The 238385-nt window shown below is 55.2% G+C and overlaps 3 protein-coding genes and 1 long non-coding RNA gene across 6 annotated transcripts; 1 reads left to right on the top strand and 3 right to left on the bottom strand.

Annotated features, from left to right (window-relative positions):
* Positions 1-97298: 97298 nt before the first annotated feature.
* On the bottom strand, positions 97299-104277 carry LOC137452874 (uncharacterized). 3 transcript variants are annotated; one of them, XR_010990187.1, is made up of 5 exons: positions 104204-104277; positions 101218-102080; positions 97993-98301; positions 97547-97737; positions 97299-97439 (listed from the first exon to the last, which is right to left on the bottom strand). It is a non-coding gene; the product is annotated as an uncharacterized lncRNA (long non-coding RNA). The 3 variants fall into 3 exon arrangements; XR_010990185.1 differs by having other exon boundaries at positions 97299-97737; positions 97993-98085; positions 98218-98301; XR_010990184.1 differs by having other exon boundaries at positions 97299-97737.
* A 22068-nt stretch (positions 104278-126345) lies between these two features.
* Positions 126346-129069, bottom strand: CEBPA (CCAAT enhancer binding protein alpha). The gene has a single exon (XM_068161684.1). It carries the CDS (start codon positions 128841-128843, stop codon positions 127866-127868), a length of 978 nt encoding a protein of 325 aa, XP_068017785.1. The 5' UTR covers positions 128844-129069; the 3' UTR covers positions 126346-127865.
* A 188-nt stretch (positions 129070-129257) lies between these two features.
* Positions 129258-151239, top strand: CEBPG (CCAAT enhancer binding protein gamma). Its single transcript, XM_068161685.1, has 5 exons — positions 129258-130170; positions 130265-130383; positions 131754-131858; positions 132529-132691; positions 149292-151239. Exons 1-5 carry the CDS (start codon positions 129944-129946, stop codon positions 149839-149841), a joined length of 1164 nt encoding a protein of 387 aa, XP_068017786.1. The 5' UTR covers positions 129258-129943; the 3' UTR covers positions 149842-151239.
* Positions 151240-153965: 2726 nt separating this feature from the next.
* Positions 153966-235532, bottom strand: PEPD (peptidase D). Its single transcript, XM_068161681.1, has 15 exons — positions 235452-235532; positions 232234-232417; positions 230972-231099; positions 219648-219711; positions 219481-219528; positions 219086-219147; positions 216079-216123; positions 214660-214735; positions 213305-213351; positions 195733-195801; positions 193938-194015; positions 185353-185501; positions 171320-171504; positions 161711-161902; positions 153966-154588 (listed from the first exon to the last, which is right to left on the bottom strand). The coding sequence occupies exons 1-15, from the start codon at positions 235466-235468 to the stop codon at positions 154439-154441; spliced, it is 1494 nt and encodes a 497-aa protein (XP_068017782.1). The 5' UTR covers positions 235469-235532; the 3' UTR covers positions 153966-154438.
* Positions 235533-238385: the final 2853 nt, after the last annotated feature.

Genomic DNA, 238385 nt, shown 5'->3' with positions numbered 1-238385 from the left:
CATTTCTAATCTCACACAGGCTGTTAATGTGGAGATAGTAGCAGTTATGAAACCTGGGCTAGGTTCCAGATATGTTGTATCAAAGTGTGGAATGAAAAGGAAATCAATAGTCACTCCTCGGGGAGAGTTATGCCAGAATGGTCCAGTATGGTCGAGATTAATCAAAGCTGTAACAGCTTTCTTTCATTAGTAGAGCATTAACAAGTAAACAACATTCCTGTTGTGTTATTTGGTTACACTAACCTTTCTTGACAGCTAGGCCCAGTGATAAGTCTGGATTGTCTCTGTTTACAGAAAACTGGTACATCAGCAGATAATGCTGCAGCTCAGTATTTATGGAGTGCTGGCTCACTGGAGATGGAGGAAACTGGAAGTTATTGCTAGAACAGTTCACTAAAATGTAAACAGGAGTGAGGAGATAGCACTGACAACCTTTATTTATATGTTTATAGATATTCATTCATTTTGGCTATTGTCTGCTTACAACAATGTCATAACTATGGTGTGCAAGTGGGAGTTCTGTTGGGTAGAAGCTTTTCTGCTACCCCCCTGGAAGGAGGCAAATGCTGGTGGTGTGCAACAGCTGTGATCAGAGACACAACAGTGTGTGTATGTGAGCTGACACATGCAGGGGTGCTGGAGCAGGACCTCTTTGCTGTGTGAGATCTGTCTGCTAACATCAGAACTTTTCAGTTCTAGCAGCACTTTAAAGCAATGGTTCTGGACATGTCTGGGAGAGCTGCTATTGAGCTGACCTCCAAGGTTGCTTTGGTTTAATTGACTCACAGCTGGTGTTTTCAGAACCCCAAAGATAAGGTTTGGAGCTGTTATGTAAGCCTGACAAGGCAAGTTTTAGAAGATGGTGAACTGCTGGGCCTGTAAGAGTGCATTGAGTTTGACATGGGTGAGTGAGAGAGATCTTCAGCTAGCCACAGCTATTTCAGCTGTGGCTTGCAAAAGGTGACCTCCCCCTGCAGCAGTGTTGCTCAAGCATTTCTGAAGAGGGGTTTGAATGAGCAGAAGATGACAGAGGAGCACAGATAAGCCATAGCAGAAGGGGGCAGCGTGGAAGTGACAGGAGTGGGAGAGGTGTGCAGCTAATTTAGCTGATTCCAAGGGTTTTGTATTCTCAAACAGAAGTGAAGTACAAAATGTGATGCCTGGGTGCTGCCAGACACTGTGAGGCATCCCAAGGCTGCGTTCTTCCAAGTAAGACAAAGGCAGAAGTTTGGGCTTGCTGGATGTTCAACTGGGGCTCCTCTCTGTTCTGTAAGGATTTCAAAGCCCTGGTGGCACTTGCCCTCTGTGGCAGGGCTTGTCTTGGTGAGAGCAGCCAAGAGCTTTTATCCCCATCTGCTGATTGCTTCCTGGAACAGCCAGATCCTGCCCCAGGATTCCAGAGCTTTCAGCACTTCTTTGCTGTTCTTTGTGTACACTTCCAAAGTGCTGTTGGATGGAAAGCACCATGCAAATGCATGAGATTAATAATTAAGATTGTGTTAATGTGTAGTAATTGTGCATAATGCTGTGCACCACAGAAATTCTCTTCTGGGCTGCCTGACTGCTCCATCTCTTAAAGGTGCAGGCTGACAAGGAGATTCACACCCAGATCTGCAGCTACCCCAAGAGAGGGAATCCTACTGACAGAGAAAAGCTCTGGTGGACCACAGGCACTTTGGGCTTGTTTAATCTAGCATGAAAGCTCGACACATCTCTTGTGCTTCATCAGTTTGTGCTTTCCATGGGTCACCACTGAAGTTACCTGAGCCCTTTGCAGTACCCCAACCAGTCCTCATCTCATGCTGGTGATGTGCTTTTAGACCTCTCTGCCATGTGTTTCAAGAGAGGACACTGACACTGCAAGGATAAATATTTGGTGTAAATAAGTAAGAGCTGGTTTGTAGCAGCTTTGTGTGCTTTGTATTTGCTGTGTTCTGTAGCACAGCTGGCTGAAGCCTCAGAGACACCATGATGTTTGCTCCACTGTGTCAGATCCATGCTGTCACACAGCTCGTCATTTGGAACCACCTGGGCTGCCCATGTGCTTATGGCTGAGTGGGGCTGGGTCCTCAGCATCTGCCTCTCTCCCTTAGTTGAAGTGTTCTTGGTGTGGCCTAAGTGAAGCCATTTTAGTAGGTGCCTAGGCTATGGTAGTGTGTTTAAGGTGGAGCTGAGTAGACTGCAGTGGTCCTCTAAGGAGGACCATTCAGCAGGGCTCTTTGGTGCGGAGCTAGTTGCTCTGTGTAAGCAACGAATGCCTTGCTAGGGACACAGCCTTGGAGAAGATCCCAAAGAGTGATGATGCCTGGCTTGTGCTGCAGCTTCCCATCAAAGGAAACCAAAGAGCGCTAAGAAGACACCAAGACCTAAAGAAACAAGAACTTGGCAATGGAAGAAACTTCTATCAGCAAACTGTGAAGCTGTAAAACTGTTGCAGCTTATGTTCCTAATGAGTGAGCTTTACACATTAGAATATCATGAGAACACCGAAACACCCCTCCTTGAGCTGAGAAGCCCTTAATCTACAAGACTACCCCTCTCAGAACATGTGCTGTCAGTCTTGTAGAGGTTAATGCTTTAATTGGAGGTGAGGAAGCCATAAACCGCTCATGAAGTAGAATAATGAGAGCTACGCATGGGCAGGAGTGTGGTAACCACAGCTGTCCACATCTGTGAGGCTCTGTGAGCAGGGGAGCTGTCTCTGTGCAGCAGCTCCCAGCTCCTGCCTTTGAGCAAAGCTGAGATTGATAAAGGACCTCCCGGGTGTGTGTTGGCTGTGGCGCACCGGTGAGCAGCCTGGCTTTGGGGATAACATCACTGATAGAATAGTCATTGATAACATCATTGATGGTCATTGATAACATCACTGACAGTGAGAACATTTCCTACAGAGGGTCATGGCTGCCTCAATCTCACCTCTGAGTCCCCCTGCCAGCCAGAGTGGCTCAGGGCTGAGCTACATTAGAAATGTTATTTGCATTGGTTTTATCCACATTAGGAACTTAAAAGCGGGCTGGAAATGTGAAGAAGATCCTGAAGCTAACCGAGGAAAGCTTCTGCTGAGAGACATTTCCCTGCAGAGTCTCTGGATGGTTTTATTCTCAAGATTGTTTAAGAGCCAATTATTTTGAAGCTCTCTAGGGCTGAAGAGTGAGGTGAATGAATGGACTCCTGCTTGCATCTGCCCAGCTGGTTTTGTGTGGGTTTGGGAAAGAGAACTCTCAGGTGTTGTGCAGGGCTGTGAAGGAATGGCTGAGCAATGCTGAGGAACCTGCTGCACCTCCGGGCGTGCTCGCAGCTGGAACAGGTATCTTCAGATCTGATGTACAATCAAAGCAAGGCCTGGTAACCCCAGCACGTTCAGGCTGAAAGGAGGGAGGAATAAGAAAATGTTGCCAAAAGAGAAAACCTGAATTCTGGCTGTCCTGGCTCTTGCTTGTGGGTGGAAGATGGCAGATAAGGAGAGGGCGTGGTAGGAATCAGGCGAGGCCTCCTACTGCCGGCATGCAGTGGAGGGAGTCATGTGTCATGTACTCTGGGTGCCTCTGGTGCCAGAAAGAATAGGGTGGGGTTGGCTCTTCCTCCTTGGGTCTTCTTTTTCCCTTTTCAGCTTTCTTGGCTTTGGCTTGGCTGCTCTTTGCAACTTCCCCACTGCTGCTGCCCCGGTTCTCCCGAAGCTTCCCGTGTCTCACGGCCGGAAGCCTCTGCTCCTGCCTCTTGTGGAGCTGTGTGGGAAGCTGAGCCTTGGTTTGGCCACCAATCCAAGTAATAACTATTACAAACGAGTCCTGCAAGCCATCACATTATGATTTTTCTTCACCCAGCTGAAACTCACAGGAATTCTTGCTGCTAGTCAGGGGAAGTTCTCCTATTGTCCCAAACATTTAAAAAATGGTTTGTAAGGGTTTCTTTACAGGGTTGCCCAGCAGTTAAAGGAGTTCCTCTGGATTCCAGATGGTCTCTTCCCACTTTGCCTGAGAGAACTGGAAGCAACACCCTCTAAGAGGGCACAGAGTTGCCCTCAGTGGGATGTAGTCAGAGTTTCCCTGGTTATTCTGAACCTCTCCTTTAGCTGCTGTTCCACTTTGCAGAAACTCCCACACACCCACTCTTCAGCAGCTTCCACCTTCCTGTCCATCTTGTCAACAACCAGGTAATGCAGCAATCTTCTCCTTGTCCCTCATCCTTCACACACAATGAATAAAACTATTTCACAGAGAGTGAAACAGCATTAATGTGAGAATCTGCTGCATCACTCCCTCCCTCCCCGCTCAGCACGCCCCTCCGGATGCCCTGGGGCAAGGCACTTCCAGAAATGTTGGTTCAGAAGCCATCATCCAGAAGAGGCAACTGATCCCACACAACCAGAGTGAGTGTGCTGACAGCTTTTGGCAGCAGGGGGTTGGCACTACCACCTCCTCAGCCAGTTTTGTGAATCTCCTCCCCCTCAGCCCCTGCTAATTCTGTCCTGATGAAACCAGTTGACCACTGGACAGTTTTGGGATGACTCAAGCAGCATTTCCCAGTAAATTTACCCTCCTCCACTCTGCTGCTGACCATGCTCCTCTGTGGCATTCTTGCTTCTCCAACATGGCTCTCCAATCTTTCTTTCTTTCTCCTATCCATATTCCCTTTTCCTGGTTACATTCTTCCCCATTTCTGTGCCATTTTGAGTTGCCTCTCCACCCCTTCTTTCCATTGTGACTCTGCTCTTTGCTTTGGGGTTCCCACTTTTGTGGCCCAAGTCACCAGAACACAGCTCTCCTCACCCATGGTATCTGAGAGGTCTCCACCTTTAGTAACAGGGAACATTCTGTGCAGGCTACTTAACAGTTAAATTCACTGAGAGGAGCACTGTCCTGTCCTGACTGTGCTAGTTTGTGTTTAGCTAGCATCACATCTGCTGGCTCTGTGCTGGTGCTCAGTGATGGTAGCCTCAGTGTGGCTGTGGGGCTGTGCTTGGGTGTGGCTTGCAGCCTGGCATCCAGTTCCTTCTGTTGTCTTCTCTGGAGTGGTTCATGTGATAGTGAGAGCAAACCACAGCCCCACGAGGTCACCTTCCCTTTCAACACTGTGTGTTGAGGTTGCCCAGGCCTATTTCAGCTGCAGGTATGCCAGAGTGCAAAGTCATCCCTGTGCTGGCAGAGCAGCAGACACGGCTGCACTCCCCAGCATCACTCATCCCTGCGTTCAGCTGGAGCAGGGGAATAGCTGAGTCGGAGCTCATGCTGGTGCCAAGCCATGACAGCCCCTGGCTCATCTTGGGACATGCTGCTGTACACAGAGCATCTTGTGACGTGGCAGTGACTGAGGGCTGCACAGAGTGGGCTTGAGGTCCCTCTTCTCTCTGCTCATTCCCTGCACACGCTGGAAATGTGCTGCTCAGCAGGCACGTCTCAAGGGTGTTCAGGTGCTGTACTCATCAACAATGGGATCCTTCACACCATCTGACAGCACAAAGTTGGCATAGAAATGGTCCAAGACTTTGCAGTTATTGCTGAATTGTCTCTGAAAGGGTTTTAAATCGCTTCTAGATTTGGGCTTTGGACATTGAGGGTAAAACATCTCTATTTCAAGCTCACAGTGACTGTGTGGTTTTGGAAAACAAAACAAAAGCAAGGGATATGCTTGGAAATGTTTTCCTTTAATCTGTGCCAGCAGTAAGAGATCAATACTAAGCTGTACCAAGTAAGAACAAATATCTTGCTGTTGATGCATGAGGTGAACTTGCAGCAGGGCTCTCCCACCTGCAGTGCCCACAGCAGGTGTTGAAGGTGAACGAGCACAGCTCAGGTCTTTCCTTTTTCATTAATTAACTCCTCTAGGCTGGGATTGTTTTGCTTTGTATTTGAACAGAGCCCCAAATAATGGTGCTGCTTTCACAATATGTCCTAGCAGAATGCAAACACCAGCTTAGAGAGCTGAGGGTTTGTTTGGCTCTCTTAGCTTTCTAGGCACCTGAGGCAGCAATTTGTTTTAGAGGAGGTTACTGAGCTTGAGATGAGACTTTTGCTTCCTTTTTTCCCCTCGGTGTTGTGCCCAGGATTTCTTGGTCTTACAGATTGAGAGTTGAAGTTTTACTGGCTAGCAGAGCACCACCAGATTTGGCACATTTTACACAGAATAATTTCTACAGGGCCTTGAGGCCAATATATGAAGTAGCACAACTTCTAGGGAAAGCAGATTTTGCATGCATCAGGCATGAGCTGCAGATTGGTCTTAAACAGGTAAAAATGAAATAAAACAGAAAGGACAGATTTTAACTACAAGAACAAACCACACAGAAGGAGCTTCAAACTTCATTTGGTATTTCTCTTCTTATTTGTTGCACAACTGAAATAATGACATGAAATTATGTAGCAGCCTGTGATTTCCACAAACAATGGAGGGAGATTGTTTATCTGCTTGTTTCTGCAAGGACATGTGAATGCTCTGCAGCTGACTGCTCTGATGCTGACAGCTGTGGAATCCCTTCTCCCTCAGTCTGGTCAAGTCATTCACCCAGTGAAATTTTTCTGGGTTCCAGTGTCAATCTCTTTTCTTGGTTTCAAAATCTCAGACCTCTCTCATCAAATTCGTGGCCAGTTAATAGTTTTCAATTCAACAGGCTCTGGTGACCACTTGTGTCTCTGAAGATTCTTCCTCAGCCCCTCTTCCCTGTGCCGTGTGTCTCTGTTGCCCACCAGCAGCAGCAGATGCAAGGGGAGAGAGAAGATGCAAGCAGATACAAGTGCTGCCCTGCAGATGCCCTCCTGCCTCCAGCTGTCTGCAGCTTCCACCATTGTCCCCTTGGAAGCTCCTGCAGAATCTGTGCCACATACATTGCATCTGTATCCTTCTCCTGCAAAACTCAGTCACTTATGAGTGCTGATAGAGATAAACCGAAAGCCCTAACTGGGCAATTTCCCATATGATTGACCCCAGATGAGACAAGTGTGGGTTGAAGGAGCTTGATCTGCTTAGCTCTAATGGCAGTGCTCCTGGCATATCCTGTCATAAACTGATGAGCATCGAGAAGGGAGTTTGATGTATGGACAGACTTACCAGGCAGGGCAAAGACACAGGTACTAGCTAGGTGCTCATCTGTCTTTGTTTAAACTTTTTCACCATCTCAGTTCTACCACTGAAAGAAAATGCAAAGGTAGCTATCCTCTGCAAGCGAAGGAAGGGGAATGCAAGTGATTGTGATGGAGGCAAGCAGATTTCAGGGAGGGTTCTGTGAGCCAGCACTGGCAGCAGGCCATCTGAGAGTCTTCTTCCTCTCTTTTTTCCCTCCTTCTCTATGCTGGTTCCACTTCTCAGTGGAAGTGAATGGGGATGGGGTGGGGGTGCACGGTGGGCTTTGCTGCAGCAGGAAGGCAATCAGCAGGTGTGTGATACTGCACGGGGGAGCTGCAGCCCAGGCAGGAGGTGCCTCAGGGTGAGGGAAGCTCTTGGTAAGACCCTTTGTTACACCCAGGTTTGAGCTCCTGCAGCTGTCAGTGTGCATGGGTCTGAGGCATGCTGAGGCCCACAGGCTGCACAGACTTGCAGCTCACAGACAGCATCTGTTCACTGCCCTGGGATGGGCAAGGGAGGTAGCAGAGGGGGGCTTAGTCTCATCTTGTATCAAGTGTGTGCTGCCAAGGGAAGAGTGGAGGACAAGCATCTCTCTTTTTAGCCAAAAGATTGTGTCCTGGATATCTGCATTTAATCAAAGTTCAGCGTTGCTTGAAGTGGAGAACTCCTCTTTGTGCCAAAAAGATGGTGTCATATCTCCTGGTACCTATTGAATCCTCCTGCTAGGTCCCTTGGGAGTTGTTGCAAGTTGTTAATGAAGTCAAAGCACATCCTGGGCCTATCCAGGGAGTGGCTGAGTTTGTGTAGCTGAAGAACAATCACAAGACAATTTTCTAAAAACAATAGGAGATGAAAGAGGAAGTTGAAACCACTTCCCAGTTGAGAAAGCCCAATTCTGCTGATTCACATCTGTGCAGAAGGAGAGGGCTTTCTTCTGCCCAGTGGTTTCGCATTGCCAAGACCATACTGATGTGAGAGTGCAGCAGGAGGCTCCCAGGTGTAAGGCCCAGCAATCAAACACATCTCTTTAGCTATGATGACCTCTTTGAAGTTCATCTGAGCTTTCAGATTTTACCTTCCCTTCCTGCCATATTCTGTATACAAGTCCCCTGGTGTTACTGAAGGATGGTTAGGCAGAACCCCCACATTTAGCAATGCACCCCAGATTCTCACGGGGTGTATCCACAGCTCATAAATTCACCCTGTGCAGGGTAGGAAGGTCTGACTGAAATAACCTGTCAGCTAGTTGAGCTGAACACTGCCAGTGGCAAAAGCAGAGGGGTGCTGTGGCCTTTGCAGTTAGCTCGAGTCCTTCACAAAAGCAGTTGCTGGCCAGCCCTTGGCCTTGTAACCTAAAGAGACAGGCCACAAAAGGAGTTCAGGCTGCAAGGAGAGCATCACTTGCTGCACAGACAGACCCTCTGTGAAAGAGGAACTGGAGACATCTTCTCTGTTCAGTTCCATAACAAAGAAGAATAAAAATTCAAATGCCTCTAACCTGTGTTAAAGTACTGAGATGATTTATAAGCTTTTAAGTGACAATAATTGGCCACTTAGGATTCAGTGTGTGTGGTCTGGAAGGAGATGCAGTCACATGTGTTGTGATTGGCCTTTGCTGAAATCAGGAGTGAAAGCCCTGCCCTCTCTCAGGTGCACTGTCAATTGGTTCTAACAAGCGCTTGTTAAGCTCCTGCTGTGGCTGCTGCAGCCCTTAGAAACAGTGCAGACCAGAAGGACCCCCTGCAAGCAGTGACCAGAGTCCGACAAGGGGTCCTGAGCAGCAGCAACAGCGGTTGTCTCTCAGCAGCACCAAGTACCTCCTGGATTCCCTCTGAGTAAGTAAAAGGTTCTTTTCTTGTGTGGACACTCCGTTGACCGTCTCCCATGTGCTGCACACCCGTTTGAGAAGGTGTTAGGTGACTTCTCCTTAGCTGACCCCGCCTCGGTTCGCAACAATGGCAGTGCTGTATCAACGGGGCCAGGGCTTAATGACAGGGTGCAGCTTCCTGAGTCACCAGGTAGGTCTTAGGCTTTTCCATGAGTGTTTGGTGAGGGTGACAGTGGGTACAGACCTTAATCCTGTCCCTAGACATGTTTCCTCTGTCTCCTGTGTGCTTCTACAGCAGGACAGGTGCCTTGGGCATGGGAACAGGGGAAGAAGTGTGGTACTCAAGATGGCAGTGGGGGAATCTGTTCAGTGGCAAAGACCAGCAGAGCTAGACTTGGATTGAAGCAGGCCAAGTGCAGAACCTTCCAAGTGATTCCTGGCTGTCGTTATGAGTCCAGCTTTAGCTTAATGGCTCAGTATTTTTCACTGAACCCCAAGGTTGTTCTCACAAGTGGATTGTGGCAGTAATAACTCGTTCAAACCCAGTGTTTTGGCATTCCCCTCCCTCACTGGGACTCAAGTTCATAGAAGGCACCATTTTGGAGATTTTTTTTCCTGGGTTTATTCAACTATCAAGTAAATTAGTAAAAGTCTTTAGTATTAATTAATCTATCACTACAGCACTCTTCTTTGTTCAGGTTTTCTGTCTTACTGCTCTGCTACTTCTGGAGCTGCTGGCTCTTAACTAGCCCCGGGTGCTGTGTGCTTGCCTTGCTCCCGGTGCCCCTGCCAGGATCTGCATGGATGCTTGTTAGAAGCAATGCAGGCTGTGGCCTCTCCATTGACATTTTTGTTTGCATCTCTCTATATGTTCCTGCTGGGCTTCAAGGACAGCAGTTGTGAGTTATTTAAAATAGTGTAAAAATGGAAACTTTGTCACATGAAAACCAGTCTGCTAAAAAACAAACTTTGCCATCTCTTACTTTCTGTGTTCCTTTCCTGTTATACCATGACTGCAGAGAAGTGGAATCAAGGGGCAGTGGGACAGCTTGGGAATGAAGCAAGGGAAAGATGAGAATGCCAAAGCAATTGGTTGGCTTTAAACACTGAAACTGTAAATAATCAGCTGTATCTTTAGGTAACATACTGCATGTAAATGGACTGCATTAACTCCTTGTGCTGGGCCATCTCCCTGCACCAGCTCTCCCTCCCGTGTGTGCATTTGCAAAGGGTTATCACGTTTGCCTCCTCTCTGCATAGTGTCAGGAGAAGTCACAACGGCTCAGCAGGCACTGCAGAGCCGCGGAGACTGGAATAGTCCTTTCTAAGAAAGAGGTTTGAAAGCCATTGTGTCTGTTTCCATGAGGACTGGCAACAAAAGTGTTGGCAAAGAACCTATCGGGAAGTTAATGGGAAACACTTGAGAGAACAGGCAACGACTTCCTTTTTTTTTTAATGGTTGCAAAAGCCAAGCATAAAAATACACATTTCATGGGTGAAGAACAAAAGAAACAGTTTGCATTTATTTTAAGTGATGCTGTTTGACTAAAAAGAGTTCAGCAGTCACTGCAGGAACTTGAGAGCTTGTGAAGCTGCTACTTTTTGTAGACGTTTCTTAATATAGCTGTCACAGCTAATCTTGACGTGGAGGGTAGACAGGGATCAGATTAGGCACTGGAGAATGAAAGGCTTCACTAACTTGCAACATTTCATTCAGAAAGACTTCTCTTTTTTGGTTTTGCTCATATCAATAGGAGTTAGAGTGAATCTCCAAGATGTGTAATATTGCAATCCTGGAACAGTCTGCAAGCTTGTAAAGTCTCATACTTGCTGCTCAGGCTGGAGGACTGGTTGTATTGTTAGTTACTGCTGTGTGCTCAGCAGAAACCAGCCCTGCTGCAGTGCTGCCAGGCTCCCCACCACTGTGACAGAGACAAAGCTAAGGTACAGCTTTTACACAACTAAGACTTGGGATTATTTCATTCTCTAGGAGTTCTGTGGAAGCTGAAAGAGCCAGAACAATTCCTGGCAACTTGGATTCATCCTGACATAGAAATGACATCATTAGCTTGAGTCCCAGGAGAGTCTGTACTCCATGCTCTGCTGTTCCTGAGATTCCTCTGTAGATACCAGCAGTGCAGAGAGCCAGGTGAACACAGCTTGAGTCCTCCTTCTGCCTCAGAACGTGTGACTGGGGATATACAAACACGTCACAGATGTTGATCAGGACTTTTACTGCAGAAGGCTATTTGTCAGCACCCTTTGAAGGTTTCCAGGCTGTCTTTTCTCTATCTCTGTACTGTACTTCCTTATCCAGGTATTATTCTTCCTTTCCTGACTGAATACCTGCACAGTGATCAGGGCTGCTGCTAGCCCTTACTGTCCCTTTTCCTCCCCAGTGCTTGTCAGAGCTAGTGAGTCCTGTGCAGTTTGAGTTGAAAGGTGGAAAGTGCTCTAGTGACTCAGCATCCTGCTGTGGCTAAACTTCATCCAGATCCCACAGGGAAACCCAGCAGTTGTTGATCTTCTCAGGAGGCAGAAAATCCTGCAGTGTTCCTGGGCGAGATGGCTGCTCTGTCTGTGATGTTTTGCTGTTTCAAAGAGAGGATATTTTTATAACCTATCTCTTCTAGTGCCTGTGTTAGCCCCCTGGCCCTAACCTAACTACTCATTTGTGTGGCATTAGGGTAAAATATTTTGGTTTATGGAAATCTTTCAGTATGGTATCCTGATAATAGCAGCTGGAGCCTGCTGCACGCTTTATCATTAGTGCTATGTTCTGTTGTTGTGTACCCAGTTTAAAACAGGGATTTTACTTTTATTAGAACTGCTTGGCTGTGTCTTGGCTCTTATGAAGGCCTTCCAGACTGATAGGTCTGGGGAGCAAGGCAATGCAGGCATGGTCCATGACACCTCAGCCCTGCTGTGAAAAGCTGCTAGTCAGGAAGGGGCTCTCCTGCCCTCTGGAACCTCAGAATAATGGAGTTTACTCAAACTGGCCCCAAAGCCTGTGGCTGACAGTGGCCTTGTGAGAGAGATGCTCAGGAGGATTCAGGCTCAGCAACAGAGGGCTTTGTGATTTTTGTAAGCAGTTCATGAGCAGCTGAACTGCAGTAACCTTAGCTCACTTGGTGCTTACACAGCACCAACACTCCTGGGAATATCTACTGCTCATACTGATAGAAAGTCCAGAGCCTCTGAGTGTGGATAACAAGTGAGTGTGGTTTCTCCTACCTAGCTGGTGAGATACAGCCTGGATTCCCCTGCTTGCTCTGGAAGCCTTTGGCAACACAGCCCTTAAAATGCTCTGCCCACCAAACTGGTGTCTGAGCTGGAAGGCAGCTAACTACTCACCAGAAAGAGCCTCTTGTATGAGAGGACTCCAACTTCCAGGGGGCTGGATTGTCTGTGGAGATGTCTGTTTCTGGTCACTGAGGGTTTTTTTTGATGGCTCTATTTTAGAATGGCTCTTATTGTAGGGAAAGCAGGGACAGTGGAGTCGAAGAGTCTTGGTGTTAATCCTAATAGTTTCTTGTTTGTCAATCCTCTTCTCCTGTGTGCATGTCATTGTGGGTTTTTTTCTTGTTGTTTTCTCATTTATGAGTAGTGTGTGTTTGTCTCCAAAGGGTACTGTGCAAAATGACAAAACTTCAGTTTCCCAGGTGAAAGATCCTATATAGTCTTAAAGGATGGTGTTTGGCAGGTAATAAAGTCTACAACTGGACAGGAAAACAATGCTTGAAATTTTTGTATGTGCAGTTTCGGCTGTTGCAAGCCCAAAGAGAACTAAGGTAGTTTGCTGTTGATTTGATCTGAATCTGATCAAATCCCAAATGCAAGGGAGCTACAAACACTCAGGGTTCCATTCTTTTCCTGGTTGCATCTTAGCTTTCCAAGATCCTACAATCTGTAAACCCAAGCTGTAATTCTCTAAGTGGAAGAGCTTTGTGTTCTCATGTGGTCAGGGAACTGCAAAAACTGTGCCATGTTTCAGTCTTTTTTTTGCAAAGGTACATAGTGAAAACACTCAGAACCCTGTTAAACTTTCTTCTAAGCCTTAGTTCTGGAATTCTCAGCTCAGGCAGTAAGTCCTGCTGTCCTTAGGTGCACTCTGTCCCGGCCAGATTTCTGCTCACGGGAATGGTTGTTTTGCCTAAAGAAGGGCTGAGGGACAAAGCATCAAAGCCTCGAGAGAGGTCTGGCTCTCAGCGACATTTGTACAGCTCCTGGCACTTTGTGACAGCAGCTCACACTGCTTGGGCTCTGCAGAGGTGGATTCTGCCTCCTGCAGTTGTGTGGCAGTTTAACAACGGCCACAGCAAGTTTGGCGGTGAGATCGTTGTTGGTGCTTAGGTGCACAGCCCGGTTTTCCAGGAAGCAGAGGTTCCCCTTGCTTAAGGTCCTAGGACTAGGGAGGAGAAACCTAAGGCAGCCGGCAACCCACGCCTGAGCCCTGCTGTAGCTGGTGCGCTGTGCGTGAGCTCTCAGGGCGCTCCAGGAGAGGGAGCTCCCTTTCCAGCCATCCCAGCTGGCACTCCGCGGGAGGAGGCTTCTCCAGCTGATAGCCCATGCCTGGCTGATTGCTCACATATGCTGTCCCCGGAGGAGAGTCATCTCGGGAGTGCAAAACCACCCTCTGAAAGCATTGGTTACCTCTGCACAGCGCAGTAAATATCGTTGCATGACATATTCTTGACAGGAGAGCATTTATTGTTAATGTATAATTTGAAGGCCATTACGCTCCCCATTGTTTGCTGTCTTCCCTCATCTCCTGCCTTTTGCCTACTAAGGAAGATGAGCAGCCTCCGAGTGTGCTGCTTCCTCCCCGCAGCGACTGCCGCTGTGCCCTGCGGGGAGGGGGGCGGGAGCGCCCCGCAGCACGGCTCGGGTCTGCTTCGAGCTGCAGTGCCAGCCGTGGTGCTGTCCGAGGCTGAGGTGTGCTTGAAGCAAAGCCCGCTCGCTTCGGCCCCCGTCCACCCAAGGCAGCTGGAAAGCGGCTGGCGGCGCCCGGCTCCTAGCGCTCAGGCTGCTCGCCCCCTGCCCTGCGGGCAGAGTCCTCCCTTCGGAGCGGCTGCCGGGGTCGCAGTCACTGCAGCGCCCGGCCTGGGCTGGCAGAGGACAAAACCAGTCCTTGTTTGTTGAAGTTTGAGTTAGAGAGGAGCACAAAAGAAAGCAGGCTGATGGGCTGGGATATTTTATGGGCCCACAGAGGAGAAATGTGCAGGCAGTTGTGCAAAACATCTGCCCCTGGGCTGTCCTGGGGGGGTTGGTGACCCCAGGCGTGGGCCTCTCACTTATCCACCTCCCACAGCCACATGCTCCCAAAATTGGGAGAGAACAGGGCTGACCTTGTTGCCTGGGTCTGTGGGGCATGCTGCCAGCCGCTGGCCCAGGCACCCATCTCTGGCCATGGCATCCCACTTCCCTGCTGGGCAAGGAGTACCTGCCGAGTCAGTTAGCCCAGGGCTGCCTTTCTCTCTCTCTCTTTCTCTCTCATACTTTGAAAACCCACCACATACAAACAGAAAAGTCCAGACCCTAGACAGAACATGAAAAGAAAGCACTGGGCTCTTTTTGTGTCTGGATTACTTAAGGAGTTTGATTAAGAATAATTAGTTTTAATCTAACCTTCTGATTTGGGGTGCTTGAGGGTGGAGAGAATTTGGACTGAGAAGAGCAGCTCTGAAAACACTCTATTTTCTCTCTGCCCAGAGCCCAGCGTCTTTGAAGGCATAAACAACTGAGTGTAAAACAGATGGAATCATTTTTCTGTGATAGTTATTTTAACACAAAGAAATGTGGGGAAATTAATATGGAAAAATAAAAAATTAAATCGTTTCCCCACATACTTAAAATTAACAGCACATGAAAGTTCAAGAGAAAGGGAAGGAACTTTTCAAGCTTTTGAGTGTTTTTCGTGTTTGTGTCACAATAGGCTGGTGTTAGTAAACAAGTAAAACCAAAGGCAAGACAAGTTTTCCATGTCGTGTTATCTAGCAAGGAGGTTTGACCCAGTTTGTGGAGCAGTAAGCAGGCAGCGGGCAGGGTGGTGCAGAAGCACAGAGGTGTAACGTAAGGAGCTGCTTGCAGTGAGTAGTGTGAGGAGCCAACAGTGCTCTGCGTGCCTTGAAACGGTCTGGCTTGTGGCAGAGGTCTTCCCAGAAACACATCCCTGGAAAATAGCCAGTAATGCTGTAATAGTCCTCTTGGAAACTGCATCCCTGGTGAATGGACTTTCAAAGCTTAGTAGAGTTAATTGCGGCAGTTTATTGAGCTAATTAGGCCACTTTTTCCTGTTAATTATCCATGAAGATCGAGCATTTTACCGAATGATTTGTCTGGGATGGTTTGATGAAGAGGGCACGGCAGCACACTGCAGGCTGGAGAACTCTCTGCCGTGGCTGTTGCTCCCGAGATCCCTGTTGACCCTCTGCAATCAGCCAGATAAGCCATGTGGGTTTGTTCGGATGCCAGTGGCTGCCTCCCAGCCGTACAGCTTTCAGGAAAGCTGGGCATAAGTGAAGGGAAGGCACCGTGCCCAAACCATGGCCGCAGCTCCAGCGGGCAGCACTCTCTGGGACCAGGAGGGCGAAGCAGAGAGGCAAGCTGGCCCCTGTGCTGTGGTGTCTTGTCGGTGCTGGAGGGAGGGGATGTGTGCAGGCCGCCGGGGCAGGCATGCTTTGCTGCACAGAGCAGAGCGGTTCGGGCTCCCACTGGCATGGTGTACTTTGCAGTGATTCTATCACACATCTGTCTGGTGAAGCCAGCCTTGTTACTCTGCTAATTGTTCATCCTGTAGTGTTGGAGCTGCCGACAGCCCCTGCTTTTCTCCCAGCAAGAGGTAGGGATGAAGCCTGTCTGAGAGCGTGGCTGTAGGAGCTGCCTGGCACCACCAGTGCCATTGCACGGCTGTCCCTCGCACGTCACACTGATTCCAGTGGGGTAGCAGAATCTGTCCTGGGTTTGTCGGCCTGTGGGGCCATTCCTGCTTTCATCCCCGTTGGGAAATCCGTGCCTCCGCCGCAGCTACTGACCAGAACTGAACAGGCTTGACTGGCAGTGCCACTGCCGTGGTGCTGTGCCCACGGCAGCGCAGCTAAGGAGGCTAGGCGGGTGTTTTCCCAATCCATCACCGTCACGGCGCTGGCCCTTTAAATGAGGCAACAGGACTCCAGACACCGGTGACGGCACAAACGCCGGTGCTCAGCTCCATTATCTCTGCTATTTAAGGCTTTCAGAAAACCACTAACCCTGACTCCTACACTCGAACAAGCACACACTAGCACGCAGAGTTAAGCCAACTTTTAAACTCCCAGTCATTAGGGATGTCAAAACATTCTGATATATGATATAAACTCATTATGACTGGATTTTGGTTTTATTAATGTAAGGGTTAGGTAGTGAAGAAGAGAAGATTTGGTAAAGCCTCTTACTGCTCACAGACAATGTGAGCTGGTGGTTTAACCTTGTAATGCTTGAAAGGGCTCGTTAAGCCCCAATCAGGGCACATTAAGCGCTAACGTTTTTAAAGTGCATAATAAGACCTAAACATTTTAATAGCATATTAACTTGTAACATAAACCAAACACAGTCACGGTGTTGTCTTTTTCCTATAGTAAGTTCAAACAAGAAACTGATACTTTTAGCAACTGTTAGAAAGTTGAGGGGGCTTGGTTGTCCCTCCTACTTAGAAACAAACAAACGACGGCAGGAAATACAAAAGCCAGGAAATTTCTCTGTGAGAAGTTTGCTTGGAGTGGAATTTTTAATGCTGTAGAAGTGGCTGTGGGGATTCCTGTCTCTGTCTAGAAGCAGAGTGTGCTGCGAGAGGCAAGGCTGGGGTTGGGTGAAATGATGGTGGGGGAGAAAAGGGTTTCTCTCGTCACCTGTGGACAAGAACTGTGGGCTGGGTTCTTGCCAGAGCAAAAGGTCGATGGACAATGTGTGGGGCCTTTTGGTTGTTGATGCAATCTGGGGCCAGTGGAGCAGCAGTGGGGGGGCCCTGGCGCTGTAGGTTGGCAATTTCCTTTGGGAAAGGAATAGCAGCAAAGCACAGCATCGCCCGTGAGCGTCCTGTCTTAATTGCTTTGGAACCTCCTGATGAGTGATTCCAGGCACACCTTCCCTCCAGGGAGCTGAGCACACCACCTCTGCAACTATCTCAGCCCCTCCCAGGTTATGGCAAGGCATCCAAGCCACCTTTTGGGACCTTCATTTTCCCCGTGGTACTGAGGGGAAGTTGTGGCTCAGTCATTTCAGCACAGGTTTGATTGCAGATGCTCCTACTTTCATGTGGTGTCTGTGACCCCAGTGCCCTCCGTGGTGGTGGCAGGAGCAGGAGAGCAGTGCCTCTGCAGTTTGTAGAATGAGTCTGGAGGCAGCTGGGTGATGCTGGCTCGGCACTGTCCGCATGGCACTCGGCTGAGTGGGCTGCAGCCTCCCTTGGTGTGGACAGTCGCAAGGATATGGATTTGGTCCATAAGCTGTTGCATCCATGCAGCTGCCTCTGTGTGACTGTCCTGTTACCAGGGGAGGACAAGACATCCTAACTCAGTGGCCTGGAGGTGAAACCTCCTTGGAATTGTGCACTGCTGCTGCTGCCATTCCTGTGCAGGAGCTCTCTGGGGCTCCCTGTCTGGCAGGCAGTGGGCAGGCTGCTGGAGGGTCTCCCATGAGGACGTTCTGAAACCTCAGCATTGCTTTGGCAGGTGCAGGTCAGCTCTTGTCTAGGTCTGAACAGGTGAAGAGTCCCAGGGGGGCTCCCTCTTGAGAGCTGGTGTCAGTTTGCTATAGCAAATGCTGCCTGGATTGCACTGGCAGGGCAGCTTCTGCATCAAGGGACCTGGGGACATGATGAGGCTGTGGAGGGGATGAAATGGGCCCCAAGCAGGGCCTCCACTCCTGGGGGGCCTTTTCTTCAGCAGCTGGGAAGAGCTGTGGCATGCAGCACACCAAGGGGCTGGTCTGCAGGGAGCTGTGTTGGGGTGGAATGCAGTGTGCAAAGGAGCCAAGGGAGCAGCGTGGCTCTCTCAGCCTGTCTGGGTGCTGTTGCTCTGAGACAATGCTGTTCCCTTGCTTTGTGCTTGTTTGTTTATCCCATGCAGCAGTTGGAGGTAGTTAAAACATAAAATCCCTTCCTTATTCTGGAATAAGAGTGACCAGAGGGAGGAAGAAGTAATTCTACTCTAGCTCCAGAGGTTTAACCGCACCAGCGTGATTCATAGGTTCATAGAATGGGTTGGGTTGGAAGGGACCTTAAAGATCATCCAGTTCCAACCCCCTGGCATCCACAGCCTGCCTAGGCAACCTGTTCCAGTGTAAATGTACCTGTGCCATGTAAGTGGGAAAAGGCTGCTGTGGAGACAAGCTCCAGCCACAGGGAGAAGATCCTAAAATGCTGCTAGGAATAACTCTCTGGGACCTCAGCTGCTTTCTGTATGGTGTATGCCACACTGAGATCATCACACTTCTAAGCTGCCAAGCTGAGTGAAGTACCTGGACCACTTTCAAAGTCCATAAAAGCCATTGAAGAAAGTTCTGTAAGTGAAGTCTGTAGGGCCTGGGAAGTAGCATTGCACATGGTGCCTGTCCTGGATTAACTGTACCTGAGGGTGAGCCAACCTTATCTGCTTCTAGCCCTTCTTATTTCACCAGGGGTGTTTGTGGGTGCTAAGTGTTCAGGGTGTGTTTTGACAGGCACTGCTCTAACTCAGTACCTGGATGCCTGCAGGCTCAGGCACTGTGTGAGCAGAGGGCAGGGGGTCTGTGTGCCAGGGAAGAGGGGCACACGCAGCACAGTGCCAGCCCAAGCTGCTCCACCTGCCTCATGTGCAGGGTTTGAGCAATCCAGAGTCAGCTCTGTGCTCAGCTCTGAGTGCCTGCTAAAGCTCAGGTAGGGTTTGGCCATCAAGGAGGACCAGCAGCAAATTCTGGTGCCTGCTAACATGTGAAGATGTCTCCTGTGGATGAAACGTGTCAGGAGACTGGAGCAGTGTTAGTGAGGCAATATTTGGGCAGCTTTTTTGTTTAAACTCCAGTGATGATAATGCAGGAATGTGGCTGAGGGTGTTCCATCAGCTCCACTGCAAGAGCTGACAGAAAGGAAGCATGTGCAGAGAGGGACACATGATGGCCAAAGGTTTGCCAGATGCTTGTGGGTCCCAGACTTTGGGAAGATCTACAGCATGGCCTTGTATAAATATCTTGAGGACCCCAGGTGTCTCACCCAGCTTGGCACTGGCCTGCAAGCTTGCAGTGGTGGAAAGGCAGCTGAGCTGATTCCTTGTTAACAAGCATGTGTTTGCACTTGGTTAGTGACAACAAGGACCCCCCCAGGCAGCTCTGAAGCCTGGCAAATGAATCCAACTTTTGCAGGCATCATTTAGAGAGGTGAGGGTGTGCAGGGTACAAACCAAGAGGGGTGGCTGTGGGCTAGTGTGACAGGCTGCAGCTTACACAGCAGCTTAGCTGCACATCCTGCACCAGCTTCAAGGGCAGGTCTGAGTCTCTCCCAGCACAAAGCCTTGTGACAGAGAGACCTGATGAGTAGAGATGGAAGAGATTGTAGCTCCTCATTTGTGTGCACAGGCTGCTGCTTCCATGACATGTGAGGGGGGTCAGGTGAAGTGAGCTCCTCCTCGGGCAGCCTGTGGGATTGGAAGAGCTTTTAAAGAGAGTGCAAGTTCCCTTTTTTTTCCTTGGAACAAAAATGTTGATGTGAAATTGAAAACTCCTTTCAGATGCCTGCTGGGCTGGCAGGGTGCCAAGCTGTTTGGCAGGACTGTCTCTCTTTCACTCCCTTCATGTTGTTTACAGACAACATACTCAACTCCAACTGACTGTATTTAAATATCAATAGTTACATGCAAGAGGACTGGGAAAATGGCACCACACTGAGGAGTCCCCGTGCCTTAGACTGGTCAGGAATAGACCTTGCTGCAGGCAAATCACCAAGTGCTGTCCTACGCAAGGCGTGTTCGACACAGGCAGAGAGAAGGGAGGTAGGAAGGGGTGCAGAATGCTTCCAGGAGAGCTTTCTGGCATCTGATTAGAACTGAGAACAGGGATGGCTCCCAGCTTTTGCCTCAGGTTGTATGTGCTGATGGGAAGGGTCTTCCAGATGCAGCACATTGGCCAAACTCAGGGAGGAAGGAGCACTTGCCACGAGGTGCATTTTCATCAGAGTATATCAATGCTGCACTGCCAAGCTGCATTTTAGCTTCATTTAAGACCTAGTCCCTTTGATTGTCCTCTAAGAGCATCTTCAGCCTTGAGCTGGTTAAAGCACAGAGGTTGCTGCACTGAGTGCCTGTCCTAGCACAGGTTTGCCTGCAGTGGAGACTGGAACTCGTGCGCCTTCAGTGAGAATAAGTCCTTCAGGGACTGTTAGCCTTGCAATACCTTAGCCATGGTCTTCGTGGAAGGCAAGAGAGCTCTCCTGCATCTGGGCCAGCTGCCTGGAAAGGAGTCCTGCAGCATCTCTGTGCAAAGTGCTGTGAGATCTCATCTCAGACTCAGGTAGCTCTGAAATTAAAGGGGTAAAGTGTGTGTGATTTCAGAGAGAGGGGCTCCCACCTGGCCTAAGTGGTGGTGTTCACATGACTCCCTGTTGCTGCACTTTGGTGTAACCACCACAGAGGAGGCTAACCCAGGCAGAGGCTTGGCTTTGCTGTCAGCCAAAGAGCTCTTGGCATTCCTGAACTTTTAAAATATATAGAATCGCCTTTCTCCTACTCACAGCACTTTCTTTTGGAGAAATGCCCTTCCTTGTTCAGCTGGGTGGAAACAAGCAAGGTGAGTAACTGGGAGTCTGTCAGGCTTCTGTCTTACCTTCTCTCTGTGCTGTGGGGTTTGTGTACACACAGACGATTAGTGACCTGGTGTGGCCTGGATCTGAGTGCTTGATCCAGAAAAGAAACTCGTCTCTGCACAGTTTTAGATCAGATTCTGTAAGGGTTTTGGGGGGGAAAAAGGTTTTAAAAAAAAATAAAAATCTGTGTGCAATAGTTTATCTGCTTTAAAAAATTATGTGACAGGGGAGGGAAAATAGAAGAGTTGGATCCTGTTCTGCCTGAGGACACTTCCTCCGGGAGCCTCATCTACCAGCTCTGCTTACCTGTGCTCAGGAACCACTGTGGTTAGTTTGCAGCCTGTTATGCAAAGCTGCATGCAATGTGTTAATGATATTGGTAATTTGGTAGCTATGTTCTGCATTAATTAGCACAGCTGTGTATGGCATTGCTTGTGCTGGATGCTTCCAGTGCTGCTGCATGCTGCCAGTGTGTGTGGAAGCAGGTGAGTACAGGCCAGCACACCTGGGCAGCCCTGCAGAGTTGCTCAGAGCCCCTGGTGCTCCCTGCTGCTTGTCACACTGAGCATGAAGGCAGCCTGGGGAGCTGATAGGTTACTGTGGAAGGAGAGCTCCTCTGGCACAGGGAATGGAGCTGACTAGAACCCTTCTCCATTGCCTGGGTTAAATGTAAGGAAAAGACACCTGAAGCCTGTTGGAGAGCTTCAGCACTGACCCAGTCTCCCACTTTTAGGGACAGTCTAGTGGCAGGGCTGAACAGAGTTCTGGGAGGGACCCAGGAGCTGAGAGAAAGCTTGAGTTGGTGCTTCAGATTAACAAACCAAAGTGGTGCACCCAGAGCCTTTGAAACAGTGGCAGTATCTGCTGCCAGATCTTGCTGTGGTGCATGCTGTACTGCAGTGTGCTAGCAGAGCCCTCTGGACCTCAGCGTGTGGTGATGTGTGGAGGAAAGCCACAGGAACTTCTTTGCTTCTGAACCAGTTACTAGCACCTGGGCAGAGATTTAGAGGCTTTGTGAACTAATTCTTTATCAGTGCTGACATCAGGGTTCAGGAGCAGTTAATGAAACATTTAAACTGAGTGGAGAGGAAGAGAGAACACATCAGAACATGCTGCTGTGTCACTGCACACCCTGGAAGGATCCATGCTTTGGGAAGGACAGAACAGCTGCAGGCAACCAAAGGCAGAGAACTGTTTCCAGAGGGGTTAGCAGCCTGGTTGAGTAAGAGGCAAATGAGGTCCCAAGTGGCCTGTGGAGGTGGTGAGGGGATACCGGTCAGTGGCAGAATGTGATATCAAATTAATTACCAAGGACCTGTTCAAAGCAAACAGAAAGGAGTTTAGCACCACGTGAAGCCCAACTGTGATGGGTGCCAAATCTAAAAGGTTCAAAAAGTATGAGAGAAATATATGGAGGGGAAAATCCACCACAGACTGTTAGGCAGAAGGGTGCTGCTGATGGTTAGGAAGCTGGAGCAGTCATTGCAGCCTGGGAGGCTGTGCTAGGGAAATGGCACTGTGCCACCCACCCCCGCTGGAGCCTGGGCACAGGACCTGGGCCTGACCCAGTCAGGTTTTTCTTGTGTCTTTAGCAAAGTGACCACTTCAGATCTGCCTCCAGTTTGCTGATCCTGAGCCAGGGAGTGGTGCTGTCCAAATAAAGAGCACTGATAGGCCTGCATGACAGCTAAGCAGGGTACAAGCAGTTACTGCTTAAAAATACCTCCTAGAAAGTAAGCACCACTGCTGGCACCACTCAGACCAGAGTAGGTCTTGCACTGTGATAGGTAAATTACACTTGTCTGCTGACAGGGGAGGTGAGCTGAATACAGGTGAGTTTTCAGGAGCTTGTGAAGGTGCCTGGGTCAGCACCAGCTGACAGCTGCTGCCCGCAGGGCTGCTCTGTGCCCTGCAGTACTTGGGAGAGCACACAGCTGAGTACCTCCCATTTCTCCAAACATATCTGTGATAGGAGAGAACTCTTTCTTCCTGCAGTACTTTGCTGATGTTGTTTGGCCTCTTTGAGGCTGTTCATGATGTCAGAAGAAATCGGGTGTCTGGAAAACCAAAGATTTGAGTTCTTTTACCTCCCATTAAATCAATTACTGTCAGTGGGTAAAACCCAAGAACAGTTTCCCTCTGCACAACTATTAAAGCACACCTGCTGTGTTTCTTGACATTCACAGAACTGCTACAGTGCTTGAGAGCTTCAGGACTAGCAAGCTCAAATTCAAGCTCTAGCAGAGCCAGAGAAATGTTTGGCATTTTGCTGTGTTTTTTTCCTGAGCACAAATACAATAACAGTGTAAAAAATCAAGAGTTTAAAGCCCAAAGATCTCCCCTGGTACAAAGGAATTCAGTGTGGAACGGTGTCACACACAATGACTCCCGCTGCTGTGTGGCCCAAGGTTAAACAGTCATTTCATTTTATCTTGTATAATGAGTTACCAGAGAGCAGTTAATAATTGAAGGGAATCCCCTCTCTGGTAGCAAGAGGCTTCTATAATAAATAAACAAACAGTAGAAATAACTTCTGGGAAAATGAGGGCATCCTTTTCCTTGGCCTGTGAGCACACAGAGCCAGGACTTTCTGATTCCATGTGGATGAAGTCCATGGAGTAGTTCAAGACCCATCAAGAGAAAGAAACAATGATCAGTGTGTGGTGTGTGGCTGAGCCCTCAGCAAGGCAGGTCAGTGGGGGCTTCACCCAGGGCAGGCTGGGCTGGCCCCTGGTGCCATCCACAGCACTTTGCCAGGCAGCTCCCTCCCCATGGAGCTGGTGGAACTCAGGTGTGTTTCACACCTGCTGGAGCAGAAAAGCTGGAGCAGAAAAGCAGCAGCTCTGTTGGGTGCCGCTTTCCACAGTGGGCTTCTCAGTGGCACAAATGCAGGAGTGGGACCACAGTGGGCGCTGGCTGCTGTCTGGGGCACAAGGACTTTGGCTTAGTTCACCAGCTGAAGTGCTTGGCATGCTCATCTGCAAAGCCTGCTCCCAGTGCCCAGCTGGTCCTGCCCTTCAAGGGGCTGGCACAAAAGGGAGCAAACACAGTGTAGCCTTTACCCTGCTCCATGCCTCAGGGATGCTCAGGGGAGCCTCCATTTGTACCCTTGCTCTGCGGTGTCTTTGCCGTGACTGAGGAGTGCTGGGACAGTCTATATTCTGTTGAAACCTTTGGCACCATCCCTTCCTTTGTCCTTCTGCTCTGGCTGCTGCTCAGCAAGTCCTGCAGAGCACTCTCAGCTCTGCAGTGGGCATCTTTCCCCCTGCTTCACTTGACGAATCCCCTTCCCCTCCTGTGGCACAGGCCTGGCTCGTGTTTGCTGATGGGGTGCTTCAGAGAGGGGAAGCGCCGCGCGCGTCTGCAGCTTCCAAGTGCAGAAAGAAATCCTGACTCTGGCAGATTCTAAATATCCATAGCAATGTTCCCTATCAGAGTTGTTCCTGAATCTGGGGCTTTTGTTTGGCCTTTTTTTCTCACAAATATATCTGTTCCAGTAAAAATGTCATCAGATCCAGGGTGGGGTAAGGCAAGAGGAAGAGCTCCACCCAAGCTTAGTGGTTAGGAGACTCATCCGAGATGTGGGAGATTTAGATTCAAGTCAGGGTTTTCCTGGTTCAGAGTGGGAATTTGAACCTGAATCTCCACAGATCAATGAGTGCTCTTACTTCTAACAGGAGCTGGAGAAGCAGGGCTTGGCCTTCCAGGACCTCTGAGAGCTTTGGGTTTGTTTTGCATTGTGCTGCAGAGAAATTTCCAACGCTGACATTATTTTGTGTGGAATGGTATAGCTCTTTCCCAGCCAGCCCTAATTCCCTACATGGCAAACTCAGGCAGAGGTCTGAGAAGCAGACTTTTGCCATGGCTTTGGCATGTGAACTTCTGGAGGCAGAGCCATGGCTCAACCATTGTCGTTAGCAGGATGTGCTGTGGAAGGGTGTGCAAGCCCTGGCAGCCGGCCGCTCGCCAGCAGTTGCAGAGTGGCTACTGCTGTAGCTGTCTGGTGAAATGCCAAGAGGTGAATAGAGAAGGAGGACTCCGGGGCTGTGGAAAGCTGTGCCTTCACCTCAGGTGGTCAGCAGAGCAACTGACCTCAAATAACCCCTGCTGCTGCCTATGGCTTTAGCAGGATGGTGTTCCAGCACACATTGCTCTGCAGACTTTGCTGCTGGTTTTAACTGTTTGCCACGTCAGTCTTCTGCACCGACTCTTACTGGTTAGTTCCTAATTCAGAGCAGAGAGGTGTGTTGTAGCATTTTCTCTGGCTGTCAATGAGTGTGGAAAAGGGCAGTGAAAGGGCTTTGCCTCCTAAACTCAAACCCTGCTACAGCCCCAGATTGAGCCTGAGCATTGTAACAGCAGCAGCTGAGGCAGAGGCTCTTGGAGGCTGCTTGCCTCGGAGCTGAGCTCCCCGGTGGGGCTGTTGCACGTCTGAGGGTTTCCTGTGACAAAACCTTCATCCCTGTCTTCCCAGCAGATATGTGGTGGGAGAGGCAGCCTGTCCCAGACACTTGCCTACATCTGAGCACTTTCCAGACCAAGGGTCTCATTTTCACTTGAATGTATCTCACTTTTCAACCATGCTTATTTTTGTCTCAGCTACTGCACCTTTCTCTGGAAAGACCAAGCAGAGAGACCACCTTTGGTCTTAATGTCCCCTCTGGGGACAAAAAGATTCCATTTCCTGAGGGCTACTCCTTGTTGCTTCTGGCAGAGGTGTCACTGGAAGCATCCCTGCCTTTGCTTGCAGCGTGGACAGCTGAGCTGACAGTGGCTGCGGCAGAGAGCTGTGTTCTTGGGGGTTTAACTATCTGTGCTTCAGACAGCCCTGGCTGAGTGGTTTGCATCTGAGAAAGCAGCTGGCTAACAGTTTTTGCAGAGTGATGTGGGAACAAGACACAACAATTGTTAGCCTGTGGTTTTAGAGGGAAGAATTCCTTTTGTGTACTCTTCTTCTATAAGCCAGAGCAGTAGAGAGCTTCCCACTTCAGCCCCTCTCAGGCACATTGTCTGGAAGGAGATGTTGGGTTTGTAGGCTGGCTAATGATTTTCGTTTTGGAAATGCATAAACAGTTTAGCTGGGCTATTTAAAATCCATTTGCTTTCATCACAGCAGATATTTAGCTCCTTGCCATTTCCAATGTACTTCTCAAAATGTCTTTCTCCTTTCCATCTCCTGCCAGCTGGATCTTCCTTCCACCATTGCTGGTTGCCTTTCTCTCTGCCAAAACCTGAAACACTTTTAAACTGCAGGAAAATGTTTTAAAATTGGACTACCTGAGTATAAGCTGGAGAGTGTGTTGGACTGGCACAGCCTGAAGAGCCAGGCTCGGGCTGAGATCCCTTTGGAGTACTGCAGCATTTCCTCTGTCAATGAGTCAGGAAAAGGGCAAGGAAGCACCAAATGGTGCAGGGAAGTGGAGAAACAATCAGAACAGCGTAAATGTGGAAACTATTAGCAGCTGATCCTGCATTATTTTCTGCTTCTAAAGGCTCCTTTAGTTTGCCAAGATTTTCACAGATGTTTTACCTAGGTAAGGCTCTCCTTTCAAGGTAGAGACACACAAGTTTATTCATCAAGGCTGCCACTCCAGTGGAGCTTTCCATCCCTGAACACTCCCCAGGGTGCTGTGCTCAGCATTCAGAGCTGTTTACAAAGATGGACTAATAGAAGCAAACAGCTTTATCATTGTGGTTATCCTTGTGGTCAGCATCTGCACCAGAGGAGGAAGGGTAGTCACATTTCAACAAGAGGAGCACAGAGAGAAGCCTGCTCTGTTAGGTGGGTGCAAGGCCACTAAAGCAGTAGCTGCTGCCTGCAGAGAAGAGGCTTTGGCACTGCATCAGTAAAGGGCAATAAAGCAGCAGACTGTTTGTGCTTGCAGGTCTAATCTGCTCTTGCAAGACATGTCCTTCAAGAGACAGTTGTGGCTATAAATCTTTCTATGCTTAAGGTCTCTTTAAGCCCACTGAAGCAAGATTTACACCTCTGTAGCTGATCCAAGGCTGTGTTCCAACCACCAAGCCCTGAGTAGCCTCCTCCAGCACAGGTTTATGCCTAAGTTTGCCACTGCTGGAGGTTATCTTGTTAGATGCCTTTTGCTCTGGATAACCTGAATCATGAACTCTGGGGGTAGCATTGACCTAGGATTATTCAACTGCTACTCTGGCCCCTTCTCAAAAGCAACTTGGGTCAGGGAATGAAGAACTAAATGTAAGAGTCAGGAGTGAGACAGGTCTGTGGCCCTTGCAGTGTGAGCTGGGGGGGTCCTACCCATATCCAGTATAGGGCACCAGAGTGACTGTGTCTAGAGTGCAGTCCTGCACTGAGCTGGAGCCAGCTCTGCTAACCCAGGAGTCTGGTGGTTCCAGTGACATTTGCATGGCAGCTGTTGGTGAGAAGGGAGGCCCTTTGCAGGCTCCTGTTGGGCTGAGTTTGGGGATGAGTGAAGCTCTGGGGGACAGCGAGCAGGGACTGCTGCTCACATCACCCACAGCATGGTGTGGGCATGCCATGGGGCCAGTGCCCAGGCAGGGCAGCTCCTTGCTGGCTGTAGGGCAGCAGGTTGCACAGCCTGAGCTCTTTCTGGCTGTGTGCTGGGATGGGCTTCATGAACAGGAGACAGGTATTGATACACATGAAAACCCTGCCCTTGCAAAACATGGTATTGCATGACACCAGCTCCTGCAGATAAATGACCTGCAGCATTCTCTCACCCAAAGGGAACTGTCTTGAGCTCTTCTGCCTCCCTTAGATTCCCACTGACACCAAGACAGGGGTTGAGGCAACTGTGTTTGGAAGCTTTACAAAGACAACAAATATCCAGTTTGCTCAACATGGGTGTCTGAAGAAATGCTAAAAGGTGTCCAAGATGCAAATGTTTGCGTATGAAACGCTCGGGAGAGTTTCACAATGGCACATAACAGCAACCTGATTTTCCATTTGAACCCCTGGATGTCAGACATAGGCTGTGTGGATATCCACTCAGCACCTGTGCTGTCACCTCCCTCCCTGGGACTGCTGCTCCATAAGCTGAGCATGACAGCAGAGCCTCTTGGCCTGCAGCACTGCGCTAATCCAGGTGTGGGCTCCTCCTGAGAAAGGTGTCTCACTGGCTGCTGTGCCACAGAGCAGTGTGGGGAACACAGCTGAGCTGATCTGTGGCCTGGGTCTGTTACCTGTGCAGTCACAGGAGGATTTGTGCTTGCAAAAGGCAAGAGAAAGTGAGGTCAGACCTACCCTTGGCAGCAGCAGCCCTCAGTGCAACCTGAAGCTGCCCTGATGTTGTCTCAGTGTCAGTGCAGGTAGAGCTTCAGTACAACACAAGGAAGTAGCACTTAGCACCATGAGTTTGTGGAGGCTTCTCAAGGTACCAAGAGGTAGTTTCCACTCCAGTAACTTCCTCAGTGTAACTTACACACAGAGACAAGGTGGCTATCTTGCTCCACTCCAACTTCTCCCTATTGCTAAGCCCAGGGCAGTAACCGAGAGGCTGGGAAGCAGCTGTCTGCAGACTTCATGGAAATCCTCCTGGTTGTTTGCCATGGTGTAGAAGTGTTTCTTAACTTCTCTGAGTGCTCTCTCAGGGGGTGACTGTCGTTGCAGCAGGGTGCTGGTGCCGTGTGGATTGCAGCGTTTCCGGGAGCACAGCCGGCTGCAGACTTTCACTTCATGCCCCTGTGCTGCACTCTGATGGGTGAGCTTTCTAAACTCATGGTCTGAAAGCACAGTGGGGGTTTGAAATAAAACCCCGGCTGACAAAAATAATCCTCTGGTATTTTACTCCCAATTAACCTCTTGATGAGAGAGGCCATAGAGCTGGGCAGTAAAGCTGGAAGTCCAGTGAGGCTCATGGCACTGGTCATGAAACAGCTCCTGTGGTAAATCAATCAGAACTTGACCCTGAGTAAATAATCTCCAGGTTCAACATTTGTGAAGAGGGAATATGCAGAGAAAAGGCACAAATACTACACAGGCAGAGGTGAGAGCAAGTGGAGATGTGGTGGTGCACTTCATAATGACTGAACTGGGGCTCAAGACCTGAGCTTGTGGGTGCAGCCGAGGCAGGACTTCATATGTTCTGTAGGACACCTCATTTTTTCAGCTTTAAGGCTGAGAAATAACCTTTGCCCTGTCCCATCCCCTCTTTCTGGCTTAGTCACTGGGGATAGAGACCAAAGGCAGCCAGGACTTTGGTGCCTATGGCCTTTTGTGTCTCCAAGCACTGAGTCCCATCAAACGCATCATTAAAATCTGCCAGGTCGAGCAGAGAATTCCCTAGCCCTAATGAAGTGAAAGGAACAAAACCATATTAAATCCAGCTGCTAATTGAATAGATTTACCACCAGTTTACTGGGCAAGTGTCTATGTGAGATGGTGGCAGAACTGTGTGGGCACCTGAGAAACTGGTACAAGTGGTGGAGGTTGAGAGCTAGGTCTCCTTGTAGGCGGAAGGCTGAACTCTGTGACCTGATCCATGTCTGCTAAGGAGTTTACAGGCTTGAAGGTCTTTTCATTTTTGTTTGTAGAACTCCTGTATGAGAGATCAAAGACACTCTTCCAGGCACATTCTGCCTTGTTACTGGTTGAGTAGGGGGTTTTACATCATTACATTTCTGAAGGCCCAGATCCTGAGCTGTATTTGCAGGTGGGTGCTGAACCCTGTTGGTTCCTCGTGTTTGTCAATGCTTATCCAGCGTGACCTCCATTGAACTGAGATCTAGGGTGGGTATCTCCAGGAATGGGTTTTCCTGGGTGCACTTCTAGCTCTCTGGATTCCAGTGGAGTCTGAAGATGTCAGGGGCAGAACTGATTCCCCTGTCAGGGGACAGTGCAGGGGTTGGTTTGGTAAGCTGGCGTAGGAGATGAAGATGAAATGGGAGTAAGAAGGGGCATGGTGAGAACCGAGTTCTGTGGAGGTGAGTGAGCCTTGCTTCCTCTGTCAGTTTGCAGCCCCTGCTATTTGTGTAATTGAATGTGAAATCTGCCTGACAAGTCTCCTGTGTGCCAGGGAGGATGGGGCCATGGCAGTGCTTTGCTGTGTCCTAATTCCCTGATCTGTTCTGTGGCACCTGACGTACCAGAGCAGCGTGCCAGGGCTGATCAGCCCTCACCAGTAGCCAGCACCAGTAAAGGCTTTATTTGCTGTTCTAATCAAACATGGAATCACTGATAGCTGATGACAATTGCTGTCTCTTTGACCATCCCCACTGTGGAAAGCCCTCAGTGCTCAGCTGTAGCTGCATCCCTGCCATCATCATTCTCTGCATGGGGATGCAGGAAGATGTTTGCTCCAGTTAAGCCCTAACTGAGTAGTGCCCCAGGCAGCCAACCAGCCAGCCACTGAGTCTTTATCAAAGTGACACAGTGGCCCTTGTCCCTGGCAGGGGGATCAAGCACCCCTGGCAGGAATGACATTCTGCAGCCTTGCTGCATCCCAGTGCACGCTGGAGCTTGCCGGCTGGGCACAAAGGGAGTGCAGCCTGCAGCCCATTACCTCTGCCCCCACCAGCTGTGGCAGTGAGGCTGTGCTGCAGGTTCCAGGGAGCGTGGGGATCTCTTTGGACAGCTGCAGAACATGAGCAAGGGGAAGAAAAAGGGCTGTCTCCAGGCAAACATGTCCTGGTTTATAATGGAACTATATTTATGGTAGTCATAACCACACTATTCAGTGTAATTGGGGTCAAGAATTGAATGCAAAAAATAGTTTCAAAATTCCTATTAAAATAAATAAAAACCTGGTTTAGAGGTTTTGTGAGAACTCCAGAAGTTGAAAGGGGAGCTCAGCCCCAGTGTTTTCCAAAAGACAATACCAGATAAACCACAGGGAAATTCCTCTCAGTGGAGACTGAGTGCTTTCAATTCATTATTTTTCTGGGGCTTGTCAGTGTCTCTCTGTGCTCTCCCTGTCGCTTCACCCCACACTATTTCTGTGCAAGCTGACCAGTTCATGCATTGTTATACCAGCCGAGGGCAGGGACTCGCTGTTCGAGGGCCAGGAATGAATTTTCCTCTGCTCGCCATGCCCCGAGGCCTTAGCAGTTGTCAGTCAGACCCAGTGACGGCAGAGCCCCTCCAGTCCCGTGCTGCTCCTCGGATTTTCAGCTGGGAGCTGCCTGCGATTCCCCTGGCTGCGTTCTGGGAGGCTGCTCCTGGGCTGAGGCACTTTGCTGCTCTCCTTTACCTTCCTGTGCTGCCCAGGGCAGCCTTGTCTGCAGAGTTCCTGCTGTTTGCCTGGGGTTTTTTGTGCATTTTGCTGCTTGTTTTGTGCTCTGCTAGGAGAGTGCTGAGCCTGCAGGGAGAGCTGTGCTCAGGCACGACATCTGAGATGCGGATTTCACTGTGCTTAGCTCTGTCCAAGGGGATGCTTCTCCCACCAGCGAGGCCTTTCCTGACTGTTGCTTCTTCTAAAAGCTTTCAGGGCAGTATAGAGCCTCTCCTCTTCCCCACCTCATTTCCCACTTAGTCCTGTCTTTTTTCCCCCTCCATGACCCCTGAAGAAACATTGACAAATAGTTCTCTGCAATCAACTTTTTTTTTATGGCTGTGCTGCCATAATTAAAGAAATTGTCTTAATTTTGACCGAAACCCCAGGCAGGCTGTAGCTTGTGAGCCATAGCAGTGCTGACATTTTCCATTACAGTTAACCTTTACTCTTCAGTTAAAGCTGTATCTCAGACCTAAGCCAAGGGTCAGAGATAAAGCATCCCTAGGTTTTTTTCCACCTCTTAAGCCGAGCTGCATTGGTGAACCATTAACTGAGCAGATTAGTTACTGTTACTTTTATGGAAGAAATGCAGACTGTACTTCTGCTCAGCTTTGAGTTATCTGTGGTCTCAGGGTCTCTATATGCTCCTCACTGAGGCAGAGCCTTCATACCCTAGCCAAGGAAACAGGCAGCTGAAACTTGCCTGGCAGTAGCCCAAGCTTACAGCCATTCACACACTCCTGTCCTCACCTGTTTGCCAGGCAGTACTGACAGCCCTGGTTTGCCCTGGTGAAGAGCTCATTACATTAGGCTCAGATAAGTGTTTGCCTCAAGTTAAACTGCAAAGGCTGAGCTCTGAGCTGTGTCCAGATGCTGTGAGGAGCCAAAGCCAACAAATTAGAGCTCCTTGATCTGAGGACAGGGTACAAATGGGACCCAAGATTAAAGCAGTATTAGAGAAGAGATTACAGCGCTCTGGGGGCTGCTGGAATATGGATGTGTCGGTCTGCACCCTGCTGTGGCCTTGCAGGGGGCTGCACGACCCTGCTGCACTGAGTGGGTCAGGATCAAATGTCCAGGCTGGAAGGAGTGAGCTCTGTCAGGGAAGGCAGCGTATGGATGTGGGGAGGCCTTGGGTGGCTGAGCCTCCATCCTCTGCTGGGCTGCTCAGCAGGAGGAGATAACGGAAGGGGGGCAGCTTGTCTGACAAGCAAATGGAGCCTTGCTGGTGTGATGATTCCACTTCCTCCCAGTCTCACCAACCTATCTTGGAGAGTCAGATTTTACAGTAACTTTTGGGAGCTGGACTTCCCTGTTTCTTCTCCTGCATGATCCTCTCTGCAATTGCCAAATGTTATCTCCCCTCCCAGCATGTTGGAGCTCCCCAAAGCACAGGGAGTGGAGTGTGAGGAATCCAAGGGATTTGTCTGACTCAGCTTCATTTGGTCTTTCAATCAATTGAGAAATAAATGTGGTATCCCTCTCCACTCCCCATCAGCTGGGCCCATGCCTGTAGGTCAGGCACCTGGAGCTGGATTTTCCAATGGTTGGGAAAGAGCTTAATCTTTAGGAGGAGATTTGTAGGGAGGTGTGGAATAAAAGGGATGGGTTCTTGATGACCTTACAGTGAGAGCCAGGAGCAAGGTGATTCACTCAGCTTTGCTAGTAACTTCCAACAGCTGCCTTCCAGAGCAGGCCAGAGCTGCTAGAGAAGGGCAGCACAAGCCTGCTGCAGATGCTGTTTGCATTGACTCCAGCTGATTCCTGCTGGAGCAGGGCTTGCTGCTGCTTTCACTCTGTGTGGTGGGAATGTAGGCTTCATCTTCTCTGACAACCCAGTTTAGTTCTGCACAGCACTGCTGCTTGGCTAGGGGGCAGCTGAGTGTGGCAGTGGTGTTGGGGGAGCAGGGCAGTAGCTTAGCTCTGCCACTCCGTAGCTTGTGGTCTGACGATGCTGCAGAGGCTCTGCATGTTCTGAGCACCCCTGCAGGCCTCCAGTCCTGATGGCTTTCAGAAGCTGGTTCCCTGTGGCACTTGACAAGGCTGTGGACAGCACTGCCAGCTGTAGCAAGATGTAACCAAACATGGCACAGTTTCTGGGGGCAGTGGATAAGGAGGACAGGGGAGATGTTGGGATCTGTTTTTCTCCACACAGCTGCCTTAAGCCCATGGCTACTGTGCCTTGTGCAGCACTACTCAGCTTGAGCCTCGAGTGCCCAAACACATCAGGGCTGCCACTGCTCTGTCTTTAAGCACCAGATACACCCCACAGCCAGAGGCTGGCAGCAAGCCTTGCACTGCTTTCCTTCCAGTAACCAAGAGTACACCACCCTCTTGGTTAGGGGGTGTGATGGTTTAACCCCCACACATCAACTAAAGCTCAGCTGAGCCCAGTCAGGGAAGCGAATGGAGCTGTATTTCACAAGCAATGATGGGATGCAGTGAATGTGTACAAAATACACAGGATTTGCCATGTTATACAGGGCTTTACAAAGAGAAAACAGCACAGAAATCCTCCTTGGGCACGAGGATTCTGCCCTGCTCCCCCCAGCTTCCTCCCTCCCTTTTTCCCCTGGTTAATCAGAAGAGAAAAAGAGAATGTTAGAGTGATCTTTAGTTAGTTCAAAAGTGCTGTTAGAAAAGCTAGCAATGCTGATCTCCAGCCTGCTGAGAGTCCTGCAGCGAAGCAGCCAGCATGCCACAGAAAGACAGAAGACAGAGTGAGAGAAAAGAATGTGAGATGTTGCCATGGTACATCTCACATCTGACCAATGGCATTCATTTAGAGTAATCTTTGCTTTCCCTTTTACACCCAAGTATAGATTTGCTCAGGACTTTTTTTAAAGGCACAGCCTAAACTGTCACAGGGGACCAAGACTTCTCATCTCTTAGCTGGGATGTTTTCTTTCCCTCTACCCTTAGACTAGGTGATGCTGCCCAGGACACTCAGCAGCTTATGCCCTTAGGCCATCCAAACATCCTGGTGCCCTGTGAGTGCTAGGACTCACAGTACCTCCCATGCAGAGTCAATCTCACTCATCCCACACTGTTAGGACATAGGTGTGCACAGGTAGGGTGCCACTTCCCATGCCCTGCAGCCTCTGTCAGCATTCCCTGGCATCCCTGCCAGAAGCCCCCATCAGTCCCCATGCACTCTGCCATTCCCTACGTGCTGCTTCTGGCACTGGTCAAGTGCGGTGCAGCTCCAGATGCTCCTCCCAGAGGAGGGCTGAATGGAAGTTAATTGGAGGCTGAGAGTACTGCATTTTCCTTTCCCTTTCCTCCCCCTCCAAAGGTGGCACCTGCACTTGGCTACATGGTAAAAGACCTTGTGTACTCCAGTCCCAGTCAGGCTGTGTCCACCCTGAGTTGTGCTCAGAGATGTTGCAGAGGCTGAGGCAGAGGAAGCTGAGTGGGAAGGGAAACAAAAGCTCTTCTGCTATTTGAGACTCACAGTCAGTATCTCTTGTTCTGAATTAAACTCAGTTTGCTGAATGGATGCAGCACCCTTTGATTTTTCTCTTTCCCAGTCTAGATCTTCTTCACCCAATTTAAACCAGCCTGTATCAGTGAATCTTTAGCTGGGTGCCACAGTAAATTGTTAGGTGAGTTTTAAGTAGCTTTAAGAGCACTCAGTGGATCAGCTTTATGCTCATTTTAATTAGCCCAGAGTGTCTTTGTGAGCAGTTGGTGTGCTTTGGTCCCAGCTGTGCCATGGTTCTGTGCTTCAGTCCTGAACTTGCCCTAGCTGTGCTTGCTTGTCCTCTTCTACAGGCTGCCCCAGGTGTAACACTGTGAGGCACAGCACAGCTTATGGGGAGGTGGTGGAGCAAGTGGTTCAGCCCTATTGTCTGTGCTTGGCGCTGCTCTCAGCCAGGGCAAGAAACATCTGCTGGTGTATTTCCAGAGGAGTGAAGCTGTCATTGTCCTCTGCATGACTCTAGCTCTGCAGAGCAGTTTGCTTTGCCCCTCGTTACAATAGATGGTTGCAGGGCTGAGCAAGGTGATGAAAACTTAGAGGCTAAGTAAGGTCAGGAGGAGGAGGCAGCTCATGTGGCCTTAAGGGTGCTTAACAGGTGACTTGTAAATACCTTTTCCCTTCTCTGGAAGGCACAGAGAGTTCTACTCTGCTTTCCCCATGATTTGCATCGTTCTATGTTTTCTTCTGCTTTGTGCATCACTTTTAGCTGCTGGTTGCTCTCTTGTAAGCTCACAATGGTATGAAAAAGTCTTCAGCTGTAGGACAGGACTGGGAAATGCAGTAAAAGCAACATCTGCATCGCCAGCTCCGTTCATGGTGGTCCTGTCCTGACAGCTCGGTTCCCTGGGGTGAATGTGTAAGCAGTCCTTGAGGCTGCAGAGCATCTCTTGGGAGAAAGGCAAAGTAGTCTCTGGGCCATTCTTCTTCTGCAGGATCCATGGCATGGCCCAGATTTTGTTGTTTTTTTCCAGAATTTTTCTTCCAGAATTTTATGAAGGGAGAACATTGTCTGCAGGGAATGAGGTGCTTGGTGTTGACCCTCACCTCCCACAGAGGGCTGGGCTGCTCGTAGTCGCTGCTCAGGCTCTGCAGGAAGCAAGCTTCATCTGTGTACAGGAACAAGCCCACTCAGGCTCTGCAAAGCTCCTCCTCACTGCATGCATTGGCGTCCAAACGAGGACCTACATCTGTACTGGCAGTGCAGGCTGAAGTTCTGAGCTGAGCTTTTTTCTCCTGTGGGTTTCATTCTGCTGCCATTCACATGCTGGCAGCCCCAGTGAAGGCAGTGTGCTGGAATTTGCTTCTATTCACTCCTCTGCAGGCTTTGCTTAGGGCCCACGATCATCTCTGCCCATGTCCAGGCCAGGAGCAGTGCACATCATCCTTCAGGTACCTGCTCTCCTAATCCAAATGTCATTTTCCCTCTTGGAGCCCAGTGTGCAGCAGTCCTAAGCTTTGCTGCAGTTTCTGTAGGGTTTCAAAGCTCACCATTGCTCTGCCACTTGCTGTCTGGCTTTAAAAATAGCTTCACTTACACATTGCTCAATCGATTCTATTCTTACATTCTTCTATTTTTGGAGCTGGAATTGTAGACTTGCAAGATGGGTCTGAGTAGTGGCCAGTGCTAAGAGCCAGCAAGCCCCTGGAAAGAGTGGAGAGTGACCAAGGTGACTCCTGTTTGCCTAGCAGCCCCTGCATGAGCCCCCAGAGCAGGCTTAGCTCCGGCATTAAGGGCTGAGCAGCAGTGCTGCACCCACACCAAGTCACCTGAGGCTGCTGGCCTGGGTTGTCCAATGCATGGCTGTGCTCTTCTGTCGGTTTCCACTCTTGCTACCCTGGGAGCTGGGGACAGGAGCTGAGTGTGAAGGAGAGCAGGCAGCCCCAGCCTGGCTGTGTGCAGGGCCCTAGCCCAGCCGTGCCTGCCGTGGGCAGTGCAGGCTGAAGGCCTGAGTGCCACGGTGCCTTCGCCCATGTCTGCAACGCCTGCTGCAGGGTGGGCACAAGGCAAGTGCAGGCACAGGTGCCAGCGGTGCTCCCGGTGCCAGCCTGGGTGAGGTCTGCCCTGGTCAGTGATGTGCTCTGCTGCGTTTGGGTGTGAGCGAGGAAGGGCAGCGCGCAGCCATCCCGGTCAGCCCGTTTCAGTTCCCTTTTCTCTGATACCCCCTCGGACAGGAGAACTCCTCTGGGTGCATGCAGCTCAGAAGCAGGGCATGGCCACTTCAGAAGTCACATGAGTCATTCACTTGACTGGATTTACTGGAAGGCTCTGCTCTGGTTTCAGTAACAGAAGTCTAAAAATAATGGCAATGGCAGGGATCTGAGATGGTCACATTTTAGTTTCATCAGCGGCAGGGTCATGTTTTGCTGTTACGTTCACACTATGCTTTCAAGTAATTCTTTGTAGCTCTTTAAGTTTCACCTTTCTGGGCAGATTCGTCACTAGGCTGTGATACAATTGCACTGGTGGGAGGAGGTCAGTTACAGCAGGGGCAATCATGGCTCTAGACGCAGCGGTGAAGGGCAGAGTAGGAAAGAGTGAGGAAGGATAAGTGCACCATAGCCCTTGCAGCACAGCACTGCTTGGCGGTGGCACAGCTGAGAGTTGTGACTGGGGAAGATGTGCTTAGTCCCTGGATCCTGCTCACTGCCCCCACGCTTTGCAGCTGCAGCACAAGCCCCTCACACGTGCAGTGCTTTTGCAGAGAGTGGCTTGAGCCCTGTGCCAGTGAGATCCACACAGCAGGTGCTTTACCCTACCCTGCAGATGCTGACAAGCAACCTGCCTTTAGGAGGCAGGCCAATGACCCTGCTTTTAGAGTCAAAGGTCCCATGCAGGAGAAGGGGAAGTGAGGTCATGAGAGCTGACTGCTGCTGGCATCGGTTCCAGTGCATTCAGCTGCATTAGCACTGGGCTGGCCTTGCAACGTCTCTGTGCCACGTTGGACTTCCCAGAGGCTGCCAGCTGCTCAGGATGAGATCTGCTGTGTGCCCCCTGGCAGCTTTGCTGTGTTGCAGCACTCCTTCAGGTTATTTACCAGAGGGCCAGATTTTTAAAGCTAAAAATCAGGGACTCAGACCCATCAAATAAAGCAGCTGGTGGTTCCTCAGGAGACTCTGTGTGGTCAGTGATGTTAACCATGGGAACAGGTGCTGGAGGATTAGAGGGTTTTGCTCAGAGAGTATGGAGATTACTTACTAGCATGGTGCAGTGGTTTGATAAGGCCTTTATCTGCCTCCAGACTGCTCAGGATGGTTCTCCCCATGCCTGGTGGGCAGTCCTGCTGATGGGGGCTGTCTCGGTGCTGTGCCTGCTGAAACCCCTTTGGCTTTGGCTGGTTAAAGCCTGTGCCATGGCAGCTGTGTGTTTCTCAGCTTCTGGTAATCCTGAGCTGACTGGAGTTGAGCTGCCCTGGATCCTGCTGTGTTGTAACTGTCTCTTCCTCCTCCCTTTGCCTGCCGCAGCTCTGGTGCCAGTTTCTTGGCTGCTGGGCTCAGTGCAGCAGCAGGCTGAGGAAATGCAGCAACAGTTGGAGCAACCAGGCTGATTTGATGAGTTCTTGCCTTGATGTACTTAAGAAGTACTCGATGTAGTTAAGAAGAGCCCAGCTATTGGCAGGACAATCCTTGCAGAAGGCAGTCTGCTCACCAAAGTAGTTTGTTGGTTGTTTTTGGTAAGGAACTCGAATTGTTCAGCTTCTGAGTGAACCATGAAACTCAGAGGGGCTGAGTGTGGCTGCAGTCACAAGGGCAGGCAGGACAGGACAGGTGCTTTGTAGCATGGTTCTGTTCAGTGTTTGACATTTTACATGCATTCTCTTCATCAGTCTGGGTCCAGAATTCTCTCTCAGGGGTCCAAACCAGTGCACCTGGAAAAGGCACAGGCAAACTCCCCCAGTGTCCCTGACAGCCTCAGAGGAGCAGGCACCCACACGCAGGACCTGCACAAGTGAGGCCGAGTGGCTCTTGCAGCTGCTCTGCTTGCCTCTGGTTGTGCAGCCTGTTCCAATCCATAGAAGCTCTGCATCCAGTAGCAGTTGCTGTGTGAAGCTGAACAGCCACAGCAACCCAAACTTCAGATGCCAGATGTCAAACCACAGCCAGGCTTGAGAACAGAAAGTACAGCAGATAGAGAGGGGTTTGGAAATGCTGTGCTGGTGAACTTTCATGGCAGTGAAAATGATGTAACCATGTAAGGAGCTGGAGGTACAGTATGGCAGTTGCTGAAATGCTTCAAAATAAACCACAGCACGCTTGTTTCCACAGCCTGGGAAATGGAAGTGCAGAAAAGTGAAGTGACTTGGCTGGGAGGCACAGCAGCCTCCAGCATGTCAGGGCCATCTCCCAGCTGTCCAAGGCCCGCTGCTGGTGTTAATCAGCCAGGCCTGCAGCTTTGTGCAGCACTGTGTCTGGTATCATGGCTGCAGTCTGCAGCATGCCTCTGCTTCTCTGCTGCAGGGCCGCTTTGCTCGCTAGGTGACAGTTTCCCTCGCTCCTCCCTGGGAGAGCTGAGTTACCAGAAGTGCCCTACAGAGAGAGCAGGGCTCGCTGCTGGGAAGTTAGCAGCTGGAGTGTCCAAGCCCCAAACCGCAACGTGCTCTGCTGCAGACAGTGGTGTGATAATGTGCTGCTTTCTGCTGGGGGCTGTTAGAAATAAAACAAGGGTGCAGAAAATAGATGTCAGAACAGAAGCAGTGCCCTGCGTCCCACATAGCTAAAGCAGCAGGGTGGCAACCCTTGGAGATGAACAAAAGTAACACTTGGGGAGTGGTTTCTTGCCCAGATTTGAAGCAATCATCACAAAAGTTTCCTACCTTCTTGCAAACAAATGTTTCGGTCAGCCTGTGTGGGGCTGTGTGCTGTATGCTGCTGTGTGACCGGGAAGCAGCTGTGCAAGACTGCCTCTGCTTAGCTCGTGTCTCCTGCTTACCTCCTGGCTTTTGGTGGAGTGGAAGGCTGAGCTCGGTCACTTCCTTGTGACCAAGAGGGTGGACGCTGCGGCCTGGCAGGTGCAGAGGGTTCCACTATGTATTATCCCTAGCCAGGGACTGTCCTGTTTCCAGGAACACTCTTCAGATGGAGTAGATAAGACCCTGCCAGAAAGTTCTTGTGTGAAGGAGTCAGCAAAAGTGTCTTCATGCAAACACTTTGTGATTGCACTGGTTCCTGAGCAGCACAGGAGGCAAGACAGGCACAGCTGTGTGGCCTCTCCTATTCTGCGTGTTCCTGATGGGGAATTGGATTGGAATTGCCATGTAGCTGACAAATCAGGCCTGCAGGTGACCCAGCCTGCTGGGTTAGGTGAGGTTTGCATCTGTGAAGGTAGCAACTTTCTCTCAGAAAAGAATAAGCTGCCAGCACCTCTGTCTGTGCATGATCTGAGTCTTCCAGAACGTGCTGGAGGGCAGGGACCTTGCAGTGTGCAGCCATTAGCATGCATTGGGAATTCCCCCACAATCTCCCCCCAGATCAGCATAAGTGTGCAGAAGGATCCATTTTATGCTGTCCTTTCAAATAATGGCTGGAAACTTCTGACCTTCAAGCCCCTCTCTTTTGTGGTCAGCTCCAGCCTCTCTGGTATCTCTCTGGTCTGGAGCTGAATGAGCACAGTGGGGTTTTGCAAGCAGGCAAGTGTGGAAACTAAGATAAGGGCCTGATCCAAAGGCCTTTTTTTCCAGTTGGCTTGGAATGTTTCCATTAGGCCAAAGTAATTAAGGCCATTTTAGCACCCTGAGATGTCCAGGCCACATTGAGGTCTTGCAGCTCCTCATAACAGCAGGTTATGCCTGGTGTTATTCTCCTGGGAATCACTTCCACTGCTTCTGTCCTTATCTGCAGCATCCTTATGGAGGCTGCTGCAGGCAGGCATAAAGAGAGAAAAGGCAGGAAGCCTGAGTTAGGATCCATGCAAGGGAGCAGAAGGCACCGTTTCCAGACCTCATTCCTGAGCTCCTTCTCGGCAGGCTGCGTTTGGGCTTCCTGGGATTCTGAGGGGGATGGGGCAGGTGATATGCTGGTGTCTGAGCACAGGCAGCTGTGGCATTCCAGAGGAATTCAGAGAGGGCATTAGTGTTGCAGGCTAGAGCTTAGGCTGCCACGACTCTGTTGTTGGCTATCACTGCCTATCCCCCCACCTCTTCTCTCAGATGTAACTTCTGCCATTCCTTCTGGGCTGCATCTCCTGGAGACTGTCTGTTCATGGCCCCTGCTGGGGTGGGAACTGGCTGTCCCCACCTATGCTCAGCTCTAACACTGTGAGCTGGGCTATGCAGAGCTTCTGCTGCTCTTGAGAGCAGAGATTCATCTTGGTTCTGGGAATCTTGCACTCCTGGGCCAGCTCTCACAGAGGATTCTTGCTGTCATGCAGAGTAATGGGCAGGGCTGGAGAAGTAGCCAGGGGTCTGAACTACACATCTATGAGACTTGCCCAAGTGCTTGGCTGCTGAGGAGGGGCAGTCTAGTCCAGGCTTTCAGTGGCTGATGGAGCTCAAGTGCCCAGACACTAATCCAGTCCCAGAACTCGATGATCAGCTGGCTCTATGGAGGAGAGCTTCAGCAACCCCCGGATCCTGCCCCAGGCTATGTACAAAAGCACTGTGTGTTGCAAGAGGACTACAGCCCACCCTTGGGGACCCTTGATGGACAGTTTTCTGGCCTCTTGGCCCCCCAGCATCATCCTGAACTCAGCATTTCTGCTGGGCTAGAGGCTCTCCGTGAGTTAGCCTGAAACACAAATGCTTGTTTTGCTCTTGCCCTGAACAAGGGCCTGACAATATCTAATTGTCAATCCCCCTCCCCTGAGAGGCAGGCAGCAGCATTGCTCCTCAGGGCATGTTCCCCACTGCTGTATTTAGAATGCTTTGAAAAGTCCAGATTTTAAAAATAAGAATCTTTCCAAAACCTCTCCACCCACCAGTGCTGCTCTGCCAAGTGTGGATCTGAAGGGAAGGAGGCAGGGCGAGTTCCTACACCCTGCTGAACAGGGCTCAGGGTGGAACCTGGGCATCAGGGCTGCTGCAAATGGAGGGCAGGGATGAGGGTGGCACAGTGCCCAGAGGGGCCCTTTGCTGTCAGTGCTCGTGGGGGTGCTTGCTCCTGCAGTTGATGTTAAAGGTGAAGGAGGCTGTTTCCCCTGCATGCCAGACTGGTTCCTTCTCAGCTGATCCATGGAGACTTTAAACAAAGCTGCACAGGAGGGAGGCTGCAGCACTGGTACCTGCAAATCACTGCCCCAGCGAGTTTGGCTCTTCTGGTGCTCATGGGGCTCCTGCTTTCTGCAGGTGTGAGCTCTGAGGGTCACTGGTGAACATTTGCTGCAAGAGACCGAGGGGAGAGTTGTCAGACTGGTGCTGTGTCTGCAAGGGCTTGTAAAGGAAGGGTCACCTGAACAGATGGCATCATCTCTGCTCCTGGGTCTCCTAGGCAGCACTTGCCCTGTCCATGCAGATTAACTCTGAAGTGAATGATGATATAATTGTTGTTGGCTTACAAATGCTTGCTCCAGAAACCCAGAGAGGATGAAGTGCTGGGGTGGGCTCTTGCTTTCAGCCCTGCATGAGCAGAACTCTTGCCTGCACATGGTCTCAAATGCCATGCAGGGCACTTGAAACTGGATGGACTAAGAATAGCCTCGAATTTGTAAAGCTAGAGGGTGCTGGGTTCTGGGTGCTGCACTGATCAGATCTGTGGGTGTGAGTGCTGCAGCATGGAGCTGGTTGGCTTCGTGGAAGCTGTGCTGCGGTTCTGTGAGGCGCAGCTCAGGTCCAGGCAGTCCTCTCTAAGAGCTGTAGAGCATGTTTGTGCCACTGTGATTTGCCTTCCAGCAGTGGGTGGTTTTCCTAATCTCGTGGCTAAAGCATCACTGCAGGTGAGCTCTGGTGTCCCTGAACCCTCTGCAGCAGCGCTGAAGTCTGTGCAGTTCAAGGCAGAATTCAGTCTTGAGGTTCTATAAGGCTACAACAATTACCTTTTACCCAGGCACATGCAATACTGCAGCAGGCAGCTATAGCATTGACTGGGCTGAAACACAGTGCATTTCTATTATTAACAACATTGCATAAAGGTCTCAGTGCCATAGCTGGAAAATCAAAGCCAGGGAAGACTTCAGAGACAGTTGCTGCTATAGAACTTTTGACCTTAGTTACCGAATGCAGATACAAACAAACAAACTGACCAGACAGTGCGAGCCCCTGAGGAGCAATCAGCATGTGCAATATTCTGGGGGCTTTTGGCCAGCCTGCACAGCTGATGGAATGAGAAGTTTGCCTGTGCATGCCAGCTCATTAATCAGTGCCCTTTCCCACTAGCTGAAGGCTGCTTTGTAGATTTGTTTCTGCTCAAGGCATCCTTTTTTGTTTTGCATCCTTTCCAGTAAATGTTGCTGACTGGAGGGCTCCAGGAGTCAGGAAGTGTTTTGCTGAACCCTCCTGGGCAGCACTGCATGCCTTGCACTAAGAGCTCTGTGGAAGGCCACAGCCCAGCCCTGCCAGTTGTGCTCTTTAGCCACAGCTGTCCTCTTGGATACCTATTGCTTCATGCTGGCCTCAAATGCTGCTGGGCTAGGCTGTCAGATCTGGGACCCCCTAGAGAACTGCCTCCAAATCATTGTCTTCACAGATGTTAGAGGCCTTTGCTCCAAACACTGGTTGTTCAGTGGCTCTCTGGTATGCCAAGTTAGCTCTCGACATTGCTGTGCTGGCTCCTCTCCTTGGTGTTAGCCTCTGGTCTTGGCACATCCTGCTCAGAGTCCTGAGGATTTTCTTGGTGAGGGTTTGGGTTGGCCTCCATCATTCAAGTGGCCTTGCAGCAGTGATAGCAGAAGTGAGCATGATTATCTTCAGCATAAGCTTTGCTTTAACAGCTCACTCCCAAAGCCTCTGAAACTTATTGACTTCCCTTTGCAACCTGGGGAGGGTACTGGGACAATCTGGGGACAGTTCAGTGTAGGGCTTTAGAAAGTGACAAGTCCTTAGTGTCTGGCACACAGGACACGTTCAGCTTCATTGCCAGTTCTGAAAGCAGGACTTTGCATCTCAGCCTGAGCTCACTAAGCTGGGGGAGATCACAACCCTGAGCCTCAGGTACCTGCTGTGCAGCACCTCCCTGCTGCCTCTGACACCCCTCTTCAGGACATCTGTTGGAGTATGTGTGAATGGCTACCTTCTGGAGTGCTGCTCTGATCCCATTGCAGCGCACACCTAGGCAAGGAATTCTGTAGTTGGCTTCCATAAGACCTAGACAGGACTTTGCCTTTTGAAGCTCACTCACTTGTTAAAGCATGAAGAGAACAATCCCCTTACACTCATGGTGAGGCACAGGCAATAAAACAGCCCAGGGGATGTTAGGGTGCTACTGAGTCCTGAGAGCAAAGCTGGAGAGGCACAGGCTGTGTGCTGGAGCAAGAGCAAAGGGCTAGACCCCACAGCCTTTACCCAAGGATGTTTATTTTGTGGGTGCTGATCTGAATGAAACCCTTTCAGACCTTGTGCTGGAAGCAAACCACTCTGGCAGGCTTGGCTATGGGAGTCCTGTGAGCCAGGCTTTGGAACAGCACAGTGCTGTGAAAAAAGGCCAAAGAGGCACCCATGGAAATGGCTCTCTGCCCTCAGAAGAGGGCCACACAAAGCAGCCTCCGTTTGTCCATCCAGCGAGATCCACAAGGAGCTGCAGCAGTGAGCCTCTATGTGTGGGTGTCTTCACCAGCTCCTTGGGCTGTCTGAGCTCCTCAGAGCCCTGTCCTCCTGGATCTGTGTGCAATGTCTTGCACACCTACAGAGCTGTGCATAAAACCCAAATCCTAATCCTCATCAATAATCAAAGGGAGCAGCTGCAGGCTGTACTTTGGCTGACCCCCACCCAAACGAGCGAAAGAGAAGCAAATAAACTGCCTGTCCATGGCACTGTGAGGATGTGTCCCAGCTCCTGTCTGTGATGCTCTGCATCCCTGCAGACCTGGAGGATTCTTCTGCCCGTGGGCATGGGGGCATGCCCCCAGTGCTTCTCTGGCTCTGCAGATCCTGGTGGCCTGCGAGAACTGCAGCAAAGCATCTGCCTGGGAGGTGTGAGGCTGGGGGGACAGGCACTGGGACTGCCTCTGGCCCAGGAAGGGAAGAGGCAGGATGAGTCCAGGGTGTACCTGCAGCCTGGCACAGCTCTGGGGATGCCAGGGTGGCTTCTGTCCCACAGCCCTCACTCTGCTGGAGCCACGCTTGCCGCGTTTGTGTGATGCTGGAGTTCTGGGGATGACAGAAGGTGTCAGTTTGCTCTGCTTTGTCTCACTGCCTGCCAATCTGTGGCTGTTCCCAGTCCTGCTGGGGATGGTGGATATGCACAATTTGAAGTCTTCCACCACAGCTGAGTTTTCCATCCAGATCCCCACTTTATAGCTCTCCTGTGCTCTCAGAGATGAGCAGTGGTGTTCTCACCAGTTTAACCCATGTAAACTCCATCAGCAGCTCAGTTTGGGAGAGAATTAATAAATCCCAGTGCGTGTTTCCTGGGAAGGAATTCTGGTCTGTGTTCAAGGTGATGATGCAATTCCAGTGATGGAGTGAGAGGAGCTTTCTCTTCAGCCCACACCTTGGGCTGCACATTAGTTACGTAGAACAAGCGAAGTATTCCCAAGAACAGCAGCAGAAGGGCAATAATTTTCTCTCTCTCCTTTTCCCACCATTCTTGAATCTTCCTTTTGCTCCCTTTCAGCTTTTAAAACAGCATGTGCTGCTCTATTTTAGACTGGAGTCCTGCTGTCAGAGCTCAGCTGCTGGCTCCCTGCCTGCCTCCTGCCCGCTGCTGGAAGCAGCACTGTGCTCAGGCAGCAGCTGATGGGCACCGGTGCAGAGCGGGCTGGGCTGGCAGCACGGGGGGCAGCAGGGCAGCACGGGGGGCAGCAGGGCAGCACGGGGGGCAGCAGGGCAGCACTGCCTCACTGCTGCCTGAGAAGTGATGAAAACTTCCAGTGCTTCTGTTTCAAAAGGTTTGCTTTGTCTCTAAGCAGGTGAGCAGTGAGCACCTGTGCTGCACAGCAGCCTTTCCAGCACTTGCAGAGAGCTTCAACCTTTACCAGGCTTTTCCCCCCCTTCTTTGACATATCTTTCCCAGTGCCTTTATTTTCCTTTTTCCCTAGACAGGGCATCACTCAACCTTGGTCTCTTAAGGCTGCATCCCAAGTGCCACAGAGCTGTCAGGATCCAAGGACAACCTATTTTCAGACAAACTGCTTTTCTGAAGTGATTTTATTTTTGAATGGAAATGTTTCTTTTCCTGGAGCTGCCTCTCAGAGACTTAAGAGAGTGGTTATGGTGTAAAGTAGGGATTTTTGGTCCCTTTGCTTAGAGAAGCAGCTCACCAGTGGCTAGGCAGTTTCCAAAGCGCATAGGCACTCCATGAGCTCTCCTCTGATGTGCTGCTGGCTGGGATGAGTGCCTTTGCTGGGTGGCTTTTGTTCTCTTCACCATTTCTCAGTCTGATCTGTGGACTGGCTCTCACCTTGGCATAAAGCTTTAGAATGTGGAATGAACGTGGACGTGGCACTTGGTGCCATGGTCTAGTCCAACCTAAGTGATACTGTGAAATTCTGTGTCTTGTTTGTCTGCCTTGTTTCTTTGTGGTGAAGCAGTTGGCACTCCACTCACGCTGTAGACACTGTGGGTTATTCACATCTGTATCAAGCATCAGACAATTGAACTCAGGACTCTGTCCCTGCTGCCTAGCAGCCTTCAGCTGCTCTTCACTGAGTCTGATTTGTGTGATGTCCTGGGGATGCAGATGGCCAGTGAAGGACAGCAGAGAGCTCAGTCCAGCGAGGGACTTGTGTGGCCCCAAGGCAATCCTCACATCTTCACTGTCATTGTGCTGGGGTGGTGAGGGCTGTCTGGCCAGTTCTCAGAGTCCTGCTGTGTGGAGCTCACTTCACCTAGGAAATGCTGCACACTGGTGCAAAGAGGTGGGAAGATAAAGAGCTCACAGTTGAAGCTGGTTTGGAAACTTTATTGTTAGTGGAGCATCTTTGGAAGCAGAGCCCTCTGGGGCAAGCCTAGATCAGCTGCTGGGCTCCATCAGCACAGGCCTTAGCTAAGGCACCAATTCCACTTTTGAATCAAAGCTTTCAGTGGTTTAACTGAGCTGGTATGGGCTGGGGTGCAAAGGAGTGTGAGGGGCAAGGACAGGCTGTGCACCACTGCTATTTGCACACCGTCACTGGTGGTTCACATTGCATGGGGAAAGGCTATGAAAGGCATCTCTGAGTTGTCCTTTTAACCCTCACATGCATTGCTTTTGCCCTTGGCATGCCCACCCAAGCTGATAACCTTAAGAGAAAGCAGATAGGGCCTTGGCATGCTGAAACTAAGCTGGACAGCCAGTGTGCCTTTGAGAGGCCACTGGGTTGCGCCCCATGGCTCGCTGGAGTTCAGACAAGAATTACTGCATGAAATGGAAAATGCATTCCACCGTGCTGAGAAGGAAGGAGCTGTGCAGACTGAGCTGTGGGGACAGCTTCACCTGGTGAGTGAGTGCCACCACTGGGGGGAAACTCAGTGCTGCTTGTATCACAGTATCACTTAGGTTGGAAAGGACCTCGAGGATCATCGAGTCCAACCTATCAACACAGACCCCATGACTAGACCATGGCACCAAGTGCCACGTCCAATCTCCCCTTGAACGCCTCCAGGGACGGTGACTCCACCACCTCCCTGGGCAGCACATTCCAATGATGAATGACTCGCTTGGTGAAGAATTTCCTCCTCACCTCGAGTCTTGTGCCTTTACTGCCCCTGCACTGTGTGGCTGGGCTGGTGGATAACTCTATTTCCTTGGCAGTAGAGCTTGTGCAGACCATACCTAGATGATTGCTGATTTGCTGGAAGTAGGTTTCAAAGTGAGTGGAGTTAAGATTAGGGTGACAATGGGGCCTTGGCTCTCACATTGTGTGTCTTGCTTTGGGTAGGTCCCTGGGAGGGTATCGAAATGCAAACGTGCAAAATGCATCAGTGACAGAGCAGCATTAAAGGATCACATTAATTCACCCTCCAAAAGCTGAAATCTGCAAATCTAATTTCCTGTGGGCTTGCACTATTGCTTACAGCTGCACTGCAAAGTGTACATGGATGTACAGCACGAGAGTCATCTGGCCTGGAATGCAGCTGATTGCTTGGCTCAGGAGGGGAATAAAACTGTCAGCCAAGCCCTGTCATTGAGAACAAGACCCCTAAGTCTCCAGGACTGGTAGCAAAATGCTGCTTAGACACAGGGCAAAGGTGCTAGGAGCTGACCCTTTCACTGCCAAGTGCAGAGGGAAGGTGCTGGCTGGAGGTGGGCAATTGATGTGTGTGAGGAGGGCTGTTGGAAGCTGCTCCAGAGCAGCAGAAGGGAAGGTTTAGGAGCTGGTGACCAACCTCTGAGTTCTCAAAGCTTTTGCTGGGAAGTGTACTTGTAGGTGACTGCTCTGAGTTCACTCCTGGTAGGTGGCTTGGGAGAAGTTGGCGTCTGTCCCACCCCCCTGCAAGAGCACAGCTCTGCAGCAGCAGGCTGCAGGCCTGTGGTTAAGTGCTGCAATCTGGTCCTGTATGAAATACTCTGCTCTTTAGGTTTGTGGTGCAGCAACTTGAGCAATCCCAGCTATGTGTGCCTGGTCATATGGCACTCTGGAGTAGGAACACGCTTTCCTACGGTTAGCAATCTTCTCCTGTAACAGAAGGAATCTGCCAGACCTGCCAGTGGAGTTCAGTGTCTGCAGGGCCCCCAAAGCAGAGGGGCAGCTCTAGAGGGGCAGATGCATCAGAGGAGGAGAAGCTGCTTGTCCCCAGAAATATTCCACTTCAATTTTCTGTGTGTTCCACATGTAGCCAGGCTACATAAAAACCTCTAACAGGTAGCAAATGGAGGAGGCTCCTCTAGAAATAAGAGGGTTTTTTCCTACCACCTTCTTTAGTTTGTGTCTAAACAAAAGGATTCTTTCTGTACCTAAATGTCTGCTGTTGAGAGGCTGGTGACAGTGCCCTGGAGAGGAAATCTGAGCGAGAGGAGATCCGTCGATCTGCTCCTGCCCTCTGACGTTACCAGGACATGGAGCCAGATGGGATTGGAAGAGAGGAGTGAATGCTTCTGCCTAACCTTTGTCAGTTGGATGTGAAGCGTTGATGTTTGTTGGCTTGCTTCTCTCTGATCTGCAAAGAAGGTGGTTAGGAAATATCTTTGGTCTCATCTTTCCTGTTATGATAAATAACTGATCTGTGGTCAGGGCTGCAGAGTTCATAACCTACCCAGAAAAAACTCAGGAACAAACCACTGCTGCTGCAACATTATGTAAAGTGGAAAACCTATTTTCCTGGGGAGGGGTGCTGCTGAAAGATGATTTCACAAAAGAGGAAGCCCTTGCTGTTTATCCTGCTTGATCCAAATGTGCAACATTTCCTGTGGCCAGATCTGCAGCAAAATCAAAGGGGGGAGCTATTCTCTGCGGTCGATTGCTTCCTATGGCAGACCCATAGGGGAGGGAGCAAATGACTCTGTGTTCTAGAACTACCCCATACCTTCCTTCTCCCATTAATCAATTCAGGACAGGGATGCCCTGGTAACAACCCCCCCATGGGCAACTCAGAATCTGTCTGGCAGAGTCACTGTCTGTTCAAAGGTGACAGAAAGCAGTTTTACACATCCTGCAAGGTGGGATTTATCCTTCAGACTCTGCAAACAGAAGGCAGACAGGTGATAAAATCCTTGCTTGCAGGTCAAGTTTTTGTGCAAAATAGCTAAATCTTGGAGTTCAGAAAATCAGCAGAACTGATTAAAGGAAGTGAGAAATAAAGACCCTTGTTAATAATCAACATCTGACCAGGTCCTGACACAGACAGCCGTTACTGAGCTTGGGCACTCTGCATGTTCAGCTACTGTGTTGTCTTCACTTCTGCTTATTTCAGTTATCCTGAGAAGTGCTCAGAAGCTCAGTGGCAGGCAGCTGTATGGCAGCAGAGCAGCCAGGACAGCCAGGCAGACCTCAGGCCTTCCCTCAGGTGCAGCCAGACAAGTGCCAGCAAGGCACAGCAGAAGCTGTGTCACTTGAGGCCAGAGCCGGTGCCCTGGCTGAGAGCGAGAGCAGCTGCAGGGTGCACGCCTTCCTCAGCTAGGCTCCCGGAGGGACCTCACTGAGCTCTGCACAGATATTTGCCAGGGACTTGTAGGTCTGCAGTAGATGAGGAAGACTTCACAGTCCTTCAGGGGTGCAGGTAGTGCACCCAATCATAGTAAGATAAAATGATCTAGGTTAGAAGGTCAAGCACAGGGCAGATGGCAAGTGCCGTGTAGGATGCCCTGTGCAGCTCTGTTCTGAGTCCCCAGGGCATTGATAAAGTTGCAGTCTTTAATTGCAGCCTGTGCATTGGCTCTGTGGTAGCTCCTGCCTGGGCTGAGCAGCGTTTGGTGAGCCTGGGAAGCGCAGAGTGCTCTGTAAATGGATTTCCTGGGACACCTCTGCAGCTTTCCCAAGGCACAAGCCTTGCCCAGTGCAGCAGGGAGCTGCCTTCTCTTCTGTTTGGAACTGAAGTGGTTGTCTGCTGAGGAGGAGTTTCTTGAGAATGTCTAGGGGTGTGCAGCGTTCCCCCCAGCCACGAGCAGGGAATGCAGCTCTTCCCCTTTTCCTTGGCACTGAGCTAACTGTGGCTGCTGCAGCCTGCTGACCAGGCACCCCCCAAACACTGACATGGAGGCTGAAATCAGCTGCCAGCCAGGAGTCCTGGGTGGGTACTGCAGGAGACAGAGGCAGGATTCCTGGAATCCACTGATGTCTGACTCAGTGTGTGATCTTCAGCAGCAGCTGTAAGTCAAACCAGGGCATGCTCTGATCTGTCAGAGAAGGCAGTTAAGGGTTTAAAGAGTCTTTGTCAAAGCTGGTTCAGCCAACACTGCAGAGCATGGGCATGAGGATCTCTGGGGTGCTGAGTCCTCTTCCACCAGGGACAGGGTGACAGAATTTGCAAGGGTGCTGCAGTGCAGGGCAATGTTGCTGTCAGCCTGCTGAGAAAGTCTGCTCCTTGCTGTAGTGCTTTCTACCCCCCTCCACTTAACTGCTCACTGCCTTCCCTAGGTGCCAGAGTTCATTCCTGGAGCCTCCCCCAGTACCATCTCAGCTGCAGCCTCCACAGCTCACCTCTCCTTGCATTGGTTCTGCATCCCTGCTCCACATCTCACACAGTAAAGGGAAAGCCCAAATAATCTAGGGACAGAAAGAGGTGCAGGTGCTCCAGCTGCTGCGCACCAAGCCCAGCTCTGTGGATGCAGGTCAGATTAACTTCCCCTGCTCTGAAGAGCTTTTGGGACTCCCCAAACTTGTGACAGCTCCCTGAGGCAGCAGACCGGCTGCTGCTGAGCAGAGTAATGGGGAATCAATGCAGGCACAGTGGGGCTGCCTGTGAGAGCATCCACAAAATGCAGGCACTCTGAGCCTCTGGGACAGCAGCAGGCTTGCAGAGCAGCCCAGCCCAGCTCTGCCTCAGAGCTCCTCCATCAGTGGTACTGCAGCATCCAGGGGGAGGTGGCAGGGCTGAAAAAATGGAAGCAAATGCTCTTTGTGGGATGGTGCCTGCTCAGTGGAACTGGGGAGAGTCTGAAACTAGGACATTATGAATGAAATGAGTGTAGAGCATCCCAGAGCCGGCGTGTGTGCTGCTGGCCCCCAAGATCCAGCTGCCAGTTTCCTGTCCCCAGGCCAATATTCTAATCATGAAAATACCTAAGTGCTGAAAGTGAGTGTCCCAAATCTGAGACAGTCTGCATGTGGATGTGTTCTGAAGCTTATCAAAGAAAAAGGCTTTTGGTTGTGTTTTGATACTGACCCTTTGTATCTTGAAATATTTCCTGTGTAACTTTGGTGAGATGCCTCCAAAAGAAAGTGACACCTGGAGTTCAACAGGTGTTAGCATTCCTGACACCCAAATTGGTCCAGAACTCAGTCCAGTGCCTGTATGGCTCAGAGTAACTGGAGCTGGTTGGGTTTGCTGCTTTCCTTCTTTCTCACTCACTGCTTTGGCCGAGAAGAAGCCAATCAGGATGATTTTGTGCTGCTATCCTACTGTAGTTAACTGGGTTGGAAGCTGGTCAGAGATTAGGAAACGTTGTGAAGGTATCAAAAGCCCAGCATGTTGGAATGAAATCAGTTAATCTGTAGCCTCACAGGACAGAAAGAGGAAATGGCATTGCAACACTGCTGTGTTTTACAGCCAGGGTCACCGGGAGCCCTTTGCGTCGCTCTATAATTAGCATGGGACATGTAACGGGGGGGCCACACCTGGCACGAGGGGGCTCAGGGGGCTCTCGTTCACAGGTGGGATTTAGCTGCCATGTGGGTGCAATCCTCTGAAAGAGAGCTGCTCTGGGTGAGCAGCCCTGCTTTGTGCTGTCTTAGGGCAGCAGATGGCTGGAGCTTGGCTGAGTGGTGTGGCCCAAAGGGGCGCCTGTGCCATGGCTGAGCAGCAAGCGTGGGGGGTCAGCAGCAAGCTGCACTCACCCAATGCCAAGTGAGACTTCTTCCACCCGGGCAGCTGACTGCATCTGCCTGCCTCTCAAATACCTTTCAGCACAATCGCTGCCTCAGATGACTGAGCTCAACCCAGCTCGGGTTATCACCCATGTTGATGTTTATATAGTGCCTGTCATCACTCACTTCAATGGATAAGAGTATGGGTAGAGCTTAATTCCTGCTCTGTATTTTGTCTGGAAACATAAACAGTGTTTTTCACTACTAATTCCTGAAGTGTGACACCTGGTAAAAGATCTCCCTGAACCCTACCACTAGTTGCTGGTGCGTGGCTCAGGGCTGGCTTGCTCCAGCATTGCTGACCCACTGAGCTGTGCTCAGTGATGTCATTTCTGCAGTGGAAACTCTGTTTTCAAGGGTTCAAAATCCAGGGCCTAGTGCTGGATTGTGTGAATAGAAGATGGGGTTCTGATTCCTTTAGCAAGGTAAGAAAACCACCTCGGATTTCTTGTGTCATTTAGGAGCAGTTCTTCAGAAATGGCCTGCCTGTGTTTTTGGGTGGAAAGCAGCTGCTCTGAAGCTGCTGGGGGAATGTGTCTGTCTGTCTGTCTGACTGACTGTTGTTGGGGGGGAAAAAAGGAGTCTACAAATGGCAAGAAATGGTTTTGGCTGAGCTTGGGCTGAAGGACGTGCTGCTAGTGGATACGGATTGAAGAGCAGCTCTGAGGAAGGGACAGTTGAGCAGCACCACCACAAGCAGTGGATGAGACATGGAGCTGGATCATACCAACGCAGGGGCCCACACTGCCAGGGTCAGACACCCTAACGGAAGCTTCTGATGCTTAGGCTGTGACGAAGGTGGCGAAATGCCTTGTTCAGACTCCAGACTGTCATCCTAAAGGCCCAGATCTAGGACTGAGAGCTGCAGCTGTAACCAGGTAGCCAAAGAGCTGGAACCATCCTTCTGAGCCATGTCTGGACAATGCCTCTGGTTTCTGTCTCCTGTATTGGTGTCTGCTTCCCAGCTTCTGCAGGCAACTCCATCTTCTAATCCCACTCACGGCTGAGATGAGCTTTTTCTTTCCTCTTTTCTTGCTAGAGTCTTGTTCTGGGTCTCATCCTCTTGTGACCAGAAGCTTTCCTTCCATTTCTAGCCCAAATATGGGTATTTTATACCTGTTCTAATTTTGTTGGGTTTTAGTTTCAACAGTTTTGTGGAGTATCTCCTGCCAGAGTACCTACAGGGAGGAGCAGTTTCAATTTAGATAGAGGTTAAAAAAAAAAAGGTCCAAACTCTGCTCAGGAGAGGGAGACTGTCATTCAAACCCAGGCACTTTCCTTCTCCTCACCCAGCCTCAGTCTTCCTGCAGCAGGCTGTCAGCTCTGCTAGCTGCACCATCTCCTGCTTTCCAGCACACTGGGGCTCAAGGCTGGCTAAGGAGATGGTATTTCCTGCTTGTGAAACACCCCAGCGCAAGGAGGGGGCACTCTCACGGTCTCTTCAGTGAGGTGTACCAATCAATTCCCAGCAGAAGATGCCAGCTGCATGCCGCTGTGCTGCAGCCACTCCAGCTAGAGTGCTGCAGATGCTGTCGGTGGCAGGGCTGAGCTCTGGGGCTGCAGCAGCCCTCCTCCAGGGCTGCTCACCAGTGAGCTCTCAGTCAAGTCCTGAGGAGACATTTCAGACATGACAGAAGCCAGATGTTGTGTGCTCCCTGTGCAGCTGCACAGCTGAGAGGAGCTTGCAGAGTGGCCAGGGAGCAGTGACTGTGTGGAAGTGTTTTGTGAGATCTCTGTTCAGCAGTCTGGATGTGGCCATCCTGTGCCATGGGCTTAGACATTTGGGAGAGGTCAACCCTCATTCTGACTCATCTGTAAACCTTCTCAGTCATCTGTAGAGTTTGCCCCCATGAGGCTTGGCTCTCCCAGTGGACTGCAGGGGCCCCACGCCTATTGACTTGGCTGGCATGGCACCCATGCAGCACATGAGCACCATGCATGGCACGTACAGGTGTGAGCTTTGGGCATGGCTACTTCTGCAGAACAAAGCCCTCCAAGTTCTCTGGTCACATGTAAGCCTCACCTGTGTGATTTCAGCTCCTGCATCCCTGTGTGCGCTCAGTGGGCCAAGTGCTACAGGCAAAGGAAGGGCTGCAGCACTCCTGTCCCATCTCCTGCACGTCTGGGGCTGTGCTGCCAAAGGGATCGTCACCAGCAGCAGCTGCTGGCAGTACCACTAGGGGTCTGACATTACTGGGTATGCAGGACTCTTGCTTGCAAGGCTTTCACTCTCCCAAAGATGGGAATGTCAAGAACAGAAATAGTTCCCCAGCAGCAGATGCCCAGCCAGACCAGCTGGATGTTCACTCAAAGAAGCCAATCCAGCCAGCACTAAGCAGGGGCACTTTGTGAACTTAGCCAGTGGGCTTGAAACCCTCACAGCCCCAAAGACAGTTTATGATTTGAAACCTTCTGCTATCACCAGGGCACCTAGGGAGGAGCACACTTCTCGTTAGCAGCAGTGTGGATGACTCTCTCCACTCCTGAGGTGTTGATGTTTGTTACCCATCCAGATAATTCCATGAAATCTTTGCTTGAACTTGTTGACAAGGTTGCCTCAGTATCTGTGATGCTAACTGAGCAGAGTCAGAGCTTATGCTAGTGAATGGTCTTTGTTCACTGCTAGTAATTAACTCGTTCTGAACTGGAAGCCTGAGGCTTTCGTAGCCTCAAGGTGCAGGCTCAGTGCAACTGCTCAGTGTAGGGGTTGGGATCACCAGAATGGAAGGGAATTGTCAGCAGATGATTTCCTCTCCATTTATCTTGCTGGGGGAGACTGGCAGCTAATAAGATTGGAATTGTTTTCTTGGAACAATCATATACTTAAGACCCTGCCAGGTGCTGTGAATCCTGGAACTCTTCAAGAGATGGCTCCGTTATTGGCAGTGTTTTTGTGGAAAAATGAGAGCCACAACATTGGCACCAGGCAAATCCTGGAAATTGATAAAAGCTAGGGTTTGTTTGCAGACAGAGTATCACTTGGTACTCACCTCTTGAAACTGAAAGAGGCCCTGTGTGGTTTTACCCAGAGGAAGCTCAAGCCCAGCCTTGTTTATTAAAATTGGAGCTACAATGTTATCTCCCCTGAAGGATCAGCTTCCACGCTGGCATGATTCACCCCAGCTGGAGCCAAAGGGCTTGCTGCTGGCCTGACTGGGTGCAGCCCTGTTTCTGATGACACAGGCAGGGAGTGAATCTGCCCCAGCCTTCCTGGGCTCCCTGTCCAGGAGGACATGGCTGTATGAGGTCTCCTGATCGCAGCACAGTCCTGGCTGCCAGCAGCAGCTCTGGAAGTCAGCCTGAAGCTGTGAGGTGTCCCACAGGGCCGAGAAAAGGGCAGAAACCACTCTGAATCCAGCATCACCTTTCCCCTCCTCTTCTGCTGTCAGGAAGCCCCTGCTCATGCCTGTGGTAGCTCAGAAATGCTTTCTAGAAAGACATTCACTAAGAGTAGTTAGAGAGAGATGGATAGCTCTGGGAGAGCACAGGGGCTGCATCCCCAGCCCCTGGAAGTGCAGAGTTGTCGGAGCTGGTTAGCAGTCTCTGCAGCGTGCTGCACCTCCCTGTTGCATCACATGCACAGTGCTGGTTGTGAGCATGGCCTCCCACAAGTGGAAATTGTCTTTTGCTTCCATGGATTTGACAATGCTCTGAACACAGGAGAATGAGAAGCACTGCAGGCACCACCAAGCTGCTCAGAACCGTGGCAGGAATAAATGTCTGCCGTGGTGGTAGTTACAGGACAAAACTCCTGGCGTCTCTGGCAGGACCTCATGCTTCTGTTGTGCTGGGCTGACCTGCCTCACCTGCTTCTGGAGGTGTCTCTTGGGCTGACCTGCTGTTTCCATAGCCAGCTCTGGATCAGAGGATATCCTGGCTGCACTGAAGTGAGTGGGAATTCTGCTGCACACACAATCTACTCCCCAGATTTTCAAACATGGGGAGATGAAAATTTGGCTCACAGCCCTCCCCTGGGGTACTTGAGTTAGTGGTTCAACCTCCAAAAGCTCTGGCACCCACTGGTTTCAATAGGAGCTGCTGGAGCTCTGTGAAAAAAAGGTTGTGTGTTTCCAACACTAAATATGGATGGAGGAATCTTGAAATTAGGCTCCTATTTTTGCAATCTTGGCCCAAACCTCGATGAATCCCACACGACCATGTGTCCTGCATCCATTAGCAAACACAACAGCATTCAGATCCACATCTGCTGCAGTCTCTAAACGTGGGAAACAAAACTGGTCTTTTAATCAGCTGGAGATGAGAGGCTCTCTGCAGCTACGGATGGGCCAGCATTTGCTGTCAGCCACAGCGTTCCCAGCCGGCACAGAGGACAAGTGCTGTGGGTAGGGACTGCTCCTGGCGAGCTGGGTGGGGTAACTGCACTACTGCCAGCGATTGCCCTCGTTGGAGGAAGGGACTGCTCCCGAGCTGCTACCTGGAGTAACTCTTACTGACGGTGTTACAGGCTTGAGACATCTCTTGCTATGGCGGTGCCACAGGCTGGCTCTGCAGCTACAAACCTGTGTCTCGCTTCCTGGGTTGTGTTCTCAGCGCTGCTAGGTCAGGCACACGCAGTGCTACGGCAGCTCCTGCCCCTGCCCAAGAGGAAAAAAGACAAAAAGAGGCTTTGCTCTGCTATTAAATCATCATTAGGCCAGAGCTGCTCGGACACAACCTTGCCTTACTGGGCTGGCTCTGCACTCCCGGTGCAAAGGCTGGGGAAGTGCTGCTGCTGTAGGTGGCTGAGTCAACAGCCCCCTGCTGCCATTCTCTTGCACTGGGCACTCAGGGCACTCACTGTGTGTTCCATAAAACTTCTGTGGGACATTTTGCAGAAGAACTGGCCCAGATGGTTTAGCTGAATTTCAGTGTGGCTGTCCTCTGCTTATCTCTCTAGAAGCAGCAAGAGCTGGGGGTTGCAAAATATTTTCCACTATAATCCTTGCTTTTAGCAGATCCTTCATTTCCTAAACTGTGTGCTTCTGTTGTTTGAACCTTCTGGAGTTCAGCTGCTGTTGTGCAGTGAGGCACAGCACTCTGTGCTGTGGTGCAGCAACATCCCTTCAGCCACTTCTGTGTGGGGGAGAGGAACTTTTACACATGCCCCATCACAGCTGCAGCCCCTTGGCTGTGAACAAAGCTCTGGTGGAAATGTCTCTGCCACTGGAGTGGCTGAAGTGTGATGTTTAAAACCTGACACAACCAAGCCAGGTGTGGCTGCATGATGGTTAGAGCCAGGCCTTTGTAGCTGTCACTTTGTGTGCGCCTGAGCAGCAGCCCCATGTGCATCACAGGACCTGTTAGCAGTGTGGGGTGGTGCTGCTGAACGTGGCAGGGCTGTGAGGACCTCACTCAGGCCGGAGGAGGCAGGAGCTCTGAGTTCCTGCTGCTTTGAAAATAGGTCCCCTTGACAGTAATAGGGCAAAGGAGTACCAGGGCTCTGCCTCCTTCATCCCCTAGGAAGCAAGAGACAGGGGCAGTGAGAAGGAAACCACACAAAAGCCTTGCTGCATTGCTTCATCAGCTTTTTGCATTTTATTTCTGCAGGCAGGGTCTGGCTCCTCATCTGCTTTTCATCAAGGCTGGGCCCAGTGGTACCCTGGGCTGCTAGGGCTGTTTGAGGCTGCTGTAATAAAAACAACAATAAACAACAAATAAGCCACTGGAGTCCAAAGGCATGGGGTAGACTCCTTGCAGGTCCTGATGGAGCCAGAGCTAAAATCCCAGTGGAGAGGAGGACCCCAGCTGCTTGTCCAAAAGGCCAGAAGTGCCTGCAGGACTGTCACAGGATGCACCAAGTGTATCGTGCTGGTGTGTGGCTGGTGCTCAGCAGCAGGGCTCAAAGCAGGATCAGGCCATTGCTCAGGCAGCTGCCACGCCATACCGTGAGCCCCCACATTCTACTCATAGCTTTGGTCCTCATGTTCCAGGAGGTCTTATCTTCTTCAGCTTGCTTTCATGAGACTCCAGCCTCTTTTGTCCTCTACCTTATCCCTGGCTTGCAGGGAGCTCTCAGTGTTGCTGAGGGCCTCTTTTTGTATGAATAATGTGGATGCCTTGGTGGCTCCTGGGTATTTCTGGCATAAGACTGTTGTGGAGCGATGCAGAAAGGAAGCATTTGCAGCTGAAGCCATGTTTCATTTAGGACTCTGGAGTTCCCTGCTCTCCTGCAGTGGAAGACATGTCAGAGCACCATGTGGCACGGGGTCTGAAGCTGGCTGTGCCAGCCTTGCCTTGTGTGTGGAAGTGCTGGCTTTGTCTTTCCTTCGGGGCTGAAGTTGGTTCAGTCCAGAGGAGCACTGCAGCAGAGAGCAGCCAAGTAGTGTCCAGCACTGCCGTGGTGCGGTTAGCCTCTCAAGCAGTGCTCAGCAGTGTGTAGGCTCCAAAATGTAGAAGATATTTGGCAGATTGAAACCCTGAAAGCCACACCTTTAATGCCAGTTTAGAAACAGGCAGAAAGCATCTGGTTACCCCCACTGGGGAAGCTGATCCACAGGGAGCTGAAAGCATCTGGCGCAGAAACACGTTTTGCCTTGGGCCTGAGCTGGGGAGGGAAAGAGAAGGTAACATTTCCAGTTTCTGAATGGGCCTTTGGCAGCAGAGGAGCTCTGCCTGGCAGGAGAGCTGTGCTGATGGGCTGCAGCCTGCACTGCAGGTGAGGGCTGCTGGATCCCTGCTCAGTGCCTGCTGCTGTGGGGCTGCTGAGGACAAGCACTGTGCTGAGCCTGGGCTATGTTTTTCAGCGTGTTCCTATGACAGCAAGGTGCTGTCCACGGTGTGAGACTGCAGATCCTGGTACCAAAGGTCTCGTTTTTAACAGCAGGAGTGAATGAGGAGGGGGAGGGGGTTTGATACGTGCAGATGGTCAGTGAGAGAGATGGCTTTGCAGGCCTTCCTCCTGCTTGGCAAGGCTGTGTCCTGTTCTCTGCTCTCTCCATGCTGGGAGTCTCTCACCACTGGATTCTTGCTGATAGAGTATCAGTGTATTTGAAGGCAGTCACATTAGGATTTGATTGCTATGGGCACTTTCACACACACTTCTCAAAGGAATGATTTAACACTGTGCACAGATTCACTTACTTTGGGGTTCCTGAGGAGCCCATAGGAGGACCTTAGCACTCGCTTGCTGGCTTTCAAAAGGAGCCTGGTGGCAGCACAACCCAGGCTGGTTTGTATGTTGTGGCTGTACAATCCCTGTGAAGAAATCTGAGGGGCTGGGCAGGAATTCTCACAGGGCTCTCTGACAGGAAAGTGGGCAGCCAGGTCCCACTGGTGTGCTGAGCTTGTGTGAGCAGATGGGCTTGATCAGCAGGAGTCATTAACGAAGGGCCCATTCTTCTGCTGCCCACACCAGCACCTCCAAGGACTCCCAGGGGGAAGTTGTGCAGGGGAAGGTGCAAGTGAGCAGGGAGAGTCTAACATGTCAGACTGGAAAGAGTTATGAAACACAGGTTAGGGCCTCTGAAAGGTTTCTTGCTGGGGAAGGCAGTGTGATGGTAACAGTTGATTGGCCCCAAGCCACGGCTCCCTGCTGTTGCAATGTACATTCTCTGCTGTTGAGACATGCCATGGTAGGAAGCTCTGACAGAGCCACCAAGCAACAGCAGCAGACCCGTGGCAGGGTTCTTCCTATTTCTGAAGGCAGAGTGAAAATGGCTGGGAACAGAAGTGGGTGTCAGGGCTGCTGTGAAATCCAGAGGAGGAGAGGCCTGGGGTGGGAGTGACCCTGCCTTAGAGAAGAGGTCTGCTTGCTGAAAAGAATAATGGTGGGCTAGGGGTGAGACAGCCAGAGTGCCCAAAAGGCACTGGCTGGTGAAGCACACACCCGTGTGCCACATGCCCAATCCATCATTATTTCAAAGGCATTTCAGCATTGTTTCTGTTGCAGCCCATTGTGACAGGCTGGGGTGAGAGCTGTGCATGGCAGATTCACCCCTGAAGGGAGCTGGGGAAGGCAGGGCAGTGGCATCTCCCAGCTGGCTGCATGGGCAGTGCTGCCAGCTCCAGGTGAGGTGGGGGGCAGCAGGGTTGCCAAGCCCAGCGCAGGTAGAGGCGGTGTCAGATCTCACTTGTAGTTTTCCCTGGGAGTATGACTGCTGAAGTTAGCCTTCCACTGAGGCAGGCAGCATTTTGGCTTCTGAGCAGCCTGTCAGAGCACTCAAATTCTGACTGCCCACAGTTTGTAGTCACAGTGCCACATGGTAACGGTTGCACTAAGCCTTTGACGGAGATGTCAGAGTGTTGTACAAAAAGATGATCAACTTGAGGCTCACTCAAACTCTCATCCAGCTTCATGACAAATCCCAGCTGAACCCCATTAGCTCGTGGCAGGAAGGGCAGGAGACCTCAGGTTTGGAGCCCAGATGTAGCCAGGCTCCCACCTTGTGATATCCCAATCCTGGGTCCCAAAGCTCTGCAGCTGAAGTGGAGATCAGTGGCAGGACAGTCGCTGTGGAGACGCAGAAGTGAATAGTCTGGTCTGGAAAAGAGCACTGAGCAGCTCAGGAGCAATCTCTGTGTGCTTCCAGGCATTTGGCGAGCGCTGGGCTGCAGCCTCTCAGTCAGGGCTGGTTCTGGAGCTCTTGATCTCCTCCAGCACTGTGACACTCAGCGCTGCGATGCAGAGCGCTCTGAGGCGTGGCAGGGCTGCCAGAGCTGAGGAGCTGCTCTCATCTCTTGGTGCAATCAGAGAGGTGCAGGGACCCAGCATCAATTTCCAGCACCATGGAGCTGTGTCTGAAGCCAGGCTTTAATTAGTGTCCCAATCAATCAGAAACCCTTTGTTTTCCCCTTAGCCCCTGTGTCTCACACTCTGATATGCCCAGGGAAGTACCCCTTGTTTCTCAGCAATCCTGTGTTCAGTTTTTATTGCCTGTGATAAATCAGCTCAGCCTCGTCATTATTCCAGGATTTGGGTTACGGCAGGGAATGCATCACAGCAAAGCCAAAGCCTAGCTGAGAGCTATTTTGCTATTACAGGCACAATTACTGTCCATTACAGTCCCAGGAATGAGCACAACCAGAACTTTAATAGGTGACTATGTTGCAGCAGCATGAAAAGAAAAATGGCATCCCTCCTTCAGCTCAGAAGAACAAAGACAGAAATAAAAGACTTTTGGTTGCATGCTCTGTATTAAACCCAGGCAGTCCTGGAGGCATTTGGCTCTTCACTGGAAAGCAGCACTGGCTCCTCTGGCTGTTGCAGTTTCACTTTTGAGGAGCCTGTTTCAGGCCCTTGTCCTGCACAGCTAGGAAGAGGCACCTGTGAGAATGCTGCTCGCTTCAGTCAGCCTGCCTGGGACCTCTGGGGCCTGTCCCCGCGCAGTGCCCGGGTGCCAGAGCTGTCTCTGACCTTGTGCAGGCACCCTGCTCGTTGCAGAGGAGGGACAGACGTTTGTGTGAAGACTTGGATGGCTCTAGGCAGGGAGCACGACTGAAGTCGCAAAGGATTTTCTTTGTTGCTTGGAAAGCAGCAGCTGAGGCTCAACGGCAGTCGTTTGCGTTTGCTCCCCCCGCAGCGTAATGCTCCAGGAAAGCATTTCCCCCATAGAACTCTGACTTCTCGGGGAAGCACTTCCCCGTCCCGGTAGAACCAAAGTAAATTCCTGATGTTAGGCAGGTGCCCAAATGCTGCTGACTTTGACCTCATAAGAGCACAGTTTAGGCAAGTAGGTGGAACAGGTCAGAAAAAAGCCGGCACCGAATGGGCCGGTCAGTTTCCATAGGCTGTAAGCAGAGAAGGGCACCAGTGCTAGCTGAGGGAGAGGGCAAGTGCTGAAAGCAAGCACTTGAAATAACCTCAAAGCTGCAGCTTGTATCAGACAGACAGGCAGGATGGTGCTCCCGTGGGAATATCTCGTATCACGCTCATGTGCGGGAGGAGCACCGAGAGCGAGTTACTGGCTGCGGACTCCAATCCCTCCCCTAGCGAGGGCTGTGCTTCCCTCGCAACCTCAGGGTCTCCCCCAGCTATTGTGTGACAAGAGAACTGTCTCTACAGGTTCTAGGCAGCAGGACTTCCATGCCTGCATTTTGTCACTGTTTAATTAATGTGTGTCCTTGGAGTAACGATATTAGCATCGCTGGTTGCAGAGATCTAATCACAGAGGACACTTGAGCTGCTCAGACACTTGTATTTGAATAACTGTAGAGGGTTACTCATAGAGCAGGACCTCCAAATGCAACAAGCTGGTTCCTTCCCCAGACATCTGTCCTGCTGTCCTCGAGTAGCCTTGTGTGGCTGTTTGGCAGCCTGCTGGACCTGTGGAATAAAGGCCATGTGAAACACAGCGGCATTTCCACAGCAAGAATGGAGAGCTGCCCTCTGTGCCTGCTGTTGCAGCAGGGGATGGGCAGCTTAAACAGGCCTCATTTTCCCCAAGGTGTGGTGGTTGTAGGTGAGCCTGGCAGCCCGGATGGGCTCAGACAAGCAGTTGTGCCAGGGCATGGCATGGGCACCAGCACTCTGTGCTTTGCACCGAGCTGTGTCCCACCTAGATGGTACTGCAGACCTCTGGCCATGGAATTCATGCCCATAGCCACTGAGTGTTCATGAGCAGCACAGGGGCAGAGGGCTGGTGCCTGAGGTTCCTCACCACTGCCACTGAGGCATGGTTCTGGCCAAAGTAGCTGCACTGAGACAGCTCCACTTCCGAAGCAGGGGTAGCTGCAGAGCAGAGTGTTGGTGGGCTGAAGTGTGGTGAGGCCCTCACGCTGGAGAAGGTGGTGTGTGAGGTGCTGGAGGACACAGGCAGGTGCCTGGGGTCATCAGCAGGGGCTGTGGTTGGATGACTGCTGCAGAGACCAAGCGGTGAAGCAGGGCTGGGGTTTCCTTCGGAGCACCCCTAGGGAATGAGTGCTGTTCAGCGAGTGTCTGCAGGCACTCTGGCTGCTGGCAGCAGTTACCTGAGGTGTGAGTATCTGAGGCACGACGCAGCAGGGCTGATTCTTGTTTCACTTCATGGGAAAAAGAAACAGAATGAGGCCTGAAGTGCCTCCCCCCCTCCCCCCCGTGTCAAAAATCTAACCAGTGCAAATGTATATTTATTCTATGTTTGAAATAATGCAAACTATTCAGAATGCTATGAGAGCTATGAAAAACACAGGGCCTGGAAAACTGGCAGTTTTTGTGGTTTTGGGGTTTTGAGTGGAGTTTCACAACCCATCAGTCTGGTAAAGGCATTTGTGCTTCTTGCTCTGTTTGTTTATTTACTTTGGCCTTCTGTGCCAAGGCCGGGCACATCTGGAGGCAGGTCAGGGGAAATGCTCCAGATGTGGCAAAGGGTCTGATCCTGCAGAGTGCTGCTGCTGCTGAGGAGGTGCTGAGGAGCAGGCTGGAGTGCAACCTGCCCGCTCAGGCGGCACAGGAGCTCGCAGCCTGCCCAAGGAGCTTGGACACAAACTGAAGGCACTGCTGCATCTGCTTGGTGCTTTGGCAGGGGGTTGGATTGGATGATCTCTGGAGGTCCTTTCCAACCCCTACCATTCTGTGATTCTTTACTTTGGCAGCCACTGGTTTATGTGGGTCTCCTTCTCTGCTGGTGGCCCTGATCTCATCTGCCTCACTGGGCATCTACCCTTTGCTTGATATTGTGTCTCTTCCAGCAGCCTTCCCACCCCAGTGCCCATCCTGCCCCACTGGTGACACCTGAGCTATTAACTGAGCACTGGCAGCCATGGGAAGGAGCAGATGCAGGCTGTGGTGCCTTGTCCCCACTCCTAAACAGTGCTACATGTCATACAGTGCTTTGCTTTTGGGTCTAGGCCCCTGGGATGTTGGCATGACTAGAGTTCAGGAGGGGAGACCTCCCTGAGGAAATGTTTGCTCAGTGGTTTGGGGATTTCCGACAGGAGAGACTCCCCCTGCTCAGCTGTCACCAGGGAGCTGCCCAGGGAGGGCTGGAGGATGGCATCAAATGGACTTAGGTGTTCCCTGGGGAGCACAGTCAGTCCTAGGGCTTGGGGTTAGTCATCCCACTGTGCTTCACCCCCTCTTTTCCACAGTGCCATTGAGCGCCCAGCTGAAGGCTGTCCCAGTAGCAGAGCCTGAGAGAGCCTCCCCGTGCAGGCTGTGCCTGGGCAGGTGCCCTTGTGTGCAGGGTCCAGACCAGGGGGGCTTTGCTCTGCAGCTTTGGTTGTCCCATGACAGATGTGTTGCAAATATATATCATCAGGAGGAGTCTGGAAAGGGACAATCAGTTTTGCAAAGTGAAGGCTGCTGTCTCACCCTGCAGTCCCCAGCCCTTCCCCTGTGCTCGGGTGCCACATGCCAGGGAGGTGAAGATTTGCCACGTCTTTTGCCAGCCACCACCCTTGCCAGGGGCCTTGCGGCACACACCCATGCGGCCATAGGGCCCTGGCCGTGCCATGGCTGTGCCATGCTAGGGTGGCAGGCAGCCAGGCTCCGGCCGCTGCCGGAGCAGAGGCGGAGGCAGCTCCCCGGGCGCAGCGCCCCCTGGTGTCGGAGCGTCCCGCCCGGAACCCGCCCCAGCACGGGCCCGCAGCGGGGCAGGCCAGATGTGGCTGTGCGGCACCGCTGCCTGCCCGCTGCAGCGGGGCTGCTGTCGCAGGCGAAGAGCGGAGCCTGCCTGAGCACCGCGCACGATGTTCCCACGCGTGAGCCGTGGGGTGAGGCAGCCGCTTCCCTCGCATGCTGAATGTCCGTAGCGCAGGCTGGATGTCCCGACAGCAAAGGAGGCTGGAGCGCCGTCCGGGAGCTGATCGTGCGTGTAGTATGGGAAGAGGGGTGCTGGGCTGGTTGACGCTTGTGTTCTAACCTGGAAGGGCAGCTCCAGTCCTCCCCATCGCTCGCTGGCTGCCCGAGCAGATTGCTGGCAGCCGCAGGGCTCCGTCGCAGGCACTCTGCACTACATTAGTTTAATGGCACTGTCACTGCGAACTGCTAACTTTCTCAGCTCCCCCCTGTGCTGGTGAAACATGGCCGCATAAGGAACATCTGTGCCTTACCCTGCGCTGGAAATGGGAAACATCAGACTGCATTTTTGCTATTAGCCTTATTTGGATGCCAGCGGTTTTGTTTCTAAACACATCAAGGCAGCTGAATAACCTTAATTGAGCACTCCAGAAGAAGCATGGCTTCATGCAAATGCAGCTGCCAGCAGCAGTACTGGGACAATACTCAACTGCTAGTCCTGAGAGCGTTCCAGTTCCTTGGTTTTTCTATTGCTCCCCTGCTGCCGACTTTCATTATGAACATCTCTGCAGAGCCCCATCTACAGCTAGGCAGCAAACAAGCTAAGTCCTTAATTTCTGACATTAAAAAGCTAAACAAACCCTAATTACTGCAGCATGCGTTTTAGCCTGTCTGCCTGCACAAGCCCAGCCCCCAGCACAGGTAAATCTCCCTCTTACAGGACGTCAAACACTCCCCAGGTTTTTCAGTGTAATTTCATTACAAATTCTTGCAGCTCCTGTGGAAGATGATAGTTTGTGTCCATGGAACCAATTAATAACTCCCAGATTTAATTATGATGCATTCATTGTTATTGCATGATCAACCACAGCACACAAGGGGCAATTAAGCCAAGCACGTATGTGCAGTGCTCTGCCTCACTCTTGTACAGAATCCCTCCAGTGCAGCTCTAGGGCAGGTCAGACACCAGGAACACAGCAAGGGTGCAAAAAGTGGCAGAATCTGTCCCAGCACTTTTGTTGGTGTGCCTCTGCACTGCAGGATTCCTGCATCCTTCAGGACAGGCACACTTTGAATGAGCCTCCATCAAAACATTTCACTTCTATCCTCTCTCTACCAGCTTACTGGAGCACCCCAGAGACCTGCCAGCCAGGTACAGGTTTGTTTGGTGGTTGGTAGTTTTGCCTGATTTGGAGAGGTCTATGGTGAAAATCAGGTGGGAAAGACCAGGGGTGGGGTGGGTGTGTGTCTGTGTATGCTTTTTACCCTGCAGGCTTTCTTTTTGCTTTTCTTTTCTTTCAGACCCAGGGCAGAGTTCTAGGCGGCGTGGTCCAGTTCCTAGGAGAGATGTGCTCATTGTCACAGAACGATTGGGTCTGGTGCCACATTAGTGTCAGTTTCTCTTTAAGGAAGGCAGACTGCAAGCCCAGCAGAGGTTTTGCAGGTCAGGATTGTGCTGTATCAGCAAAACTGCTGTGGGGAAGCTCGCACAGCACGTGCCTGCCCTGTCTGGCTCCCTCCCTCATCCTCACAACTAATAACATTTACTCCAAATTCGAGGAGGTGCAAAGGTCAGCAAGCCAAATTTAGTCTGGGGGTGTCTCACTGAAGTCACTGGAGCTGAGGTTTGCTGTTGGAAGAGCAAATATGAGAACAATCCTTCAAGTGTTTCTTTTCATGGTTTTAGTGGCAGGAGGAGGCAGTTTGCAGCAGAAGGCAGCACACAGGGCTGCTCTCGGAGCACAGGGGCAGGCTCTGCTCTGCCTTTCGTTCATGCTAGAAGGTTTTACTGGGTTTGTGCTCATCTCTGTCTCCCCCAGTACCTCCTCTCTGGATGCCATCATCTGCTGGTCATTTGCAGTGGGGCATCTGCACTGCTATGCACTGTAGCCGTGGTGGTAAATAGTGACAGTAGAGGTGTTGGGATTGTAAATTCCTGTCCCCCTGGAGCTTCATCGTGTCCCCAGCTCTCAGCTAATCAATCAGTACACGTGTCTGGACTCAAATCCAGCCCTGCCCACGCCCCTAGCAATAAAAGCAAGGGTAAAACCACCCGTGGGTGCTTTGATGAGCTGGTATTGACCAGGATAAAAGTTGTGCCTGCAGCTGAGAAGGGCCAAAGCGTGACAGCGAGGAGCCAGCGCTGTCCCGTCAGGGGCAGAGGGGGATGGCAGAGCTCCTTCAGTGCCTCGCTTGACCTCTTTTGTTCTCCCAAATCAGCTCAGCAGTTCTGCAGTGGTTTGTAGCCTGAGCTCAGTGTGTGCTCTGCTGGGTGGGTGAGGTGATGGCAGGAAACACTCCTGGCTGCTGCTCATGGAGCCTGAGCACAACGCTGGTTTTCCATGCAGTTCAGCGTGGGGTGTTCCCCACTGTCACACTGGGAGCTCTGTTCAAGAGACCACAGACCCAAGTCCTCTTGGAGTTAAAGTCTGCAGGCATCTGTTTTGTGAACCAAAGAGGGCCGTGTCAGTGCAAGCAGAGCACCCCAGTGTCCTGAGAAATTGCTGAGAAATCCCTGGTTTAAAAACCCTTCCAGGCAGATTCATGTCCTGGGAATGGATCCGAGACCCTTCCCATCCACTGGCTGAGCCAGCTCCTGGGAGCTTGCCTGGGCTGTGACTCATGTTCTTCCAGGCCAGTATCAGCAGAGGCTGTGACACCCAGGGCACCACCAACTTCCCCAAGTCAAGCAGGGGTGAGGGGAGCCTGGCAGAGCAGCTCCCCGCTCTGTGGCAGGGCGGTGCCCACTCGCCGTGTGGCTCCCATCCCCTTTGGAGCAGGGATGCCAGGCTGAGGCACTGAGTGCCTGGCAAGGGCAGCTGGCACAGCCAGCACCGGTTGCTCCATCACCACGGGGGCAGAGAACAGGAAGCCAGCTGTGACTCACAGTCCACATCTCCCCACTTTGCTTTTGAGGCAGCAGAGCCACGCACAGCCCCTCGCCCGGGGCAGGCTGCTCAGGCACAGGCCAGCCCCTGGTGAAATTCACTGCATCTGGTGCTGCTCACTTCCTTTCAGTTTTTATCTAGTCTGTCTGGGCTTCCTGTTAGCACCCAGTGCCCCTCAGGACGGCACAGTGCCTGCTGTGCAGAAGCCAGCAGAGCTGGTGGCTGCAGCAGGGGGCTGTGATTCAGGCAGCAGGAGTCTGGGGGCATTTGCCCCCTGCTTTCTCTTGCTCTCCTAGGAGGGGCAGTGTCAGGGGTGAAGAGCTGGGGCACGGAGGGCACTCGGTGAAACCTGTGGAATGGATCCTGGCTTTCTGCTGGGAAGGGTCATGAGCAGCAAGTGACAAAGACAAGGAAGTCCTCTGTAAAACGTGGACTCTAGCTGTGATTCTCTCCTGTCTCCCCTCTGCCACCTGTGCTGCCATAGCTGTGCACTTGAACCTTTCAGCTGTTCTTAGGCCTGTGAACTTCTGTGTTTGCAGGGAGAGCTTGTTTGCCAGGCAGGTTTTCCTCAAACTCTCCCAGTGCCAGTAATTAAGAGCTTATGGTAATTACCTCAGTGGTGCAGATATTGAGTATTAGCACTCAGGCTGAATGTGCCCACTTTGATTTCTCTGCAGTGACGCTGGGGAGGCTGTGGCTGAACTCTGCTCTAAATGAGTGCAGTGTCATTAATGACAGCACTCTCACAATGGGCACTTTTGTGCTTAAGAAGCTTTCTATACCTTAATCCAATCTGATGCAAGCTCCACATGCAAATGTGCTACAGGTGCAATTTACTCCCTGGCATTAACGAAACATAAAGAGAGATTCAGACTGCACCGTGGGGTGTTTAATGAGCTGTGGGTCAGATCCTTGGAGCTGGCCAAACTCCACTGGCTGCAAGGCAGGGCATAATGCTCTCCTTTCCCTGGCCTGTACCTGGCAGTAGCCTGACTGCTCTGCCTCTCCCAGGCTTGGTTCTTCAGGGGTGACAAGAAGTTCAGAAACATTGTTGGTGCTCTGTGGGTCCCATTTCTCCAGGCAGCTGTGCAGGGCTGGTGTGGTGTGCTGCTAAGTGCCACTGCACCGTGGTACAGGGTCCTGGGGAGAGCACAGCCATTAGCCACCTCAGGTGGACACAGCACATGAGCAAACGTGCTTCTGTGAGTCCTGAGAGGGGCCTCACCTAGGGCTGAGGGCTGGAAGGGAGCAAGGCAGCCCTGCTGATAGGGCTGCAGCTGTAGGTCAGTGTCCCCAGCACGCTGGCCTCTCCAGGCTGCTGCTCAGGGACTGCTCTCCCCTCACAGCTGGCTTTTCCCTGTCTGGCCTGGCATGGCAGCCCCCTGAGCTGGTGTAATGTTGTGCTTCCATGCCAGCTGTGGTTGAGGAGCCATGGCTTGTCTTGCATTGCATCTGCTAGAACCAGACTGGGGATGGAACCACCCAGGACCTGAAGACCCTTCCACTGTGGCCAAGCCAAAGCTCTGACATTCCTGGAAGGAGGGCTGATCCTCAAGCCCCTCTGCAGGTCATTCTTCTTCATTCTGTGTTTACCTGGCCCCTCTAAAGCAGCTCTAAAGCAGTTGTGGTGTAAGACAAAGTGTGCCTGGGCTGCCCTGGGAGCAAGCCCACACTCTGAGCACCTGCTCCTCGTTCCCAGATACCCAGCCTGGAGCAGCCACCATGCTCATGGAGAAATAATCTCTGCCAGTCCTCCAGCCTTTAGCTTTGTCTCTGCCGTGGTGGCTGTGTGCTGTGTGCCATCTCCACTTGCTTCCTGTTCCTGGCCAGCTGTGGACTGATGATAGCATCTTCAAGTTGTTGGACTTCCTCTTCTTGTCTTTAACCTCTTTTGGTTTCAAAATGGCCTCTACAGTTACCAACCACAGCAGGCAGGCAGCAGCCACTGGTGGCCAGGCAGAGAGTTCTGGGCACGGCTAGAAAACACCCCCAGGTCTGCTGTGTGGGTCACTGAAGGGCAGTTAGTGCAGGGCCTGGTGGAAGGCAGAGCCCTTCCTGAGGCACTGGCAGTGAGTGTCCTGAGCCTGCTGTGCAGCTCAGGCTGGGTACAGTCTGCCTGGGCTGTACTGCAGCAGCAGCGAGAGCCAGCGGCGCGCCGGCGCTGCACAGTGTGCCAGAGCAGAGAGGATTTCAGGCTGCATGGACTTCCTTCATTGCTTGCAGTAGATTCCTTCCTATGAAGCCATGCAGCCCTGGCTCTGAATCTACAGGCTGCAGGTCAGACAAGCCACCCATCCTCTGGGGCTGAGCCCTGTGCTCCAAGCCAGGCTAAAGCAAGCCCAGTGCAAGCAGCCAGTTCTTCAGAGGCAAAGCCACAGGTGATTTTGCTTCCCCTTCCTTGCCTTCCTCACTAAACTCTGGTTGCACAGAGCCTGACTGAGCTGCAGAGCAGATGTTTGGAAGAAAGTCCTGTCCAGAAGCCACTTTTTGCCTGTTCCTGGTTGTGTTTTGTGTTAAGATTGGAGGGAAATGCACTTTACTATTACAGAGGTTTCTTCCAAGCCGTATGAAAAGCAAGGCTGGGCCAGGAGAGGCAGAAGCTGCCCAGTGAGGTGCTGGAGCCCTCCCCAGCTGGGAGTGCAGCCAGTGCACAGCTCACAGTGCTGGAGCACTGCCCATGCCAAGAGCAGGAGGACAGGAGGGGGGATCAGTGTGCTGGGCTGCACTGCTCCTGACAGCCTGGGCTTGGAGCTGGTGCATGGCCTGCTAATGCAGTTAGAATTCTGCAGTGTTAGCATCAGGGTGGTGGCAGGCAGCAGCTCTGGTTCTCTGATGTCACTCTCCTCGCTGCAGTCACAGTCCCAAGCCTGCAAGCCACTTTACTTCCGTGCTTGAGGCTGCTGGTATCTGCCCAGTGCTCCACTGGCAGGAAGGTTGGGTCTGTCACTGCAGACACATGGCCACGACCTGCAGATCTCTACTCAGATCATGTTGTGTCCCCAGATGCTTTCCCTTAGGTCTCAAGCCCCTGCAGGGTCTGAGTGCCTTGAGCTAAAGCCAGTCGAAGGTTGGCATGATCAGTGTCATGGACTGGGGTAGGACAGTGGAGTTTATCTTCACTAATCTGTTACCTCCTCTTACCTCTTGCTGCATATACACACGTGCCATACAGGTTCCTTTATCAGCTTGGTTAGGTTGTTTGAGCAGCTTTGGTCCCAGCCATCTATTGCAAATCTCACACCTTCTGGGTTTGGTCCCCAAATCCTATCAGGACAAATCAGACCAAGGACTCCCAGGCTTTGGGGAGAAGCTGGGAGGGATTATGCTGTGTAAGTCTGATGGCCAAAACATCCTCGGACTGCCCCAGACTTAACCAGCAGTGGGTGGACCTTCTGCCCCAGTGTGCTTGCAGGATAGCCAGGCTGAGGATGAGAGTCTCATCCTGTGCAGCTCTCGCCTATCTCTTCCCTTGGCTCCAAGAGCCAGGATGCAGAGTTTCTCATACAGCACACTTTGCATCAGTAGGTGCCTCTTGTCTGGTGCTTGCTTCTGCAAGGCAGCTCCTACACCCATTTCAGCTGGTTTGCTGAGCAGCCCAGCCAGCAGGGAGGACTCCCGGGTGTGTGGTGAGCCCACAGCACTCACCTGGAGCGAGGCCAGCGCCTCCAGCACAGCAGGATGGCACCCACCTTCCTGGCAGGCTGCAAATAGCCTTTGCTGCTCTCATCTTTGTCCTTAAACCTTCTATAGAGCCTGCACACCAGGATGCCGATGCAGGAGGCCAGAGGCCACTGCCTGGGCTGCTGCTCCTTGCGGCAGCAGCGAGGGGATCGATGTGGGGTTGTCGGCACAGGTATCACTGCCACTATCTCATCTGTCTGGACTTTGGTAAACACCCTGCCTGCTGCAGTCCTTTCATCTCCTGGCTTTATGGAGTCCCCTGACCCTCCAGGAAGCCCCACAAGGGCCAGCCAGGAGCAGCCAGCAGCTGCCTGTGAGTACATCTGAGTTTTATTTCACAGAGGGTTACTCTGCCTTTGCTGCCCCAAACTCGAGGCAGGGAGATGCTAACCAGAGGGGAAGGAGGCAGTGGGCAGAGAGCTCAGCCTCCTCTCGTTGGGCCAATGAATGCCCTCCCTCTGCCCCAGCCTGATCTGTGACCTGAGGATGCAGAGATCCAGTTGTCATTGGCAACAGCTGGTGCTGGGCTGAGAGCCACAGATTAGTTTCTGAGAAAGCCTGGCATCATCTTTCTCCTCATTACCAGGTCTGGTAAGAGAGTGAGACATGGGCCAAGGAGTAGCTGCTGTCCTCTGCAGGAGGCCTCAGCCTTGCTTCCCAGTAGAGAGACTCTGCCTGTGCACAGCACTGACCTCCCAGGGCTGCTGAGCCAGTGGGAGCTGCACAGCCTCAGCTGCAGTCTCAGCCCCTCTGCACTTTGGTTGCCACTCAATGCAGCATCAGGAAAGTGTTTGGCCACAGGGAAGGAAGGATCCTCCTCTGGTGAGAGCAATGTGTGTCAAGAGCTCAGACCCAAGAGCCTGGGAAAGAGCTACCTCTGCTTAAGCTAAGCAACACCTCATGGGTTAGGTCATGGGCTGTGTTGTGTTGTAGGTTAGGTTGATGGCTGGGTTGTGGGTTAGGTTGTGTGTTGCATTGTGTTATGGGTTGTGTTGTATTATGTTATGGGTTATGCTATCAAAAGCTGAAGACTGCTTTTGGCCAAACTGGTTCAAGTCCAGCCTTTCTCTGCTGGGGTCTGCACTTACCCAATTATCAAGAGTCTCTCAGCAATCCTGGCTTCACACTTCCACAGCCCTTACATTTAATCTCATCAGTATGAACTGAGCATGCAAGGCACTAACAAATGGGGAGAGTGTGCCCTGGAAGCCCAGCAAAACCTGCCCTTATCAGCCCAGGCCATATAAATCACTTTCCTTTCCAGCTCATTTAACCTTGGCCTGTGGCTTTATGCCTCAGTTTGCTCTGCTTCCAAAAATGCATCCAGTTCCTCTCTTGATGCATGGCTGAGGCTCTCTTCTATCACCAGCCCTGTCAGCTGGGTAGTATCCCAGCCCCTCCTGATTGTGTAATTCTGCCTCAGTTTAAATATATGACTCCCCCTGTGCTGTGAAATGAGTGATCTCAGCACTGGCACTGGCACCAGGAGGTCCCTGTGGCGCTCTGCTTTCTGTGTGCCTTTCTGAGAGGAGCTCTGACCTTTTGCTAACTTCTGCCTCCCTCACACTCCCTCCAGCCCCTGTACAGCTGCTGCTGAGACCACGAAACACACGTGCAAGGGTGAAGGAGACACCCCGTTGCTCACAAGGTGCAAACACAGAGCTTGGTCCAGGGAGTGCTGCTAGAAGAAGCTGCAGAGGTGCCTGCAGCTCAGCCTCACAGGTTGGTGTCTGCTCTGTGTGCAGGGTCCCTGTGGGCTCCTGCAGCTCATACCCCTGCTGAGGTTTGGAATTGAAATGTGGCAGAGGCTCTGCCACTGCTGTACTTCTTGTTCTTTGGTGGCAGCTGAGAGCTCCTTGCTGGAGCTCAGAAGTGTCCAAAGTGCGTTTGATGGAAACAGCAGGAGGGCAGCAGCCCGAGGAAAGGGTCTGTGACTGGAGGGGCTGCTGAGGGGGGCTGCTGGTGGTGATGCTCAACAACAGCTCCTCTGAGCCACGCTGCCCTGGGAGCCTGGCTGGTCCAGGGTCATACTCTGAAAGGGACTCATTTCCATGACAGCAGCCAGATTGTTGGAGACTGAACTCAGCCTCTGTGTGTGGCTGAGTCCTCTCCAGGAGGAGACAGCCTGTGTGGTGCTGAGCCTCCACTCTGCTGTAAGTGCCTCTGCTCAGGGAGAGGGCAGCGCAGTGCCTTCCTCTTGGTGTTTGTCCTCACACAGGAGGTGTGGGAAGATGCTCTGCTCGGTGCTGATGTGCTTGGGGTGCAGCCCAGCGTAGCTGAGGTGCTGAGTGCCCAGGGCTGCATGGGGAGATGGCCGCAGGCAGAGAGCAGTATGCAGACAGGTTGTGCTCCCTTGGCATGCTGCTGCTCTGGAGGATGCTGGGTGAATCTCTGGGTTTGTGCAGAAAGGTCCATTTGGGCTGGCACTGCCAGCTGGCCAGACTGCTTTGTCATCTGCTGGCAGCTCGTTAGGGCCTGGGAGAGCTGTGCAAGAAGATGTCTTGGTGAGATGTGTGCTGTGAGGTACAGCCCTGGCAGCCCTCTGAGCGGGCACGCCGAGGTGTGGCACTCCTGTTCACTGGGGAGCAGATGTCCTGGCGGTCAGCCAGGGCCCAGCCTTGCTCTGTTAGAAGCTGAGGGGGGGGTAAGTGGTCCCTGCCCTTAGGAACTCACAGCCTGCATGCAGCAACCATGACAGTTGTTCAATGTAACTGGAAGTGTGAATGATTTGCAGGCACAGGCAGGAGGAAAATGTGTGTGGGGGGTACTGCTGTAAGGCTATTTTCTCCCTGGACTGAGTGAACCATTTCAACCAGTGGCTGATTTGCATATTTAGATTAGCTGGGGGTTAAGTGTCTCTTTTATCATCCCAGCTTTTTGCACAGATAAACCTTAGCTGTAGAACACTCTGGCTGTGCCTGTGCCCTGCTGAGGATGGTAAGTAAGAGTTCTTCAGCTGTTTTCTCGCTCTGTGGAGGCCTGGGGGTGTACCACACCATATTTCAAAGTATTCTTTCCTCTTCCTGGCAAGATTTCTACCTCCAGTGGAGCATGACAGCATCTCCTCCTGCTCTGGTAGTGTCGTGCATGTGTGCACCTGCTGTGAGCTCAGGACAATGACTTCACCCCAATGGGCCACGACTGAGACTCTGCTGATGCTGGTAACAGCTCTCCTTGGGGCTGGCTCTGCTCCTTCTAGTGGAGAGGTGAGCTCCAGCTTTGGACCAGTTTGCAGCTGGTCATCTGCTGAGCATGGCTTTTGAAGTCCCCTGTGCCATGACTTACAAAATGGAGAGGCTCTCCCAGTGCCATTTGCTGCAGCCACAGCTGCCCTGGCAGAGGTTTGACACTCCATAAGTGCTGGGATGGCTCCTGTGCCAACACCTGGTGATGAGCATGCAAGGATTAAGCTACACACTTCTCTACCACCTCTCTGCTCCTTGTGTGTGCAAGATGAAGCTTGCCTCACTCTTTGCCTTCCTAAGTGAAGGTCTCCTCTGGCAGACAGCACTCAGGAGCTCCCAAGAGCAGCAGGTGAAACGATGCACACTGGCTGCAAGGAGCCAGAGGCTGCCAGGCATTGAACCTGCTCCCTGCAGATATGCAGACATGGTCCCTGCCCCTCAGTATCAGCACAGGGCAGTGTGGAGGTGCTTACAGGAGCCCTGCCCACAGTCTGCTATTCCTATGAACAAGCCTTTAACCTTTGGGATTGGAGGCCAGACAAGAAACTCTTCCTAATGAGTATCTGTGGATGGCAAATAATTTGCTCAGAGCCTATGAGACTCAATTCTTCACTCTGAGTACTGGTGAGGAGAGTGAGAACAATCATATGACCCTCCCTGACCTCTTCCCTTTCCACCAGGAATGAGGGGTGGAAGGGATAGCAGCCTTGCTTTGGATCCCCAGATGATTTCTTCTTCCCTAGGAGGAGGAAGGGTGCTGTTCTGCAGCTTGGTAAGGAAGCTCTGGCTCTTTTCTCCATGGGCAGAGCAGCAGCAGGTTCTGCACGGCAGCGAGGATGGCAATCCAACAGCAAGCACAGGGAGCAGAGGCTGGGCTCACCACCAGGGCTGCAGAAGCTGTTCTCTGGACCCACTGCACTCATGGGAGCAGCTTTCCTGGAGAGCTGAATCACCACTGGGGCAGTCCAAGATGAAGTGTGGGCATGGCCTTCCCAAAAGGGGCAGCTGTGATCTCTTGCACAGACTCCTGCCCTGGCTGTTGCTGCCACATGCTGCAGACCCTGGACTTGTCTCCTCACTGTCAACTCTGAATGTCCAGGGCTGTACCTGCTGACACTTGCAGTGTCCCCCCAGAGCTGGGTCTTTGCCAGTGAGGACTTTCAGACAGTGTAATGGATCTTTCTCAGGAGACAAAGGCTGTGTGGGGATTCCCAGAGAGGCCAGAGGCTGGTCACACTTGGCAGAAGTCTGAGCCTAGCTGAGCAGTGTCACACTCTCCATGGCCTAGCCTGGGTACATCAGGTGACAGCACCAGAAAAGTCACTCATCACTTCTCAGCTACCAGTGACCCAAACCTCTTGGGGAAAGTTCTGACAATCCAGGGATTTTGTGGGGAGCAAAGGTAGACCTCAGAGAGGGTCACAAGCCCTGGGCAGAGGTCTGCAAAAATGAAGGGCTGGAGAGGAGCAGGGAGGGCGAGGAAACATGGGGCTAGAAGTGCACCCTAGGAGCAAAAAGTGTTGAGAGTTTGTAGCACAGGAGAGCCAGCTCCCAAGTGACAGCTCCAGGAGGTGGCTTTGGGTTCTGGACATCTTCACTGGTGTGGCAAAGTCTGAAGGAGCGTGGAAGGTGGACAGTTGAGGTGGGAGGTGTGGAGGGGCATACATCCAACATGGAGAGGGTGGGAAGTATCTGGAGAGCAGATAAATGAGAGACCAGAGGGAGCAGGGGAAGCACCAGGACTGAGGCAGGATGCAGCTCAGGGCAGCTCCCAGGGCTCTAAGCACAGACAAGCTGCTTGGCTCCAGAAACTTCTAATCTGGAGGTAGCTGGCAGCTAGAGAGCACCCAGGGGAAGTGTTGTGTGTGCTTACCCTGTGCTCAGACTTTTCCCCAGGCTCTTTGCTTTTGCCCACTGTTGGAGACAGGCTGCTGGACCTTTGGCCTGGGCAGTGTCTGCTCTTAGGCTCCTGTGCTGTTGTGCAAGCACCGAGTCCCCGTGGCAAGGCTCTTGGGCAGGAGCAGCAGGGCTCAGGGCAGCTGGCTGCTGAGGCAGGCACAGGGCATGCTGCTGGCGTTCTCCCTGCCCTGCACACCCTGTGCTGAGCACACTCTGAGCTTCCCAAAGCCAGCTGGGCCCTTCCCCAGATGACCCTTACACAGGCACAGCAGATTGCTGCCCATGTCCCTGTCTTCTGCGGGGGGGGAAGGTGGGGTGCTGCAACTGCTGCAGGCCAGGGAAGGGTGGCAGCAGCTTTCTGCCCAGCAGCTCCTGATGCTCTTTTGGTTCAGTGGCCAGGCTGTTGGGGTGCTGGGGCTGCCTGGGGAGCCTCTCCAGGGCACTCCTCTCACCTCCAGCCCCTGCAGCCCATAATCTCCATGCTTCAGTTGTCATCCACAATGTGCTTGTGATGCTGCTGTGGCTCCTGGAGGAGGTGGAGGGGCTGATGGATTCCTTCATTCCCATCTCTTTTCTAGCATCTCAGCAGCTGGTAGCAGGAGAGCTTTCTGAGCCTCCTCTCTGGTCCTTTTGGCTGCCTCATGCCTCCCACATCTGTGGCTTGGTCCTCCTGCCTCTCTTGAGGCTGTGCTTGTCTCCATGAGTGGTGCTGCCCCGGTGTCTCTCAGGCTGGCATTGCCAGGAGTCTCCATCTCTGCAGGAATGCTTTTTAAGGTATCTGCCAAGAAGGTGAAGGTGCTGCTAGGATCTCACACTAGCTGCACTCACCTTCCTTTTCCTCTCTGCTTTTCCTTTTCTATCCACTCCATGGTGAGAATGAAAACGTTGCCAGCTGTTAGCAGGTAGGGAGAGGGGGAATCAGCTTCCAGAGCAGATGTGGGGATAGCGAGGGTCAGAGGGTTAGAGCAGGGCTTGTACAGGTACCCAGTGCATGTGAGCCACATGGCTTCTAGGGTCATTGTTTGTCACTGCAAACCCAGACCCCACTGAGGGCAGAAAGGAGCCTTGCCAATAACTGGGTTCAATTTATAAGAAACTAGGTGGAAATAATGATGAGGAAACGAGAAAAATAAGCTTTTGATGAAATAATTAATGACCAGTTGTGACACAATCTCCCAGCAGCTGTCCGAGGCTGAGGGAGCTCAGAGGGGCCCCTCGCTGCCAGAGGCTCCCTGCCATGCCAGGCTGAGCAGCCTCCTGCTTGCAGTTTAGAGCCATGCCCACGGACACGAGCTGCAGGCACTGGCAGCTCCCTCCTTTGAAGGCCTCTGCTAACAAACAGCAGCACTGCCCTTGCCCTGAGGGACAGCGGGGTCCAGGCAGCTGTGCAGCATGGGGGACAGGGCCAGCTCTCGTGCAGCTGTGGCCAGCACAGGAGCCGTTTCAACCTGTGTGAGCTGTTGCGGTGCCAGCAGAGCGAGCAGGCTGCCACCAAACGGGCTCTGGCTGCTGCTGGGGCCGGGCAGTCCACACACCGAGCCACAGCTACTCAGAATCACTGCCGCACAGACACAGCTACGGCCGCACCTTGTTCGGTTCAAGGAGCTGCCCACGGCTGCCCGGAGCCCCTGCCGGAGGCAGGCTGGCTGCGGAGGCCAGAGCCGCGCTGGCCCTGCCCGCCCTGGGCTGCGCTCCCTCCGCCAGGCTGCTCTGCACAGCCACCCTCGCAGGCAGATGGGAGGGGGAGGGCGTGATGGGAGCCAGTCCACTCCTAATCGCTTCCAGAGGCCCTGCTTCCAGCTCGGTCCAGGCACTGCTGAGTCATTTTCATGCAGGATGAGTTATGGATGTGTTTAAAGGCTCTTTATGATCCTGCACTAATCCAGGGCTCAATCTTGTGTGTTTAATGTTGCCCTTCTAAAGGGCAGATTTATATGTAAAACACTTTACACTTTGGTTTCCTCCTAAATAACAGCTCTCCTTGCTCCTCTGAGTACTTTATGACACTAGCTAACGAGTTCTGACAACACCCTGCCTCTCCATATGCACAGCAGGAAGCTTGGACCCGCTTCTGAAGCCTGGGGTTTTCGATTCTCATGACTTTATTGTGAGGCTGGGGTGGGCTGCTTCTCCAAGCCTCAGCTCCTGGAAGCTCACATGACTCCCTCACTTTTCTGGTTTTTCTTTAACAACGCATTTCCAATCCTTCCAGTTGCAGGGGGAAGCCTGGAACTGCGCTCCAAAGGCACTGCAAGGCTCAGAAGCCAGATGCCAAACAACAGCTGTGCTGCCATGTTTAGATCTCTGAGGTTTTGGGGCGATCCAGCGTGCTCTGCGCTTTCACCCACGGTCTCTGAGCATGGAGGGGCTCAGCAGTAAGTGAAGCTTCACCTGGCAAAGAGGTAAAGGCAAAGACAACTCTTAGGGATGCTAGGAGCCTCCTTCTCCCCTCTCTTGCTTGCTCGCCTCTGATCCTCGTCCTGCACGTGCTTTGCTTTCCAGGCTGAGAGCAGTCACACTCCTCACAGTGGTAAAGAGAAGCACACAAAGAAATCTCCGCTGGAACAGAGCAGGTTTTAAACCAAACCCAAATTTTACAAGCAAATAAGAGGAAGGTTTGAAACTCTTGCAGCTGGTGCTGTGTGTTTGTAAAGTGCAGCAGGCCAGGGCACACAGTTGGTGACTCTCAAGGCTGCTGTAGCACACCAAGCACCACTGCTGCTGGGGCTGCTACTGCTGCTCATAAACCAGAACTGTTCCTTGGGAGGTGCAATTTGTAGTTGTGAGCATTTGCTTGCTCAAGAAAGGGGCAGGAAACCCTGCAGTAGGCTGTTCTTGTACACTGCCTCTGCCAGCCAGCTCTTGCCACACCGTGAAAGGAGCTGGACAAAGCAGATCAATGTATTGACTTTGTGTCACAGGCTTTGTGTTTCTTCTCCTTCCTTACTGCTTTTGTAGTGCCCCATTTAATTTCCCCCTGTATTTCCTGCTGGCAGGGCTGCAGATGAGAGCCCACAGCTCTAATCTGAGTTTAGATTTGTCTCACCAGGCAGCTGGCTCTGTAGGATACCTCCTGCTCCTAAGGGTTGTTGCTATTCCATCTGTACCTTCTGCAGGGGAGTAGGATCCTGTTCCAGTTACCCAAGGTTTGGGTTTATTCTTCAGCTGTGAGAAAATCTCTGTTGGAGTTTAATGTCCAGAGCTTCCCTGAAGGAGCTCTTTCCCAGCCTGCTAGGTCTCAGTGATCCAGGATCGTGTTGGTATTTATGATGCAGCATACTTCTCTTCATTTGCTCCCATGGCTTCCAGACAAACATTTCTGTGGCTCCCTGAACAAATCCCTTGTCCCTCCAAGCTGGATAGTTGCCTCCCTCTCACTTCTGCTCAGCTGAGCAGAGTCTTCTTCGCTTTCCAGCGCTTTAACCACACTTGCTGCTTTATAAAGCGTTCTCCCTCTTTACTCACACCTTTACACTCTGGGGAGAAAAAGAAGCATTACAGGTAGAACCCCAAGGAGCAGTGGTTTCCATGCACAGCAGATGTTGTGCTACTGCACCTTTGGGTGTCAGAGTGCCAGCAGGAGCCCCAGAGGAGCTCTCTGTGCCAGCCACGTGGAGCTCTGCCAGTCAGGCTCTGTACAGCTGCTGGGAGAGCCAGGTGCTTGCTTCAAGAGCTGACCATGGGCTCAGTGAGACAGGTTTTGGCTAGGAATCCAGGGATCCCTGTACTGGGACCAATTCTCGGCCCACTTACCTTAGAATAAGTCTCCAGGTAGCTTTGATTCTGCAAAGCTTTGGTTTTGCTTCAGTTTGGAGTGGCCAAAGGCAGAGGAGTGGTCAGAGGCAGGCCACGCTGCGGGCAGGGCAGAGGGAGACCAGCACAGCTCCCTTTGGAAATACCAACAGAGAGCAGCCAGAGCTTTTCCAAGCACGGGGCAGAGGCACAGTGCAGAGAGGAAAAGCTGATGAGGGACTCTGGACTGCCTGCACTCAGGTCTGCATGGAGGGAGGTGGCCAAGGCTCCAGCTGCTGGATTTGCTGGTATCACACAGATAATTCCTACCAAGCACAGGAGAGCTACCAACAAGTCCTTCCCAGCAGGGAGCTGACCTGCTAGACTGCTTCCTCTCCACTTCCAGCAGCAGCAGCTCCCCTTGCAAGAGGGCAGGAGCTGGAGCTGAGGGGAGCTGTGGCAGGGCACAGCTGCCTGGGGCAGTGGGAGGGGTGAGCCTGGGCAGCAATCAGCAGAAGGTGTTTCTGGGACAAGGAGGGAGCAGGCTGGTGTCAGGATTGTTTAACACTGCAGTTAGGTATCTAATCAGATGGGCATTGTGTGCCATGCCTTCTAGCACAGAAGGAAAGCTGGGCATGAGGTCCAAGGGCTGCAGGTACCTCACACGGGCTGCTGAGGCGGTCCTGCAGCAGCAGACACTGCTGCCCTGCATCAGGGGGCTGAGCGCTGCCTCCTGCGCTCGGCTGCTCACCGAGGGGCACACAGCTTGGCAGAGCAGAGCATGGGAATGCTCCTCTGCAGACCCAGCTGAGTGTCCAGCCTTTCAGAAAGGGCAGGGGATGGCTCAGCTGGAGCCAGAGCTGGTGTTCAGCTGCCTGCACTCATGCAGCTTCCTAACCTTCGGCCTCAGCTCCCTCTACGGAATGGGGGAGAGCAGCACTCCTGTGCTGCAGAGGCCTCCTGAAGAGAGCTACCTCCAGGTGTGTGAGATGCAGGCTAGAGAAGGAGGTGGCTCCTGGGGAAGGAGGTGGCTCCTGTATGCAGAGCCCCAGCTGCCTGGGTGGGGTAATGAGGCCAGGAAAGACCTTGCATGAGAAAGGGACAGAGAGGCACTGCTTCAGCTGGCTGCGCTCTTCCACCTCATCCCTTGAGGGATTCACCATGCAGCTTGGTCTGTGCTGCCTGCCCCAGTCCCTCAGAGGGTGATGTCTGTTGTGATGATCTAACACACACCTCACAACACAGCAGCTCATGGTGGTGGATTGACAGATTTATGTTGCTGATTCAGTGCAGCCAGTGCCAAGTGTGCTCTCAATAACTTCCTGTGTTCTGCTGAGATAATTGGTCAAAGGCATCTTGGTGAAAGACAAGAGCAGCTCAGAGCCATACCTGGGCTTGGGTTTGATCCTCATGCACTTTTATTGACTGCAGAGGCAGTTTGCTTTGCTTACAGCTTTGCTCCACCAGCTGCTGAAGCACTTTCAGAGAGCTGCACTCTGGGGTCTGGACACTGAACTGCTCTTTCCTTCTTTGTTTAGCAGAACTGAGCCTGCAGCTGCAAACTAACTCTGGCTGCAGCTCAGCTTCACCTGGACACATAGCCTGTGCTTTCTGGGGGAGCAGAGCCTCCCCACAGCACATCAGTACAGTGCACACCAACCCCACCCAGCACACCACCGCCAGAGAAAGGCAGCCAGGAGCCCCAGAGCATGCAGGAGTTTGTGTGCCCTATGAGGAGAGGCTGAGGGAGCTGGGGTTGCTCAGCCTGGAGAAGAGGAGGCTCAGGGGAGACCTCATTGCTCTCTACAACTACCTGAAGGGAGATTGTGGCCAGGTGGGGGTTGGTCTCTTCTCCCAGGCAAGCAGCACCAGAACAAGAAGACACAGTCTCAAGCTGTGCCAGGGGAGGTTTAGGCTGGAGGTGAAGAGAAAGTTCTTCCCAGCAAGAGGAATTGGCCATTGGGATGTGCTGCCCAGGGAGGTGGTGGAGTCCCCATCCCTGGAGGTGTTCAAGAAAGGCTTGGATGTGGCACTTGGAGCCATGGTTTGGCTGTCAGGAGGTGCTGGGTGATAGGTTGGACTGGATGATCTCTGAGGTCTTTTCCAACCTTACTGATTCTCTGATGGACTGTGGGGTTAGCTTGCAGTCTGTTGCTGCCAATCCCTTCCAGCATCAGGGCTTCTTCATGCCTTTGTGATGCACCATGCTGCAGGGATCAGGCCAGGCTGTGCTCCTGTTTGTGTCACTGAGGATGCAAAGCAGCTCCTGGAAAACAGCACTGGCAGCAAGTCTCCCAGGGCAGGGTTTTGTTCCTTGCAGGCCAGTGCAGTCATCTTGTTTGGAATCTGTCACTTGGGCTTTTGAGGCAGAGTTATTTGCTGTAAGTATTTAGATCTGTCCAGGTGTTCTACAGCACAGATTCTGTTCTGTGGGATGTTCCCATCTGAGCAGGCAGCACCTGCCTTCAAAAACCAATGCAGAGCTGCCCAGCTCTCACTTAGAGCTGCTCACAGCAGTGCAGCTAAAGCTGGGCAAGAGAGCAGGTCTGGGACCAGTTCTGTGTCCTGTGGCAGGCAGGTGACTGCTGTGGCTGATGCCAGTGCCTGGGAATGGCCACCAGCAGCTGCACAGACCCAGCAGAGCCCTGCCAAACTCAGCCTCCCCTGAGTTCACAGCATCACCAAGGTTGGAAGAGACCTCAAAGATCATCCAGTCCAACCTGTCACCACAGACCTCATGACTAGACCATGGCACCAAGAGCCACATCCAATCCCCTCTTGAACCCCTCCAGGGATGGGGACTCCACCACCTCCCTGGGCAGCACATCCCAATGGCTAACAACTCTCTCAGTGAAGAACTTTCTCCTCACCTCCAGCCTAAACTTCCCCTGGCACAGCTTGAGACTGTGTCCCCCTGTTCTGGTGCTGGTTGCTAGAGAGAAGAGACTGTTCCTGACAGCCTTCCTGAGACCTGGAGAAGCTTTCAGCAGTGAGATGTCAGCTTGGACAGACAGACAGACAGGCAAGCCCTGAACACTGTGTTGGCAGCAGGAGAGGCATTCAGAGAGGGCTTTCCTAAACGGCTTCCCTGCAGGGGAGCTGTCATGCATCTTCTGGCCTGAAACTTGAGCTGGCCAGGGCATGGAAATTGTGCTCCACAGACAACTTTGAGATTTGGAGATTTGTTTTCATTCCAATTCAGAACAAAACCTCAAAATGTTGAAATTCTCCACAAAGGAAAAATTCCACAGAAATAAATTCTTTTGGCCTGTTTGGGCAATTTTGTCTCAAGAACCCACACAGGAGAGAGCAAATGAAACCCCTAGGTGGTGTGCTCCAGAAGTGCTGAGCATTTCCATCCTCAAACATCAAGCAAGTCTGGAGCTTACAAAGCATTTTGAGCCTGGCAGAGTGGCACTTGGGAAGCAAAGCCACACCACTGAATAGTTCTCCATCTGAAGCTCGTTGGAGGTCCTGGTGCCTCGTGGTCCAGACCCTTTGCTGCAAGGGAAGAACTCTGCACACAGCTTGGCAGCAGGACCAGGGGCTGCAATGCTGCTGCACATTTGTGCTGTGGCAAGGCCTAGAGGGTCTGCACAGATGTCTCTGTCCTTGGCAAGATGTGAGGAGGGGAGGTGGGGGTGGGTGCTGCTCCTGAACAGAGTGCTCCAGATGTGAGAGAATTGGCTTGAAGGTTCTCCTGCTGCCACCAAGCCCCCCCACCCCGAGACAGGAAATCCTCTCCCTGGCAGGGGAGCAAAGAGCCCAGCAGCTGGTTCCCCCCTGGAAGGAAATGTCCCACAGGAGGAGATGTGCTCCTTCCCTGGCACCAGCCTGGCAAGGTCCATGGTGAACAGACTCCAGGAGGTTTTGACAAACAGCAGTGCCAACAGCTTGCACCTCAGGGCTGGAAAGCAGTTGGAGATGTGCTCCCAGTGCCTCTGCTGCACTTGTGGCAGACCTGTGCTGCTCCAGGGTCATCTGAGCAGGAGGGAGCTTTGGTTTTCATCCCTGTCCAAGCAGGAATCACCTGGCACCTTGAGCAGGTGGAGGATGCATCTCCAACTGCACACTACCCAAAGAGAAGCTTCAGATACCATGGTAAGCACCAGCACAACAGCAAGGGAGAGAGAAGCAGTGAGGGTGCAAAGAGGTTCAGGGGCGGTGGAGCAGACACCCGGCTGCACTGGCTGCCCTCCCACCCTTCCTTGGGGGTCTGGGCAGGATGGATGGAGCTAGAAGGCCTCACTGGCACTGCTGCCTCTCTGCTTCTGATGGGCAGACATGTTCAGTGTGTCACACAGTGACAGTGGCACCTGGTGGGGGTGTTGGATGCCAAACCTGGTCACACAGGTCTGGGGAGATTCCTGCCCTGCTGGCCGTGCCCAGGGAGGAGGAGCAGTGCTGGGTTCCTGCTGTATGTACACAAACCCTGCCTGCTGTCTGCAGGGGGGTTGGGGCTTGGGCTGTCATCCTGGGATGTGTTTTGCTCCCTGGGACACTGCTGCAGTGCAGCCAGCATGCTCCCTGCTAGAAAGTGACATGTAGGAGCCACCCCTCGTGCTGAAAGCTTGGTAGGATGTCTGTACAATATTATGGTCAACGAGCTATGTCTGGACCTAATTGGCTGCATGTGGGATTGATTGCTCTAATATAAAGATGTGGATGCACTGAAGACCTGCCAGAGGTGGTGGCAGAGGCCAGGGGAGGTCAGATAAAAGGCCAAGTGTCACTTTAGAGAGCAGTTCCAGTTGCAGCACTTCAGTGGAAGGCTCCAGCCTGGGCTGTGAGCTCTGGACCTCAGCAAGGGCACACTCTTGCCAGCTGTGTCCATCCTCCCCTGGGAACGTGGTGGCCTGGGCAGCTGCAGGCTTCAGCTAGAGCCAGCAGCTCGCTGTGCAGGGCTCAGCTTGCTTCAGTGCTCCAGGAAGGAAAGATCTCTTTCCAAGTGTAGAAACTGAACATCTTAAACAATGGTCAGCAGCTCCATAAAGGCCTAAGGGGGGAGGCACCAAGGCTTCCTGGTGGCACTTCCTGGTGGCACCCTCCCATATCTCCAGAGGCTGAGAGTGCCACACAGCTCTCACCTGCACCTGTGTCCTCATGCAACAGCCCCACTTGAAGGCCAGGAATCACAGCTCTGCAAAGAGAAACCATAGCAGCTCAAAGCCAAGGTCACAGCAACACATCCAGGTGGGGTTTGAAAGTCTCCAGAGCAGGAGACTCCACAAACTCTCTGGGCAGTCTGCTCCAGGGCTCAGCACCCTCACAGTGACAAAGGTTTCCCTTCTGTTCCCCTGGCACCTCCTCTGCCCCAGCTTGCTCCCAGTGCCCCTTGTCCTGTCCTTGGCCATCCCTGAGCAGAGCCTGGCTCCAGCCCTGCACATCATAGGTTGGACACGATGATCTTGAAGGTCTCTTCCAACCTGGTCTGGTCTGGTCTGGTCTGGTCTGGTCTGGTCTATTCTATTCTATTCTATTCTATTCTATTCTATTCTATTCTATTCTATTCTATTCTATTCTATTCTATTCTTACATTAAAATATGTAACTATAAAAATGTTTGAAATACACTCACCCTGATCTTTGTCCCCAGCAAGGAGGGCAGCCCTCAGGCTGCTCTGCTCCCGGCTCAAGAGCCCCAGCTCCAGCTATGCTGGCAAGAAGCCTCCTGCTTTGTGTTGTGTACCTCACCAGTGGGCTGGGGACAGGAGACCTCTCCAGCAAGGCTGGCTGAGCCTGACCTTGCCAGGTTGGCACCTCAAACTTGCCAGGCTGTTCCTAGCTGGAGCACAGGCTGGAGGAGGGCCACACTGGAAACAAGTGGCACTGGGCACTGTGATCCTGTGTCCTCTCTCCTGGAGAGGCTGCAGAGGCAGTGTTAGGGGGGAAGAGCAGCATCTTGCCAGGCATGTTTGATCTGCACCAGGCTTCCCAAGGCTCTTCCCACCTGCATGAGTGGCACTGTGCCTGCTCTTGGACAGGTTAGGGCTGGGCTTCCCTGCTGGGCCCTGGAGGAATGATCCTCTCCTATTCCATGTAGAAGGAACTGTGGAGATGTCCCTGAACGCAAGCCCTGGCATTGTGGTGCCTGTGTTGGCGAAGCAGCCCCTGGGCCACACAAGGGATTAGATGATGCTGTGCTGCCTGCTGCCTTTCTACAGCTGCCTGCTCACAGGAGAGGGTGCCACAAAGGGAAGAGCTCGGCAGGAGGCAGGGAGGGCAGCTGGGTGGTCGTAGTGTCTGCCTCCCTGCCTGAAGCCCCTCGAGGTCCAGGGAGGTGAAGGCTGGGTGGAGCACAGGCTGAAGGCAGGAGCACGTTTCAGAGCCCTCTGTTTCCTCACTCAGCACTGTGGGTTTAGACACCCATGAAAGGGCTGTGCCCACTTGGCACTCACCAGGCTGCTGCAGCTCATTGAGGGCCTACCTGGACTCTGGCAGGGGCCAGGGCTGGTGCCAAGCACTCCAGAAATTCCTCTCTCGTTCCAGTTGTGTTTGTTTTAGCACCTTTGCAGAGCACACCAGCTGGGAGCTGCCTGCTGAAGGGCCCCAGGCTCAAACCCACCCAGCACTCCATGTGCCAAGTGGGGACTCAAACTGCTGAGATGTTGCGTGGGGAAGCTGAGGCAGCGTGGCTGGAGTGTCCCTGTGACCTGTGCTTGTGACTGACTGTGACTGGCTCTGACCTTCTCAGCAGAGGGCAGAGATGCCAGTGCCTCCCAAGGGCTGGGAGAGAAATCCAGCCACGAATCTGCCAGCCTGGATTTGTTTAGTGTTTTGTTAATTAGCACTAATTCAGCAAATGAGTGCCTTGATTAGCTTGATTTGGATTAGAACAGAGGGGAAGGTGTGGGGTATTGAAGGGTCTGCTCTGGTTTCAGGGGGAGCTGGGGAAGAAAGATGCAGCTCAGTGGCTCCCCTGGGGCAGGCTGCTGCTGTCCTGGGGCAGGCTGCTGCTGTCCTGGGGCAGGCTGCTGCTGTCCTGGGGCAGGCTGCTGCTGTCCTGGGGCAGGCTGCTGCTGTCCTGGGGCAGGCTGCTGCTGTCCTGGGGCAGGCTGCTGCTGTCCTGGGGCAGGCTGCTGCTGTCCTGGGGCAGGCTGCTGCTGTCCTGCAGAAAGCAGCTACTCACCAAGTCCTCGGAGCAGCACATCTCAGGCTGCCAGCCCTCTGCTGTGGGCAGGGAGGTCCTGATGGGGCCATGTCCATACAGAGCGTGGTGGAGAGGCTGGCAGAAGCCTGCTGCAAAGGAGACTCTTGTGCTTCCTGGTGGGGCTGTTACAGAGCTCCTGACTGTGGTGTCCCAGTGCAAGCCAGCAGCAGACAAGACAGATTCCTTCAGAGGCTGTCGCAGGAGCTGCAGAGTGTGCCAGGGACAGTCCTCATCCCCAGCTTCTACCTGCTGCCCTCAACTCCCCACAGCCAGCCTGTCTGGGCACACACCAGGAGCTCCCAGGGAGGCCTAAGAACAGTGAGCAATTTTGCAAAGGCTTCTTCCCCCTGTGGTGCTGCCTGGGGAGGAAGGAAGGGCTGTGCCCGTGGCCACTCCAGAATCTGAGTGGGGACCCCAGCCCCTGCGGCTGGCATTCTCTGGGCACCAAGCAATGGAGCTGAGCCTTGGGCTGGCACCCTGGTACTGCTGCCCACAGGGAGGCACGGGCCCCTCCAAGAGATGCAGCTTGCCCAGGGCCACTGAACCAAGCCAGCTGCCCTTCAGCAGACTCTCCTGGTTCCCTCACAGGGTGAGGAGGCAGCCTGGGGCTGCTGAGTTGGTGCTGCACCTCTCTCATGAGCTGCTGCCAGTGCCAGGCCAGCCCCAGCGGTGCCAGCTGAAGGTCCAGAGGAAGCAGCCTGTTGTCTGGTTGCTGCTCTGGGCAGCAGGGATGACTCCTCGAGGTGAGGTCTGTGGAGGCTGCCCCTTAACAATGGCCTGAGATGGTCAGGAGGTTACAGAGCGAGGAATGTCCCTGTGGAGTTTAAGCAAGCAGCGCTGAGGCAGGGCTCGGTGGGTTACTGTCCCTGCACAAACAAGGAGAATGTGAGAGTCTGGGCTGGGAAATACTTCAACTGTTTGGAAAAACTTGTTTTGTGCAGCTTGAGAGTGTCCCTGGAGGCTGTGGCCCGATGCCATGGCTCCTGGTAAAGGCTGGGCTGCAGGAACAATGAAGCTTTTATGGGGAAGCTGGAGTGCAATCAGAAGGCTTTTGGTCCCCAGGGATTATGGGGAGGGGAGTTCCTGGGTTCAAGATGTCTGGCACACTGTGCACATTTCCAGCAGGATTTGGGGGTGTTCTGTGGCATGCAAGCTATGCACATTGCTAAATGTGGCTGCAGACTGCTCTGCTGTGCTCTGCTGCCTGGGGGATCATCTTCCCCTCCGTGTCAGCAGAAGGCAGGGTGGCTTCATAGCATGAGGAGTGTGGCTGGCCCATCACTGGCCTGCAGGCAGCTTGTGGTCCTGATTCTAGAACGTGCTCCTGGCTGGGCAGCTGCAGATTATTCACTGATCAAACTTCCTCTAGCCAGCAGTGTCCTGACCTGCAAGGCACCTCTGATGGACCACTCCTTGCTTAAGTGATGGGAAGCATGCAGGCAGCAGCTCTCTGGCTCCTGGTTGCTGTCCCTTCACCTGGCTTGTCTGCATGCTGCCCTGGCAGGTGTCAGCAGGAGGTCCCCCAGCTGCCCAAAGCAGCTGCTCAGCTGGGACAGCATCTGCCCAGGCTTGCTCCCAGGGCTCCCTGCTGCTGTCAGGTGCTCTGAGGGCTTTGGTACAGGACAGAGACTGCCATCATCACTGCTGCTAACTGCTGCAGACCCAGGGCAGGAGGGGCCCTGCACACCAGAGCAGAGAAGGGGCTGAACCAGCACTGCCAGCATGCATCTGCTTTGGGAACCTGATCCAATGCCTGCTGAAATCAGTGACCTCAGTGGGCTGTGGAAGGCTCATCTAAGTCAGCACTGCACAGAGAGGCAGCCCTTGCCAGCCCACAGCAGGGGCTGCTGCCCATGCCCTGCATCCCCCCACACCCTAGTGCCCTAGTGCCACATGTGCCAGGGCAAGGTGGGGCTGGGCAAAGGAACAGTTTGGGGGTTAGATTTCAGAACTGTGGTAGCCAAGCTGGGACTGCCCAGTGCGGGCTCTGCTGCCTTCAGTGCTGCTGCCTTCAGTGCTGCTGCTTCCTTGCCTCTGGTCTCTCAAGCAGCAAACCAGGCACGGGGGCTGAGGCTTGATCTCAGGCCTGCCCTGCCGAGGCAGGCTGCGTGGTGCAGGGGGTTGTTGGGCACACAAACGTGCTGGAGCACTGCTCTATCGCTCCTGCAGCCAGAGCAAGCAGCAGCCTGAGCTGAGCCAGCCTGGGCCTGCGCCCTTCTCGTAGCCATCTGTGCAGAGCTGCGTGCAGGATCTGCCATCGCCCAGGCAGTGCCCTGTGGGCTGGGGCACTTCATTCTGCCTGGAGGGCACCAGCCTGCCCCTCACACCTGATACACAGCAGACTGCAGGAGGACCTTGCTGTCTTGTGTTTGCTTTTTGAAGGCAACAAGTGGATCCCCACTGGCTGTGACCTGCAGCACTGATGCAGTGCTCTGGCCTCCTGCTCGCCACAGGAGGAGTGTGAAGGCCTCCTTTGTTTCCAGTGAACTAACAAGACCTGGTCAATGTAGGGTAGAAACCTGCAGTGCCAGGTGCTGGTGCGTGCCCACAAAGCCTACAACGTCCATCACTTGCTTCAGTACCTCTGAGGAGAGCAAGGGGAAGCTCCACACCAGGGAATGGAGTGGGCAGCTTGGTTTCACCATCCTGAGGGACAGAAGAGGTGAAGGATGCAGAGAGGTGACCGGTGGCTCTGGGAGGTTCTGGTTTCAGGTCACATCGTGGGAACCAATGCATCAAACACTGCCCCCAGTGCAGCTGCATTCTGATGGCCAAAAGGTTTCCTGCAGCTGCTACCTGAGCTTAGCTTGAGCCATCTCCTGGGTCTTCAGTGTCTGCAGGGGCAGAGTTGGCTGCAGTGTCCCTGGTGTCCAGGGGCTCAGGGCTGCACCCCGAAGGGCCCTGCTGCTGTTCCTCAGCAGCCTGTGCCAGCCAGGACGTTTTGCACAAGGCAGAAGGTTTTGTCACCTTGATTCCAAGGCAGTTGTTTGTGTTAGTGCTTAAAGGTAAGGTGAGACAAGGCAAGCTCTGCTGTGGGACACAGGCTGCGCCCCTGCTGCACACAGCACAGCAAACACAGCACACAAAGCAGCCTCTGTGGCCTCCATGCTCCCCACAGCTGCCTTTGCACCCTGGGGTTCCTTGCACTCAGGTAAACCAGGGCTGCTCCTGGGCAGCAAGCCTGGGTGTCCAGGGAAGTGTGCTCCTCAGCCTTCCTTACCAGTTATCAGCCCAATACATTCCTCCTCCTCTTTTTTAATGCCTTCCATTAACAGTGAAGAAAAACCCAGGGAAAACAAACACTCTATTCCTGATTGTTTGTTCACCAGTCTCTTAGGAACCACAACTACGTCTCCCAGGAATTGTGTGTTTTATCATCCTGTATATCTTAAAGAGCCACTTTAGGTAAAATAACAAGGAGTGCCTTATGAAGGAAAATTGGATTCATTTTAGGGCTTTTTTAACCCTCCAAAGAATGGCTCTTTGTTTACTTCTTTAGTGCATGTGGCAGCTTGCCCAAGTAAATACTGCGCTGCATAAATACCAGAGATTGGTATTTATGATATTACATAAACATGCTCTGGAGAATGATTCATTGTGCAGTGAAGAAGAGCCCCAGCAACATACATTGCAGGCCATGCAGTGAGGTGGCACTGAAGGATGCTGAGGCTGGAGGGGAGAAGGCCTGGAGCACCGCTTAGCACGGCAGGAAGCAGCCGGAGCAGGGCTGTGGTGGGGCTGAGCAGCACTGCGGTCAGCCCTGGGTGTTCAGGGGCTCGGGGGTGCCACCAGGTGTATCTTGGGGTCGATTGGCAAAAGGTTCATTGCTCCTCAGGCTGAAAACCATCATTAGAGCAGTGAGCCTGCCTGTCCTGAGCCCAGCCTGCCCCCCGAGGCAAGCAGCCAGGAGCCTTCCTCCCGTGCACCGAGGTGCTCCTAGTGACTCTGCAATCAAGTTTTATCTGATGAGAGGATTAATTGCACTGCTGCACGAATGCAAGTGGTGTTCAGGTCCACTTCCCATCTCTGGATTTGCCTGCCCTGCAGTGAATGGCTTTGCTTTCCAACCTCAGCTTGGCTTGTGTCAGAAGGGCAGCTTGGGCTTCAAGCCCCTGGGCCTGCTGATTGAGCTCCAGTGCTCCCTGTTTTACTCCTGGAACTGTAACTACCTTTCTTTGGGTAACCTGAGCTGGGCCTGGTTGGTGATCTCACGTGGGTCAGAGCCCAGCAGTGTGCTAGCTGCTCTCCTGCAGCCACAGGCATGCAGCTAGCATTATTGCTGTGCTATCGACAAGGGGGCATGCTCAGGCTTGAAGGGCTGGAGCTGACCTTCCCTTGCTAATAATTTATACACTCCTTGTTTTGAGTGCTCCACCTTAAGCTTTCTCATGACTCACTTTCTCTCTGGAGTGAACAAATAAATCCTGAAGGACTCCATACACTTCCAAGTGTGCAACCTGCTCCTTCACACACCTGGTTCTCAGCAACAGAAGCCCTCAAGGCAGCAGTGGGACCCCAGAGCCACAGGGCTTCAGAGGGCTGCAGGGTGGTGGTGGTCAGCTCCTGCTGAACGTCAGCACAACATTCTCACAGCTCCTCTGCTGTCTGCAGGCAGGGAAGTTGGACACTTCTTGTTCATCCTGCAGCCAGGCAGCCTCAGCTGTCCAGACTGATAGCTTGCCCACAGTAGAAAGCTTGCTGAAGCAAAAGCAAACCTGAGTTTGGAGGGCAGTGGGTGCTACAATACAGAGCAGACAGGGGCTCTGTAGTAGCTGCACTGCAGTGTTGTGGCACACTTGCAGTTCTGCCCCAGCTGCCCAGCACTGCAGGGCTGTAGCCCCAGGCCAGCACATCCACACCTGCAGACGTGTCCCTGTGCTTTCAGACAGAGGCACTGGAACCATTCCTGCTCATCACATGAGGCTGGCAGCCCTTAGGGTCACTGACTGGCCTCTGGCAGACTGTCTGCAATCTGAAGGGAACAGGAAAGGGAGGAGATCAGTTTCTGAGCTCTTCAGACCAAAAGCCCCCATGCTGGCCCCTCAAACACCAAGCCTGCTGCTGGCTCTTATCCCCTCTGCACTGGCTGCTCCTCTGCTAAGTGTCACTGCTGGGGCTCACATCCCCACTGCCTTGCTCTGCTTTAGGGAGATGTGAGCAGCAAACTGGTGCAAAAACTTTGAACATACAGAGAGTGCAGAGAGGTGACCACCACAAACAGTACAAAGACCATGGAATGGAAGAGCACCAATAGAGCACCAGTGAGCCAGGCAGCAGCTCACAGCAAGAGCTTAGAAACTGAGAGCAGAGGACAGGTACAAGAGGTGCAAGGAGTCACCATTCTGCCTTTCTCTTTTCCTTGGCACCTCTTCCCCAAAAGACACTGCAGGGAAGTGAGGTAGGGGAGAAGGACCTCCCTCCAGCTGAAGGTTCTCAGGGAGCTCTGGAGAGAGCTGAGCTGCCTGGGGCATGGCTTGGCTATGGAGTCAGAGGTGGAAGGGAAGGAGAAACATCTTTTGACTTACTTTCAGCAGAGGCTGTGAGACCAGAGCTTAATTGTGAGGGCCTTGGGATGGGCCAGTAAGGGTGGGGGCACATCAAAATGTCATCAGAAAGGAGGAGGGAGGCTTGATCTAAGCTGCCAAGAGCATTGCTGCCCTAGTGGTCCCTGATTGGGACACATCTAGTGGGCTGTAGCTTCACCACAGCAGTCACAGGGGAGAAACGCTAGAAGCAGGGCACTGCGAGTTGGTGCAGCGTGAGGGAGTAGCTCCAACTGCAGGGCCCTGCTGCAGAACAGGATGTGGTTCTTCTCATTCCTCCCCCTTGTCCCATTGTTTCCTTCTCAGGCTCACACAAACTCTTCCTCTCCCTCCCAGCTCAGCTTTTCTCCTCTCCCTGTCTTTTTGTCCTTCCCCTGCTGTAAAGCCAGGCTCACCAGTATGCAGCCACTGCAGCAGCAGCTCTCCCACACTGAGTGCAATTTGCCTTCCTCTGGCTGGTGCTCCCTATGTGGGACCCATATGTTGAGCACAACAATTGCAGAGGGGGTTAGTTCCTTGCTTTGGGATGGGGCAGCCTTCAGAAAAGGTGGGATTGCCCAGCTGTGCCCCTTAGCTGTGCTGGGGGAACCCTTTTCAGTGCCCCTGCAGAGCGCTGACAACAGAGCTGTGCACAGCCCAGGTGAGGAGGCTGCTGCCCAGCACACAGCCAGGTGCTGGGTCTGGGAGTCAGGGACACGCAGGACCTAAAGGACAGGACCTGCCCTGCATCAGCTTTTAGAGCCAAACTCTCCCTGGCTTCAGAGAACACTCTGTGTGTGTGTGTGTGTGTGCAAGGAGCTGTGGCAAGGTCAGGCTGCTGCAGAGAAGAGCATTTGTGCCACCCTCGCTGGGTACACAGCTCGTGGCAGGCTCTCTCAGGGGCTGCAGGCAGGGGAGTGCTGTTCATGTGAGTGTGGCTCTTAGCTGGGGGTTTGCCTCTGTGTGTCAGGGAGGGAGGGAGGCTGCTGTGTGCACCTTGGTGAAAGCCTTGTGCCTAGCTACCTGATCACAAACTGTGTGGCTTTGTTTGCTGCCTCCAGCTGAGGCTCTCAGCTCACCTTGTAGCCCAACGTGGTGTGGAGCAGCAATGTTTTATGAGCTCAACTGAGCTCAAACAAATAGATAAATAGACAAACACGCCTGGGGGCACCCAGGTCTGATTCCATTCCAAAGCAATCTCTAGCAGAAGCAGCAACTTTCAGTGGTCAAGAGGGGCTGAGCAGTGCTGGGAGTGGGCTCAGGTGACCAGCACAGCATCCCTTGGGCTCCCAGGGCACCAGACAGGCAGCCAGTGCCTCATCACTGCTAAGCAAGGCAGAAACAGCAAGGGCTGGCCTGGCTTTCTCAAGGCTTTGGGAAGACTGGGAAAGTCCTAATCCAGGGATCCCATCCTTAACTAAATCTACAAACCTCTTGTGGCCAATCTGACTGCTTTCCTCTGAAGCCCTTCTCTCCCTGGGATGTTACTGTGGCTATGGAGCCCATCAGCCTTCTCCAGAACGTTGTTCTGCAAAGGGACTCAAACAAGGGAGCTTTGCTAGAGCTCAAGCCCCAGCACTTCCTCAGCACCCATCCTCAGAGGGCTGCTGTGTGACCCAAAGCAGCTCTGCTGGCTCATCACATTGGCAGTGCTTCCTTAGCCAGAGCCTGGGATACTGACATGGAACTCACCTTCAGCTGGAACCTGCCAGATGAACTTTGCTGCTAAAGCTGGGCTGAGCTGAAGGGCCAGTGAGGTATTTGTCCTGCCCTTGCAGTGGTATCATTTGGAGCTCTGGTAATTTTGCCTCCCCTCCAATGACCAGGGCGAAGTGTGGAAGCGTGTGCCCCTGGCCCTGGGAGAGCAGAGCCAGGCTGCCTTCTTCCCTGCCCAGGATTCTCTCTAACTTCCTTGCTGTGTGCAGGTAACCCTGACCTGGCTGTTTGTCCTGCTGGCTCCACAGCTGCAGACCATTACTGATAGCTGCAAGGGGGCTCCAGCTTTGCAGCCCAAAGCAGAGCTGCTGGAAACTGGGGCAGCTTTCCCAGCCCCCTCCTCAGGAGAGCCTCTTGCCTTTACCACGGCAGGCAATGCTGCCCTTAACCCACAAACCATTCCCAGCTCTCCAGGCCCACAGCTGTGGTGGCTGGGGACACTGCTGGGTGCTACCCAGCTGATGAAAAGCCCCCAGTGCATGGAGTCACCAGAGGTCAGCTGTGGCCATGGGTGACTGTCTCCATGAGCCCAAGGACAAGTGACTGCTGTGCAGCTGCATGCCTGGGCAGCGGCCACCCAGCAGAGCTCTGTGGCCCCCTCCCTATTGTGTGTGGGGCCTCTACATGCAGCCCCCACCCACCTCCAATGGGGGTTAGAAGCAGGGTTTCCAGCTCTTGCTCATCCCAGAGTTACTGCCTGCCACAGCCAGTCACCTGGTGGGAGCAAGCCTGGGCACCTGTGGCACTGCCACAGCATCCCAGCTCCTTGAGCCTTGGTGCTGAGTGACCTGCTCCTGGCTGATAGATGCAGAGCAGGCTGCTGCTGGGGGCTTGGGTTCCTTTCTCTGCTGCTCAGGTACTCAGGCTGTGGGGGTGCAGCTGAACCAGAGACAGCCACACTCTGCCTGCAGCACGCAAGAAGCAGCCCTGCCAGTGCTGCTGCCCTGGCACCTGGGGCTGGGCACGTCCCCAGCCTCAGCCTCCTGGGATGAAGCTGACTGGGGTGTCCTGTGCCAACCCCACCTCCCTTCAGCCGCTGCCAGAACCCCTGCAGGCCCTGGTATCAAGGTGAGAGCCCTCAGGGGTGGTCTTGCAGGTCCCAGCCAGCATCCCACCGAGGCAGCTGGCACCTGGCCACCCTCCTTGGCCACTGGGCGATGCCTGGCCCAGGTGACTCACAGGCAGGGAGCCCTGCAGGGCCCTGGCACAGCCTGCACTGAAACACTGCCTACAGCCTCCTGCTCTGCCCAGCTCGACCTTCCTGCCGCCTCTGCCCTGGGGTCCTGCCTCCCGCCTCTGTTGCTCCATAATCACAGCACCGATGGGCTCGTTGGACACCTCACCACCCCCTTTGTTTGCAGCCTCAGATAGCTATCACCCCAGTCACAGAGCCTGACTCATGGGGCAGGAGGGTGGCAGCCCTCCAGCAGCTCCTTGCCCATGGAGAGTGTTTGTGTCGGAGGGATGGAGAGTTTCACTGCACGGAGAGCAAGAAACTGGAAGCCAAGTGAATTAAACACAAAGCAGCTAATTAGGTGTAATTAATTTACTGACTAATGAGTGCACCTGGTACCCAGGGTTGTGGATTCATTTCACTCTGCACAGGTTCTCAAAACCAATCTCCCTGCTGCAAGGCAAACCCTGCGCTGCCACCTCTCAACCAAGCGGTGCTCCCTGCGCTGGCATTATCAGATCCTGCCTTTCTGGCACCTACCTCTGCTGGCTTCCTCTGCTGTTTCTTTGACAGTGACAACTGCTCAGTGCTAGCCAAGGCTGGCTGCCACTGCAGCATGAAGCCCTGACCCCACTCCTGGAAGCCAGGCAGGGCCATCAGACCTGGTGCCTGTCTCCCATCTGTCACAGCCAACCCTTGCCACAGAGACACTGCCTTTGGCAGGGCAGCCGCAGGCCCTGGTCCCCTCCCCCTTCTTTCTGCTGGGATCCCCAGCACATTGGCACTCTTCTCATGCTGCCACACAGCCATCCCCACAGCCTGATGCCGTTGTCTCTTTCCAGCTAACACCAGTACAGAGTCCCAACCTTCCCCAGCAAACCCTTGGGTTGCTTTCAGGGTGAAGACCCAAAGCCAGTGCCAGTAATGGGGTGAAGAAGCCTGCCCCAGCACCGTGAAAGGCAGCAGCAATGTCCCAGTGCTGATGCCAGCCTGAAGAGCACAGCCTGTTGACACCACTCACACCTGGCACACTCAGCCCTCAGTCACCTGGGGGAGGGTCTGCCTCCTCCACCCATGGCAGCCAGGCAATGAAAACATCAGCAACAAAAAAAGTCACCCAGGGCCCTGCTGGGTTGGTCTGGAGCAGCCCAGGTCTGAGCCTTTCCAGTGAAGAGCTGGCAAGCCAGGGCAGAGTGCAGCCCCTGAGAAGCTGGCAGGGGAATGGCATTTACCTGTAGGTGGATCTGCACTCGAGATAGGGAGCTGAAGAGGCAGTGAGCCTGCCCCTGGCCGCTGACTCACCGGCACCGCTGGAAGAGCAGCAGAGCAAAGGCTGCCTGGTGCCAAGGGCTGCAGCCCCAGCGCGGCAGGGGCCAGCTGCAGACCCCTCCGGCTGCATGGAGCTCGCTCTGTTCCAGGAGCAGCAGCAGTGACACTGTTTAAAGTCTGATGTGTCAAAACCCCAACGGAACTCAGACCTACCAGCTCCTGCAGGACCCCCTGGCTTATGTTGATCTGAGTGACCTCACGTTTTTATTACTCAGAAAAGGAGGAGCGTTGAGAGAAGAGCTGAACCAGCTTCTGAGCACCTGCAGCAGTGCAGATCCTGCCAGGCACCAGCTGGGCCCCCTGTAAAGCTCAGGCACAGGACAAGCTACAAACCCAGTCCTGCTTTCTGTTCAGCTTCTGGGAGTACTCAGCAGCAGCTAGAGAGAGCTGAGTAATTGTGAGCCCTCTGCGAGTGGTGCTGTGGAAAAGCCAACTGCAGGCAGCGAGCAACTTGCAATTAGTAGTTCTAATTATAAAGTGTACACATAAAACAATGTAGCACAAAATGAAGGCCAGGCTGAAATGATGCAAGAGCAGCAGCAGCAGCACATCACTCCAAGATGGACAGACAGCCCAGCAGGAGGAACACTTCTACAGGATCTGCATTTGTCCAACGATGGCAACAGAGGAAGGATAAAACCCTGGCAGTGCTTTGGCTTCTCCTGTGTGACTTCTACATCAACCCTGTCCCAGTGCCCCCTGCTCACCTGGCAGGCAGAGCCCTCCTCAGGTGCTGTGCACACCCATGCTGGGCAAGGAGCAGCTGTGGCAGGCAGAGGCTGGTGGGGAGCCTGTGGCTCATGGAGCAGGCTCAGCTCGTCTGGGGGACTACTCCAGGACTCTCTTCAGCAGCCATCAAATGCCACAGCTTTGGTCTGGCAGCTGGAGCTGGAGTGCTCTGTAGGGAAAGCAGCTGGGTGTCAGCACAGGCTCTGGAGCAGGACAAGGAGTCCCCCAGTGCTCAGCAGGCTGTGCTGTGGCTGGCTGTGGGCACACCCTGAGTGCCACCAGAGCACCACCACACTTGGGGTGCTGCAGGGGAAGTGTGGGGCTGAGGGGACAGAGCAGCATCGCCTGCAGGCTGCACTCCTCCCAGCACTGCCCTCAGAGAGCAGGCCTGGATTCGGGCAGCGAAGGGTAGCAGACATCGTACCTCAGGGGAAGGTTTTCCTCTCCTCCTTGGGTGCACACAAGGCAATCACCCATGCAGCATGATCCAGGATGTTGAAAACCATTCCATTATGTTCTATAAATAAAGGACTGATGTGGTTCAATTGGATCAATTATGCAACTCTTCTAAGTGGTGTAGTCAAGAGCAAAGGCAGCATTGGGCACTCCCTTTGTACCCACTCCTACTCTGGGCACTTCTAGTACTCACCTGCTCCTCACACCACAGGCAGGTGAATCTGCCCTCTGCTACTGACCACAGCACCACTGACTCCTCTTTGGCCAGGAGCTTTTCCTGTGCACAGACACAACAAGGCAGAAAAGGGGAGGCAGGACACTGCTCTGTGCTGGTTGTGCAAGGCCAAGGGTGGCTGTGCAGCAATTTGGAGCAAAGCATGGCTTTTGAACTGACACCATCGTTATGCAATCTGCTTAATTATGGCCAGAAGGGCACCTGAGGGGAGCTGGCCCTACCTTTGTCCATTCCATAATTACACCAAGAAGAGGATGACTAAGTTGTGCCTAAGTTAATTGTATCCATTAGGGCTTGCCCCTCTTCACCATTGTAAGTCGCTTGCGAGCTGAGCTCTGAGGGGGTTTGGTGCCTTTGTGCCGAGCCCAGTGGAGCTCAGAGCAGCCTGGGCAGCCGCAGGTACTACTGCGGTAGCAGCACTAATGAGAGCAGTACTAATTACAGCTCCTCACAGTGATCAGTACAAAACAAAAGGCAGCTGGCCCTGCCGCTTTGACAGTTAGCTGCGGGAGGGTTGTCTCTCTCTGCGTCCTGGGATGTGTTTGTGGTCTAAGATAAAGCTCTGCAGCCTGATGTGATGCCCTCCAGACGTGCTGTGACCCTAGCAGGCAGCCGAGGAGCAGTGAGAGGCAGATGCTGTGCCAGCCCTGGTGCCGGAAGCGTTGGGGAGGGAGGGATGCAAAACGCTGATGGGGCTGCAGGCAGCCTCCTGCTCCTCAGCCCCCCTCGTACGCTGCAGGGCTCAGCGCTCCCTGCACCGCCTGCCAGCGGGCCCCAGCCCGGCCTGGGGGTGCAGACGTGGCCCTGCTCAGGAGCTGCTGCTCTGGCCTGGCACCTTGCTGGTGTCAGGGCTGTGGTGTGGGCAGCTCTGAGCTCTGGAGCCAGGCTGGCTGCCGCGGCCACCCTGCCCGAGCCGCCCCATGCCTGCCGGCCACATGCCCAGGGGCAGTGAGCTGCCTCCGTGCAGGCTGCCTGGCAGGGCCAGGGTTAAAGACAATCAGTCAAACATCCCCAAAACCCCACACCCCAGTGGCAGATTTGCCCTGCTCTCGTTTGGCTCTGACAAAAGGCTTGGGTCTCCAGCTGCTGGCTGGCAAGTGGCCTGCACCTGTGTCAAGTGGGGCTGCCTGGGAGGGCTGCAGGCCCTCATTAGCAGGCATTTAGCAATTATTGGCTAATGCCAGTTAATAGAAATCCTGCCAGCTGCTGTGGTAAAGCCTGGTGTGTTCCTTCGGTGCTAGCACAGACTGACTCAGCCCAGCCCCACGGGGAAGGGAAGCCTTTGGCCCTTGCAGATCGTTACCTGTGCTTTTAGGGTGGTTTAATAGGACAACACCAATGCTGAAATTTAAATCTATTTCCCTGTAGTGCCTGGAGGGCAAACTGCCTCCTGAGCAGTCACTGGCAGAGCCTGGCCCTGCTGCTGAGCCAGTGCCACCCCACGGCAGCCAAGCTGGCTTCTGCCACTGTCCAGCAGAAGCCCAGAGCTACCTGTAGCAGACAAAGCTGCCTCTGAAAGCCTGAGAGCTGCTCTGCCTGCAGCATGTCCCTTGTGGGCTGCACACTGCCACTCTTGATCCAGCCTCTGTGGCAAACTCTCTGAACCTTGCTGGAGGGTAGGGTAGCCCTGAGCTCCTGGGCTCTGCTCAGGATGCAGCTGCTCATCAGCTCAGGGCGGTTTCACAGTGCTGCAATAGAGCCTGGAAGGTGTTTCTCAGACCTTCTCACCCAGAAGGTGCCTGCTGAAGTTTCTGTCTGATTGCTACAGAGCAGAGAGCAACAAGTGAATGTTGGCAAACCTCAGCTGAGGCATGCTGTGGCTGCTGCACACCTCAGCCTAACACCCACCTGCACTGCAGGGGAAGCAGAAGCCAGACCTGCAGCCACAACAAGCACTGAGCACCTCCTGGGCTGAGGGAGCCCTGCCCTGCCTGGAACTGCCTGCAGAGCCTCACTGCTTCCTAACCACTGCACGGGGAGCCAGCCACCAACTGCAACCCTGCTGCAGCACTTCCTGGTGACTTGTAAAGCAGAGATGTGGAAGGGAAGGCAGCCCCTCAGAGACTGACCTTTCCCATACCAGAGGGGAGGGCAAGGCCTCTCTGCTCAGCAGGAAGCAGCACAAAGGAGGGCTTCGGGAGGGCTGGGCAGCGTGGGGGCCTGACCTCCATGCCAGGGGCACCCTACCTGGCTGCAGCTCTGGGCTGCCAAGGGCAGGGCTCAAGCAGCCAGACAAAGCCAGAGCCCCAAAGCCTGGTTGCAGGCTGCAGCTGTGGTGGGTTTGAGGCTCTGTGCCTCCTGTAAGGGTGAGAGGAGATGCCAAAGCACTTCAGGCAGAGGCAAGGGTGCCCAGCAGCACTGGTGGCTGTAACTTCCCTGCCATGCCTGAAGTAAGCAGGATGGGGCTGCTGATAGCACCAAAGGGATCTGGGTATCTGCTCCCCCTGACCTCAGCAGCACTCACCATGACAAGCACCTGAAGAGCCCTGTGAAAGTCAGCCTGCAGGCAGCAATTGTGCCAGTGTATGGCATGGCACTGCCAGCCTGATCCCTGAGCTCTCTGTCAACCATCTCCCCACCAGCTGACATGCCACAGGCCTGCACAGTGTGCCACCACAGAGCTGGGGAAGCTGGGGCACTGGCAAACGACAGCGAGGGAGCTGGTGTCCCTGTCCTGCACTGCTGCCTCTGCTCCGCTCCCTGTGCTGCTCTGGGCACCCAGACAAGCACCAGGACTCCTGCCCTCCGGCTCGGAGCACTGCAGATAAGCCACCCCCTTCTCTCTGGGAACGTTCCTCCATCCCCCCACGCCTCCCTCCATCCCCCCAGGCCTCCCTCCTCTCGGCCAGCCCCAGCCAGCCGTCCCCAGGACCCTCCCCAGCTCCCTGCTGAGCACAGCGCAGGCAGAGCTCGCTGCCGGCTGCGGCTCCTGCCCCAGGGCGGTGTTTGCAGGATTACCTCCGCACTGCAGCTGCTCCGGAGCTGCGAGCCCACTGCCTGGGTGAGGACCCCGGGCTTTAGCACTCACTCCATGGAACAGGTTGCCCCTCACAGCACACAGCTCCGAGGTGCTCCAGGAGCTCAGGACTGAGCCAGGTGGAGGCTACAGCTGGTCCTGGTGAGGTGTTTGGGTACATCCCACTGTGGGGATGGGCTCCACGCAACCTGAACATGGAGATGTCTGAGCTCCCAGGGGACCTGCGGCTCCTGAGGGCCTTCCTGCAGGCTGTGTTACAGCTGGAGCTGAAGGATCTCTCCACTCTGTACCAACAGCCTCCTGTGAAGCTGAGCAAACAGAAAGCTCAGAGTGGGACACTGGTGCAAAAGGTGAAGGGAGGAGGAGTTTCCCAATGCTGGTACCACAACCAAAAGGAAGGGTGTTGGATGTTTGACCTTGTGAGTGTGGCAAACTGCACTGGCAGAGCCTGCACCAACCTGTGGCAGGTCTATTGCCTTTCTGACACAGACAGCAGCAAGCCAGCAGAGTGGGGGCCTGCAAGGCAGCTTGCTGCAGCAGGAGCTGCGCTGGCAGGGGAGGCTGAGGGGACAGAGTGACAAGCTCTCAGGAGGGCAGAGCCCCTCCAGGAGCAGCTGCAATACTACACAGGGGGATCCCAAATGAAAGGATTTTAAAGGGGACTCCCTCCCAAAGGAAAGGACTCTCCTGAAATGCCAAAACGTTGTGACTGCTGAGCTGCTTTCCAGGCTGCTGGGCAGGCAGGCGAGGGGCTGCTGAGCAGGAGCGTGGCAGGGCAGAGGCGATCAGGAGCACTCAGTGATCCTTAGGAGCCATCCCCAGACATGAGCTAAGGTGTCCTAGGCTGGAGAGATAAAAGAGACATCAAGAAGTTGTGTTTGCACTTTGCAGCTAATCTCAGCAGCGAGCTCCAGGCTTACGCCTCCAGTGCCACCTTGGGAACTTCCAGTTGGCAGCAGCACACAATTAACAGGGGTGGGGGTGAATCAGCCAAGGAGAGACCCTTGGCCCATCTGCCAAGGGTAGGTGGGTGAGTGAGTGCCACTTTCTTGCTAGACTCCAATCAGGGCACCACACCTTGTGATAGTATCTCTGTAATAACCAAACAGCTTTAAGTGCTGTTGTGTCACTGCAGCAGGGTGACCCAGCAGGTTGGAGGGACTGCAGCAGGGCCCCACTCTGCTGGGGAGCCTGCAAGGCTGGGCCTGCAGAGGGGTCTGAGCTCTGAGGCTCCTCCTGCAGAGAGGTACAGGGTTCCACAGCTGCCTGGCAGCGCTGTCACCTCTCTGTGCATCACTGCCAGAGGCCTTCTCAGGTGCTGGTGAGGTGCCAGCTGGAAGGCCATCACAGCAGTGCCATGGGCACAGCAGCAGGTGACAGGACAGCGTCTGCCTCTCCTCACTAGCAGCTGTCCTGGTGCTGCATGCCCAAGTGTCCCTACAGAGCGCTCCCTTCCCACCACTGTCCCTGCCTCCTTCTTAGCTGCAATGGCATGGTCCAGGTGCAGCCACAGGCACGTCTGCCCTGCCAGGCCTCACCAGCAAGAATGCCCCACAGCCCCCCCAGCACCTCCAGCAGGGGGTGTGCACAGGAGGGGAGCTGCAGGAGCTGTCACACGGCTCGCTGTGGGGAGCAGGCGCTGCAGCGGGAGGGAACCTCCAGCCGCACAGGGGCCGGCTTGGAAAGCAGCATTTGTCCTGCTCTGGCTCCACACTCACAGCTGCTGGCTGCTTTGGTTCTCAGTATCCACAGCAGCACTTCCCTCAGTGCTGCCCTGCAGACCCCAGCAAGCCACAGCTGTGCCTGGTGAGCTCAGCCGCTCCGTGGGTGCCAGCCAGGGCGGGCCACTGTGCAGATGTGTTTTGGCATCTGCTGCCCCTTCCTGGTACCTGAGCTGCTCATGCTCTCCAGAAACTGCCAGGCCTGTCCCCAGCACTCCATGCAGGTGGCCTTACCCTCCCCTCACTTCTCCATCTAAAGCGAGTCAAATCCTTGCCAGGTGCCAGGGGCTGACACCACCATGCTGGCCCTTGGCTGCTGGCCTCATTCCTCCTCTTGTCCTATTCCCTCTCCTTGGGGCTCCCACCCTGAGGTAACACAGAAGTGATGGCCAAAGAGCAGGGACCTTGCTCTGGGTGCTGGGGCAGGAGAGGGGCTCCCAGTGGAGGAGAAATAGCTGTGTGCTCCTTAGGCTGCTCCTCAGCTGGCTGCTCGGCCACTGCCTGCCAAAACCTCCCTCAGCAGCACTGCAGGCTCGGGCTGAAGGTCTCCCAAACCCGACAGGTGTAATCAGCAGGCTTCTGAAAGGGATGAGGCACAGCACTAGCAGAGGTGCAGGTGTCTTACACAAGGTATCAGCACATCTTTCCTGGGAATACTGCACAGCAATCCACACAGCAGCTGTGCCCAGACGCAGGAACCTGGCTAGGAACAGCTGGCATGGATCTGCCACAGGCAAACTGTACCTGGCCAGGCTGGCTGCCCCCCGTGCTGAAAGGATGGCTGGCTGGATGAAGTGGTGGAAACAGTGGATGGCACTGGGGCTCCAGCATGGCCTGGGACATGTCTCCCTCACAGGCCAAGCCAGGGCACTACTGCCTGGCTGGACCACAGCCTGGCTGCAGAAAGCCATGGGCACGAAGCTCCCAGGGTAACAGTGGTCAGCACCAAGCCCTTTAACTGGCATGAACAGATGGCATTCCCCAAGTGATGCTGCTGGGGCCCTAGGGCCAGCCTTCACCCCCAAAGCTCCAGGTGACCCAGCCCTTCTCCAGGCTCCTTGTGGGAGCAGCAAGCACTCAGACAGGGCACGAGATCTGCCCCTGTCCCTGCAGCAGTGAGGAGCTGTGACACTGACACGAAACCTGGGCCAGAAGGGAAGAAAAACCCCAACACACCAAACCCAGCCAGTAAAACCCCAAACAGGTTTGAAAAGCTGCTCAGAAACAAACAAGCAAAACCTCTTACCCAAACAAATCACTGCTGGATCTGGGTGAGACCTGTTTGTGGAGCCCGGGCCAAGCAGCTTGCTTGGAGATCCTTCTGCAGCCTTAACACAACACTACCAGCCTGGGCAAGTGCTACCAGCAAACACCTCATTCATTAAGCTGCTGTTGTGCTGTTTATTTATAGATAGCAGTTCCGAGCACACCCAGCAGGCTCCGGCCCGGCAGCCACCAGCAGCACACCGAGCTGCTCCTGCCACAGCACCGCCTGCCCAAACCCCCTCCCCACCGCCCCCTGCTCCCCCACCAACACAGCTGCTCCCCACTGGGCATCTGAGGTGTCTGCAGAGCGCCAGTGTCTCCCTCTCCACGTCTACCCAGCGCTGCAGCAGGCTCCAGACACGCAGGAGGGCTGTCAAAGCCGCAGCATCCCCCAAGGGCCAGACCCTTGGCTGGGGTGGGGTACCATCACCAGCCCCTACAGAGTTCATCCCTGCAGGCCACAGGCAGCTGGGGCCTCCAAGTGGCTTTGGAATGCACCAAGAGAAGCTCCCAGACACCAGTGCAACAGGCACCCTGATAAAGCACCCTGCAAAACAGCCCAGGGGGCATCGGAGCGGGGGGGAAAGGAAAGAAAGAAAAGAGAGGCTGGGGAGAAAAAGATAAACAAACCCAAAACCAACCACACCAAAACCAGCAGAAAAAAGCCCAAAAGGTTGTGTGAGGTGGCTGGGCCTGGGCTGGCCAGGGGCAGGCTGAGGGCAGCTGACACGACAGGGGCTGCTCTTGGTCCGGCTCTGCAGCACTGTCACAGGGGCAGCTCAGCACATGCAGCCTCTGCAGACAAACCCCAGCACACAGGGGCTGCTCTGGGGCTGCTGTTTCAGAAGCACACAGAATGGTTATGTCAGCAAGCTCCATGCCATCTGGGGGACAGTTGTCTCCCTGCACAGAGGCTCCTTCCCTCAGCACCTGATGCCTGATGCTACCCTGCACTCTGGACGGAGCAGCTGGCAGATGCATCCTGCCGCAGCTCCGCAGCCTTCCGTGTCCAGGCTCCTCAGCTGCCTGGAGTTCCAGCTCTGGGCATGCCCAGAACTGCCCCAGTCCTGACTGGGCCAAGCAGCTCAGCTCCTTTCACACCTAGGTCTGATCAGGATGCAGGGGCTGGGCGGTGCTGTGCCCGGCTCACCTGCGGGCTGCCATCGGGGATTACAGGTTACCTGGTGACTGCCTCATCTGCAATGCACAAACACTCCTGGGAGCAGAGTCCACAGCCTCCAACTCCCACGTGAATGCTCACCCCAGCAGGTCAGACAGCCATGCTGCCCCATGTGCAGCTGCTCCCCAGCCCATGGACTCAGCAGCACGTTCCTGTGGAGCAGCGCAGCCTCAGCAGGCAGTGGGCTACAGTGTGCTGCTCCCTGCCCTGGGGCTGGGCTCTTCTGCTGGGAGGGACAGGTGGCAGCAGTCTGAGAACAGCGACCCTGGTTGTCACCCCTGGCTGCTGGTAACCCCTGCTTCAGAGTGGGATCTTTGCTGTGACAGAAGGGCTGCTGGCACTCACTTTCCAGAGGAGCTGCTGGGCTGGGACACCGCAGAAGAGCATTTGAGATCTCAAATCTCCCTCTCGGTCTCTCTGGTCACCATGCTGCACACTTTGGTCCTCACCTGAAAGTGTCAGGCTTGGCTCAGGCACACTGCAGGGGTTGCTGGCTCTAAAGGCAGAAGCTGGGCACTGGGAATGAAGAAACAGAGTTAAACAGTGAGAGGTCCCAGGGCTCTTTGGGTGGAAAACGTCACTGCGCCTGCACGTGGCTGAGCTGCAGCCAAGCACAGGCTGTGAGGCAAACACAAGAGCCCTGAGGCTGATGATGGCCAGGAGCATGATCTGTGATCACAGATCACAGGATGTTAGGGGTTGGAAGGGACCTCTGAAGGTCATCACAGCCAACCCCCTGCCAGAGCAGGACCATAGAATCCAGCACAGGTCACACAGAACACATCCAGATGGGTCTTGAAAGTCTCCAGAGAAGGAGACTCCACAGCCCCTCTGGGCAGCCTGTTCCAGGGCTCTGTGAGCCTCACAATGAAGCAGCTGCTCCTCATGTTGAGGTGGAGCCTCCTGTGCTGGAGTTGACATCCATTGCCCCCACTCCAGCGAGGCACAGGGTGAGGAAGCCTTGTCTCATTCCCACCATGCTCATTGCCAGCGGCCAAGCTGGCCTGGCCCAGCACCATCAGTGCAGGACTGGGGCTCACAGCTCTGTTTGCAGGGCACTGGCATGGACCCTGTGCACATCAGTGCTGGCTTGGGGGGAAAGCTAACAGCTGGGCACAGGGAGAACTCCTGAGGGCTATTCCCCTCTCCTCTGGGACAAAAGGCTACTCAGGAGCTCCTGGAAGCACCTGTGTGTTTTCCCAGGCCTCCTGGCTCCCAGGGAGGAGAGAGTGGCTGCCTCTGCAGGGGTGTGTGCAGCACTGGGCTTGCTTTGCATGCAGTGCCTCCCCTGGGTGTGCAAAAGGCTGCACAGTCCAGAAGCTCACTGCCATGGCGCGGCTGGGGCTGGCATGGTGGTGATGCCTACTGGTGAAGCTTGACTTCAGGGAACACTGAACACCTTCTGGCTAACCTCACTGCTTCAGGAGAGGCAGCTGGCAGCCTGGCACCCCAGTTTGCCCACTGCTGGAAGGGGAAGAAGTGAACCCTGACTGGTGTGCAGAGGAGGGGAGCAGCATACCAGAGCTGGTAAAGACAGCCCAGACACAATAGATGCTGCCAAGGACAAAGTGCAACAAGAGGAACTAGCACAGCATCCAGGGCCAGCAGCAGAAGGCTCCACCAGCCTGGGTGTATGCCACTGCAGAGAGGCAGGGTTGGGCAGCAAATGTGTATCTCATGAGTAATCCACGTGCATATTCATGTGGCACCAGCTCCCTGCAGAGCTGCCAGCTGGGGACAGTGCGCTGCACAGTGTGCCCTGCACGGTGCACCCTGCACGGTGTGCCCTGCACGGTGTGTGCTGCACAGTGTGCCCTTCATGGTGTGCACTGCACGGTGTGCGCTGCACGGTGTGCCCTTCATGGTGTGCACTGCACGGTGTGCCCTGCTCGGTGTGCCCTTCATGGTGTGCCCTGCACGGTGCACCCTGCACGGTGTGCCCTTCATGGTGTGCCCTGCACGGTGCACCCTGCACGGTGTGCCCTTCATGGTGTGCACTGCACGGTGTGCCCTGCACGGTGTGCCCTTCATGGTGTGCACTGCACGGTGCACCCTGCACGGTGTGCCCTTCACGGTGCGCCCTGCACGGTGTGCCCTTCACGGTGTGCCCTTCACGGTGCGCCCTGCACGGTGTGCCCTTCACGGTGTGCCCTTCACGGTGCACCCTGCACGGTGTGCCCTTCATGGTGTGCACTGCACGGTGCACCCTGCACGGTGTGCCCTTCACGGTGTGCCCTTCACGGTGCACCCTGCACGGTGTGCCCTTCATGGTGTGCACTGCACGGTGTGCCCTGCACGGTGTGCCCTTCATGGTGTGCACTGCACGGTGCACCCTGCACGGTGTGCCCTTCACGGTGTGCACTGCACGGTGTGCCCTGCTCGGAGTGCCCTGCACGGAGTGCCCTGCACGGTGTGCACTGCACGGTGTGCCCTGCTCGGAGTGCCCTGCTCGGAGCGCCCTGCACGGTGTGCCCTTCACGGTGTGCACTGCACGGTGTGCCCTGCTCGGAGTGCCCTGCGCGGAGCGCCCTGCGCGGAGTGCCCTGCTCGGTGTGCCCTGCACAGAGTGCCCTGCTCGGTGTGCCCTGCATGGTGTGCCCTGCACGGAGTGCCCTGCTCGGTGCGCCCTGCACGGAGTGCCCTGCATGGTGTGCCCTGCGCGGAGTGCCCTGCACGGTGCGCCCTGCTTGGTGTGCCCTGCTTGGTGCGCCCTGCTCAGTGTGCCCTGCATGGTGCGCCCTGCTCGGTGCGCCCTGCTTGGTGTGCCCTGCTTGGTGCGCCCTGCTTGGTGCGCCCTGCTCGGTGCGCCCTGCACGGCCACGTGCTGCTCCCAGGCAGCGCGGGGGCACAGCACCTCGGACCGTGTGCTGCCAGCCCCTCAGCCTTCAGCAGCTACCAGGGGTTTGCTCAGACCCCCAGCTCAGCCACGCTCCACACAAGCATCCATGCCCCCACACTCCCTGCTGCCCACAGGGATGTGTGGGATGCACATCCTGCGCACTCCAGACCAGTTCAAGGCTCTCCTTACTGCTTGCCAAGCACCCAGCTGCAGCCCACCCTGCAGGCACAGGCACACAGGGCAGCCCCAGCCATGCCCAGCTCCCCAGGATGCCATGCAGATGTCCTCTGCTCCCCTCCTGCTCATGTGCCAATAACACAGAGCAGCAAGGCAAATATGAGGGCTCTGAGACATCCAAACCAACCTTTGCTGGCAGCTAGAAGCCACTGGTACCACCTCCCAGAGTGCAAGCATCCAGCTGCATGAATCCTCTCTCCATCCCACTACAAAGACACTAAACCAGCTCCCACCTCTTCTTCCTGTGTGCTGCCTCCTCACACCAGCGTCTGCTGCTCAGCCTCAGTGTCTTCTGTCGATGCCAGGGGAGCAGCTTTGCACAAAGCCATTCCTCCACCTCCCTGCTGCTGCAGCCCTGCCTTGGATGGAGGCAGGCCCTGGTGCCTCTTGGTTAAGGCTCTGGCACTGGAAAGATGCTCTGAGGCCACAGTCAAATGAGAGCTGCTCTGCTTGGGAAATCTTTCCTCAGCAGCCTCTCTCCCTGGGTTCACAGGGGCTGGGACTGCTGGGGGAGGGGTAGTTGAGTTGTTAAGGGATCACTGACTTTCAGAACTGCAGTTCAGCAGGCTGGGAACTGTTGTCTGCAATCTGCATGGCTCCTGTTCCCAAAGGTGATCTTGTGCATGTGTGTGTGACCATGCCACCTTCCTTAGGAGAGCCTTGATGAGGCAGAGCAGCTCCCAGCGCCCACAGTGCCATGTGTCTGTGCTTTGCCCATGCCTGGGCACATCCCAGCCCCTCTTTGGAGGACTGGGTGTGTGCCTCGGGCCAGCAAAGGTGCAGGACATCACCACCAAGGGGTACAAATGAGAAGCTGTGGCTGGCTGGCACAAGCATTGCTTCAGAGATAAGCACATGGAGGGGCTCATTCCTAGGGGCTCCTACCTGCAGCAGCACAGGGAGCACAAAGGCCCTGGCTGAGTCCTGCTCGGTGGGCACGGCCAAGGCTGCTGGGAGGAGGAGCAGGGCAGGGGTGGCAGTGCCTGGGGACACATCTGCTCAGTCACTGGGCAGAATGGCCATCTGCAGCCCCCCATGCCCAAGTGCTGGCTGTGAGCCAGGTGCTGAGCCGAGGCTGGCAGTCTGGCCCCTGACCGAGCAGGGCGGGCTGCAAGCAGCACACAGCTGCACCACAGCTCCCGAGGGCACAGTTCCACGGGGGAGATGCACAGCTCTGAGCTGGAGGAGAGTTTCCTAGGAGACAGTGAGTACCCTGACTGATATTCCAGCCTTGGTTGCCTGCAGCCAAATACTGGGAATCACATGGAAAGGGGTCTGGCTGTCGCTGTTGCTCCTCACTCGCAGCCCCCTCCCCAGGCAGGGAGGTGCTGAGCACAACCTGTGAGCATGTGGATTCTCTCTGAGCTGGCATTTCAGCCCAGAAATGGTGGTGGTGGCAGAAGAGCCAAGGAGGCTGGTGTGGTGCAGTGGAGCTGTGCTGCACTATGGATTACTTATTAACAAACAGCACAGGGGCCTCTGCCTTGACCTTTTTTCTTCTGAGCAAACACAACTCTTCCTGCCCCTTGTAAACAGCAGTTGTGGGAGCTGAGTCACGTACCCCTCACACCACCCCACTCAGGGGCTTGCATCTGTGGCAAGGATTTTAGGCAGACTGAATTTTGCCAGGCTCACTAAGGTTATTAGTAGTATTATTAGTCTTAATAATACCATCGACAGTAATGCTACTCTGGATGGCCATAAGCCTGAAAACATCTAAGTACCTCACAAATACTAATTAACAACACTCCCCAGGAGGTCTGAGAGACCAGCAGAAATTGTCAGCCTTGCCTCAGAGCTCCAAGCAGAGCACTGCCAGGCTGAGAGCAGCTCCCAGCACACGCCTGGAGCAGACCTTTGGGATGTGGAGTCCTGGCTCTTGCCCTGGGAGCCTGGCTGCCAGCAGCTGTGCTGGCTAGAAGGGGGCTGTTGGGTATGCCCCAGGTGTTTTGTGCCTTGGGATTCATGACCCATGGGGCACCTGGGAAAGCCCCACTCCTGCTGACCTGAAACGAAGCTGAAGACTCAGAACAGGGCACAAGATCCCCACAAACCATGGATACAGACTCCTGTAGCTTGGACCTGCTTTGAGTGCAGGATGCAAACTCACAGCCACAAGGAACCCCTCTGCAATAACTGAGGACTACTTTTCCTGCCTAATTGTCTCCCTGGATTCTCTCTATGGGGATTAAAGTGGTGGCCAGATCATGACAACGGCACCAAGGAGCTTGCAGTATTCATCTTGGCTGTGAGTTAATTGATCCTGCAGATATCACCCACAGCCATTCTGAATTGCACAGCATTGGGCACTCATAAACAAGGTGAAAGTTTCATCCAGATTCTTGCCCAGTGATGCCTGTGAGTCTCTGCAGCAAGGGGTAATTAGTGGTGTTAATTGCAGACAGCTCTGAGGTGCCTCGTGCCACAGCGCACACAGCGCTGGGCACACGGGGAGGGACTCTGCTGCTCCTTGGGCTTGCCCAGAGGATGCAGGCAAAGCCAAGCAGCTGTGCTGTCTGCAGTCAGGAGGATGCAGTACAGCCTCCCAACCCAGAGAGCCAGCTGCAGCCTCCCACTCCGGCACAGACAGCTCCAGGGATCCTGAGCTCGTAACCTGTCTGTCCCCACCTGCAGCACAGGATCCCAGAGGACAGTTCCTGGTAAAGCCTGAAAGGTGTCAAGACAGCAAGAAAGAGGTCACCTGTCTGCCCTGAGACCTCATCCATCAGTGTCTGCAAGAGCTGAAGGAAGCACTGTGACCAGCCTGACCCCAGGTCCCTGTCTGTGACACAACCTCTGCCTCCTGGGCAGCTTTTCTCTGTGACAGCTCGCTCCCTGTGCTCTGCATCTCATGAGGACACTCCTCTCTGCAAAGGTGGGGGGCAACCAGCCTCTGCCGTGACACTCATGTTCAGCCACTTCACTCCACCTGGCTCCCTCAAGCTCTTTCCAGAGCTGTGGCTCAGTAAAGCCAGTGTCACACCTGCTGTGACAGCTGCCACGCCTGCTCCTCAGGGAGGGACATGGGTGCTGTGACTGCAGCGTTGTGAGGTGCTGCTGTGGGGGTATGGTGGAGCTCACTCACCTCCCTTTGCCCCTGCCTGGGCAGCCCCGGGCCCAGCATTCCTCTGCAGGAGCACGATGGTGGCACAGCAGCCTCCAGTCGCTGCCAGGGGAGCGCCACAGCTGCCCTCCCACACAGTGCTTTGAAGCTGTGGCTCTGTCTTCTGTCCCAGATAGTCTATAAAAGTCTCCCAGACAGTTCAGGCAGAGCCTCTGGCCCAGCCAGCCCTCACACTGACATCCTCCTGTAGCAGCAGCAGCCCCTGGGCTTACACTGGGCAGCAGTGGAAGTGATGTGCTGCCCGGGGAGGTGGTGGAGTCGCCGTCATTGGAGGTGTTCAGGAGGAGACTTGATGGGGTGCTTGGTGCCATGGGTTAGTTGTTTAGGTGGGTTGGATTGGTTGATGGGTTGGATTCCATGATCTTGAAGGTCTCTTCCAGCCTGGTTTACTCTATTTCTATTTCTGATGCTGTGTCCCTCTGGGAGCCCTCCTGAGCCAGAAGACCTTGGAATACACAACACGAGCAAAGCAAAGTGGGAGGTGCCAGCATGGCCCCGGGGGGGCTGTACTCTCTGGGCATGGCAGACCTCAGAGGGGCAGGATGGAAGCCCCATGCCAGTCTGGCAGGAATACTGGGGGCTTCTGCAGGGTAGGGCAGGCCTGCTGCAGCTGCAGCCCCCAAGCCTGCAGGGATGCACAGGGCCAGGCCATCGTGCAGGGCTTGCTGGAGGCCTTCTGTGACTGAGAGGGCAAGACATGAGAACAGGGCAGGATGAGGGGAAGCCTGCCTGAGCCTGCTGAGAGCCTGAGGGGACACCTTTGCATGGGAGAGCTTTCTGTCCACAGGCTGAGGAGCTGTGCTGGCCTGAGCTCGCCATGGGCACAGTCCCTGCAGGTTTACCAGAGCCCCTTTCTGTCCCAGCCAGCTGTGAGCTCTGTGCCCTGCTGCCAGCCTGGCACAGCAGCAGTACAAACAGCCCTAAAGCAGGGCACAGCATCACTGTGCAGGGCTACAGCCAGGAAACCAGTGGCCTGATGGGGTACTCACCTTTCCTGGCAGTGCCACCATGGTCTGCTGCATTCCCCTTCCTCCCCTGCAGGCATCCATCAGCAGCCAAGAGCAGCTGCCTGGTGGGGCAGGCCTGTCCCACACAGCACAGGTGTGCAGGAGCTGTGCTGCACTGCAGTGGTGCAACAGCTCCTATCCTCACCTAACCCTGCCTTCCCTCTGCCTCAGATACCAGCCTGGTGGCTGCCTGCTCTACTGGAGAGCACCCCCGGGCGTGCTGCAGGCCAGCAGGGACGCAGGGGACAGCTGCAGCAGAGGGTGTGGGTGAGCATGCCCGGGGCAGCCAGCACCTCAGCGCTCTGTGGCTCCTCCGTGGGGGTCCCCTCGGCAGCATGATGGGAATGGGAAGGCTCTGCAGGGCCCTGTGGCTCCGTGCTGCTCTCATGTCTGCTTACATGCACTGCTCCCAGTGGGCAGAGGTCTGTGGCACTGCTGAGTCATGAACATCTCTGCCGGCGGTGGCCTGGCAAATGAGGGCTCGCCCTGACCCAAGGATGATTTACTTTTCTTGGTGGTTCTTCTCTAACTGGTGCTGGCTCCAAGTCCCTCAGACTTCGAGGGATTGGGGTAAAAATAAATATTATTGACTCTTCTGAGGCTGTTGACTCTGAGCAGCAAAGCATGCCAGTCTGACAAAGAAGGGAAAGCTGGCAGGAATTAGTGCTGGGGGAGGACTTCTCACCGGCTTCATACCCAGCTGTCTTCCCCAAACCCTCCAGGATCACCATCATGCAGGGTCACAGCCTAGACTACTGAAGACTGAGCAAGAGCCTCTGACACTCCATGGCCCTGAACCAGGGCTGAGCACAGACTGGAAACAGAGGTTAAGCTGCCAGCAGGCTACAGCCACCTCCTGTCCTAGCCCCAGGAAAGCTTCCTTTCCTTCTGCCTCACCCCAGCCACCATCACCACCTGCAGAGCCCAGCTTCCCCCCTGCTGCCTCTCCCTCCTCTCCCTGGGTTCCAACAATCTGTTGTTGCCAATCTGTTTTCCCACGGATGGCCACAGCCTCCCCGAGCAGGGCAAAGCTGTGGTCAGCAAGATCTCTTGCCAGGGCACGTTAGATGGCACGGCTGTGGGCAAGCAGCTGCCCCCTTGCTCCCCCCACAGCTACACCATCCTGCTTGTGAAACCATCCCCACAGAGCCAGCAGAACCCACCCCAGGGAAGCTGCCTGGAGAGGGCCAGCAGGAACTGGCCCTGGTCCTTGGAGCTGACTCCAGAGCCTGAACTAGTGCTGCTCAGCTGCACCTCCCACCACTGCCACCAGCAGGGAAGGTGCTCTGCGTGCCCCAGTGCGAGCCCCAGCCCTATCACAGCACAGGTCACAACCACCACCGTGACATTTTGCAATTACCTGGGTTTAATTAACAGCAAGGAGTGAAGGAGTCTTGCCAGGGCAGATGGCAAGCCCTTGGTTTCTCACGTGGGGACTGTCAGGTTGCTGTCTCTGCAGGAGAACACCACAGAGCAGGGTGAAGAGCCCTTGGAGAGGGTTGCCACAGTGGCAGGGAAGGTGCTGGCTAATGCACCAGGATGTGCCCATGAGAAGGAGCCAAGTGCAGAGCGGGGTTCTGAGGGGCTGCCACCAGTAAAGGGCTCCAGGGTGTAGACCTAGACCTTACCTGAAGAGTCACAGAGCTCACTGGCTGGGGCACCTACACTCTGTGGTCCCTCCTTGGTTCACAGCCAAGCTTTCTGCTTCTGCCCCTGCCCAGAGCAGCATCTCCACCCAGCTGCACCTTCCCCTGCCCTGCACAGGCACCCGGAGATGAGGTGCCCCTTCTCAGAGCACCCCAGGGCATGGGGTCTGGCAAACCAGCTCTGAGAACACCAGGTGCCACCCGGGGCCCCTCACACCATCAAGCTCTAATGACTTTGAAAGAGGAGCTGCTCAGCAGCAGTGGGATGAGGACAGCAAACATCCTGGTTTGGCCCTGAGGAGCCTCAGCCCTGGCAGCTGACTGCCCCGAGCTGGACAGGCTCACGGGAAGTGAGAGAGGAGCACTCGGATTGAGGAAGGCAGGGAGCCCAGGGCTGCCACTTCCTCACTCAGAAATAACACTGAGCAGACAGGCACCAGGCAGAGGGAAGGGAAGGCTCTCCTCCAAGGCACTGCTGCCACTGTTCCTGGGCAGAAGATGCCACCGGAGTCCCTACAACCCTAAGTGAGGTTTCTGTGCCCCTTGGGGCAGCAGGGAGGTCATAAACATCCCTGCTGCCAAGCTGCCCTCTAGGCTTCAGCTGTGCTCTGTCTGGGAGAGCGAGATCCAGGGTCTGGTCAGCTCTGCTTGCAGCCCTGATGTGAACAGTGGAGGGAAGGGCTGTGCCACTGTGCTCTGGCAGCACCGTCCTGGGATACCTGTGCCCTGCACTGAACCTGGCACACCGCTCCTCACTCTGGTCAGACCCCACCAGAGCTGCTGCAGCCACAGCAGAGTTCTGCTTTCACAGAGCTTCAGAAGAGTTTTGGGTTGGGCTGGACCCCAGTCTAGCAGGGTGCTACAAATAGAAATAGCAGAAGGAGGTTAGCAGAGTAAAAATATGCAGCGTTAGGTCACGGGTGGAGAGCAGAGCAGACAGGGAGGCACAGGCATGCTGCTGCTCTCTGCTGCCAGCACAATTCCCACCTGCACTGACCTTGCCTCCCTCACTCACACTGACATTGCTAGGTAGCCACTCTGGATGAAGAGGAAGCCACACCAGGAAGGAGAAGGGTTGCTTTCAAACCTGCCCCTCCAGAGCCACCCTCAGCACCGTGTGACAGTTCACAGGGTCACCACAGGGTGAGGCTTCCCCTCCCAGCAGGTACAGTGGGGCTGAGCACAGAGCCCTGTGCCTGCACCTTCCTGACCTGAGGTAGGCCTGCAGTCTGGCACTCACCTGGTGGCCCCCATCTGCAGAGCTGGGTGCCTGCAGCCAGACTCCCTGGCCATACCCACTGGCCTGGGTTGTTTGCCAAGGTGCAGACCGTGTCCAGCTCCTCCTGGCTGCCGCAGGATCCCTCAGCCACACGAAGAACCTGAATATGGGGTGAGAAGCCTACCTGTTGGCACCTGGGGTGCAAGGCTGCAGCCAGAGAGTGCCCAGTGCCATTGCCACGGCAGCTGGGGATGTGCTGCTCAGCACTCTGCAGCCAGGCCGCGAGGAGCCCTCCGGACCCGCGGCACCCGGGCCACAGCTGCCAGCTGCACTGCCTGGCAGGGAGCTGTGCTCCAGTGAATCAGGTGCTGGCTGAAGGTGCCCACAGTTGCCTCAAGACACAGACAGATTTTTTTCCAGAGACACTGTGTTGTTTTTCTTTAGCACCATATGAAACTCGGCTGCCCCAAGCCTAAGGGGATCCCTGCGAGCCTCCTGCTTGCTCTGGTTCCCATGGCACTCACATCCAGCGAGTTTCACCTGGAATTCCAGCCTCACACACCTCCCAGCTCAGCCCAGAGAGATGGACTCTGCCAAGCCTGGGCTCCAGCTGCAGAGCAGGACTCTTCCCCTTTCTTTGAGCACTGCTGTATGAAACAGTGGAGGAACCAAGCTGCCCTGCTGTGACACAGGGAAAATCCAACCAGCCTCCAGTGCAGGCTGTTTCCTGCTCTGTCTGCAGCCCAAGGGTGAAACAAGGTGAGGAGCTTGCTCCCCTGCCAGCCAGGGGCAAAGTCACTCATCCCTCTGGTTCTCTTGGATCTGCCCAGCAATGACCACAGAGGATTGCTGGTCTGCTGGTGGGCACTTCTGGCAGCTCCTGGGGTTGCATTTCAGTGGCTCTGCCCTTTCTTCTCCAGCAGCTCCCAGGGGACAGGGATGATTTCGTGCTCTCTATCTGCTGTTAATTGGTACTGGAGCTTTTCTTTGGAAGCAGCTTCATAAATGACCAAAACAAAACACAATCCCAAACCCCAAAGCTCAGCCCCCAGAGAAAGCTGAGGAGTGCTGCAGACCTCACAAAGGCCTGAGTGCTCCTTCAGCTGACAGGCAGCCAAAAGAAGCCGAAGCCTGCCTGCCTCGCAGGGGTGCTCTGCCGCAGAGTGGTGGTTACTGCTCACCAACACTGCTTCCTTGGATTTCTGTTTTCCTCTCCAGTCCCATGATGTGGTGAGGCTGTTGATGCTGTATCAGCATTTGTGGCATAAAAAAAATAATGGTGATAATAGAGCAAGGCTTTGGATTCCACAGCTGGGTGCTTAAAGACACGCATGACCCAGCACAGCCCCAGTGCCCCGCTGCCCTCCTCAGCCCATCCTGCAGTGCCCGATGCAGAACGCAGCGCAGAGGGCTGGCAAGCAGCTCGCTCAGAGCAGGCTGGCTGTGTTCACAGGCAGGGCATGGGAGAGCCCCACACACCCTGCAGCCAAGCTCCCCTGCAGCTGAGCAGGGAAGCTCACTGGGTACTGCGATGCACCTGACAGATGAAGAAACCTTTCCATTTGCCCAGGCTTAGTTCCCCACATTTCTCTCTCGCACTCCCAGGGGATCCTGCAGGGAAAACACAGGAACAGGGTCAGGAAAGGAACAGCATCTCCCAGGTACGGGAATGACTCATCCTGCCCTGTGGTGAGAGCCATGCCAGCACCTGGTGGGGATTTCAGAGCAGCTCTCTTGCTGCAGACCGTGTGAAACATCACCGACTGGCTGCTGGTGGGATAAACAAAAACAGGGAAGCGACAGAAACCAAACAACAGCTCAAGAACAATCAACAAGCCCAGGAACACCTTCCCCAGAGATGTCCCCTACTGCCTATACCCCACACCCACCCCACACACTGCAAGCTCCTCACAGGTAGCAGAAGATCCCCAGCAGGCTTTCTGGCCCCGCAGCAGCTCTGTGGCAGAGAGCCACGGCTGCGGGCCGGGGGTGGGGATGCTGTCAGCATAGCGGGAAAGAGACTCTGCTGAAACTCCAAACTGTGCAGAAAGAGCTGAGTCACTCTGCCACAGTTAAGGTAGCCTGGGCTTGTTCCCCTCTCCTGCACCTCTGGATGGTGCCTGGCACACCCCCAGGGACACCAGTGCACCTCTGAACGAGAGCTGCCCTGGAAGCAGGGCTGGCTTTGCTCACGGGGTGCACCTTGGCCCCCCCGCACTGACCCAGCCAGCGCCGACCCAACGGGAGGCTGGGGGCCCCTGGGGGCACGCAGAGGGGCAGGGGGGCTGGCAGTGGCCCTGCCCATCAGCCCTGCTCTGCAGGATTGTCCACCTGCCATCTGCTCACGCTGCTGCAGGCCAGCCCCGTTTGCCTGACCCCCTGCAGCTGAATGCACGAGGATGGTGAAGCTCGAAAAGCCAGCACGGTGCGGTGAGGGGAGCGAGGGGGGCAGCACACAGGAGGAAGACCTCCTCACTTTGCCTTCCTTTTGTTTTCTTTTGGGTCTTTTTACGTCTCCTGACGCCCCAGTCAGCGTTGCTGCTTTGGCTGGGCAGAGGGAGCTGCCCCGAGCCGCTTGCTAGCACACAGAACGAGTGAACTGCAAAGGTGCAGAAGCCCTAAGGGCCAGCAGCTGACAGCCTCCTCCGCTGCAGTCAGAGCAGAGCTCAGCTCAGAGGATGTGCAGCACAGCCTGCACGGGTTCAGCACCCAAAGTGTCATTGGGCTTGAAGCTCTTTTGCTCCTTTGACCTGCATTTCAACCAGAATGTGAGAAAACTTGTACTGGTGTGCCTGGATCAGAGGTCTGCAGGCAGGTACCCAGCAGCCTACCCTGCAGGGCGTGCAGGGACAGTTCCCCAAGGAGCTGCACTGTGCACACAGCCTCGGCACTGGGGCTCACAGCTGCCCCTCCAGCATGGCAGTGACAGAGGTCCCTGTTGCAGCGGCGGCTCTGTGGTGACCACACACTGACAAATCTCTCCTAAAAGCCTCTGTCCCAGCCTTGTGTCACCTGCTCAGCTGAGAGCTGCTGGCTAGGCTAACTTGCACAGCCCAGACCTGAACTGGGCCCTCACCCTGCTGTCCCAGCACACTGGAGCTAGGGGTGGAACACTTCTGGTGGAGGAAAGGCAGGGAAGGCTTCCCCTCTGTTCAGAGTTCTCTAAACTTTGCTCCTTGTTCTCATATTTCACCACCCCCAGCAGTGCTCCAGCGAGAGCGCTTTGCTTGTCATGGGAAATGACTCTGGCTGGGGCACAGCAGCTTTCCTGAATACACAGACTGTGCCCTGGAGCATCAAAGCTACCCAAATGAAGTGGCCACAGCACACCCCCGCCCCGCCTGCCACCACCAGGCACACACACACATGCCCAGGCTCTGGCTGGGTACCACTTCAAGAGCTAGGCCCAAGAGCAGATGCCAGGCAGCTTGCTCTTTGCCCCCTCTCCTCTTTTTGGCTTTCACTGTTTCGCTCCCAGTGCAGTTTGCCCCCACGGGAATGCTGCCACTGGCAGAACCAAACTCTGTATCTCACTCCCAGGCCCTCTCTGCAGCCTTTGCTCTTTCTCTCAGCATCACATTTTCTCCCAAACACATCCTTCCTCATCTCCAACAGCCTTCCCTGTGCTACTGCTCACTGGTGGCCGTGCACAGCTGACCTGTGCTGATGAGGGGAAGCTGCTGCCTGTGCTTGCCCCACACAGCGACACAGATGGCATCTCCAGACCCACCTTAGAGCCTTGCTGTGCTCATCTGCTCAGCCCTGGCTCCTCAGTCAGTGCCTGCTGCAGCACAGAGGAGCAGAGCTAGGGCAGCAGCTGAGCTTCTGTCATGGCCAGCTGCATGAGCTGCAAAGCAGCAGCATTAACAGGCAGACTCCATCTCTCTCCACCAGCAGCACACTCAGGAAAGAAAGGGCAGACACAACTCCGAGTCCTTGCAGAAAGCTCCCTCCCAGCCAAGCAGCAATGCCCAGGGGAGCACAGCAGAAGGCACCTGCAATCCCTGTGGCACATGGAGCAAGCATCTTGCACAGCAGTGTCAGCCCTCCAGAGCCACTGCTTGGCTGTGAGCATGAAACACAAACACCAACACAAACTGCCCTGCAGATCCCTGAAATCTCCTCCTGGCAGGGGAAGAGCAAATGTCACCTGATGAACACATGAAGGCTCTCTCTCATGACCTCCTGAAAGGACAGTCCAGGTGAGAGACAGAGAGCTTTTGGCCATCCTGTCTCAGCCACGCCAGCAGCAGCCAAGACACTGCAAGAGGCCGTGCTCTGCAGAGCTGGGCACTGGACTGTTTCTGGCAAGTGTCCTGTCCCATGGGGCATGGCCAGAGATGTTATGGGCTAGTGGGGCACCAGAGATGCACCACCACCCCCTCCAGAAGTTTCTAGAAGACCCTAGAAGGCATGCCTGGGGCCAGGGCTATAAAAGAGGACTGGAGCAGCCCCAGCTGTGCACCACCACTGGAGCAAGCCAGAAGCTTGTGGGGACCACTGGACCCAGGAGCAGTGACACTCAGCTTCTCCCTTTCTCTCTCCTGCCTTTCCCTTTCCCATTTCCTCTCTTCTTCTCACTGCACAGATAAATGTTAGGCTTTTATTTACACCACTGCTAGATGCTAAGCTTTTATTTGGAGTATCTGCCACACCTGTGTGCTAAGCCAAACGCTGAGTAAAGCACTCCTCAGCCCTTTGGGAGCCACCCCCGTGGTTCCCACCTGGGGGTCTTCAGGGTGAGAGGAGGGGTGATGGAATTTTAATGTCCCTCCTGAGTCACTGTGGTGACTCCTGTGTACTGGGATAGGCTACCCAAAAGATCTCCTCTCCCTAGCCCAGCACCGGGGACAGGACACCAGGTCACTGGGGAGTATCTCCAGCTACTGACCAAAAGCCACAGCAGTCCTGGTAAAAGACATCTGCCACTGATTCTAATCATCCCTCCAGCAGCCACAGGGACATTGCTGGTGGTTAACCCCCCAGATTCCCTACCTCACTCGGTGATCAAATCACAGACCAATTGGCATGAGCTAAATGAGAGCTGCTGATGACAGCCCTCACTCGGGTACCACCACGGGCTGCAGCCTGCCTCAGCAGAGGCCACCTCGGCATTGGCTTTATCAGCTCACAGCTCTTGATGTGATATTTGCAAATGTGATTGCTCACAAGGCAAACACCAAGCAGCACACCTACAGCTTTATTTATTTACATTACCTACATCTTCACTTCAAATCACAGCTTGGTGCTTTCATGTGGCAATCACACACTGACCTTGGGGGGCAGAAGCTGCCAACAGAGCTGTGATCGTATACAGCCCTCGCTCGGCGAGCCAGGCGACACAGGGCTGATCTCAAACCTGCAGTCCAGGGAATCCAGTCCTCAACAGCAGCCCCCTCGACTCCAGAGACAACTGAAAGCAGCAACAAGAAGATAGGTCAAGAAACCTTTGGTGTGGCAGCTCTGGCAGTCCCACTCTGTGCTGTTTCACGTGAGTGAAGACGGGAGGGGTGCTGAGGGAAGCAAGCAGCACTGGCACACAGCCCTCCACGTTTTATGTTACTTTATGAGAAGTCTAAATGCTAATTTGCACAATTATGAACCAACAACAGACACTCATTTCAGCCTGACTCTGTCATCAGGGGTTTCACTGAACTGGCATGTCAATAAAAACGTGAAAATGGGGTTTGCAAAGTCAGGGAGCACACAGCCCCAGCCCCCAGCTGCTCTGCTTCCACCAAAGCAAAGAGCTCCTGCCTGGGGTCGGCAGAACCAAGACAAAGATGACTGAAGCTTGTGTGCAGGGCTCCCATCTGGGACACTTGGTGACCAACAGCAGGCTCACCATCCCACCCTCACCTCCCAGCTGCTCTGGGGTACTTAGTGGTGCTGGTTTGCATCCTCTCCCTGAGGGGCTTCAGTACAAATCACCTGGTGGGGCCAATTCCCAGCAGCATCTCAAGGTTTATTTGAGGCAGGTGTGCAGCCAGATGCAATTAGAAGCTGTGCAGGGAACACCCAGGGTGAGAAAACTGAGGTGTAGAAGCTCCTTGGTATTGGAGAATGCTCTGAGGCATTCTGAGGCATGTATTGGGCCACAGCTTTCCCTGATTCCAAGGGGACTCTGCTGGAGAAAGCAGTTTGGGTCCCTGAGTGAGGTTAGCTCCTAAATGTGATTATTTCAAATGGAAATACTCAGAAATCCCCAAACCCTGCTCAGAGGAGGTGCTGCACAAACACTTGCCTCTGTCTCTGGGTCAGCTCAGAAGCATGCCTTGCTGCCTGCTGCCCAGCACCCTCACGCTGCCAACAAGTCACCATCAGAGTAATAAAGAAAGGAGCAAAACTAGGGGAGGTCTTGAATCTGTGCTGCCCAGGAGCTGTGGCTAGCACAGGAGCTGCTCTGCTGCAGAGAGCTCAGGCAGGGCAGGTGTGCAGAGCCAGCTCCCAGCACATGGGCCAAATCCTGTTCCACTGAAGTCAGTGGCAGGGCTCCAACCTGCTCAATGGGAATGGCAAGGAGCTTTCTATCTGCTTCATCCAGATGAAGATACACATCTCCTCCCTGACAGTTTTTGGGCTCCAAGCCATTGGCTGACACTTGTTTGGTTCCCTGCACCTCTGTGACTCATGGGATAATAAAATGCCTGATTTCCATTTTGCCAGACCCGTCTTTCTCCGTGGTTAACTATTCATTTCAGAGGCAAGATGCAATACTGCAGCAAAATGGGATGGTGTTAAACCAAGAAGGTTGTGTGTGAGCATTTAGAGTAAGTGAAACAAGCTCCCTTTGGTGAGGGTTTCCTTCCAGCCAGAGAGGTTTACCCAGACAGCCCTTAGCCACCAGCCCCTTGCTCCTGCAGAGGGGCAGTTTGTGGGAGTCTCTAGCACAGCAACTGGCAGGCAAGGCAGTGCACACACACTCCCCCATCAAGGGGCCTTCAGGAGGAGCCTGGTGATGGAAAGGACATTAAAAACCAGCTGATTTTTGTTAGTACAGAGACCTGTGCTGCTGAACAGACTTTCTGAGCCTTCTCTGGCTCCTTGGGATACACTTTTCACGACTATTGCCTCAGCTTTAGAATGCAGTGACCTCAGAGAGCACCAGGCCCTGCTGCATGTTCATGGGTTGTGTCTCTGCTGTGAACATGGAGCTCAGTGCAGGGGAGGAGATGCCCAGACCCAGCAAGGTACAAGTGGCAAACTCCACCTTTCAGCTAATTTCTTCTCCCAGGGGAGGGCAGTGGGCCATTTTCCCCACCCTTTGCTCACTTAGACATTTGCAACTCTCTTCACCAGTGAACTGGGTCAAACCCAACACAAGCAGCAAATTCAAACCAGTAAGTGCCAAGCACTGAGGGGCACCTGCTTTCTCTCAACAGCAAAGCAGCTTCCACCACGCCCTTCAGCGTGGCGGTTCTGGTGCAGCCCTCCAGAGGCTGTTCCTTTCCTCCAGCCTCCTGCAGCAGGTCGATGACACAAGCTGCTCAGGGGCAATTTGCCTGTCACAGTGTGAAACCCCCCAGCTTACCAAGAAACCTTGGCCTTCCTCTGACCCCTAGCCTGCTGCAGGACCTTGCTGTGCTCATGAGCAAGCCCTCAGCTCTGTACACAGTGCTGGCAGACAGCTACTCCCTTCCTCCCCAGCATGTGATTAGTGCTTGGCCCCCTCACTGCCCACCGCCACGCCTCACTCCCTGTGTCCCCACGCCTGGGACTGGTGAGGGCAGGTGGTGGAGAAGGAAGGAGCTGCACCAGACAGGCAGAGGCAGGCAGCATTGCAGCAGTGCTGGGTATGAAAGGAACAGGCTGGGTGGGAAACTTCCAAAGCCACCCCACTGTGGTGCGGACCAGAGGCACTGTGCACACACCCAGAGCACCCTGACCATGCTGGAGCTGCCTGAGCCCTCACCCAGGCCAGCACACACAGTCCTGGTGTGGATGCAGGTGTGAGGAGAGATGAGTGGGAATGCCACAGCCTGTCACACGGACCTGCTGTAGCCTCCACTGCCATGCTCTGCCACAGGGGGTGGGCTGCCATCTGCCCTCACTGCAGCTTGCTGGACCAGGCAATCCCCAGAGGTCCCTTCCAGCACCAACTGTCCTGTGAGATTTGGAGCAGCGAGAGAATGAAATCCCTACCCACCACCCAGCATTGCTCCATGTGCCTAAACCCTACAGACACAGCCAAGGCCTGGGGTCACATCTGAGAGCAGAGCACTGCAGTGCTGCTCCCTTCCATGCCCTCAGCATGCTGCTGGCAAAGCCTTTTCATCTGGGCCAGGACTTGGGACTTGTCAAAAGCTCCGCTGTGTGCTGGGCTAAGGGTTCAGGCTGAGAGGAAGAGATGATGCAGCGCTGCAGCCAGGCGAGGCTGCCACAGCAGAAGGCAGGCTGCAAAGAGCACCATGCTGTGAGAGCTCTCTTGTCTGGTGCACAGCTGGGAGCCTCGTCCAACGCTCAGCCCACAGCTTGGGTTAGGATTAGAACACTGCTGGCTTTGCACTGTGCTGGAGGCAAATGTCTCTGAACACTTCCCTGCTATCACAATATTGCAGGGTGTGCTGTGTTTATATAACTGTTGAAACACCTGTGGTAGATGGGATCTTAATTTTGAATCACAGAATCACCAAGGTTGGAAGAGACCTTAAAGATCATCCAGTCCAACCTGTCACCACAGACCTCATGACTAAACCATGGCACCAAGTGCCACATCCAATCCCCTCCTGAGCATCTCCAGGGATGGGGACTCCCTGGGCAGCACATTCCAATGGCTAACAACTCTCTCTGGGAAGAACTTTCTCCTCACTTTGAGCCTGAACTTCCCCTGGCACAGCTTGAGACTGTGTCCTCTTGTTCTGGTTGCTTGAGAGAAGAGACCAACTCCCTCCTGGCTACAACCTCCCTTCAGGTAGTTGTAGAGAGCAATGAGGTCTCCCCTGAGCCTCCTCTTCTCCAGGCTAAGCAACCCCAGCTCCCTCAGCCTCTCCTCACAGGGCTGTGCTCCAGACCCCTCCCCAGCTTTGTTGCCCTTCTCTGGACACCTTCAAGTGTCTCAATGTCCTTCTTAAACTGAGGGGCCCAGAACTGGTTGATTCTTCTGCCACTGAAGAACTGCTTCATCTACAGTTCCTTTCAACTGATGGAAAAGTCTCTGTCTGAGGCCACCAATGGTTTGCTAAAACCACACAGACACGCATGCAGAGAGCGAGCCACAGCTCCCAAGGTAACCCCAAGGAGCAGGGCTGTATTCCCATGCTCCAACCACTACATTTCAGTCCCTCCCACATGCAACCTGCAATAATCCCTGCTCAGATAACAGCGTTTCCCCACTTGACACGTCGGGCAGCATTGTTTGGGGAGGCACATCATAGCTGATGGGAGCACAGCCCTGCAGCACAGGGGAGTGAGGAAGCACAAGCCCAAGGCATTATTTTAGCCGAATGCCACTGGGGCTGAACTCTTCCCTTGGGAGTTACCAGCTCTGAATCCACCAATTCACACCTAAGTGAAAAGTAAAACCCTTAACCCTGACCCACATTCGCCATTTGCCCGTCCCCAGCACCGGGCGCTTGCAGACCGACACCATGGGCGGGCTTTGGGGGTGGCCTCCCCTTCCCTCTGCCCCGCAAAGCAGCCCGGGCCCCGCCGCGGGGAGGCAAAGCCCCTCGGAGCTATCCGCCTGCACGGCGGAGCGGGCGGCTGCCAGCCCGGGGCCGAGCGGCCGCACCTGTACCTGCTTCGGGAGCCTTGGCGAGGGCACGGCCCATGGCCCGGGCATCACTGCCAGGCACCTATGGGTCCCAGCCTGCCCGTATGGGCGCCCTGTGCGGTGCGCCGGGCACACCGCGGGGCAGGAGCGCTGCGGAGCTCGGCGCTGCCGGCTCAGCCCCCGGGCACGGCGGGCGCGGGTGCTGCGGAGCCGGGGCGGCTTTTGCTCGCACACCTGGGGCGCAGCCTTAGCTCCGGCGCAGGGAGGGCGGGCAGAGACCGGGGGCGTGCCCGCAGACCTCCTCAGCCGCCCCCGGGCACCGCGCCGCGGGCCCGGCCGGCCCCAGCGTTACTTCACCTCCGGGACGGCGCGGCCGGAGCCGCCCCCCGCATCGGGCCGCCCCTTCCCGCCCCACGGCGTGGGGCCCTATCGCCGCCGGGGCTCGCGCCACCGCCCCTCCGCGCGCACCGCCGCCCCTCCGCGCGCTGCCGCGGCCCCGGGAGCGCCCCGGGAGGCAGCGGTGGAGATGGCGGCTGCTGGCGCGGGGCGCCGGGACCCGTCCCGCACAGCCGCCGCCCCGCCGACGGCCCTGGCGCAGCCCGCGCCCTGCCCCGCGTCCCGCCGACACCGAAGAGCCCTCGGGAGGCGTCTCTGGGCACGACCTGTCCGGGGCGAAACTCCCCGGGGGCGGGGAGGAGCTCGGGTCGCGTCCCACCGGGCAGGGACGGGCCGCGGCAGCGCTGACAGCCGAGCGGGGCCTGGCCCTGCCCGCGGCCCCTTTCGCAAGGCCCCCGCTGCCCCGGGTGACAGCTTGGCCCCGCGGGAGGGCTGCGTGTCCCCAGCGCCCGGCTGCATCCCAAAGCCGGACGAGGAGAGGCGCAGGCCCCTCGCCGGCCAGCGAGCCCGCAGGCGGCAAGGCGAAGCCAAAGGTGCCTCCGAAGCACACCTGACACCACCAACACTGCGGACGTTGCCCTCCTCTAAAAGGTGGCCGGGCGCATATGTCTCTGGGGCGGAAACAAGGGAGCTGTGTTCCGCGGAGGCGCTCGGTCACCGGTCCCGGCAGGAGCAGCAGTGCCGGCGATGCGAGATGCTGGGGAAGAGAAAGGCTTTTGCTCTCCTGCTACAGAGAAAAGAACTGGCAGCAGAGGTGGAAGGTTATGGTAGAATATATGCTGTTTATTTATGAACGTAACCAGGACTTCCAACAAACTTTATATGCAGTCGTGTCCGTCCCCCCTCCCCCCCGCGAACTCAAACAACCCCTCCAAGGTGTGTGCATATACATGGTGTACACAGAGCCACACACCAGACAGACACACGGCACACACACGCCCCTGGCACCGGCCCCGCTGCCACACTCCCCTCAGCCTCACCTCTGCGGCTCCTTCTCTCCTTCACGGCTGTCTCTGCTGGATGGATTCTTGCGCAGCTACGGCATGAGGAAGAGACGCTCTGCATGGCTAGCAGCGATTGTTTATTTTGCTCTCACCCTGGGAGAAGCTCCAGGGTCCAAAGGTGCTGCAGTGCCAGGGACGAGCCTCCTCGCCCCACCGCGGGCGTTCCACAGCCCCACCCAGGCACCCCTGCCTTGGGGGTCGGTGCGCAGCGGCCAGCCCCGGGCAAGGGGAAGAAGGCAACGCACACTCACACTCACCCACCCACCCCAATAATAAAATAACGTTGCAGCACAAGGGCATAGTCTCTGTCACCAGGTAAGAAAGTCGTGATGGCAAAGGTCTGAGTAACACAATAAAGTGGAGCTAGTATACAGAGAAAGGCTTTCACATTACATGAGGCACAGCTTGGGCAGAGAGAGACGCGGAGAGGAGCCAAGGTCCTGGAATAAAGCAAACTACACGGACAGGTCCCAGTAAATACCCGCATCGATAGGTATTTATTCATTGTGCTTCGCCACCTTGTGACATACAGTACGAGACACTGATGCTCCTGCTTTCGCTGAAGGGAGCTCTCCGTGCTCCCTTGCCAGCTGCCGCTCCATCAGTCCCAGGCTGTCCATCGCTCCTGCAGCAGCAGTGGCCTCTGCCCTGCTGCCGGCCAAGGCAAGGGACAAGGGCTTGGCAAGGGCAGCCCTGGCAGCTGCCCCACACCTCAGTGCTCAGAGCGGGCGTCCGGTGCTGTGCATCCCTCTGCCTTAGTCCTCTTCTCCTCGCCGTCCTCCCCGCAGGTACACCTGCCTGCTGCACCGCAGGCTGGCTGGGGAGGCCTGGCTGGCACCTCCAGATGCCCTGTCCCAAAGCCCGCGCGTTCTGCACCCTTCTTCCTTGCGCCTTGCCAGGCTGGGGGGGGGGCAGAAAACCCCAGAGCTCCTGCAGCCAGCTTTTAAGGCACATCTGGATTGCTATGTGTGCTTTATTACTATTATTATTGTTATTTACCCTGTGTAGACATGTGGGCTTTTCAACGTCTTCCTTCCCCTCGGCTGTCCCCTTACAAAACCCACCATGTTTTCAGCTTATTCGTGTGTCATCCCTAAGGCACAGACCTTTTAATACTACAGCTGCCTGGCTTCTTGTATTGGTCGTTAACTGTTAAACAAACAAACAAAAACAAAACAAACACCACCCCCCTCTTCCTCCCCCTTCCCGGCACAATCCGGCACGTATAGGATCTATAGGTGAGTGGGGGTGGCCCCGCAGTCCCGGCGCGGCTCGGCGCTAGGCGCAGCTGCCCATGGCCTTCACCAAGGAGCTCTCGGGCAGCTGCCTGAAGATGCCCCGCAGAGTCTCCAGCTCCCGGGTGAGCTGCTCCACCCGCTTGCGCAGCCGCTCGTTGTCGGTGGTGAGCTCCAGCACCTTCTGCTGCGTCTCCACGTTGCGCTGCTTGGCCTTATCCCGGCTCTTGCGCACCGCGATGTTGTTGCGCTCCCGGCGCACCCGGTACTCGTTGCTGTTCTTATCCACTGTCTTTTTCGATTTGCTCCGGTGGTCCGCGGGCATCACCTTGAGGGCGCCGGCGGCGGGCAGGCCGCCGGGGTGGTGCGGGTGGTGCGGGTGGTGAGGGCTGGGCACGGGCGTGGGGGGCGGCGTGGGGTGCCCGGGTTGGAGGTGCATGGTGGTCTGGGCGCAGTGGGCGATCTGGTACTGCAGGTGGGACGGGTGCTGCTGCGGGGCGTGGTGGGGGTACAGGGCTGACAGGGCCGCCGCCTTCACCTCCTCCTCCTCGCGGGGCTCCTGCTTAATCACCAGCGGCCGCAGGCCGGGTGCAGCGATGCGCTCGTACAGGGGGTCGAGCTTGCCGTCCATGTAGCCGGCCACGCAGCCGAAGAGCGGCTGCTGGTGGTGCTGCTGCTGGTGCCCCGGCGTCGAGGCGGCGGCCCCGGCCCCATGCATGCTGTGGAAGTCGAAATCCCCGGCCAGGATGGCCTTGGCTTTCTCCTGCTGTTTGTTGTGCTGGAAAAGGTCGGCCAGGAACTCGTCGTTGAAGGCGGCCGGGTCGATGTAGGCGCTTATGTCGATGGAGTTCTCGTTCTCGCAGATGTCGCCGAGCTCCGCGCCGCCCGCAGCAGGTGCCGCCGCCGAGGTAGCCTCTCTGTAACTGTAGGCGCTGCCGGGCAGGGGAGTCTGGAGCTGGTGGTGCTGGCCGCTGCTCATCGGGGGCCGGGAATCGACCTCGTAGAAGTTGGCTTGCTCCATGAAGCACCTACAGTTTGCCAGGCATGGTGAAGGGCTCCTGCAATCCAGCTTTCGGACGGGGCGGCGGCGGCAGCGGCTCTACCAAGCCCGCAGCACCCCTGTCTTCTGCGACGAACGGCACCGCGCGGCACGGTGCTGCTCGGCTCGGCGCTCCCTGAGCCCGTCCCCGCCCGGCCGAGCCCCGCTCGCTGCCGCCCCGCTGCCAGTGGCTGCCGCCGCCGCGCGGCCGCTTTTATACCCGGCCGGGCCCGCGGGTCGCCCCCTAGCGCCAACCTCCTGCGGGGAGGCCCTGACCGCCGCGCCCGGGTCTTAGCGCCCTGCCGGGGCAGCGCCGCCCGCCCGCCCCCGGCAGCCGCCGCACGGCCCGGCCTGCCCCCGCCCAGCTCGGGCGCTGGACTACGCCCGCCGAGAAGGCTCGGCGCTGATAAGAGGCCCGGGGAAGCGGCGCGGGGACTTTGCGCTTTCTCTGCCCGGGGCCGCTCGGCAGGGCAGAGCGGCCGAACGCGGTTGGTACATTTCCAGCGCCCGCTCCCACCCCTGCGCTCCGCAGAGTCCCAAAGTTCACCGTCGCGTCCCTGCCAATGTGTGGCCAGTCGGAAACATTCGCCCCGCCGTGTCTGCCTGCGGGAGCCGAGGTGCTGCCGCACCGCATCCCACTGCAGCTCGGCTTCAGCGGCGGGATCCGCGGGGCTCTCCCGGTCACAGCGAGACCGAGGAGCCGAGCCTCGAGCGGCGCTAGGACCTCTCTGGGGACGGCGCCCGGTGGGCGGAGGCGGAGACCTCGGGGGGCAGCAGGGGTTGCCTGGCTCCGTTCTAGTCGGTGGTGATCGGCCGGGGGCCGCCCTCCCCCGTCCTGCGCTTACTGTTGGTCCATCGAGCCCAGAGGAGCTGCCCTGCCGGGACGGTACAACTCGAGGCCGGCCACGCGTGGGCCAGCCGCGCCCTGCCGCTAGCAGCCCGGCAAGGTGCGCTCTGCTCCCGGCAAAGTGCGCTCCGCTACCAGCACCGGCGGCCCCGCGGCCTCCGCCACACACAGGAAAGGCGGCATAGAGGTGCGGGTCTTCCGCCGCAGCCCCGCACGACCCGAGCAGGTAAACGCAATGATACATTCCCAAAAGGCAAACGACGCGATCCTGACCGACTCCCGACGCTTACCCGGGCCAGAGCGGGCGCAGCCGGGCCCGCCGCGGAGATGCTGTTCGCCTTCCTGGGCTCCCGTTCCTGGCGACTTCGGAAGAGATCGATGTTCGGCACGGCCCTACCGGGGAGAGGAGCTGCGTGTCCCGGCAGCTCGCTGCTCTTCCGGAGCAGCAGGGTACGTTCCTAGGTAAAGCCACAGCCCTCCGTGGTGCCCCGGTTTCAAAGCAGCTCGTCAGGGGTGTGAGGATGCTCATTTCTCCTCTTGTCTCCGTCTCTCGCAGGCTGAGGAGCAGATGGGTTTGTCCTCCCTTGACCACCTTCCGGGTGCACCTCAGGAAGCCCCACAGGCCTTTAGCTCAGCTGGTGCAGAAGGACCCGTTGAAAATGACAGAGAGAAAGGGTAAGTCCAGGTCCTTGTGCAGGTGCAGGCTTAAAACTGCTGCTGCAGATTTTCAGGGGAAATGTCTCAAGCATAAAAGGCTGGAGGAAAAAAGGTAAATTGCTGCAATTCATGTGCTGGATGCTCTGGTAAAACTGAAGCTTGTGACAGCAGATTCCTTGTGATACAAACTGACAGCATCCTAAAGAGGAATCGGAGTGCACCAGGGCGCCGTGGTGTGTGTCACACAAAGGGCAGTGGAGGAGCACAAGGAGCCAGAGGAGTCCCCTGCCACTATCCCCTCAGGAGTGGGTTCTGTGACTACAGCACAGAAATGGACTACAGAATGTGCTTTTCACTATCTCCCTGTTCACTGTCACCAGCAGAACCACATTAAGGCCTGGGCTCAGTATTTGCTGAGAGGTCACACACTGACTGCAGCACAGCAGCAGTGCCTGGTGCCGTGGCACAGAGGGCATGGGGGCTGTGGCACTGCCTCTGCCACCAGCACAGTGCTCTGGTGTGGGATAGGAGCGAGTTTGGGAGGGAGAAATGTCCCCAGCTGTCCCTGACTGCTCAAACTCCACTCACCCTACTCAGGTGAGCCCGTTCCCAGAAGAGGGACAAAGCCAGAGCTGGGCCATTCCCCTGCTGGGGTGGATGCCAGCTGGCTAGGCAGCAGCTCGTGGAGCTGTCTCTGAGGGCAGCAGAGAGGAGCAGGCCGAGGACGGCTCCAGCGGCAGGCAGCGCGGCGGGGAGCAGCAGAAGCGTGGAGCTCAGCTTGTCATTCAGTAACAATACCCACGCCTCTGCAGGCTTAAGAGCCTCTCACATTTTATGATCATTCTGAAATTAAGGCCTAACCACATATTAAAAGGAATTCAAAGTAAATCAGAAAGTTTAGGATCAGATTCCATTCCTAATTACTGTAATTAACAAACAAGTCCCCACAATTTAAGGACTGGTTTGCTCAGTGCTTTTCTTTTACACAGACCCTTTTTATCCAAGTTAAGAACGTTTGAATAACCTCTTTTTACAGGAAAACAGAAATTCCTGTCCAGGCTGTTTTACTGTGGTGTAAAACGAGGTTCCCAGACACAGACAAACAGGAGAATTCTTCATCTTTTTATTGTCCCTCCTTCACTGAAGGCAAATAAAAACTTTATGGCCTCCCCTCCTTCAGAGCAGCACAAATGCCAATTTCCACTTCCATGCCCACGCTGATTGATACCAAATACTTCCAATCCAGCCCTGACAGACAGTGTTTGTTCCCATTGCCTCAGCTGCGTGTGCCAGGGGTGGAACTGGCCCAAGGAGGAAGTGTGTGTTGCAGGCTCTGGGTCCCTGAAGCAGCACTGTCAACTCTTGAGGGTGCTGTTCTTCCGTCTCAGCGCAGGCCTCGCTGTCCAGGAGCCGGGGCAGGCAGGAGCAGTGCTCCACGCTTCAGAACGCACCAGAAGTCCTTCGCACAGAGGCAGCTGCACCGCTTTCTGCTGGTAAGGAGGAAACCCAGCAGAAAGGCATGAAGGGGGAGGCATGTGACTGAACATTTGCCTGCTTTATATGGGGAATTCTGTGGCCACTGAGGGGTTTCAGCTGCACTGAACACTGAGGTCTCCTCAGCGCAGCCGAGCTGTGCTCCCGTGCTGCGCTCAGCCTTTGGCTGCCCTGGGCTGCAGAACAGGTTACCACGCGCTGCTCCAGAGCCAGCAGCTGGGAAGGGTGTCCAGAGGATGGCATGTGGCAGCCCCGTGAAGAGCCAGCATGCTATTACACAGTTATTTTACTGCCTTGTTAAACTGCAGCCTTTCATTGCTGCTGACAAGGCTCCAGCACGTCCTGGCTGGTGCGAGGCTCCGCGGGGTGAACGCCAGCACGGCACAGCCGCTCCTCTCCCACCTGCAGGAAGGCTGAGGGGCAAAGCAGGCAGGTATGGCGAGGGCAGGGGTGGGCACTGTGGAGCAGAAAGGACAATGGAGCTGCCATGGGAGATGAGGAGACGTTGTCCTGAGCTGGGGACGGTGCTGTGCCCCATGTGCACCTGGGGAGTGGGCAGGCAGGGAGCAGCAGCAGTTCCCTGTGTGAACACAGAGCTGGCAGTCAACCATCTTTGTTGTTGTTGTGAAACAAAACACAAACTTCCCTCTCCTGTGTTTCCTGCCCCAGGGAGGGGAAACATGATCCTACACAGCAAAGCTGCCACCCAGGACACTTCTCAAAGCAGAGGCTTGATGTGCCAGAGGCTTGGAGCCCAGCAGATTGGAGCGCAGCACGGTTCCACAAGCCAGCCAGGACCTTCAGCAGCTGGTGACTGGCCACCATTCCTGAGGTACAGTTTGGCCCAACAGCAGATCATTTGATTTCTCTTGACAGCTTCTCTCCTTTGGAGAAACCTTGTTACAGCTCCAAGGAGAACCAACTCAAATCCATGCCACGTCCCTCCACCCTTGTGGTATCATTCCCCTTGCCTCCAGGGTCTCTGTGACAATGCCCCTCATCCTTGTGCTCTACTGGATTCTGTCTCCTCTCCTGAGGGCTCAGACCTTTGCACTTGCCAAGCTAGCTGACTGGGAGCACCTTCTCCTCTTCTTTTGCCTGCTCCTGCTCACTTCCATTTGGATGGCACTCTGCCCACTCTATTTCCAGCTGGCACAGCCATCAAGCACAGCAGTCTGTCAGGAGGTCAGTGCTTCATCCATCCACAGTCCCTGCATGCTGCAGCTAGGACCACATTGCACTGACCATAGCCGTGGTGCCCACAGTACTCCAGATGCTTCTCAGATACAGGACTAAGCCCTGTTCCAAAGAACATACAGCTGAAAGGCTAAAACAATAGATGTGCCAGCATGCTCCTCACCTCCCACTGCTCTCTGCAGCATCAAACCCTCACCTCGGCCTCAAGACTTCCCAGAACACTGTTTACATTTCCATGGTATGCATCAGCTATCACTTTGCTCAGCCTCACACCATCTCCCCCTAGCCTTTTACCTCAGACTAAACAGTAACCTCCCTTCTTTCACACCTCCATTTACTTGCCAGTCTTCTGCCTACCTTACAATCTTCAGCAGTTTCTCTCCATCTGTAATTCATTCATGGCTACAGCTCCCTGGGAGGTGGAGCAGTGTCCTTACTCTATTTCACAGCTAGAGAGCTGGGAGACAGAACATCTTGCCAAGGCCACACAAGAAACAAGGAGCAAAGCTGAGAATTTAATCTCTCCTATGTCCTGAGCTAATATCACAAGCAAAGAGCAGGCCAGGGTCTGCCTGCTGCTTCCCTCCAAACACACTCTTTATTTCCCATGGACCTCTCTGCTAGCTTTAGTAGGGTTTTTAACTGAAAAGTTAAACTAATTTTTATCTTGAAACACATTTATTTATGAAGTGAACTGCCAAGAAAATGCCATCCTTTGATTTCTGCCCTTGTATCCTGAAGGCAGCACATAGGAAACAGCTGTTTGCTCCATGGAGCTGCAGAGCCTCCCTGATCCAAGCAGGAAGTGGTGCAGACCTTTGGCTGACACACAGACCAGGCACCAGCACGGGAGCAGAGTGGTTCCCATCCCCCAGGCCCGGCTCCCAGCTCTGACTTTAGGGGCAGAGTCTTCTCAAGAGACTCTCTGTAAATGCTGACTCTTGGAGTGTGGTTTTCATGCTGTGGTGGTCGATCTGGCTTACACTTTAGTGCTGGGGGGGAAACTGCAACCCAGCACACATGGTGTCGTCCACAAAGGAGCCCAGAAGTGTAACCCTCCCCTGAATGCAGAGAGCTGGAGCAGAGCTGGTCCCCCTGTCTGCACACAGGTGACACCAGCCTCAGGGATTTCCTGGGGGTGCTCTCCAGGGGCCTACTTCAGCTGTGCAGGGCACTCAGGCTCTCAGGTCCCAGTGTTCTGCACTGCACCTAAACCACACTGAAGAAACTGAGTCTCCAGGGGCTTGTCACGCACAAAGCCCTCTGCCCTGCACTCCTGGCTTAGCATCGCTCCTCAGCAAGGTCTGCTGCCTAGAGCAACAGCCTCTCCTCACTTCAGGGTCCCATCCCACCCAAGCCACCCTAGGAGTCGTGTGGCCAGGCTGTAACACCAGTCCCACCTGCCACAGGCGCTTTATGGGGCTCAGCAGAGCTCGGGCAATGTGCAAGGAGGCCCCAGGCAGTCACACACCGTCCAGCTCTCAGAAGGTGCATTCACAAACGTGTGCCAAGACACTTGGAGAAGGCTCCTGAGGTAAAGAGCAACCCTGCCACTGACTTACCTTTTGCTGACCTCTTGAGATTTTAAAAGAGAAGGTGGTAGAGCACGGCTCAGGCTTCATCACTCCGAGCAGTTCTTGTGTGCACTGTGGACATTCCTCTGGCCACACCTGACAAAAGAAAACCTTGCTTTCAGTGGCAGAAGGGGGTTGGGGTCACAGGACTCATTTTAAAATGCCAGGGTGTGTAAGCATTGACTGCATGCTAACAGAGATCCCTTCACTGCTCACTGTAGATGCCACCTTGTATCTGAGAACTTGACCTCCCTGTTGAGCTCAACTCAGCTTTCTCTAAGTGTGCCACTGCCAGCCCTGGGATTACTGGCAGGAGTAATTTAAGCAGGAATTGGCCTACTAAATGGAAAATGTCACAGGCAGCAAGAGGGAAAGCAGTCACAAGAAAGCTCTGCAGAGTTCTCAGTCAGTAACATCACCAGTGAGTCCAAACCAGCATGGCAGAGGAAGTCAGGCAGGCAGTCAGATGCAATCTCAGCTTGGAAACCATCAGAGTTTTGTTATCAGTTTCAGGCTAATGACAGTGATGCTTCTGGCAGCAGAATTTGCCTGCTGCTCCTGAGAGCAACCCCTGCACAAAGATGAGACTTAAGCAGCAGCTTGTTCTTGGGACCTGCCTTGCAGTGCTGCAGCTCTCACCTGCAGCATGCTGACCCTGCCACAGAGTGACCATGCAGCAGGCTGATGGGGCAGCACCACTGGCAGGTGAGGTGGGACAGAGGCCTTCATTCCAAAGGTTCCAAAGGTCACTCACAAACACCTAGAGAGCATATCTGGCACTGCTGCCTGCTGGCAGAGCAGCTCTGCTGCCCTGCACACAGGAAGGAGCTGCACATAGCAGCACTCAGCACAGCAGTCCTGGGTATCACCCACGGACCTTCTTCTGCTCAAGCTGCAGTCTGATGCTGTGGGTAAAACAAGTCTTCATCTGAAGTGCAGTAGGAGTTATCACAAACAAGCAGTGGGGTTTTCACACTCCCATCAAATCCAGACCCTAAGGCTGGGAGGTTACAAGGACATTGCAGAGCTGCAGAGGAAAGCAGGACTGGCTCCTTGGAATGCTGAGGCTTGGAACAAAGCATTCCTCCTGTTTCGCTTTGGAAGGCAGATGAGAGCCAACCCACAGAGGGCTCCAGATAAAGATTTTCAGGGTTCAGATGAATAAAGCTAGAAGGCATCATCCTTTTCACTCAACTCATGGAAGTATCAAAATGGTCCTTCATGTGCTATAGCAGTTCTGAAACGAAACCACCGGTGCCAGTGCTGGGCGTCTGCAGGACGTTTTGGTGTGAAATCCTCTGCAAGCAGCCCGGGGAGGCACTGCCCTGCAGCCAGGAGGTAGTGACATTGCCCTGAGAATTGTCTCACCATGTAGCTAACTGTGGAGCTAAGGATAACCAGAGCTAATCACTCAGTGAGAGCCCAGGGCTGAGAGGTTTGTAATGCCAAAGAAAAAGGCTTTGCACAGTACCTGAGTGAAAGCTGTGAGCTGGGTTCCCACTGCAGCACTGCCTCCTCCTTTCCATCTGCTCCTGCAGGGGAAGGTAGGAAATGGGAGTAAGTTTTTGGAATCTAAACTATCCACACTAATTCTTTCAGGCCTAAGCACTTAAACTAGCTGCTAGTTCTGTGCAAAATACCAGTATGAACCCAAACCTCACCTTCCCCCAGCAAGCCCAAAGTTCTGCCTGTGGGGAACAGAGCAGCACAAAGTGCTCCAGAGCCTGCTGCAGCATTCTCTCCTGATGGCCTACACTGGTGTTGAACAAAGGCCCCTGCATTAAGGCAGCAATTTACTCCTTTGTTCCACACTTCTTGTGCTCACAGCACTGCACTTTGTGCCCCAGGTTTCCCAGCTGGTTATGGCACTAGCAGAGCACAGCATCCCAGGTCAGCTTGGTGGCAGCAAGGTAGGCACTCACAGCTGGAGCTCCCCTGGACTTGCTGCCCACGTGCCTATGCCTGTGCTCTTGCTCTGCCTTTCTTTGGTCATGGGAAGGAAGAGCCCAGCAGGGGGACAGGGGAACCCCTCGCTTTTGTCCTGCCTGCTCAGCGCCTGAATGCCAAAGGGCTTTACAGCAGAGGAAGAGGAGGCTGTGAGGGGAAAGTGCACACAAACGATGTACCTCGAGGAACTGGGTTTCCTGGTGAGCAGAGTCCTCTCCAACTGCCAAAGCAGGCTTCCAGCAGGACTGTGGTGACTTTGAAGCCGTGTCTGTGCCCCTGGAGCAGGGCCCCCGCAGGCCGGGCGGGCAGCTGTGACTGCCACAGGCACTCAGTGCTTTGAAGCTTCCTGGGCTTGTGCAGACCTCAGTGAGGTCCTCTTTGGACCGTCTGTGTTCAGCACAGCCTGCCTGTGCAGGGAAACAGGCTTCAGGGAAGGCACTGTGCCTCAGCAGGGCAAGTCTCAGGCTGTGCCAAGTGGCTGCTGGCACCGTATTGCCTGCAGGCTGCGAGGGCAGGCCCAGCGCTGGGCACTGCTGTGCGCACATCACCTTCTCCTTTGCTCCTCTGCTTTCACAGGCAGCCTCTTCCCCTCCAAGTCACCAACACAAACTTGGTAGTAACACTGCTGATCCTGAATTCTTTCCTTGGGCAGCATTTCTGATAAGCTGGGTTGGTCTCTTCATTGTGAAAGAACTTGTGCCTGATGCAGGAGAACCCCACACAGTCTCCAAGCAGCTCAGGACAAGGAGAGCTTCCTCTCTACACAGCTTGGCTGAGTTGGTTTCAAGGCCAGTGAGGTGCCTCTCAGGAGGCAGGAGACCAGTTAGCTCACCCAATGGCAGGGCTCAGCATGCTGGAAGCAGGGTGGCTCTGCTGAGGTCAAGAGAGAGGCTCTGGACCAAATGTCCTGCATCCAGCACAAAGTGCTCCCAGGTGTTAGCAGCAGGAGGTGGGTGACAGGCTGCAGCTGCCTGCACAGCTTCTGAGCCTGCCCTCCCACACGGCTGGGTGAGCCGGGCACAAGTCACTCACTTTCTGCTCCCTTCCATGGGCACAAGTGAGGCAGGGCCAACAGCCAGGGGCACCATCCCCTGTCAGCTGCAAAGCTCTCAGAGCTCTCTGGGATACTTCAGAGGTCACACAGCTCCCAGGGAATAACAAAGCCAGTGATCAGAAAGAAGTTTGTGTCCTCCTCCCAACACCATGAGGCTGAGGAAGAAACAGAGCTATGCCTCCAGTTGCACTGCTTTTCTGCAGGGTATTTATGCTAGGCTTCTGTTCTGAAGAACTGTTTTGAAGTCTGGGTAAAATTCGTGCCTAAAACTATTTACTCTTCTTAATAACACGTGAAGGAGGTCGAGTTGTGCAGGAGAGCCTGCCCTGTGACAGGTAATGCCCCAGCAATGCTGGGTGGGGATTTTCAGGCAGTGACTTATGCTGCCTTGGCCCAGAGCCACGGCACTCAGGAGCTAAGCTATCTAAATCCTTGCAGCCCTCCTTTCTGCTTTTGGGAATACAGGACAGGTGTGGCAGTTACTAAACCTGGATACTTGAGAATTCACCTCTTATTCCCAGGTGTGGGCCATTAACTCTCGCTCAGACTTGTCCAGCTCTCAGGAGGCTCTTTTGAAGCCTCTTTATGTGCACAGGGGAGATGCCATTTTCCCCTCCATCCACTTCCCTGCTCTGTATTTTCTCTCCTCCTTAGCTGTGCAGCCTCCTAACGTGCCACAGACCCATGGCAGCAAACCCCAGCACTGAACAGTGGCAGCCTGCAACTCTGCCACACTCTGCACACAGCACAAGACTCTGTTTGCATCAGGTAGAAGTTCAGGGAGGCCTCAAGCCAAGCCCCAGTCAAACTCCCAGCTGTGGCTGCACCACTGTGGCTCAGCAGATGTCAGGGAAAAGTCAGAGAACACACACAGAGGCTGGTAAGAACTGGGCTGCCACTTGGAAGGGACCTGTGGCCACAGCTGGCCATCTGTGCTTCACCACACTGCACACCTGAGCAGCCCTCTGGATTGCAAAGGGAGAGGGCATGCCAGGAGTGACGTCAGGAAAAGCACACAGTTCTGTGCCAGCATCAGCATGGCAGGGAACTGATACAGGCTGACAGCCACTGCTGGGGCTAAGGAGATGGCCTTCTACCTCCAAGCCCCTCAAGGTGCCACTGCTGCAGTTGTGCCTCTCAGATCAAAGCATCATCTTGTGAATTGTGCTACTGGAGAGCCTGAGCCCATCTGGCTTGAAGCACCAGCTCCTGGCAGCGTGAAGGGTGAGCACAGGCTGAGCAAGAGCTTCACTGGGAAAGAAATTCACCACCAAGAAGAATTCTGTAGCTATGAATGGGAAGGCTCTGACATGCAAGTGCTGAAGGGGACAGCCTGCTACCCCACAGCATAGCCAGAGAAGCAGAGGCCTCTGCCTTCTCATTCTGCCCTCCTCCACTGCTGGGGAAAGATCCCCTTCACCCTGCCCACACAGCCAGGTTCAACCCCCTGCAGCCCCCAGTGTGAGACACTGCAGCCAGCTGGAGAGCTGCAAAGGAGCAGCAGCACCGGGGCAGGGAGCAGCACCAACTGGAATACTCAGTGGCAAGAGGGGGCAGAACAAAGGCTTGTCTCTGCTGCACATGGACTCCAGGCAGTGCCACGAAGCAGTGGATGTCTGCTAGTAGAGCAGAATGGCTCCTTTTGGATGGAGGACTTGCTACAGCAAAAGGGCTGGGACTGTCCAAGGCTGCAGTGAGGCAGTGCTGGGACTGGAAGTGCAATAGTGGTCACCACTAAGCAGTGTTCCCTCTCCTTTCCCTCCACCTACTCAAAAAGCCTGCCTCTGACAAATCATCCAGCAACAGACAAGCTACCAAATGACTGACTGGAGGGGGCTGAAAACACTCCCAAGTCCTGAGCAAGCTCTGCAAACAGAGGTGTCCACAATCCTTTTGCTTTCTGAGTTTCAGCTTCCTGGTCGAGGAAACTGAAACACTTCTGCTTCCTGAAGCCTTCATAACCTCAGCTCTGCAGAACTTAGCTTTCTAAACCCAAGGCTTTGGCCTCAGTGTGGCTCAGTCCTGGATGCAGACAGTACCTCTGTAATCCCAGAGTGGGTAAGGGAAGGGAGGACTGCAGCAGCATTAGGGAAAGCCTCTGCTACAGACTTGGTGCTCCTGGGCTCTCCCTGGATGAATGGCGTCTGCTCGGTGCTCACAAGGCACACAGCTCTGCTCTGAGTCTTGCTACCCAGTTTTCAGCACGTGGAGGGAGCAGGCTGGGGCACTCACCAAGAAAGGATTGGGATTATTTTACTCTACAGTTCAGTGCCTTTCCCCTCAAACCCAGGGAGACACCACACACTGCAGCCTGGAACGGTGTGTGCTTACACCTGCTAGTCCCACTTGGAAACACCAATCTGTGTCTTCTGTCTGAGTCACTGGGAAGGAAAGCCCTGACTGTTCCTCTGGAAGAATGCCACAGGCATGGATGTCAGACCAAAGCTGCTTGTCAGCAGCTGTGGAAAGTAAACCTGTGACAGCAGTGTGCAAGTCTCAAGTAAATAAAATCCAGGGAAAGCCTATCCTTGAGGGCAGCAGAGGCTGAATGTTCATAGAAAAAACCCCAAGAGGTCATTTCCAGGGGAGGCTGTGGAGCAGGGTGTTTGTGTGGGACTTACTTCAGACAAAGGAATAACTGCCCATGAAGACAGGTAATGGCATGAAGAGTGGAATCAGACACAACAGAAACGACTCCAACAGCCACAAAAGGTTTTCACACTAAATGGAAGGCTGCAGAGAGCCTCTTCACTCTTTCTGTAAGTATGAAGGAAGACTCTGAGGGGGCAATACAAAGGAACACTGCCCACACAAGCTCCTCTCTCTCACACACCTTTTGCCTCCAGCTCCCACAGTTCCTCTTGCCTTGAGAGCCTTTCTGCCTCTGCCTGGGGTTTGCTGTGGGTTACCTGAGGGTGCTGAAAGCCTGTGTCCTTTTCTCCAGCGACTAAAGTGTTTAAAGATGAGGCATGTGAAAGTAAGACACTACTGCACCATTCCCTATGGTCACCTGGTGCTACAGAGCACAGCCGGGACCCGTGCGGGGACGCCAGCCCAGCAGGGACCCGCCTGCTCGCAGCAGCTCATCTACCTTGTAACCGAGCAGCTGAAGTGTCCTTTCCCATGCCACGCCTCCAGAGCAGCTCCCCAGGTATTCCTGTGATTACTTTTTACATCACTTCCATCACATTCTGTTTTTACTCTCATGCTATGGGGGGAAGAAACCCAACCCTGCTAGCACTGAAGAGCCATCTGTGGTCTGCCTGCACTGGGACACACCGGCAAGCAAGCAGTGGAGCACCTCCTGTGTGCAGAACGACCCGAGAGCTTTCGTCTGTAAAGCAGTCAGACTTCAGGAGAATAAGCTGGCCTACATTCGATTGTCTTCAGCTTCCTTTGATGGGGCTTGATGACTGGATGGTTGTAAAGTGCTCTCAAAGGCCCAGCAAAGTACTCCCAAGAGCACAGGGTCAGTACCTACTGCGAGCAAAGGATCGTGCTTAATGCTTACCTGAACTTCGCTCTGGCTGCAGAGGGGTGAGCCACTGTCACAGGAACCGTCACAGCTTCCGCTGAGAACCAGAAGCACATGACAGATGTTAAAGCGAGTGCTTGATGGCTGACAGCAAAAAGGACCTTCCTGGTAGAGATGTTTGGCCAGACTGGTCCTTAGCATTCTTCCACAAACCTTTATTTTCCACAGGGCCCTACAAAAACATCCCCATCCCTCCCCCCGCCCCCAACATCAGCCAGCCATAAACCCGGCAGATACAAATGGTGACCCCTAGGCTGCCGAGCTCTGTGCACAAACCTGACCCCTCTCATCCCCCGGCAGGGCAGCTCTCTGTGCCCACCCGAGCGGCACACACACCAGGACTTCCTCCTCTGCACTTAAACAAACCCTGCCCTTCCCACACTCTCTTCTCTGGCTGCACACCTCGGCTCTTCCAAGCCTTGCTCACCTGATGAGCCGAGGGCTGCCAGCAGTGCCCCTGCACACACATCTGTGCATCAAAGGCTGCAGCTGTGCACACCCCCCATGCACACACAGCTCCAGATCCAAGCAGATGCATTTTAATGCTGTGCTTGTTTAGGCACAATTAAGGTGATCTGAATCCAACTGTGCCCAAAGTCTTAAGGGCCAAACCAATTCTCTTCTATAGCCCCCAAAATGTTATTGTATCAAATACAGCAGGGAATTGGTGCACAGCCTCCCTGTGGCGTTGTGTGACCCAGAGGCTTCCTCACCCACCACCATTCGCAACTTGAAAGTCGAGAAGTCACCAACAATCCAGGAAACCCAGGCAGCTGCCGTGTTTTGCCGTGGTTGCTAAAAGTGAAGCAACAAAGAAGCCAACAGCTGAAATTTCTGTTGTCTTTGGTGATGCTTCCACCCTATCTCACCCTGGAGAGGCAAACCACACAGCAGCTACCGACAGGCCAGGGCGCTGCCGGGGGGAGCTAACAGCGCAGGAGATGCCAGCCAGCCCAGGAGATGCCAGCCAGCCCAGGAGATGCCAGCCGGCGCAGGAGATGCCAGCTAGCCCAGGAGATGCCAGCCGGCCCAGGAGATGCCAGCCGGCCCAGGAGATGCCAGCCAGCGCAGGAGATGCCAGCCAGCGCAGGAACACAACAGCATCTCCTCTGTCACTGCCCCCAGGACACCACCCAGCCCGGCCCGGCGAGAGGAGAGGCGGCGGCAGCCTCAGGGGAGTCCGAGGCCTTCTCCTGGCCTGGGAGGAGCTGCCCACGCCGCTCTCCCGTCCGGGGAAGCCACCCGGGACAGGCAGCTCGGCTTCCTCCCCTCGGCAGAAGGAGGCGTGGGGCCCGCTCCAGGGGGCTCCCCCGCAGGCCTCTCTGCCACATCGGGCAGAGCGCGATCGCGCCGCAGGCCGGGGCCAGAGGCAGCCTCCGCCCTAGCCGCAGCCCCGGGAGCCCCGGGGGGGGGCAGCCAGGCTCCGCGCCGGGGGGGTACGGCCGCGGCAGGCGGAACCGGCAGCGCCCCGCGCCAGGGACACGCCGCGGGACCGCCCTGTGCGCGCGCGGCGCCTGATTGGCCGCGGCGGCCGCCAATGGCAGCGGCGATTGCGTCACCCGCGGCGGCCGCCAATGGCAGCGGCGATTGCGTCACCCGCGGCGGCCGCCAATGGCAGCGGCGATTGCGTCACCCGCGGCGGCGGGCGGCGATGGGGGCGGCGCGGCGGTGTCGCAATCGCCGCTCGCCCGCGCCGCACGCTACCGAAGGAGGCTCGGGCCCGGCCCGGCCCCTCCCGCCGCCGCCGCCGCCGCCCGCCTGCGCCGCCACAGGTAAACGCGGGGGGCCGGGGCGCGGGGGGGCCGGGGGCAGCACCGAGCCGGGCGCAGCACCGAGCCGGGCCGGGCCGGCCCTCGCCCGCGTCCCTCCCGTGGTTCCGCGGCGGGTGCCGTGCCGGGAGCGTATGATGCAATCGGCGGGCGGCCCTGGCTCCGCTCCTCCGGTGAAGTCACGGCTTGGCAGCACCGGGCACCCCAGCGCCACACGCGTGGGGGGAGGAGAAGCGGCGCGGCCGCGGCCGGGCGGCCCTGGGGCCGCACCCCGCCGGGGAGGGCGGTGGCGGCGCCGCCACAGGCCCGCGGGGGAGGGGCGGGACGGTCCCGGTCCCCGCCGTGGCTCCGGCTCCGCGCCCCGCCTCGCTCCCGGGGGCGCGGGGCTGTGCCGAGGCGTCTCGGCGCTTTTGACAGCGGGGCCGGGCGGCCGTGAGCGAGCGTGGCTGCCTCGGGCGAGGCCCCGGAGCGGCGCTCGTAACGCCGCTGGTTCCGGTCCCCCTCCCGGGACAGCCCGGGAGCCACGGCGCTGCCCTGGCCGCGCTGAGTGCCGCGCTTTAACACCTGGTGTTCTTCTTTCCTAGCTTCTGAGTGGAGGTTTGAGTCTCTTGCCAGAGCTCTCTGGGTCCCAACAAGTTGTTGTAGCTCCTGACACAACTTTTGACAGCGGCTGGGGCACAGCCCGGTGCTCCCCGCAGCTGCCGCGCTGGCTGTAGTGCCTCTCCGTGCAGGATAAAAACGTTGGGCATTAAGGCATTGGTTCATGTTCGGCAGTAGCTGCCCGCGTTATAGTTCAAAGGAGTCAGAGTGATGCCTCCTTGCCTCCTGGCACCAGGCAGCGTTTGTGATTCTGCCGTCAAAGCTACAAGCCTGCAATTACAATGCCTGCTTCGGATGCTCTGAGCACGCTTCCGGAGGACCTCGGAGCGTGTTTGTCTTGTAAGGTGTTTGGGGAAAAGGAGCTAATGAGCAAGCTCCGGGAAGGTGCTGTCCGCTGCGGTAACGCGATAGGGCTGAGCTGCCAGCCGCGGGGGTCAGGCACCATCAGCTCCTGCCCCGGCAGAGGCGGCACCGGGCTCTCCCGGAGCCCTGTGCTGTGTGCAAGGTCAGCTGGACTGAGAGTCAGAGCCTCCTGGGGGAAGCCCTGCTGAAGCCCCGGAGGGGAGGCCAGCTCCTGCTGTTGAGCTGTGGCTGGTTCTGTGTCGGGGAAGGCAGCCGAGTGAGGCTGTGCAATGGAATCGCCCTGACTGGTGATCAGGGTCAGCACAGCCACAGCTCGGCAGAGGAGCAGAGTGCTTTGTGTTTTGTGCTGCTAAGTAAGAACCCAAGCCAGCTGCCTTGACAAACCAAACCAAACTAAAACATCTTTCAGCTTTCTGCCAAAGCAAAGTTTAATTTTTGCTTTTTTCTTCTCCTTTTTGGTGAAAGCAAAGATAATAAAGACTTTGATTTGCTTGGGAGTCTCTGTGGTCCCTGAGGAGTGCTGTGAGACTGTCAGAACCCTCTCTGCTGGAGAAGACACCTCTGAGCTGGTAGCTGTGGTGGGTGGCCAGCTGGTGGCCCAAGGAGAGGAGAAGGCAGTTCTAACTGGCCCCTGCAAACACTGCCATGTGCTGGGTGGAACCAGCTTGGGCTGCTGCTGAGCCCAGCCTAATGAGCAGCTTTATGGGAACAAGATGCTGGGAAACTGCTGGCTGCTGCTGTGCTGGGGCTGTCACCCTGCCGCAGAAACCTGTCTGAGAGGAGCCCAGCAGCTGTGCCTGTGTAGCACAATGTCCAGGAAGTCAACTCCTGAGACCTCTCTGCCTCTCCCAGCCTGTGTCCTCTGCCTGGCACTTGTGAGAGGCCTTCTCTGTCTGGTGCCTGCTGCCTTGCAGCACTCCCTGAAGGATGTCCCATGGCAGCTTTGGGGCCCAGGATGCCTTCCTTGTCCTGCTGAAGAGCTGACAACTGGTGACAGGGCTCTGGCCTCCAGAGAAGCAGGGGCAGAGGTTAGTTTCCAGCCCAGCTGTCAGCAGCCACACATGGGTGATGCAGTGCAGACAGTGCTGCCTGCTCTGCACAGGTAGCGGCTGAGCAGGATGGAGCCCAGGTCTCGGCTCCCAGGTGAGGCAGTAGTGCAGGCCAGAGGGTGTTCAGGAGGCCATTTGACACAAAATGCATCAGTTCCAGGGGGAAGGAAGCGAGGGAGGTCTGTTCTGTCAGGGCTGGAAGGCTTGCTGTGTGACACTGCTTCGTCCTCTGCTCCTGCCTGTGCACTGCCCAACTCAGGCCATTCACAGTTGGAAGGGAGCAGGTTTGCCACTGAGCTGCAGGGAAGGGTAAGCAGTATGAAATAGCCTGGAGAGCACAGAGAGAAACAGTGCCTGGCACCTGGTGATGTGAAGGAGCCTGCTGGGTGTTGGGTGGATGCCTTCAGGAGCAGGAGGCAGCCCTTCCCCTGGACCATCTCCTGAGGCACACCAAGCAGACTGAAGATGGCAGGGGCTGCCCAGGGGAAGCCAGCAGGCACTGCTGTGTGTGGGAGCAGAGTGGACAGGAGAGCATCCTGAGAGGACACCAAAGGGAGTGGGAAATGCTGTTCTTAGGGGACATCAGGCAGGGCTGGGTGCTCTGACTCTGCACCAGTCCTGTACTGAGAAACAGCTGAGAAAAAGCAGTGCATGGGCACCAGGGGTGCAGTGTGTGCTCCCCAAGGGGTGCAGTGCATGGGCACCAGGGGTGCAGTGTGTGCTCCCCAAGGGGTGCAGTGCATGGGCACCAGGGGTGCAGTGTGTGCTCCCCAAGGGGTGCAGTGCATGGGCACCAGGGGTGCAGTGTGTGCTCCCCAAGGGGTGCAGTGCATGGGCACCAGGGGTGCAGTGTGTGCTCCCCAAGGGGTGCAGTGCATGGGCACCAGGGGTGCAGTGTGTGCTCCCCAAGGGGTGCAGTGCATGGGCACCAGGGGTGCAGTGTGTGCTCCCCAAGGGGTGCAGTGCATGGGCACCAGGGGTGCAGTGTGTGCTCCCCAAGGGGTGCAGTGCATGGGCACCAGGGGTGCAGTGTGTGCTCCCCAAGGGGTGCAGTGCATGGGCACCAGGGGTGCAGTGTGTGCTCCCCAGGGGGTGCAGTGCATGGGCACCAGGGGTGCAGTGTGTGCTCCCCAGGGGGTGCAGTGCATGGGCACCAGGGGTGCAGTGTGTGCTCCCCAGGGGGTGCAGTGCATGGGCACCAGGGGTGCAGTGTGTGCTCCCCAGGGAGTAGCAGACTTGCCTCTGCACTGGCAGTGCCAGTCTGCTGCTTGTGCTAAGGGAGAAGGCTCAGAATGTTGCTCTGGAGTAGCGTTGGGAGCAGGCTTGCCAGGCTTGCCCCCCCAGGTGCGGAGCCGCAGCAGCGCCGCCTCTGCTCCCCGCCCCCTCTGCTCCCCCCGCGGCAGCCAGCGAGGAAGGGCTGCGGCCATTAACCTTTGTGACGGTACCGGAGGCGGAGCAGCGCCTCAGGCTGCCGAGGAAAACAAACAGCAACAGTAAACAGCTGCTGAGCTGGGGGTGACCAGTGCCCCCCAGCAGCTCCCCCACGAACACCTCACCAGCTGGGCACAGCAGTGCCTGCTGCCAGCTCCAGTGCAGCCAGCTCCAGTGCAGCCAGCTCCAGTGCAGCCAGCTCCTGTGCAGCCAGCTCCAGTGCTGCCAGCTCCAGTGCTGCCAGCTCCTGTGCAGCCGGCTCCTGTGCAGCCAGCTCCAGTGCAGCCAGCTCCAGTGCAGCCAGCTCCAGTGCAGCCAGCTCCTGTGCAGCCAGCTCCAGTGCAGCCAGCTCCAGTGCTGCCAGCTCCAGTGCTGCCAGCTGCTGTGCAGCCAGCTCCTGTGCAGCCAGCTCCTGTGCAGCCAGCTCCAGTGCTGCCAGCTCCAGTGCTGCCAGCTGCTGTGCTGCCAGCTCCAGTGCTGCCAGCTCCTGTGCAGCCAGCTCCTGTGCAGCCAGCTCCTGTGCAGCCAGCTCCAGTGCTGCCAGCTGCTGTGCTGCCAGCTCCTGTGCAGCCAGCTCCAGTGCAGCCAGCTCCAGTGCTGCCAGCTCCAGTGCTGCCAGCTCCTGTGCAGCCAGCTCCAGTGCTGCCAGCTCCAGTGCAGCCAGCTCCTGTGCTGTGACTGCTGCAAGCCATCAGCCCTGGGCAGGACGTTGCCCGTGCTGGGTGCTTCCCATTGCCCACTGCTACCTTCAGCTGCTTGCTTCCCCAGCAGGTCCTCCTGAGGACAGGCAGGGGTGGTGTGTGGTGCTGCAGGGCACAGGGCTGCACCACTGACCTGCACTCTGAGCTTGGCACCAGGGCTGTTCCAGTGAGGTGCTTCTGCCAGTCAGGGCTCCCTGCCTGGCCCCCGAGTGCTTTGCCTTGGAGCCACAGGTTGGTGTTTCAAGAGCCTGCAGCAACCCTGCTGTGCTTCCTCTCTTCTCCCAGGCACTTGGGTCAAGCTGTGAGGTGAGAAGGGTAGCAGCTGTTAGCCTTGCCAGGGCTGTGTCCCTGCAGCAGCGCTGGTGGAGTCCTTCCTGTGCCACAGCAGGGTCAGGAGCAGGCTGACCTCAGCAGCAGCAGAACGTAGATGAGAAGGTGTCCTGCTCACCAGGCCTGTCTGCCTGCTAGAAAGGGCAGTAGAAAGTGGGCAGGGCAGGGGCTGCAGCAGGGGAGCAGGCCTTGTGGGTGAGTCAGCTGTGGCTGCTGGCATCTGTGGGTGGCAACGGTGCCCTGGCTGCTATGAGTGACTCCCACGCTGCCATCACCTCGGGTTCGCGTCCCACCTGCTCCTCCTGGGCACGGTACAGGCTTAGCTTCCTGTGGTCAGAGGGGTCCCTGGGATGCCCCTCAGTCACAGCCCTGGCACCACACTGCTTTTTCCACAGAGGCTCTTTGCTCTGCAGCAGTCAGCAGTTTGGACATCATCCTCAAAAGCAGCTGCTGTAAGGTGATGGAGGAAAGGTCTCCAGAGGAAAGGGACCAGGGAGGAACTGGAGGGGCCAAGGATCAAGAACTGTTGGTCAAGAGTCAGGCTGTTAATAGGTTTAGGCTGAGGAACACTTCCAGTCTGAAAATCAAGAGGATTATATAACTGGAGGAAAAGTTAGACAGTGGAACCTGCTGCCAAGACAGAGGTTGTGAAACTGGAGATATTCAGGGCTAGGCTAGACACTCATCCAGCAGGGGTGGCTTTGGAATGACTGAGGGAACAATGCAAACAGCCTGACTGCATGACCCAGTAACAGCCCCTTCCAGTCCAAGTATGTCTGAGAGGCTTCAGCAATGCAGTTGGCAGCTTGTCCACTTCCAGCAGAGCTGGGACATGTCCTTGCCAGCTGTGCCAGCAGTGCCTCCTGCTAAAGCCAAGCTGCAGCAGCCTGGGGCTGAGCCCAGCACTCCAACAGCACTTCTGTTGCTGCTGGGTTCAGCTCACCTGAGCCCAGCACTCCAACAGCACTTCTGTTGCTGCTGGGTTCAGCTCACCTGAGCCCAGCACTCCAACAGCACTTCTGTTGCTGCTGGGTTCAGCTCACCTGAGCCCAGCACTCCAACAGCACTTCTGTTCCTGCTAGGTTCAGCTCACCTGAGCCCAGCACTCCAACAGCACTTCTGTTGCTGCTGGGTTCAGCTCACCTGAGCCCAGCACTCCAACAGCACTTCTGTTGCTGCTGGGTTCAGCTCACCTGAGCCCAGCACTCCAACAGCACTTCTGTTGCTGCTGGGTTCAGCTCACCTGAGCCCAGCACTCCAACAGCACTTCTGTTCCTGCTAGGTTCAGCTCACCTGAGCCCAGCACTCCAACAGCACTTCTGTTCCTGCTAGGTTCAGCTCACCTGAGCCCAGCACTCCAACAGCACTTCTGTTCCTGCTAGGTTCAGCTCATCTGAGCCCAGCACTCCAACAGCACTTCTGTTGCTGCTGGGTTCAGCTCATCTGAGCCCAGCACTCCAACAGCACTTCTGTTGCTGCTGGGTTCAGCTCACCTGAGCCCAGCACTCCAACAGCACTTCTGTTGCTGCTGGGTTCAGCTCACCTGAGCCCAGCACTCCAACAGCACTTCTGTTGCTGCTGGGTTCAGCTCACCTGAGCCCAGCACTCCAACAGCACTTCTGTTCCTGCTAGGTTCAGCTCACCTGAGCCCAGCACTCCAACAGCACTTCTGTTGCTGCTGGGTTCAGCTCATCTGAGCCCAGCACTCCAACAGCACTTCTGTTGCTGCTGGGTTCAGCTCATCTGAGCCCAGCACTCCAACAGCACTTCTGTTGCTGCTGGGTTCAGCTCACCTGAGCCCAGCACTCCAACAGCACTTCTGTTGCTGCTGGGTTCAGCTCACCTGAGCCCAGCACTCCAACAGCACTTCTGTTCCTGCTAGGTTCAGCCTGCCCTCGATCCATGTGAAGCCCTGCTGGGAGCCCCTCCTCGAGACCCCCCGCCTCCCGCTGCGTGGTGCCCCAGGGCAGCCTGTCCAGATGAGCAAGGCACCCCCCCAGGCCCCCGGCACGGAGGCCAACGGCGTCAGCGTCATCTACAGCCAGGCGCACGGCAGCGGCCTGCAGCAGGTGCCGCAGCTGGTGCCCGCCAGCCCCGCGGGCGGGGGCAAGGCCGTGCCCCCCAGCAGGCAGGGCAAGAAGGGCTGCCTGGTGGACAGGAGCAGCGAGGAGTACCGGCAGCGGCGCGAGCGCAACAACATGGCGGTGAAGAAGAGCCGGCTGAAGAGCAAGCAGCGGGCGCAGGACACGCTGCAGAGGGTCACCCAGCTGAAGGAGGAGAATGAGCGCCTGGAGGCCAAGATCAAGCTCCTGACCAAGGAGCTGAGCGTACTGAAGGACCTGTTCCTGGAGCACGCGCACAACCTGGCGGACAACGTGCAGCCCGCCGGCGCCGAGCCCCCCGGCGCCAGCCCCGACAGCAGCGGGCAGTAGGCGCCGCCGCAGCCCCCGCCCTGCGCCCTGCAGCTGCCCGGCACGCACCCTCCTGACCTGGCCTCGGGCGCCTTCCCTCCCTCTGGGTTTAACACTGAAGACTTGATAGGGTTGCACCAAAAGCTGCCCGGGTGCTCCGAGACCTCCCCTTCCTCCCGGGACCTACCCAAGGCTGCAGAGCTCAGCTGACAGCCGGCACGCAGCCTGCTCCCAGGGAAGGGCGTTCCCACAGAGGGTCGCTTGCAGCTGGCACGCTGGGAGGAATCCAGCAGCAGAACCAGAACTCCTCACTGGCTGGAACGCCTCTGGGTGGCTGTGTCTCAGCCCTTAGCTTGCTGTGTTACAGGCTGCAGAGGCCCTGGCTCGGTTGCTTGCCCTGGCCTGTAGATCTGTGGAGCACATCCTGCAAAGCACCACTTGGGGCTTTCCTGCCCGGTGGTAGCTGCTGGTGAGCTGGGAGCTTGCTGGACAACAGCAATATGCTCTGAGGAGATGTACAGGATACGTACAGGCAGTGGGCTGCCCAACAGCAGCTCCGGCTGAAGCATTCTGCACTAGAGGTCAGGCAGCACACACAAAGGTCACTGTGATCCTGCAAGGCTTTCTGGGGGTGCTGCCTGACCTCTTGTACAGGCTCAGGATGCTTCAGGTCCAAGCAGGGCCTCACAAGAGCAAGAAAATGCCCAAATGCTGCCAAACCTGTGCTCTGCAAAGCTGCATCCCTGCTGGGGTGCAGGTGTGGGGGAGAACAAAGTCTGCAGCTTGCCTAGGGTCAGCCACAGTGCTTGGATCACTCAGCTGCACCGTGATGGCTGCTCAGACTTCAGCCAAGATCTGCAGGCAACCCAAGCGGCCCTGCTCTGAGCACCAGCCCCAGCCAGCACGCAGCTCTGAAGTCTCTTCACTCTGGGCTTGTGTTCAGAACAAGTCTTTTCCTGCTAGTGCTGGGTCTCTGCCAGGCCCACAGGGCAGTGAGCTGCACTGCAGTGAGCACTGCACTGCAGTGAGCAGTGCACAGCGAAGCAGGACCTTTGATGTGACCTTAATTTATTTTCCTTTGAAACTCCTTCCCTGCTGCTGTGGTTGTGCTGCACCAGAGCAGTGCTGGCTGCCCTGGCTGCCCTGGCTGCCCTGGCTGCCTCTCCCCACAGGTGACTGCAGGACGCTGTTGGCCTCGCACCTGTCCTTAGGAAGAGAACTTGGATAGTCTCTCTATGAAGATGCTGTTAGCAAACCTTACAAAGTTGGGTTTGAGTCTACACTTTTCCTACCTGCAGAGAAGTTCCAGGGATGGTTTTGGATTCTGGTGGTCTTTTTACAAAGATGTCTTTTGGTTCTAGCTGCAGCTTAAGTAGGTAGGGTTGAAAGAGCAGCAGCTAATAAAACCTTTTGCTTCTAGTGCTGGCCTCTTGTCCTCTCCCTTCTGTTGCAGAGGTGCTCACCTCAAGCTGCTGCCTGGGGATGTGAGGGCAGCAGGCTCCCGTCCTAGCTTGCACTCAGGCCTGTGCCAGTGGAAAGCATCAAAGACTGACTGCAGCCTCAGCTGAACTCTAGCTGTTAACACACACAAAAGACATTTTAGGTTGAAAATGCTGCAGCTGAGGCTGGGGGGGGGAGCAGGACACCAAGGACTACAAGGGAAAGCTGACCCAAGAGCATCTGATTTGTTAACCTGCAGAAGCAGGAGCTGCTCTCTCCCCTGGCTGGCCGCTCTGTGAGCTGGGACAGTGCAGCCTTGGCCTGCAGCTGGTTTGAGAGGCTGCTGTGGGATCCTCCCCTAGAAACCAGAAGGCAGCTCCCAGTCTCTGGAGCTCCTTTCTGACTGCTGTAAGAGGTTTGTGAAGTCCCTCTGAGTGGGAGCAATCCTGATGCTCTGGAGGGTGACTTCTCCACCTGCTGCTGCTGACAGCTCCAACTCCACTGTGTGGGCAACCCCTGAGTGAGGAGCAGTCAGCTGCCTGCACAAGGACACTTCTGGCTCAGCAGTCTGCAGCTTGCTTTGGCTGCCCAGGGGAGCCTGCAGGCTGTGAGCAGCACATCACTGCAAGTACCAGAAGCCATGCACCCAAGACAGAACAAATGATCACTTCAGACCTACCCTCATGGAGAGCCTGGCTGCAAGGAAGGTGTCAGCCTGTGGCTCTAAGCCCCCTCCTGACAAAACAGCAAAGGCAGAGCTGAGGTTTTCCTTCTCTTTGCCCCAAGGTGGAGTGGCCCAGGCTGTGTGACAGCAAAATGCCTCACCCTGGCTCTCCACTGCAAGGCACAGGAGAAGCCCCACGCCTAGGTGACCTGCACAAGGCTCTCTTCTTGCCACAGAGGGCTGGGACCCTTCTCAACACTGATTTGCTCTGCGTAACACTCTGCTCTTGGTGCCACTCCATGCCAAGCTGTTTGCACCAAGGGGAAGGCCTTTGGGAAACATGGCAGGCAACAGCCTAAGCCACCCTAATGCAGTCAGAAAGGACCTTGCCCAGCCTCTGTGTGCCCCACTGTGCACTGAGCAGCCCTTGGCCTGGCTCTGGAGGCTCTGCCTCCCTGTCAGTGCAGCAGAACAGCTGAATGCACTTCTTGCTTATGTGGAGGGCTGCCATCATCACAGCACAGGCTCCTGAAGGGTGGATCAGATTTCTCTTCAGGTGAATGGGGCTGGTTCCAAAGGCAAATGGGAGCTGCTGCTGCACCCCAGACTGAGGCATGGGTGCTGCCCCAGCTCCCCTCAGCCTGGCAGAGCTGCCGCTGGGGCACGCAGAGCAGAACCAGTTCTGCCTCCTGCAGCACCCAGATTGCTCGACCTGTTCTGCAGCACAGGGCCCAGCATCTGCCAAGGGAAGGCCCTGGGATATGGCTGAGCTGAAACAACTCCAAACTCCCTTTAAAAAACAAACATAAAGCTGCAGAGTGCTGCTTTAAAACTGCACCCAAGCAGCAGCAGGGTTCAGAACCCACAGGACTGAGCCAGCCCACAGCTGTGCTCGGAGCATGCCACAGGAAAGCACTTGGGTGTGCAGGGCACAGGCCTGGGCCACAGCCACCACCTAGCACTGGGAAACAACCTCCTGAATTTTAGGGGCAGACAAGCCCAGAGCAGATCAGATCTCGTACCTGAGAGCCACCAAAGCACAGCCTGATGTCCCCTGCACAAGGACTGCACACCAGGGCTACAAGGCTTGAGTCACCGCAGCAGGCAGCAGCAGCACAGCTGCACACACAGGCTGCTACTGTCACACCCTTCCCTCCTCACCCTTCACAGCTGCCACCTCCAGCACTTCCCTGGCACAGACCCACTGGTCTCTGCAGCCTTTACAGGAACACAACCAAGTGACATTAAACAGGAGTGAAGTCCCCTGGATTGTCCCTCAGGGTGTCTCTCCAGGCCCCTGTTTGAGCACTGGGTCACCAGGCTGTTCCCAGCACAGAGCAGGTTCTCATCCCCACCACAGCAGCTTGTGACACCACTCAGGCCATGCTGTGCTGCACACCTCATGGGGGGCAGGCACTCCAGCTCCCAGCTGGTCCCACTGCCTGCCTGCCAGCTCCAGGACAGCAGCAGCAGAACCCAGGTGCTGAGCTGTTCAAGGCAGCTGGGCAAATCCTCCCCTGGCCAGAGATAAGAGCCAGGAAGGCTCTGACACCCTGTGGTGACTTCAGCTCCCTGGCGCAGCAGAGGCCTGAGGTGGCTCTGCAGTTCCTGAAGTCAGGGAGATGACTTTTATGCACTTAGAGCAATGAGTGCTGGGTTATGATGCAAGAAACACCTTTCTGCTCCTGCAGGGTGATGAACACTGCAGTAAAGAAAGGTTCTCTGGGCAGTTGCTTGCACCAGTGGGAAATCATTTGATGGTCTCTATCAATGTTTGTAGCATACCCAATAGATTGCACAGGATCTCACTATGGGCTGGCTGGCACTGGGCAGGGACTCTGAGCCCTGCAGCTTCCACAGCCCCTGGACACCACAGCACTCTGTCTTAGGGAGCCAACAGCTGGGCAAACCTGCCAAGCCCCAGGCTGTCTCTGGAGGCTCAGCAGCCAGAGCAGCCTGGCTCACGAAGGGGACACACTGCTCAGGCAAGGACACAGGACGGGCAGCAGAGGAGCACAATGATCACAGAGCTGGCAGCATCGAGATGCCAAGGAGCAATTTTAATACAAATCTGATTCTGCTTACCCCAGTGACTGAGATAAGATCCATAAGAAAAGCAGAAGTGTCCCTGCACCCCCCCAGAGCAGCTGAGGTGTCTGCTCCGGGCTTGGCAGCGCTGGTGCTGCAGTTTAAGGAAGGACTTGGCCTGCTCCAGTCGCTGCCAGAGGCAGCCAATCCCTGTGCTGTGCGAGAGTCCCAATCATCAACGTGCAGATTGCATTGCGAGCTGTCTGAGCTGAGGTCTGACAGAGGTGCCAGCCCCTGGTGATGCAGCAGCAGCTCTTGGGTTACCTGGGCATCAAGTGCTGAAGCCTCCCTCCTCCACTGCTAGGGCAGGAATCACCGCAGCCAGCGGCTCGCCGCCCCTCGCAGCCGGACACGCGCCACCGTGCCGCGGGCAGTGGCTGGCTGCGGGGCAGAAGCAGCTCCCTGCTCCTGCACCTCCAGCAGCTGCTACTGCCTGGGGCTGCTGAGGCCCTCGAAGGCCTTGGCTCCACTCCGTGCTTCTGCCATGAAAGCCTCGATCTCCTCGACAGTGCGCGGCACGCAGGTCAGCAGCTCCATCCCGCCGGCCGTCACCACGATGTCGTCCTCGATGCGCACCTGGCAGACACAACAGCAGGTCAGTGCCAGCCAGCCACCCCAGCAGGGGCACGGGGTGCGTGCCGGCCTGTGCAGCACAGGGTGCACTCCAGCCTGTGCAGCACAGGGTGCACTCCAGCCTGTGCAGCACAGGGTGCACTCCAGCCTGTGCTCTCGGTGCGGGCACTACAATTGCCCATCCCCAGCAGCACCGTGCTGCAGGGCTCTGCAGGACCCAGTCCCCCCGGGCCACTGGCCCCGGCCACCCTCCTGGGATCACACAAGCTCCATGGTGGCCCCAGCAGAGCAGCCCCACAGCAGATGGTGGCCCCACAGGTGACTCAGGTGGTGCCTCTGCTGCCTGGAGCACCAGCAACAGGCTGAGCAAGATGCTGCAGCAGTGAGCTCATGCTGCCAATAAACCCCAGCCCCTGGCATCAGGAGCGGCCAAGGGACACTTCCCTGGTTCTGCCTCTGGCCCTGCTGGCACAGGGTGCTAGGGACAAACCAGGTGCCCCCTGACACCTCCAGTGCCCACTCTGCAAGCAGTCCTCCTGCTGCTCCTCACACATCCCATGCTCTGTGCTGCCAGCACAACCAGCTCCCAAAGGAGGACCTGCACCATCAAGCAGCTCGCAGCTGGTACTGCAGAGAGGATCTGGGCTGGCGAGAAGGCCCTCAGCAGGTTCAGACCTTCCTTTGAAAGTACAGGCCCTGCATTTCCAACCATGCAAGGACAAAGCAGACCCTCTCAGTCTTCCAGCTCCTGCTCTGCTGCAATGAGAAGCCTGCTCCATTTCTGCCTGGCTCTGATCTCTCCTCACAGGACCTCTGCCCACACAGCCATTGCCTCTTATCTCATCAGAGCAACGCTGGGCAGCCGCTGAGCCCCTAGAGGCGCCTGGGTGAGGCGTGGATGCCAGGGAGCACAGGCACCTTACAGCTGCTCTCACTGCTCCTGACCTCCTGCCATTTTCAGCTAAAAATAAAGTTGGTTAACATTTGTGCTTCTGGTTGCAAAATAATCCATTTGTTCAAGCAAAATGAGTCACCCAGCCCTCGCCAGGCGCCCAGGGGTGCCGTGCCAGCCGGCTCCCTTCGCTCGGCAGCCAGCTCAGGGCACCATAGGCAGAGCTGAACCAGCCCCACCGAGGTCACACACTGGATGTGGGCAGCTGTGAGCTGAAGGCCCCGAGGCTTCACATGTGGTGTGCCTGCAGGGCTGGTGCCTTGCTGCAGGAGGGGAAAGGAGTGACGCAGGCTCCGTGCACCTCAGCGCATTTTACCAGGGCAGCTTTTTTGATTCACTGCTGTGCTTTGGGCCAGCTGAGCCAGAAGGAACCCAAGGGCTCAGCAAGACAGTCACCTCAACGTGAATGCTGCCCTCTGCCTCACAGCAGCCCCCAGAGAGCCACAGTTATTGAGCTGTGCTGGCTGGAGAAGCTCTCTCTGACCACAGAGTCCAACCATCAACTCAAGACCACCAGGTCCCCAGCTGCCAGGGCCACAGAAATGGTTAGGCTTGCAATCCAGTGCTCCCTGCCTTTGCCAGCACCATGGCAGCCTGGCAAAGGGCAGGGGAAGCAAGGCAGATGAAAGGCAGACTAAGGGGGAGGGGGAAGAAGATGAGGGGCAAGGTGTCCACCAATGCCGCACCCTATCCAGGCCACAAGAGATCCGGGTGGGGAAGGAGCTGGCAAATGGAGCTGGAGTGACAGAAGGAGCTGGGGAAGGTGCAGCCCGGCAAGGCAGGACTGACAAACAGTGGACAGAGAGATGGGGCTGGCTCAAGAGCCCCAGGAGGGAGATCCTGGTGGAGGTGTGAAGTGAGAGACCCTGAATGAGCAGAGCACAGGGGGGTGCTGGGCTGGCCCAAGCCAGGGAGCTGAGAGATTCCAAAACTGGGGGAGGCTGGGGGAAGCCATCTGGGAGTGTCTGAGAGCAGCTCACTGTACAGCTGGGGACTGCTGTAAAAACAGGAGACCCAGCACCAGCCTTTGGGGTGCTGCTGGAGGTGCACAGGCCACTGCTCCCAGGGGCCTCACCCATCACCCTTGGGAAAACTCCAGCTCCTGCCCCCGCAGCTCCCCACTCCTCTGCTTGGACAGGAGCTTGCTCTGTCAGAGGGCAGTGCACGCTCTGCCTGGAAGCGGTGCCAGAGCAGAGGACCTCAGCTTCCCTAGGGGCAGGAAGATTCCATGTCTGCTCTTTCCCTTCACATGCATCACCCTGAGCTTAAACTCAGCAGCAAGAAGCTGCTTCAGAGGAGCTGCAGAGCCTTACCCCAGCAGAGCCCAGCGCTCGGCCTTGTCCTCTGTCCAAACGGACAAAGGCTGCTGGAGCTGCCCACCAGGGCTGAGCGGTCTGGGACTGCCTTCCCAGCTGGGGCAGTGCCTGTGAACCCTGCTCCCGGAGCTGTCCCTGCCTGCAGGCTCCCTGTTCAGCAGGGCTGCTTGTGCCAGGCCGCAGAGCAGGGCCTGGATGCACAGCAGAGCCAAGGGTGGGGGTCGCTGTGCCAGCAGCTCTCAGGGTGCTCTGCCAACCCCCCAGGGACACTGCTGTCCCAGGGCACTGTGCTGCTGCAAGGGACAAGTGCCCGGGAATGCAGCACTGTCCCCAGAGTGCCTTTTCCTTATCAAGGGCAGTGCTATGACCTGGCTGGGTCTGGTTGCACAACTGCAGAACGCCAGCACAGGCCATGACGTGGCCCAGGGGCCCTGGCTGCAGCCCAGCGTGGGGCTGTGCGGGCACAGCCATGGGCATGGCTGCTGGCATGGCCACAGGCACAGCCACGGGCACGGCTGCAGGCACGGCCACGGGCACAGCCGCGGGCACAGCCGCGGGCACGGCCACGGGCACGGCCACGGGCACGGCTGCAGGCATGGCCGCAGGCACGGCCGCGGGCACAGCCGCGGGCACGGCCACGGGCACGGCTGCAGGCATGGCCGCAGGCACGGCCGCGGGCACGGGCACGGCCACGGGCACGGCCACAGGCACGGCTGCAGGCACGGCCACGGGCACAGCCGCAGGCACGGCTGCAGGCACGGCCACGGCCGCGGGCACGGCCGCGGGCACGGCCACGGGCACAGCCTCAGGCAGCACAGGAGCCTCGCAGCGGGAGCCTCGCAGCAGGGCTGCTGTGCACCATGCAGAGCCTCGCCCTCTGTCCCGAGTGGGCAGTGCACTGCTGCTCTGCTCTCCTCCAAGGCAGGGGCCGAGGCCTCTCCAGTCCTTTGGGACGATCAGACGTGGGACAGGCTGCTGCCAATGCAGGAAGGCTGCTGACCAATTAACCAGGCCAGGCCCGCAGGCTGCCAGGCCCCAGAAGTGCTCTTAGGCCACTGGTGACAGGGCTGGTTTGTTTGAATCCACTGGGCATGTGTTTGCTGAGGGCTGTGGAAAGCAGCAAAGCCCTGCTGCAGGGCCTGGGAGCAGGAGGCTTGGCTGGGAGGCGATGGCAGGACGCGGCCCACGCACGCTGCCCCACCACGCAGATCAGGGCAGCTGCTGAAAGAGCCTCTGTGCAGCTTGCACAGACCCACAGAATGGGCTGGGTAGGAAGGGTCCTTAAAAGATCCTCCAGTTCCAGCCCAGGTTGCTCAAGGCCTCATCCAGCCTGGCCTTGGATGCCTCCAGGGGAGGAACATCCACAGCCTCCCTGGGCAACCCGTTCCAGCTGCATGCAGCCAAGGGAACTTGTTTTGACTCATCCACCAAACCCTCAGTAATTCTGAGCAGAGCAAACTCACCTTGAGCAGGGTTCAGCCTCCCTGTTTCAGGGGCACTGCTCAGGAAACAGAGCTGCCCTTATGTAAACCTGCAGGGCTGGGGAAGGCTCCTTCCTGGCACCACCTTGCACAAGGTGGGAATGCCAAGGTGGTTTCTGCAGAGGCCAACAGGCTCTGTGCCATGCAGTGACTCTCATCCCATGCTGCCAGGCCTCCCTCCTCTTACTCACAAGCAAATCCTCATGTCAGGGACACTTCAACGGTCCAGATGCAAACATTTTGTCCCAGAGGATGAAGATCAGCAGGGTGAGGCCACCTATGGTGTTGGACCAAGTGATATGGCTGGAAAGAGAAGCTTCAGGCACAGGCCCTCCAGCCAGGCTCAGGGAGCAGCAATAAACCATAAGCTAAATACAGGTTAGAAACAACTGCTCTTACTTTAACCTAATTATGTTAATTAGACAGCTTCAGAGAAAAGGGTTAAAGGTTTATAAGCAACCAGTTGATGGTTTTGGCCTTCCTACAACTCTCCCTTCTCTGACAAGAACTTGAAGGGAAGTTAACTATTTCACTGGGACAGCTGCTTTGCCTGCAGTGGTGAGGAGCAGGTGAGCAGAGGCTTTACTGCCCAGTAAACCATTTCATTCCACAGCACACAGCCACCATCAGCCCAGGGACACAGCTCAGCCCTCTGGAACCAGAGCAAAGAGATGACTGCATGGCCCTGCCCACCTGGGGCAGCAGCCATTAACCCCCCTGCTGTGTCTGGCTCACCACTGGCTCCTCAGGGAAGCAGTGTGTGGAAAAGTCTTCATGGTGCTGGGCTCTGTGCTGTTCCTGACCTTTTAGATGGGAAACACTGCAAATGCAAGCCAGTAATGGCAGGCTGGCTTGCAGCATCCTCTCCAGGCTGCACAGGCTTTCCCCATGCTAAGCCCAGTGCTAGTTCTACAAAGAAGCCAGGACAGAGACTGAAGAGTTAAGACCAAACAAAAGGCTGAAGGGCTGCACTGGGCCCTTGAGCAAGCATCACATGAACAGCATGAGCCAGTAATCAGCTTATGAAGGGTGGAAATGTCAGACCCTACAGGGCAGCACTTGGGGCTGGTGTTTCCCTTTCCCTGAGCAGCACCCAGCCCTTCACTCAGCTCTGCTGGCACAGCCACAGTTACCTGTGAGTGGCCCTGGCACAAGCGCTGTGCCAGCACCCAGGGGCAGCCCTTGGCCCACAGAATTCATGGCCTCAGTGAACTGGGCCTGGGGTCTGCTGGGGGGGACATAGAGCACACAACTGAGTGAAGGACCAGAACTGGCTGAGGGGCTTGTGAAGGACTGAAGCTAGCAGCTGAGCTCCCCAGCCAGGGCCAGCAGGGGCTGAGCCCCCTCCAGAGGGACCAGTGCCTGACCCAGCAGAGCTGGTTTGGGAACAGCCCAAGTTACAAGGCCCCTGAGCAGAGCTCACAGCCATGCAGCCTGGGTGCCTGTGCTGCAGGGGGGCAAGAGGGCTGGGCTGGATGCAGGGCAGGCTCTGGGTAGCCAGCTCCAGGCAGTGTGGGCCCCAGCAAATGGCTGCAGCCTTGCCCCTTGAGGCACAGCAAAGGAGCTGCTCTCCTAAGGCAGAGACTTGTCACAGGCAAGAGAACTACCAATAACCAAGGAAAGCCAAGAGCTGGAGGTGAACTCATTACACTCAGGCAGTGTGGAGAGCCCCACTGGGGATTACAGGGGTGCTGCTCTGGCCAACAGGAGTTCATTTGGAAGTGAATTACACTGAATTAAACTACAGCAAATGAAGAGCACTTCAGCTAGTGCCAAGCTCTGCAGAGGGAAATGGAGCACTTGGTGGAGTGCATTTTCCCTTTAAACTTAAAGGGAGTTTGGGCAGGCTGTAGTGAGCTGGGACTGGCACCAGTGCTGACCCTGCACTGTTGGCATTTGTTACTGGCAACCTGGGCTGCCCAAGAGAGAGAAAGGAGAATGAAGCAGCACGTGGGGGGCTGAGCACACTACAGAGCAAGCTGCAGCTCCTGCTGCTGCAGGAGGGACTCAGAGCTGTACAGCTGGAGACCTTCCCCCTGCCCTGTCCTAACTCAGCTTCTGTGGGGCACTCAGAAGCCCTTGGATGTGCTGCCCTCTGATCTGCTGCCATCCTCCTGCTGCACAGTGACATCTGGCTCGGGGGTTGTGTGCATTGCTCTGACCCTCTGAGTGACAGGCATTGCTCACAAGGGGACTGGGGGCTGGGGCTTTGCTCAAGCCCTTTGGGGCAGCTCCCCCTTTTAGCCAAGTTTGTTGGCTGGGCCTCCTCACAAGCCATCATTACAAGTAGCTCAGCAGAAAATGGGAGGAGATTAGGACTCTTCTTGAAATCTCTGGAACAAAAGTGCCTGACCCAGCAGCTTCCCCCCAAGGCAGGGATCCTCTGCTCCACGCACAGACAGGCTGCAGGCGAGCCACGTGCGTGCCCCGAGCGGCAGAGCCGGAGTGGGCACCCACAGCAAGCCATGGAAGCACATGGGCTGTGCTCAGCCCCTCCAGAGACAGCTCACAGGAGCCAGTCCAGCTGCTGGGAAGCTCTCACAGTGTTTACAAGGCCTGCAGACAGTTGAACCTGGCCTTGCTATGATGCTGAGCTGCACAGAGCTTTGCAGGGCTCCCCCACAACGTGCCCCAGCTCGGCCTGCTCTCAGCTGGAAGTGCAGAGCCAGCTGCCCTTTGCTGGGCACCGCCTCGGCTGGCTGGCTGGCAGAAGAGCACAGAGGCAGGTAAGGTCCCACAGCCCGGCAGTGGGCTCAGCAGCAGCAAGGGCAGGGCCCCATGTCTCTGGAGCAGGCACTTCACAGGGGGAGCCCCACGGCCCACTGCTCAGGAGCTGCCTGCTGACACCTCAGGGGGTGGCACACATGCAGGGTGAAGCAGCACCCCCTCCACAGCCAGCCCAGGCCACCAGCGCTGGAGCAATGCCCCTGTCCCGCCCGGCGTGCGCTGACAAACGAGCTGGTGGCAGCGGCAGACAAGTCCTGATGAGGGACCTCTCATACCAGATCACCACTGCTGCCAGCGATTGTGAGCTCTGCTGAGCCTCAGCAGAAGGGCTGGCAGGAGGAAGGGGCACTGCAGCTGCCTGCTCTGCCTTCCCTGGGCACGGCTATGGAAGCTCAGAGAACAATGCAGCACCCCCAGAGCGCTCGCCCTGTGCGGGTGAGAGGGCCCTGGTGCCTGCACAGCTACTGGAGGCTCTGTGAGGATGCTGGCTTTGAGTGGGAGCTGTGCCCTGGGCAGGACAGAGACCGGGCCCCTGCGCTGGCCCAGCAGCTGCAGCAGCTGCAGCAGGGAGCCCTCAGCCGAGCCAAGGGCTGCTCCCAGGCGCACGGCCGAGAGGAGCAGGCGCAGCCCCTCCGGCTCAGGTACTCACCCCACCGAAGCCCCTGAAGCGCTGCAGGACCTGGCTGTCGATGAAGCAGGCCTGTGCAGGGTCCCTGAGGGCCTGGTCCAGCAGGGGGTCGATGAAGTAGATGCCTGGCTCCACGGTGAGCACCATGCCCGGCTGCAGCCGGCGGGCCGTGCGCAGGCTCCTCAGCCCCGGCTCGTCGATGCGCTCCACGCCCTGCAAAGCAGCGCTGCCTCAGGAGAGGCCACCAGCCCCTGCAGCAAGCCCCGCTGCAGAGCCTGCTCCACGCTTCCTGGGAGGCTCACAGAGCCCCGGAGCAGCCTGCCCAGAGGGGCTGTGGAGTCTCCTTCTCTGGAGACTTTTGAGCCCCACCTGGACGTGCTCCTGTGGGACCTGTGCTGGATTCTGCAGTCCTGCTCTGGCAGGGGGTTGGACTGCATGATCTCCAGAGGTCCCTTCCAGCCCCTAACCTCCTGTGAGGCTATGGTCCTATGGGATACCCTCGAACTGGAAGAGGCTGCCCTGTAAGGTGTTAGGTGCCCCATCTGTGGAAACATTCCAGATCAGTATGGATGGGGTTCTGAGCAGCCTGATCTAGCTGAGTATGTCCATGCTGACTGCAGGAGGTTGGTCTAGATGATCTTTACAGGTCCCTTCCAACCCAAGCACCCCAGGAAACAGACCAGAGAAAGGGGCAGCAGAGGGCAGGTGCTGTGCCTCTCATCATGCCCTCACACTGCTGTCACACAGTGCCCAGCCTGGGTTTGCCCCACAGAAACCCTGCTTTGGGCAGGCTTGCTGCTGCCCCCCGCCCCCAGGAGCAGGACTGCTCTGCACTGTTCCACCCTGTCCTCCCCAGGCCCAGGATGTCCAGCAGCAAGCAGGGGCTGGGCTGGCCCCACTGAGGCGTGCAGCAGAGCACAGCTCTCCAGGGGATGCCAGCATCAGCAGAATCACACAGCTACCACCTGGTCCAGGAGCAGGGAGTCTCCACATGGCCTCACAAAAACAGCCTGCTCAGAAGTAAACTTCCATCAGATTCAGACTTCCAGGCAGCACGGTGCTGACTGATACTGCTAAAAGCTAAGCCCAAACAAGTCCTGGCTAGCCCACCCCCCCTTCCCAGAGCTAGTGATAGCTGGGGGCGTGCTCAGTCACACACACTGCAGAGACTCGCTCAGGACACTCATTTTCTTCCCCCACATGTGCCAGGTATTGCAACATGGTTATAAATAGATCTCAATCCCATCAGCTTGGTGAGAAGTCCCTGCAACTGCAGCACAATTTCCCCAGCCAAGCACTGTGCTGGCCAGCAAGCAGCCCCCAGCCCACACTGCCCAGCTCAGCAGCTGAGCCCCAGGCTGGCAGGCCTTACATTCCTAGGCTCCAGGGCCAGCCCCAGCTCTTGCTCCTGGCCAAAGGCCTGGTCATTCTCCTTGGCAGAAGAAGGGGCACCTCTCAGGGTCTGGCATCAGGAGGGCAGAACATTGCTTTCTCTAGGACCAAGCACACCACCCAGCACTACCCTGGGCGGCCTGGGACCAGGGCAGCTCACCCCAGCACAGCTGGGCTCCCACCCTCCTGTGTGAGCAGTGCAGAGGGACACAGGGGCTGCAGAACAGGTGCTTCTGGGTCTGACTGAGCCACGCTTCCAGACGTGTTCTGAGGGGCACAGTTTGCTCCTGAGCTGCACTTACAGTTCAGAGAGCCTCTTGCACAGCAGCCCTGCTTGCCACAGCCAGGCAGGAGCCTCTGCAGCATCCTCAGGGCTCCCCCAGGCAATGCCGGGCTGCAGAGCTCACGCTCCACACACAGCGCCTCACAGCAGCTTCAGGGCTCGGCCGCCCGGGGCCGTGCAGGCAGGTCTGTGCACTCCCCAGTGACAGGGAGCATTTGCTCACCCTCACCAGCAGTGCACCCTGACCCTGCTCCCCGTGTGCCCCACAGGTGCCACTGAGTGCTGCAGGGCACTGTGCTCCCCTGACAGCAGCAAGCACCACGTGGCTGTGCTGAGGCCAGGCAAGAGGAACACTCTGCAGTTTAGCAGGGCACTGCATTTCACATCCTTATCAGAGCCCAAGGAGAATCAATCTATTTCTGAGTTTGGGACAATAACTGCACTGAAAGGGAGCCATTTTTCCTTCTGCTGCTGCCCCGTGGGGCTTGGCATCTCACACACTCATTGTGGTGCCTGAAGGAAATGAGGGCATCCAGTCTTGGGGATTAATCTCCCCATGAGCTGTAAACAATTAGATTAGTGTCTGGACCTTCTGGTGTCCTGCCAGCTATCTCTCGGCTGCTCTACAACAAACAACCCATAGCTGGCTTTCAAGTACACTTCCATCCCACTGGCAAACGCCTCTCTGAGCAGGAATCCAAGACAGATGCTGCAAACACGAATGCTGGGGAGGCAAACAATGGCCAACATCCTCTGGAGGCAGCCCTGGACCGCAGCTGCAGTTTGGAGCCTTTCCTGACAGTGCAGGAGGCACCAGGTGATGGTGGAGCCTCATGCCCACTGCAGACACCCCTGCACAGCCATCAAAGCAAGGTGCAGACACTCTCTCTGGACTGCTCACCCTCTGGCTCTGCTTCAAACACTGCCTCTGAGAAGTCAGTAAAACAGCCACAGCCCAGGAGCAAGACCCAGGGGTCCCCACTGAGAAACTTCTTCCAGCAGGGCAGGCTCTTCAGGCTGCCAGCAAGGCAGGGCAGGCCTCCTGCTCCCCCAAGAGTTGAACCTACCCTTCTCCAGAAGCAATCCATGAACTCTGTTTTCTGTTCTTCCCCTCCTGTCTCACCTCTGGATGGTGTCAGCCCTTGGCTCCATCCCCAGATGGCACTGAAGTCACTGGAAGTGGCAGTGGCTCTGTCTGTGACCCTCCGAGGCCTGACACTGCTCAGCTCTTGCAGGACAGCCTTGCATCAAGGCAGCCCAAGGCTCCCTTTCCATGGAGGTGCTGAGCAAGAGCTGAGAGCACTGATGAGGAGGTTGTGGCCACTGTGTGCACGTGGCCTCGCACAGCGAGCGGCGACAGCCCAGCTCACTGCGAGCACATCATGGGCAGAGGAAGAGCAGAGTGGGGAAGGGGATGACAAAACTCCTTCTGAGCACAGCACTGCATCAAAACTTCCACCAAACCATGGCTTCAGTGACCCAAACAACACCTGAGCCCTGGGCACTCGTGGCCCTCTCAGCAGCCACCCAGGGCATGGCAGTGCCCAGCTCTCGGCCTGCTCCAGCTGCCTGTGGGCACTGGGGCAAGCTGAGGGCCTTTGGTAGTGACTGCAACACCACTGCCCAGCACACCAGAGAGTGACAGCTGTGAGACCCTGCCCCTTGCCACCAAGGCAAAGCCTGGTGCTGCCCTCCAGCAGTGTGAGCCTTGTGCCACTCCTGGATTTTCTGATTTGCAGGAGGAACCTTCCCTGGGTGTTGCACCTCCTGTTTTCAGTGGCACCCATGGAGATGTCCTCTAGTTGGAGGAAAAGAAGAGAAAAAGCAGGTGCCACAGGAGCAGGACCCTGGCAAGCTCAGTGCCCTTGGCAGTGCTGGGTTGGTGTCTACAGGCCCTGTCCAAGCCAGTTGTGTGGCTCTGTGACCTGTCTGCCTCCAAAGAGTGCAGAGCAAACAGCCTAGCAAATAGAACACCTGGGCAGCTGCAGAGCACTCCCAGTGATGTGCTGGGAAAGGGCTTTTGAAGAGCTGGTTCTTTTCCTGTGTTGCAACAGCTCAGATCTGAACCTGTTTTCTAACCCTGGCCTGGTGTGGAGGCTGTGCTCCCAGTTCAGAGCAGACACTCCCCCCAGCAAGCACAGACGTAGCAGCCTGTCGTCTGTGTCTGTACTGCTGCCAGGGACGGCAGAGTCCAACTGATGGTTCATGTAAGGCAACAGCCCCCAGCATGTCCAGGCAGCAAGGGCTGTCAAGGGAGCAAGAGAATTGTTATGGAAACTGATTTCACTCCTGTCCAAGCAAAATAAAAGTTCAAATCAAGTGTGCAGTAAAATTCAGTCTCGATCTCCTTCTTCTGAATACGCAGGGAATTAGGAAGGGTGCAACCACCCTCAGAGCAAGGCTGTGCAGGGGCAGCAGCTGCAGTATCCCCAGAGCCCTTCAGAGTAAGGGTGAGTTACTGCCTGCTCCTGAGCAGCTCAGTGGTTCCTGGGGGCTGTGCTGCTTTCTTGAAGCAGCGTAGATCCTGCTGGACATGGCTGGCTACAGGGAAGTGATCAGGAGCAGGACCAGCTTCAAGCCCTCTTGGGTGAGCCTCACCTTGGCTGTGGCTGAGGACAGAAGTGCAGGATCTGTGTCTGTGCTGGCTGGTCATTGCCACAGGGCCACTGCAGTAGCTGGGGATGCAGAAGCTGAGCTGCAAGGGCAGCCTCCCTCCTCAGCCCCTCCCCAAACACCAGGCAGCTGTTTCCCAAGGCCAGCAGCAGCAGAGCCTGGCCACAGCACGAGTCACAGAGCTGCTCAGAACTCAGAACCCACTCCCAGAGGCTCCTGCAGCGATGCTGACTCTCTCTGGGACTTTCTTCATCACAGAACTCCTCTGAGCCTGACAGACTGTCCCAGTTGGACCACATCCAGCGCAGTGCAGTCCCCACCACTTTACCAAGCTAAGTGCAAGCAGGTATTTAAATGACTCAGAACACCACCACTGTATCTAGAGTGCAGGGACTCAGCACTGGAGTGAAGCTCTAGCTTTTTCCCTCTTCCCTGAATCTCTCCCAGCATGCCAACCCAGCTCCTAACGAGCTGAGTTACTGCAGGAAGCAGGGGCCCTGTGCAGCTAATAGAGTGTCCTCAATTCCATTTCCCTGGCTCTGGGGCCCCTGCTCCTCTGTTCCATCTGTCTGCTTTTCCCCAGCAGCCTGAGCTGCCCAGAGTTACCTGCAGGAGCTGCTCCCCAGCCTGGCCTCTGCAACCAGCCCAGGTCATCAGAACACCCCAGGCACTGCAGACCACTCCTGGCACTTGCAAGTTAAAGCTTCCACTTCTGCCAGAGACTGACTACCAGCTGGAGCGTTTGGGACACAGCTCCACAGTGGGGGCACAGGAAGGCCAAGTGGCTACTCCCCTTTGGCACATTCCTCTCCTTTCCTGGGTGTTAGCTGTGGAGTCACTTCCCAGCTGCCCAACACCTTTGCTGTTAGTGCAGGGAAGGAGCATGAGCCTCCTGCCACTGCTCAAGCAAGGCTGAGTTTCAATCCACAGCTCCAGCATGGTTCTGAGCATCAGCTCCATCTTGGCTTCGCTTCCTGACCCTCAGGTGTCCCCAGGCTCCCTTGCCATCATAGTGGCAATGACAAGATACACAGCTCATGCATTTCCTTTTTGCTTAAAGCCTAACCAAGAGGAGAAGAAAGGATGCAGCACACAGCCAAAGCCACCAAGCTGACAGCTCCAGCCTAAACCTGGAAGGGGAGGAGGATATGCAGAGAGGATTCACAGGACTTGAGAGAAAGAGCTGCAGAAGCTGCCAGCAGCACTGCTGTGAAATCAGCCCAGTGCTGAGCACCCTTTAAACCCCACTGGACAGCTTGCCCTGGGGTGGAAGGGATGCAAACAATGGCACAGCACAGCCCCTAAGGCACAGGATGGGTTTTGTCCAGAAAAGCTTTGGCTCCTCTCTCCTCCTGTGCCTAGAATGAATTGCTCAAGCACACACGAGCTCTGCTCCTCTCTGAACAACTTCACAACCATTGGGACAACACATACTCAGATAAAAACTCTCTGAGCACAGAGAGCCTTCTGCAAGAAGCAAACCAACCACAAGCAAGCATCTCCTTCAGAAACACTAACCAGAGCTAACAAAACCCCAAGCAGTTCCCTTCCCAGGAGGGAAACCCTGTGCAGCAAAGGCAGGGTTTGCACCTTCTCGCTGCACGGACACTGCACCTCCGCATTCTCTCTTCTGCTCCTGCTCACACACACCCAAGTCCCAGCATCTGTCCTCACCCAGGATTCCATGGAGCTGGTGGCAGCTTTCCTGAGCACGTGCAGGATGCCACAGCAGGGTAAGAGGATCTGTTGGTCTGACCCTGAGAAGAGCTTAAAATCCCCCTGGAGCACCTGATGCTGCAGGGAGTTTTGCTGGCTGTGCCTGAGCCGGCAGGCAGCAATAAGCACTCTGCAGTCAGTGCTCTCTGCAGGGAAATGCTGTAGGACTGAAAGCCTTCCCTGGTTTGTTTCTTGCCTGCTCAGTTGCACACAGCTCTGCTCTGCAGGGACTCAAGCTGCAGGAAGGTGACTCAAGGCGACCCCAGGAAGCAGAAGCAGCAGTTTCCTTCCTGATCCTTTCTCAAGGACAAGGACAAAACCTAAAGCTGGTGAGAAGCCATTTCCCTCTTAGCTCATATAAGCACCTACCATGCAGGTTGTTTCATGCCTGCAGGTCCTGGGTAGGCACAGCTGGAGCAAGGCTGTGCAAAGTTCTGACCAAGTGAAGCAATTTGCATCACTAGGGCTCCACACAACAGCTTTAGGCTTCTTGGCAAGTGCTCCTCATCCTCTGCTTCTTCAAGGTGAAAACACTGACACATCACTTGCAATCCTAAGCACCAAAGAAACGTCAGGCTGCGCTTCAGCAGAGGGCAGGAGGCTCAGGAAAACAGCTGCTGCCAGAGCCAGAAAGGGAACAAGAGGATTCCTGCATCCCCTGGTAGGTTTGGTGACCTGAATCCCCAGTCAGACCCCTGCCTGGGAGCAGGTGCAGCTTCTACCTCTCTGAGCAGCAGAGATGCTCCCCAAGCACACACAGCCACAGGAGGACAGGGACCAAGCCCAGCCCTCTAACCCTGATGTGCTGCTGCAGAACAGGGATGGAAGGATCAGCTGTGCATGGGGACAGAGAACGGAGTGGCAGCTTCAGACTGAGGGAGATCTCATCACTTGGGAAGACAGAACAAAAGGCAACTCTGCCTTCAGCAGAGGTTAACTCCACAGCCTGTGTTAACCTCCCCTCAGCTAGCTGCCTCCTCATCACAGAAAGTCATTGAATGTACTCAGCACACTTCAGAGCCTTGCAGTCAATTAATAGAACAAGAAATTGAATCAACTCAAGCATCTAGAGACACAGATCTGAATAGAAAGCTCAGCCCCATTCAGCTCAGGGTCTGGAGCTCCGGGATGCCCTACCAGGGTCCCTGCTGCAGCGGCACAGACCCTGCTTCCCTTCCCGCCTTGGATCCAGCCAGGACAAGCGAGAGGGTGTGGGAAAACCATCCCCGTCGCCGCGTTTCACAGCTGAAGCGAAGCCCAGTGGAGTTCTCACCCTTTGAAGCTAGCTCTGTCTGACTGAGGGCCAGGTTTTCTGCAGTGATTAGTACCACTGGGGCTGCATTTCAGGGCTGCATTTCAGGGCTGCTCCAGTGGCAGTCAGGCCCCGGCAAGCAGCAGGCGGATTTTCAAAGCGGCGCTCGCCGCCTGCCTTCCCTGGGAGGAACATCGCAGCCCCCCACAGGAGACCCGAGCCCCAGAGGGGCTCCTGGCTGCTCAGCACTTCTGCAAATCAGGATGTTCCCTGGTGTGCTCCAATGGGAGCACTGCTGGAGAGGCTCCTGCAGAAACCTTGCCTCCAACGCGGCAGCTGAGCTGCCTTCACTGGCGGCCAGACCCGGCTGTCCTTTGCCACGACAGAACAAAGAGGAGGGGCAAGGTTCTGTTTGCTGCTGGCCCAGAGTGTCCTCGGAGGGAAACCTGCAAGGGTTTTGCAGTGCTTGTCAGAGAGGAAGAAAGTGCTGGTTCAGTGCTGCTTACTGGAAAAGCTGAAAACTGCTTATTGGCAAATCTGAAGAGAGCAACCTCTGGCTACCAATGAATAACTCATCGGAGCTAACAATGTCTGGAAATGGTTGCTTTGGAACACACAAAACTCTGGGGCAGATCAAAATTAGGAAACTAAAGCTTATTGTGTTATTCCAAATGTAACTGTTTACACTTGAGGAAAAATAATGGAATAAAATCCACTTGGAAAGCTTTTGTTTTCAAAAAATCCTTTGTAACGCTCCCAGCAGCTCCCTCAGCCAAGAGCGCCTCAGCCAGCGAGAAAAGAGAGCAGAGATACTACAGGCATGGGCTCAGCGCACAGCAAACACACAAATGGCTTCATGAAACTCCTGCTCAGCCCTCTGCCAGCTGCTAAACATTTCAAACACACCAGCAGCCACTCCACAGCGCCCTGGATGCCCTCTGAAGAGAGAGCCAGGCCCCGAGAGAAGGCCTTCTGCCGCGCGGCAGACAGCGGCACCCACGCCGGAGGTGTCCGACCGCTCCACGGGAGATCCACCTGCACACGGCCCCTGCTGCCTCCCAGTGCCTCCCTCCTGCCACAGACAGGGATCACTGCCTCCCTTACGAGCTTCAAGCCCAGGGAAGGGAGCAGCCTAATGAAGCCTACCCCATCAGCAGGTTTTCAGTTGGGTTTTGCCCCCTCGGGTGCTCCAGCCCCTCACCTTACTCAAGTCAGCCAACAGGAAGAGCCCTGATGCTTTGGGCTGGAGAGAAGTGCCACAGAGGTGGAGGCAGTACTGCAGAGGGACTTTACAGGGGCTGCTCTTCTGCAGAACCCCAAGTTCACTCTTGTTCAAGCTAGGCTGATGCCACACACCCACAGCTGTGTGCACTGCTGTGCCGAGACAGGAGCCCAGCTATGCTCCTGTGAGCTCACCCCCAGGCTGCCCCCACACAGGAAGGGTCTTCCTCAGGATCGATTGTTTGAGGGTCAGCCAGCCATACAAACACTCCTAACCCGAGGCTGCAGCTGCCTGCCCAGTTTTAACATTTCAGGTATCAACCCCCCTGTTTGCAGAGAGCTCTGCAAGCTCCACACAGAGCTGCTGCTTCTCCCCACAGCTGCCATTTTACACACACTCAGCGCAGCGCCGAACTCATCTGACCAGCCAGGCCCTCTCTCCACCTCCACCTAGGGAAGGCTGTGGATAGATGGGGCTGCTTCCAACAAAAGGACCCTCTGTCAGGTACAGAGGTGGACAGGGAACAGCTCCACATCTGGTCACTCGCCTCAGGCTCTGACTGCAGCTCCTGCGGCAGGCTGCTGACCGCTGCTGGAGGCGGCGGCAGGTCTGTACAGGCTGCTGCTCCATGCTCCTCCCAGAGCAGGTCTAGAAAGCCCCCTTGAACCTCAGGTCCTTGCTCAAGCTTTCAAAGCAGAGTTTCTAAGTAAGCCCCAGCCTGGTACTTTAATTCTCACAATTCCTTCCACTTGTCCCTACAGTTCAGCTATCTCCTCACCCTACCGAGTCTGGAACACGGGCTCCAGTTCAGGGGAGCCCAGCAAACTCAGCAGGCTGATTCACAACAGAAGTGCAAGCAGCCAAAGCAAAGGCAGGAGAGACTGGGGTTGGGAAGTTCTGGGCCCACAAACTCTCCAGGCAGTCACATCCCTCTTGGCTTAGCTGAGTGCCTCTGCTCACACAGCACGGGGAGAGACTAACAGATTCTTTTTAAAAGCAGGCTGCAGGAAGCATCCCAGGCAGAGCTGCACAGCCAGATGCACCTCTGCTGCAGCTCTGGGGAGCTGGAAGTGGCTCCCCATGCATGCAGAGAAATGCTGGTGGAACTGAGAGGGGTTAATCCCCGAGGCAGTTGGGAATGGACTGACTAACCTCTGGGTAGCCTCCAACGTCGTGCACATCGATTCCAAGTAGATGTCCAAGCCCGTGTGGCATAAATACTGCACCCAGATGAACCTTCACCATCTCATCCACATTGCCTCTCAGGATGCCAATTTTAGTCAGCTCCTCCAGATGGACTCTGTCAGCCAGACGGTGCAGATCAGGCCAGGCCACCCCTGGGACAGCAGACACAAGAGCTGAGTTAACTCTTGCTAACAGTTGGTGCAGAGCGCTTGCACAAGGCAGAGGCCCCACATGCTGGCTGTTTATAGACAAACCAGAGGCAGGGAGAGCAGCTCCACCAGCACAGAAAGCCTTGAAAGGAGGCACAAGGATCTGAACCTGCACACAAGGCACAGGAAACTGCGAGCAAGGCAAAGAGCAGCACGTTGTAACCCAGACCCACAGGCCTGCAGACACTGCAGCTGAGCATGGCCATGCAGAGGCAGAGGTGCGCGACTGTCCTGCACCAGTGTCACGTGGCAAAGGCAGTGGTTGAGGATGCAGAACAGGAAAGGCTACTCTCCCCCCACTCCAGCAAGGGCCACGCCATGCAGAGCACTGGGGATGGGCAGCACCTCTCTGCCTACAGAGGATTCAGAGCCCACATCTTGGCAAAGGCTCTGCAGGCATTACTGACTCCCCTGTGCTAAACACCAGGCTCGAACACACGTCCTCAAGCAGCATTGCAACACCCTGCTGGCTGCCTGGGGACAGAGTGCCAGGATCCAGCAGCCCCCTCGCTGGGGTCCTGCATGGGTTTGTCTGACAAACTGCTGGGGGAGGAGGGGGAAAGAAGCAGCTTTTTGGTTAGTAACAGTGCTGGCTCAATTAGTTCACCATGGCTTTGAGTCATCATCAACAGAGTCAAGACAACTAGGGCTAAGGTACAGCAGAAGAACATTTTCCTTGTTCAGCTTTGGCATGATAAAAACTGCTCCTTCCCCATTTGTTTAAAGGCAAACCCCCATCGAGCTGCATCTGCTGCAGCCCAGCTCAGCAGGCAGCTCTGGGGGCTCATGAACACCTTGGCATCTCTTGATCACATCAGCACTTCTCACTGCAGTGCTGAGGCTTCAGAGGCTGGACGGAGCTCACCCTATGGGAGAGCTCAAGCAGCATTCAGCTGCTGTGCATGGCTCTGACAGAAAGGCCAGGAGCAGACAGGGGGCGAGTGGCTGCTGAGCCTCGCACACACCAGGGACAGGCAGTCTCCTCCCCATCAGACTGCTCAGACATCAAACTTCTCTGCCTGATGCAGGTATGCAGCTGCAGATGTCCCTTCCCTGCCCAAGCAAGGCCAGAGGTGAGCAGCAGGCTAAGCTGCAGAAGCTCCTGGCTGCAGCAGGCTAAGCTGCAGAAGCTCCTGGCTGCAGCAGGCTAAGCTGCAGAAGCTCCTGGCTGCAGCAGGCTAAGCTGCAGAAGCTCCTGGCTGCAGCAGGCTAAGCTGCAGAAGCTCCTGGCTGCAGCAGGCTAAGCTGCAGAAGCTCCTGGCTGCAGCAGGCTAAGCTGCAGAAGCTCCTGGCTGCAGCAGGCTAAGCTGCAGAAGCTCCTGGCTGCAGCAGGCTAAGCTGCAGAAGCTCCTGGCTGCAGGCTGCAGCAGTGCTCGGTGATGCTCGCTCACGAGCTGAGGGCAGGCTTCCTCTCAAGGTGCACTCTGGCTTCTCTGAAAGGCCATTCAGTTTTCCTCCAATTCCCTGGAAAAGCCCAATTTCCCCTCCCTTCCTGCAGCTAGAGCCAGCTGTCCTTTCACAAGTCTGTTTGAGAGAACTGCACTTTGCAGGAGCTGATCCCTTTGAACGCTGATTGCACTGCAGTTTGCCCCTCTCTCGATCCAGCTGTGCTCCACTGCTCCCTCACTCTCAACTCCAGCCTGCTGCAGTGATAAATTCAGATCATGACCATCTCTTGCATCAGCACTGCAGGTATCCCACTGGAAGCACTGGATCCCAGCTGCTTGCCTGCTCTTTGTACTTGGGAGAACTTCTGCAGGTAACTAACTCCCAGGTCGGGTGCTGCGCTCTACCTACTCCCAGAGCCTTCAGAGTTCTTCCTGGGGACACTACAAAGGCAGGCCAGAGCTGGGGTGCTGAGAGACAAAACAGCCACAGCCTGGATGCTCTGAACCAGCTGCAGGAGAGGCGCCTGCTGTCTGCAGATCAGCTTCCCCTGCAGCTATCTGTCTCGATCCAAGCCCACAGACTCCACTTCCAGAGATACAGCAACCTTTATCAGACTCAGGAAGAGGTACAACTACCAGGAGATAAAAAGATGAGACTGATCAGCCACAAAACCACCACAGCCACAGAGCCCTCTGCCTGCAGAGGGCTCACAGAGCCAGCGAAGGACTCCAGTGGGCAGCTGAGGAGATGGCCGTGGTTGCAAACCCTGAGCACTGCTGGGCAGCACCCACTGAGCAAACCCACTGCAGCCTCCTCCTCCCTCACCTCGACTTTCTTCCTTTCTCTCCACCCCCACCCAGAGCTCTGTGCTCTCCAGCTGCTTTGGTTTTTATACATCTCAGCACAACAAAAAGCTCCACTGCAAAACAAGAAACAAGGCTGGATGCAAAGCTGCAGCTTTGGGCTCTCTCCTGGAGCATGGGCAGGGCTTCAGACAGAGCCCTGCAAAACACTCTGAGCCACTCTGTATCATCCAGCTGGTGCCATCTGCTCTGCCACAGATGGGAAATCCTCAGCTCCAGCGCTGGGACAGCTCTGGCTGGAGGGGAGTTATGCTGGTGCTGGAGGCCTCCTGCGACAGAGCACACATCTTGTTCTGCAAGTAACAGGAGTGCACAGAACCACAGAGCTCTTTGGCTTGCAAGAGACCTCATGGAGTCCAACCACCAACCCAACACCACCACGGGCACCAAACCACGGCCCCAGGTGCCATGGCCACAGGTTTCCTGAACACCTCCAGGGATGGGGACTCCGCCACCTCCCTGGGCAGCCTGTTCCAATCCCTGATCACTCTGTTGTTCAGATGTCTGTGGGCACATCTAGGTGTGGGCAGCACTCAAAGATAAATGAAGAAGCCTCTCTGCAGGCAGGCAGGGAGCAGCCTGCCCAGCAGGGCAGCATTTGCAGCTGCAGGGGAAAAAGCCACTGACTAAACAAGGCTGGGTGCAGAAGGTTTGCACAGAGCCGTCCACTGGGGTGGGCTGGAAGGGACCCTAAGACTCATCCAGTTCCAGCCTCCTGCCGTGGCAGGGACACCCCCTCCTAGCCCAGTGGAAGGTGCCCATTGCTCTGTAGAAAGAGCCCTCAGCCCCTGGAGGCTCCTGGTGCTCAGGCACTTAGGTGCCTGCATCCACCACGGTCCTGCTCTGCCCCTCGCTGTGAGCTGACACAGCAGCAGGCAACCAACCACCACAGCGGCAGGCAGGCAACCACCACAGCGGCAGGCAGGCAACCACCACAGCGGCAGGCAGGCAACCACCACAGCGGCAGGCAACCACCACAGCGGCAGGCAACCACCACAGCGGCAGGCAGGCAACCACCACAGCGGCAGGCAGGCAACCACCACAGCGGCAACCAACCACCACAGCAGCAGGCAACCAACCACCACAGCGGCAGGCAACCAACCACCACAGCGGCAGGCAGCCACCACAGCAGCAGGCAGGCAACCACCACAGCGGCAGGCAACCAACCACCACAGCGGCAACCAACCACCACAGCGGCAGGCAACCAACCACCACAGCAGGCAACCACCACAGCAGGCAACCAACCACCACAGCGGCAGGCAGGCAACCACCACAGCGGCAGGCAGCCACCACAGCAGCAGGCAGGCAACCACCACAGCGGCAGGCAACCAACCACCACAGCGGCAACCAACCACCACAGCGGCAGGCAACCAACCACCACAGCGGCAACCAACCACCACAGCGGCAGGCAACCAACCACCACAGCAGGCAACCAACCACCACAGCGGCAGGCAGGCAACCACCACAGCGGCAGGCAGGCAACCACCACAGCGGCAACCAACCACCACAGCGGCAGGCAGGCAACCACCACAGCGGCAGGCAGGCAACCACCACAGTGGCAGGCAGGCAACCACCACAGCGGCAACCAACCACCACAGCAGCAGGCAGGCAACCACCACAGCAGCAGGCAACCACCACAGTGGCAGGCAACCAACCACCACAGCAGCAGGCAACCACCACAGTGGCAGGCAACCAACCACCACAGCAGCAGGCAGGCAACCACCACAGCGGCAACCAACCACCACAGCGGCAGGCAGGCAACCACCACAGCGGCAACCAACCACCACAGCAGCAGGCAGGCAACCACCACAGCAGCAGGCAGGCAACCACCACAGCGGCAGGCAGGCAACCACCACAGCGGCAGGCAGGCAACCACCACAGCGGCAACCAACCACCACAGCGGCAGGCAGGCAACCACCACAGCGGCAACCAACCACCACAGCGGCAGGCAGGCAACCACCACAGCGGCAGGCAGGCAACCACCACAGCAGCAGGCAACCACCACAGCAGCAGGCAACCAACCACCACAGCAGCAGGCAACCACCACAGCAGCAGGCAACCAACCACCACAGCAGCAGGCAACCACCACAGCAGCAGGCAACCACCACAGCAGCAGGCAGGCAACCACCACAGCGGCAGGCGGGCAACCACCACAGCGGCATGCTGCTAGCGAGAACAGGCAGTCAGAAACCAGCTGAGAACCACACCACAACACCTTTCTAGACCAGTGGCTCTGAGCTCAGCTGTAGGAGCTACAGCAGTGGCAATCTGCAGCCCCCCAGTCAGCCTCAGCTGTCATTCAGGACTGTTACTGTTAAGCTTTGTCCAAGTTTGTCACCCCTGTGGAGGTGCTTTTTGTGTAAAAAGGTTTATCCTAGCTGCAGAGGTGCAGTATGGGTGAAAAGGGGAGTTCTGTCCTTCCCTTTAGGGCACTTTGTAAGCCAACAATAGTCCACTGACAGGGGAGGTTTAGACAGCCAGGTTCGAGGGTCCTTGGACTTTGGCAGCTTGGGCCAAGCGGAGTCTGCCCTCAGGAAAATCTGCTGATGCTGTGTCTGCTCCATCCCCACTCCTCTGCCAAATGAGACAGTGGCTAATGCAGGTCACTGAACCAGCCACTGGCTCCCAGGGCAGCCCAGCTGCATGGGCTCTGGTTAGCTGCCATGCAGTGTGTGCTGGGGCCAGGGCAGGAGGCACCTTCCACAGCCACCCCAGCACCGGCCAGGCAGCGGCTGTGCCCCACAGGGAACTGGGACACAGCAGGGATCCATTCACCAGCAGGGAACTCCAGAGGCTGCCAGCTTTCAGGTGCCCTGCACACAGCACAGCAAAGCTGTGTGTTTAGAAGGGGCAAACTCCACACATCCAATGCTTTGGACACCAAAGGGGGGTGAAAGCATCTGCTGCCAGCAGCCTAACCGAGCTGATGCTGAGGTACTGCTGAGACAGGGAAGAAAAGACACAGTGAATATTGCCTCAATTCCTTCAGCATATTTCCTCTCTAATGGTCTGTCTGCCAACCCCACCCAATTCCAGATCCAGTCCCATGGGTAAGGAACTCAGAAACCTCCATAAGGATCTCTGCAGCAGCCTGAGCCCTCCCTGACCATGCCACGGACACAGGAGAACTTTGGTCCGGCAAAGGAGGGAAGAAATGCTTTGAATGAGCCCAGAAAGCAAAAGCATCGCTGTGCTCCACCAGGCACACCACTTAAGCTACAACTAATTCCATTAGGAAGTGAAAAGATGAGCTGCCACAACCAGCACCTCACAGTCAGCGGCTGCTCCCCTTCCTGCGGCGCTCTGAGAGCACACAGCAGCAGCAGCCAGAAGAGACCTGGAGCCCCTGCCGGGCGCGCAGCCGCTCTGCTCGGGAAGTGCTCCGAGAAGGCCCTACCAGGATGGCTTTGGCTGCTGCTCAGGGTGCTTTGTGGTTGTAATGTGACAATGATTAAACCACAAACGATTTAGCAGGGTTGCTGGTGTTGCAGGGTGGGGACTTTGCCAGCAGGGATGTCACAATCTTACTGAAAAACTGAGCATGGCAAGGTCGGAGCAACTCCTCCCCAGGCTGTGCTAAGGTTAAGCTAACTTCATTTCTGGGGGTCCCCAGAGAAGGGTGAGAGGCCTGGTGTCCCCTGGCACAGCCTGTGACGTGCAGACCCCACTGCAGCCCCGGCACAGCCAGCACCTCCCTGCCGGAGTGACAGGCTGCCAGCATGCAGTGGCCGGAGCAGACAGAAAACAATAGGCTCAGCTGCACAGTCAGCCCCAAACCTATCTCAGTACTAAACCCACGATTTCTTTCCTCTTCCCTTGGGTGCCAGGGAAGAATGTGTTTCACTTCTGATGCTCCTGTTTTCCTCTGGGCCTGCAGGACTCAGCAGCTGCTGCGTTTTGGAGCCTGGTTTCTCGCAGCCCCAGGTGAGGCAGCTCTGCAGCAGGGCAGGGAACCAAAGCACTGAGCCCAGCTCTGACTCTGGGGAAGAGGGAAGCTGTCCCAGGCTCCCTGTGCTGTGCAGCTAACTGCACTGGTGGCTGCAGGGACCCTCAGCCAGGGGTGCAGCTGCAGAGCTGCAGCTGGCTGCCACGTGGTGAGCAAAGCCTCTCAACCTTCCTGTTCTGAAAAGGTGGAAGGGGCTGCTCTGCCTTTGCTGCTGTGCTGCACCTGCAGATGCCTGCAGCACCGACTGCAGGGGTTGCTAAGCTTCAGCCTGCTCTGTGCCATGGGTGCCACAGCTCCAAACCTGGATGGACTCCTTCAGAAACCATCCCTCAGCTCCCCAGTGGGATGCACCTGCCTGGGAGGTGCAGGAGTGACCAAGGGCACACAGAGCTGAAATTCCTGCCTCTGCTTCCAAAGGCTGAGCAGAATGGTGCTGGACATGGCTTTTGCATCAGAGCTGGCAAACCCATGCTCCCCATCATAAGCACTGCACAGGATGGTCTGTATCACCTGAGAGGCAAGGGTCTGCCAGGCTGCAGCCTTAGGAAAAGCAACTGGAACAGATGCAGACATGGACAAGGGAGGGAGCTTTGTCTGGAAGGATGCAGCACTGGGAATGTGGATTTTCCTTAGGAGGTGGGTGCTGAAAAGAGGAGGAAAAAGAGTGGAGAAAGGAGGGTAGTGCTTGGAGGGGGCAGCTGCAGTGTGGAAGCTTATCAGTCCTGCAGCTTCCAGAAGACTCTGGTTAGATAAGATTGAAGGCAGACAGCACAGCCTGTGTCCAGCATCAGCAGCTGAGCTGTTGCAGGGCCAGGCCCAAAGGACTCAGGGACTTTGTACTGCAGCCCAAGTTACCCTGTGTGAGGAGTGCATGCCCTGGACACTGAGCTGCAGAGCAGTGCACATCAGACATGCACGGGCAGCTCGCTCCCCTCAGTGTCCCTGCTGAGGTCAGAGCTGAGCAATGCTACAGTTACCTGCTGCAGCTGAGGAAAAAAGGATTGAAAGAACAGCAGCGTTAACCCAGCCCCCACTCACCAGAGAAAGGCTAAAATCCTGCAGCCAAGGCAGGCCCCAGGCCTGCCAAGACTCCTCAGAGCATTTGCTTTACACAAGCAGCAGCTTTGCAGAGCCACCGGCAGCAGCGTGAGACCTGCTGCATGCGCTGCAGGCTGGTCCTGAGCCACGGCAGCTCTGCAGACACTGCCCCTGGGGGGCCTGCAGGGCAGAAAGGCTCAGCTGGTGTCCAGGTTTGTGCACTTGGCAGTAGCTCAGGGTCACTGTAGTCCCCCTAGCACCGCAGTGGTCACTGCGTGCTTGGGTCGGCTCCCGGGGGCACAAGCTGGGAAGAGCAGCTCCCGAGGGGCTTGCAGGCTGTGCACTGAAGCCCTGCATTTCAACAGCCTGGAGCTGTAAGATCTGCTGAGCCTGGCAGAAAAGAGGGCCTTTTTCTGACACCCCTTGCTGTAGGACACTGCTCCTCTGGGCAAGGTCAGGCTTGGGAGGCTCCAATCAACACCACTGAAGCTCTACTGGCAGCACTTCGTGCACCCTCTGGCTCCTGCAGCTTGCATTCCCTGCCTGCTGGCTGAGGCTCTAACCACTGTGGGCACTGACACAACTGAGACCAAGCTACCCCAGAAAGCTGCATCACCCTTCTGTGTCACTCTCAGTGCCGAGAGGGGAAGTGATTCCTGAGCACGGAGGTTAGCAAGAGCGCTGCAGCCAGTTCCAGGCAGGCTACAGGCAGCTTCCTGAAGCACACACTGACAAGATTCCCTTTCCACACACTGACACATCCTGAACTGCCAGGGTGGGAAACACAGCACTGCAGTGCCATTCAACAGGGCTTGTGAAGATCAAGAGCTGGCTCCAACAGGCCCTGAGAGCAGCTGTTCTGCAGGGGAGCTGCTGCAAGCCCTTCCCCCTCTGCCATGAAAGTTTTATTGGAGAATCACTCTTTTGCCCCAGACATGACAGCAGATTAGTAACCATCAGCAACACTCTGCCTAAAACCTGACAGCCCCAATGGGAACAACTCACATGAGTGCTCTGAAACCCTGCAAACTCCACAAGAGGCTCTGCTCCCACACCCTCCCCTCCTGTGCTGCTGTCCAAAGCTCTGACGAGTGCCCAAGCTCTTCCCAATGATTCCTCAGAGTGAATTGCTGCTTCTGCACAGCACACTTGCTGAGACAGAGCTGGGCTGTCTGAAACAAAACTCAGGTGAGCTGCATGCAAGGGGAAGCCCCACTGCACGTGAGCCAGAGCCCTGTGCTAGCTGGCAGGCAGCGCGTGGTTAGCAAGGGTCGCACTGGGTTTGGTCAGGCACAGCCAGTGTGACTCCTGTGGAGTGCAGAGGCAATCACCACAAAGCAACACTCACAACAGCAGCAGACAAAACAAACCTGAATCCTGAAGAAGCTGCAGAACTGCCCTGGAGCAGGAGCAGCAGGAACCTGTGAAGCTGCAAGTCCTGAATGTGTACAGGGCTCCAAGCACAACTCTGCCCAGCTGAGCCACAGGAGCAGCCAGGGACAGGGTCTGGGTCAAACACCTCAGCTCTTAGTCTCCAATTAAGCAGTTCTTTAATTAATTAATTATTTGGGTTATTCTAACCCCTGGGTTTGGCACTATCCTACCTGAGCTAAACTCTGCTCGTTGTTGTTAGGCATGTGACTGGAACACAGAGCAGGCAACCACACTGCTGCTGCACTTCACAGCCCTTGGTCACTCAGCCTCCCTCCTCCTGACAGACACTCACAGAGCTGGGCCTCAGTGGTCAGCTCCCAGGGAGTTTGCAGGAGTGGGCACTACTCAAAGTGTACATCCTGCAGCACATGAGGCACGCTCCAAGTCCCTGGGCTCCTAGCTGCCTCCATCAGCTTGGCTGCTTGAGTGCTTCAGCAGAAGATGACCAGGGAGGAGGCAAACACTGCAAACACAGCAGCTGCTTCGGTTTCTCCTTCTAACTCCCTGGAAGGATGTCCACTGCTCATGAAAGCAAGGCCTCAGTCAGACCCACAGAAGGTTCCAATGCCCTTCTCAAATCATTCTGCATGTCAGTTTAGCCCTAAATCCTCTGGAGACAAGAAAGCAATGAGCAAGGGGAAGGCTTACTGCTAGCTGGAGAGAAACACCTTCAGAGACCTGCTCCCAGCTGCACAGTGCAGGACCTGACCTGTGAGACAGCCAGAGCAAGGCCAGAGGTCACCAGGGCCACCAGCTGCAGAGACCTTTGTGCAGTCCAGTCCAGAGAGCTGCTGGGCTGTGCTCAGTGGCTGTCTTCTCCCAGCCTCTCCCCTCCTTCTCTTTGCCTCAGAAGCCTTCAGTCTTTGGGGAACTACCTCTCTGCATCCATGCAGCATCCACAGCCAAGAGGGACCCATTCCCTGTGGGCTCTAAGGAGCAGAGGACAGCTCCATGTTTGAGAAGATCTCTCTGCAGGACACCTGGCTTTGCTGCTTTGCCTGGAACACTGCTGACTGCACTTGGGTTTGCACTGTACTGGAATGCCCTCTCTTGCTCAGCATTACATGGCAGTCAGCAAAGGCTCAGCCCTGGTTTAAGCTCTGGTTTAAGAGCTTCATGACCCCTTGGCCTTTATGTGCAGTCTGGGTTCTGGGAAAGCCATGACCAGGCAGGGAATCTTACAGCCTCAACAGGCAGAAACCTCCACCTCCCACGACCAGAGGTGCTGGTCCTGGGACGAAGCTCTCCTTCAGGAGCTTCCTCAACAGCATTCCTCACAAAAGCAAAGCCTGAAAGCCAGGGGCAGCACGATCCTGACTCTCTTGGATGGCAGAAGCAGGAGCTGGGGACATGCAGCTGGCCCTGGGCACGAGCTGCAGCCTGAGCAAGGGCAGCGAGACCCCAGAGCCACGGCAGCGCTCGCAGGCTGCACGGAAACCGGCTGCGAAACAGCAACTTCTGTGCAGACTTGGAACTGCTTCTGATTGTTCATTGTATTGAAACAAACAAACACCAAGCAGCAAATATTCCAGCTGCTGAATGCAGCTTGGGTTCAGTGGGGACTTGGGATATATGAGCTTTGAAAGTCACATAAACGTAGAGATAGGGAACTGAGTGGCTGCCAGCCTGGCCTCACTCAGCTGCTCCTCGGGGGCAGTTTGCTAGACAAAGGGATGGAGCTTAGGACAACAGACCTTACTGACTGAGGTGCTGGAATTCCTTCTCTAACATCTGTAGCCTGGACAAGAGGGCTTTTTCCTGGTGGTGCTTTTAACCATGCACAAGTTTTGCAGAGGTACCAGGAGTGCTGAGTACAAGCAGCTCTCTTGCTCCCCCTTCTCCTGTGGCTTCCCACTGCTCTCCAGAGAAGCTGGGGAGGAATGTTCAGAGGTCCCAGTGTGCAGTTGCAAAGGGGTGAAAATGGAAAGCATGTGATTGCTTCAATATTTAGCTCATTAATCTTAAAGACTGTTTATGGTTTAGTGCATCAATCCAAGCTGGCTGTAATTGCAAGGCTTGAAGAGAAGCTTACTTCATCTTTACTTCTTCTCAGCACAGCAGCACACATCTGAGAGACCTCAGTTGTTCTGTAAGCAGGAACCTTCCATATGTAGGAAGCCACACTCTCCTCACACTAGGAATTTGATGTCCAGAGCCCTAACTATTAACACTCTCTAAATGCTCAAGACACTAATCCAAAGAGTAAAGAGCAGCCATCAGCTGAGAGGCTGCCCATGGTGTAAGAGCCCAGCCATTTGTAATGGCCACAGGAGAAGCTGCTCCACAGCAGCCTCCCAAGCTGGACTCAATCTGCATCACTGGCAGTGCAGCACCCACGTGGGAGCCAAGCCCTGCAGGGGCCAGCAGCAGTGCATTTCATGCACAGCACCCACAGCACAGCTCCCCCTTGCAAGGAGCCACCTCCCCTTCTGCAGAGCTGGAGCTGAGCACACAGCCATTGATTCTCTTCTGCTCACAGCACTGACACCCCCAGGTGCCATCAGAGAGCCGTTCAGCTGGCCACTGGATGCAGCATGCAGCTGGGGTGCAGAGCAGAGTCAGGCAGGGTGGGTTGGGGAGCAATGCACACATGTCCTCCCAGGGTCTTCAGACCTTTCCACTATCAACAGCTTGCTCACAAAGGCTCTAACCTAGCCCTGCAGCTCATGCCAGCTGTGCCCTGGAGACACATAGCATGGTCTCCTGTTGAGATCTGCCAGCCTGCCAGGTGACAGTGGGCAGGCTCAGTCACCTCACTATGAGTCAGTCAGGTTACAGGACAACCAGAATGAAGACCTCTGAGCTCCACAGACCACTGCAGCAAGGGGGCAGGCTGCTGGCAAAGGTCAGCCCTCCCACAGTTATGTAAGCAGGGTTTGGGCAGTGACTCTCCCTGAAGGACTTGCTGCTATCTTGCACTGAAGAGGACTCTGGCAAACATTAACCTTTTGCAGACAACAGCTCCATGCCCCTGTGCCCCTCTGCCACAGGCACCACGGAGGCCCCAGTTCTGAAACCACTTCCTGTGGGGGCTGCCTGCCCTCCTCTGCACAGCCTGGCCCAGGGATGGCCATGGCACTGCCCTGCACTGCCTTGACCTCAGCAGCCATGGGAAATGAAGAGCAACAAACCAAGCAGCAAAGTGAGCAGGGGCTCCACGACTCAGCACACCCAACTGTCCCATGTGGGGCTGGGTGCTGCACTCAGTGCCTCCAAACCTGCAAGCTCCTCTGCCTCCTTTCTCTTTGAGTGCTTCCAGCACTAACAAGCCTCTGGCCCTTGCTGTGTTTTTGAGAGCTCACCAGAGGACAACACAATGACCCTGTCAGACTTTTTCCACCAACAGACAGGTGGGTTAAAAGCTGCAGAAGTGGGGCAGAAGCCCTAAGGACCTACCAAGCAGCCCTTGCCAGATGGTGACAGCTCTTGCACACTGCTGGACTCCATGAGATCTGATACCAGAGAGTGGTGATGGTCCTGGGTCACAGTTCACACCAGAGGCACCAAATGAACCCCAGCAGTGAGTGTGGACCCTGCTTTCTGTAGCCAGACAACTCGTGACCATTGGTCTGAGCAGCAGCTGAGGTCACCTGCACCATGCTTCTGAGCAGGCAAGACAATGACAGCTCAGTGAGCAGAGGGAAGTGAGAACAGGCCCCACCTTCTGCCAGCCACAGGGAATGGTTTCTGTCCACCAACCTCAAGCTCCCCAGGCTGGTACGGCACCCTGGTAACACTTACCACTAACACTCCACTTACCAGGCCCTGATTTTCTGACACTGTAAATAAAGTGTTAAGTAAAGCAAGGAAGTCTCTACACCATCCTGAGCACAGCCCCCTGTAAGCTTTCAGGCTCTGAAGGCAGTCTGCAAATGACCAGCAAGGCATTCTGCCAGGAACACTACAAGGAACGAGAGGAGGCACTGAGACGCGAGGCGCGCTGAGACGCGCTGAGACGCGAGGCACACTGAGAGCAGGAGCAGGAAGGAGGTTCTTCAGGACACAAACAGCAGATGCTGGAGAATGCTCATCACAATTAAAATGGCAGAACATCCAGCCTCATTTTGCAGATAGGCTTCAAGGGTTGCTGCTCCCTCCCAAGCTGCCCAACCCTGCTGCTGCCAGCTGGTGTCACAGGAAGGCGATGGGAGCTCTGCCTGGCAGCGCAGGAAGCCTGCAGACTCGAGGCCTGATGACTGAAAGCTAACGCAGGAACTGTAAAGGCTAAGTGAGCCTTGGGCACTCAGTGCCTTTCTGTTAGGTACCCTGAGAAATGCTAACAGCAGAGCAGCAGCCAGCCCTGAGAGCATTTATGTGCTGCCCTGAAAGTGGGACCAGAGGTTTGCACCCAGGCAGGCGTGTTTCAGCCACGACCTGAGGCATCAGCTCTCCTGCAGGCACACAAAGCAGTGCCCAAGGGCCAGTGCTTTCCAAAGCCTCTGAAGGCTAGTTCAGCAGCCTTCCAGAGAGGCACAGCCCATCCATCCTCCTCCTCAGCAGAGGCTTTCCGTACGGGACACAGCGAAGTTCGAAACACAGCGAAGCACGACACCCCGGGTCACTCAGCTCTGACTTCAGCCTTTGGCATCAGCTTCCTGGAAGAGATGGCTGCCAGTGCTAAGGCCAGAGCTGAGCAGCAGCTGTCAGCACCAGATGAGATCAGCTTTGCAAAGGTCAAAAGCAGAGCAGCTTGATAACCTCATTGGTGACTGACTGCGTGATGCCTTTCAACGAGCTGCATGGACAGCGCCGCCTGCCTCCCTCCGGGCTCCATAAGCAGCTGCTTCAGCATGGGAATGGATCTCACCACCTCACTGCTGTCCAGGGCTCTCCAAGACGCGGCCAGAAGCGCTCGGACAGGCTGGATGCCGGCATCGAGCCGGGGGCAGGCTGCCGGCAGGGGGCAGGCTGCCGGCAGGGGGCAGGCTGCCGGCAGGGGGCAGGCTGCCAGCAGGGGGCAGGCTGCCGGCAGGGGGCAGGCGCTGCCGGCAGGGGGCAGGTGCTGCCAGCAGGGGGCAGGCTGCCGGCAGGGGGCAGGCTGCTGGCAGGGGGCAGGCGCTGCCAACAAGGGGCAGGCTGCCAGCAGGGGCAGAGCGCTGCCGGCAGGGGGCAGGCTCCTACCTGGCCTGACGGCTGCCATCACGGCGCGCGACGCCCGCAGCACCGCCTCGTAGATGGCCCTCTGGGCAGGGCTGAACTTGCCACTGGCGGGGAAGGTGCAGGTGATGTCGGAGCCGTAGCAGTAGTACTCTCCTCCCATGTCAAACAGGCTAGGGAGGGAAGAGAGAGGGGAGAAAGGAACATCTCATGAGACAGAAACAGAACAGGAGGCATTTCTCTGGCTCTGCTCTTGGAAGCTGTCTGCACCTTGCTGGCTGGTCAGACACCCCCCCCCAATGCTCCTCCTACCCCCAGCGAGGTGCCAGTCCCCTGGCATCTCCCAGCATTCCATATGGATGGACACTGCCAGACTGCCCTGGTCCCACAGGGAAGCACTGAGAGAAAGCAAGAAGGAAGAGAACGAGGACACGAGGGATCCACTCCGAGCTCCTCAGTGCCAGTCCCTAGGCCAGACCTCTTCTCAGACCAAGAACATGGCCTGTTTCCCTTTCCTGAGCAAGGCTGGGCCCACACCAGGAGTCTACCCTCAGAACTTAACACAGGAAGGTCAGTTAGATCATGGCTTCTCATGTCTAAGTGCCAGGAGGCACCTGGTGGCTTGCATAAAACATCCCCAGGAGAGGCTGACTGCTGCTGCTCACAGTGCAAACTCTCCTTCAGCACAAACTCACCCAGCAGGGGTTAAAGAAACAAGGATTGTGGGCAGATCAGCCAAAAGAGAACATTTACCAGAGTCTTCTGCATCAGAGGCAGCAAAGAAATGATGAATGAAGTGCTCTCTGCCATGGGCACAATGGAAAAGCTTTGCCCCTTGAGAGGCAGATTTATTCTGTGTACGAATCTCTGCTCCTCCACTGGCAGCTCAGCTGCCAGGGACCCATCACCAGGGCAAGCCAGGGGGCTCTGTGCCCTTGTGAGAACCAGCTGAGACAGCTGCACTCCTGTGCTTCCTCAGCCCACCTGATAAGGCACTGCACTGGTTTCAGCAGGCTCCAGAGTCAGCAAATAACCAACCAGCCACTTGGCCCAAGCAGTACCTGAGCAGATAAGGTCCCTGTGTCCAGCCTGCAGGGACTGCAAGCAGGCACATTTGCATGCAAGACTTTGGTCTTGACACACAGCATTTGTGTGACCTCCTGATGCCTCAGGTAATGAACCACAGCTGAAATCTGCTGATCTAAGCCTTCTTCCCTCCACCTCAAACAACTGTAAGAGGGGCACAAGCCAAAGGAGCTGGAGGACGTGCCACAGGCTTGCAGGAAGGCCTGGCTGGACAGGTCCCTCCTCGCAGGAGATGATTTGGCCCTCCCCCAGCAGGCCCTCAGTGCTGCTGGCAGCAGCCCTGCTGTGCCTAGCTGAGCTGAGCCTCTGCTCCCTGTGCAGAGCTGGCTGACGTTGAAGTGCAGAGGCTCCCAAGCCAGTGCTGCACCTCTGACACTACTGGGACATGGCACACAGCAGCTCCTCTCCCCTCCTGTCCCTCTCAGCACCACAGATGGGCAGGACACAGCCATGCTGCTGTCACAGAATACTGGCACCACCAAGTGCAGAGTGGCTTTGCAGCCTTTTGACACAGGCTTAGCTTTCCTGGCCCCTGCTGGGAAGCACAGCAAGCACTGTGTGTGACACTTCAGATGTGAGGACTAGCAACAGCCCTGGCTCTGCAGAGGCAGCCTGCTCTTCCTCCAAGCACGTGCTTCCCTTTCACAGGCTTGCTGACACTTCTGCTGTCAGGTCACGTCAGACTGCCAGACAATGACGCAGTTATGGCCAGCACCACACCAGGAAGCAGTGCTTCAGTGGGGACAGCGGGGCCATGTGCATGACCTGAGCTGTCCAGCACCAGCCCAACCCAAGGACAAGCTCTGGCAGGTAGGCTCCTGGGAAGCCAAAGCTACTCCCACCAGCTACCAGGGACAGCTGTCACCCCCCTGCTCTGCTCTGCCTGGTCTGTATGCTCTGAGCTGCAGCTCCTCACCAAAGCTGTTCCTCTGCAGCTGCCCCTGCAGAGCAGTGCCTGTGCTGAAAGCCAGGAGGCTTTCCTTCTGTGCACCCTGTACTGTCACCCACCTGCACCCCTGGCTCTGTGCTCAGCACAAGCCCTTCCCATCCCCCAGGGCTGCCAGAGCAGCAAGCAGCAAGCTGCTGTCGCCACATCTGCCCTGCCCTGCTCGCAGCTGAGGTTAAAGGTGAGCAGGTGAGGAGCGCTGCTGCATCTCACCCAGGGCCGGCTGCTGAGCCCTCAGGGGTTTGTGCCACTGCCAGCCAAGATGCCAAGGAGCAGCCACACTGCTGAAGTGGTGCCAGCCCGGGCCTAGGGCAGCACACACAACCTTCTTCTCTTCCTCCTGTACAAAAGCCAGGCACTGCCAGCTGCAGCTTTCACTCCGTGTGGCCCTGTTCTGCCCTCCCCAGGCTCACAGCGGCCCCGTGCAGCAATGGGACCCTCCCTCACTCAGGCACTGATAAAGGCAGAGCCTCTGATTGCTTAGAGACCTCTAAGGCAACCTCAAGCAGGGGGGGAAAGAAGTAAATCTGTCTGTATTGAATTGTGAGGGAGAGAGGCTCCCAGGCCTGCACCGCTGCCGTGCCAGCTACAGACCTCAGGGGCTGTAGTGAGAGCATAGGGAAGTTTGAGCTGGTTGGCTTAAAACAAAGAGAGCAACCACAGCCCTGCTGCGGGGCCTGTGTGCTGCCCAGGGCCTCCTCTCACTGCAGCAGGCACAGAGCCCCTGGCTGGCAGCACAGGGCAGCAGTGCTGGCTGTGCCTCTGCTCTGCCCCGTGGCCTTCCCCCGCCACCCACAGCGCCTGCAGGGTCCTCTCTGGCGGGGGCTGGGCTCAGGCAGAACTCCAGACCCACGGATCTCACCGAGTGGGTCTGCCAGAGGAGCTCAGCCCAGGAGCTGTGCAGCAAACACCACATCTCCAGCTCAGGGGCTACTCACACACAGGCTCAGGGGCTGCCTGCCTGCACCACTTCTCTCTTGAAGCCATCTGAGACAGCCCCAGGCTCCTGCACTGAGCACAACCGGTGTCCAGCATCAAGCAGAGCCCCTCCTCTCCCACCCCCATGCAGTCTGCATTAATGTCTCACTGCAACTGCTCTGTCTGCCAGAGTGAAGAGCCAGCCCCTGCTGACTGGCTCCCTGGCAGCCAGACCCACCCCTCGGTGCCACCTCCCTGTGCTCCTGCCTGCAGAGGTGCCTGTGACACAGCTGCTGTCACTTGGAGCTGGCCCTGGGAACACCAAGCTGGTGTTGCTGGCTCAGGAGAAGGAGGCAGCAGCAGTGGAGGCTTCTAAGGAGCGGAAGGAAGTGCTGGCACCACCCCTACCACCTCTGCTAGCCCCAGGCAGGCACCCCCAGAGATCAGGAGGAAGCTCTGGCACAAGCTACCTGCCTGCCCTGGCTTGTTGCTGACTGGGGCATTTTTCTCTGGCTGCCCTAATTATTTTGCACTTGTAATTGGCATATTGAACAAGGAGCATCCCTGCCTTCAGCAGAGACAATGCCCCAGCAGAGATGGCAGCAAACCCCCAGCTTTGGCCACCTGCCATGCACTGGGAGCCTCCCTGTTGGAAGGGGGCATCTGGGGCACTCCTGGCTCTGCTGGCTCGCTCAAATGAGCTGCAGGGAAGAGAGGGCAAGGAGAAAGCTGGAGGGGCAGCTGAGTACTGCCCCATCCAGCAGGACAGCAAACCTCAGGAGCTCCTCACCAGAAAGGGAGACAGCAGCAGAGGGCAGCTCCCCCACAGCTCCATTTCCAGGTCCCTGCCACTTTGCAGCCATTTCCAGCTGTCTGCTGAGAAGTGGAGGCTCCCTCCTGGGGGTGAGCTGCAGACACTTCTAGGGCAGGCCACGGCTCCTAGGTGCCAACATTTGGCCTTGGGAGCCTTAGCTTTCAGCAGCTGGGTTTGGGCACTCTGACGTGTTCCCCAGCCTGGACAAAGAGCCTCCAGAGCCCACAGGACTAGGGCTGTGCCAGCTCCCTGGCTGCTCCTGCAGACACTGTGGGGCTCTGCCCCCAGGAGCCCATGCAAGGCACAGGGCAGCGCTGCTGCGTTCCGCCCCGGCGCGTGTGGTGCGGCAGGAGGGGTCAGCTTCTCCACCTCCCAGAGCTGCTCTTGGGGCTCTTCAAGCAAACTACAAGTTCTCACATGGCATCCAGCAGACAGGGGCTCCAGAGCACTCTGCAGCAGATGACAGCTGCATGCAGACACCCAGCTGAGCCAGCCCCCAGCCTCCCCACCGCAGGGTGTCCAAACGCTGCAGCCCAGAGCGCTGCAGCCAGGAGGCTGCCTGCTCCTGACACAGCTCTGCAAGGCTCTGCCTCCACCACGGGGCAACAAGTGATTCTCTGAACACACACACACACACACCCCCCACCAGGAGACCAGTGCTGCCTCAAACAGAGGAGCTGGGGGCTAGGCTTGGTTCAGGGGGACACACCAAGTCCGGTGCTGGAGCCTAAGTGCAGTTTCTTTCCGAGCCCTACCCTGGTTTTAAAGTCCCTCTGAAACTGTATCCTGACCTGCAAGATTGAGTTCCCCACCCCAAGAGCAGGGAGAAGGATTTTGCTACTGAAATCCATCCAAGATAGGCAACATCTCCAGAGCATTCCACTTGCTCTATCATCCTGCCATACTACTGTGTGCACTAAGGAATCTTACAACGGTTGGGGTTGGAAGGGACCCCCAAAGGCCACCCAGTCCAACCCCCTGCAGGCAGCAGGGACATCCTCCACTAGATTAGGCTTCTCAGAGCCTTGCTGAGCCTCAGCTTGAATACATCCAGGGATGGGGCATCAGCTCCCTCCCTGGGCAACCTGCTGCAGTGTTCCACCACTCTCATGGTGCAGAGCTTGTTCCTCACATCCAATCTCAATCTGCTCTGCTCTCATTTCAAACCATTGCCCCTGCTCCTGTCCCTGCAGGCCTTTGGGAACAGTCCCTCTGCAGCCTTCCTGTAGCCCCTTCAGGTACTGGAAGGCTGCTGTTAGGCCTGCCTGGAGCCTTCTCTTCTCCAGGCTGAACACTCCCAGCTCCCTCAGCCTGTGCCCACAGCAGAGATGCTCCTGGCCCTCCTGTGAACCTGCTCCATCAGCTCCATGCCCTTCCTGTTGAGTGCTGCAGAGCTGGCTGCAGTACTCCAGGTGAGGTCTCACCAGAGAAAGTGGATCACACTAAACAGCACTGACAAGTAATCAATATTAAATCAAGAGCCATTAAACCATCCCAGGTTTTGCCCTGCTTGTTGTCTGTGGGGAGATGAACACCCTGGGTCCTATCAGTCCAGCAGCAGCCTGAGGAGCTTCAGGGTCCCAGGTCTTTTCAGCCTGTGCTGGGCATGGCAAGCCAAGCCTCTGGCAGATGTCACTCATTCAGAGGTGACAATTACAAAGCTATGTCACATACACTGCAGAGAGCACAAGAGTAAGAGGCAGCCCAGAACCTCTGCCTCACACCTTAAAGGATGCTCAGATGTGGTGCTTGAGGATGTGGTTTAGGGGTGAGCTTTGTTGAGTAGGGTCAGTGGTTGGCCTTGATGATCCCAAGGGTCTGCTCCTATAACTGAAGGATTCTGTGACCCATGTGACCTTCCTGAACAGAGCAGTCCTGCCAGCACACAGGGGCAGCCAGACCACCACCAGTTAGCTCCAGCAGAGACACTTGCTCTGGCTTTGACCCAACACAGCTGCTGCAGATTAGCATAGAATTAGCACAGCCTATGGCTGCAGCTGAGAGGGAAAGCTCCACAGTGGCTGCAAGCAGCAAGTGTTAACCCAAGCTGAGGGCCTGAGCCAAGGGAATTGCTTCAGAAATGGGTGGCCAGTTGGTTTTGCAACCCACCAGTAAGTAGTAGCAATTCACTTCAGAGTATTATTAGGAACAAAGCCATCACTCACAAGCAGCTGTTTCCAAACCCCAGACTGGAAGGTTAGAGCTGCCCATCAGTGCTGCACATTATTGCAGCAGCAAACATCAACATGCATGACAACTGCAGGAGGCCAAATGCAAGCCCTGGTCTCAGCCACATGAAATGGCTGAGCATTTACATCTGACACATCAATATCCTGGGCTCTGCAAGGCAGTGCTTTCAAGAAGCAGTAAATACAGTGTTTTGCTCTGCAGGGTGAATTGGTGTAACAGCAGTGCCTGGCTGGCAAAGGGAGGGCTTGTGTAGCCCATGGGGAGGGCCTGGGCAGCTCCTGGTTTCCAATGCAACATTGCCCCCAGCTGGGCACACAGCTCTGCTTCCCAGGCTGGCATCCTGCAGCGTGGTGAATTCCAGTGCAGGCTGCAGGAGAGCCACAGCCAGCTTCTGCAACACACTTTTCTCAGGCACAACCAAGTCTTTTAGCTGACTTACTGAGAGTCCTCTCAGTGTTTGCTGAGCTGACAGAGTCCCTGTGCAGCACAGACCTCCTCCTGCCTGCTGAGAGAGCTGGGCAGCACTGGGGTGGATTGCTGATGGCCCCAGCGCAGTCGTGGGGCACGGAGAGCAGTCAGGTACACAGCTCCCACAGGAGGGGACAGACTGACTGGCATGCTGATCAGAAGAGTCAAACCAAAGTGACTTCTGTGGGACCTCACAGGAGGCTTCACTTTCATGAACCATCAACAGCTGGGCCTGACCAGTGCTTGAAGTAAGCAGCTTCCTTCTGCACACCTCAGACACCCTGAAGTGACCATGCTGCAGTGGTCCCAGGCCTGCAGAGGGACACTGCAGAGCAGCCACAGCACAGCAGGGCTGTGAGGGCACTGAATGGGGACCTGCCCAGGCCAGGCATGCAGCAGCCCTTTGTCAGCACTGGCACCCAGCAGGGTGCTGCCAAGGGTCACAAGTGCTGAGCACTTCAGCTCAGCAGACAGAGATTTTCAGTCCTTTGCAAAACCAGACTGGACCAGGTCACCCCTCAAAGTGTCACCAAGTGCTCCAAGGCCAGGGACTCTGCCAGGAAAAGCTGCTCACCAGCTGCTGCCCTTTCCCTGAGCCACCTTTGCAGACACTGAGCAGGGAGCCAGGGCTGAAGGTGATGCCCCTGCAGAGAGCCTCCCAGCAACAGCCACATCTACTCCAGTAATGTCTGGGCTCAGGACTGTTTTCTCCCATTCCTATCACTGAAGTGTGAGGCTCATGAAAAACCAAGCTGTCTGTTGGCAGCACAGCAGCACTGTCTGTTTGCCAGGTGCTGCAGCAGCCACGCTGGTTAGATGCACTAAAACAACCACCTCCTGCCCTGCCTGCGGTGCCCAGAGCCCCACGGGCAGGCTGCAGGCCCCTGGGCAGCAGGCTGGCTGCAGTCAGCTGCCACCTGCCCCAACACCTCCTCCAAACACACACCTAGAGCACACCCCTCGAGTTCAGCACCTCTGGTGGCTCCAACAAGCAACCTCCCAAGCAAGAACGGTGAGAAGAGGTGTTTGCTGCCCCAGGCTTCCTCTGCCAGCTTGCTCCTTTCCTGACACATGGCTCCAGTGCGGCAGAAAGGAGGACCCAAGGGGACTTCACTTCTGGGCAGCACATCCTGTCCATGTGCAGAGCTGCTGAGCCTGATGAATTTTGCAGGAACATGCTGGTCTTGACTGAACTCTCCACGGAGGTTATTTCCCAGGGCCAAGTGGTAACTTCCAGCCAAAGCAGAAGCATTTTTGCCTGTGATCCCCTGCTGAGGCCACCAAACCCTTGTAACTCTCAAAGGGCAACCAAAGCATGCACTTGAGTGCTCTGGAGCAGCAAAGCATTACCCTTCCACATGGAGTTTTTTAGCATTCAGGTGCTTTGGTGACTGATTTGCTAACGCTGCACTGCACTGCTTTGGACACAGAACACCTGAGCAGCACATGGCTGCAAACTCCTGGCTGTTACTCACAGCCACTGCATACCGCTAAGAAAAAGGCAGGAAATTCTAGAGACTAACAGAAATCATACCAAGCACCCAGCCTTCCACTTCTACTGCATCCAAGCACAGGAAGGTCACTTTAGACTGATGCCTAAAGCAGGCAGGGAAGGGACCAAGCCCTGAAGCACCTCTCGCTCTCCGAACGGGAGGCTGCCTTTCCCCGTGCCAGGGCTTCCCAGGACCGTCCAGCAGAGGGCTCCCAGGAGCCACTAAAGCTTAACTGAGAGCCAAGAGTCGCAGCTCTAATACACCCACAGCAGTCGGCAGGCTGCCGTGCTCCCGACCCCTTCTGCATGCAGACAGAGCACAGGCAGACCTCATCCCTACTGCATTTGGCTGCAGTTCTGCAGTAAGTGACTAAGGCTCTCCCAACCTTCCACCCCATCACTGGCGCTAAGGGTCAAGAGCAAACTCAGGGACATTTGCAGCTCTCCTTGGCCGCTCAACACAGGCGTTTCTTCAGCTAAATTCTGAGTGTCTTTGGCAGAGAACTGCTTGTACACAATCTCTTTGCCCTGGAGGCAACACAGGTCCACAGGACCCCTGGAAGAAACCTGCCTAGCGCAGCAAGCAACACCACATTGTACTGCAAGGACCTGGGCTTTCATCACTGTGCACCCAAGGGGTGTGTGGGACCCACAGCAGAACAGAAACATGAAGCAAACTCTAAGCCTTTACTCACCACAGGTCTCCATCTTCAATAGTCCTGTCGTTTGGGGCTCCAGCATGGCCATAGTGCAAAACAGAGGAGTTCTCCCCACTGAGAGATGGAAAGGAAGTGCAGCACAATTAGTGCAGGCAGTGACACGGAGGTGCACAAGGAGAGAAGGGACACGGCAGCCACGGGACACTGCAACCCCCAGTGTGCTCATGTGTCACATGGCAAACGCTGCAGCAAACACCACAGGCCCTGCCCCTCTGGGCTGGAGCACACCCAGCAGGAGTGGGCACCGAAGGGGCATTTTGCTGCTCCAAGGCAGAATCTTTCTGCAGGAGCTTGGCACAGGTGACACAAACACTTCCCACACCCGTGGCAGCGCGGGGCAAGCAGCTGTGCAAAGCTCATTTTTCAGCCTCTGCCCTTTCGTAACTACCACCTCGAGTGTCTCCCTGTCTGAGGTTAAACACTGCGAGCTGCAAAGGTCTTGCGCTGCAGACAAACCTGACACGTCCGAGGGGCTCCAAAGCAGCTGCAGGCTGCGTGCCGGGCTCGGTCCGATGGCTGCCGCACGCTGCTCAGCGCCGCCGCCAGCGCCCCCTGCTGGCAGCGCCCCACAGCGCCGACACCGACCCGGCCTCTGCCGAACCGCAGAGCGCTGTTCCTGGAAACCTTTCAGCTGCCGATCCCCAGGAACAAAACCTCTCCTGAGAAGGCTGGGCCCTAGTTCTGCACTTCTGAAGCTCCAGGAGCCACTCAGTGCCCTACGTTTGTCCTTGCCATCCTCTCCTTTCTGCCAACATCCCCCCAGGCCTATCAAACACCAGCTGGACACCTGGTAAAGATCTTCAGCTTAACCCCTTCTTCCTTTGGCTCTCTGCTCAGACAGCTGCTCTCTGGCTTCTGCTCTTTACAGAGCTACGATGACATCAAACCTAGAATACAGCTGCTGGGACAGGCTTACTGCAGCAGCTCTCTGACCCCTCCAGCTGCCTTGCCAGGCTGCAGTCCACCTTGCAGGAAAGCTCTGATAGTCACCCTGCTCCAGCCTGACTCCTCCAGGTCATGGTTGTGCAACACCTTTGTATCTTTAGTGACAGGAACCTGAGGCTCAGCTCCAAGGAGCCTCTTGTTGAACCTGGAGCATGCCATGTGAGGCACTACTCCCAGCAGCCCCCTGACACAGAGAGGCACAAAAGCAGTCACACGTGCAGTGCCTCCCCCGAGGCTCACCCTCAGGATGCACCCAGTGCTGGGGAGCAGTCAGACATCGAGGGCACTGCTCATCCAGCAATGGTTATGGAGCAGTGGATCCTGCCTGAAGTTTCTGAAGGCTCTCAGTGCAAGGGGCTGGATGATGTCGATGCTGTGAGAGCAGCCAGGGTTCATTATTCAGTCTTTTTCAGCACCTGAGCAGCAGGCTGCAGCTAGGCAGTGGAGTGTCCTGAATCCCTGAATGATGGGAATGATCTTCTGAAACAAGGTGCAGCTCTTGAAATGCTACCTGCTTTGTGGCTGTCCCACCCCACCAGGCTGGAGTGGTGTTGCAACTGCTGCTGACATGCAGGCCAAGGGCAGCCCTTCCCCGTGTGCGGTGGGTTTCAGAGGTGCTGACCTCCAGGGAGGCAGCTGCCAGTGGCCCACAGCTCCCCACAACACTTCATTCTGAACCCTGGCTTTTGGTGCCACAATGATGCAGCAGCAAAGACACCACTTCTTCGTCCCTCCAAGGCCCTCCAGTGTGGTGGGGTGGGACAGCAAGCACCCAGTGGGAGCCTGACCACAGAGTGCCAGCACTGAGGCCGCCGCGGCCACTCACCTGCCGCAGATGCAAGTGTAGGAGGTGTGCCGCATGCCCCCGCGAGCGTAGCAGTAGTGCTGGAACAGGCTGCACAGGGAGAAAGGCTGCAGTTAGTAACAGAGTCAGGGAGTCCTGCTTGAGTGCAGCTCCAACCCCTCACCACAAAGAGCAAAACTGGCAGCTCAGGGGCTGGATTTTCAGGTGTGTGCCCGACAGGTCTGCTGTCAGAAAAGCAGCACACGAGGAGGAGCAGAGGCAGGGATGTGGTGGGCCAGGGGCTTGTAATGAAAGGCTATTTCCATTCTTTGAACTCTCACACTGGCTCCCTCACTGGTGGGAGGTATTTCAGATCCACAAGCATTTCTTCAGTGCCCCTTGGAGAAAATTGCCTCCTACTGAAAAGAAACCTGCCCACACTTCAGGAAGTGCTCCTGGAACACAGCCCTTGGGACTTGCCTGGAAATGCAAGCAGTGGGTTTGAACCCTCAGATGGAAACCACAGCAGCTTCAGAGAGGTCTGCACACACCTGGGAAGCCCTTCTGTAGGCTTGGGGGGGGGTTATGATCAGAGTTGGAAGGCACAGGTGAATATCTGTTAGTCACCTGTCCACTGAATTACTTCTGAGTTACAAGTAGAATCTGCTCCTGTGCCTTGTACTGGGTGAAGATCAAACAACAGCCCTAAGGCAGCCTAAAGCCCAAAGCTTTTGGAAAGGGCTCACAAAGGGCCAGACTTTGCAGAGCTGAGCTCTCTATTTATCCCAGGGCTGAAGGCCACCTTTCTCATCACTTACACAAATACCTTCACACAAGAGAGCCTCAAAGCCCAAGCAACACTAAATCAGGCTGGGGGAAGGCAAAGAGGGGTCAGCTACAACCCAGCAGTGGGTACAGGAGCAAGGTGAGCTGCTTCCTTGGATCCCACACCTGGCACCAGGAGGTTCTTCGGTGCCTTTGTTATGCCATTCATTTTCCATGGGCAACTAGATGCTCTAAGGCTGAGTTCATCTAATCCCATTCTCATTTAGCTCACAGACAAGGCAGCAGCACTGCAAAGCACGCCTGAGCCTGGTTTAATAGCACAGAAGTCAGCACTTCGGCGCAGAAGAGCGGAGAGCAGGATAAATAATCCAGTTCACTGCTCATGAGCACACAGTGCATTACAAACTTGCACCAGACCAGGAAAATTAGCCCCATAAGCAGCTGAGCAGAGGTTTTTTCTACACCTGGGAGACAACACCATGAAAGATTTACAAAAGCAGTGTTAGTATGTAAGTGGAAATTGTTATCTAGCTCTGCAACCTCAGCAGCAGCTGTTCCAGAAACTGGGAAGACAACTGAAGAGGCCAGGCCCTGGCACTAGGACGCCTGCTCCAGTGCTCTGTAACTGCACTTTTTCAACAAGCTACCTTTAAACAAGCACTCAGAGAGCTTTTTAAGAAAGTCTTAAGTATGGCTGTCAAATCATGACTTTCCTGAAACTCTCTGAACTCTGCTCAGGAGATTCCCTGTCCTTTGGGAGAGCTGTTTGAGCTCCACAAAGCCTGGCTGATGGATTCAAATATTAGCACTACTGAACTGCTGAAGTCTTTACAGTTACTGCTTCACAGCCATGCAGCTGATTGAGATGTTCACAGCACAGACCTGCAAGGGCCTCCATGCTGACACCCTCCCCAGCCAAGGTCTGCCTTGCTTCCTGGCTTTCCGTGTGCAAGAGCCAGGCTGCAGCAAGCGTGGCTGTCAGCAGAGAACTTGCCTCTGCCAGAGCTGCTGAGCCTGCCAGGGGACTGGGACAGGGCATGCAATTAAGGGCTACCCAGAGGACTGCACCAGAGCTCCAGCGAGTCAAAGAACCACTGCTGAGTGACTGACACCCAAAGCATAACCACTAGCAGAGGCTGCCACCCCCCAGCCCCAGCTGCGGTTACACCGCCGCACGCAGTGACTGCAACTTGACCTGAACGGTGCCTGGGCTGACAGAGGCACCAGAGCCTCCCTGCAGACTCCTGCAGCAGCGAGTCACAGGCAGGCTGCCTCAGCCCCCAGCTGGGTGGGCCAGCACCGGCCACAGGGAGAGCACAGCTGCAGAATGTGGGCGTAAGGGGGGCCCTTGGCTGTCTCCTGTCCCGTGTGTGCTGTCACCTGCCCCTCTGCAACTGCCCAGCTGATGTAAGGCAGCCACACAGCAGCAGCAGCTCCTCCTGCACAACAATCTGCAAGCTACAAAACCTTGAGCCCAGAACTGATTTTCATCTGTCTCCTACAGCAGAAGGGTTTGTAAAGGAGTTTCCATCATCACCAAAGGCACAGGTGGCACAGACCCCAGTGCCACACGACACAGCAGCCATCAGTAAGGAGGGTCTCCCTCTTGCTCCTTCACCAGCTCCAGCTGGAGTCAGACCCACCAGCAGAGAGGCAGCACTAGGGTCTGCACTGCTCTCTCACATCGAGCCTGCTGCTACAGAAGAGATGGCAGGAGCTTCCTAGGCTCCTTGCTCTGTTTCCAGCTCTGATAATTCTAGATCTCAACTGGCAGAGTTTAAATTAAATTTTTTTTTGCAGTTTAAACCTATTTATCAACAGCTAATTAATGAGGTCTAAATCCTTTGATGACAGAATGATTAAACTGGGTTTTAACTAATCCATCTTTAATTAAAGTGCTGCCAGCAAACCATTTCTGGATGTGCAAAAAGGACACAGTTATAGATGCTCACTCTTTGAGTATGCATTATGTAAAGCCAATCATTAGAAGAACTGGTGATTTCAATTATATTTTAATTACTGTTACACATAAAACATGCCTTAATGGATGTAATGCAATACACTGCCTTTCTTCACAACCACTAATCACTGCTGGGGTGACGACCAAATCAAAGGAAGCTTAATACATGCACTGGTGCAGGAATCCCGGTTAGCTCTCAGCCAGCTCTCTCCCCATTCCCTCTCTGCAGCAGAAAGGGCCTTAATTACCTCCAGAGCTAGCCCAGAGATGAATCCCCATAAATCCCTGTTAACACTCTCAAAGGAGATTAGCCATAACTGACCAGAACAAAGAGGAATGCTTTATCCTGATTAGTGCTCTCTCCTGGCTCCGAGTTTCCCCCCCTCAAACCACCCAGCCGAGGGAAAGCTGCAAGCTGCCACTTGTATCCCCTCCCTGCTCTGCTCCTTTGCACTCTCAGGGAGCAACAGGAGCCAAGACATGCTTCAGCCACTGCAGCAGCCATGGGTTCATTTAATTAGGGTATCCCTGGCCTCCATCTGGGAGGGGAGGGTGGCAGATGAGGATAAGGTGGTGACTGCAGCCAGCTCCCCAGTATCTGCAGGACTGGGCAGCTGAGACATGCAGACGAAGGTGATGGATGTTTAAGTCTTCCCTCCTCTGGGTAAGTCACTTCTGAATGCCAGTGTGGGACAAGCTGCTCCCTTGTGAACCCCAGAGAGCTGCTCAGGGATGCTCACTGCCTTGTGGCAAGCTGCATCTTCTTACGGGGGGGGGTTTGCTGAGGCAACCCCAAATGCCATAAATTAAAGTCAGCAAAGATGTTTCTAAGCTCTGCATCTCCCACAGCAGCTGTAGAAAACTCCGCTGCAGGGCTTCACTGCTTTCAGTGACCTGAATCTGCCGTGAGGAAACTGATCAGCTTCAGGCAGAAGTCCACTTGAGTTGCCCTTTCCAGTGACCCAAGCAGGTGCTCTGTGCCTCTGCTCCTGACTCACATCTGAGGTTGGCTCTGCCCAGGCTCCCTGAGAACACTCCTTCCTTTTTAAAGGGCTACAGGAGCTTTTCCTTGCAAGCCCCCACCCACTCTCTGCTGTGTCGTGCATGGCATCCAGCTGCTGCTCCACCACCTCAGCAGCCTGGTAGAGCCAAGGCAAGTGACGAGCAAAAGAGGCTGCACCTGCTCCCACCCCCTGGCTTCTCCAGCAGGTGACTGCTTGCAGGGTCTCCTAAGGTGCCTCTCAGCTTGAGGCCATGGACAAGACTGCATGCATGTTAGAGAAGAAATACTGGAGCAGAACACTATTGAGCTGCTGGAAGCACTGGGGCAGGACAGTGGCAAGGCCAATACTAGGGTGACAGAAGCCAGTCAGAGACCCATGGATGAAAGCAGCAGCTTGCCTTACAACCTAAGGTGCTGAAGTGTTTAAATGCTTTGCTTTGCAGATGGCTCCTGGCCACGAAGTGCTCTGATCTCCTTCCCTGTCTGCAGAGCCTTTCCACAGAGGCAGGGGCACCAGGCCAATGCCAGCTGCCCACCTGCTTTCATGCCCAACCAGTGCCCTGCCCTGGAGCAATGCAGGAAGGCAGAGGGGGTGGACATTTGCTCAGGGGGATACTTTCTGGGAGAAGCTCCTGGCAGACCATTTCACTTCCCCAAAGGCAGAAAACTGCAACCATGCCTGGATCTCCCACAGCCTTCTGGAGGAAGACAGAGCATCGCTGCTTGCCCAGCAGAGAACATCAACTAAGTATTCCAAACCTGCTGAAGCACTTCAGAACCACCCAGCTACGTCCAGAAGCCCTCCAGGCTTCTCTTACAGGACTAGAACAAGGCAATGTGTCTGGCTGGAGCCACCTCCAGACACTGCATTGTCAAAGGGGAAGTGTTCCTGGCTTGCCCGCTCAGAGATGTCCTTCTCTAATCTCTCTGACCACCTTTCAAGGATTCTGATCATATAAAATGAGAGAAAAGCTGCCCAGAGGACTACACCATTTACCACAGATTACTTCTTTATGGAAGAATCAATTTTATAGTCTCCTGAATTTCCAACACTTGCCTCTTCAGCTCAGTGGAATTACTCTTTGGAGGGCCGAGCCTGAGACAGATGACTCCAAGGATCCACTGAGGCTGCAACCTATCTGCTACAAAAAGTCTAGAGAGGACTTTTAAGCCTTTGAAAAGGACTCTGAGTAAAGAAAACATCTACCAATACTTTCACATTACATGGCTAAAAGTGCCCAGGTTCAGTTGCTGAGTCTCCAACATCCCCTATCCCAACAGGCCAGAGAGCTAAACTGAAGCCAGCCCAATGCAGCGGCAGCTGAGAGCGCTTCCAAGAGGCAGAGGAGGCTGTGCTCCCCTGGATGCTGCTCTGCAAACTCCTGCCTGTGCTGCTCTGCTCATGCAGGGAGAAGTTTGCAAAGCTGACCTCAGGAGAACAAAGCCTTAAGCAATATTAACTGACTTCAGCTCCTGAGTAGAGGAAGTGCAGCTCCCAAAGCAAGCCCCAAAACAGAGCCAAACAGTGCCAGCAGCCCCCCAGCTCCTCCTGTCCCAGGAAAAACCAACACAGTGCTGATGGTGCTGCCCTCAGCACACCCTGCAGAGCACAGATCTCCACTCCAGTGGCAGCAAAGGCAAAGCACATCCTCAGCAGGGCTTTCAGCCATCCCAGCTGTCATGCAAGGCTTGGCAAATCCACTGGCCTGCCCATACAGGACACACAGCAAATTGCCCATCTCAGTGCCCAGCAGTTTCTGCAGATCCACTGCTTTTATCAGAGAGAATTAACTCCACAAGGACTAGGGAGATGACATCAACCATCCAAAAATGAGCCTAACATCTCACTGCGTGCCTGAAGCCTTCCAGATGTTTCAGCTCCTCCCCTCCTTCTCATGCTGGGGACACCAGACCTGGCTGCAGCACTGGAGGAGAAGCTGAACCCCAGTCTGCACACACTGGTTGTTCCCCTCCCCCTGCCCCAAGTGCAAATCAGAACCAGGTGGTCTGCTAAAATTTAAACCACCTCTTGGCTCCTGTGTGCTGCACACAGGCAAATGGGCATTAACATAGGGGGGGACAGGAACAGCAGGCAAAGAGCACTCCTGTTCCCAGCACAAGAGGGTGACCATGGTTTCTCTGCACCCACAGGAGCAGCAGCACAGTACATGAGCCCTGTCTGGCTCCTGGACTAGTTAACCATTTAACTAGTTAACTCCTGGAATAGTTAACCATGCGATTATGTTCAAACCAGCAATGTGGTTTGGTAAAGCCACTGCCTGCCAGAAAGTTCATTTTCATTCTTTACCTTTCCAGCATGTTTCAGGCTGTATTTTTCACAGGACTCCTTATTTGACTACAGCTGGCTGCTAATTCCACCACCAAATTACCTTTCCACTTCCTTTCTGAGTGCAGCTGGTTTCACCTTTCCCCAAGTATTCAGCAGACATGAGTCAGATCAATAAGAACTGTCAGGTTTGATCTGCCTCACGAGATGCCCCAGCCCCAGATGGACCCAGCCTGGGTGACTGTTTTTAACAGCCATTAGCCAGAGCGGCAGAAAGAGAGGACAGCTCCCTGGGCTTGGGCTGGCTTAAGTGGATACCAAACCCAGACAGGACCTTGCAGCACTGTAAGTAAGTGCACAGCTCTCCACTGTGGTTGAAGCCTCCTGCTGCCAGAAGCAGTTAGGTCCCATCACAGGAGATGTGCAGAGCGGAGCGACAAGCACTTTGCTGAACGACAAACTCCATCTGCCTTAGCATAATAAATCAAAACTACTCAATGCAGGCACTTCAGCAAAGGTCTGTGAGAACAAGCCAGGCAGAGGAGGTTGTTTGACATGGAACTAATCAGAAAATCATTACAGGGGAGCAGAAAACACAGCAGCTCTGCTAGGTATCACTGCCTGCTACAGAGCAGCTCCTGCTTCGCCTCCACGCTATCGACTTGTGGCCTGGGTCCAGGCCATCTGCACTTAAAACGGACTGGGCCCACACCAATCATTTGTCATGGGGCAGATGGCCAAGTTCCAGGGCAGGTGAAGCATCCTGGGGCAGCACCCAGGTTTCCTGAGCCCAAGCCAGGCCAGCAGTATGATTCCCATCGCAAAAGGAAGCAAGGCAAACCTTTGGCACCAGGATGTGGCATGGCCAGTCCTGGGTTTGATTAATGCAGTGCACCTGGTCCTGACAGCATTTCCCCTTCCCCTTCCTGGCAGACTTGATGCATTTTGTTTCTGACATATTAGCAACCATCCATCTAAAAACAACCCCCCACACCACATCAATCCCTGTACGATACAAATGGGTACAAGTATCAAATGGAAGGGACCCCAAACCCAAATGAACTTAACCCAGAGCAGCTGTTGCAGAAGGGCCCAGGTGATTACAGCCCAGCTGCTGTTTCTTCATCACTGCTGTGTTCAAAGCCACCCTGACTGCACTCTGAGGCTCTGGCACAGCTTGCCCAGGGAGGCTGTGGCTGTCCCCTCCCTGGAGGTGTTCAAGGCCAGGCTGGATGAGGCCCTGAGCAGCCTGGGCTGGTGGGAGGTGTCCCTGCCCATGGCAGGGGGTTGGGACTGGATGAACTTTGAGTTCCCTTCCAACCCATCCTGTGATTCTTGGAAAATACACATTGGTTAAAAGCAGAGCTTTTGCCCTCCCAGTTCTTAGCAGCTCTCTGAGGTTTATTATTCCTCTGAACTATTCCTCAAAGCAGCCTGGAAGCTGATGGTGTCAGGCTGGGAGCAGCACTGCCAGGCAGGGTTTATGAGTCTGTCTCCGAGAGGTACACTTCTGGGGAGCTTAACAGATCCTTTGCTCTACCAACACAAATCAGCAAGACTGGTGGCTTTAAAAAGCATTCTTGTTAGCAGCCTGCCGCCTGAACATTGCTTCTATCAAAGCCCTGTGCCAGCTCACCCTAGAAATAAATTGCAACCTCATAAAATTGTCAAAACTGCATCCCTCAGGAGCAGCCCAGTGTGATCCACGAGCACCGCCTGCTCCGCAAAGCATCCGCTGCTCTTGCCCCACTGCCGGGCGAAGCGCCCCGTAGCCCGAGCTGCGCTGTGGGGCTGCAGGACTTCAGCCACTGGGTAACAGACAGGGCACCAAAGCCCACACAGCCTCTGCTCCAAGCACCCCTGAGACTGCAAGAAGCAATGGGTGCAGCAAGAAAGCGTTGGGGGAACAACAAAAGCAACCCAACCACAGAGGAGAGCTCTCTGCCGGCTCGGGCCAGCCCAACGCATCCTCGGGTGCAACAAGAGCCAGGCTGGGGAAGAGGTGGGAGGCAAAACTAAACAAACAAACATTAAATAAACCCTGAGCTTCTTAATGAAGCAACAGCTCCCTGGCAGTGGGGTGGGGCAAGGTTTCCATTCCTGCCTGTATCAGCCTTTACACTGAACTTGCTATTCCCATGAGAACTGCAAAAATCACTTGGCTGTAAATCAAAGTGCACTGAACCACTCCAAGGTATGAAGAGCAAATAACTCCAGCCAGAGGATGACTATGAATGGAAACTGCACCTGACTTCTCAAAGGACTGGTTTTGGAACGGAGTGTGCAAGACAGCAGTCTGCTTGCAGTGAAATGCCCTCAAATCTGTGCCAAAAGTCCCACCAGAGCCTGCCACAGGCACTGCTGTGGCCCTGTGGGCACACTGCTGTGGAACAGCGACACTCAGGGCACCCTGTGCACACAGGAATTAAGCTCTGCTCTGGAGCAATGCTCTCCAGCTCCCAGATGATGAAAACACAAGTTTCCTGTATTGTAATAGCAAACAAATTGTTGTGAGCAGTGGAAACTGCTAGAATGCAGGTATGAAAACTTCAGGCTCAGAGGAACCCCTCCTCCTCCTGGCCCAGCTCTCCTAAGGCAAAGCAGCCAGGGCCCCCAGCAGCAGCACTGGCCCCCCAGGCTGTAAAGATGACAAAGTGTGCCCACGGTGCAGGCTGCAACAGATCAGGTTTCAAACGAGCAAGGCCTGAGGCACTGCTCAGTCTTTCACCTCCAGTCTCAGCTTCACACGAGCCAACCACCCAGCTGCCTCCACCAAGCAGCATGCTGACAGTCACAGACTGCTTTTCCAGCCTCAAATTCCAGCCCAGTATGCCTGAGTTCTCTGAACTGTGGTGACTGACTTGAGTCAAAAGCACTGCAGCAATCTGACATATTCTGCAAGGCAGCACATCCACCTCACCACTCAGCTCCTCCACAAAGACCTACTGGAGATGGAAGGGGAGATCAGAGCAGGAATCTGATGCACAAGAGCTGAAGTGACACCACACATGCAGCCCCTGTCAAGCTCCTCCAGTGACACCATCCCCACATCACCTGCAGCTGGGATGAAACTGAATATTCTTCCAAGCAGCAGCACGATGTGAGCCACCCCTCAGCCTGGCTCTGCAAAGGAACTGGACACCAGCTGGGACCCCTGCACCACCCATCCCCAGCACACACTCCTGGAGCTCCAGACAGGTGAGCAGGCAGTGACAACTAATTGTACAGCCCTGCCCTCCCCCTTGCAGCTCTGGGGGTTACTTCATTGCTTTACAGATGGATTGCAAAGCCATGCTGCAGGTCCAGAAGAAGCCACTCCTCATCACCTAGTCAGCATTGCCTGGGCTCCTCTGGGAAGCTGCTTCTCTGCCCGCTGGTCTCAAGGCCGGCAGCAGTGTCTACAAGTGCACTACCTGAGAGGTGCTTGCTCCCAGGCACCTTTCCAGCACAGCTGTAAACTGCCACCTCCTCCCAGTTCTGAAGGGAACCACCAGGGTGAATGCTGCATGGACTCAAAGTACTCTTCAGGTTGATAGGAAAAGAGAGCAATCCATGTAAACCCAGCTAGGAGCAACTCAGAGACTAGGGAGTGCAGGCTGCTGCTGCAGGCCGAGGTGTCCAGCTCTGACTACAACTATCCACAGAAAGCAAAGCTAGACCCACACCTAACACAACCTTCCCCTGAGACCAGCATCCTCAAAGGCATCCCTCTCAGCATCTCACAACTGCCTGCACCTTGCAGAAGCTTCTGAACCCATGCTGCAAGTTCTGTCCATCTCATCACATTTATCCCAGCTCATGAGCAAACTGCACCCAAACTGGAGATGGCACAGGAGAAAACCGAGGGGGAGGGGGCAGGAAACTGCCGGCTTTGGAGCTGCTGCTGTGAGTAACAGGCAGCAGTGGTTTTTCTCTCTCCTAGAACAATGCAGGTACTTTGACTGCCAAGCCTTGGCCAAACAGCAGCATCCAGGGGTGCAAACACACACACCACACCCCTTCAGAAGGCAGCAGATTCCCCTGGGGGCAGGCATCAGCTGCTGCTAGCCACTGCTCTGGGCAGGCTGATGGCTCCTGCTCAGCACAACATTTCTCTCCTGCATACTGAGTATCAGATGCTAAGCCATGTTCCTAAGCAACCCCACGCTCACTCCACAGCCTCCCCCTCTGCCACCAGCAGACAAGAGGCTTTAATCACCAGGTCAGACTGCACCCAACATGCAGGAATCCATCAGGAAGGGCTTGGGCACAGCAGCATCGCATTGAGCAGCATCAGGAGCTGCAGCCCCTGTCTTGCCCTCACCAAGACACACAGAGCTTAGCTGGAGACAGCACTGCTGCCCCTGAGGTGTCTGTAAACAGGGGGTTTAAACCCCTGGCTGGCAGGGGAGCTGAGCATGCTCTTGCCAGCAGCTGTGGAAGCATGCTTTCAGAGGTACTGAGGGGTAAACTTTTTTCTGACATTGATAACATTCAGTGCTGGGAAAAAAACCCTCTGCACAGAATAATTGCTCCCACAGGGACCAGGCCATGGGTCACAGGTTTTTTGCACTTGACAGCAACAGAGCCCTGCAATGAGATTTTCTCTACAGCCCAGACTTGAGCCTGCAGCACAACCACAGTGTTTGCCCTCCCCCTAGCAGCTGAACTAAAGCACCACTGCCACGCTGTAATTATTCCACACATGTCCCAAAGACCCACGGGGAGATTTGATTATGCAGAAGAATAAATAGGGTAAAAATAAATGGGGTTTAATTTTAGCCAATTTTTACACTCCTTATGAATTTCCATTTTTCTTATGCAAGTTTAAGTCCATGGGAGGGAGGATTTGCCTTGGAGAGATCATTAAACTTTCATCTGCAGTTATGCTACTTAGCAAACACAGAGCCACCCACACAGCACACAACAGCCCAGTGCCATGGAATGCCAGCACCCACCCTTCCTCAGGGGATGCCAGCACCAGCACCCACCCTTCCTAAGCTCCCCTGCAGTGGCAAGCTGAGGGCCTGCACTTCGACCTCCTGGCCACAGCACAGAGCAAGCAGAAGCACCAGAGCAGCTCAGGCTGGAAGGAAGCTGGGGTCACAAGACAGAGCCTGATTTGCCCCTGATGCTTTCTGGAATACTTAAGCTGCTCCTTGAGAATCATGCAGTGGTCTGTCAGATGGGGCATGCACACCCTCCCCGCTGAGGGGCAGCACAGGTTCCAGCACTCAGGGTGTGCTGATGAGGTCTGAGCCAGGCAGCTGGGCTGGGCAGGGCAGGCAGGGTGAGGAAGCAGGACTCCACCTAACTCAGCAAGATGCAGACACGTTTTGGGCCTCAAGTCTACCAGCGAAACCTTCTCCAGCTCCTGGAACCTTTCCAACACTCCCTTTGTGAGGCAGGGACCCAAAAGTGGCTGCTGAGGTGCTCTCTAGGCAGCTCACAGGGTCTGCATGGCCAGAGGCTCCTCTGCAGAGAAGCCACAGCCTGTTCAGGGTCTGGCAGATCCACCCAAGCAGCTACACCCAGCTGTACCATCACCTGCTAACCAGAGCCAGGAGGATGCCACAGCAAGGCTCATCTGGAAATGAAGACCAGGACTGCAGTGCTGAGCTGCCGGCAGATGTGACAGCTCCCAGGGGCATGGTACCGAGGGAGAGGCCATGGCACCTCAACACTAAGGGATTAACTTGTGGAGTCTTCACACTTCACATCCCTCCCTGGCTCTTTGAAGCAGGCAGGTTTCAGGAGATGACTTGGAAGACACAGAGACAGCTGTCAGCAAAGCTCTTCATACCCCTCCCTTCCCATGACTGCCTCAAGGCTCAGTTTGATCTGCTCTGGAGGAGCTGTAGACAGCAAAACCCAAGTAACCAGAAAGGATGTTGGGTTTTGAGGAGCTCTCAATAGGGGCAAATCCCTTTCAGCAGAAACAGCACCTCTGCTGCCCCGCATCGTCCCGAGCGCCACTGCCGCTCCAGTCCCCATCGCTCCTGGCTGCCAGCTCAGCTCCTTCTGCTCTGCTCCGTGACCCCCCCCGGGCTACTGCTCTGTGACCCCCCCGGGCTCACACACTGCTCCGTGACCCCCCCCTGGGCTCACCCACTGCTCCGTGACCCCCCCCGGGCTCACCCACTGCTCCGTGACCCCCCCCGGGCTCACCCATGCAGTCTTCATTGCTGCTGGGACAGCAGAGGTGCAGCAGAGCGATCCCAGCCCTGGTCACAACAGCAGAGCCCTGCAGAGCTCTGCCCGGAGGGATGGTGCCGGCAAACAGCAACCATGCAGGCAAAGGACCATCAGCAGGGCTGCTGGGAACGCTGTGCCATGAGCTGGAAGGTGGCACTGTTTCAGCCAGGGAGCAGCCTGGCACGCTGCTGAGCGTTCCTGGAGCACTGCTCTCTTGCTGGACAACCCCAAATCCTAAGCCAAAGAGCAGTGAGGGCCCAGGCACAACCCAGCGCCGCTCCCAGCCTGCGCCCTGGCTGCCGCGGGCATCCTCCCGCACCACACACACGCAAGGGGCCTGCAAAGGCTCTGCCCCAGCTGAGAGTCCAGTGCAGGGAACTGGATCATGAGCCATGCTTTCCAGGATGATTTGCCAGGGCAGCCAGTGACTTTCCCAGGAGCATGGGAAGCACAACACAAAGCAGGAGCTGGCAAGCAGCAGCATTCCACTCGGAGGGAACGCCCAAAGGGGAGCAAAATCACTCTGGCTGCTTTATCTTTCCTGGTGACATAGCATGGATGGTTTATGCTCAGCTTGCTCTACCAGAGCAAAGGAGAGAGAGATAAAGGAGAGATGAGAGCCATAATCCAGGAGAGCACTCCCAGACTTGCAGGGTGAAATTTGACCTTGCAGACATGACAGCAGCTCGCCTCAGAGCTGGAGCTCTGCCTGCAACCAGGGGCAGCACTTAGCAAGAACTTGCAGCAGCCTGGGCTGGAGGACAGGCAAGGTGCAAAAACAGCCTGCAAGCACTGAGAAGGGAAAACCTCTGCAGCTGCCTCCTTGCCATTTTATTCCTGAAGTTAGGGTTACAGCAGAGTGGAGTTAAGTGTGGTAGGAACTACTACAGACCCCCCACAACTCCCTGCGTGCCTGTGCAGACCTCAAGGATCCACTGCACACTGGGGAGCAGCCTGCACAACTGGGCAACAAGCTCTTGACCTGGCTGCCACAGGCTCTGAATAAACTCCAAGTTCCCCCCCTAAAGCCCTACCTGCAGAACCAGTGTCACCCAGGAACCTCTCCAGCTGGCTGGATCATATGGAGCACACATGGCCCTTCATCACAGCCCCTCATGGCCCTTCATCACTGGTAGCAGCCTGAGCACCAAAGCATTCACAGTCACAAGAAAGAAAGGCAAGCTAAGCTTACAGAAAGCAAGCAGACAGGTGGGGAAGAAGTGGCTTCCCCCAGCAAGCCAATAATGAGCCCAGCAGTGCCCCAGAGCTGCAGGATCAGGCATCACCTGACAGCCATGGTCAGATGCTTCTTGCTTTGCTGCTTTTACCCATGGAAACAACATGCAGGGTAGGGCTGCCCACTCCTGACAGCACAGGTCACAGTCCCAGCCCTTCACACCAGCTAACTGCTCCTTTGTCTTAACAGAGCCCACTCTGCAGGATCAGGATCCAAGGGCTTGGATCCCAGGTGCTGGAATCACAGCTCCCTGCAGCTCTGCAGAGGGATCAGAGACTGCCACCACAGAGAGACAGAACAGCTTGAGCAGGGAAGGGCCTTAACCATCACCCAGCTCCAGGCCCTGCACGGGCAGGCGGATCTTGGGCACGGCACTGAGCAGCTAGGCCTGGCTTAGTGCTGCCCTGCACCAGCCAGGCAACAAGGAGCACCTGACCGTTCCAGCAGCCCAGGCCTGTGCACTCTCTCCTGTCACAAGCCCTTCAGTGCTGCTAGGGACAGGATAAACCCCAGCAGAGTGGGCAATGCCTGCAGCAGCTGCATGGCTCTTCTGTTGCTACAGGAAACACTTGCAAGTCATTCCCCAGGCAAATCAGCAGCCCCAAGAAGCCATCTGTAGCTCTCTTCCACCCAAGAGGAACAAACCAGAGAGTGCACAGAAGGCTCAAGATCATTTGGTAGGTGTGAAGCAGGTGAAGGGGCAGCACTCCAGCCGTGGATGAACACTGACCTACAGAAGGTATCTCCTCCTGCAGCAGAGCACAGAGCAGCGGGTGGCCGGGCACAGAGCTGCCCCCCCAGTGCTGTCCTTCACACACTCACTCAACCCAGCTCAAGTCACAGATTCTTTCTCACCCTCCTCGTGCTGAAGGCTTCTTTTACCATTTTGCTGTGTTTTAGCTATACATCCACTACAGGGCAGCTTCCTAATTAAGAGCCTTTAATTAAAGAAGATTAATTAAATATGAGCTAAGCACAAATGCTAAACAAACTACTTGAGAGAAGCCCAGGCTCTGACCCACCAACTGCCTCTGCAATCGCACACGCTGTGAATTGCTGCTGGTGGATAATTGCCTGGGCTGGCTCCCTCAGTCAGCCCATCACATAAACTTAAATAACACCACACCAAGAAAAGGAGTCAGGGCTGATTAGACTGGCACTTAAATGAGTTAGTTTTTGATGTATCTCAGTGGTAACACACCACTGCTGCAAAATCCTTCAGCAGCACACCTCAGCCATGAGGGACGCTGCCACTGTGCTCCTGAAGCTAGCTTACAACACTCACATTAGAACATCCTCCCTCACTGAGGGACTGCTCCAGCATTTACCTCACTTCCTTCAAATGACTCCTCAGAGAGTACCCCACTCCCAGACACAGAGCTGGCTTTCTGTGCTGTTTATACACTGACAGGAGCACGGAACTGTGGAGGTTGGAAGAGACCTCTGAGACCAGCCAGGCCAGGCAACAGGCTCCTGCTGCAGGATACAGAAGGAAAATGACTCCTCCTGTGCAGGGAGGCTGCTTGTCTGAATGAACAAAGGCAATGCTGAGGACCTGAAGGGAGGTTGTAGCCAGGTGGGGGTTGGTCTCTTCTCCCAGGCAACCAGCACCAGAACAAGGGGACACAGTCTCAAGCTGTGCCAGGGGAGGTTTAGGCTGGAGGAGAGGAGAAAGTTCTTCCCAGAAAGAGTAATTGGCCACTGGAATGTGCTGCCCGGGGGGGGTGGAGTCACTGTCCCTGGAGGTGCTTAAAAAGAGCCTGGTGCCATGGTTTAGTTGATCAGATGGTGCTGGGTGATAGGCTGGACTCAATGATCTCAAAGGTCTTTTCCAACCTGGTTAATTCTATTCTATTGGAACACTGTAATTGCTTTGGGGACCTCTGGCATTATCCTTCCTAGCAGACAGGGTCAGAGCAGCTTTGTACCCCTCGCTCTGCTCCACAGTGCCAAAGCAGGAAGCCAAGCAGAGCGAGAGTGGGGGTCACTGGCCACAGTGCAGGAGATCTCTGCATTCATTTCAAGAATTCATCATTTCACAGAGGGAAGCACAGAGGCACCTGGAGAAGAGGGCTACACAATTCAGGAGGCTTTCACAAAGGGAGTGGAAACCATAGAAACACCAGAGAAGGAAAAAGATTCCTCTCTACAATACAAGTGTGAATGCTCCTGAGAAAGCTGTACAGAGCAGGAAGTTTGGCTCTGCAGCCTCACATCTCAGGTGCCCCAGAGCTGCAGAATGCAAGCTGCCCACCCTCTCCACACACAAAACCCACCCACCACCAAGAAACACCAAACACCTCCCCCCACAAACACCAAACCCCACCAAACCCAAACAAAAATCCCAACCACACAAAACCCCAACCTCCACACACAAACCGCCCAGCAATGAAACAAACCTACCTCAACATCAGCCAGACAACCCCCCCCAAACATCAGAAAATCCCACAACAGCCCCTCCAAAAAGAACCCCAACAGAAAATCAAAGCCAAAAACCCAGGCCCAGAGCCAGAGCAACCCTCCTGCACTATCTGAATGCCAGCTTGGGCTGCCAGCTCTTCCCAGGTCTCTGCACCTTCCCTCTTCAGCCCACACTGACGTTTCTCTCCACGCACAGGAGGTATTTCCTAGGCTGTTTCCTAACTTCACTTATCAACATTCTGACTCCACATTTTGTGCCAGGCAGGTGTGGAAATGACAGCCTTACATTTTTAGGACACTCTTCCCCTAAGCAATAAGGGAAAGACAGCAGAGCTGGGCTGGCTCCCACCAGCTACAGAACCTGAAGTTCTCATCACAGCCTGCCTGCAGACGCTGGAGGTAGGCTGCCAAGCCCTCCTTCATTAGTGCAATAACCTCCAGCTCTCTCCAGCAGCCTCATCTAGCAAGACATATGGGAGAGCAGAAGGCAACTTTAAATAGGTTTCATAGACAGCTTTCCAATTTATTTACTTTCTTAATTGAAAGACACAAATGACTCTGCAAAGGGCTGAGGTGTGTGGAGGAATCTGGGCAGAGAAGAGTGAACCCTGCAGTGCACCTCACAGGGCGCCAGCAGACTCTGCGTGCATTTGCTGTGGGACACAAACCAGCCTGCCAGGGCCACAGCAGAGGAGGGCATCTGAGGACAAACCCTGCTCCGTGGGCAGTGAGGAAATGAACACAAACACAAGAGTCCTTCCCAAATCCCTGGGGCAGGGATGCAATGGATTCCTCTCCCCCTGTTACCTGGTGGGAAATGCAGCCAGAGTCTGAAGCACAACCCATAGCCACCAGCCTACAGGGTTTGGGGAACAGTTAACTGCTGAATTGTAACAGCAGTTTGCCATGCTGCATTATGTGGGGGCCTGAGCTGCTTTGAAGCCCTGGCAGCAGCTGATGAGGCCACGTTCCTTCTCCCTTCCTGGGCACTGGATCAGCCTGCCTCCACAGGCTGACTGCCCAGAAGCACCAGTAACTGGGATGGGGCTGCCCTTGGCTAGTTCTGCATCATGCAAACACTTGGGAAACACAGGATGTGAGCTGAAAGGAAATGGACCTGGTGATCAAACCATGCTTTGCAAGGCAGGCTGCTGCTGATCCAACAGAAACATCAGTGTAAAAGAGGAGGCAATACTCTGCTTGTACCCAGACGCATCGCTTAGGTGCGGCACCAGACATGTGTATGGGGCTCCTGGGGACTCTGTCACAACTGCAGTAAGATCCCTCACATCTGTGAGACGAGCTCCTTGTGCAGGCTAAGCACAGGCAAAGCCAGCTTGGAACTGCTGGACAAATGTAACTGAGTGCAGCCTTTACAAGGCTCTTAAACACTCATACTTGCAGGCTTCCAAGCACAGCAAGTGTGAGGGCAATGCTTACCCATAAACATCATTATACTGGATGGCTCCAAACAATAACAGCAGCTACTTCCCACAGCTTCTGCACAGCACTACACCCCCAGGAAGAGAATTATGCTACACTAAAGCATCACTGAGAAGTCATCAACTATCATCAAAGGCACGTCTGGAACTCGTGAAGCACTGCCTCAAATAATGAACTAATGCTCAGAGCAGCCTGCAGACAGCAACCAGCCCCCAGCCTCAGCTGAAGCAGTGCCTCAGCTACTGCTGCCACCCCTGCTACAGCCTCTCTGCTTTTTATGGCAATTAGTGAAGGAGCTCTTACCTCTCCAGCTCATATTCTTTCATGCCTGCTTTTACTGCCTTCATTACCTGCAAGACACATATTAACAGGGGATGTTCAGAGCAGGAGGGCATCTCACATTTATACACCTAGGACCTAGGACTGAGCACCTCCAGAGGAACCTGCCCTGCAAAAGTATCACCTGCACTTCATTTACATCAGCAGACCCATTTTAAAGCTACATTAGAGATCAGACTGGTCTTCATCTCCAGACATGCCTGCAGTCTGCAGCCATAAAGCAAGTGCAGCTGCCAGCTGCTGCGCCCCAGCGAAGTGCAGCTCATCACACCATCACCGTTTGCCTCTGAAAGCTCTGCTGAACTTGGCAGCCAGGCCTTTTGTTTTACTCCTGTGAAACAGCAGCAAAACAGAACTGTGACCTGGCACACACTACAGAGGGAGACTCACTTTGATACTCTGCAGGCTGCACCAACAGGAAGCTACTGGAGCTGACACTGTTCCACAGCACAGAAGGCTGATTTGGTTGGGTTTTATCTGCTGAGAACATGCACCAGTTTGATTTCTTTGCCTGTTTCTGTGTTGTAACAGCTCTGGACAGCTGCTCTGCAGAAGGAATTCTCAGATCTGCTAAGATTATTCAAGGATGATGAGGGACCAAGGAGAATGACTGAAAATCCCCAGACTTTGCAGCTCTACAATCTTCACTTCAAAACACTTCTTACACTTCCCAGCTTAGAAATCTGAGGGGCAGAAGCAAAGACAACAGCTGAGTCAGTAACCTTAGAAGCTGCCTCTGGCTGCTGCTCAGCACTCCTGACTGCATGGCTCCATGGAGCACAGGACTGCCACGTGAGCTGATTCTGTCATCAGGGCTAGGGCCAGGCCGAGCAGCCGTGCCGAGGGCCTGGGTTTGTCTTTGCCACGCTGCTGTGTCAAAGAGCAGCACCATGAAGCACCTCTGAGGAGCAGCCTAAGGAATCCCTGCACTGCCCTCACTCACACAAGAGCCTGCCAGTGAAACCTCTCAGAGCTGCACCTGCTGCCAGGGCAGCACAATCACCCTGCCCCCCTCTTTCTCCATCACTGTGCAGGCATTTGTCAGACAGGGGAGGCAGGCTCCCAGCAGGTCACCTTCTGCTGGGGCTGCAGCTCTCAGCCCCGAGCACGCTTCACTTCTCACACATCACAGAGGCAGCAGTGAGTTCAAGGGCAATGCAGGGTACATTACTGGGCTGCAATAGGAGGGATATTATCCTCTCATTTCTATCCAGCCTCTCCATTATTTTATTAGTGAGCAATCCAGGGTTGCTGGAACACTTTCTGAGTAGCACTGCTGCCCCAGGAACAGGAATGGCGACCGGTGAAGGACCTCTTACCTCTTTATGAGCCTCGCTGGAGATTTTATTGGTGTAGCGCAGGACTTCCAGCTCCATGTCTGTCTTAATCACACGACTGGAAGGAAAGAACAGACCCAGGTTAGGCTGCAGCTTCACAGCTTAAGAATACAAAGTCACAATCCTGAAATGATGTGCATCACCTCTGCTAACGTGAGCTCAAGCACCCCTCCAGAGCAAGGAGCTGCTACAATACTCCCGGCAGGCAGGTTCTGTTGGCACTGGCTCACCCAAGGCAGGGGGCTCACCAGCAGCTCCAGCATCAGCCTGCAGGACCTTAATGCTCCTAAAGGAGTGGCCCAGCCAACCTTTTGTCACCTCATTCAGCAACAAATTGGGAATAAAAGCAATGCACTTCTGCTTGTGCTGTGGCTCCCACACTGCTTCAAACACATCTCTACAAGTGCACTCCATTCACTTCCCAAGCACAGCCTGAAGCTAGTTTACATAATGAAATCCCCAGAGCTGCAGAATTTCTGCTCAGCACAACCTCAGCTCCCACCTATCTGCAACACCTCAAAAGGGGGCACTTGAAGAAATGCTGTTTCTGCTTGGTATGAAAACAACCCAAACAGGAGACTGAGAACCCCAGCTGCAGTGCTCACAGATGTCCACTCCCTTCATGTGCTTCTAGAGGAGAAAATGAAACCAAACCAATCCCCAAACACCCAACCCTCGTCTTCAGGGCTCAGGAGATGCTGAGCTGTGCCTGCTTCTGAGCCTGGATACAGGCTTTGCTCTGAACTCCCCTCGAGAAGTCACCATGCGACTCTCACCTGCCTGCACTGCCTCCTACCAGGCATTCCAAACCACAGCAGCTGCCTGGTGACCCCAGCAGGGGGGCAGAGACAGCTCCATGCCTTCTGTTACCAACCACTGCACTGCCCACTGCTGTACCTAGCCACTGCCCCACTTTCTGATCCCGTCTGCTCCAGGTAGGCTACAGCAGAATTCCCCTGGAATTACAGGGGAAAGTTCCATCAATAATAATTGAACCAAACAAACAAATCCTAGAGAAGTAAGAACAAAGAGCAGGACCTCTCCAGAGGGCTTTCATCTACCTCCAGTTTTGTTGCTGGAATCTGAATTCCCTTCAGTGCTTTCCCTATCACACAGATTCCCTCTGACACAGAGGGGACTTAGCTGCCAGCACAACCTACAGAAGTGTACACCCAAGCACCATGCTTCAGAAGTGCTCCACCAGTTCCTCTCTCTGCAGCGCTGCTCCTCAGCCCTGCTTGTACTTTTGTCCATGATTTCCACTCCACAACATGAAACAGCTTAAAATTCAAACTCCTGTAGTCAAGGAGAAGGCTTCTGCTGAGGGCAGCCCTCTGAGGTGGTGGCACAGAGTATTTGCACATCCCACAGCCCTCCAAGAGAAACATTCATGCAGCTCACCATTCTGCAATCTCAGGATGGAGGATTTTGTTGTTCACATTAAACCTACAAAAGGAAAACAAATGCAAATATTAAAGCCCAGGCAGACCCACAGCAGCAGAGGCCACAGATTTATTTACTGGGGTTGAACTCTGTCTTCTCTGAGGAGGGGAAGCTTGTGAAAGCAGGCCTCGTGTGGGCATGGATCAGAATGCACTCCCCACCCTCACTGTGCACCCCCCGCCTCTGCAAAGGCAGCAGACCAAAGCAGGCTGCAGAAGGCAGAGGCAGGGCATGCTCAGGCCCTGCTTACTGACCTGCTTTTAACCAAGATCAAATGCTCAGCTACCCATTCACTGCTCTCAGTGCTGCCTGACCTCAGGGGTCCCTGCCAAATTGTTCTGTGGTTTTACCTTTGCTTCTCCAACAGCCTCTAATGAAAGCAGACAGAGGGCAGTGGTGATTTCCCCCTTGCTGGATACCCTCCCAGGCCTGTGTGACATGTGACAAACCAGCTTGCTCAGAGCACAGGGAGAACACCATCTCCTCTGTCCCACCTGCAGAGGAGGCAGAGCAGCAGCTCTCACCTTGGCCCCCAGCACTTCACCATTTCTCTGTTGACTTTCTACATTAGCAGTTCCTGGAACTGTTCTGAGGCTCTCCAAACAGTCACTGCAGTGCCCAACAGAGTGAGAAGCTGAGTAATGAAGTGGAACCCAAATGGATTGCCAAGCATTGTTCAAGGGGGGTTGCTTACAGTTTAAAGGAGTGTTCTGCAACAAAGACATTTTTGTCTGACTCAGGACTGTTGGCTCCTCGTGTAGGGCATTTAAGAGAATGTAAATGCCCCAAGGCTCCCAACAGACCTTCAGAAGAGTGCTGCAAGACAACAATTCATTTCCCCACATTTCTGAAGGAAAAACTGATTTATTCCAGGTTATTAACCATTCTTTGTACCTCAGAGGGGATCAACAGAAGCACAAATCCAATTAAAAAATGATTACAATCATTTAGCAGTAACTTCTAACAGTTCCAGGGCCTTCCTGCACCCTCAGGCAGCAGGAAACACCCCACTGCATTGCCCTCTTTCAGAAACAGGTGCTCGTGAACTTAACACATCCTGACAAGGGGAAGGTTACCAGCCTGCTGCTCCTGCTCCCAGCTTCTCACAGCACCCAGCAAGGACAAGCTGCAGGGGGCTCAGCATCAGGACTCTTAATCAGACACCACTGCAAAGGCAGCAGGGTACCAAGAGCTACAAGTCACAGCACACTGCAGTCTCTGCAGGGGGCTACAAGAAAGCTGGGGAGGGACTTTTGAGGGTGTCAGGGAGGGATAGGACTGGGGGGGATGGAGCAGAACTAGAAGTGGGGAGATTGAGATGGGATGTGAGGGTGGTGAGAGCCTGGCACAGGCTGCCCAGGGAGGTGGTGGAAGCCTCCTGCCTGGAGGTGTTTGCAGCCAGGCTGGAGGTGGCTGTGAGCAACCTGCTGTGGTGTGAGGTGTCCCTGCCCATGGCAGGGGGTTGGAGCTGGCTGAGCCTTGAGGGCCCTTCCAGCCCTGACAGTTCTGTGATTCTATGTTGGTGACCTGCAAACAGGAAAGCTTTCTCGAAGCAGAGGGGAAGGGCACCTCGGCAACTGAATCACCACCACCCAACAGCTCTCCCCTGTGGGCACCAACACAGCCATCACTTCCCAATGAAGAGCCATTAACTGTGGAAGCAACAAGAAACTGGAACTGTGGGCTTGAGAAGGAAGTGGTGGAGAGCAGCAAAGTGGTTTAGGCTGACTCTGCAGCTGCCTCATCAGCTGTCTCACAGCCCAGAGAGCAATGTGCAAACAAGCTACAAGCTGCTGGGAGGAAGAGGATGGAAGCCCCAGATCACCATCTGGTGACCCCCACAGTGCCCAAGGAGCGTGTCTGCAGGAGATCTGCATGTGTAAGGAGTTGCATGGGCTGCTGTGAGTACTCACACTGCTCAGAACAGTGATGATGATGATGCCTGAGGTGCAAGCAGCCATGCTCTGAGCTGTACTGCTTGGGCACACTCAGCTGCAGCCATGCCAAAGGTGTGCAGCACCGACACAGAGATGCTGCTTCCCCACAGCTCACTGGGCTGGGCCAGCTGTCTTGCCCTGTTCAGTAACAAGGTCCCAGACCTCAGCTGCCATGACACAGAGGAAAGATGGAACCAGTGTGCTCTGTCTGCAGCCAGCCCTGTGCATCACCATGCTCAGTGCAGAGCTCACATGCTGGCAGCAGGGATGGATGGAGAAAACCAGAGCTGGGTGAGTGGCAGTCAAAGATCACAAAGAAAGGCACCTCCTGAGCACCCCAGCAGGAGTGTTCCTTGCAGCTGGGGGGAGGGAGCAGGGGGGGAATCTTTTTTGCTACACACTTGAGCTAAAATGGAAAATGATCTCATTCTAGGAGAGCAGAACAGGCAGCTGTATTCAATTCAAAATTGAGGCCAGCAGCCCCACATCCCAGAGCAGGCTGTGATGTGTTTCATTTGCTGCATGCAGGCAGGGATCAGCACCCCATGAGCACCAAACATCATCAAAAGACAACATCAAGGGGCACACCTCAGCAGAAAAGTGACCTCAGAGATTCTGCCCCAGCTCTGCAGGAGACTCTGCATGCCAGAATGCCTGGCACCTGCCTGAGCACTGCACAGGGAAGTCAGGAAGAGACAGAAACTGCTCTTAAAGATTCTTCTTCTGAAATCTGAACCCCAGCTGCTCCACGAGTGGAAATGCAGGCAAGGAGGTGGCTCTGCTCTGGGGGAGACACTCGAAGCAAGCAGAGAGGCACTGGATCACCTCAGATGCAAAAGACACTTCCAAAATCTGCCCTCTGTATTCCAGGTCCCCAGAAAGATGTCAGACATCTCCCAACAGCCATCAGTGCACTTGATCTGCCAGCCAGCATCTTGTCAGCAGGAAAAAGCATCGCTCCGGCTGACATCCGAGCAGCTCAACAGAACCACGCAACAACTGGGGTACACAAGGGGCTTGGCACTTACTGGCTGATGCCCTCAAAGGAAGCTTCTTTGGAGACACTGCCACTGTCAGTGTTGACACCACGCTGCAAGGGAAGAGATCCAAGCACAATGACTCTGGGCCAGAGAGCAGCACTTCAACGAGCAGCAGCAGGCAGAACCTGCCACAGCCAGCACCTGCCACAGCCAGCCTGCAAGGGACCTTACACGGAGCTGTACTTCAATCCCTCCAAACAAGCCCCAGGCTGGCAGGGAGAATGCAGACTGTGAGGCCAGAGGTCATGGTGGGACCAGAAGAACAGGGGACCTGGCCTCCAGGCAGCAGAGATGTGAGGGACAGGAAGGCCAGGGCAGGACAATGCTGCCCAAGCTGATCTCCTCCCTGAAGACAATGAGGCCTCTGCAGGGCAGTGACTCACCAAGGTGAGCAGCACGGCAGGCTTCTTCGAAGTCAGGACACTGCAGATCTACAAAGACAGATTGGAGCCATTACCTTTCTTGTTTCCTTCCTCCTAAAGGTGCTGACAGCAACTCCATGCCCAGCTGCTGTGTGCAGAGCCCCTCTCACAGGAGGCAGGCAGCTCACCTCGGTCACGTAGTGCACCTCGTCCACGGCGTACTTCTTCCTGAAGAACTCGGGGGGGTGAATCCTTTGGGAAACAACAGCAAACACTTGGGGTTAGCTGTGCTGCTCTGACAAGGCCACAGACAAAGCAGTGATGCCCTCTGCCATCCCAGCAATGCAACCAGACATGAGGTTCTGATAATCTCTGAGCACAGGGGCTGCACAGGAGCTGGGCACTCCATGTGTTTGACTCCAGTCCCTGCCTGATGCTGGCAGGGTCTCCTCCTCAGCTGAAGGGTTTCCTTTCCCACTCACTCTACACAGAACAGTCCTGTTAAAGGGTTCTGCCATGCCCTCTGTATGCAGCTTGCCAATTTAGGGGGTGCTGGCAGATGTGGAAACAGCAGAGGGACAGTTTGCCCTGGGCTACGTTCAAAGGATGAACAGAGCTTTCACTCTCTACCCTGGGAGCCCCTCTGATGTGAACACAGGAGCCTGGGGGCTGTGCTGCCACTGCTCCCCAGGACACCAGAGACCCACCCACTCCTCCAGCCCAACAAGGTGGGCAACTTCACATGTCCAAAGCTAAATCCCTTCTGATGTCTTCACCCCATACCTCTCCTAAATGCAAGCAGAAGGTGAAAGCCCTGCCTGCAGCCAGCTGGGGCAGACACTGGTGTGGATCAGTGCCCTGGAGTTACCACCAACCCCCCACCAGTGGTTTACCACTGCTCATTCCATCACTCCATGGCAGCACCAGTTCCTCATCAGACTGTGGTCTCTGACTGTAGTCTCTACACTCCCAAGCAGAAACAAGTACGAGCAGTGCAATGCTGAAAACACCACCTCAAGAGGAACAGACCTGCCTGGCTTACACCCTGCCAGGAGAGACAAAGCATCTGAACACCTGCAGTTTGGAGGGCTCCAGGCATTTGCTTCCTGAGAGGCAGCAGGAGAGCAAGAGGTGTGCCCAGGACCAGACCTCAGCTGATTAAGCATTAGACTGCAAGAGCCAAAGAGCAGCTGGGGAAAGACTAAAGGAGGCTGGACGCTGCAGAAGGTTTCTGGCAGTGAGGAACAGCAAAAGTGGTGGGACAAAGAGCTCAGCATCTTCAGGAGGTGGTCCATGAGGCAGGTGTGGAGCTGCCTGCAGCAGCAGGTGGCTGGAGCTCTGACTCAAGTTGTTTGTTCCATCCTGTGCTCGTTCCTCATTCCATATCCCTCTGTGTTCCAAAGAGCACTGGGCTGAGACGCGACACCGAGACGCCAGCGTTTCTGCTGCTCCAAGGCAGCAACTCAGAGCTCTGAAGCACTGCTTCAGCCGTGACAGCACAGCTCTGGCACACACCAGCAGCTCCTCCTGGCTGCACTTCTGCAGTGCTCCTTTCCTGGCCTCTCCCCATCGCTGCTGAGACTTCAAAGCCGTTAGCATTTCTCTCCCCAGCTTCACTCGTACCAGCACAAACCATCACTGCTGTCTCCTCCCTTCCTACCCCATGTCTGGGGGTCCCCTTCTGCTCACTTCAGCACAGAACATCTCCTACAGCACCTCCCTTGCCCCTCCTTCATGCCTCACACTGGAGTTCTTCAACCTTCCAGAAACATCACCAAAAGACGAAGCCCTTTCAATTTTCCTTCTCCTTTGCAGTTCCAACCAATTCATCTGGTATCAGCAGAGTCCCAGCTGCAAACCCAGCTCCTTCATGGCCCCTGGTCAGGTACGGAGATGTGTGCAGGCTGGAGCAGTACCTGCACAGCCCCAGGCACAACGAGCTGCATTGCCTGACTCAAACAACTGGCTCCTGTAAATATTGCTTCCAGTGTGCCCACAAACGTGCCGGGCTCTGCCGCCGGGCACTGCCGCCGGGCTCTGATGCCGGGCACTGCCGCCAGGCTCTGATGCCGGGCACTGCCGCCGGGCACTGCCGCCGGGCTCTGATGCCGGGCACTGCCGCCGGGCACTGCCGCCGGGCACTGCCGCCGGGCTCTGATGCCGGGCACTGCCGCCAGGCTCTGATGCCGGGCACTGCCGCCAGGCTCTGATGCCGGGCTCTGATGCCGGGCTCTGCCGCCGGGCTCTGATGCCGGGCTCTGACGCCGGGCACTGCCGCCGGGCACTGCCGCCGGGCTCTGCCGCCGGGCTCTGATGCCGGGCACTGCCGCCGGGCACTGCCGCCGGGCTCTGATGCCGGGCACTGCCGCCGGGCACTGCCGCCGGGCACTGCCGCCGGGCTCTGATGCCGGGCACTGCCGCCAGGCTCTGATGCCGGGCACTGCCGCCAGGCTCTGATGCCGGGCTCTGATGCCGGGCTCTGCCGCCGGGCTCTGATGCCGGGCTCTGACGCCGGGCACTGCCGCCAGGCTCTGCCGCCGGGCACTGCCGCCGGGCTCTGCCGCCGGGCTCTGATGCCGGGCACTGCCGCCGGGCACTGCCGCCGGGCTCTGATGCCGGGCACTGCCGCCAGGCTCTGATGCCGGGCTCTGATGCCGGGCTCTGCCGCCGGGCTCTGATGCCGGGCACTGCCGCCGGGCTCTGATGCCGGGCTCTGCCGCCAGGCTCTGCCGCCGGGCTCTGCCGCCGGGCACTGCCGCCGGGCTCTGATGCCGGGCACTGCCGCCGGGCTCTGATGCCGGGCTCTGATGCCGGGCTCTGCCGCCGGGCTCTGCCGCCGGGCACTGCCGCCGGGCTCTGATGCCGGGCTCTGATGCCGGGCTCTGCCGCCGGGCTCTGATGCCGGGCTCTGATGCCGGGCACTGCCGCCGGGCTCTGCCGCCGGGCACTGCCGCCGGGCTCTGCCCACTTCACTTGATGCAGCTCAAGCAGGAGCAGCCCCCATTGTCCAGGAAGAAAGCTTCTGTCTCTTCACAGGCTGCTTTGGGGCTGGGCTTAGTTGCCCCCCCGTAACTGTGTGGTCTGCAGCACGCTGCTGCCAGTGCAATTCCTGCTTATGGCTAACATTAATCCGTCATTGATTCAGTTCCAGCTGTAATCCCCCCGACATCCCTTCCTGTGTACACTGGCACTGAGTGCAGCTCATCAGCCTTCCAAGGCTGAGAAACTGGGTTTCTATTTTGAGAGAAAGAAACCAGCAGCTCCTCACAGCCCTCCCCCCCTTCTCTCAGTTACTAAACCAGCCATTTTCCAGGTACCTTGGACTCCAGCACACCTCCTGCCTCATTTCCCAGACGGGCACCTCCTTGCTGAGCTCCTTCTTGCTACCTTGCTCAAGGCAGCAAGGCTCTGAGTAGGAAGTGGAGTGCCAGACCTCTCATCTCCCCTCTGAAGCACTCAGATCTGCCTCACTTTTTTCCTTCAGCCACTTAGCACTCTGACTAGTCGGTAAAATAGACTCACCTCCACTTCCCACGAGCTCCCATCCCACAGCAGCCATGAGGTTTCAGTGCTGAAGCCACCTCTCCCCTGGGAAGGATTCTGAAAGACCTCCCTATTGCAGGGCCATGCAGGTGGAAGTGCATTACAGCAGAAACATCCTGTGCTCTCACACACAGAGCAGCAGCAAAGGCAAAACCAAAGCACAGGGAGAAGGAGCAGAGCTGGTGGGGCAGAGCTGATCCTCACTGAGACCCTTCCCTATTCTCCAGAGCCTTCGACGTCTCCACAGCTCAGCAGTGAAGATCATCACACACCAACACCATGGTGACTGCAAAACCAGCTCCAGTGCAGGGCTCCTCAGCAGACACAGGGCTGAGTTCATTTTCACCCAGGCCAAACTCCAGCACTGCCACAGGAAGTGCACCTCCCACAGAACGCTCCCTGGCACCAGGGAACTCAGAGCTACACCAAGTCCTGGTCATGCCAAGCCCCTCTGACACCTCCCAGAGCTGAGGAGCACTCCTCTCTACAGACAGCTCTCAGGCAGGCAGAGTAAGCTGATTGGTTGCAATGTTTAGATCTGGCTTTGTGTTTTCTAGCACTGCTATGGGCTGCCAGCTGCAAAATCCTGATTAATCACTGCAGAGACTGCAGGCAAACAGCCCCACAGCAAGCCACCAACGAATCAGAAGGACCACCCCAGGGAAGATGGGATCCCAGGTGCCACAGAATTGTGTCTCTCCTTACCCCACCTTTTGTGAGCAGATGTGAAGAGCTGCAGGACTTCTCAGATTAGCAAACCCCCCCAGAGAACAAAGCACTTCAGCCCTAGGGCTCACTGTCCTGTCCCTATGGCAAAGACGAGGTTGAGTCCCTCAGCCTTCTCTCCCCCTTGGCCACTCTGTTCCCCCTGCACCCAACAAAGGCCAGAGGTTCTCCCCAGTCCTCCTCTGGTCACCAGTGTATCTGCAGCAGCATTTCCTGTTCTCTGCAGCAGCTGAAGCCAGACTCAGCTCCAGCTGGGCACTGGTGCTGCTCATTTGCTCCCTGCACAGCCTCAGGACAATCAGTAAGATGGGCAGCTCTGAGGGCCTGTCTCTGAACACACCCCAAAAACGCACTTGGAAGCTTTTGTACAGCTGGGCAAAACCCAAACCTCCATTTCTGGGGGCAGTATTTCATTGGCCATGTTGTGCCTCCACTTTAAACTCAGTATCAGCTTGGTCTGCTTGTCTCAAAGCATGCCAAAGCTGTTGCTCATTACACTGCACAAGAATTCCTAGCAGCAAACCTTCAGAGGCTTGGACAAATTTGACATCACTGTTAGGAATTCCATCAGGCAACATTTCTTTGTGTTCTAAAGGACTCCAGAGCAATAGCCTCGTAATACCAACAGCAGAAAAAAGAGTTCTGTTTGTCAGAACTGCATTCAGAAGAGAGGTACAAATGAGATGGATCTAAATCACAAATGCCAGCAGAAGCTGTGAGCAGAATCTCTAACAGCTGATAGCTGCTCCTAAAGAAAGGCAGCTAAGGCCCCAGCTCATAGCTCTGCAGCCTAATTGCTGCCACACATCCATCTGTGTGTGTGCCATTTGCATCCAAATGCTCTCCCAGTCCTCAATACATGGAACAACTTTTTTCCTACTGCTTGCTTTGTATTTTTCAGTGCTTCTGGGACAGATTCTCAGTGCTCAGCCCTTGCAGAGGCTCAGCCCCACAATGACATTCAGCTTTTCCACTTTCACTCAGCATTTCAGCTGGAGTTCCTCATCCAGGATCACTGATCCCACTGCATAGCCTGCAGTGTGACACTGCTCAACTGCTCCTCCTGGAGAGAGAAATCCTTTCCCTGGCATGGTCATTACAAACCATTTGCTGAGCACTGGGGCTGGCTTTAGCCACACACTGCCTGGCTTACACCCCAGCTGTCCTCACTCCCACCAGGGGAAACACAGGAACCAGGAGTAAAGTGGATAGGCAGAGCTCTCAGCAACAGCCCCACAGTCCACAGCTCCCTGCCCAGACCCTGCTGGAACGAGCAGAAGCTATCTTTGACTGCTGAGATCCAGCAGTGCCCTCCCTCCTCGTTACAGCATCACCGAGGCAGCAGGTGGCAGGGCATTAACCAAGCAAGAGGGTGTCAAGCACTCCAGGAGCAACACCACAGGAGGCTTCACAAGTCACCAGCAGACCTCCCTGGCTTTGCCCAAACCCTGCAGTCACCTCTCTATCCAAAAGGAACTTCACCCTCTCAAACAAGCCTTCAAGGCACCAAGCTAGGTCTAAAGCAAAGCAGCACCAATGGGCTCCTGGCTCATCAGCAGCCCCCAGCAAAAGTCTGCTGCCCCCTGCCCACATTTCCCTGGATTCCTGGTGTGCCCTTTGCAGGCAGAAACACTGTACACACAAACTCACCTGTGTGATGCTGGGCACAGGGTGCTGAGTGCCTGGCACTGGGCCTCCCAGTGCTACACACAGCCTATGCAGGAGCAGAGTAACTATGAGCCACACACAGGCCACTGGACTTCCAAGATCAGAAATGATTGAGGAGGCTCTCTCAGACTCACAGAGTCCAAACAGTTTGGGTTGGAAGGGACCCTGAAGATCATCCAGTTCCAACCCCCTGCCATGGGCAGGGGCAACACCCACCAGCCCAGGCTGCTTAAGGCCCAACCTGGCCCTGGGCAGCCTGTGCCAGGCTCTCCCCACCCTCCCTGTAAAGAATCCCTCCCTAATCTCCAGTCTCAATCTCCCCCTCATGGCTCTTCCCAGTAAAAGCCAAGTGCTGAAGCAGCCATTTCATCAGCTTCAAATCCCCACCTCACTGCTCCTGCTCAGCTATTCCCAGCACAGCTGCTCCCAAAAGATGAAAAGTTCTTCATGCTTTCTATAAATTCTACCTTGAGAGGCTGTGCCTCAATCAGACATTTCAGAGAGACCCAGAGCTACCCAAAACCCCCAAGGCACAGAGAGCTTGCAGCTGGTAACCTTTGCTTTATTTCTCTCTGCAAGCACTGCTTTTCCCTGGAGAGGAGATCTTTGTAACAGCACAGAACAAAACTGTGACAAAGGAAATGTTTAGACACTGAAATCTCTGAAAGACTTCCTGTAGCACAGGGCTGCAGACAAACACTCATCACAGAGCTCTCACTGCCCCCAGAAGAGCACAGAAAGAGCTGCAGTGGTTAAGAGGGTAAGCACAGCTGCTAGGGCACTACATAATAAGTGTCCCACTCAAACCCTGCTCTCAATTCCTGATCTCAGCTGAAAAAGCTACCTACAGAGTGTGCCAGCAGCAGATGCTCTGCTGTGACTTTGGGAGTGTTGATGTCCCACAGATCAAAGCACTACAGCAGGCTCTGCAGCAGAGCCCTGCCCTCAGCCCAGGCAGGTGCACAGCAGAAGGCAGCATGGAGGGGCAGAGCTCTCCTGGCCAGCAGCAGCTGAACACAGGGCACACCTGGTCAAAAGAAGACTTGGGTGCTCTGCTAATTCAGAAGGAGCTGGTGGCACTGAGCTGGATCCCCTGCATTAATTGAAGTCTACACTAGGAGCTGCCTGCTGGGGTGACCCATGTGCCTCATGACACTGCAGGAATGAGATGCATGCAGGCCAGGCTGAACCTCCTCGTGGAACAGCTCGGGTGCAGCACTGTCAAGCAGATTCACTTAGTGCTGGAGCTATTGCTCAACATACCCAAAACACAGAGGAAAAACACAGCAAGAAGCCCTCTAACACTGAATCCCTCACTTGTGCACCCAGCCAGAGGTGTGCTGCTGAGCTCTGCAGAGCAGTGTGCTGACAGAAACGACTGCTAGGCTCTGGAACATTCCCAAAAAGAAACACAAGGAAACTCCAGCAGCTACAAGGCCAAGATGTACACAAACACTCCCTGTAAGAAACAGTCCCCACTGAGCGCAGAGCAAAAGGCTTCTGGGCAGTTAGGACACTGTGACAATGACTGGACTGATCAGCTGAGAAGCCAAAGCATTCCAGCAGAGCCAGATGAACACCAGTGAAGTGGCCAGAGCAAGCCAACCACTAATCACTCTGTAAAGCCATCTGTATCCACAGAAAACCCTGCAAGAAAGGAGTGGGAGACAGGCAAGGGACCCATGCCCTGTGCAGAGAACTGGAAGGGTGGGGAGGCAGCAGCAGGGGGAAGTGCAGAGGGAGGCTTTGCCAGCCTAAAGCAGGCAGCTTCATTTGCAAGGCTCAGCTGAAGGGTGAAGCAGCAGCAGAAGTGCTATCTGCATGAAAGGTCTGACACAGAACTGTGGCTCTCCCAGGTCAGCCCAGGCTGGCTTGGAGAGCAACACTGCAGTGTGACCCAAAGGCCAGGATCCATCCTCACAAAAACCTGGAAAGCCTAAAGCAGAGGACAAAAATAAGTACAGAGCTGAAGAGGTGAGCTCTGAAAGGGCTGGGAGAGCCTCCAGCTGGCAGCCTGGCAAGTGCTGTGTCACTTCAGACTGATGCTCTCACAACTGGGAGTGATAAACAGCAATGCACTTCAGGTCTTGATTAGTGGGAGCCTGTGAAGACTGAAATTAGCTCTGATGCTCTTCAGCAACAGCAGCAGCACTGAGCAGGTCCATGAGATCCACAGATGGCATCTGCTGGCCTTCAGCTGCAGAGACATGGCAGTTGGTACCAAACAGTGATAAGATGACCTAAAGTAATTAACAACCAATTCACTGGGTTTTAACCAGCAAAGTAAAGATGCTGTGGGTAGGGGGAAGGGACAGAGGGCAGGAAGAAAGCAAACTGACAGCCATGGAAACAGAAAACACTGACCAGATTTCACTGCAGAGGAAGTGTCACAAGGAAAAGCAGCAGGGGATGTCACAAGGACAACCAGAGACCCTTCTAGAGATCAGCAGCATTGAGGGGGACTCAGCCTGCTCCCCACAGCACCCACACACCCCTCCCCACCCTGCCAAAGAGCTGGCCCCAGTCTCACCTCACACAGACCTCACCTCCCTGCAGCCAAGCCTTGGCCTGACTCAGGGCCCAGTCTCAGGCACCATGCTGCAGGCAGGCAGCTGCTGCACACAGCTTAGCTCTTGCCTCCACCAGGAACACTTTCCCCACAGCCAGGCAGTGAAGCTGCTCTGGCAGCTGCTGCACACCAAGCAGCTGCTCTACACTGCCTTACCTTTGTAAATGCCTTCCATCAGCTCCCTGCCTGCTGCTGTCAGTTATCATTAGGAGGTAAGTGGCAGGTGCAGCCCTCATCAGTGAGGCTGCAGTCTGTGCAAGACAGCCACACCACCTCCCCAGGAACAGCAAGGGGGTGCCAGCTCTGCACCACACCAGGCTAGGGAAGGCCGTGGCCAGGGCAAGGGGCACTCAGAGCAGCTGCACTTCTGGAGCCTTTACTGCCTTATGTTACCAGATTCAGGTCTTTAGCTCTTGATAAAGAGATAAAGAAGAGTGCCTCAGGAGTGCCCAAGCCGTCCCCTGGGAGTCTGATCCTGCTCTACAATCTATGGGAGGGGCAGGGCCACATCAAGAGACAGCAAAGCAGCAGGAAAGATCTTCCCAGCCAGCTAAGACATGGACTTAGCCAACACTGGAGGGGTGCCCACACTCACAACTCAACAACAGAGCAACTGTCCTTGCAATCCCTTCACAAAGGCCCAAGGTAGGACCAGCAGTCCTACCACCCCCCTCACAATGCTGTGACTGCCACCTGAAGGGGCTGTGAGATTTCTGTAGAGCCCTCACAGTCTGGGAGTTAAATTCCATCTCTCCTCCCTATTAAAACTGCATTGTTTTGGCTTGAAGGACTTCTGAAAGGCAGCCACAGCTATTTGCAGCTCTTTGGAGCACACACCCTCGGGAAGGAGGCCTACAAGACGGGCAAGGAGGTGGAAGCCACCCCTCACCACGGGTGCTCCACAGCACTGGCTCCTTGGCATTCACCACCCCCATGTTCTTCTGTTCCAGAGAGCCCAGGCAGCACCTCAGCATGCAAACCTCCTCACAAAGCCCAGTGCAGCTGGTAAGACCAAAGCAGTGACAGTGGTGATGGGCTCAGCTGTAAACCAGCAGCCTGCTCACCTCCAAGCAGCTGCTCCACAGACTGCTTTGGGCCAAGCTCAGACTGAGACTTGAAAGAGCCAAGGAGCCTCCCTGCCTGGTGCATTAGTGCAAGGCAAACAGTTGCACCTGACTGCCACTGCCCCTGCTGCCTAAGCTGCACTTTGAGAGCCACTTTATGTGTGTCCTTTGGAAGTGACAGCACAACAAACGCCACAGCAGCAGCAAAGGGCCTTCTGCCTTCACTGGGGGAATCCCTGCCTGGCCTCACATGGCCATTCCCACATCTGCCCTGACTAGGAAGCGATGCACACTGCAGGCAGAGCAGCTGTGTCCTGTGCTGTGAAGGAGAAGAGCAGCTGCAGACCCCTGCAGAGCACCAGCCCTGGGCAGGCTGGGGAAGGCACTGAGCTGATCCATGCTTCTCTGGCACTACCTCAACGTCTCTGCAGCGGGCAGCCAGGGCCTTCCAGGTGCAACAAGCACTCCCCAGGCAAGCCTCAGCAGGTAAACAGCACTGGATGGGAAGCAAACTTATTTGTGCTTGTCTTTCAGTGCCCATTTTGACTTACAAGCGAGTCTTCTGGGAAGGGACACGATCCCTAGCTGTCTGCAGTACCCCCTGCCAGCCAGCTTATGAAGCAGAACTGCTCCTGACTCCCCAATGAGCTACTCATCCATCCTCCTGACAGGCAGGAACAGTGCATGGCCACGGGTGACAGGGGGGGAACAAAGATTCAAAGCGAGGCATGCAGGAAGGGGAAGGAGGAGCACTTGGAAAACAAGGCTGCCGTGACAAAGACAATTTGTTCTACCCTGCAAGAGGACACAGTGACAACAAACCACTCTCCACCAGCTTGCAGCTCTGTAAGTGAATCAATAATGAGCAGCACACACACAGCCCAAAGGTCCCCACTGACAAACACTGCGGTGCAAAACCCCATGGTGGAGTTTCAGCTCTGGGGCTCAGCCCTGCCACATCAGGCACTGCCAGCACAGGCATGAAGCAGCTGATGGGAACCAGCAGAGCTCAGGGGGAGGAGAAACCTCTGTCTGTAAACGAGAACAAGCACCACCAGGGAACAGACTTTAGAGTGTACACAGTGGGGGTCAAACAGAAGCCACCCCCCAGGCAGCTGCAGAGCTCAGCTGCCATACCTCAGACAGCAGCACTCAGCCATTTCTGTGCCATCACTAACTACTGCAGCTCCCAGGCAGGTCTAGGACAGTGATGTTCATAGGAAGTCCCTGAGAAGACAGCAGCCATGCCTCACCATATGGTCTGTCCCAGCTCAGCATATGGGATTGGATGCAATTGCTTTCTCTTTCCCAAAATTAGCACTAAAATACAAGTGATAGCTTCAATTAGAGGCAAAGCAACCTGGGCTGCAAACACTCAGTTAGAAGCAATCCAACGTTCTGGGAGAACAGGGGCAAGGAGATTTACAGTTAGGTGGTGTAAATACAATTAAGAGTGAGACAAGAAGTGAACACAGAAATAAATCAACTCCTCCACTGCTATGGCACCCAGCAATATTTACTACCACTGTGGATAGTAAGAGAGATGTTTCTGTCATACCCAGAGGAGAGAATTCCAATCACACTCCCCAGCCTGTCAGCTCATATCAAAGAGCATCAGAGGGCCTGAAGTACCTTCTGCCATTGGCAAAGCCTCAGCAGGTAAGGTGGCTGCAGGCTGCTAAAGACTGCTTGGCTCTTGAACTTGTTCAGCCTTACCACAACAGATCCAGCCTGTATGGCTCAGTGCCCTTTGATGGACAGCAGGAGAGCCACAAGTGCTGCTTCTGAAGGATCACCTCACATGTTGCACCATTCCAGGGGCACTGCCCTGCAGCTCACACCGAGGGCTCCTCCAGTGCAGGCTGGCTGCAGGGAGGCAGCAGTGCAGCTCTGCAGACAGTTGTTGCACCCACAGCCAGCAGAACACAAAGAAGTCTCTTACTTTCCCATCCAGACTGCATAGCTCTCAGGGAGTTGTGGAACAAAGAGCATGGATCTTCCAGTATCAACATCCACTGCTCCGAAGCAGCCTGCTTCAGTGACTCCAAACGTCCAGTGGAAGTAAGATTCCTAGGTGCAGACAAAACACAGCCCTGGGTCAGCTCCACAAACACCACAGAGCACCCCACCCCTGCTGCACACACCTGAAACAGCTCTGGGCTTTTGGAGTGGGGGAAGTGCTGTAGGTGCAAAGCTTTGCAGACTGGTTAGGTTTAGGTTACAATCAGACAAATCCCTCTGCTGGCAGCTGGGAAGGATCACACTAACCAGCTGCCCTCAGAAACACAACAGGCCAGCTCAGCACAGTGAAACACAGTCTTCCAATCCAGAATCAGGGAATGCAGTATCAGAGGGAGACAATCATGCCACAGGAGACTGGGCAAAGCAGAGTGCAGCTTCACTGGGCTGTGATGGCAGAGAGCTGAAGTGAAGACTCCCAGAGAAGAGGAAGCAAAACCAGGAACAGTCTTTAGCCAAGAGCTACTTTAAGAACAAGGAAGCAAAAACCAAACACCCAAACAACAGAGAGATGAATTTTGGTAAGCAGAGACATGTGCTGACAGCCTGGAAGATGCATCTCCTCTCAAGAGATGTAAGACAGCACATAAGACATGCACAAGCCAGACTAGCAGCTACTGTTTTCCTCATGGCACAGCCCAGCTCCACTACATGCACAAAGCAAAGGACTGTGGTGACCGTGCAAAGTCTGGGGCTGTGTTACACCAACCTCCCCAGACTAAGCCTGCACTTGACAGGACACCAGTCATTGAGTCCTCTTTGTGCCAGAAGGAGGCCTGGGTGCTCAAGGGAGTCTCATTTGAGAAGGCACATGCTGGACACTGTAAGGTACACCCCATCTACAGCACCTGAAATACACTTTCATAGCAATGCAGTCAGTTCAGCTCTACTGCAACATCTTCCACCAGAGGAAGAAAGCTAACTGGGGGTCACAGACAAAACTGGAAACACTAAGAAATACTCCATGGCTGTCTCTAACATCAAGTTGAACGTGGACAGGCGGGGGGGCTCGACATCAGGCACTGAGCCTGCACACCCAGGTACTGGGAGGAACTTAAGCTGCAGGGGCAAGCCCCAAGCGAGGCAAGGTGCTCAGGAGAGACAAAAGGAGACTAATTCAATCTGGCTGAAGATGTGCAGCAGAGGAGTCCCCTGATCTGCCTGGCTGCTCTGCTCAGCTCCCACCTGGCGAAAGACGATGCCAGTGTCTGTGCAGTATCTCTGGGTCTCCTCTCCCCCCTGCAGCAGGACCAGGGAATTCTTCTGGACGTCGCTGTTGTGCCGCAGGCGATCACACAGCCGTCTCCTGTTCAAGGCGAAGAGTGCCACGGGCACCTTCAGCGTCTCCTTGCCCAGCCAGAAGGAGGGTCTAGGAAAGAGTTAATTGACAGTTACTGGAAGACAGAGACAGTGACACAGCAACTGTTAGCGTGGAACAGAAAAGGCTGCTTGGTTCAACTCTGTGACCAAGATGCCCATCACTCGAGGGGAGGAGATGCTACATACAGCATCGTGCCCGGGTGACAGCCAAGCACTGCTCACACCAGCACCAAACAAGCTGGCAACAGGAGACAGGGCTGGCTGCAGCTATGGCCCACAGCATGTCTGGCACTTGTGGCACAGCCTAGGTTCAGAGCATCACAGAACTGTTTGGGCTGGTAAAGCTCTCTAAGGTCCCCCAGTCCAACCAGCAACCCAACACCACCATGGCCACCAAGCCACGTCCCCAACTGCCACGGCCCCAGGTTTCTTGAGCACCTCCAGGGATGGTGGCTCCAGCACCTCCCTGGGCAAGGGAAGCAGCAGAGAAGAAACCAGGTTCTGAGGTACTGCAAACAGAAGTGAAAGGTTCCAATGAGTTGCCCATTTCAGCAAATGCTTCTGGGAAACATTGAGCAGCTGACAGAGGGGCTGCAGGATAGAGGTGAGCCAGGACACGTCCCACACTCACACAGTATCTGCAGATGGTTAGCTCTGATCTCTTTATTCCTGCGTGCGCAGAAGCGGCTTCAGCAGGTGCCTGCACTGGTGGCTACGAGAACCTGGCCTGGGTACCAGCGACCTCCTGCTACACATCACCACCTGTCCCTAAGGCAGCACAGACACTGAGACAGCCAAGGCAGCTTCTGAAAGGCTTATTCAGCAGAGCCACAGCCAGGAGAACAAAGTAGAGAGCTGTCTCTTAAAGCAAACTGGTTCTGAGGTGATCTGAGGCGTTTCCATTGCTGAGGCAGCCACGTTTGCCACAGGGCCCTACCTGCACTTCCTGGAGCTCTACCAGCAGCACAACAGCAGCTTCTAGAATTATTTCTCTTTATACCAGATAAGGAGAGGAGAATCTAAGAACATTCCCTTCTCTTAACGTTCAACACAGCAAAGCTGAGCTTTGCAGCTTCAGTAGTTCAGGTGAATATTGTTTCAGCAATCAGATCTCCACCTCAGTGTCCTGGAGGCTGACTGGCTGGAGGTTTTCTATCAGACATGCTTCCAAAGGAGAGGCCAGAAAGGAGCAGTGACATTGGTACAGTGCTCAGATGATATGATATGAAGCACCAAGGGCCTTAACCTCAAAGAAGCAGAGCTCCACCTCTTAATTATTATACAGTTTCCACAGGCAGAGAGGCAACCTTTGATTTACAGCTGCCTAAAGGAACCTCTTTATCAGTATCAAAACATAAACCCCATCAGTCCTTACTGCAGACACAGCACAACAGAGCTAATAAAGTGTTCTGTTTTACTTGTTTGTAACTACCTGATGCAACAGCCTAAGTAATTTCAGGAGGTGAAAGACTGCTCTTGCTAACCCAGTTTTCAGACTATCTGCCCAGGAGTCCAGCTGATGGTGCACGAAATCCAGATGTGTTTGGCTGTGTTGCTTCTCACACACCCCTGCTAGCCCAGCACCACGGCAGGAGATGATGGCAGGCTGCAGCACACCGGTGAGGCATGGGAGCACAGCACCAGCTTCCATCCTGGGGCAGCCATGCCTGCAGAAGTGGTTTTCTCACCACTTTCCAGTTAACCTTTGGTCCTTCTGTTTCTTCAGAAGGGAATGGATGAGCTGCCTGTCCTGTTCTGCTGAGGTGATGCAGACAGGACCCAGGTATCGATGAAGATGAGGAACCACTGAAATTACTCTTCAGAAAGCCTTCATCTGTTTGCTGAACTGGGCCCTCTCTCTTTGGAGCAAGTCACCCACACCAGCCTGCAGCCTAGCCCCCTTTGAACCCTGCCTCCCCATCACAGAATCACAGCATTGTTTTGCTTGGAAAGGACCTTCGAGATCATTGAGTCCAACACCAACCTAAGACCACCAAACGTGGGCGGTGCAAGAGGCCCACACCACCAGCCTCTACCCGAGGAGGACCCTGGATGTTTTCCTCACAGCAAACGCAGTGCTCTTGTAAACAATCAGCACCTTGGCAGTGCCACCCTGCTGGATGCCCCATCCACCCGCCAGCCCAGCTTTGCCCAGTGGGGTGGGCAGGACTGGCACTGCTAGGGCAAACCAGGGGCAGGAGAAAACCTTGTAGGTGATCAGCCTCCATCCAAACAGCAAACAGTCAGAGCCGAGGCCCTGCACCACCTCTGTCCGGCAGCTCTGGGCAGCATCCCCCTCCTCTCGATACCCAGGACCAGCACCCTCCTGGAGCACCGCAGGGAACGGCTGAATCCGGCCACAAACCCTGGGTGAGGCCCTGCTGTGCAACCCACAGCCCCCCACAGCCCCAACCCAGTGCAGCAGAGGGGTGCAGCTGTCCTGCCACCCCCACGCCAGACCCACTCTCGGGTCACAGCGTCATTCGGGTTGGAAAAGTCCCTTCAGTCATCAGGTCCAACCATTAACCCCACTCTGCCAAGTTCACCGCCGACCCACAGCGCTCAGCACCACATCTAAGCGGCCTCGAAACGCCTGCAGGCGTGGTGACTCCAGCAGCGCCCCGCGCAGCCTGCCCCGGCCCCCGGCCACCCCTGCAGGCAGAACGCGTTCCCTAATGCCCCGCCCGAGCCCGTTCCCTCTTGCTCCATCCCCGCACCAACCTCTCTACGTTGCCCGTTCAGGCATCTGCAGAGGACCAGGAGGTCTCCCCCCCTCCTCCAACTAACCAGTCCCAGCTCCCCCAGCCCTGCTCTACAGACCCTGCCCCAGCTTCGTGGCTCTGGGGCTCTCTTTGCCACCTGGGCGCACGGCTGGCTCATCCTCAGCCACCTGCTCTGCCCAGGGAGCCTCTGCTGCGGCGCAGGCAGCCCGGACCCCTCCCCAGCCCGCCTGCAGCCCGGGCCTCCCCCGCCGCCCCGTGCCCACCGCCGGCAGCCGCGACCCGCCCGTGCCCCTCTGCCGACCCCCGCGGCAGGAGCCGGGCTTGGCGGGGCCGGGCGGAGCAGCCCGCAGCGCCGCTTACCCCTCCGCCGCCGCCATGCTGCACTGCCTCACGTCACGGCGCGGCCGGGGCGGCGCCAGCAGAGCGGAAGCGCCGGGGAGGAGAAGCCGGGGGCAGGCGATGCGAGGCCAGGCGGTGCGAGGCCAGGCGTGGAATCAGGGCGTTGTTGGGGAGGGGAGGGGAGGGGAGGTCCGGCCGGGAGCGCCAGCGGCAGGCTGGGGGCAGCCCTGCTGCACACGGATGAGGCTGATCCCCTCCGCCCTGCCTGCGACTGCTGCCCAGATCGCGCAGGGGCAGACCGTGGTACCCCAGAGACCGGCTGAGAGTACTTCCCTCTGGAACAAGGTTTGCCTGAGGGTTACTGCCACTCGTCTCGCAGGATCACTTCTCTCCGTGCTGTTGAAGCCTGGTTTTGCATTCCTGGCATCTCCAGCACCCCTGTGCAGCCTGGGCGTGCAAGGATGCAGCACTGCAGCGTCCGATGGGACTCTGCACTGGCCAGAGCCTGCATCCAGAGGCTGCTTGAAGCCTGCCTGTGAGCACACCAGGAGCCTGGCAAGGGCTCTCGCTCTCTCACCACCTGAGCAGAACAATGTGCTGCTTGAACAGGGAAAATTCAGACCTGCAGAATGAGACAGAGCAAAGCAAAAACGCTCTGGATCACAAGCATCCCCTGGCCTTTGTGCCTTGCACTGAGAGCAGGGCAGCACCTGCAGTGCTGCTCTGAATCCAGCCAGTGTCTTTCTGAACTACATCCGGCTCCAGACAGTCCCTGAGGGGCCCTAGGAGGATGTTCCTCCCTCACCTCTGAGCTTCAGCTGTGTGACTCCACTCAGCTCCTATGCACCTTGTGCTTCTGCTCCTGGTAGGAGCTCCTGCCTCTCAGGCTATGCACCAGTTAGCCACAAGTAACTGAGCTGTATATGAAGCTCTTCTTATGTAAAGATTTCAAACAACTCAAGTTCTCTCCTACAGACATTCATTCACCTCACAGAAAAGGCTTTGGAGAGAAGAACAGAAAGGGTTCTGTAACAACTGGTCACTTTACACCTAGCCAAGAAACCAGCAGTGACAAATTGGTACCAGCACTTCCCTATTGCTTTGTCCCTGTGTTTGTGCTGGGGACAGGCAGGATCTGAGAGTTCAGCATCATCAGGGAGTGCATTTGCAGCTTCTGCTATCTTGAGCTGAAAAGAAGTTGGTTTAGGTTGTTCTTATAAGAAGAACATTACATAACTGTTATGAATACAGGTCAAGATGTTCCCCCATTTCTGCAGCACAATGGATAAAAACCCAAGGCTGGCAGGGGAGATGCAGTCCAGATACAAACTGGGGCAAAGGAAGGGGCTCTGATGACAAGATGTGCCAGGGGGCATCACCCTTCCCTTCTGCCCTCCAGCCAAGACTGGGTGTCAGAAGACGAGCTAAACACTCTGACTGCTGCTCAGTGCTTGAGCTTCCCTCCTGCTTTGAGACAATGTAGCTTGTGAGAGACAAATCATCCAGGGCTGCCACACCGAGAGCACGGTGCCACACTGAGAAACCTTCAGCTGCCAGGATCATGCCACAAACTGGGGGACAGGCTCTAATGCTGAGGGACTAAGGTCACAATAGGCCCTCCTTAGCCAATCCTTACCTGGATGTCTGAGTTCAGTGCAGCTTTCAACTGGTTTCCTCACTATCCAGCAGGCTCCCATACCGTGCAGGCCACCACAAGTCCAGAAAGAAGAGGAAATCCTGATTGTTGGACCAGAAATGTTTCTAGGTTCAGCCTCGTCTGGTGTCCTGATGATTATTCCCTCAGAGTTTTGGGAGCTGGGACATTGCCAGCCAAGACACAATGTGACCTTCTTGGCTAGGATGGGCTGGGCAAGAGCAATAGATGGGGTTTGCAGGGGTGGGAGTGGAAGCATGCCACACATTGGAGAACCAGCTGTGAGTGCAAAGCAATCAGCCAGCTGCCCCTGCTAAAATGTGTCAGTACTGATCCTCAGCATCCCATCACTGCAAGCTGTGTGCAGCCTGCCTTTGATACGAGGCCACAAGTCTTTAGCTTGGAATTAAGATTACAAGGTCCCTTCAAAGTAACAGACTGAACCAAAGCATCTGCCTTTGGCATTTCCATCATGAAACAATTGGGGGTAATTTTTCCCTCGAGCACTAGATGCATACTGCTCTATTGATCTTCTGGAGCTTGGAATAAAAGCCTGATTTTTTCCCAAAGCCTGCTCGAACTAAATTGTTATGAAAGACAAGAAAGGTAAAGCATTGCCTTGTTGCTCTCCCCACTGACTTTCACTCCACAGCAAGAAGCTCTCCTCCTGCCCAAACGTGCCCACCGAGGACTGTAGGAGAAGGGCGAGGGTAGCTTCCCCAGCTGTGGATGGAGCTGTACCAAATGGTGTCACTTTATTCTGGGGGCTGTTTTTCTGCAGCTCCTCAGCACAGGCTGCCTTTGTTTCATTTAGAGCAACCTGCCCACCTGCATTTGTAAGCTGCTGCCACAGGAACTCTTCTCTCATGAAAAAGGGATTAAACCAGCACTGTCACAACTGCCTGGGAGACTGCTCCTCAGTGGGGCTTTGGTTTGTCAGGCTGTGTGAGGAATTGGTGGCCTGTGTGATCATCTAATATCTCCTCTTCCTCTAATATCTCTGGCAGCTTGAAAGAATCAGTCTCTGTATTTGCAGCATATTGCTTTGCTTCGATAAAAGGAGACTCACATAGGATCACAGGATGTCAGGGGTTGGAAGGGACCTTCAAAGATCGTGGAGTCCACCCCCCTGCCAGAGCAGGACCATAGAATCCAGCACAGGTCACACAGAACACATCCAGATGGGTCCTGAAAGTCTCCAGGGAAGGAAACTCCACAACCTCTCTGGGCAGCCTGTTCCAGGGCTCTGTGACCCTCACAGTGAAGAAGTTCCTCCCCATGTTGAGGTGGAGCCTTCTATG

This window comes from Melanerpes formicivorus, unplaced genomic scaffold, assembly GCF_026170545.1.
Source record: "Melanerpes formicivorus ecotype bairdi unplaced genomic scaffold, bMelFor1.0.p_v2 SCAF_59, whole genome shotgun sequence".
Taxonomy (NCBI): Eukaryota; Metazoa; Chordata; class Aves; order Piciformes; family Picidae; genus Melanerpes; species Melanerpes formicivorus.
Note: the sequence above shows the minus strand (reverse complement) of the source record. Positions and strands in the feature narration are given on the sequence as shown.

What these genes read in the sequence shown, in the direction of transcription:
- CEBPA (XM_068161684.1), bottom strand. Translation starts at nt 128,843, where the DNA reads ATGGAGCAAGCCAACTTCTACGAGGTCGATTCCCGGCCCCCGATGAGC.
- CEBPG (XM_068161685.1), top strand. Translation starts at nt 129,944, where the DNA reads ATGATACATTCCCAAAAGGCAAACGACGCGATCCTGACCGACTCCCGA. An exon ending in GCAGCAGGGTACGTTCCTAG is followed by an intron (nt 130,171 to 130,264) that starts GTAAAGCCACAG and finishes CGTCTCTCGCAG; the next exon opens with GCTGAGGAGCAGATGGGTTT. An exon ending in AGCTGCACCGCTTTCTGCTG is followed by an intron (nt 131,859 to 132,528) that starts GTAAGGAGGAAA and finishes TTCCTGCCCCAG; the next exon opens with GGAGGGGAAACATGATCCTA.
- PEPD (XM_068161681.1), bottom strand. An exon ending in CATCCTGAGATTGCAGAATG is followed by an intron (nt 214,736 to 216,078) that starts GTGAGCTGCATG and finishes CTTTCCTTCCAG; the next exon opens with TCGTGTGATTAAGACAGACA. An exon ending in AAAGAATATGAGCTGGAGAG is followed by an intron (nt 195,802 to 213,304) that starts GTAAGAGCTCCT and finishes CTCCCTGTGCAG; the next exon opens with CCTGTTCCAGCACTACTGCT.